This window comes from Numida meleagris, chromosome 2 (assembly GCF_002078875.1).
Source record: "Numida meleagris isolate 19003 breed g44 Domestic line chromosome 2, NumMel1.0, whole genome shotgun sequence".
Taxonomy (NCBI): domain Eukaryota; kingdom Metazoa; phylum Chordata; class Aves; order Galliformes; family Numididae; genus Numida; species Numida meleagris.
The window spans coordinates 36,806,108-37,035,745 of NC_034410.1; the positions used below are offsets into that span (position 1 = coordinate 36,806,108).

Here is a 229,638-nt window from a genome sequence, read left to right on the forward strand (position 1 = left end):
CCGTGGGCCCGCTGCTGGCCCCGGGGCTCCGGGTGATGAAGGCGAGGATGAAGCTCTCCCCCCGCCTTTGCTCGCAGGAAATCAGGACCGCAGAGGGAGGCATCCCCGCGGACTAACCCTCCCCCCCCCCCACCTCCCCAAGGGACCCGCCTGGATCCCTTGCCCCGGCCGCAGGGTTTTGGGGGGGGCACTGCTCGTCTATGTGTTTGTTTTCCCTTCTGAGAAGGCGGGGAGGGAGGGAAGTGCCCGGGGCTGACTGTGACCGAGGCAGTTTCTCCGGAGCTCCTCCGTTTACAATCCCCACTCCTAATCCCAGCCCTGCTGAATCATCCCGGGGAAAGCAGGCGAGATCCCGGTCCCTGCCCTCCCGTTCCTTTTCGGGGCGCGGGGCGGGAGGTCGGGGCCCCCGAGCAGGACATCCCCACGCCCTGCTCGCCCCGCGGGCACGCTGCTGCTCTCGGCTCCGATCAGCGCCCACTGCTTTCCTCCCCGCTCGTGGCACCGAGATGCTTTCCCAGCGCTGTCATCTGCCGCTCGGTGTTTTTTTTCCATTCTCTTATTTGTTCATCTGTTTGTCTGCCTCCTGAGTTTAAGTTGCGAGTGTGTGACTTGGGGCCTTTTGGAGCACGACACGGAGCATCCCTTCAGCTGTGCCACATTTCTAAAATTGCGGCTATCGGGAGGAGAGAGCGTGGGGAGAGCGCTCGGGGGTGTCATGGAGAGAAGGGGGGAAAATCAGAAGGCAGCCAGACATCAAATGACAGATTCAAGCATTTTCCTGCTGTAAATGCTGGCATTACATGTTACAGTAATTATATGCTCAGGGCTACTGTTACAGTGTTTGTCTGCTGGATAGTAACCTGAACTTAACCCAGCAATGCAGTTGGTTTGGGATAATAGTAATATTTATAGCCAAGATTATTTGCAGCAGATGTCCCATGCATGCAGGCTTCGTTAAATATGTTTTTAACTTTCTGGCCTGCGGTGTTAAAGCATGTGTATGTACATCAGGAAGGGAATTTCCTCTTGAAAATGAGATGTGTTAAGCAAAGTTCAGATCTAAAATCTAAAGTAAATGAAGGCCATCAAAAGTGCTATTGAAAGAGATCAGATGGTATTTTCACTGTATGTAGAAGCAAAGAAAACAGGTACCTACAACCAAAATTGCATTATCGTTATTAAATGCGTATTTTGACTTGTCAGAGTATGGTGCTTCTGTGCTCTATTACCTCTAAATCTTCAGTTTCTTTATCTTTACATCTGACAAGCAGGAGGTAAATATCAAGGCATTAACCCATGTAAATATGTGAACTGTGCTCAGTATCGCATTGTAGCTGTACCACAGGGAAAATTGTTCTGCTAAGAATGAACAATTTCTTACTTTAATTTTAGGAGTCAAACCTGCTGTTATTTCAGTTGTTTTATGCAGCAAACCGTAAATTTGTTTTATACAAATTTATGCAAGAAAAAATGTTTCAAAAATACCATTTTCAAAAATTGAATCCAAATGTAGCGTAAGCTGAACAAGGGAGAGCTCATCCCATACCCGCTGCTTGCTATTTCTTATAGCATCTACATATCTTTGACATTTCAGGCTTGCAGGTTGTCCTTTCTGTTTCGCTTCATGAATTAGACAATAAAAAAAAAAAAAACTTCATCTTCTCCCTGGAGATTAAAAATGTATAATCGCTGAGGTGAATAGTTTGGCTCTTAATTATGATCGTGTCTATACCTAAGTAAAAGGGAAAGCAAGTTGAAGTGCTCAGCAATTTAAAACTCTTTATGTATGAGAGAGCAGACTCTGGATTTGGTCAGATTCAATCAGAAAAGCCATCCTGATATGTGGGGTAGTGTGGGTGCGAGCAAGTGACATTGAGGCCTGTGTACTGTGAAGGTGGCTTCTTTACTCTAGAGGAGGACAGATAACGTGCCCCTATCAGCTCCAGATTTGGCCTTAGAGGAGTGATACTGGGGGATTTTGTTTGTTGGGTTGGGGTCTGGGGGTCTTTTTTTTTTTTTTTTTTTTTTTTTTTTAAATTTTCTAGCAGTCATTGCTACCACATATGCTAATTTACAGAAAGTTTCTCATGGATGTCTGCCCTTCATTAGAACGATTTGAGAAGTCCCAACAGCTTTAATTCCTCATTTTCTGGCATAGTGTTGTACTGTTTAAAATGAAGGAAGTAGTGAGAAGAGCTAACTGGTGTCTGAAGTGTGCGCGTAAATTGTGAACTCGACTTCTGGAAGCACATTGAGATATCTTGTAGCTTGTGTTCCCTGACAGCTTTGTTGCCTTGTGGCAGACAGTACTTTGTGTATCCCCTACCAGGGTGCTTACCGCTCTAGAAGCATAGCGTTTAGTAAACACAAACAGTTCTGTGTTAGTGCCTTTCAGTTCTGTGAATGTTTCCATCCAGCGTGCCAAGATGTGGATTTTGTAATGTGGAAACCCACGTTATAGACTTGGAATGAACCCACAGATTTATTTCATGTGGGATAGCAGAGTCTTCAGATAGCAATAGCTCTGGGTTTTTAACAAATGATGTGAGATGGGAGCTGGTGGCATAGTGATGAGAAAGTTAACTTAAGTATGACCAAGGGGTGGGAAAATCTCATTTACGGCAATGGTATTATACTCGCACAGTCATGTTTCATGCTTAACTACAGTAACTTATGATTTTCATATATATGAAGAGAGGACAGATTTATTGTTTATTTGTTACAGATTTTAAAGTGACCAGCTCCCAAATTATTGTTAAGATGTTTATGGCAAAACTCTTCAGTACTAAGATGACTGAAGTGCTGTAAGATGAGTATTTCAGTATGGAGATGCAGGTCTTGTGTGTTATTTCAAGATGTGCAAGAAATACTGCTGGACAGCTTCTTCTGAAAAAGCTGACTTTCGTGGTTTTTGTTTTGTTCAGTGCAGCACCTGCCATGTCTACGGAGGGGCAGAGAGTTGATGACAGTCCAAGCACTAGTGGAGGCAGCTCTGATGGAGATCAGCGCGAAGGTGTTCAGCAGGAACAAGAAAGGGAGCAAGTTCAACCCAAGAAAAAAGAGGGCAAAATATCAAGCAAAACAGCTGCTAAACTGTCAACTAGTGCTAAAAGGTACAGTGTTCCTGCTGTCTTTTTTTTTCTTCCTTTCTCATTTTTCACCTGGCCATCAGATGTTATGTATTGGTTTGATGTATTCATTTTCTTATTGTTTTATTGTAGCACTACTGTGTCAGTGTAATAGTCTTCTGAGGCTGGCCACGATAACGAGACCTGTATATTTTTTTTTCCTTTCTTTGACAGATTGGCTCTTTCACATGGTTTTAATAGTAGCCTGCATGATAAAAGCTGACATTTTTTTATTGCTAGTAAAACTCAGACAGTTTTGTAGCCTTATAAAATACATCTCTGTATGTGTATGTATGACTGATGTTGAAACTTGTCAGTGTAACTTACAGTTAATTAACCATAAACATTTCAGACAGTTCAGTAACTCAGCATGTTAGGACTACCGTAATACCTATTGCTGTAAAGTGCTGCATTCCCTTTTCCCAGATGGTCAGGTCAGAGGCATTGAAGTGAACAACAAATGCATGTTGGTTTCATTAGTTTAAACTGCGGTCTGTTTTAATACCTATTTCTTTAGCATCTCTTTTCTTCTTGAGAGGAAAAGTGGATTTGTGGAACAGCTATTGAAATTATTCTCTTGGAATCATTTGAGTTGGAAGGGACCCCTAAAGGTCATCTAGTCCAACTCCCCTGCCATGATCAGGGACACCCACAGCTAGATCAGGGTGCTCAGAGCCCTGTTCACTGTGACCTTGAATGTTTCCAAGACATCTATATGATCACGTTCATTTCCAGATAGTGATTGTCATGTTTGGACCGGACACGGAGAACTTAGTGGTTGGTGTTGCTCCATCAGTACTTACTGGTGTTAGTCCAGATAGCAGAGTTCAAATAGGATTACAGTGGTCATAGTTAAACATTTTTAGCAGAATCTGATGAGATCAATTTTGCAGACTGTTCCAGATCCCGTTTTTCACTAATTCAAGGCAGTGTGAACTGCAAGAAAAAGTGTTGGGGATGTGCCGCTGTGGGAAAAAAGAACTGCACACAGAGTCTCACAAGAAAGGAGAAGAATCAAGGCCCTTTTGCTGTGATTTATAACATCCTCCTATGTATCTACATTTCATCAAGTTTCCAGCCTGTGTCTTGGTTTCATCTGTCCATTGCCGTTTGTGTATTTCTCTGTCTTGGACTCTCTTGTCTTTCCAGTGTGTTATTAGCATGCTTCCGTCCTGCCCCAGGCACCTCCCTTCAGTCAGCCTCTGTGAGGCCTTTGCTTTTTTTCCTTCCCCAGTGAGATGCTTTCTCAAGACCCATTCCTAACATGATGCCGTTTGGAGATGAGCTAGTGGTATTGGTTATAGGATAGCCGGCAGAGCTTGCCAAGGTTTCTTTTGATGACTAAAAGAAAAAGAAGTTTAAAAAAAAAAAAAAAACCCAAACCAAAAACTTTCACTTCAAATCATGGTGCTACTCATGTAGTTAATCCCCACAGTTGTTATGGTTTTTGGGCTTCTTCTCTTCTGCCTGCTTGATGCATTTGTTACTTATTGGTATTAGGAATGTTGGAGTAGACAGCATTGTTAAGGTCTCAAACCCAATTTTTAACATTTTTAGAGAAGAGTCTCTCAATTCTGAACTTTGTACAATGTCTGATATGATGACTCTGTGATTCTGACAAGGGCCTGTGGACACTATCCTATTAGAAAATTAATAATGATATGTCAGAAATTGGTCTATTAATCTTAGCTTTGCATCTTCAAAGCTTAGAGCTTTTATCAACATGCATTTCACAGTGATAAAATTACTTAAACCTTTTAAAGTTTAATCATATCTGCTTATGATTCTGCTGAAACTAATTATGCCAGTTGCTGACATCAGTACATTTGCTGGTGAGACTCTAACGAGAGTTTCACATTTACTAATATTGAAGAGAAGGCTTTGATTGTGCATTTTAAAAGCTGAGATGATTTATAAAAGTATAAGACTTCTGTAGATAAGCGCACAATAAATAACACTTCTGATAAATGTATTTTCAGGAGTGCTGGTTGTCATAAAACTGGGGAAGAATCACAGAGATATAGTCTTTGCAGCAGAATAGTTTAGTTTGTATAGTTGTGTAGTCTAGTCAGAAGTTTGTCAGCGTGTCAGAATGAGGATAACGTTTCTGTAAACGTTCTTAATCTGGTCTGGTTTTCGTCTCACAGGTTTCGATTCTTTGCTTTTTGTTTAAAAGCAGTAAAACCTCGAGGAAGGAAAATCAGAAATTAGAAGATGAGGAAAATATGAAATTAAAGTAGAGGAATAAAAGGAGAGGAGTAACATCAAAGAAGGGAAAATATATTATCACATCTTATGCCAATGATGTTTTTTTTATATAATCAGTTTCTGTAATACGTTGTTTTCATTAGAAATGAATAGTATTTTGAGAATAAGGCTACGCTCCTTCAATTGAATATTGTTTTTGACCAAGTCTGAAAAAAAATTTAAAAACTGAAACAAATCGAAGTAATTCAACTGTTCTACTGGAGGGGAAAAAAAAAAGACTGGATATGTGCTCAGCAACTTCTTCCTTTGTTAGCTTTAGAATTCTGTGGTTTTCATGGCATTGTACCAAGATGACAGTGATCCTCTCTTAGTTAAAAGAGTTAACTCTGCCAACATCAGTAAAAAATCCCAACAACAGAGAGTACAATAATTAAGGAATTTTGACTAAAGCCTCAACTTATGTTTAGAACAGTGAATGCTAGCAAGTTAAGATAGCACTGGAGATAAATCATTCCCTGGTGTTTAATTCACAGGCTATAGGCTTCATTCGAACCTGAATTTGGAAGCCACATTTTTCCACCTGACGATACCTTTCTTGCATATGGAACTGTAGTCACAATATTTTTGGATTACTTTATACTACCTGGATTAGAATTAAGAATTTGTTCATTTGTAGTTGGCATAATTCTGTTCTACTTTTTAATTGTGTGGTTCTGTAGTCTATTAGATTTTCTTCTAAAGAATTTTCAGTAGTATTGACTTCATATAAATCAAGATTTAGCAGTGCTCTTTTTCACTTGTGTAAACACCCTGCTGTCATGCCTTATGCAGGAGTGTACTACTTTAGCAACTTAATGCTTTTCAAAATGGTTTTGTTATGAAGGATATGTGAGACTGCTTGAATGTGTATTTAAGTGGCAGTGATTTTGTTTTTCTTCTGTTAGCTTCGCTATAGGTGGCATCAAGAAGGCAGAATGCCTCCACGTGCAATACTTCTCTGTTAATACTTTTAAGGCTAGCTGCTATACAGGTGTAATAGCTTGCAGCATATGTTGTACAGTTTCCGGTCCTTCAATTTTCCTCACCCAGAGGGCATCACCCTAAATAGCAACCTTTCTTACCTAACATGTCAAGATTGAGAAACTCACTGCATATCACAATTACAGTTCAGACATGGAATTGAATTGCTGTCCTTGAAAACAGCAGGCATCTTGTTACCTCTTAAGCAGCAAATCTTAGCCTGACCTTTGAATGGAGAGAAGTGTAACCATTCTTGCCTGACGCAGTAGCTCGACAAATAAATGTATTGTTTTGCTCCTGAAGTTGATAGTTGAAAATCTGTCAACCTAAGTGTCCAGTCCAGGATTTCTTTTAATAAATATCTGTGCTTGCAGTGAATTGTGAACTTTAAAACCTCAGCTGTAGGTTTTCCATTTTTTTTTTATTGAAAGAAGGAATTTCTACTAGTTAATGGGTTAAATTTGTTAGAAATCAAACTAAAATGAGCTTCTTCTTTTCTTTTCTTTTTCTTTCTTTTTTACTTTTTTTTTCTCAGGGCTGTTTATCATAGTGCTGTTTCCAAGGAACCTGCTGAATATGGTCGATAAATGGATTGTTCTTTCTTATAAGAATTATCCTTGCCGTTTACGTGTGTATCTAATATGATTTTTGAATATTTTTCTTCTTTGAGCATGAATCTAACCATCTTTGTTTGAATTTCCTGCTCAGTCACAGTTTCTGTGAGATTGAAATTTATACCAGTGATTGCATTTCTTAGCATTTTCTAAATAACCTGTACTTCAGTATGCAGTATTGTTTCATGTCACTTCCATGAGTAAAGAGGCATGTATTTTAGAAAAGTAGATGTGGTAAAGTAGGTTATTGTCAGATAGTCCTTTTTTGCTTCTTTTTCTTTTAATCCTACTGGGAAATCTTCTAACATGTTGAGTTGTCCCTTAGCTTTAGCGAACTTTAACTGTTTCAGGAAGGAAACGACAGTCCCCCTAGGCTTGGAACCCCAGTAAATATATGTCTGTGAGAATTAATAATATTTGAAATCCTCAATGTACTCTCGTGCTTCTGAAGTTAGGGGAAGATTAACCTTTGCACTATTACTTGAAGGCAAGTATGTTTGTTCTTTCCCATTAGTAAAACGGAGGGAAAACAGAGTAATAACAATTTTATATATTTGTATAGTTACATGGAGAGAGGGAGACAGACAAACAGAGGTCAGACGATGTCTTTTAAGATCAAATAAAGAGCAACAGATCTGATGTTGCAGGTTAAATGTCCTGTGTGTACAGCCCAGAGCTTTGATTACTAGAGAGACTTCTACCCCCCACTCCTAATATGTCATAAACTGGTTAGTTTAAATATGCAATGTGTATGTACATATAATTATTTTAATATAGATTCCTTTTTCGTTTACAATAACATAACTGTACTGAGCCAGAAAATCTAAAGAAAGAAGAGACAGAGAGGACCCTGCAAAAATATGTGTGGGTTTTTTTTTTTGTTTGTTTGTTTGTTTGTTTGTTTTTGGCCAGAGGCCTCATAGGCTCATGGTGAATCCTCTGTGGTCAGTGAAGGAAATGAGGCACGTCTTCTCCTGTGCCAGATTCCGAAGGCAACTCAATGGAGATTTGAAGCAAGTGCCAGAGCAGTGGAATAACTCATGCAGACAAAGGCTAGCTTGCATGTTGGAGGTCTCTATCAGTGCAAGGCTCTCTGGGATGTTATCTGATGATTTAATTGTAACTTTGAATGCCATGACATGTGAACAAGCTATTGCATGTCAGCTGCTCTACAGAAACTGTTTATGAATGTGCTCTCAGCATGAATGCAAGGTAAATTAAAGTTAAAACAAAAGAGGTATAAGGTGTATTAATTTTATCTGGGGAATGTCACAGAGCAGGAGAATAAGCGTGAACAACTTGCTGAGTAGGATGTTAATGTTGCAGGGTTTTTTTGTGTAAAAATAAGCACAAATGAAACATCTCTTTATCTTAGATACTTTCTAAAGCAATTAGGACTTTTGAACATAAATAGAAAGCATCATCTGATCAATTTTCATTGCTTGAAACAGCAAGGTGTTTTGTTCCTGTTTCCTGAATCACAGGAAAAGCTCAATCTAGGACCATTCTAGTGCTGTTGGCATTTGAAATTGGAATCCGTTTATTTATTTTTTATTAACCTAGAACAGAAGGAGAAGAAGAGAGAACTCTCTACCCATTTGTTTTCAGAGTGGAAATGAAATGGACTTGAATTTTGGAGGATGAATGGAAAGTTTTTGGTCTGGGACTTAGGCTATACTTGCCAACCCATTCTTGGTGTCTCAAGGACACATCATAATACAATGAAACATTAACTGCTCCTATTTTCATATGTACAGCAAAGGAATAATCCCTGACCCCAGAAGTTTAGTGCCATGCATGATTCTCTAATCTCTCAGAAGTTAGAAGTAGTTGTAGAAGAAGCAAATCAACCTATAAAATGTGAAATTGGTGGAGGTTTCATGCTACTTGGATTTTCTTTTTTTTGGATCTGTGATAGAGTACATTCCAAAAACATGACAAAACTTTGCCATAGACGGAAGAAATATTTTAAGCATTTCCCACAGGTGTAAGATGGGGAAATATTGGTGGTAGGTGGAATGTTGGGCTGGATGATCTTGGAGGCCTTTTTCAACCTTGGTGATTCTATGATTCTAAGATCTCCTCACTTTTGAAAGGTGCAAATAATCAGGATAGTTTAAATACAGTAACTTTTTAAAACAATGTTTGGTGTACTTGGACTTCACTAATCAGATTTTTCCTTTTAACAAATGTATTGGACTTGCAGTGTTACCATGAGTTTCTGCAAATATTGATTAAGCAGTCTGTGTTTGTATCTTTGGAAAAAAGGAATGATGCTTACTGGGGAAATTCTACTTCCTGGAGATGTAAATATTTCAGTGAATAGAATAAGCAAATAAAAATTCAATTTTTTCCTGTCTATGGGAATAACTGGTATCTGTGTACAGGGTTGGGGTAGGCAGGGATTGGAAGAAAAGCTAGAGTGTCTGAAATGTTTTTTTCATTTCAACTGTATTAGCTAATGGAGAATATTACTTCTATACAAATCTTACCAATGTATGCCCTAGTTATTTCTGAATGTAATTGCTAAAGAGTTGTAATTTCTGGTTCACACCAGTTCCTCTACAGCCTTTGGTTCATTGATTCTTTACAACCATAAAACCGACTCATACTGGCATAAGGGGAATTTTAATAGTGTCTGTGAGACTCCTTAGCACGTGAGATTGTATTTAGATCTTGAAATTATAGAGGATTAGTGTAAACTGGTCATTTTTTTTTGTTGCATGTGAATGTTTATTTTGATATACCATTTTTTTTTTGTCCTGTACTTATGTGCAAAAAGGGTGGCAGTCATTTTGAACTGGGTGTGAATGTAAAAAACTTCATGTCAGACCTGAGATCTTAGATTGTGGCTTGAGTACTTATGCAAGGAATTTGAGTGGTTCTATTGTGCAGTTTTTCTTTCTTAGTGTGGGGCATAAAAGGAAGAGTAATCTGCTCCTGTACTATATGAAATCTTGTGCAGGAGGAAGAGAGAAAAAACTATTGAGGGTACACTTTATTTTCCTTCCTCTTTCTAAACATTCATATTTTAGCCCTGAAATAGCCTCTAAAAAGGCCATGGGATGTAGTTTATAGATGACAATAGCAGTCCTGTGTATGGCATCATATTTTGGCAAATTTTTGGTAACTGCAAGCTCCTACAAATTACCAGGAGAGTTCTTTGAGTTCCTATCTTTCATGTTTGATCTTCTCTGTAGGTGGAGATGCTAACTGCCATGCAGATACTAGCACAAAGGGAAGGATCCGTACTGCCAGATATGATGCAGATCAAGAATCCAAGTGCTTGGCTTTGTAGCATAGGCCTGAAGAGCATCCAAATCCTGAACAACTGTGTTGTAGTGCCTAGAGGAGGAGCTCCAGCAGGGTGCTGGTAACAAAGAGGCATCCGCTGGGTACATGCTGTGATCAGGCCTTTATCGGTGGCCTGGAGCAAGTAGCAGAGCACTGTGCAGGTCTTCAGATGACAACAAACTGAAGGGAGCAGGGCTGCTGCCTAGGGGGACCGAGGCTGAGAGGCAGATAGATGGGGGTAAACAGAAGAGTAGGGCATATGAGGCATTTAATTGTTGTGTAAGTGAGCAAAGGAGCTGAGCACGCTGACCTATAGGAAGAGCAGGATTTTCTAGGTGCCTGTACATGGAACAGTTAGTCCAAGACTTAGATGCTCCTGTTTTTCAAAAAAAGGTTTTGACTTTTAGCATTTTGATCTTGAGCAGTTTCATGAAATCTTATAGCATCAGCTTTCTATTAGCAATGTTAAGAATTATATTTTAACATAATTCACTACTGTAGAAATGTTCATAAGGTTGAAAGAAATATTTTGCAAAAGAAAGTCCTGATAATGTCTTTTTTTTTCCTCTTAAGGATTCAGAAAGAACTTGCAGAAATTACATTAGACCCTCCTCCAAACTGTAGGTAAGATCACATGGATTTTGTTAATTTAGAATATGTAAATGGAAAATATGGAATCATGGAAATTGTATAGAGGACTGTGGTAAACTTAGGCATTCCTTTGTACTAATTGGCAGTTTTTGACTAGAAGATAATAGATGACATGTTTGCCTGCATATGGAGAATTGAGATGATGCGCTCCTGGTAACAGAAGTAATGGTAAAAGCTGGTGAAATATACAACATGTTAATAGATACAGGGTAAAAATTGAATTGTCTTTCGTTTGAGGTATTAAATCAACAGCGTTTTGTTTGATTCTGTAAAATGTAATCTTGGTGGCAGTTACTGGTATGTTTGATTCCTTTCCCTTGCAAATTGTTAACACACTGTGAATATAATGGAGAAGAAAAAATGTTACAAGCACAAACTATTATTAATCTTCTGACAGAGTTTCTGGTGATCCATTATGATATGCAGTGGAAGTGTCCTGAAATAGAGGCCATCATCATATATCCTTACCCTATGCTTGCTTTTTTTTTTTTTTTTTGTCAGGTACGTTGACTTAGGGTGTGCTTAAAACCTTCTTTGAAACGATTGATGAGGCAGGCCAAGAAAACCTTGCTGCCTTGCAGCCAGGCAGCATGCTGTTGCTTACAGATGGCCGTCTTGGGTCTCTTCTCTGTTGGCTTGATGTATGGTCAGCCCTGTGGTGATGCTTCTAGCAGTGGGTGTAAGGTGGGAGGGGGCAGCTCCATCCAGTCCTGCCTACTGATTCCAGCAGGTGTGGTTGTCTTCTTGGTGTGGTAAGAGGAAAGATGGGGAGATGACACGCAGCTTTCATAATGAATTCCGGTACATTTTTGGTACTGAATTAACTAAGCAACTGGTGGTAAAAATGGCAGTCAGCTTTATTGTTTTGGTCTCTAGACAAAAGCATGCGTGATAAAGCATTTGAACAAGAGTAGATGTGGTTGTGCTGTGTCTGAAGATGTAAGTAAAGTGGCTATGTATTAAAGTACTGCATAGAGAAGTAGCCTTGCAATAAAAGCATTCAAAGAGTATTTCAGTCAATTAGGATGAACAGTTCCTTGCTAGATAAAACATTTTAATAGCTAAGCTGTTCTGTCATACTTATAACCATGTGTGAGTTTTCAATCACATCAAAGCTGTTTCAAATGGCAGATCTTTACTTAGGTGTTGATGACTGATGCCTGTTAGCGGATTGATTTACTGAGATGAATGTAAAACTTCAGTCTGTTGCAGAAGAATGCGTAAGACTTTGAACTGAGTCTACAAGACATACAGTATTTACAGCAGCATCATTTCTTCTCGTTTCTGAATCCTTCCCTTTGTAACAAAGCAGTTGTTTCAATGCACAGGATACTGTTGTTTGCTTTTCTTTTGCTAGCAAATGTAAAATGAGCATTGGCTGTGTTAGTGGAAAGCCCTTTTGTGACTTGCAATTAAAAAGAGTGAGCTGGAGATTTCCTGTTTGTTTTTTTGTTTGGTTGGTTGGCTTGGTTTTGAATTATTTACACTAATGGTAAAATAGGAAAAAACCTTGCTGCACAATATTTTGAAAAATCAAAAAAATTGTATCTTTCTTTGTGTGTCTGCTGCTTTACACAGTTCTTAAGATAAAGAATTATTTCATGTTGTGATCCTGATAGATAACCATTAGTAACTTCACTATTAGCAAATATGTTTTATAGTCAATGCAAAATCACTTCATTTAGCTTTATGCTCTGTTGACATAGTCTAAACAGTGTTTTCATTTGAACTTCATCTATTTTCTATTATAGTTAAACATTACAAAATAAATACATCAGCCAGACATGGTTCTTCAGTATAATGTAGAAAGCCAAGCTGTGACAGAGTATATCTTAAATATAAGATATCTTTAAGGTATCTTAAAGATGTCTTAAATATCTAAAGTAGCCTAGGGAGTGTATAAACAGGAGGGGGATTGATTGTTTGTGAGGGTAGATAGCGATTGGACAAGGGGGAATGGTTTTAAGTTGAGACAGGGGAAATTTAGGTTAGATATTAGGAGGAAGTTTTTCACACAGAGGGTGGTGACGCACTGGAACAGGTTGCCCAGGGAGGTTGTGGATGCCCCATCCCTGGAGGCGTTCAAGGCCAGACTGGACGTGTCTCTGGGCAGCCTGGTCTAGTGGTTGGCGGCCCTGCACTTGGCAGGGGGGTTGAGACTTGATGATCTTTGAGGTCCTTTTCAACCCAGGCCATTCTATGATTCTATGATAAAATATTGATACATACTTTCTTGGCTCTAGTAAAAATTAGGTCATCATTATGAGAGGAGTTATTTTCTATTAAATCATATTTCATAAAGATAAGCTCCTTACAAATGAAAGCTGCTTGAAATGGTTGTGGTCCAGCCTACCTTTGCTATGCATCCACTTTTATTTAATAGGGAGTTCTGTGTATAAAATAATGATTGGACAACAACAACAACGTGATAAAAATAAACAGTGTGAATTAAATGTCACCTGATGTGAAGGAAAATTCTATAATTCAGGAATACTTTGTTTTTTAGGAACTTCAATAGGCAAGATATTGATCTGAATTGAAACTTGGGTGAAATATTGCAAGTTATGCTCTAAGACTTTCAGTTGACTATGGCAAGTCAAAACTTCAAGTTTTCTCTTTCTGGAAATAAAAAGGAAATGGAGCAGTTTCTGTAGTACAGTAGCATCTCTTAATGGTGTGTTTGGCTACGGAGTCAATACAAGCTCCCAGGGAGTTACAGCTTCCACTTCTGCAGCAGCTGCAATGTTAACACTTCCCCCGCCTCATCCCCCACAAAGAGAATAGGCTATATAATCTTGTTTGCCTGAAAGACCAAAAAAAAAAAAAAATCTTGCTCACACATGTGCTTGGTAGTTGGCAGATTATCTTTGCTTTGACTTGCAGCATCTTTCCAAAATGTGGAAAGCTGTGGATTCTGGAGTTCCTAAAAGGGGTAAAAAAGAAGTATATATCTGTTATGTTGGTCTTTAAAAGAGGAATTAATGTTATAAAATGTCAGGGCTGCCTGCTTTCCTAGGTTTTGCATTTTGTATTCTGCAGTTTGTATTCTGGGCAATGAAAGGAGTCCTACCCTCAAACTTTGGATCATCCCCTAGAACTGAGAATATATAATGTACTATGTGTCAAAAAGTTGGTTTGGGGGCTGTGTGGGAGTTGAGTGGTGTAATCATTGCTATTTTTGGAGGAAGGCATGTCATAAAAGAGTCAGTTATTCTTCACATCTTACAGAAAGAACTGGATGTTTTCTACTATGTGTTCCCCCCCCCCCGCCACCCCGCTTTACTTTTGTGTAGAGATTAATTTACAGTAAAGGAGAGTCAAGAATGCTAAGCAGGTACATTTGTATTTTAAATCTGCAGCATTGTCACATTTTAGTTTGTCAGGAGACAATATAGCTAAATTGTAGAGATTTTGCACTCATCTCTTTTTCTCCTCTTCACTGAGATACCAGAGCTTGATTGCTAAAATGTTGTACGTCTCATACCTCAGAGTAGTACAGAGTATACCTTTTCTCAAAGGTGATAAAAACCTCATCCTTAAGTATCATTTTCATATATTACATTGCTGGAATATGGGAATCATCAAAAATTCTACCTAAATAATGCTTTTTAAAACTTTTCCATATTTTGGACTGTGTCTTGACAAAGATGGCAGATTTCATGAAATAGGTCTTCTACTGCCAATGCTGTGTACTATTTCCCTTCTTGCTGGCAAGAGAACATCTCCGTGGCACCTTATGCCAGTTGTTCACATGAAAGAATAATATCTGGAAAGCATTTAATGTATTTTTAGCTTCTTTCAATCTGAACAATCTGAACAGCTAGAAACAAGGAGAGCCAGCAAAAAGCTAATGGCAGATCTCTGTGGACACCACTTAGAGCAACTGCTCAGAGTTGCCTGCTATTAAGTCACTGTTTCTCCCTATCTTCCTTCTCATGTTTTCTTTAGACGTCCTCTAGGATAGGTGTCTGTGGCCATACTTCTCTCTTCTGTGTATTTCTTACAAATCCTTTTATGTGCATTCATTTTATTTCTTTTTCCTTGTATCAATATAGGTAATGCACGAGGCCCAGAAATATACTTTAAATGGCTGTGCAGCTGTCAATTTAAATTGACAGATACACATTCCAAAATAATCAATTGTAAACCCTGTTTGTAGCCTTATCTCTTCTATTCATTTGGAATCATTACATTAATTCGTTGCTTGCTGTACTATCTGCAAAACTGATGAACAACCAACATGTCCAATCCTCATATTTTGGCTGTCAAAGCCAATCACACAGAAAGGATTGCTAAAGCGCAATTCATCTTGCGGTGATGTACGTAAGAGTGAATGGGAATGGGAAAACTCTTTGGCTTGGCTTGGCTTGGAGGGAGAGGCCAGCGTGCCTTATGGATGCCTCTTGCGCTATTAACAACTACCTTAACATTGATATTCCTGCTCAGGATTGCTCTGGCTCTGTTTTTGTTCAAATGGTGAAGTCAGTCTTCACAACTGTAAGGAATTACATGAATCCCATCCATCCAAGATCTTCTCTTGGGCCCATTTGTTTAAACTCTTGCTTAGTAGTACTTTAAAGCTAAGGAGATGGCGCAAGTGTTGGTAGCAGATAACAAAAGTTAGCACAATTTCATAGGAAGGCCAGAGGGAAAAGATTGTCAGCATCACTCCATAGTATGGAGCGATAGAAGGAACTTTGAAGGAGGTCACCCCCTCTTCCCTATGTTCATGGTCAAATGCAAAGACAAGGATGCTCGCATAGTTTTACAGTGTGAGCAAAAAGATACCGTACTGTTGTTTTTTTTCTTTTCTTGCTTCTTTCTTTTTTTTTTTTTTTTTAGATCCTGTGCTCACAAGATCAGTTTGTTTTGAAAGGTAGTAGGGAATTTCTGGATAATCATGATTTCATGTGTTTCTTTAAAATATTTGAATAAATGTGAAATAATTTGGATAAGGCAGGGAGAATGCAAAGTCAGTGTCTCTGGTGCTGGAAGGATTCTGTTTTTTAAAGCAGTTTGCTCAGTCTTTGTGTGCTTCTATTTTGGTTAGTCTGCTGTAAGCTGCACTGAGAGTTCACATACCTAACGATTTTGGTAGCATGAAGCATTTGCTCAATAACACTGCATCTGTTTGGGTAGTGACCATCTCCTGTTCCATTACCTTAGGTGCCTGCAGAACATGCACTATTTTCAGTGAGATGCTGCCTTGCTCTGTAACCAGAGAGGAAAGGCATGGACCAGTACATCTGTATTTGCTTGTTCACAGCTGAAACTCTGGAAGCACTGAATGTGATCAGCATCGTATTAATGGTTGTTGTGTCACTTAGGGGTATGGGAGTAGCTAAAGGAAGGCTTTATCCTGTTTCATCTGTTAGTGGTTTCACTGAAACCACTGAGAGCCTGGGTGCCAAATTCAAGTGGGAAAAAAAAGTCCCCCAAAATGTAATATCTTATATCTTCATTATAAAATAAACGGCTGACAGTGATTTTTGATTGTTTAAGTTAGGAATGCATCAGTCTGTTGCCATAGGCACATGACTGTGATGTTAATGTGTGAGCGAGATGAAAACTGGAATAAGGAATGTTTTCTTTGAACGTTTTTCCTCTCAAACATTTCCAGCTTCCTTGGCAAGAATCTGGGCTGTCTTCCCATTCCACTGCATTACCCATGGAGTTTACCTTTTGCCCATATAGGCTTACTTTGATCCACTCCTAGTTTGCTATAACCTTATAGAGAAAAATAAGATATAATTCTATATAACTTCTCCTGGCTGGATCTCTTTAGAACTTACAGCAAATAGCAAAAATTGATCTGAAAGATAAGCATAAGAGCAGTGATATTAATGTGCAGAATCCTGTTGTTTTAAAGCTATGAGGTATCAATGTTCATTTGAGAATAAAAGAAGGAATTAAAAACCTGGTCAGGTGCACACTGCAATTACTTTACCTTTTAGCATTGCTTCAAAAACATCAAGGAACACGTCCCAAAAAAACATAAGTTAATGATCACACTGGGATTATATTTTATCATGGCAAGTATAATATTTTTTTATCACTTGAATTAGCTTGCCTTGTTTTTATAACTAGTGGCTATTTCAGATTTATTACCTTGATATCTTGAAGTACCTTGGATGAAAAGTGTCAGTTACTTTTTAATGCGTAATCTTTTAATTTCCTTAGCTCTTTTCTTTTAGGACAGTGCAGGACAGTGTCGCTTGTGCTTTGAGATCTGAAGTATAGAGCTCTGTTTAAAAAAAAATAAAAATCTAAAAACGTCTGCTTTTGACTGTAAACGTGACTCTAAATGTTAAGGTGTATTATTCACAAAGCAGCTGTTCTTAAAAATAGTGCATGGTTACAAAGTAAGGAACAGGATGACAGCACCCACTGGTACCTCCCAGCATAACAATACCTGTGTGTTATTCTACCAGTTCTCCCTGCTTTCAAATGATGACCACTTCCCTCTCAGAAGGAAAAGAGAAAAATGTATTAGCGAAGAATAAGAATACTTCAACAAGCACTGCATTAGGGTAGATTTGTCAAAACAGTGTACCCCACAGCTTATCTCATGGAAACAGCTGAGACAGGCACGGGGTGGAGATTTGGGCATCATAACAAGAAGTCATGATGATTGTCCATTCCTTGAAGCAGAAAATGGAACAAAAATGCCCAGAAAGGAGTTTGTGATGGACTTGAATGGTCTACGGATCTTTGATATTTGTGGTTAGCATACAGGATTAATAACGCTGAAGTTAAAATCCCAAACTATGGGGAAGGTGGAACTGATGATTATAACAAGGATAAAACAAACCAACCAACAAAAAAAAAGCCACTTGAGTACTTCTAGTGTAGATAATTCAGAAGGGGGAAGTTTTACTTCCAAAGGGTTTATATCTAGTTCCAGCTGTTCTTTGTATGTCTGTTAGGAAATATAATAAAGGCAGTTTATCCGGAATTTTTCAGACTAACCTCCCATAAATATTTCTTCTGGCCTTTTCTGCATATCTTTAAAAAAAAAAAAAAAATCCCCTGCGAATGGGAACATGGTTTATAACACACAAAATGTTACATTTTTTGTAATCTCTTCAACACAGCCTTCAAAAAAACAAACAAACAAAAAAAAACACACACACACCAAAATCCAACCTTCCCCCACAATACATTAAAATAAATGTGTCAAATAGTCATTGCTTGCCAGCAAGGGAAACAAAACCCTACTTGCTGAGACTTTGCATCATTTTTAGGAGATTTTACTAAGAAGTATTTAAATTTGTAGCTTTGAAATTAGTTATCTATTTTTTTCTGGTGGGTTTCTTTTTCCTATTTTTTTTCTAAATATAGCTCAGTGTTCTGTATGAAAACCACGTCAGAGTCCATTTATTTGCAGAAATTTGATGGAGTTATTTGAAAGTGACTGCAGTAAGTACTGTTGCATCAAACAAGCAGTCACTGCCATTTCATAATAATCACGTAAGAAACATGCTTTTATTAGCAACTCATTACCCTTTAGTAAATTACTCATTATTGAGCAAATGGGGGAAATGGAAGGTACTTTGTCTGTCGGTTAGGACTGGCAGCATTACCGATAATGAAGTATTTGTTTCCTTAAATAAATGGCACAATCTCAGAAGTGCCTAATGCTGTTGAGTTCAGTGCACCCATATTTGTTCAGAATTTGAATTCTGATCTGTAATGTAACACTAAAAAATAATCCCTTTCTTAGAAAACTTTAAAGGCACGTGAAAAAGTCAAGTTATTTCCTGAATGCCACTGTGTTATCTTTTATGCCTGTCAAAGAAAAAGGAAAAGATTTTTCTGCGTGTTTGTGTTGCTTCCCTCCTTTCTCATTGGGAATCATTGAATAAAATAAATACATTTCTCTCTTTGATTCAACACCTCAGTCCCCAAAGTCCTACAGCATTTTAACAGCTGTTAACGTATGCACTTTATTCCTTTGGTTATTTTGTTTGTTTTATTCTTACATGGGCATGACAGTCTAAGGCAATGCTATAATTTGTCTTTTATTCTTGTTATACTCTGAATGTGTACAAATTTTCAGTTAATAGTCTAAATTTAATGAAATTGTATTCCAAAAATCTCCTGGCAGGGAAACTGCAGTTTGAGAATAAAAAGCCACAATATAATAATGGAGCATGCTTTACAGTACTTCAGAAACAAACTCTGAAACTGGTCTGTGTGCTGTTTTCTTGGTGTGCAATAAAACTTATTTACACTGTAGTTACACATTTGCAGCTTTGTTACAAGCTTTTTGGGGTATCTAATTGGCTGCAGCTTTGAATCATATCATAACACATGCCAAATGTTGCTAATTACAATTAAGATATCTACTTGAAATAATCTTTGTTTTCATTTTCTCTGACAATTTATTTTTTCACTTATTTACATGCTTTTAATTTTTTCATTTTAGCAGTTCTCGCAGCACTTTGATTTATTTTTGTTTCAAAGCTGTGGAATTGGATTAAACGGGGTTTTTTAAACACTTCCATGTTGCTTGGAAAGAAGCCAGTTACTGTGTATCAGCTTAATAGGAACCATGCTTAGCAGCGCCTCACATATGGCAGCTCGTGTTTGTGTGGTAAGGCATTATGTATTTTAAATATTACCTTTTATATGATAGTCAAATTTATGCCAGAATCTGAAGTTTTCTCTGATTAACGTTAACAAAAATAGCAGAGAGCCAACTGTTTTTTGGTTTTTTTTTTTTTTTTTTTTACGGAGAAATATGTAATTAAATACATGATTTACTGTCTGCTATGCACAAAAGCCATAATTATGTGGCCTTTATTAACTTGAGATGTGTGCTGTGCCTAAAGAAGGCTATAGGTGAGTGATAATATGCTTTCTTGACGCTTATAGCCTTTTAATGCTGTAAATATTGTGGAGGCCGAGATGGTGGTTCTGTAGCTAAGATTAAAATAGAAGGGTCTGTGCTTAGCTTAGGAGTTGTATTTGAAGAATAGGCTGCACACTGTTACAGCAGTTACTGTTTGAGTAACATCTGACACAGCTGACAGACTTAGAGCTTAGCTTTTCCAAGTTGTTTTAAATTTTAGGCTCAGCGTAGCATTTATGAAACCTGGAGCTTAGTGTAGCCATCGGGAAATTTAGATCTTTAAGAATGTTTGCTTTGAATTGCTTGAATGTAGTCATCCTGTATAAAACTCAGTAGTGACTCTTCATACTGAAATTTATTTATCTGCAAAGGTGGAGAAGTGGTCAAAAATTTCATTCTTTTAAAATGATTGCCTGTATGGGTCCTGTTCCATGGGGGGATCGATTTCTATGTCTTCAGATTAGCTGATATTCAATTTAGCTTTCATTTAGGAGACATCAATAATCATGACTGCTGAAAATCCACATTCTAGGTCTAAGAAAGGTGGTTATCCTTCTTGCTATGACTTTAAAACTTTAAAATCTCCAAAATAAATTCTTATGTTCCTATGACATATACGTTGTATTTTGTGCATCGGTTGTAATTGCATGGATAATGCATAAAAACATGGAGTTCATTTTCAGGTGTTCTAATTCTAAACTGATGAAATAAATGTTTTTTTAACTTATTATTTGTCTGCTAACATGTAAGAAAGCTGTGCTTAGGAGTTTACATTACTGAGCTAAAGAGATTTTTACTTGTTTATATATTTTTGAGTTGTGTGTTAACATAGGACCTAAAAATGCTGTATACCCTCATTATTTAGTATCTTTGGTAGACCAAATAAGATAAATATATGTATTACTTGTAAAATCAAGCATACTATGTCCCTTCAAAATTGGATGGATGGAACGTGAGTAATGCATTTAATTTTCATAGAAGTTTATGAATGAAATATTAGATGTCTGCCTAGTGCAGAATTTCGGATTTCTTGATATAAATAATTGATTGCTAAGCTCATAGCTGTGGCATTTAGGCTAGGATTGCAAACCTGGAAAAAAAATCAGTTTCAAATATGGGGCTTGCAGCCAGTGTGGCTTCGCAAGAAAATAGCTTTCAAAGCCATTACAGTTAATACAATGCTTGTTTTTGCAGTAACAGAAATGGGATTTGTTGAAGTTTCTAGGTTAAACCATTGACTCGAGGTCAGTGGACTTGAATGGCGCATGGAAATTTTGCCTAAGTCTATACTGTGAAAATGCTCTGTTCCCATTATCTCAGAATTTGCTGGGCAGCTTGAGATGAGTGGTGTTCCCTATTGACTCTTTTTAATGGAAGAGTGCCTGGCTTCTGGCAATCAGACAGGTGCTTGCCTCGATCTGTGTTATATTGGGATAAGTCTATCTTCCTGCAGCAAGCACTGTAGGAACATGGCTTTCTCACTCACAGTTCACTGTGGGAGCGTGGGTTCTGCTCTTTCCCCTCCGTGCAGGTGTGATTTGCTGGCTGGGCCAGCAGCACACCATCTGGCATCTCTTGCTTCCAGTCTGCCTCAGTACCTGCCAGAAATGATCTTCAGGAGTTGCTCTGTGCCTAAGTACAACAAGTAGGTTCTTCATCTTGCCTCTCCCTTTTCTCAGATGCTTGGATAAGCCCTGCCATAATTTGGCTCAGAGATCATACTTCCCAGCTCCCCTGGGGCTGGCACCTAAAAAAAAAAAAAAAAAACAACCACCAACACTCCCAGCCCCCAATTAGCTGTTTGTCTTATTTATTTGTGTTATAGACCTGTCAGTCTGTAAAAATATTTCTGAAAGAGGGCTTGCTTCACTGCCATGTCTTATTCCCAGAAATGTCCTGTTGGTAGCAGCAAGAGCAGTAAAACACTTTGACATGCAGTGTGCACGTTACAAAAAGGAAGTGTCATATCAGAAATGGCTGTAAACATTTTCACAGTCCCTTGTCAGTGCAGGTTTGAAGGTGGGAAATTCTTAGAGAGGATGACTCAATTTTCTTCTTTCCCTCCTGCCTGGGGGGGGAAGGAGCATCTCCATAATGTGGTGTTGCAATGGGCTGTTGTGGGCACCACTGCTGTAACCTATCTGTCTGAGTACATCCTCTACGGACTTAACACGGTGGTTAGGCATTAATGCAAGAGGAATATTTTTAATTTTGATCCAGCATTAACTGAATTAAAGACTTTTTTGATCTGTGAACTGTAGTTTTGAACAAAAAGATCAGGTGATCGCAAGTGTAATGGGGATGGGAAGCTGTCTAACTGATAGACATCGCATTATCAACTCAAAAATCTCATTTGAGTCTGGAATTGCAGTAGTGTAAATCAGATTTAAATTCATGATTCAAGTATAATGACCTACTGCATCATGAACCTCCCTGAGAGATACTTAATTAATAATGTCTATTAACTCTGAGTGTTTTGGCATACTTCTATGGCATACATTTTCAGGTAGCCACAAACACAGCCTCAAAAGCTCACAGCATGACAGCTCCAGGATGACGTGTTTTAAGCTGTTCTGCAACAACCTGCTTTGCTCCTTGCCGAACACAAATAACTGAGGGATGACAGCTCTCTCAGTTTCAGTAGAATCTTTATGATTTATATGATGATGATAATTCTATTCAGCTGCCAGTACAGAGCACTTTGCAGACTGATATCAAGGTTAATTGTCACTTTGAGAAGTGAAGCACAGTCTGCCAACCTGATGCTCTGCTCAGCTGAGAAAGATAATTGTTATTCAAGTAGTATTTAAATGAGCTCAAATGCCGATAAATACACAACCAAAATATTTTATTTTTTTCTTCTCATGTTCATTCACTGTGCTAGAGAATGAGGTCATCACTGTGTATAAACATCACTAATGGACGCCTTACTGAAAACATGCTGAGTATTTACAAAACTGTAAGGAGTGGGTTTCCCCCAGTGTCGGCTGTGGGGAAATACTTTCAACTCAAGTTCTTGTCATCACATCCGAATTCTTTTTTATGCCTGTGGCTGCTTTTCACAGCTGTGCTGTTACCTTATATTTGGCTCCGTATGCACCAGGACTCAACCTTACGGAGGCATCTGAGAGGTTTGCAGTTTGTGCTGTGCCTTGTAAGTTGATAGCGTTCCTCCGTGCATCTCACACTGATTCTAAAGATGGCTTTTTTTTTTCCTTCTAGATTTTGGGAATTGCTAGCAGTCCAGTAGCCAGAGAAGTAGTGCAGAAACAGGCAAATCTTACTAGATTTACTTTTCTTTTTCAGTCCTTGCTAGCTGCGCCACTTCCTACGGGAGATGCTCATCCAAATGAAAAAGCATATTCCTACATCCCAGAGATCCACAAAGCTCTTCCAAAACCTGGGACTGGCTATGTCCAATTTACATAACCCCATCCACCTAAGGTTCTTCAAAATTAAGATTTTACCATATAGATTTTCCTTTTTTTGTGATATTTTAATTTAATAGAATGTTCATGCTTTATTCCACCTGCTGTCCCTCTTTAAAAATTATTAGCCGCAGGGGTCTTTTAGCCTTGAGAATTGCCAATTCATTTTCGTGCAGCAGTAGCTGTATCAAGATGCATGTACCACTGTTCTTTCCCACACTGGCATGCTGACTTTACCCTTATTCACGTGAGAACCCTTGGGTTTCTGTTCAGTGATTTGTTTGGTTTTGCTAATAGTTCACTGAAGTGAGTTCTGTTCCTGTTTTTTTTTTTTAATGCATTAATTGGATGTTATTTTTGTACTAAATTTGTAACTGATATAACATTACTTGACAGGCTGCATTGTAAATATGTCTGAAACTTGCACAAAGTGCGTTAAAAGCTATTGCTGCTTTACAGACTTCAAGAAGATAAAATAAAGATATGCCTAAGATTTTTCTTCTTTTTTTTGCCATGACTGTCCACAGATTCATGGCTCAGGTGTTTGCATGTTATTTTCTTAGGAGGACAAAAGAGAGGCTGCTTTCTTGTAAATTTGATTCTGTTGTGTAGTATGCATTATAGTTCTATAGTTAAGAAACAAATTCTGGAATGGTTTATATTCCCTCTCTGACACTTTCATATGTTTTTACAACACTTTTAGATTCTGTATGGCTTTGTAGCTTTCCACATGACTAATGAAGATTTTAACAAACAAAATGGAAAAAGGCCAACTTGTAATTGTCAGTGCAGTGGCATAATCAGCCATACACGGTCTGTTTGGTATAGCTCAGCAATAGAACAATGTTTCAAAGAGAAAACATGCAGAGATGATTAGTAAGTACCACAGTGATGTGAGACTGTCCAACTGCAGAAGTGCTCTTTTTGGGTTATTCAAAAGAATGCTTAAGTATATGCTTACATATTTCCTTCCATAATGGGCACTGGTAATGTCTAATTTCTGTAGCCATTTTACTGGATTACAAAGAAGAAATAAATTCATTTTTGCTTGGATAAATGAATGTGTTGCAGAAGTGTAGCCAATGCCATCTGGTAGTTTATACAAAATATCAAGCTGATAAGAGGTTACTTTATGCTAATATGAAAATGTGAAAAATATCTGACAGGAGGGCTGTTATTTTTAAACAATTGTTTACTGGACATTTATCAAAGATACAGATAAGTAGCTTCAGTTTTTATGTCATAGCCATCATCAAGGCTACAAAACAGACATTCATTCTGACTGTGTATTGACTGAAATAAAGGAATGGGATTGGAAATAGCAGTAGTGTGAGAAGTAATGGAGAAAAGACTCAATTGCATAACAGTTATTGTTGCGTTTCAATCTATTTTGCAGAATTTGTTGCAAGTAGGCTTCAACACAAAAACCAAAACCAAACAAAAACCCACGCACATGAAAATCAAAGGATGGGAAAGAACACCAAACCACTGCTGAGAGTTTAAACAAGAATCCAAACACACTGACTCTTAAAACTGCACTATTGCTTCATCAGTTGAATATGTGTAAAACTTCTTGTATTCCGCTTTATAATTTTCATTGTCTCCAAGTATTTCTGGTAATGTTCTGTGTCCCTGTGTGGCATACTTGAAGGTAGTGTTCCACCAGCAATTCCTCCTGGCGTTGTCTTGGTTGTAGAAGGTGGTCAGTCACTTGAGAATTCAGCATCAAATGCAGAATGCTTAGACAGTGAACAGAAAACTAAATTTACTACTTATCTGTGGAGATGCAATGTTATCAGTGTCTGTTTTTTCAAGAGTAAATGCCATTCAGTCCTAGAACTTCCAGTTTGCAGTTTGATTTTGCTCACCAGTTTCACTCATCCAGTTGGCTTGCAAGTCTCATGCTATTTTCTTCCAGCTTCTGCTACACATTCTTTTATCCTCTTCATACAGTGATTTCATTCAGCAGCTTTATCTAAATATGCAAGCTGCACAAGTTGATGAATTGGTTGAATTAGTTTTAAACTGTTTTTAATTAAAAAGTGTCCAGATAGATTTTTGAAATCTTTCGTTTCTGTCTTATTTAGCATTATATTATCTATTGATTTTTAAACTGAATCAATGTAAACCTTGTTTCTAAATGTTCCTGCAGCTTTTTGACTGGTTTAGCTAAAAAAAATCTTAAATTATGTGTTTTTCTTGAGCTGTGCAAATTTATGCATAGGCAAGCCCTCCTCTAGGTGCCCATTTTGCTACTTTCTCCTTTCATTCTTCCTGAAGAAGGATTAGAAAGTCAGAAATTAAGTAATGTGCTGGAGAAATGTCAACTAACCGTAATTAACTTTTGTCTTTACAAATTTATTGGTTTCAGTGATTTGATGGGAGCCTTATTCTACCACAAGATACTTTTGGAAGCAACCTTAACATCTGCTATGCAACATCATTTTTTTGATGGAATCTGCTGTACAGTTTTCATCATAATTTAATTAATTCTACTCACCTATGTTGCTCTATTTTGTTTTTAGACTTTTAATAAGTAAGTGTTGCCCAACTGTTGTGTTTAATGGTGAAGTTTAATGCCACTAAGTGCTTTCCTGAACATCTATTTTCCACACTTGAAAGTTGCTGGACTCCTTTGTGATCATCGCGTTCCCTTGTGGATCAGAAACAGAGAGCCTGCCTGTTCCTTAAGGCTTAAGCCTGTCTTAAAAGTGTAACCCCTTTCGTAGAGTCAGAGACATCTCACCCCAGACAGGGGAAGAGATTGACCACTGATTAACCTCAGAGCTTCTGTGAGGTAGCCACCCTTATCAGCAGTGCCGCGGCTCCTGCCATGCGTGCCTGAGCCTCCCTGCTGCTCCAGCTTTCTCTCACTGGCATGCCTGAGTGCTTGTTTGAAAAAATCCCATATCACTCAAAATTTTCTTTCATATCAAAGCAGTAAATATTTTACTTTTTTTTTTTTCCTGTTCCTCAAGGCAGTAACTAAATTCTTCCAGAAAATAAGAGCAGGTGATACACTTAAACCTGAGTTGCCTTACAGGGGTACTCAGCCAGCAGAAAGGCCATGCTGGTGAGACATTGAGCACATTCTGGGTTAGATGAAGAACTGGCATTGAATAAGAAAATAAAAAGTCTAGACCCCTTTTGTTTCTGTACAAAGTAATCTTATGAGCCTCTCTACTGTTTCTGAGGTGGTTCTGAGGAGGCCCAAGTGGCATTCCTGAGATGAAAAGCAGAAGCATTTATTGCCAAAGTTAGGAAAGTAGAAATGCTCTTAGGGGTATGAGGAATGCTGCTGATTTTCCAGGGAGAGACTCTCCTCATCCTTGCCTAGAGACAGAAGACACCAATTTGCTTGAGAGACATGGATAGAGGATTCAGATTACATTAAAAAAGACATGATTATGCACTGGTTTTATTTTTCACCCACAAACAGTATACATACATTCAGTTGAAAGTCTGTTTTAGATGAATATAAAATACATATAGTTTGGGTGTGAAATTTATTTAAAAGTTTACAAATTTATAAATAAAATGTTTTTAAATGATATTTTAATAACAAAATTATATCTATATTTTTAAATGTTTCTTCTGTGTCAGTAGTTTTTGTTTAAAAACATATCAAAATAATTTCAGAATGCCTTTGAAGGGCTGCACGCTAAGGCAATATATATTCAGCAGCCAGGAATGTAGTTTTTCAGTTTTTGCATCATTTTGGTGTTTTTTCTTCTTTGAATTTAAATTAACCAAATAAAAACAAACAAAAAAAATGGTTCCTTTGCATAACTTTCTAAACAACTTGATTTCTATTTGCGGACAATTTGCTTCTTTATTCTTGCTGTAAAGATTTGATTCTCTGATTTTCAAAGTTTAACACTTGTGACATTCATTTAATTGTCATGCACCCGGTAATTTTATTATTAAAATGGAAATTTTGTTCCTTAATTACAGTTTAATAGAGAGCAGACAGAGTACTATCAAGACTATTTTAGATGAGTATAATGTTGGGAGGGGTATGTTCTGTTGCTGATGGTTCAAGTACTCCTTAAAAAAAAAAGTGTTTTCATGCCTTAGTGACATCTAAGGAGCCACACAGTTCCTTTTGTAAGAGCTAAAGATTCTTGAAACAGCTTTTGAAAATATTTTTTTTGAAATTGCCATCCAGTTTGAAGTCAGTGATCCAGAGGATAAATTTCTCAGGAATACCTTAATACCTTCACTGCCAATTGATTCTTGTATACATATTGTAAACAGTTTTATGTTTAAGCAAGAATTCTATTTAGACTACGTACTTACTGAACTTCGTCATTAAAAATGCCAGTGGTAAAGCATGTGACATAGAAGTGGCCTTCTCATACCACAGAAACTAAAAGACGTATTCACAAAGTAGTCCAGCTACATGCTGTAAGTATGGGGAAAGCTTTGAGTATATTAATTGGGATTTCACTGGACTCTATAAACATGGAAAGGGTTTATTTCTAGATCCACCAGTGAATTGCAATTGCATTTGGACTGTAGAATACCTGCTGCAGATATTTGGGAAAAATACTCTTTGCAATGTTAATTGCCCAGAGATACGAATGGCTGTAAGATAAATAAAATATCCTGGGTACCTGCAGCTAAGAGCATCTTTCTTATTCTGATGGCTTCCAGTCTTTCTTCTGAAGTACCTTGAGGGGAAAGATGCTATTTAACATTTTTGGAACAAGATGTCCATCTCCTGTGTTTATTCAGTGGTTGTCCTAGCCCATGGGGGGTTTCCTCCCTTTATTTATTTCTGTATTACCACTCTGTGTTACACAGTGGAGGAGAGCCCTCTGGACTTGTCACTTAGGCTGGAATTGGTAAATGAACACACTAACAAAGTGCATTCCTGGACTGTGAAACTTGATTGTTTATGTTCCTAAATTGTTAGAACAGTCTGCCAAGGTTTTGGACAGCATCAGCCAGTGTTCTCCCAAAAGAATCCTGGGCATGGGTAGGGAGAGTGAAAGCTGAAAGACATTCTCATTGGCAGCTGCATATGTTGAAAAGTAAGGGAGTATGGACACAGGCTGTTCCGTGCCATCTGGCCTCGGTGCCAGGAGACAGTCCTGGCATGTTTAATTTACTGTTATAGGCACAGTCTTTGTCTCGTACACCACCACAAACAGAAACTGTGCGAATCTGGGCACCTTTCCATGCTGAGAGTGTATGTATGAGGGGTTGTATATCACTTGTCTATTAGATTGCTTCCAGGTTTCCCCTTGCTGCTGGGTGCTGTTGAAAGAGGAACTCTTATAGCTGTGACTGGGGCACCAGGTGACTCTGGGAAATGCTTCCATGGGCTCTGCTTTTGCATAATTGTCTAGACAGGATGTTTTTGGATTGTAGCTCGCCCTCCTAAATGCAAGGCTCTACTAGTATTTTGGTAGTGCTATGCAGCAATAATATAGTTATGAAGTTTGTGGTTTTGTGTTTTAAGAACACAATTAACAATGATGTCAAAAGTTGATAGAAACATCATGAAAACTGTGAATGAACTAAAAACCCTGTGGAAAGGGAACAGGGCTGCTGCTTGCCTCGTCCATACTAAGAGATCCGAATTTGGCAATCTTTGCTGGCTGCCAAGGAATATCACCCAAATCCAGTTCTATTTTGCAGGGTTGTTGGCATCAGTGATGGTCACTGTAGCTGGCTTTGCAGTGTGGAAAGAACATTCCAAAGCTGTCACTCTAGGTATGAGTCTGTGGACTTGTCAGATTAGATTAAAAGGTGATATGGAGAATGTGGAGAGGAGAAAAAATAATCATCAAAAGAGTATTTGTGTCACATGTTTAGCTTGTGTTGGCCAGCTATGTGAGACTTAGATTTCCAGTGGCAGAAAATGATTATTTTATAAGCTAAACTCTTCAGATGCAGAATGTCTGAGAACTGCCATCACCTCCCAAAGCACACCACTGTTAACCTGGTCAGAAGTTACCAAAATGTGCATTATAATTCGTTAAATGGCTGCTTGGTGACTTTTTACAAGGGAGCGTAATTGATGGTGTCAGTTTTAATAAATAATTCAGTAGTTCTTTCTCTTTGATTGTATAGCAGGATTTGTGGATAATAGAGGGCTGAGGACTAAGTGTGACTGATGAGAATAGATGGCATATTGCTATCAATCTTGTCGCTTTTTACCACATGTAAAAATTGAATTTGAATTATTGACTATCCTACTGCATATTTGTCCTCTCGCTGTGTGTGGACCAAAAAAAAAAAAAAAACGCTGAGAAGGAAATTATAACACTTCATATGCCTGAATTAACCAGTAGTAGTTATGTAGTTTCAGTGTTGGGTTTACTGATTATTTTTGTTATTGTTTTTATTCATATGCTAAATGAACAAGGAAACAGTAGAAGGAGAACATGAAATTCTCTTGTTTAATTCTTTATTTCATTTAGAATAATTTTCCTGTAGTTATGCTTGAAAAAAATACATGTGTATTAACTGTTCTAAAGTCAAACTACATCTCATGCAGTGAAAAAGAACTCATTTGATTCATAATTATGATGAAAACTTTCCAGTAAATGACATGGACAATAAATTAAGATGTTATGGTATTTGCTTTTCTTGTGTGTGCTTGACATAAGGATAACAGTCTAAACAGATTAAATTTGTCTAATTCTCCATAACTACATTTTTTTTTCCTTTTCCCTCTTTTTTTTTTTTTTGCCTCCACTCTGTAGTTCAGTATTCATCTGCTTGATGTCTCTTCCACTCTCTATTCATTTTGAGTTGCTCTTGATTCTTAGACATATGCTTGTGTATAGTGATTCCAGAAATCGAATCATCCCATATTGTTAGATGTTTCTTTACTAGGGTGTGTAGGGAGAGTACGAGATAATTTCTGCTAACTGTATTTCTTGTGTTTTGGGGTTTTGTTTTTGGTTTTGCTGGATTTTGTTTTTTTTTTTCACTTGACAATTGTGGTTTGATTATATTTTATTTTAGATTTTTTGTTTGCTTGTTTTTTAACCTGTCACTTTTCCAAGGTTCACTGAGCCCTGAGTGTGCTTGAAGCATGGTAGATATTATTTCTGGACTATCAGACTTTCTCCTAACCTGAAAAAGATCATTCAATGATAGTATCATGTAATCACAACTAGAACAAACAAATTAGTTTTTTTCTTTGAGAAAAAATGTATTATTACAACTTTTGGAAGCTAATTTGATCATAGAATACCATAGAAGCTTACCATCCTTTTCAGGTAGTTTTCTTAAGTCAAAAGGGAAGCTCTTCCTGAAGATGTGGAGTGGAAAGTTTTGTTTCTTCCACATTCCAGAGGAGTACACATGAAGCAGTTTTCACTCTCTCTCTCTCTCTCTCTCTCTCTCTCTCTCTCTCTCTCTCTCTCACGCACACACACACACACACACACACACACACAAACACACATCATGACTCCTCATCCTGTGTAAACTCCTTGCACCGCAATGTTCTCCCTCTCAAAATAAATCTCTTCCCTACACCACTTAATCAGCTGTGCTTTCTCTGTGTAGCCCAGTGGATTGTGCTAGGAACTATGCTTAAATTGTGAGGAAATGGTGTCAGTTTTCAAAGATAACAATTTGAAAACACATCATGCAGAAACATGCTGCGAATTTGATGCCTATCAGGGACAAAATAACAGAATTGAAAAACATCTGTCACCTCAACAAAATTTTCTCTGAAAAGTTGCAACTCACATAGGCTCTATTATAAAAGCTAGTTGTGTGATCACAAATATGATTGCAAAAAAACCCCAAACATTTATTGGCAATGAGTTTATTAAGCAATGTATGGAAAGCATGACAGATATGTGTCCTGATATATTAAAAAAAAAAAAAAGTTTTTTCTAAAATCACATTGTCTCACCAGACTGGGGCCAGGCAAATTGAAGAAAAAGGAAAATCTATCAAAAGAATTTTGGAGAGTAAAGCTGCTAATTTCAAATTTTATGCATTGGTAATAGATGAAAGTACTGATGCTATAGATATGGTTCAACTTGCTATTTTTATTAAAGATATTGATAATAATATCACTGAAAGTCACTGAGAAATGGCTTCTTTGGTACCACTAAAAGACACAACTAAATCTCTTTATTTGTATGAAGTAGTAAAAATTACATTGAAGCAATTTTCTTTAATCTTTGTCAACATATCTGGAAGAGCTACTCATGGTGTCCCGGCAATAATTGGTTTAAAAAAAAAAAAGAAAAAAAGAGGGACTTACAAAATTAGTAGGAGACGATGCAATTGCTGCCAGCAACTCACGTTTGATGAAATACCACTGCATCATACATCAAGAAAATGTATGCGTGAAAGCTTTAAAAATGGATAATATTGTGCAAATCATCATCAAAGCTGTCAATTTCATAAAGTCCAAGGGATTGAATCATTGCCAATTCCAGGAGTTCCCTAAAAGAATGGATATTGATCATGGGAACATCATTTAATTTTCTAAAATAAGGTGGCTAAGCCAGAGTAAAATGGTAAAAAGATTTTATGATTTGTGAAATGGAAAATTCTATTTATGGTATCAAAAGGAAAATTTGTGCCAGAATGTGAAGATTAAAAATAGCTCTCAGATTTAGCATTGTTGGTTGATTTGACTGCAGTTAAATGAGTTAAGCCTGTATCATCAAGGTGAAAATCAACTTAACTGTGCTATGTTTCAAACCATAACAGCATTTGAAATGAAACTTAACATATGACAAGCTCAATTTATGGCAAGTAATTTTATGTGTTTTGATACATTGACTAAACACAGTCCTACAAACAGTGAAAAATACGCAGTCTTGCTTTCCATTTTCATAAAGGCATTTCAGAATAGGTTTCAAGAGTGCTAAAAAAATAGTCAGTATTTTTATACATTTGTGACTCCATTTCCAGTTGAAATAAATAATACAAATGGAATGTATAGAGTTGCAATCAGACATTCAACTCAAAAATTTAATCATGTCTCTTTACCAGACTTTTATAAGCCCTATCTTACCAGAGAAAAGTATCTCTTGCTTCACAATCGCACTGTACTCATGTCACTGCATGTGTATTTTTTAACTGTTTTCAAGGAATAAGTATGTGTAGAGTAAAATTTTATCAAAAATCTCTGACAGACACCTTTGGGAACTCGCTAAGAATTGCTACCACTTCCACCAAACTAGACTGATGCATTACTTTCACAAAAACAAGGTCGAATATCCCACTACTTTTGTTTTGGTAGCTTTTTTTGGTTTGTTCTGTTTTAATAAAAAAATAAGTTTTGTTACTTATTTACATTAACTATATCATATATTTTATATGTTGTCCAAGACAATTCTTCATTCGGTGTTGCTCAGGCAAGATGACCAAAAGGTTGAACAGCCATGGCCAACACAGACACCAAGTCAAGTCTGTTACTTTGGTGCTTAGAAGACTGATCATTAGATAGTATCCACTGCCATCATTAAGCTGGATGTGTACTTGATAATGAACCCCCTTCTTTTTTTATCCTAAGCACCAGTTGTAGGGAATAGTATTCTTGATGTCAGTTGCCCTGTGCTGTTCCTCTAATTCTTTTGTTGGTGTACCTCTCTGTCATTGTAAGTTCTGTTTGTTTGTTTTCATTTTGGCCAAACTGTCTTCAGTGGAGTGTGTTTTCATCTTGGGCATCTATAAGATGTCTGCAACAGCTATGTGTGTTAACTGCATTCACTGAGAAAACTTCAATTACCAAGCTGATCTTGGATGACAGGGTAACGATGCCACAGCATGCTCCAGGAATAATTCCTGTCCATTTCTTCAAATTTGATGTGTCTATGTGTGTTCCAGAAGAGACCAGGAAGTTAGTGCACAGCACTATGAGGGCTGCTCCGAAAGTAATGCCTCCTATTTTATTATGTTGGCCCAAGACATCAAAAGTGGATATTGGTGGTATGGCAGTAGAGGTTGAACTTTCCCACCAATATTCCATTACATTTTGTTGCCATGTGACAGATGGCAGCAGAGGGGCAGTCTGACAAAATGGTGTCTCACATGGAAGTGTATATGAAGCAAAGGTGCAGAACTGAACTCATCCACATGGAAGAAATCACGCTCACTGATATTCATAGACACTTGCTGAACATTTCTGGAGACCAAACAGTGGATGTGAGCACAGTGAGGTTTGGGTGGTGCGTTTCAGTGGTGGTGGCAGTGGGTCACCTATGCTGGTGCAGAGTTAAGAGCATTACTTGCAGCCTATTGTTAGGGACTGGTGAAAAGGCATAGCTAACAGTGGTGACTATGCTGAAAAACAGCATTTTGTAGCTGAGAATTGTCACTGTCAAGTAGTGTTATTGTAGTCTTTGCATCTGCTGTAGTTTCCATAGAAATAAGTAGGAGATATTACTTTCTGAGCAACCCACATACATAGATTTGTAGTCTAAGCAAGATGATGGGTTGGTTGCAAGCTTGAAATTAGGATTAGGTTTTGGATTATATCAATGAGAAATCTGTTGTGTTAAATGTTGTGTTTTGATGAGGTACAGAATGGGATGGCATTTTAGTAGACAACTGCACATCCATCAAAATAATTCGGAATATTGGCACAGATTAATAGAGAGTATTGCTGAGTTGCTTGCTCCATGTTGAAACTTTTTCTACTGAAATAAAATGCAAAGCATGTGCTGTTGCATCAGTGGATAGGAAACTGTGTTCTGTTTAAGACAAGCTTGTCTACAGTCATGATTTATGGTTTATGTCCATGTCCTCTCCAGATTGAGAATCTGTAAAAACACAAATACTCCAAATAAGTGCAGTCATTGTGCATTTAAAATAAATTCATTTCTAACATGACTATCTGGAGGCTATTCTTCAGGTGCAGACCTCAGTACTGTGTTATTTTGCCTGATGTATTGTTTCATTCACAAAACAGCATTTCTATTATTTGCAGACATCTTAGCATAAAATTGGACTTCTAGAAGTAGATAAATAGCAAATAAGATTATGTTTTTGTGTGCCAGTCATACAAACTCTGTACTATTTTCTGTAAGGATAATGGAATACTCTGTAAGTACTCTGCGGCTTAAACTGGCTTAGCTTCTGAACTCCATTTTCATAGCAGTAAGCTTGTACTCTGTAATATATGCTCATTTCTGTAATGCTAAGCTTACATTTATTAAAGCTCCAGCTTCCAGTAAATATTCCTGTTTGTGAAGCCATCTCCTCTAATTTTCCCTTCTTGCTTTTCTGAAGAATAGAAATATTTATTGATTTATGTTGGTTTTGTTTACCTTTTAATCTGATTTTCAGTGGTAAAGGATTATGCAATCACAGTATTGTTTCCAAAGTTTTTAGAGAGGAAGCTGAGTGGCTAATTTCAACCAATTTGACAGGAAAGTAGGAGTCTCAAAGATGCTAAATTCCTACAATAAGCCTACACACCATATGGCCCAGAGCCCACATGTAATCCGTGCAGCTACTGCTTTCATGTGCCAGTGGCCAGGGGGCAACATGTTCTCTCTCATCAAGTATTCAACAAATTGTCCTGAAAACTACAGAGCTGATTCTTCCAACAGCTTCTCTAGTGAAATAAGCTGAGGGGCAACACAAATGATCTCTACATGCTTCCTGAGCTTCTTCGTAGAGGCAGAAGTTCCTGTTTAGGGAGGTGCTTAATATTGAAAGAGAGCTGGTGTTTGGAAGTATTTCCATCTGCATTTACCACAGTGAGAGATCTGCAGTTTTGGTGAGAGCTAGAACAGAAACTTTCCCAAGCACATTCTGTCTTGCTCGGTCTGCCTCAGATAGCCAGATACCAGGTATTGTGAGGAATTAGCTGACTGGTATTCTTTAAGTGTTAAGAAGTTTCTTCTTTGCACTTCATCCTTCAAAGATATGATAGTGCAGTTTTTATTCACACAATAATTTTAAGATAATATGTGCATCTGTGGACAGCTGTAGACTCCAGGTTGGCTTTTGGTGTGGCAGTTGACTGTCCTTGATGTGCATCTGCCTGTGGTGTGATTCATGATTTTTTTGGCCAACCAGGATGGGAAGATATTCATTCCTACAGAATTATGAGCACTCTAAAAGAACAGTTCTCTAACTGTTGTGATTTTGGTAGTATCTTTTTTGAATCTGCAGCTAAATGTTGTGGTTTTAGGCATGCTCTCATCAATGAGATAAAAGTGCCCTCCGTGGCAATTTTTATGCTTCTCAGGAAGTTTGATTAAAGCAATAGAGTACTCTCGTAATACTTAAGCATATGTGCAAAACTGCATTTGTTGCTGATTCAGCTCTCAGGTATGTGGGATGATTATTCAACTTCCAAATCATATGGCTGTTTCACTTTAACACAGACCACATTTAATGGTAGAACAGAGAATCCCCAAAGTGGCATTATGCTGTAGCTGTTGATGCATTCTAGAGAAAGAAGAGACTGCAAGATGCTTACTTATTGTTATTATTATTATTATTAAGGACATTGAATTTTTGGAGTATGCTTCCTTGTTAGTCTGCTGTGAGGGGAACATTATACAACAATGAGCTACTGGTGTCAAACTAAAGATGACTTTGATTCTTTTCTTACTTTTGGACTATGTAGAGGTGTCAGTTTTTAATGTCTTGCTCAGATGATGTGATTTTGGGGAAAGCACTGTTGTGAAGTGAGGCATACAGACTCAGTTTGCCAACATAACCTTTTAGCTTCTCCTTTCTTCCCAGTACTTCCCCCAACAATTTGCATGTACACAGTGTGCGTTAGGAAGTAACACTGTGTGTCCTTCTGTCCTTTGCAATGTTTCACACGTTCTGCAGAGGAGCTGTGCTGGGTCAGGTGTTACAAAGCCTGCATCTATTGAGAAGCTGATTAGCTTTAGAACTAATGGCAAATCGTTTTGCTGATAGTGCCGAAATCCAAAGGCTAAATGCAGCTTCCTGTAAACAGATAGGAGTCTGCTTCTTAATGTAATGTAAGCAGAAGAGAAGCAGCTCCCTTCAAAAACAAATGATTTCAGCATTAGATGTGTTAGTGAAACGATAGCATAGAAGCCACGTCTACTGACATCAGAGTAGGTCAAGTAATTTGCAGGATTTTGAAGATTCTTCTGTTGTGTATTCTTGCGCTTCAGTATGTCTCAAAATTGGACGTAGCCTCTGTAAAATGAAGAGTTTCTTATATAGCAACAAGCTTGCATTGATCAGAATGATGCAATGTATTGTTAACCTACACTGTTTCTTTAAAGTGTGGTGTTTTTTTTTCCTGAAAGAACTAAAATAAATGAAGGTATCTTGTATTAAATAGCTGTATTTTAGAAGGAATTACCATACCAGTGTTCAAGACCGAAAGTTTATAATGCTTTTTATCCCTTTTACGCTTATCTATTTTAAGTAGCTTCAGTGCTCTGTGAAGACAAAGGCACTGGTGTACATGCCACTGATAATAGACAGTGTGACCGTATCATGTGTGCTTCCTTAATAATGTCTGACATTATCAGATTGATTAACTCGGCAGGGGGCCTTAATCAGATTTAACTACTGTTGGCAGCTGTACACCAGCAGAATAGTAATACATCAGGGAATAATATTGAACTTCTTTTATAAGCTGTATTCCACATGAAACTAAAAAATGTGCCATAAAGATGATCATTATTTCTAGTACTAATGCAATGAAAAGTGAAACGTGCACATTGTTCACCCAATAATAATCTCAGATCTCTTTTGGATCACATTTTCCCAAATTTTGTGTGGTTAGCGGTTCCAAGTACCTATCTTCTAGGTGAAGAGAGCGTATTTTAAACAGTTATTTCTTTTAAGATTCAAAGACCATTAAATCATTTGGGACTGAATGACTTAGACGAACAAAAAAGAGAAATAATGAAATCATTTTGTAGCAGCAGGTTTAAGCATGTATTTATGTGACAAAGTAACAATATTTGGGTTTTGTTCTTTGTCCTTTTCAAGTCAAATGCCATATTATGACACATTGTTTTAGTTTCCTTTGATACAGAATATTTGTACTAATAAATAAAATGCGTGCCTCAAAGATGTTAATGTAACGTTCATTCATAGATTAATAGGTCAGGAGGGACAATTGTGATCATCAGGTGTGACCTTCTGCCTTTTGCGTGACATTAGGACTCCTCTGAGCTCATTCCTTTTTGGATTAAAGCATGTCTTTGTGAAAAGATTGAGTTTGGGTTTGAAAATAATAATAATGAAGGACACAACTGCAGTCCTTGGCTATTTGGCTCAGCAATCAGTTTCCTTTCAGGAAAATTGCAGTCTGGATTTGTTTAACCTCAAGCTACTACTTCTCTTGATATCTTTCTACAATAGCTAAAATACAGTAGAACTATACAATGGTTCTTATATAGTTTTGTTAGTTTATAGTCAATTTATAGTTATTTTAACTGGAGTGAACAGATAATTCTGCTGTTGATACTGATATCTTGTGATTCTGCTTTAACTTTCTCTTTTAAATCAAAATAATTCAAGTTCCTGGAATCTTCTTGTTTTAAAGTAGGCTTTTTAGATTTTAATTATTATCACATGAGGTGCTTGCCTTCAGCTTGTTTTTGTGACACGTTTATGAGTTTCCTTCTCAAATTGAGTTTTCTCATTGTTCTGAAAACACAGCCTTCATTTCTGCATCTGTCACATAAGGATTTGTATTTCTCAGTACTCCAAATCATGCTATTTGCTTGCACTTATCGAGAAGTTCAGGTTGCTTGGCATAGGCAATTCTGTCTTTTTCCATTTCCTTCATCTCTGTCAAAGCTGTAATTGTTATCAGCGATGATTTAGTTGACTTCAGGTCATGAATATAAATGTTGAATGGCAAAGGACCAAGACCTAATCTTGCAGGTTACTACAAGATGGTTCAATCCCTCCTTTTCTGACCGAGCAAAAAACCCTGCCATATTATTTTTTGTCTTCATTGTATTACAGGAGGATTGGAAGAGTGCAGCCACCTCTCTTCCTTCCTCTCCAGATCCTGAGTCCTAGACAGTCAAACCCTGTAAATGATGCCCTAGGCAGAGCTGCATGTAGAGAATCATTTCCTCATGAGAATCTTTTTTTCAAATTGTTTGAAAAACTTATTTGTAAATAGTCTTTGCATTACCAATGGAAGAATAAATTAGTCTCTAACTTGTGGAGCTTTTAGTGTTTGGTTTTTTGTGGGGTTTTTTTTGTTTTGGTTTGGTTTTTTTTGCTGTCTCTCTCAGCTTCCAGCTAATAGCTGCTGCATGATAAAATATTTCAGAGAGTGAATGGGGCAATAAGGCTTAGACCAATTTAGAGAGGTTCAAGTACACCTATACTGTTATTACTGACACAACAAAATAATTGATTGTAAGTTTGGTCAGGAAAATTTAGAAGTACTCATAAATGAATAATACAATTGTAATGAAATATGCTAATTAGTTTTATAGAAATCTAATTTAGTTTTTTTTTTCCAGAATATGAAATTTCTCACTCTAAATGTTAGGATGATTACTGAAGTGCTATTGTAAGTACTGTGGTGATATTCCTGCTTTGCCAAGTTTGATAATGGGAGCATCCTGGGCAATGACAGCTTTGTGTGCTTCACCATATGTAACGGGGCATTTCATTTATACAGTACAAGCAAGCAAAGAGAAATTGTTATGAAAATCTTTCTAATTACCCAGGAAAACATAGTCAGAGACCTATAACATGAATCGACACTGGTCACTATTGCAGACCTGAAAGAGAATTGATGTTAACATACACACAGGCAAATCAAACCAGTGTTTGAGCAATTAAAAAAGTATTATAATTTCAGTAAGATGCAATGAGAACTATCGAAAGTGCTAATACTTCACTATGTCTGCTTGGTGGAGAGGGAGGTGGGAAGGAAAGCAATTTGATGGCTGTGTCAGGTATAAAGAGAAAATGCTTCTGAGAACAAGTGAATGTTTAAGCAGAACATTTCTAACACTGCAAGAGATGCTGGCATCTGGCAGTCACGTAATTTATGGCAATGTGTATTTAACTAGCAGGAGATTATAAAAGCGTACATAAAATGTTTTCTCTTTCTTGTTTTTTTGTTGTTGTTTTCCTTTCACACTCATCCTTGTTTACCAGTTGTGGGGCTGCCTTGCCGATAGTGAAGGTATTTTGAAACTGCTGTTGGATGACATCCTTTTACAAATCACTTTTCTTGCATGTGACAGAAAAGTATAGTTCCACAGCACTGTTATGATAGGTAAAATTGTTACTGGTTTGATATTCTGGGAGCTCTGCAGGGAGCGCTTATTTGTATTTACTGTGAACCGGGGAAGTTCTGTTACTTATAGGGCTCATTCATTGTTTCACATCTTAATTCTGTTCTACTTAAGGCCAAATGAAATTGGTTTGTGGGTCTGACAGAGTCCCCGGATAATAAAAGAATACAAATGGTAGCAGCAATTGAAACAACCCTTTTGAAGACGTATTTCTGGTAGTGTTATGTGATTGCTACTCCTAAATCAGTATTTCCAGCTTTTATAGCTACTATTCTGATTTGTTCAAGGTAGTCTTGAATAGCCCAGAGTGTTCAGTGTCTCCTCATTAGTATCTGTATGTTAATTTAAGCAGGTCAAACTTATTTAATTTAGCTCAGGAAGCTATTCTGAAGGGGTTCAGGTAATCCTGCATGGCATAACATGGAGTCGGTTCTCATTGGTAAGGCAGCAAAAAGAAAGCAGATCTGGGAGGATGTGGAAGGTTTGCTTGATGCTGCGTAACACAATGCATGGGATGCAAAGATCAATTCATCACGTTTTCTGCTTGCTGGTAGATGTTTTGCACCATATGCCTATGAATATCTGTACTAGTAAGAGATTTTAGGGAAATGCTCAGTTAGAGGCTTTCCTTCCTTCCTGCTTAGATTTTGCAAAGAATTTTTGCCTGTCTTATCAGTCTCTGACTACAAAGTATCCTACGAATTTGCAGCTCCACTTGCCTCTAGCAGCTGGGTGTAACAGGCTGTCCAAAGTATTTTGTAGGCTGTGAGGCTGAATGCTAGGATTAGATCGCTTGCTTCTTTTTCAGCCTGCCTGCTGTTGCTTTATAAGGGGATTTTAAAGTCTTTCACACAGTTCCCCAGGGTTATCTGGGTTATCCTGAGTTATCTTTCTTTCCAATGAGTCATTGCTACTACTCATGATAAGCTTTTTTTTTTTTTTTTCTTGCTCCCTCCCCCCACCGCTAGAGTGAGATTCACGTGCTTATTGCTAGTTTGTTTTTGGCACATGGTTGAAGAAAAGAATTGCTACAGAGAAAAAAAAAAAAAAAAAGATAATTTTCATTCTACTCTTGTGTGCAGACAGATAGAATTTTCTTTAGACTTGGGAATACAGCCTTGCTGGTTTACAGTTGGTTATTAAATTCATAATTGGAAAATTACATTTTTACCCTAGAAAGAGAGGAAGCTATTTTTGCTGCAAAATGTAATTATTTTTCATAAAAACAATTCTTGAATTAGATGACAAAGTGGTTATAAACCATTTCCCACTTGTCACTACTAGTCAGAAGAGTGGATTTTTACAGCCCTATTGCAAAGGACCATCAAATTTTGTTCTAGGCAGTTGAGTTGGATTCAAAGATAGGGCAAATAAATCCTCGAAATATAATCCCAAATAAAAGATCATACACTTTCTAGTAGAATGGAGGGCTCAATTTACTCAGTGTCTTAAAAATAGCAGAACTTTATATCTGATGACAAAACCTGTCATTGTTTGAGAATGCAACAGTAGTGTCTTGTGTAAGATCCAGGGAAAAAATAACTGAATATGAAAGGACAAAGAATGAGGGCAAACAGCTCTCATCAATAGATGTGTTATAGTGAACTCAGCATGCTGGAACATGATCATCGTTCCTCTAAAGAAAGTGGCATTTTCAGTCCAGTGTTGGAGTGAATACAATAAGAAATAAATTGAAAGTCTACTTTTTCTGAGTCATCTTGCATCAAAAGAAAAATGTTTCCTTTTGATACGAATTATGCCTCTAATAAAGTAACTAGAAATGATTTATAATAATCTAGATCAGATTATTAGTGCAGAAGTATTAATTTTAATATTATTGCAGAAATACTTCCAGAATACACATTAAATCTATGAAATGGTAGAGCGTTACTGCGTAAAACATTGTTCCTGAGGTTTGGGCACTAAAGGAAAGAGAAAAAAGATCTAATGTTTGAGAGAGGGAGGGAATTACTTTTACTTTAGTTGACTTGAAGCTAAAATGCTTATTTTTATCAGGAATAAAGAAGCTGTTAATTGTGCTGTGTTGGTAGAATACTGTTGAAAATCTATTAATGTAGCAGAAAGCACAGAATCAATTATGCATCTTTTCACATGTTTACTGATCCTTGTGAAAAATGTCGCTGCAGATTAGAAAGGTTCTGTCTTGGGATCTAAAGATTCTGCATTCAAACTTTATATAGAAGAAAAAAAAAGAGAGAGAGGGACAGAATGGCTTGCAATGTCACTCAATGCACACTATATCCATTAACTTTGCAAGAAGGACATTGGAATTATGTTGTACTATCATAAAGAGTGCTAAATTGTTCCTCTTGGGAAAACATATTGTGAATTCATTGGCATTTTACCTCAACGAAATAATTGATTTCTCCCTTCAGTGGAGAAAGCTGACTTTAAGTGAAAGTAAGTTGATCTGATCTCATCATTGTACTGAACTGTATGTTTGATCAACAGCCAACAGGAGAACAGTGTGGCTGACAGGGCAGCCGGGAATGCCCAGGGAGATGGCTAGGCGTTGAGGACTTCTGCTTAGGCAGTAACAACCTTTGGCTATCTAAGAGTTCTCACAGAAGTAAAAATGGTGTCCCTTCAGGAAGAAATTACCATTTCCCGCTTAAAATGATGGGGCTGGACAAGGATACAGAGAGGTGTAGAGGCCGATTAACAAATTGGTATTGCTTGCTCCAAATTTATGCCAGTGGAACTGCTTTAAGAGGATGAAAGGTGTAATAGGAAATGGAATCTGGCATCACTCTTGTTTTATTTGTATATCTTTTTCTAAGTCAAAGCTCAACTGGCTTCCCGGCAGTTCATGAACTTGCAGATCAGACTTAGAGAATTCTAGATCAGGATCTTGTTTTAATCAATGTTTATCCTAAATGAACATATTAGGTTGTGGACAATTATTAATAGCTTGCTATATGCAACACAGATATAATGTAATGTTATATTGCAGTTACTTAACTTTCAAAAACATTACAGTGCTAGTTTTTGTACACTGCTATTTTAAATAGTGAATAAAATATGGATTTAAACATTCACCTGATTTTTTTGTGCACTGAAAAATTAATAAAAACAGAAAGCAACATTTCCAGATGTAGCTCAAATTAGCTTTCACAGTGTATCAAATAGTTGGAACTTCAAAAAATATATTTAGCCAAATTCAAATATTTTTTCCAAGTAATCATTATAAGCATCAGTATTGTATTGATTGTATTGTTTGAGGCTTCAAACGTTAAGAATCTCTTATTAATCACATTATCAACTTTTTTTTTTTTAACCTGAACAGCTGTTCTTTATATACAAATCATGTAAATAAGCATCTCAACAATGAGGAAAGCATTTTCAATAGTTACAGGTTTAATACTTTTCCACAAAACTGTTCTCATTTGGCTTTTTATATAATAGACTATTGTGGAAATCCTGAGTTGTTGATCTGCTGAACACTGAGGTCTGTCTGGCTCTTTCTGTGTCAGCACCTAAATTTTCCTAACCGTTTATTAAGAGAGCAGGTTGAAGCTCCTGCTGTATTTTGCCTCAGTGTTCAAATAAAAACTGCAAGGCAGTGTCAAGATAAATCTTTGTGATGGATGCTGTTACTGAGCTTTGGGGAGGAGGGAAGTTGCTTTCACTTAGTTTTTAAACTTTGATCCTGTTTTGGATGAAATTTCAAGTTTCGTCCTTAGGGAGGATCAGCAAAAGCAAGTATTGATTGCTTAGCTAGCTTAGGGGATTCAGCTAGAAAAAGAGGTTTTGGAAGAAACGGGAGACTGAAAAACTATGGACAAAAGAGAGGAACAGATAGGGATATTTTATTTGCAGATGAGTGCTTGTAATTGCATAACAAATGACAGCAAGAACTGGCAGGAGAGGAGAGATGGAGAGAGAAACACTGTGTGCGTAAGCTGGCATCCTGTTTTCTGAATCTTAAAATTATTCAATTAAAAGATAGAAATACACTTGCAGGGACACAGCAAAATGAGTATTGCAGTGCTTTGTTTATGTCTGTGCCTATCTTGTACTAATTAAAATGCAGAAATAATGGTTTTTAGAGGGCTTTGCATATTGCCCAGTGCGCCCATTTGCTTAGCTTTTCTGTGTATGAGGTGTGAGAAAGGAGCTATAAATTCAGTGCCCACAAGGACACTGGGGAAGTGTGATTAGGCTGCTGAAGTGTCTGAGCCATCACCCAAGGTCTTCTTGTATGGAAGGATTTTCAGGCAGAGCCCACAGCTCTAGGAAGCATCTCAGAGAGGACAAATCAATGTGTAAACCAGAGCACACAGTCCTTGTCTGTAAGAACCAGCTGCAAGCAAAGAAACTTCATCGGGACAAGGGGAGCCATGCTATCTTTGCTTTCCTCAGCATATCACTAGCACATTTCTCTCTGCCAATAGCAGAGGAATGTCAAACCACAGCTAGATCTCTAAGGTAGCAGTCAGCCTCCAGCAAGAGCACATGCAACTCCGCTTCTGAGCAGCGTTTCTTGGACTGTGGTTGAGCCAGGGGTTCACGCTGTTCCACTGAGTTGTTCACTTCAAGAAGCTTAATTACGTCTCATCTTTATTCCAGATAAAGAGCATCTGCCTTATCCACCAGCTTGCACAAGATTTTACGTAATTTTCATCGTGTCAGTATGTCTTTAGAATATCAAAATTACCATAGGCATTACAGTTGGCAATGTGAAGTAATCTATTTGTTTAGTGATGCAGCAGTGCCTTCAGATGGAAGAAGTTTCTTTTTACTTCATTAACCTCTTTTCTTACATATGCTAAGTACCCTAAAATCTATTATTTCAAAAATGAAATGTGAAGTTTGATCTTTGTGCAATTTATAATACCAGTGATTGAACAGGATTTCAAGACAACAAAACAATAATGGCATTCTAGTTAATGCAATAAACATGCTGCATTAAAAAGCTATGTTCTTGCAATCAGTAATTGGGGTTATTCTATTGAGTGTGTCATTATTTTTCTCACTTCTCATTAAGCTTAGAATCAGGTTGGGTTTAAACGTCCTTGGAAGACAGTGTTCTGATTTTATGAGTTCATCTTGAATTAAGTGTATTGCAAAACTGGAACAAAGGATAGTGAAGAAATGTAGATGTTAAAATCACAGTGCTGCACTTGTAAAGGACTGTTCAAACTCTAGGTATAGTTGCATGATATCAGTTACGTGATACGCCCAGTTTTAGAATGTAAAGCATCCTTGGCATATTTTGTTACAGTCCTTCCACCTTACCTCAACCTGTACGCATGCTTTAATGGATTGAGAACAGACTGCCTGAACAAATAAAGATTACAGAATTAGTATATGGGAGAGATGGGCTCAAACCAAAGGACTAAAGCCCTTGCTCCCATTCTTAAGTAACTGAATTTAGTCATACTTTGGGACAATATTGAAAGCATAACTGTCTATATTTACTATCACAACTGCTGACTTTGCTTCAGGCTGGGTTTAAAAAGCATAATCCCTTTTTCTATTTCTCTATCTCACACTCTCTCTCTCTTTTTTTTTTTTTTACTGTGATTGAAACACATAGATGATATTTTTTATGTACCAACATTGTGGATTTAGCCTGCTTAGTATCTCTAGGAAAATAACAAAAAAAGAAGCATCCTGCTTTTGAAAATGGCTCCTGCAAATTCTCTCTAAGAATGTTGTTTGTTTAAAAAAAAAATAAATTAACACATTCGGGGAATTTTAAAAGGCTTTGGTAGTGTGTAAATGTAGTAGATGCCTAGAGTAAACAAACAAGTGTAGTTAACTGGGCCAGTAAAACACTTCTTGTAAACTCTAAGCTGGTGTTTACATGGCCTTCTGTAAATAAAGGAATTACCTTCCTTTGTGTATAAAAACTGAAAAATGAAAACAAGTAGTGTAAAGTAATAACAAATTTTTAAACACTGGTTAGTTTCAGTCCATGTGGATATTCGCTCCCAGAGTACTTTGTCCTGTGAGAGGAAATAGGAATCGTGTCTTTCATAGAGGGAGTTATGAGTCATGGGCAAGCACTTGGCTCTAAACTATAACCTGTTCCCTGGAGTGTACTTTCCTTTTGTCCGGGTAACCATGACTGCGGATTTGGCTAATGCCTGGAAGAAGCCCATTAGCAGCTTTTGGGCATGGAAAAAGGGAAGCATCTCCTGCAGGTGGTGGTTCTCCCTTTTGATGGAGCAGTTACAGCAGTGGTTGGCATGAAGTCAGTAGGGCATTTCTTCTTCTGTACCTGGTTTGTGCCATTCTTTCTCCCTGAACCTTTTGCTGTTACAAGACCGGGTTGAAATGTAGAAGCAGTCAGTGTAGGTGAAGGCTGACACACAGAGCAGCACAGAGCAGAGATGCTCCAGAGGTGGTACCCAGCCTATGGGCAGCGCTGGGTCATGCTGTAGTTGTCAGCTCTCCCCCTCCTTCCCCGTGAAACTATCTGGCTCTTTGAAGTGGCTATTTAGATAAGTATCTCTCTTTTGAAATTGTTGTAATCTTTTGGTTTATTGCACTTGCTTTGCACCTCTCGAGATGATTAAGCAGGCCTTTCTAACTTAAACTTTACTTCACGAGCAAAATTGGAGTCGGATTGGATTGTAAATGTAAAAGAGATGTCTAACCTGATAAAACACGTATTGCTTCAGTTTCTATATGATACTGTTTCCTGCTTCATCTTGCTGGCTTTTTGCTTAACTAATCCACTAAGATTTTTTTTAAAGTGCCAATCACAAATGTCAGACAATACAGTGAATTTTAACTCTGATTTGAATCATTCCAAAAGTGACAAACAAAATGACTGCACTTACAGTGCCGTATGTTTGCACTGTTTCCCAATGTAGGCAACTTCAGTATAACCATTTCTTATAAAGCGATATATATATGCACTAAGAGTGTCTTATGTACATATGGGGTTGTTATCTATTCTTCAACCCCAACAAGCTTATTTTAAAAACAAACAAAAAAAACCCTAGGCTTTCTACTTTAAGCCTTCAAACATGCTTTACAAGTTCTTCGTGGAAAGTTTCTTGATTTTTATCATTTTGAAGTCCAGATATTTATTTTTCCTACTATTAATTTTATTATTATTAATTTAATGCAAACAGAGAGATGTAGTAAAAAAGAAGTAGTGTTTCAGCTTGTGTGCTGCTACACTGACCAAGAGCATTGGAGAGTCTGTACACTGGTGGCTGTCATGAGTTTCTATGGTATTAAAAGTGTTCACTGGAGTAGGGAGCTGAGAACTGTAAATTCCTTTTCTGTGATCCATCGTGTTGATAGTTGCATGCATGGGTATACGTGCACATATATATATGTATCTTAGAAACTGGTGTATTTATCACACATGGGTAATAAATTCATTAAAGTTAATATATTGCTTACCTCTAGCTGTTAATTATGGCCTGTTACAAAACTTGCCTTCCTAATTCCTCTCTGTGTCTAATTCATCTAATCTGCTCTCTGTTGCAAGTTTCAAGCTAATTTTGTTTGACTTTGTATTATAAAATGATATTTGCATCTTTATTAAGCAACATATTTTCTTACCAGATTCCAAATGTTTGTTCATTACATTCTTTGGACAAATATTTTTGAAGATGCTTCTTGTACAGATAGTGCCTTTTGGCAAACAGAAATACAAGTGTTGTAATTTAAAGGTGATGTATTTTTGCTGGACCTGTGACCAGTCATTCAATCCTGTTTGTCATGAAGGTGTTAGGGTAACAAAGCAAGGGAACCTCTTAGATATACCTGGTCATGCTGGTGAAAGAAACTTTTAAAGATCTAGCACTTCCTAAATATCTGGTGCAGAGGTTCAACTGATTTAAGGGTATAGATTTACAGAGTAAGTAGCTTCAAAATAAGACAGCTAGGAAGTAATTGATTTTCTGTTCTTTTCTTTTTATCTATGCTTATGTGGATATTACTTCAGAATAGAGGTTGCAAATGCTTATAAATTAAAGTACTTCCTACAAAATTTGCATTTAAAGTGCTCTAATAATAATCTACTATTCCATTTGTGATAAGAAAGCAAATATATCATACTTGCCTGATAGAGTGATATGTATCAACGTAAAGTGGGCATCCTCTCATTTCTGACAATAAACCTCCAGTAATTTCCCTGCTTTTCTCAGAGAATTCTTAACTGTTGATGACTTTAGAAAAAATGCCTGGAATCCATCAGAAGAAAAGCCCATTTGTGGACATTTCAACTTTCACTCAACTGAAATATTAACACTTCTGCACTATGTTCTCATAAATCCATGCATCAGGACCTCAAGGTACTGGTACATGTTTTCTGCTGGGCTGACTTCTCTCCATGCTCCTCAGGCACCCGCAATGGGGCTTTCACTATACTGTAGCCTGAAAAAGGCTCAGGCTTCTGCAGTTTCACACATTTTGCCTGACTCACATCTGGAGCGTCAACAGCAGCTTCCTGCTGCTTCCTGGCACTGACCAATGGGTTCTGGCAGGCCTTAGAGCAACAGCTTAAGATGTTATTATCCCCATATGCTTCTGGTCTCTCTACTGGCACTTACTACCTGGAAGAGGACAGGATAAAAATTATTTTTCCATTGTAATGCCATGATATAAAATGTGAAAGTCAGTGTGTGTACATGCTCTGTTTTCTTCTGGCATTGGTCTCTTCTCACTGGTGACAGGTGACAGGACAAGGGGAAATGGCCTCAAGTTGCACCAGGGGAGGTTTAGGTTGGATATCAGGAAAAACTTCTTTACAGAAAGGGTTGTTAAGCACTGGAACAGGCTCCCCAAGGAGGTGGTTGAGTCACCATCCCTGAATGCGTTTAAGAACCATTTGGATGTGGTGCTCAGTGACATGATTCAGCAGTGTGTTGTTAGAGTTAGGGTAGTATGGTTAGGTTGAGGTTGGACTTGATGATCTTGAAGGTCTTTTCCAACTGGAGCAATTCTATGGTTCTATGATTGATAGCCAAGGAGAGTGGTAGACAGACAGCTATGGAGGACTTTGTCTCAAGCTATTTCTACTAAATGTATGTAATCTCATTTGTTAACATTTGTGCAGCTAGATCTTCACCAGGAATTTACCACTGATCTTTTATTAGATGCGAACACTTACCTGAGGACACTCATTGATAAAGTGACCTATCACATTTTCTGGCATTTAGCCATTGTATACCATTAGTCATTTCACAGTCTGTAAAATCCCAACCAAAATAAATATAAGTTAAGAAATGCATGTGCTTTTGACTGTTTTTCTGATAACAGGAAGATATATTTAAGTAAAGAGAATGTCCATATCCATCAGAGATGACAGAATTGTTCTGTTTTGCATTAAACGTGGCAGAAGGTTCAGTAACTGAAATAGGGAAAAAGGGGTGGATAAATTACATAGTTCTGATCATTTTATTTGTTCTGAATATTTTGCTGTCACATCGTGGCACTCATTTATGTTCAGCTGTACATTTTCCCAACTTCACTATTCCTGGTTGGCTACATCTTAGTGCTGTTCATCTATAATGATGGGCAAGGAAACAAATTTGGAAAAGTGCTAACACAAAGCTAGTGTGATTCAGACGTTCCTCTACTGCTTTATGGACAACTGACTTTCTTGTTTTGTTCCTGTTAGAGAAGTGCATCATTTCTACACTATGTCCAATTCTTTTTTCCATACAACACTCGATAGGGTGCCTGCAGTGAACACCAGCAGGTCATCTGCTGGCATTAAAAGTTCTTAGATTGTTTTTTAAACCCATTTCCCAATTAATTGTTTTGAGGCGTATGATACTATTGGTAATATTTTTCTTTTTTCTCTAAGATATGTACAGTTGTGTATATGTAACCATGTGTAAGGTTATGGAATAGAGAAAAGGCTGTCATGCAGAATGTACAGCAAGAAATAAATTAGTATTTCTTACCCTGGTTTCAGAATATTGGAATTGGGAAAAATGCATATTATGTCAAATTAAAAGTGGTATTTTATAAATAAGCTCAGAAAGTTACATTGAACTTCCTAAGTGTTTTCTCCCACTACTGGTAGGAGAAGAGGATACACAGAAGTGATTAAAACTTCACCTGCAGTCTGTTCTGCTTTACTTTGATATAATTGCCAAGCATGTTCGTGTTGATCATCTTTGCAGCAATGGCACATTAAGGTGTACTGAATTAGCCAATTGAGCAATTTATATTTATGTAAAGAATGAAATTGCATATATAAAATATAATCAAGTGATGTTGTGTGCTGCTTCTCTCCTTGCTTTCCCAATAATTAGGCAGCAGCCATGCTTTCAGCGCAAAGTGAATAGATGATTGAATAAGGTCTATAGTGAAGCCATTATGCAATTACTCAGTTTTGGGGTATATTGTCAGTGTTGGGTTTTTTTTTTTGCAAAACTACTCAACTACTATCAGCTGTGTACACTAATGTTAGCTGTATGTTTTCTTCTTTTTATGTCAGTCTCCAGATTTAAAACTTTGCTTCATATTTTCCTTATTCATCAGATGGAGAAATAAACGCCTGCTTTACTGCGTATTTTGAAAAGTTTTCAAGCTTTCAATTTGTCTTGAGTAATAGCTTGCATGAAAAAAACTTTCATGGAGGTACTACTCATTCTAACACTTCAAGATCAGAGATCATGACCCAAGAGAAGCAAAATGATTTGTTTCTATTGATACCTGTTTTTTTTTATGCTATTTGAAGTGGGTTTCATAATCAGAAGTGTGGTCAGAACTGAAAAAGCTTATTATCCTCTGTCCTCCCAAATTAAGTTAATTTCAAGAGACCAAGCTATCATGCTAATTTGTGAAATAACAACAACAACAATTTGATTTAATTTTTATAGTGGTGTAAGAATAATAAAACTAAAAAAATGATGAAAGAGTCATTTAGTTTCTGTTTTGTGCACCAAAAAAATTAACATATCTCTAAAACTCCTTGTGATGTTATGTGCAATGATTTGCATTACCATCAGTAACTCTTACCCATTCTGAATTTCTGTTTAATTTGTTTAACATTGATTTAAAAAAGAAAGACTATTTGGATGATTTAACAGGATGCAAAACTTTGGGCATACTAACTGTTAAAAATGTAATTTTTAACCATTATTTAAAAATTTCCTGGCTCTGTAATGCTCAAGTGAATATGTGCTGTGTAGTGTGTGAATTAAAGTCACATTTCTGAGTTCCCCTAATGTATTCTGGAGAGGTATGGAGCGGTTTTCCCCATTTAAGGAACTACTGAGTAAGCTTCTTCAGTGGAGAACAAGAACAACCAAAGATCCTGTACAATAGGGTTGTGTAGAATCACCAGCTTCATAAGGAGGTGGCAGTTCTCTGCAGTTTCAGATATACAAATCTAGGACCATCAAATGAAACTGGCAGCTGACTCATTTTAAAAGGGTGTCACAAAATGCCCACTGAAGCTACGAAATTCCTTTCCAACAGTTGCTGTGGATGCTAACACTTCAGATGGAATCAAGGAGATATTGGAAAAACACACAGAAGAGAAGTTCTTGGTACATCTACAGTACGTGCAGAACCTACTTCTGTCTCAGCTACAGAAGGTCTCTCAGCTGTGCTGGAAGATGCATTGCATGTAGTGACCCTGCTGTGATCTCCTGTGCACATTCCTTTTGGCTGCTCTCAGAAACAAGATCCTGCCCTGATTTATGACTTATACTCCTGTGTTGAGAGTATATTCAAACTTTCTGCTATGCTCACATTAATACTAGTGGAAGTTCTCTGGGTTAATAGGGGAAAAAGGGCACTGCTAGCTGTAGCAGTCTCTACAAGAGCCACATTCCATTTTCAAATGTATTTAATTTATTACTTTTTGCTAGAAAAGACTAACTTTCATGGATGAAATCAGACTACTCACAGTTCTATTTTTCCAGGCATATTAGCTCTGGTTTGATTTGTGTTTTGTGGGTGCATCCTCTTACGAACTTGGCCTGTGAGGTTTCTGATATGGCAAACCTTCTGCATGGAAATTGCTGGGTCAGGGCCTGAACCAAGGGTTGAGCACCAGGTGAGAAGGTGTAGCTGACCCAGGGAGCCCAGGTGCAAACAATGCACCTGAGTGATTGGAAGGGGTGGAGCCTGCGTCCACCCTTCCTCATCCTCAGTTAAGAGTTTGCAGCTGAGGGAGCAGTATCTCTGGATAGAGATTGTATTTCTTGTGAGTCATTACTGGTCATTGGATGGGGTGAGTTGTTTTTTGTTTTTTTTTTTGTTTGTTTTGTTTTGTTTTTGTTTTTTTTAACTTTGTTATCTTTCATTCTTCATAGCACTTGTATCCCAGTAGAAGGTACTGCCTTTGTCTTCCTTTGCTGCACACCCTCTGCTCTGTTATCTAGCACAGTAGCATGTAAGCCACCATTTAACATGGAAGAAATTGCTAACTTAGGAGATGTGGTTAAAATTGAACTTGCAGAAAGCATATGCTGGAGACCTAGTCCTTGTATTTTGTTGGTGTGAGTGGGAGCATAGCAAAATCTTGACAGTCCTTGGGAAGCATCCTATTTAAATGCAAACAACGTACATGCTAAAACTGACCAGCAGGCATTACATGTATGTGAATACAGGCATGTGTTTAGACTGTCTTGTACAGCACTTAATGTTGGAAATCTCTTGCCATATTTTTGGAGGCTTATAAGCTCCTTTCTTAGCTGCCTGCAAGCAGTTGCTGCAGCTGAAGTAGTATTGCATCATCAGAGTGGAAAGATTCAGTGTTATTCAGAGCTCTTCAAGGCTGTGTGTAAATAGTTCTGTGGTTCTTGACAGTGCCAACTTCTAGGCATGCGTATGAAAGAGGGAAATCTTTCTTGCTTTTCATTATTTTTGAGGAATAAACTGGTTAACTGCCAAGGGGAAGAATAATCTATGAGGAACGTAACAGAAAAATTGGTAAAGGAAAGGGTAAGGAAAACACAGAAAGTAGCTGATACCTTAAGATTATTTTGACCATTTGAATTTCTTTTCCAATTATTGTGATTCATTACCTTTAGAATGTAAAATGTAGCATCTTGGATTATTAGAGCAAAGCATAGCGCTCAAAACCTCAAAAAGCCTAGTAGAAATATCAATGTCAGGTTGATAGCAGTAATAAAATTTAATATTAAGGCCACTCACCAGGATTAGCTTAAAGTCTGCTGTCATGAAATAGCAGTCTACAGTGAAGTATTTGATAGTCTCTATGAGCTACTGATAGGGTGCAAACACACTTTCCCCCAGACACACACACACAAAAAAACCATGGTGAAAGTACTACTCCGACTCTTCAGTTCCAACAAATGATGTTATTTAATGCGTTCTAGGAAGACCAACTTCTTTTTAGTGATAAATCGTCCCGAGTTCATTCACAGTGTTATCTATTGTTCATGAAGCATAACCATGATTTTATATGAATTAATTGTTTGGCTTTACCTTTGTGGTATATTGCCTGGCTTCTAGTATCTATTATTGCTTGTTCTGTTTTTAACTAAGTACAGGATCTGGCTAGGTTTACAGAATATGCTGCAAAAAAAAATGCAAAAGTAGCTGATCTTGCAACGTTTGAAAGTTAAATTCTTCTTTTCCTGTGTTCTGTTCCTTTTTTTTTTTTTTTTTTGCTTTCCTTTTCTCCCCTACCCCCACCTTTTCAAAATAAGAGCTTTACTGAAATTAGAGTAGGCACCAGGAATCAGAAAAGAGGAACGTTTTCTCAGACTGTGGAATTTGCATTTTTCCACCTCCTTTCGCCCCCGTAGTTAAATTACATTAGCAGCAGAACATCACCTTCTACATTCACAGTAGGCTTTTATTTCCTCCTTTGCTCTTTAAGGCAACGTTTCTTTTGCTGCCTCATAAGATAGCTTTCCACTGACTGCTTTGTATTTAGTCTAGGTGGTATTTTGTATTTAAGAGCACCAACACTCTACAACCAGATACGGTTTTGACAACATATCTTCCCAATTAATTTGATCTTTTTCTTATGTGGTGTTTTAACAGTCAGAGGGAAAATATCTAGATGTATGGAGATGTTATGGTTTTGGCAGAGAAAAGACCACCAACCATGAGTAGTTTGAAGAGAAAGACTTGCTGTCAGAAGTGAGATTTACTGTACTAGCTTTTGGTTCTCAGAACAAGCAAATAAAGCTGTTCAGTAATACCATGGGAACAATTCTAGACTAGCCTTGGTAACAACATTGTAAGCCCTTTTTCTGCTATCAGATTTTTACAAATAACAACAAAGAAAAGTCAGAGCTGAGCACCAATGAGTGACTGTAACCTGAGTGTCTCCAACTCCACCTTGTGAAATGAGTTGCTGCAGCCTGGCCCTTTCTTTTGAGTCTCCTGTTCTTCCAGCCAAGCTGCCTGGGCTCAGGCCTCTCATGCAATGCAGAGGCCCTTCTTTGTTTATTCCTTTCATTCCCTTCTTTGTTCATCATCATCTTGCTTTATCAGCCCTACTTCTGAGCTGTCTTCATGTGACACATGCATGTCTGCTTAATGCACTGAAAGCTGGTGCTGGAACAAGTTCTTCCAAAACTGCAAATCTACATAATGTCGTACCAGACCAGAAAAAGTGGAGGGTTTTTTTTTCCCATATTTGGTCTATATTCTCCTTGTGGGTACCTGAAGTACTCTGTTTTTAATTTACTGGCATTTACAACTAGCATATGTTTATTGCAAGGTGTATGCCACCTTTGTAGTAAAGCAGAACTTACTTTTCCAAGGAAATTCCGAACCTTTCCTACTTTGTTTTGCCTCTTTCTTTCAGTTTGCTATCTGTGTCATCATCTTTTTTTTTTTTTTTTTTTAATATGATAGCATATTTTTAATTTCTGTTGCCAGAATCTCTCTCTGGAGTGGATATTGCGTGAAAACTGTGCTTTCATGAGGACTTGTATAGGCTTTACTGAACTAGCAACATTACTGTAAGTGAAAAATGGGTGCTTGTCTTTGAGGATTGTTGGTACTCTGCTAAGCTCGGTTGGCAGATGGCTTGTCAAGTGGATGAAAAGAATAGAAGAATGAGAAAGGAAGAAAAAACACAAGGCTATGGTGGTATTTTTTATTATTGTGATGGCTGTTCTGCAGAGTGTAGAGCGAACGTGTGTCACTTGTCCTCAGTGAATAAATGGTTTTAAATGATTTTATTAAGGAAGGTTATGTTTATGGGGAAGAGAGAATTAAACTGATCGAATCTATTCTAATAAACCCCATATTATTTGGAGAAACTTGAAATTAACTGACACATGGAAACTGTAGTGAAGAAAGTATAGAAAATATTTATATAATCTCTAATCCAGAGCTACTTTTATACCATAATTAATATTTGTTCATTATGACAGAAAGATTACTGCATTAAATATGGCTGAGTTTTTTCAGCACATTGGTACAAGAAAAGCTTTATAGGTCCTGCTATTATTTCACATTTTTCACAGAAGAGAGTAGAGATTAAGTACTATATTAAAAGGTACACATAGCTGAAAAGGACTATAATTATGTGTAATTTCATAAGAAAACATTTTTACAAATCCTGTATCTCATATTTTATGTTCATTTTAATTAGTTGAATAGAGGAATATTAAATACTAATTTTTGCCATGCCTGCCAAGATACCTGAAGGTTTATTTTAAAAGATATTATTAATGGGACTGGATACAGTGTGTGTGGCTCCTTAATGATAATTAACTCAGGAGACAGTCCTAATAAGCAGATGTGAAACTGGAATTTGAGACAGAAGCATTCTGTTTGGTTGCAAAATTTGTCCATTTTCCAAGATGCTTGGTAGAGAAGTAATTCCAATCAAACTGTTTTGTATACCTAACAAAAAGTGTTTTATTAATATGCATTGAACTGTAGGTGAGATTTTATCATGAAAAATTGCACATATACTTCGTAAATATTCCCAAGATTAAAGCTAATTTTCCTAGGCCTGCTGGTATGATCACAGTTCATTTACTTTGATTGCACTTTTTTTTTTTTTTTTGCTTTGCACCCAACTATTTCTCTGTTACAGTAGCTAGGTAATATTGACTTCTCGCTGCAGCAGTAAAAAGCTTTTGTGAAAATTAAATGAGTTTTTAAACATAGCTGTCAATTTCATTTAGAATATTTTTAGGTGTCTACTGGAATAATAGGAGATAATAAAAATATTATGAAAAATATTAATTTGCTTTTATTGAAGTTTAGCAGTTTGACATACACACAAGCCTGGAGAATATTGTATTAAATATTACTATTTTTTTTCTATCAGGGTATTGTGTGCTTGTTTTTAACTTGTTTGTTTTTAAAGGAATATAACATCACCATAAATGAGTAAGATGTTCTTACGGACACTGATCTTTTTGTCCTCAGTTGAAATATAAATTCACAGTGTCTGTTTTTATTAAATTACAACAGCATTAGTTATATATTTACTGGAAAAATTTTTGTAGTAATTTTTAGAGACATTATGAAAGAGGAAAGGAAGCTCCTATGTACTTGCTGTTCATGTTATGACCCAAATCGCAGTACAGAAAACTCTCTTGATCCGTTCCTTAGGTAGCTGCAAGCTTCTCCTAAGACAAAGCAGGAAATTACCCATCTTGTTTGTTATGGCACTGGTCGAATCAACTAAATGCATCCAAGTCTTAGTCTGAAAATGGTAATATTCAAGTTGTCTTTTAGAGAACCTTAACTGGCATGTGCTCACTGTTTATGCCCAACTATGCTATTAGCTCTCCTGGTTCTGACATTTGAACAGAGATGAATAATCCAAGTAATATGCTTTGGCTATGAGATAAATAAATTTCTTGTTTTGATTTTTTTTAACATTTAATTGGAAACAAACTCAGACTTTAAGACAGGCAAAATCTGCTCTGATGAGATTAAAATCTTGTAGTGGTAATTTCTGAGCTGCCAGTGCTGGAGCCCGTACCAGCTTCTATTTTTCCACAGTAGCTGTTTGCCAGGGGGCAGTATCAAATTAAGTATTTTTTTTGTCTGCCAGGATATCCGGGTCTCCATTGGCAATGCTGTTTTCCAGCCGGTGGCTGGAGTTATTCCTCCCCAAATGCAGGGCTTCGCATTTCCCTTTGCAGAGCTTTGTAAGATTCCTGTCAGCCCATTATTGCAGCCTAGCCAGGTCCCTTTCAATGGAAGCACATCCATCTGGTTTATCAGTCACTCCTCCCAGTTTTGTTTGATGCGAAAGCTTGCTGAGAGTGCTCTGTTATCATCGATCTCATTTGTGAAGATGCTAAATTGTATTGGCCCAGTATCATCCCTGGGGGCATTCTGTTAGTACCTGATCTCCTGCTGGACTTTCTGGCACTAGTTACAAACTCTCAAAGCCCAGCAATTCAGAGTTTTGAGTCTATCTCACTGTCATAGTTACCTATTCCATTTTTTGTCAGTTTGTCTATGAGGATATTAGGAGAGAGAGTACTGAAAGCCTTAATAAAGTCAAGACTGCTGATGCTCATTGCTCTCCACTTATCCACTATGTTAGTTGTCTCATTGCCAAAGGCCACCAGGTTGGTCAGGCATCATTTCTCCATATTGAGTCTGCGCTGACAATACACCCTCTTGCCCTTCATGTGTCTGGACTTTTTTTTCAGGATTAGTTGTTCCATCATCTTTCCAGAAGTCAAGGAGAGACTAACTTGCTTGTATCCTCCTTCCTTGGATCCTCCTTCCTGCCCTTGTTAATGATAGGAGTGGTTTGCTTTCTTCCAGTCATGAAGAACCTCTTATAGTCACCATAACTTCTTGAATACTGTTTTGAGAGTGTCCTTTGAACATCAGCCAGCTCCCTCAGAATCCTGTCTGGTTTCATGGATATGTATGTGCCCAGTTTAAGTGTTTCTTGACCTGGTTATCTTCCACTAAGAGTAATCTTCGTTATTCCAGACTTTTCCCCTAGTTGCAGAGGCCTTGGATTCTTAAAGGCAGGCTCTACCTTTTTTACCAAGGCAATGTATTCTTTGTGACCAGGGACCATGCCCACCTTTTCCCATGTCTTCCTTTTATTGCTCACCTAGAAACCTCTGTTGCCCTTCACATCCCTTTGCCATACTCAGCTCGGGGTTGCTTTGGCTCTTCTTACCCTCTCCCTGCAAGCTCAGACAGCGCACATGTCTTTCTCCTGGGTCACCCGGTCCTGCTTCCATGTCTTGTATGCTTCCTTGTTGTGCTTGACTTTTTGTCAGGAGTTCCTTGTTCATTCCTGCTGCCTTTACTTGTGTAAATTCCATTTGTTACTTCCAGCCAGAACTAATGCAAGGATAACTGCAATCATTTCCGTAAGCAAAGATGTAAGTTTGAGTGTGAATTGTAATAGAATAAGGAAGTTAATTTTGCAAGAAGGAGGGATTTGGAAATATTCCTGCACACACTGTAGTGGAATATGTTATGAAAATCTTCTTATGAAAAAGATTTCAAAATAATTCAGTACATGTACAGTAATAGTTTATTGTAAACAGATAACCCTCTAGAAGGTTATAGTGATTTTAAGTATTTTAAAGTATTTCCTGTAATTTACAATGTGCATGTCAAATTCTTAAGTGATAATAGCTTATCTGTGTTTAAGTTGAAAAGACTTTCTAATAAAACCAACTAGTGCTCAGGTAGTTGAATGAGTAAGATTTAATGAGCTCGTACTTAGATAAGCACAGACTGTCGCCTAACCAAATATAGCATACCTGCCCATGATGGCAAAGAAAATGGGAATATTTGAATGATTAATGATGACTGTGAACACTGACTGAAACATAAGATTTTCTATTTATTTATTTTAGAAAAACAGTATTTGCCAGAAAAAGGGAATGGAACTTGGAGTTTTTGTAGCCAGTCTGACTCTTTTATTATTAGGTTGAGATCTGTTCTGTTATGTCTGTAATGCAATCTTCTGCATGCTGTAGAACTATTATTATTTATTTTATTAGAGCACTAGGTAAATGTAGTCATGGAGAAGCATCCCAGACTTAATACTTAGGAATTTTTTAAGTGAATGTTGAAGGGAAGTGATGTTGACCATCTAGAGGAAAAAAAAAACTGATAAAATGACAAATGGCTAAGGAAATAAGGCATGAAGTAAAGACAAATGGTTTGTATTTCATAAAATGGAGAAGCAGGTGTCAGTGGGAGGAACTTATAAAGAGGGTTACATGGTGATTCAAAGAGCTTAGGAAACAGATCCTTGCAGGTGCACTCTGAGCAGATGTGAATGTGGTGAAACTGTATTTGTTAAAGAAATGAGAAAGAGGCCAGAGAAATAGGAGATGCAATAAAGAATTCTGATGTGATCAGATCCCAGATGGGAATATGTTTGGTGTGAAGGGTGGTAAAAATGTAAATTTTGGGGCGGTGACAAAGAAAGCATTTAGGAATTATTCAAATATAGAGGGCTAGAAAGAGAGTCAAATAAAAACAACAACAACAAAAAAATTTCCTTTACTGTCAGCTTGCCTAATGGGTTGAGTATAGTGCTTCGAGAGATGAAGGAAGGGGGATAGGTGTGGAGGCTAGATATTAGCTACCAGCTATTTAGAGAGATGTAGGGGTGTTTCGATTTAGTCATGAAATTGCAGAGTATCTCAAAGAATGGTAGACATCCCAGTGGTCTTTGAGGACTGATAGCTGAATTTGTTTGATGGTGGCTTTATCTAGAGATAACGTGCAAATAATGAATGGAAATAATTTGAAAAAGACTTACAGAATTCAGCTTCCCTACCTGTTTTCCTTTTGTCCCTCCTCCTTTAAGGGAGGCTTCAGTTCTTAAGTCCAGATGAAGAAGCTTCTCCTAAGGGGATGCTTGACAATTGATTAGAGAAGTAGGAAATCAGGAGATGTGACAGTTTATGTCATGTGTCACCTACAGCATTGGGCTGTGAACTCATTTTACATCAGTTCAGAAGACCAACCTGAAGAAAGAGATGTAAGTATTAATATTTCAACAGCCAATCAATCTGTTTTGACACTGGTCGGGGCTAGAAGTGATGAAAAGAAGAATGCAAATTTATACTGTAAAAGGAGCAGGAAGATTCCTTATTCATAGGACTCTCATTTATTAGACTGGTATTGTGGAGGAGAGTATTCTGAGGGTCAAGAGGATGTGGAAAGGTGAGCTTCTTTCTATACTTCCTAATGAAAAATAAATAACATTTTGTAAGAGAAACAAAGATTAGAAGATAGAGATGAGGAGGGGGGGGGGGGATGTGGAGGAAAGGAGGAGAATATGAAAGTGTAGATGTTCAATTCTTACTCATTGTGTGTACATCTTTCTCATCCCTGTTATCTCAACAACCTTCCTTTCCCCATAAACTGGCATGATTCCAGAGCACGGTGAGCTACTAGGATGTATATAATTGTCCATGTGTATAAAACAGATGAGAATGCTGAAGAAGAGATTGTATTTGGAATTATACTTCGCATAAAGAGAACAGGACCATGAAGTATTTGATTAGTAATTGTCAGTAAAATCAGCTGCTAAAAGAAATATGTTTCTTTTTAATGGATTTCTTTAGCTTCCTTCTCTTTCCTTCCCCAGCTACAATAAAAATGATGCACAGGGAGAATGTTATCGCGTGTATCAGTGAAGCATATTTTACAGTAATGTGCGTGCTTTGCAGCCTGAGGGTTGGACACACTCTCACAGAAAGGTGAAGAGACTACAAAGTTTATTTTGACAAATTTTCTCTACCGTGTTTTGTCTTCCTGTTTTACACGAAACATAAAAGTAATGGAAGTGACACCAAAGACCTCAGCAAGGATAGTTAGCCTGGTAGTGCAGAGTCCACGTTGCTGAAACTTAGAATCAGGCTGAATACTGGCTGCTGTGGGAAGAAAGCATCTTGGTTTTTACCCATGGAGCTCTGATGATCTAAGATAAAATAATTCATTGTATAGCCCGACTGGAAGTCAAGGTGCTGTGTTTTATCATTCCTAGATTCTCTCCTGGCCTTCAGCTAGGCTGGCTATGTGGGTGCAGTAAGAGCAAGCTCATTTTCAGGAAGCACATGCTGTGACTGTGCTGTGATTTCAGACAGCCACTGCCACGCAGGAGTGGAGCAGCTGGGCTCATGTCCTTACGGTGCTGCAGCTGTGAGAGCCTGTGGAGCAGCTGCCTGTGGGACAAAGCAGCAGTTGCTCAGAGGGGTCAGCTCAGCCCCACTGAATTGTGCGTGACATCAAAAGTCTTTCATGCAAGTAATTCTGCTTTGGTTAGTGAGCTTATGTTGCCTTCAGCTGCAAGATTGGTCTTAAAGTATGAGAAATACGCTAGTGTGTTTGAAACTTGATGTTTCTCCCTAAATATTTAGTGATAGCAATTGACTTTGAATAATAAAGTTAGCATTCTTTGGGCTCATTGAAGATAAACTACGCAGAAGCTGTGACATAGAGTACTAAGCTTAACAACATCGAACAAAATTGACTGTTCTGAGTCATCATATGCTCAGCTGATGGTATCATGGGCTCATGCACAGCAAAAACGTAGCATTGTTTGGAAGTCTGTCGTTTTAACCATCCAAGACATAGTTGCTATTTTTGTACTGATTCAAAACTTTGTGATTTGTTGTAATCAACAAAAGCTTAACTGAAATGTTTCCCTGCATTTTTCTTTTTCCCGCATAGCCTGTATAAGGATTTGATCTATCTAGACAGTGAGTGAGATCTTAGATGCTGGTGTATCAGTATACAGAGTATACTAGCATGTGTTCTTACAGAGAAAACAGTTGAAGTATTTTACACTGAAAAATGGGAATACCTATCAGCATGGTCTTTTTTCAGTTGGATCTACTCAAAGGAAAGAAAATGATGCTTCATTTATCAAGTTTTGACTCAATAATCTAATTGTTAATTAGTTCTTATTTTCCCTCAGTGTTAGAATAGAAAAACTGCCAGCATGAACAGGCCTGAAGACTAAAGGACAGCTTTAATCTACTAATGAATTGTTAAGGATCTGGAACACTTTATAAGGAATTAAAATTATCTTAACCATCCACGGTTTCTTTTGAGCTTGTTTTGTGTTTGCTGTGTGACGGAGCTCTGTACATGACAGAATCTGCGTCAGCAGGTAATTTAGTGAAGGAATTGCACAGGTTATTGGCTGCTACCCAGCTTTCTTTTCTAAAACTACTCTCCATAATATAACAACGTATTGGGCTTCTAGGATTTTCTTGAAAATACTCTTGATTTTTTTGCAAAACCAAGACCATGCTTTGCAATTCTTGTTGTGTGTGGATTAAGCTCTCGATATGGTCAAATCCGAACTGAGTGTTTGAAGTTTTATGTAAATTTTACTTCTCAGAATTTAAATGTGTTTTGCTCTGTTCAGAATCCAATGCTGTGTAACATCAGGTGTAGGGTTTTGAGATGCTTCTTTTTTCTTAGTTCTCCCTGGGAATAACCCAAACAGCTTATACTGGTGGAATAGCCACAGAAAACATAGTGGGAAGGGAGAGCAAGAGAAGACTGAATGGACTGAATGAAGGCATGCTCCTTAAACTGAATCATCTCCCAGCTGTTATGATCAGGCCCTATCCTACTTATTGGGCATCATTATATGGATCTCTTAGGCGTATTTCACTATGGAATGAAAATACTTAAATTCAAGGTATACAGTAAGCTACTCTACCACTGCTGCTTCACAGCCCTTTGGTTAAGATCATCTCACCACATTTCGTATAACAAATACTCAGCAAAGATTTTTTTAATCTCATTCAGAATTTTAGTGCTTTTAACTGGGCAAGACAATCAAGAAAAAATATTTTGAGGATGGCTAGATGTGAAATTATCTTTTTGTTTGGGGAATATTAGACATTTTTGGAAACATTTCGAAGCATGACACCACCCAGAGGTTATCTTCCTCTTTACCACCAGCAGCTGCACAGGAAACATGGATTTTGACCAGCATATCTTGCAGGTACAGTTTCCCCACTCAAAGTACTAATTAAAAACCACCATAGAACCATATAATACAGAACTCAAAATATTTTTTCAACCAAACTAAACAGCAGCATACAAAGTTAAGTGACTATATCCATAGTGATGCTCTGTGTTCGGGCTCAACCTCTTAGATGATTTCAAGCAAACCATCTTACTGGGTATGCTGCACCTCCCTCTCTTCTGAGGCTTGCAGAAGGGGCTGGTTATTTCTGTGTCCATCTGTTCAGCCCTGAACCCATCACCTATGAGTGCACTTTCCAGTGACACTTTTCTGCTTATTACCCTTATTTCCTTCTGAAGAAACATCATCATTTTCCTGACACAGCAGCAACTTGTAGGAACCCACATTATGCTGCTGTTTTTGCCTTTTCTGTGGCCTGTGCATTTGCAACCCTCATGACTGGAACATCCGTTTCTAATTTAGATTTGATTAATTGTTGTTTTCAGATTTTGAGAATAAAATGGCAGCAGGTGACAGTCTGTACTTCATTACTGCCACCCTGTTATTTAACAGCATTGGATTTGCACCAGAGTTGGCCTTTTTTTTTTTTTTTTTCCAGTGAGCACTTTGTTCTTTTGCCACTTCTTTCCATTAACTATTTTAGGAAGAGTAAGAAATAGCAGTCACAGCTTTGAATCCGTATTTAATGGAGAGCTGGTTAAGACTTGTTCCTGCTGGAACAATGAGTTTATTTCCTCAGTCCTCATTTGTGAGTTTCGACAACTTAACCAATTGCGAACACAAGTAATCTGTTCAGATATGTGCTGTTAACTGGTGGCAAGAGCAAGGTTTTTCAAGACAATGAAATATGAGTAAATTAATTTGCATTACCTTACTTTTTATAAAATTTCCTGACTGAAGAGGAAAAAGAATTTCAAATTTCAGTTGAGATAGAAGTTTGTTTTCAAAACCAATTGTTTTATTTGAAGACTGTAATGATAAATATATTTTTTAACAAGGAGAACATATGGTTTCTTCTTAAATCATATGAACTTATATTAGTTTCAGCTGCTCAACTAAGTTAATATAATATCTTTGGCTTAGACATATGATCTCAGTAGATTAAAATAGACATGCTGTCTTCTAAATAGACAGTGGAAGTGCCATGTGAATTATGAGTTCTTTACCTGGGAGTATCTGGATTCCTGCCAGCGATGAGAGACAGTTATCCAGAGCTTTCTTCCAATTATTTAGAATAAAAATTAATCTGGGATTATGTTGTCTCTTTCAGCAGCACCTAACTGTGCTATTGGGAGAATGGCTTTGGCCATTCACACTGTTAGATTCTATACCTTTGCCTGCTTGACAGTAAGCCTCTTTGTATGTTTCCTGTTCTTTAGCAGCTGTTAAACTACATATATTCAGAGTTTCAAAGGTCATCATTCTAATTTGTATTTTCTTGAGAGCTCAGTTACTGATAACTTATCACAAATAAGTTATGGTTAAGTTATAAGACAGGTTTATTTTTTTCTGACAGCGTTTCAGGAGAGTTCTCAGATTCTGTTTCCTCAGTTTGTCACAAATATATATATGTGTGTGTATTTTTTTTCTCCTTGCTATATTTATCTTTCACTGAATGAGAAGAAGAAGAAACACTGTATCAGGAACAGCAATGGTAGCCTGATTTCCTTATGGCATGTTCTTCTTTTTTAAACTCCATTCCCATAACTGACATATGTCATCACATGCTATTGTCCATCTGTATTTCCACACTGGATATTACAAACATTGAAATACCTTATCAGAGCACAGTGTCTCTGAAGGTGACCCTTCAGCCCACCCACTGAAATACTTGTGCTAAGAGAATGAAACCAGAAAGCAAAGAAGTGAATTAGCAACTATTGGATCAGCCACAAAAGTAGGGCACAACGTACTCCTTGGCAGTGTCTTATTTACTTTTCAAAGTAGTTGTTTTCATAAACAGTTTGTGACACTTGTGTATACAGAATAAAAGAGATCTTTTCAAAGAGTGAATGTATTAAAAATTCATTTATTCAGAATTCATATTTACCTACTTTAATGTATTTGTACAGCAGGAAACCCTTTGTACCTTTTTAATTGTTATTTTCTCTAGATGTTTAAGTCAATTACTGCTGAGCAGTTTCACTCTGGTAGCTTTTGTTAAGTTTGGAAACGAAGAATTACGGGACTCAAAGTAAAGCGAGCAGCTGGATCCCTTAGAATTAAACTCTTTTTCTTTTTTACTATGACAATGTTCTGATGTCGACTGATCATTTTAAAAATAACTGCTTAAAAATAAACCCTTAAATGCTTTTTAAAGCTTTTTATTGCTCCTAAATAGATGAGAATTTATTTTTGGATGCTGATGCTTGACATCTAGAGTTTGTTTACAACGCTCTCACTACTTAATAAAAGCGAGGAGCTGTGAAAGTGTTCTCAGCTGGTGCAGTGCAGATTTCTGTTTGACATTTTCTCACCTTCTGAGTTCAGAATGGGGTGGAGTGCCAAAGATTATTACTTAGCTACAACATTTCAAGCCAGGTTAAAAAAGAACAAATGTGTTTTTAAAAAAAAAAAAAATTGTTTATCTTATTCTGTTTCTGGAATCGTGATCTCCTGTTTGGCTACTGTTGCTATTAAATTCCTTTTGAAGCAATAATTATGGTTAGAATGTTCCACGGAGATTTTATAATCATTTTAATATTTACTTTGGTAATTGTGGAGTTAACAATATCTATCCTTTTAAAAAGAGAACTGATGGAGCCAGATGTGGATATTTTTCTCTGATTTCAGATTGGAGGTTAAATCCAAGTTATGGACTTCTAGAAACTGAATAAATAATACTGTCATCCTTAAAAGGGAAACACAGATTATCTAAAAAGATGTTTAGACATATAAATTCTTCTGGCCATTAGAGTTATATCATCAGCAGCCAGGCCTCTTAGTCATTTTGGATTGGATTTATTCCACTTTGAATTGGCTTCTGACTGATATTGTTACAGAAATTATAGCTCTTCTACATCATGATGATGACGGTCTTTAAATGCTGGATGCTTTCCAAACCTACAGGGGCCACCAAATAGTTACACACACAACTATTGAGTTACTAGTTCTGTAGTCCACACATGAATCATACTCCCAAGAGCCCGTGTGCATTGTGTCCCCAAAAGTAAGGTATATTATTTGTTAGTTATAAAGCAATAATATGTTGTTACACCAGGTAAAGTGACTAATTGGAGAAAAAAACAACTTGTATAGCATATGGAATGCAAAGTCTAAAAAGACAACTTCAATAAATAACAACCTACAACCATCTACAATATTTGCATATAGTGAATCTGTTTCTCTAAAGAAATCTTCATCTACACTATTACAACTTGTTCTTGTTTTTTTGTCATCAGTTTTCCAGTGGGTATCGTTGAAGATAAATACATCCTGAACTGACAGTATTTTCACTTTTTTAAAATGCTTCAGAATTCTCTGCTTCTAAAACGTATGATTTATACAACTACAACAATTTTTTTTTAAAGCAGGTTTTTTTTTTCCTCTTTACAATAGGTATACTTAGGTGCAGGTTTTTGAAATACTGCTATATTACAATAAATACATTGATGATATACTTGGTTCTGCCTATTTTGAGGTTCCTTTTGCGTGTTTGTGGCCAGCTAAGCCAGAGCCATTTGTTCTGGGCTAAGCTATCATGTGCAAAGTGCTTCTTGATCCAGCAAATGTTGGCATGGTCTCAGCTAGTGCTGGATTTTACAGGTGTGAGCTGCCTGCTCCTCTTTCCCTAAGCTTATCATATAATGATCGCAGCCAGTGAATTTTAAAGCAGACGAGGTTGAAGCTAGAATTATTAATTAAGCTCTGAGAGTCTAACTACAAATTACCTAGTCATTTTCACCAATGCTTTTTAAGTATACCTCTCTAATTATAATTCATTACCTGTGCTGATCGAGCGGTACGTTCTGCAAATTCTCACTTTTAATTATTGGTATTGAAGCACGGAATCGCTAATATAGTCTGGGATTTCGTAGGCACTTGTGAACGTCTTTCGTACCTGGGCTCTACTTGAGATTCCATGTGAGAAAGTTACGGTATCAATAATCAGTAGCTTTTTGCAACCTTAATCCAAGGAGTGTATGTATGGCCAGACCAAAGGTGTCTTTGTGCCCAAGAAACTAGACGTGTACTGGAATTCAGTGCTGCCTTTTGGTTTTTTCTCATGTGCAAGACTAAGTGTATGTTCAGCAAGATACAGCAGATAATGTGATTGCAGGTTCTCTTATGAATTGTTAAAATATTCATTGTAATTTCCTAGATATTCCATATTATTTAGGCAGTGAGTTTCCTCTGTATTTTTACTCGAATGCACTGCTTATTTAGACAATGTGCTGAGAGGAAATTGCTTTAAAGCCTTCTCAGTGAAATTTAAGTATATGGCAAAAATATTTAGCGCAGAATATTTTTAGAAGGCTAACAGACTTTCCTCTGGCACCTTTCTTTATGAAATACGTTTAAGCATGCACTAACAGTAAAAGGCTTTTGTGAATTTGTGGGAAGAAACTGCTGGTTACGTCTATTTAATGAGACACAATAGCTGCACTCCTAAAATATTATTTGTAGATTTCATCAATTAATTTCTTTAAAATAGAGCAGTTGTTCACTGGAACATCATAAGTCTTAACGCATTTCTGTTATTTAGAGATTTGGTATTACATTCTGGAATTACTCCATTTTTATGCTTAATATACACATCTGGGGTTAATCCTAAATTCAGTAGTTGTAGGTAGATTTAACGTGTTGCCTATAGAAAACATCAACATGTTTTACTGTAATAATTACAATGAATTGGCAAATGGAACTCCTTAGAACTGTGTTATTTTGCATGGCACAGTTAAGGTATGCCCAGCTTTAGCAAAAGAGAAATTGTATCTCTTGTAAATGAAAATTGAGACAACAAATGCTAGTGATTGTATTCATTTCAAGACCGTTGAAGTACGAGGTGTCTAATATTAAACCTGTTTTACTTCATAATGAATCCTGATGTTTTAAACTTGCCCATTTGCAAGTCACAGCCATGCTGTGCCAGTTTCCCACCAAGTATGTGTGCTGCATATAACACTGGAGTATTTAGGTCTGGGAGTTCTTATTGCTCTTTTGTTGATTTTAATCCAATAATCTTTAGTGTTTCATCTTAATCACAGATTGTCAACCAGCATTTTATGTCTGGGCAATAAAAAACACTGTTGAAATTCAAATTTCACACCGATTATTAATTGTAACACATCCTCGGGGCCTTAACAAACATGGTATCAGAGGGTTAATAAGAACGATTTTCTAAGAACGCTGTGCAGAAGCTTGCCTTCTATAAATAACCTTCGTGAGTTACAGTACATACATTAGCAGCTCTGGAAAGTGTTAAGAAACAGAAAACTTAATTCTCTTGTTTGTTTCTTTTTCGTTAAAGTATTTATAAAAGAGGTTATAGGTGCATTGATCTTACACTTTTGTTTGAGACTGTGAATGTGTAGAATAATTGATTTTCTGTCCTATTTATAAAACGTTCAGTCATTATCCCAGTGCATAAAGTAATACCAGTGTTTAAAGGGCTTTCACAGGAGGGAAAAGTAGCATGGCTCAGTTTACTGCATTGCCTGTCAGCATTTTATTTGTCTACAGAAGCATATGCCACAGCATTTCAGCTTTACTGAAGAAGCACTGGGTGCTCTTCAGCAATGAGGAAAGCTATAATAGGAAGTAGGTCAGTGTTTGAATGCAAGCTCTCTCCTTTTTCCTGGATCTTTACTGAGATTTCAAATCTGTGAACGTTTTTTCCTCATGAAGATGTTGGTTTATTTAAAAGAAAAGAGAAACTAAGTATGTTCTTCACTGTGTCTGTGAAGCTTTTGGGGAATAAAAGTGAAAACTTCAGGTCTGGTCAGCTAAAGAATGTATATGACACTGAATCTTAATTGTCATCTTTACTAAAATGCAGCCTACTTATTCCAGCAGAATAAAAACTGCATTAAGTTGACTCTAGGATATATATGAAAAGAGCTGTCCTATAGTATGTATCTGCATTGGCCTTGCTGACCCAGACAAGGGTTGTCGCGCTTCCCTCAAACGCTGCCTTTGGAGCCACTTTGTAGTTCTGGGAAACGCCGTCTTCAGCACTTGGCAAGTGTGCTATTAGCATGGTATTAGCATTAAGTGGTGGAGTCACCATCCCTGGAGGTGTTTAAGAAGAGGGTAGATGTAGTACTTAGCGACATGGTTTAGTGGACAGTATTGGTGGTAGGTGAATGGTTGGACTAGATGATCTTAGAGGTCTTTTCCAACCTAAATGATTCTGTGATTATATTGCCACATCTTCTAAAAATTCTGAGTGAAAGGCTAACAGTAAAAATGCTGGAGAGTAATGGGATAATGTTTGTTGCTACTTTCAGTCAGTGTGGTCTGAAACTCAGTTTCACATACATCATTACTAGTTTTTTCTAGTCTACCTGAGAAAGCAAAGTGCTAGGATTTTAATGGCTCTTGCCCTTATTCTTTTCTAAGGGATCACCTCTCAAACAAACAAGTTATGAGGTCCAAGTATTCTTTGGCCCAGAGCTAGTATAGTAACAGCTTTTATGTAAATTTACAAGTTATACATAAGCAGTCTTACAGATAAGAGCAACTGCTCTACATGCACAACAAAAATAAATGGTCTCAGGAAGAAATGTGGTGATTGTGTTTGACTTGTGCACTTCTTTCCAGAAATTCTTCCTTCTGTTGCACTTCCATCATTCAAAATAAACCTTCAGTTTGGTAACGCTTATAATCCTGCTAGTGTAGAGCTTCTCAAAATGTTGTCTTTATTCATTTTTTCTTCAGTAAAATGCCAGCTTTGTTTTTCTGGCTTTTTCCTTTAGTGAAGCAAATTCATAAACCACAAATGTAGTTTCCCTCTTTTGCTATAAATCCATCTAGGGATTTGCAGAAGTTATCAATAGAAGTTGTTCCATAGTATTTGAAATGCAAGGCGTGGTACTTGTTCTTGAGACTAATTAATGGGAGCAGATATTTCTTTTATTTGACACATATCCACAGGAGAAGAGCAGAGTAGTCATGTTGTAAGAGAAAGGCCATAATGCTATTCTGCTGTCTTGTAGTTTGGGCTATCCAGTTTGCCGCTTCTCTTTTCCTGGTCCTATGCATTGGATCTGGTGGATCAACTAATTACATATCGGCATGTGTAATTAGTTCTGTTCTCAGTAAGTGAAGAAACTGCAATACTATTTTGCCAGTGAAGAAGGAACTCCAGGTCTGTGAGTGCAGCAGGAACTGGAATTTCTTCTTTTGGTCCCTGTAACTGAGTCTCGCCTGCCAGCAAATGCATGGCAGAGAGTATGAAGAAGGGACAAAAGAAGCTCTGCACTGGCTTGCAGTGCTCCTAGGTCCTACATGAATCTTCTGTTCTCTTTGTCCTTTATTCTGTAAAATTCAGAGGAACAGTGGGGCAAAAGGTGATGGAGGATATCAATTGGCATTTCTCAAGAACTGAGTATGTAGATTGCTTCTGTAGTACTGCAAATCTGGTACCTGTCTTTTTTTGTGATACCCTGTTCTAAACACCTAGCCAATTTCTGCATGGATGGCAGGGAGGAATTCTAGTCAACATTCATGAAGGATATTGTGCTGAAAGGTTTTCTCCATAACAACTCTTTTCCATCATTCTACATGTGTCTTTTTCCAGGAAAACTGCAGAATTGGATTCTTGCTCTGCAGTTTCCCAGTGAAGGTTTTATTTCAAATAAGATATCAAACACCAGCAAAGAAGATACATAAATTTTTTCCTGCAAAGCATCTGTGTCACATCAGTGAAGCTTTTTATCCAGCTTTGCTTTAAATTTCAAGCTCCTTTGGCCAGAAAATCAGATGATAACCTAGTAATTTCATTCTCAAAGGTTGGTTCTGAGAAGACTTTCATAATAGCTCAGGGACTATTAGGATGAAGTATGAAATGTTATTTATTTTTGTTCCCTAACTTGCTGTACTGATGCTTGACTTCTCTAATTGCAAAACCATGTGGAAGCTAGATTTCAGACAGGTCCTGTTGCCCAACTGTTAAGAAAAAACAGGCAAAATACAGTTTCCATGGTTTCAGACGCTGCTGTTCATTCTCTCAAGGCTGTTCAACTCATTGTAGGAGGAATTCTAGTACTGGGAATGTGTGAAGGCCTAAAAGTGAGATTGTTTGGGGGTTATTTTTCATTTTCATCTTGTATCTGTTGTAAAAGCTACAGTTTTTCCAAATTGTCAGAGCTGAAGAGAGACTTCTCCCAGCTCAAGAAAATTTCCCAATGATGTTAGGAATTTTTCTTCTCAAACAAAGCTGTCTTTATAAAGTTATTTTATGGGGAAAAAAATTTTACTTCAGAATTCTTATTAGGGATATTTCTCTTGGGTTTAGGTATGGGACATTGGTAGGCGGTTGTTTTTTATAGATCTTTAAATAGGGTTATTTCAAACAAAATTACTTAGGCTAATTACCAAAGGTATCTGTTTCTGAAGGAGCAATCTCCTTGGGTAGATTATCCGAGTTCTTTGAAGCAAATTGCATTACCTGGGAAAGAACAGAGAATGGGAGAGGTAGAGGAGGGAGAGCTCGTCTCTCTTTTTTGTCTGCTGTTCTTTGCTTCTTTTCCAATGCAAAACCACTTAAATGGTGTTCAGAACATCCAGTCACCTCTGAAATGTCTGAATGTAGTTCTTGAGGAATGACCATCTTACAAAGTAACCTTTCACTTGTTTTTATTTATATTTTAATTATTTTTATGGCTCTTTGGTAATAATCTGGGTGGGAAAGGATTTCTGATATTCCAAACTTACGATGTAGCAAGAAACCCACTTTGCCTTTGATTCAGTTCCAGTGTGTGAGACAATATCATAGGATTTTGAACAGTTCCAGCTGGCACATGGGTCCTCCTCAGGGTTCTAGAAGTAGAGAGCTTAAGTCAGCAGAAGCCCTGGTCCACCACAGAAGCTGTTTTGCGTGTAGGTGGATTCCAGGGGTCTGTATGTGGGCAGAGGTAATAGATGGGCTAGAGAGGCCCCAGTCCTATCTGCATCACCCAGAGTTAACTTTCCTGGTCCCGTTGCCTGAATCAAATTGGTTCCATTAATATAATGGAAAAACTTCACAATCCTTTAGGTTACATCTTTAAAATCTTTGAGCAGATAAGTGAAAGCAATGCATATAGAATAAAACTAATCCTTTTTTTCCCCCCCCACACCCCAGTTTCCCTGGGGCAAGAGGGGGATGAGAGGTGAGAGGAAACTGCTAAGAGACATCTATAACCACTAACTAACCTGTAAGGCCAGCTGTGAAAGCAGCTACCAAAAAAAAAAATCTACTACAGAAAATGTGTTCTCAAACCCCTGGTTCTGACTAATTAGTAGTGGAGCTAATGTAACACATTGTGTATCCCTCCGCTCAGTGTCCTGGTGTGTTATTTGTCCTCCATAAGAGTAGAAGCTCTTTGGCTTTTCAAGGCAGGAAATGACAAAAGTGCTCATCAGAAAAAGGACTACTCCCTGTGTGCTTTTAAGTATTACCATGCCAGATAGAAAAGGAATAAAGCTGAAGAGTGCATACTGATTTTTTTTCCCCATTTAGTTTGCATGTAATTTTATTACCTAAAACTAATAACTATGTGAAAGTGTTTTTCAAAAAATCACTTTTTTAATTTAATATTAGACTTCTTTATGAGAAAATGGCATTAATGGCACATAAATTATGCAAAAATGAGCTCTGGATTACTAGAAAAAAAATGTTCCATGGTCCACAAGTTTTGAAATAAAAAAAATCATTTGTTGTAGCAGAACCTTTGTGCTGCTGGAATATTTGATCCTGTTGCCTATTATTCATGTGAAGACAAATTAATTCCTTGAAGTATCTCATTGTATTAGTTCCTTCTCAGTGTGTCACCAAATGTCTTCTCTCCCAAATCTGCTTAACTGCTGCTTCCCAGCACCATCTCGTGAGCTGCTAGAAGTGGTGAACAGCTGCTTTCCCCACTGCCGAGTGCCACTACTTGGTTAGTTAGCAAAAGGTGCTGATTTATGGAGTGATCTGTTTCCTCTATCCCAAGGGCTGGATGAGTCACTCTGGAAGGAGCCTTGTGCTCATTGTCCCTGAATCTGAGCTCATATTTCCCCTGCCTTCATGTTTCCCACTTCCAGTACAGTGAAGTGTTCCCCAGGGAACTCCTTAGCAGGGGGCAACCATAACCCTTTCCAGCACAGCTTAAAAGCTGAAAATAAGTGTTTTCTTCTTTGCTGACAAATTGCCTGTTCCAGTTGCTTCTCTGCTTTCAGTACTGCTCGCCTCTTCACAGCTTCCACACCATCCTTTGTTTCCCATCAGCTGCTAACCCTTTGAAGGATCATTATCATTTACAGATGATAGGAGGTAGAAAAGAAAAATAAATCCACTTCAGAGATTTGGGGATGCTTGGACTAGAAGTGACTGGAAATAGAAAGCAAACTGAAGAAGGAGGTTGTGGTCCAGAGGAGGGAGACCCCAAGCAAACAAGAGTGACAAGTCTCACAATTTTAATTAGAATCAGGAGGCAGTTTTCACTTTGAGTTGATAACTGAGCAGTTTTCTGGGGTTAATGTTTGACTTCTTTATTGTTGTCAATGGGAGCCCGTGTAGGAAGCAGTGGAGGAGGGAGCGTGCATACACTGGAAAGTGTGTCAGTGCACTGAGTCAACCTTGTAAAGTGTTTCCATTTGTTTTGCTTAAAAGTAATTGTCATTGGTTTTTGTTCCTCTTTCACCAGCCTCTGTCTGTCATGATTCAGGAATCTTCTGGGGTTAGGGACTTTCCCCAGTGAGTGCCCTGAGAAGCATCTCCTGTGGCAGGTGCTACCCTCAAAAGGGACACAAAGCTGAGTAGTATACAAAGTGAAATTTGGTACGAGATGAAAAGTTTTCTCATGCTGCTTCTCTACCACAACCACTTTCAGTAGACTTTTTAACACCAGTGTTCCTCCTCTGAGCATCCTCACCCTCAGTTAAATGATGTTTTGTCTATGTAAGATGTGTTGCTTAATTAGCCTGTAGTGCCAGAATAATTAGTATCAAAATTCATAGATGTGTTTTCTTAGCACCACAATCAGAATCAACAGTTATTCATCTCCCCCAGTTTTCTTGGAAGGTATTGCTTCATGCTTCCACCCATAGCAGTGCTGCTCTTAAGGAGCTGCATGTCACAAAAGGAAACAGACCTCTTGCTCCCCTTTTTTAACTCTTAAGGGATGACTGCCTTGTTTTCTGTACCATCATGTAAATAGCAGTAAATGAGTGTGGAAGTCTTGATGTTATGACCTGATGATCTCTCAGCAGGTCCATCGTGCTGACCTGCAGCCATGCAGTGAAAAAAGTATTTACAGGGGACAGCTAGTGAAAATGAAACCCCAGGATTATTTTCAGATGTGGGCCTGAAAAGAATCATAGAATGGTTTAAGTTGATGGGACCTCAAAACCCGCTCAGTTCCAACTACCCTGCTGTGGGCTGTGCTGCCAGCCACCAGATCAGGCTGCCCAGGGCCCCATCCCGCCTGGCCTTGAACGCCTCCAGGGATGGGGCAGCCAGAGCTTCTCTGGGCAGCCTGTTCCAGATCAGATGATACCCAGCTCTGGGGATGTGCAGAATGTGTGGCATTCAGTGGGAGCAGCAGAGCTCCCAGCCTTACCCAGGTGGGAGCTTCCAGCAAAGGGCTATGCTATCTGGGGAGCTGTGCTTCAAATTAAAGCACAACTTTACGAGCCCGAGTTCTTGGGAGATATATCTGTTCTGCCTTAGTGTCACCGTTTGAGCATACAGTGGGCCTCCTGAGCTCCCTTTCTTCTAGGGAAAAAAGGTCTACAGAATGCCATTAGCTCTCTGTTGGCATCTGGTACTCTCTGCTGTGTTTCAGAGAGTGCTGTGGGACACAGTGGCTGTACACTGTGACAGGCCTTTCCCTCTTCTGAAGGATGGGAGGAGGTCCCAGGTCCTTCTCATAGTGCTGTTCCTGTTGGCAGAACTTAAGAATGACTTATGTGTTAATGCAGAGGGGAAGAGTAAGTTGCATTACTCCGCCACCTCAGAATAATTCCTTTTGCTTTGAGTAAAACCTTTCCCACAATATAATTAGACCAAATGCTGTGCCCCAATCTTTCCTTTTGTTATTAGGTATCAGTGCATGTTTGAGATAGGTAAATGCTGCTATTACCATGGATTTTCTCAGAACACATTGCTTCCTCTGAAAAAAAAAAAAAAATCTGTACAGCTTTCCAAGAATGAACACTTAAAAAGAATAATATTTGGTATTTCAACAGTTCTTTATTAGTGAGAAGTAATGATTGCAAATTTAAGTGTTTAGAATATGTTGAAAGCAGATTTAGTGGACAATAAAAAATACAAGTAATTTATTACTGCTTTTCTGGTGCTAATTAGCCAAGATACATTGTGATCTGATTTGTGATGAGATTATAATTTTCCAGTATTTTAACTGTCTCATTAGCTTAATGTTTAAGTAACAACTTGCTTCGGATAATGTATTTGGTGTTTCAATGTTCTGTCATTTCAAATATATGAGGGAAATATTGTTTCTTTGTGTGTGTTGGAGGCTGTAATGATATATTGAAAATTGTCAGCAGCAGTTGCATGTATGTAGAAAAACCAAGACCTTTCTCATGAAAGTGTGTGTATAGGCTCCCCTCTAAATTCTCACAGATATATAGTTATAAAAATAGGTGGATTTTAGTCTTCTGCTGCCCAACAAGCTGCTTGGTACTCTGTTGTCCATGAAGAATCTAGCTGCATCAGTTTAGAGATTGCTTCTGCAAATCTTTTTTCATGTGAACAGTTAATACTTCCTTTTTTGCAGGATCAGAGACCAAAGTGGGGGGAGGTGGGAAAGAGATTGAAAGACTTACAGTATCAAATTAAAGCTTTCTAAATTGGAAGTGGGGGGGAGGAATGGTTTGCTGTAAGTTTGGCGTAGTCACACTTGAGTTTTGTGTGGGAAATCCAGGACTGCTTGGGCATCTTGGATTCTGACCTAGCAAACTGGCAGTGTATGAAAACACATCTATAACAGCCTTTGTTTTAGTATCTGCCTGTGAAATAGATATTTTAGATTTGTACTAATTTTAGTATGGCTCATCTTATATTTTAATTCTATGAATAGATGCATCAGTTTGTGCAAAAATGCATAATTTTATTTATAGTGAAATAAGAATGAATTTGTTGCAGCTGTGTAAATTCGAAACCACTTAGCTCAGTCTTCTATTTTTCAGACGTACAGAACTTGAGATTGAAAAGGGCTGGATGCACCTATGATACAAATAGGGAAATTGCCTGGAGCAAGTGGTCTGTACTGTAGTTCCCTCAGTCTCTGCATCAAACCTGCCCTTGTTTGGAGGACAGCTCATGATACTTAATTCTGAAGCTGAGCATTATTTGTGAACAGATAGCCTTTATCATCCTGCATGCAACTGTGTTTTCTTAATAGAATTCTTTACTTCAAAATATTAAATGATTGCTGTTGATTACTTATAAATTGAACAAATGAGACTGATGCTATTATCAAAGAGAAATTACACTATTATTACAGCAGTACTGAGTTATTGTCAGTTTTTCTTTCCACAAAGCAATCCACTTCTACTGTTAATGATAAATAGCCTGGGAATTTCCGTTTTGATTAGCTGCTGCTGAAATAGTACTATTTCTCTCTCCCTCTCTTCTGTCTTACACATGCAACAGTCACATGACAGTGAATTTGATCTACAGAAAGCCAAACTTGAGGTTGGAGTTACTCTCTAGACCTTAAAATAAGCAAACCAAACAAGGTGGTAACAAGGTTGTAATCCTTCGGAAACATATACGCTGTTTTAACTATACTCACTCTACTTATCCTACTTCTTTCAGCAAATAGTTTTCAAAAGCAAGATCTGATACAGACTTGTAGTGCAAAGAGTAATTCACGCCTCTCTCAATCCTCACACCATTTGCATGAAAATGCGCATAAAGCCCTTCTGTGGAATTATTCTAGCTTTTTATAACCACGTTAGTACTGCTTTTAGTAAAGTATGAAAGCCAGAAGGACTTAGTGAAATCAAATTCTAAACCTGTTTTGCTAGATATATTGTATTTTGGATAGCAGAAAATATTAAAGGGAAGATCGTGTAAAAGAGAAGATAATATTGTGCTGAATTTCAGCTTTTAATGTTTCCTATTTTGTTCTCTAATCCTTCAAAATAAAAATCAACTATTTTTAATATATGTTAAATTTAAAGCTGTTATTATTTTTGTTAGTACATAATTTTAAATATTGTTTCCAGAATTGTGTATTCTTTGTTAAATAATTTTATTAGGATTTGGTATATGAAAGAAACAGATTCTCATAAAGGAAATAAATGCCAACCAGAGCAGGAGGGGAAGGGAGAGAAGCACTGAGAATTTGTTTTTAACTGAAATCTTTCTTTCCCATTAATCTGAAAACACCACTTCAGACATGTTTGGCAAAAACTTTTTAGTCTAGTGTTAGTAATGATCTTTTTGAATTTTTGAGTCTTAAAAAATGTTTAGTCATGATGCTTTTTGTTCAGCAAGACATACAATTTAGTTTAGTTCTAATGCACTGAAGACATTTTGGAGCATAAGTGTAATAAGCAGCAGATGCTTTCAGTATTGATAGGTGACTGAAAGCAGTACTTCGACCCGCTTTTTAAATTAAATAAACTGAAATGGTGGCTTAGAGACATTTAGCCTGTCAAAGTCTAGCAAAATACAGCTTTACATCCAGTACATCCTCTTTTCCATGATAAGAATCTGAATGAAGACAGTCTGCTCAGTCACATTCCTTATATTCATATCCTTGTATGTATTTTCTTTACCTTCTGTTGAATAGAGCTAGGCCTAATTATTTTTCCTATGTTCTAAATAATAGATTTTTTATACATGGTTGTCTTGGAGGCAGCCTTAAGTTCCTTCAAGGAGTTATTATTCTACAAAGTCCTTCAGGAAGCAGTATGTGTATCTAGTCTTCTGTGTCCTAGATGCAACTAAGGCATAACTTGAGTTTGCACATGTCAGAATATGGGTAATTCAAATACAAAACAGATACAGCACTTGCTTTGAGTTGCTTCCTATGTGAATCTTGATTCAGAAATCATATTCATAAAGGCAAGGAAATAACATTCAGGAATTAGTGTTAACAAGGTTGCTGAAGAAAACACGTTATGTTCACTCAGTATGAGTAACTGTATGTACCTCTGAGTTTTGGACATTTGAACCCAAAAACTTAAGTTGATCAACTTTAGCAAACTTCTAAGGGTAATATTATTTTGTTGCAGTTTCAGAATAGGCGCACTGCTTCACCTTCACAGTATATCCCCAACTTTCCAGGGATTTTAGAACAGTTTGGACATGAGCTTGGACAGAGGCTGAATGTTATGTTTCATCTGAATGGATATCAGAATAAGACAATGCCTTTTGGCAAAGGGGAGATCAGAACACAGAGAGGAAGATATCTTCATGGTATATGTGTTCTGCACCACAAGAATTTACAAAAGCAGAGGATGGAGTTGGTATGTGGTGGCTAGAGGTTAGGAAAAATGTAGGTTGAGGGTAGTCTTTGAAGTGAAACCAGGGCACACATCAAAGCAGCACTGCCTTCTCTTCTGCAGCTGCCGGGGGTGTGTTCTGCATGTTCATGGGCTGAGAGGCCAATCAGCCTGTAACCAAAACTCTTGAAGCATGACCTTTGAGGTGTTTCTGCTTCAATATGAAGACTGGTTTTTAAATAAGTTGTTGTTCTCCCTATTTCCTCTTTCTTCTTTCCTTTCTTTCCTCCCTCTTCAGATTATTTCCTGCACTGTTTTGGTCAGTACAGCATTAGAAATTATTTTGATAATGATGACCAAATGATCAAGAAAAGGAGAAAAATAGCTGGCTGAAATCCTAGAAAATTCCAATCTTTCTTCAATTTTGGAATAATCAAACTAGTTCAGAATTAGAATCCAACATTACAAAATCTTTAGTCAAGTGAGCTCTTATTTGCATCTTTTTCTCCTTTTAATTTGGCTGAAATTTGGTATCTTTCTGTTATCTGTAAGTACTCTATTCAACGTAACTGAAAATTGTTTGACAAGCCTGTCTGTGACATCAGTCCTAGTTTAAGTGGAATTGTTGCTGCGGGTCTGTTGATACAGAAGTAAAGGAGAGAGGTGTAACATATACCAATCAACATTAGTTTAACTGTATTTCTGTCTTTACTGGATTGCAGCTTTGGTGGATGAAAGATGTTGTTGATATAAGATACACAGCTTTCTATAAGGCTTGACACAGTGTTGCCTATCATTCTGATTTCAGAACAATGATACAAGATCAATCTGGCATTCTATGTGGATTAGAAATTGGCAAACAAATGGATGTTTTAACCCATGCTATCAAACCATTTCTATTGGTATCTTGTTGGAATAGCTTCTTCACTGCACATTCCATAACATTTTAATCAGTGAGCTGGTAGAAATAAAATTGTTACTTGCACTGCTTGATGCATACAAGTAATTGGAGGATTGATAAACAGTGAACAACGTGGGTTATTCTTACAGGGGAAAAAAACAGTTATCAGCTAATTGATAAACTGGATGTGACCAAGCAAGGCATTAACATGCAGTGCATCGTTCTTCAGTGAACAGGCATACTTCACGGAACTTCTGAATGTCCTATTTTGAAGTTCAACTCCCAGCAGAATCATTCAGAAAGATTAACATTCCCATTCTGAGCTATTATGGTCTGTTTGTATCTTCGGTGCATAGGTGGCCTTATTTGTAGGTCTGAGTAGTTGTTGGGGGTGGGTTAAGTTGATGGGATAGAGGAGTCAGTTGAAGAATTGTTAAATCTCAAAAGTAGGTCAGGAATGCATTCTATGTGAAAGATGATTTCTGCAGTTGAACACTCTAATATACTCCTTTGGTTGTCTGCTGTTTATCTTCAGTAAAAGAAGAAATCAGGCTTGTGTGATGTAAGTGCTAATATGTGATTTAGAACACAGAGGTTCATGTCCTCATTCTTTCATTGCTTGGCTTGTTGCTTAGTCTCTCTTTGTTAATTGTCTATGTATAAAATGGGAATAATTAGTTTTCCTATCTTGCAGGGTGGCTTTAAGGATAAATCTACTGACATTTTTAAATTGAACGATGCTAGAGTAGTGGAAGCTATATAAATACATCATCTACCAATGATATTTTCTATGAAAAGCATTTGCAAGTAATTTTCTTTTCTAGGCTTTTAAAGCCTAGGTAATAGTTAGATACGCATAGACTTTTATTTTTTATTTTTTTATTATTTGACATCTTAAAGAGGAGATAGCAAGCAAAGAAATGCACTCAATATAGTTAGATTTCTATTAAAATTATTGAATATAGTGTAAGGCAAAATATAGAGAATAAATTTTAGAATCTTGAAGGTATGGGGGCCAGAAAATCAAATGCAGCAAGAAGAAATTAAAATGACCAGGGAAGCTTTTTGTCCAGTATTTCCTCAGTTTTCTCTTCTTGTGCATCTGTTTTTGTTGTGATCTTATAAAGAGGACACATCTGAAGAGGAGTGCTGTGTTATGTAACTGAATCATACAAGTGGCTTGAACAAGTAAGAGCCCAATTAGTACAAGCAAATCCTCACTGTAAAAGGCTATGTTCTGTATTTAAACCACATGTATGTAATTACCATATCTGAGCCAGCACAAACTTTGTCAAGAGAGCAGTGATGCAGTTGCTTGCTACATGCATTAACAAAGCTAAACACACTAAACAGTAAGATTAGAACATACTTGTTACCTGGCCCAAATGTATCTTGTGTTGCTAGGGCACAAAATCTATAAATATCCTGTTTTATTGTGAAACTTAAGTTATTGTAGCATTTTCATTAAAGGCTTTTCAGCTCAACAATTTAACCCTTCTGTAGCACAGTGAGTGCTTTGCTAAATATTTTATCAGGGCTCCTGTCAGATAAACCGCCAACCGTCTAATATTTGCTGAACTAATGTGTTTTAAATATATGCCTCAAGAAGGAATGTATGCTGGTTGATGTAAAATATTCTCATTACTAGTAGGGTGGTAAATGCTGTAGACTTGTGCTTCTGAGCACATGAGGCTCGACTCACTGAGGCCTGAAGCTACTCCAGGAAAGACATAAGCAAACCCAGTGCTCTTTTCCCTCAAGATTCATCAAAGGATGAGTCATCTGTTAAAAACAGAGTAATCATCAGGCTGCTCTGCTTTTCTGCTGACTATTACTATTAGAACAAAGCCTGCAAGAAAAAAAAAAAACCTTTAAAAATGTGCCTTTGATCTCAGTCATGGGACTCAAGGTTACTTTAAAGTTCTGCCATTGTGACTGTTTCAATCATAAGGTGGAAAATGTCGTGCCATTACCAGGCATAGCTCCAATGCCAAAACCTCTTGGTTTAGATGCAGTTAATGCTCTTAAAAACGTCCCTTTCTGATGAAGTAATGTGTTCCATTCAAGGCACTGGTGTGAGTTCCAGGGCAAGGCAGGCCTTTTCTTTTTCTTCTGAAAGCTATTGTCTGTCAAATGTGCATACTTAATTTCAGATGGCAACTCAAATGAAGTGATCAGTGATGAAATTACTACGTTTTACCTACAAGTGGATGGAGCAGAAGACAGCACCCAAGAGAAAGCATGTGAGAAATGGGGATGAAGGCTCTTAGGCATCAGAGCTTAGGTGCGGAATAAACACCCTGGAGTAATTACATGAAATCATAGCCTAAGCAGTCTTAGGAAAATTCTGTAATGCCATTCTCTTTGGAAAAAGCCTCCTCTCACAGAAAAGGCAGTGTTCAGGGATTCCTTGGGCCCTTGTCCTCAAGAAATCCATTTGCACAGCAGACAGATGATGGATGTCAGAAGAGCAACCTTGGCACAGCATTTCTGTTCCTAAAAGAGAGAAAGGCTAGATGGTGTTTGGTGAAGTCCTCTGAGGATTTTTAACGTGAGGTACTTCTTGAAGCAAGGTACTAAAACTAAGTTATCTCAGCAAGTCTTTTCTTTTAAAAAAGCCATTATTGTGAATGAAGGTATTTCACACAGCTCTCACAGTTTAGGGCTTAGAATGTCTTTTATGATTACAGGTAATTTTTCAAATTCTATAAACAGGCTGAAAACCAGGATTAGTATTTCTTCTGTGTATACATTTAGGAGGGCTTCAGCATTGTGTTTAGTCCATTTTCATTTAAATTTGAAGCACAGTTTTCCAAAAATTGCCATAGGTGAACTTAACGAAGTGAATGTGCTTCTGAAAATTGTGTTTATTTAAGGTGCCATATACCAACTGTTGTCTGATGCTTTGTCACTGGTATCTCTATCTGGTATTGTAGATGTTGAGATAATCCTCAGGTACACAAAGATAGATCTTGCATAAAATTATAATATCTCAGAACATTTTCCAGTCTGATTCCTGAATGACAGCCATGAGCTATCTCTTTGTTTTTGTAATTTCTCCCTTCCTCAACAAGCCTAACTCTTTTTTGCTCACATCTTCTAATCTCAGGTACAAGGAGCAAGATCTAAAATGATCGTATCGATTCTTTGCTCCCCTTTTCTAGATAGGGTGGTAGAACCATCGCCATAGAAGAGTATGTTCATGTACTGTTTCCCTAAGTCTGTATACTCCCTTTAATGAAGCAAACTAATTCTTTCTTCCTTCCTTCTTAAAATTTATTTTTGTTATGTCTTACACAGTTGATTGTGCTGCACTCTTAATAGTTTCTTTGCTATGGGAATGTAGAAGTTGAAATGTCATTCACAGTCAAAATTGCCTGCTTTGGGGGAAGATAAAAGATCTTTCTAAGCAGCCAATCTAAGATAACTTTCGTTTAATGATATCACATTCAAATTTCTAACTGAAATTACTGGTTACATTAGCAATTAACAAAGACCCAATTGTGATTTTTCTCCTTTTACCAATGGTGAAGTTTAACTTTAAAACTGGTACTAATAATGTAACCTAACTATATAGTGTCATGAAAATTCTCATACCAGTAAGCCAGTATTGTATTGGTCAGGAACGTGGATATCTCCCCAGACAGTAACTTTCACTGAAGCTTAATTATGAACTGAAAATTAAATTAATGTCAGAAATACTTTCTTATTATTTGAACTTCCCCGTTGTCATCTTGGCAGCAGGTTTTATTTCAACCCTTTAAACACTCTGCATGGATGGATGCCAACTGTGCAAGCTCCAAAGCAGCTCTCATTATAACCTAACCTAGTGATAAGATGAAATAGCCGATCAAGTTGTATGATTTTCCAGATTAGTCAGTGGATGATTTTCAAGGCAGGAAGGAGGGTAAAAAGTCCATGAAAGCTCTGTAAAGTTTCTCTATTTTGATACTTAGAGCACTCCAGATTCACCAGTGCTCTTTAACTTGGGCTGCATTACTCTGTGAGATGCCTGGAGGTAAGGCCAGGGCTCTAATTTAAAGCCCTCTCCTGAGAAAACATTCTTGTTTCTGCTGGCTGTATTTCCAGCTTGCATTTTGCTGCACAAACAAGATGTTTTCAAAATATAAGTATTAGTTTGACTTAAGAAGCATTTCACTAAAAATGGTGCAAATCTCAAATCAGCTTTTACCAAATGATTTTTTTTCTTTTATTCTCTTCCTGGTAATAATAAGAAAAAGACAAAACATTATTCCTTTGGTATCACTTGGGATGAGACAAAATTTCCCAATATGTATGTACTTGCGGGAGGGAGGGGGGGGAGCAAAAGGTGGGTTACAATAAAAATACAGTTATATCTCTATTAAAATGGAATATAGGACAAATTGCGTTTAGTGGAACATTAGTTATGTCTGCCTGTCTCAAGGCAGTTTGGTTGTCATTTTCTAGCTGGGTTCTAGATTTCTACTTTATTGTTTAGCTGAAATTTGGAAAATGCAGTGTATTCCCTGGGATGGAAAAAAAAAACACACACAAAACCAACTTTTTTTCATTTTGTGTCTACATTATTAAGGGTTGCAAACCTTCTGATGCCGAACTCTAGTCTAATCATTTTCCCGAGGTTAAGAGCTTAATGTTATTCAATACTTACTTTATGTTTTCAGAAATAAACGCAGGCATATAGTTTGCTTATGCTTATTATAGTTTTTATAGCTGAACAGATTTGTCTCATTATAGCAAACCAAAATCAATATTCAAGCTATTCGTAATGTCAGGAAAGAGTAAAGACTTGTGAAATTGTTCAGGCAAAACTATAATGTTTAACAGCATAGCTGTTAGAGTTGTACCGGGAAATATGGAGAGGTGGATAGCATTCTGCGCATGAAAATTATGTTGCCCCTAATAAATAGATAAATGAAAATTGTATGATTTTTATTTTTTTATTTTTAAATGTTCTTCCTAGATTAAAAATAAGTCAGCAATTTTAAATTTTACTCGTGATATAATGTATTTGTCTTTACTAGAACTTCAGTCACTGGTATTTTGAAGACATTTATTTCTTGTTGTAAAGTGTCGAATAGATACTACTTACTGTGGAGCAGAATACTTCTGCACTGTGATCACACATTTCCTAAAGTAAACTGGTATTTTCTTAATAATCAAGATAAAGAGGAACAGTGTTTTTCACTGAAACATTCCGTTTTGTATTAGAGTGCCAGAGATTTGTATTTTTATCTGTAACTGTTCTATCAATACAGATTCAATTTTTGATTTAAAAACAGGACATCATGAGCCAATTTATATGGGCAATATCTTCTCAGCTGTTATGCCTTGCCACTCAAATATCTGAATGAGAGATACAACATATCAAGATACTCCTTTATCCATTAGCTAACGAAGTGATTTATCTGCTGTTTCATTGTAATTTATAGGCTTATATTTGTCAGCTGTTTCACAGTAATTCATATCTTCAAAACATCTGAATCTTAAGGAATGTCTCCTACATGCTGCATTTCCATTGAAAGAAATCAAGATGAATTTATAATAGGCTGGGCTCAGTGAGCGTAAGGAAAGGAGGCATTAAACCATATGTAACATCTGCATTATGTTCTTTGGTTTTGTTTTTAATCATGGTTTGCAGCGTATTTAAACCTGCACATAAAGAGTTGTAATTGCTTCTTGAAATTGTTTCTTACTTTTAGCCTTCAATATCAAACAAGACAGATACATTATTTGTTACAGCAAAAATGCAGTGTTTTATATTACATCACTGCTGGAAAATACATCTACTTCCATGCAAGGAGGCCTTTTTATAAAAGAGACTTAGCGGAGTTCACACCAGATGAATGTAAAAGATTTTTCCCAAACGGGGAGTGTGGTGGGGATTGAAATTTATCCCCTTCTAAGTGCTTATGCAGCTACTACGTTACATGATAGTTTCTCTTTGAATTCAGTAAAGGAACAACATCAGAGACAGAAGCTACCTGAAATAAAGCCATTATAAAAACTAAAAATCTATGAAGTACTCTAAGACTTTTTTTGTAGCTACAAATGCTGTTACTTTAAAATTCTGAGACTTAAAACTCTTCAAAAGTTCTTGCTCAGTGCCCCACAGAAAAGATGAAAATTGCCCATTTGTGACAATTCCAAATGCACCAGAGATGCATGTTTATTAGGCTCCTAAGCTGCATTTGGAACTCAGTATACTTCAGGAGGTTATTAAGTATGTATTTAGCAATCCAATTCTGGAGTTATGGACTGCAATAGCAAGGACCTTATACCAAACAGATTGCTTTGAGCTTTCTGCATGAGAGCTCCAGCCAAAGCCCACATTGTGGCTCCTAATGCATCTGAGGCTGGGGTAAGCACAGATCCCTTCCAGCAGCACAGCCTTGTGCAGTAAGGACAAGTTTTTAGAGAGAAATCTTGAAAGCTTGGAAAGTGCTCTCCGTTGGTGGTGGTGGTTTGTTTTTTTTTTTGTGGGTTTTTTTTTTTTTTTGAACATCTGTATTTGTGCAAAAAGAAAAAAACAACCAAACAACAAAATGAAACATTCACACTCCAGGCTGGCTGTTTTAAGTGCACATCTCGCTAATTTACAGAGCGGTACATGTGGGGTGAACACATCTTGTGTTTGAGCCTGAGATAGATAGTTCCATTATTCTGTCTTCACCTTGTCTCCTCTCCCTTACAATTTCCTCAGTTTCACGGGGACTTTACCAAATTGTTTGTCTTTCTAAGATACAGTCAAATACTAAATCACGTTATTGTAGAATCAAAGAATTTCAGAATATCCTGAGTGGCAGGGGACCCCCAACGATCAGAGCGTTCAACTCCTGGCTCTGCATAGACCATCCAAAAATCAGACCACATGTCTGAGAGCATTGTCCAAATGCTGCTTGAACTCCAGCAAGCTCAGTGCTGTGACCACTGCCCAACCAGCCTCTGGTGAAGAACCTTTTCCTGACATCCAGCCTGACCCTCCCCTGTCACAGCTCCATGCCATTCCCTCAGGTTCTATCACTGGTCACGTGGAATCATGAAGCTATAGCATTGTGAGATCTAATGTAAGTTAGGACAACCAAAGACGTGGGTCAGCTGCTGTGAATTAACACTAAATATTGTGACTTTTTTATTTACATCATTCATGCACAAAAGGTGGAACCCTTCTCTGCAGATTGCCTCTTTGTGTTTACAGGTGGCTCTTGGCAGCACGATAGCTTAATTTCATTCAATTTCTCCTGAGTTAGAGATACTCAAGTATTCTGATGATACCAAGCAGCTAAATGACACAGTATAGGGGAAGGCCATGGGATAGTCTTTTAAATCCTCATGCATTAAAGTTTTGAAAGTACATCTCAAATATTTGTACTTGTCAGTCCTGTCCTAACCACAGTGAGCTCTGTCTAAAGCAAAGGAAAGATATGGAAAGAATTTTGATGAAGATGGTTAAAAAAGCAGTTTTTCTTTGCAACTCTAGTCAGAAGGGGTCATAATGTAATCATGTCTGGAACAGCAATACAGGTGTCAGGTACATCCCTCTGCGAGGACTATCACCCAGGCGTGCCTGTACTGCGCAGCAGAGGTCTGCACCAGCTGCTGGTGACTTGTCCCAAAGCTAGAGATAGCATGGTTCCTCTGATACGTGAAGCGAGAAGCCCTAAGGGCATGGGGTGGCACCAGGCTCATGCTAGCTCTGCCACCTCTCCATCAAAGCTGGGGGCTGTTGTACTTCATGGCTGTCCTGTATGCCCCATGCAAACATTTCTGGTTGGCTTAGTACTATCTTGTGGATCTCTTCACCGCACCTCTTTCATTTGAAGGCTTATCTTGCTGCTGAACCCATGAGCATAAATCAGTGTTGGCATTTCATTTCCCCTACCCCCGCTTACGTGGCTCCTTATGTGGGAGGCATTAATTTAGCCCAGGGTAATCAGTGGTGTTCCTGATATTTCCCACTCAACCATTTGAAAGCCTGTAAAAGCAACCACCACCAAGATGATGAAGAAGGGGAGTAGCACTGAGTTGAGAAAATAGAGTTGACAAGTTACAGAAATAACGCTGCCTGAGGTTGAGCCATTAATGAGCAAAAGAAAACAAACCTCATCTACAAGAAGACCGCCTGTCACTTTGAATGTAATGTTATGAATATTTAAAAGAAAACATAAAAAAAAATCCAGACATACCGTTTTTCTCGTCTGAAAATCAGAAACTAATAAATTGTTCTGTAGATAAATTATGTAAAAAGATGCCAGTTTTAAGGAAGGCAATATGTTGCTAATTTGAAAGAGAAGAGAACCAAGCACAGTTAGTACGGGATTTGGGGCAAGAATGCAAAGGTCCAGTGAAAATGAGAATAACTTCTCACAAACTTAATTTTGTTATTTTTCATCAAGTGATAGAAAAACAAAGAAGTGCTGCTGCTGGCTGTGCTAGGGAAGCTTTTCTTGCACTGATTTCTTTTTTTTTTTCCCCAGTATGTGTCTGGCTAGAAATTAATTAACTAACATTATGTGACCATCTCTATCTCACGAAATAAAAAACCATAAGCATATAACAAAGACATCTCTGACACTGCAGTGAACAATTTTGGCAGCTGAAGCTGTGTTCAATCTATAAACAGGTTAGTAATATTTAATACTTCAATTTGTATGCAGGGAGATTATCCTTTTTTTCGTAACAATTCTATATTTAAGATTACCAGGGCTTCAGGCAGAACTGTTTGGGTAGTAAAGTAATAAACTAACACTAGAATACTGAGCAAAGAAAAAAAAATCCCATTACACTAACAGCAGCCAACAGCAGTTAATGGTTTTCAGCTGTTGCAGATCTAATTGATCTTGTTGCTATAACAGAAAGCAGTTCTCTGTGATTCATATGCTTTTTTTACTGGAACATATTCTACTCCCTTGCTGTTTTTAAGCCTCACTAACTCTGATTTTTCCCTTTTCTTAAATGCTGTTGCTAACAACGCATTCAATTTAGAGCTAATATTAGTCAAATAAAAATTCTGTTAGTTTGCTGAGACTTGAATTTTCTCTTGATTAAATGGAAAGGCCAAACTACTTAAATTCAGTTGTGCATTTCTTATACTTATTAATTCACTGCTTTGAAGTGTCACACCCACACTCATTAGCCCAGATTTATATGTACCTTGAAATCCGTATCTGCCATGAATATATCAGACAAGACTAAAATGTTGTAAGCGTTTGCCCATCAGTTGCAGTCCAGTGTCAAAATCTCTTCTCTGTTTTGCTTGTGGAGCTTCCATGGGTGCCAGCAGAATCCAGCATTTTCTGCAGGACATGGTTTGACAGGTACAGCCAGTAGAGCTGCTGGTACCACTTAGAATACACATGCAAGCACTTTTCACTTTTCTTTCGTAGAGCACTCATAAACTTCTGATGTATTAGTTTAATTTTTCACAAAGGCATTACTCTGAATTATTTCACTAGAACTTTAATGTTGTTATATTGGGAGAGTTGTTTACTTGATGTGACTATTTTTTGATGAAAGGAAACACAAAAAAGCAGGACTAGTGTGAAAATCAATAGAAACTTGCATTGGTAGTTTAAATTGTAATTCATCGAAGAAGAGTTTGTTCACTTCTTATGAATGCGAGGACGTATCAAAGAGGAAGTTCTACTAAGAATGTTAAGAATTGCAATGGAAAAGTAGACTCTATATTTTGACATTATTCAGATTCCATCTTCACTTTGAGAGCTGTGTATATCTGTAAGCGGGCACGCTGCTCTACGGAATGATCGTGCTTGCCAGTTTTGTGTGAAAAGAGTCTTGGCTCCCGGCAGATGCTGTGGCAGCATTTGTCCCTATGTTATTGAAGTAAAATACTATGTATTAAGAAACTTGAAGCACCTTTCTCTAGAAAAAAATGGTTTTGAAACTGTCAAAGTGGTGCAGTGGCTCACTGTACCTCCTGCTCGTTTCTTCTTGTTCTTATAAAGGCGTCTATTGCTGTACTGTAAGACAAAGTAATATTTTCTAGCAGAAAACAAATGGGGAATTTTTCCTTTCTTCCTTTCCTGTTACTGTTGCTGAGTTGTTCTGATTTGTTGGGTTTTTTTTTTTCCTCCAAGGGTTGACACAGAGCCCCCTGAGAATTTTTAACATATGAGAGTAGATAACCTTGTTCTTTTGTTCACTCATCCCTGCCCTATTCCGATTGCCTGGGGCTGTTTTCTGAATATTCCATTTCATATCCGTTTAACACCTTCTCCATTCTTCTTTCTGCCTTCATTCATCAGTTCAGAATAATGTTACATCCAGTGTATCAGCAGAAAGCATAACAAAGACCTTTCAGACATAATCTCATCAGTGTTGCATTGAAGGAAGAGTCCCTAAGAGCAAACCAGGGTTGTATAAATACAAACGAGAATGCTGTTTCAGCCAAATGCTCAAGTTCAAATTTAGCATCTCCTTGAGTCTCTTGCTTATCAGAGACTTGACATTTCTTAAAAGATTATTCTACTTCACCCATGACAAGAAGATGTTACCTCTGCATGCTGTCTCTCTGATGCCCAATATGTTTCTCACAGAACCAGACACCATCCTGCCAGGGGAATATGGCAGCATATAGCTCAGAGTAAATCTTGGGCTACAAAAAGACTAAGAAATGCCAATGTGCATAGTTCAACATCAGAACTATGCTGCTGAAATAACATTTCCAGTTATTTGAATAGCTGTAATTTAAATAAACAAAAGAACAGCATCTTGTCATCCTGGTTGAAGAAAATGACTTTTAATGAGAAGCTTATAAAGGAGCATTTTTGTTCATGTGAAAAAAATGAACAAAGCCTCAGAAAATGAATTTTCATGGAACATAAATGATTTTTAAGTCACTCCTAGATGTGGAACAACGTGCAGGCTTAAGAAACACTTTTATCCTGAACGTAGTATTTCCATTTTCCTATTCAAATGCTTTCGCAGAGGGGTTTGTATTCAACAATTACCATCAGGCAGGGCAGAGAAGAGTACCTAACAACAGCTGTGAAACCTTGTGAATGCAAATGTTCCATTTCCATGAACAATGCACATGTACCATTTGGAATGGCATGTGTGTTTCTAGGAACCAGACTACTTTTAGAGACACATTTTATATGTGATCTTAGGAATGTGCTGTGTCACGTTTTATATTTCAGTATTAAAACTTTATTGGTAAATAGCGGTCTTCTGTTTCCAAGAGGGAAACTGAAGTCCCTATTAGAATTTAATGGTAAAATAATAATTACACATTCATCGTCTTTGAGTTTTAGAAAGAACCCAGTAGACAAAGTAAGGTTTTCAGATGTACAACATTTTTTAACAACAAAAAAAAAAAAAGTAAAATTTACCTTGCAAATGACACAACAGCAAATAAAGTTTACACTAGAAACCAAAGCCATCTGGCAAATTAAGTGAAAATTAATGATTAAAGAAAATCTCACTGCTTTTGTAGTGTGTTTTCATCCATCTGTGCCCAATTATAAAAGAGTTGTCAAAGAAAGGAAGCCACTGGTGGTTAATTCCAAACTAATCCAGAAAGCCTGAAAATGTCCATCAATGCGTTTCTTACAGTTTCTAATCTCTGCAGGTTTCTGATAAGAGGAGCATTAAACTATGGTGTCATGAATCTTGGCTCTCACGTTTGAAACTAACAGAGATGTACTACCTGTGATCATTTTAGATTAAGGAAATACCATCTTTCAAAAGCACACTACTGATAGAATTTATAAAAGGAAGAAAACTATGTTCAGATCCATTTCTGTCATATACTGCCAACACAGCAATTGCAGTTAACAATATCTAGACTCTAAAGCCATCAGCTGTGACCTGAGCAGATAGGGCTGAAGTGCTGTGTTATATTGCAGAGCAGGCAGTGCTGGGGAGGCAGTACACCCCGCAGCAGCTCCGTGTCATGTTAGGCTCAGAGGGCTTTCCTGCCCAGGGCACCTTGATGAATGGTAGCTTAGGCTGGGAATTTGCAAATTTCCTGACACTTTACCTTGTACCACCCTGCAGTTTCACACCCTTAGTTGACTTCACAAGCACCTGTATAGACTTGCTCAGCATCCTACGAGTTGCAGACCAGCTGTACATTGTTCTCTCTGCAAAGAGGAGACTGCTCTCTATTTCAAAAGGAAGGAGCTGGCAATAATCTTACTGTTAGTTTGAGCTCTAACATTGTGTCAGTGGTTTACGGGTGTTCGGCCCGGTTCCGTGACGAAGGGGACGGGGGATCCACGGGTCCCGGGTCCCGGGAAAGGGGAAAAGGGTAAGGAGATGGCCCTGAGAGCAAAGAACAGTGGCAACAATCTGAGGAGAAACAAACTAATTTACTAAATAAGATATCGGAATGCAAAACAACACACTATAATACAATATAATTACAATTTAAGCTGATAAATCCAATACAGAGAGAGAATGTCCCAAAATCAAGGTAGGCCTTACTCTACTACCGATGATAAGACGGCTGGAGAGCGAGGTGCTGCCAAGACGAGAGACGGGTGGAAAAAGAGGGATGAGGTCTCGTGATCTGCAAGTTTTTATACTGCGAGCTTTTATCTTTTCCCTCCAGCTGGAAATGGTAACAGAGGATAAAAGTACCATGGGGACTGTAGTAGTCCTTCTCTTCTGAGAACCAGGTATATCCACTACATGATGTTATGATGTGGAATACCAATAACCGAAAATCACAAAACCATGACAGATTGTTTTCAAGTCGGGTCTGACTGTGACTGCAAAGCTGTGGGGACTTCTGGCCACGCTTGCTCCATAATAGATAGCCTTCCTTGGGAAGGCTGTTCTGCGGTCTTTCTTTAGAAGTGGTGAAAAGACAGCTACACCCAAAAACGAGTTTCATAGAAGTGTCTACTTTATTAATTGCCCTTTTGAGATCCTTCCCGTTGAACTCGGAAACTGGTCTCTGTATGTGAAAGTTAGTCTTCGTGATACCCCTTCATAATGGAATTTAGACCTAACAGTAGGTCCACAATAGAAGAATTAGTGAGGAACAACCATAGGGAAGGGCAAGTCTTTCCATTTATATTCTCCTTTTGCAGATGAGGAGTTGATGTCAGGGAAGGAGTGACAGAAGAACATTAGGTAATGACATAAACTAAGTTTCAGTGTGGATTCTTTAGTAGCTGGTAGGAAGGCATGAGCTTGCTTTTGAGCCTCTTTTGAATTAGGGGCCGCTGTTCTACTCTGCCCGCTTTCTCTCAGATGATATAGGAGAGGGATCTGGGACTGTGATCAGGTTAAAAAAAAAGTTGGGAGTGGTGTCATTCTTCTCTAGCTCTACCTTTTTCACTGTCAGCCTCCTGGTGTTGTCTCTGAAGGTTCTGCTTTTTAGTCATTCTCAGGGTCTTAGTGCAACTCCTTCATCTGACGTGGTCTACATTAGAACGTATGAGACTTGAAAAGTTCATATGTATGAAACATTTGTAGTTGTAAACTGTCAAAACTCAGTGACATCTGCTTTCTTAAATGAGCCCATATGAGGCTGGTGCACTCGTTCCTTTTAAATAATGCACTTGAATTAACCCGTTACACTCTTCTGATAGCAGACAGCATAAATCAACACTATGTAATCATAACATTTACAGACATCTCAACGTCCTTCTCAGCTAGTACATTCAAATTGTCTACTCAAACAGAGACTGTAGTTTGACATGTAATTGTTTTTGGCTGCAGTTCAGGCTTATACAGCCCTTGTAACTCCTTGGTTGTGTTGGTAGAAGTATTTGTGCAGCCATGCAGTGAACCAGATCAGGGAGCTGAGCCAAGTTACAGGAAAAAAAAAAAAAAAAAAACATTTTTTTTTAATAAGGTTATTTTTGAGCTAGATCAGTTCCCTGCACTGGCAAACTGGAAGCAAGAGGAAAAAAAAAAAAAAAGCAGGGAAAAGTGAGAACTTATGCCAGTGTAACATTGAAATAAGGCATGTCCAGCCATGTTCTAATGTATGTTTCCAGTGGGGCATAGAAGATTGCTACATCTAAATACCAACATTAAATGGTAATTCAAGAAAGCTCTTTGTTATTGTCAAAGTAGAAATTGTTACATTATTTTTTTTTTTTCTGGAATGCAGAACTCATTTTTAAACTTGGCTGTCCGATTCTTTGATAAACATCATTATTGCTTGGGGCGGAGGAGGAGTTAAATTTATTGTTATGATTCAGGAATGGCTGATAATGCTATTTTAATTTTGCAAATTAGATTCTGCTTCAAATGGAAAACTCAAACATATATTCAAGGAGCTAGTTATACCTCAGTTATACCTGTATATTCCTATACTGTATATTCCTGTACATTCTTATTCTCAATTATATCTGTGTATTCCTAGTGTCGTGCACAACATCCTGGTCCCCAATTTGAGAAAAATGGATTTGATGTATGGACACTTACTAGATAAGGAATTGGCTGGATGATCTCACTGAGAGAGCTGTGGTCAGTGGCTCAATGTCCAAGTGGAAACTGGTGATGATTGGCTGTCATGGTTTTATGATTTTCGGTTATTGGTATTCCACATCATAACATCATGTAGTGAATGTACCTGGTTCTCAGAAGAGAAGGACTACTACAGCCCCCACGGTACTTTGCTCCTCTGTTACCATTTCCAGCCGGAGGGAAAAGATAAAAGCTCGCAGTATAAAAACTTGCAGATCACGAGACCTCGTCCCTTTTTTCCGCCGTCTCTCGTCTTGGCAGCACCTCGCTCTCCAGCCGTCTTATCGTCGGTAGTAGAGTAAGGCCTACCTTGATTTTGGGACATTCTCTCTCTCTGTATTGAATTTATCAGCTTAAATTGTAATTATATTGTATTATAGTGTGTTGTTTTGCATTCCGATATTTTATTTAGTAAATTAGTTTGTTTCTCCTCAGATTGTTGCCGCTGTTCTTTGCTCTCAGGGCCATCTCCCTACCCTTTTCCCCTTTCCCCTTTTCCCGGGACGTGGGCCCTTGGGTCCCCCGTCCCCTTTGTCACGGAATCGGGCCTAACGCCCGTAAACCGTCGACATTGGCATTCCTAAGGAATTGGTGCTGGGACAGGTACTATTTAAAATCTTTGTAGGCGACATGGACAGTGTAGTTGAGTACACCCTCAGAAAGTTTGCAGATGACACCAAGCTGCGTGGTGCAGTTGACATGCTAGAGGGAAGAGGGATCATTCAGAGGGATCCAGACAGATGTGAGAGGTGGGCCCATGCCAACCTCATGAAGTTCAACAAGGTCAAGTGCAAGGTCCTGCACCTGAGTCGGGGCAATCCCAAGCACAGATACAGGCAATGTGCGCTTGCAGCTCAGAAGGCCAACTGTATCCAGAGTTGCATCAAGACAAGCATGAGTAGCAGATTGACGGAGGTGTTTTTGTTTCTCTACTCGGCTCTAGTGAGACCCCGCTATGGAGTACTGGGTCCAGTTATGGGGCCCCCAATACAAGAAGGACATGCAGCTATTGGAGCAAGTCCAGAGGAGGGCCACGAAGATGATCAGAAGGCTGGAGCACCTCCCCTATGGAGACAGGCTGAGAGAATTGGGGCTCTTCAGCTGGGAGAAAAGAAGGCTCCTGAGGGACCTTGTAATGGCCTTCCAGTACTTGAAGGGGGCCTATGTGAAAGCTAGGGAGGGACTTTTTATAAGGGCATTTAATAACAAGATGAGGGGAATTAGCTTTAAACTGGAAGAGAGTAGATTTAGACTAGATATTAGAAACAAATTGTTTACTATGAGGATGGTGAGACACTGGAACAGGTTGCCCAGGGAGGATGTGGGTGCCCCCTCCCTGGATAGGGCTTTGAGCAACCTGGTCTAGACAGAGGCGTCCCTGCCTATAGCAGAGGGTTTGGAACTGGAGGATCTTAAATGTCTCTCCAACTCAAACCATTCTATGACTCTATTTACTTCAGTGATGCTGATCAAATGTAATTTAGGGCAAAATTTTGTCTGTCAAATTTCAGTTTCAACCTTACATGCAAAGTACTCATTCCTACATATCTTTTAATATAATCTACTCCAAAAATAGTTTCATATACTTATTTTATTTTCAAGCCCTCCAGGGATTTCTGTTGTGTATCGCATCCAGTATTTCTGTAGGTATATGCAATAGTAAACAAGAAAATCCTGTGGTGGTTTAGAACTCCTAAAAAACAATTTCAAAGAAAAATTATCTTTTCTGTATACCAGCACCATTTTGAATGTTGTGGCAATATGCATCCTATGAACATAAGAATTTACCTGACACATTATAAGTAAAATATCATTTACATTAATTGAATTTAAAGATCAGGCAAGTTTAGACTGGAGGTCCTGGGGTCAGGGAAGTATCTTTTACAAAGTCAAAAACTTCTTTTTCCTACTGAGATTCTTAACAGCATTAGAGCTCTTTTGAAAGTCCATTTCTTAAAAAAAAAAAAAAAAAAAAAAAAAGAGGAGAGGAAAGGAAGTAGGAAATACATTTGTTTCTTTCTTGAAAATATTCCTTGAACACAAGCTTTTCTAAAATAAAGTATGGGATCTAAACAGCATTAGCATGCTTGGTTTCCAGTTTAAAGTTACGAGTCTTAGAAACAAGAGATGTACTTTATGTAAGAATGAATATGTATTTATTCATTCCTATATAATACTATCTGTCTATCTACATACGTAACGAGTTTTGTCTTGCATTTCTTTTTGGAGTGGGGGGAAGCTAGAACAAATTACTGCTTCCTGAAAAATAAATAAGAAATTGCTAAAGCAGTCACGGTAATATCAAGCCAGAGGCAAACTTGTATCTTGTACAGCAACACGATATTCTGGTTGTATGCCTGTTTAATATCTTTTAAGCCACCCTTGGGCAGGACCCCACTGTAAACAAGTGGTTGAGTTTGACTTGAAACGTCCTTTTAAAAATAACACTAATAAATAAACATTCTGTCTTCACATGTTTTGCTGCCAGGGATTCTCCATTTCTAAACTTGTGAGTGGTATGATTTGCAAAGGTTTTTTTTAGTATTAACTACAGTCTCCATTTTTCATAAATTCTTCATTTTCCATTTGTTTAATTATTTAAAATTAAAACTTCAATTTTATTTTATAATTATATGCTGTCATTTTAATAAAGGCTTTTATTGAAATCAACTCTGTCTGTTCAATTCTCTGTCTGCAGAGCTATATAAATCAATAATAGTAATATTAGGTAATATTAGAAGAGGAATATGAGTCTCTGATTATTAAGAGCTGAAGTAAAAGGCATGTAGGAAATACTTTGCTGTGTACAGCTAGTTGCATTGACTCAACAAAAGACAGTGCAATGTGCAGCAGTGAATACTTCAGTGATACTGTATCTGTGAAATATGTATTCTTCAGCTTTTCTTTGCTGCTCTGATTTCTTTGTAGCAGCTGCTCACTCTTCCCTGCGAGGCTAGGTTTGCTCTGGCATCCGCTGCTCCAGGGCTGTTATCTCTGGATTCCTTGCGGTGTTGCATGGAAGGTCCTTGTGAAGAGAAACCTGCAATGAAGTTTAAAAAAAAAAGCTGAGTTGTGTCATTTCTTGTTATAACCCAGGCTCTGCTTTCACGAATGTCCAAACCTTGTCCCCGTTCACTGGTACTTCTGTGCAAACAACCAGGGGTCTCCTTGGACTCCGTCAGTTTCTGTGAGCTCTGTGAATAACTGAACGAGGAATTTTTAGAGTGGTGTTCCACCAGGGCTGAGTCTGAATTAAAAACATATTTGCTGAACAGCAAGTCCAAGCAATGTATTCAATTACAATTAAAGAACAACCTGAGATTCTGTTGCTGCAGTGTTTGATAGGAACCACAGTTTGCTAGACTTCAGAAATGAAAAGATTTCTCTCCATGTTATTTGACACTTAATTTGTGATTGATTTGGCCTTGTTTGCAACAATTTTATTTATTTATTTGTTTCTTTGTTTGTTTGTTTGTTTGTTTGTGAGCTGTACTTCTATTTATCTTCATTATATCTTTTCCTTCTGGAGAAAACACGTGCATGGATACACAATGCTAAAAAATCTTTCCATTTTACTGTAAGTATATTTTTCTCTGTGTCTGTGTATGCGCACGCACGGTGCTCAGGAGACATGCAGACCCTTTAAAAACTCAGCCTTTGCTTAAGAAGAATAAAATGTCTAATTCTTATGGTTGTGGACAAAACCAAAAGAACATGCGAGCCTGTACTGTGTCCCTCAGCAAGTTTGATGATGATACAAAGCTGGGAGGAGTGACTGACACACCAGAAGGCTCTGCTGCTGTTCTCTGAGACCTGGACATGCTGGAGAGTTAGGTGGAGAGGAACCTGATAAGGTTCCACAAGGTCAAGTGTAGAGTCCTTTACCTTGGGAGAAGTAACAACATGCATCAGTACGGGTTAGGGGTTGATCTGCTGGAAAGGAGCTCTGCATAGAAGGACCTGGGTGTCCTGGTGGACAACAGGTTGGCCATGAGTCAGCAGTGTGCCGATGTTGCCAAGAAGGGCTATGGTATCCTAGGGTGCATTAGAAAGAGCATGGCCAGCATGTTGAGGGGGGTGGTCCTCACCCTTTACTCTGCCCGGATGAGGCTACAGTTGGAGTAGTGTGTCCAGTTCTGGGCTTTCCAGTTCAAGAAAGGGAACTGCTGGAGGGAGTTCAGCAGAGGGCCACAAAGGTGATTTAGAGGCCTGGAGCATCTCCCTCATGAGGAACGTCTGAGAGACCTGGGACTGTTCAGCCTGGAGAGGAGAAGGCTGAGAGGGCATCTTATCAATGCTCATAAATATATAAAGGGTAGAAGTCAAGTGGCTGGGGGCAGGCTCTTTCCAGGTGCCCAGTGATAGAACAAGGGGCAATGGGCATAAACTGGAACATAGGAAGTTGCATACAAACATCAGGAAAAACTGTGAGAATGACAGAGCGCTGGAACAGGTTGTCCAGAGATGTTGTAGAATCTCCTCCTCTGGAGATATTTGAGACCCATCTGGCCATCTTCCCATGCGACCTGCTATAAGGAACCTACTTTAGCAGGGGATCTCCAGAGGTCCCTTCCAATCTCTACAATTCTGTGATTCTGTGTTCCTTAGAAGTTATTAATGAAGATAAATAAATGGAATCCTGAACAAATCTTACCATTTTCTCACTTCTATTTGAGTACTTGGAGTTAGTAATGCTGGGTTAGATATTATTTATGTGTTTAAGAAAAAGTGAGAATAAAAGTTCATTTCAAAAACCATGGAAGAAGTAGATACGTCTCTCTTGCAGTAGCATAGATGACACTGCTGTCAAAATCAATGAGAACTACCGTAGAATTCAGTGAATTCTGTGTTGCTGTCACTTCGCATAAGTATTACTGGCCCTGTGATGCTGTTATTTCTTATCGGGTCACAAAAGACCATGGTAGCATGCAAGATCCTCTGCGTATTAATGGTACAATGACTACAGAGTAGTTTCATTGACAAACCTTTTAATTCTGCTGCTGGAAGTTTGAAAGAATTTCTTTAACAGTAGCTGGAGGTTCCTTAATGAGCATTGTTTTTAAATATGTACTGTTTCTTTTTGAAAGATGTAGAAACACTTTTTCAGAATGAATTTTCTCTGCTGTGTTCTTTGCACACAGAATGCAAATGCTATCTCAGTGTGGGCAATTGCAGTGTTTTTAAAGAATCCTTAGCACACAGAATATGCAGTACTGTGTGCCCACATTGTTATGTTTGACTGTGAATTTTGTGACAGAGTGGAACCATGAGATAAATTTCAGTTATGATGCATGTTTAACTGCCTTTCACTCTCCTCACTAGTCATTTTGATTTGGCCTCAGTGTTATCTAGAAGTATCACAGTGCAAGATGAATAGCTGGCCTAGAATCATTTCTTTTCTCCTGTACCGTATGCATTTTCCAAAACAAATCTAAAATGCTTTTGTCTTACTTTATCTTACTGAGTGGTCTAAGAACCAATATTTTGTGAGCCATAAGAAGCTTGATCTATAGAGCTGAAAATTCTGTTTGCTAGTATGCCAAGACATTCTTTTCAATTCCTGGTTGGTTCTGAGTTATTGGATGTTAAAACTGTAGTACCATGACTTATAGGGAATATATTTTAATAACTTTCACAGGTTTTTGAAATATATTCATTATCATTTTATTCTCCCTTTAAGGCTTATAAAGTTGAACTCATGGTAATAAAATCAAGTGGCTTTACATGTAGATATTTTAGAAATAAAAATAAAAAAGTAAAACTAGCACAGATCTAAAATATAGTCTCCAAAATATGTTATAAATATGATAAATGGTGGTGCAAAATAGAGGTATTATGAGCACTCTCTTGAGATGATCTACATTAAAATAAGGCAATGTCACTAGGTTCATATATAACAAAACCTTAGCCATACAATTCATTAGAACAAATGTAACAATTTATAGCTTCAGGAGTGTGTTACACTCATACATGTGTATCTAACTTTTGTTATAGAACCAGCAAGCTTTATTTTCCTGCAAGATCTGTTCTGTCTTTAGCCTTCGTCACAGCTGCATCTAGCATATTAATTACTTGTTTTACTTTATTTTCAGTGAAAATCACAGATTTTTGAATAATTTAATGTTTTTATATTAAATTTGACTCACAGTTTGAAATGAGTTATTGTTTTTTGATGAATCGTTATTTCTTTAGCTCAGTTGTTTAATCTTTGCTCTATATTTGTGTGCTGAGGATTTCCACTTAATTGGAATTTCACTTTAATAAGAGTAGGGTAGAAATGATGTCATAAGAAATGTGTGGATCACATTTGACTTACACATAATTGCTTCAAGATTGTGATTTTCACATTCTGAAGTCCCATTTCCACCTCCTTATCTCCAGTTTCTGCATTTTACATAAAGTCTAACTTCAGTACTTAGGATATTAAGAATATGTATTAATAAACTATGCACCTTTGAAAAGAGTTTTGGAATGTATTCCCCGAGGGTCAGTGATAACCTGGTGGTTCTTGATCCACAGATTATTTCTAAACTTCAATCTTAATAGACATTTTAATTCAGAGAGTTAGGTACCCAGGCCTCTGGGTTCGTATCTACCTGCCTAAACAAGTGGATACACCTCCATATTTCTCCTCCACTCCTTAATTTATCTGTGTTCCTGGGTAGGAACAGGTAGCTTTTTGGTAAGTTTATGGCTGCTTCACTCTATATAGATTCATGGTCCATTTTTATGGTTGTTTTTTTTTTTAATAAGGAGGAAGGGAATTCATACTTGTCAATCCAGAAGAAAGATACTAGGGAAAGATAAAAGGCAGAAAAAGAAAGTAAGAGAGAATGAATGGCTAGCTTTTGAAGAAGGTTATTTCAGATGGAGGCTGAAACTAGGAGGTCCTAGTAGCACGGAAGATACAAGTGCTGATCAAAACAGCTCAAGAAGGGAGAGAAAAGCAAAAATGATAGACTTCACAAACTGAGAGAAGTCTCACAAAAAAAAAATTTTTTAAACCACCTAAGTTTCCTAAAGCACTCAATAGCTCACACTCCTTAAGTAAGAGTGGATATAGTGAAATCTGATTACTGAGCTCCAGCTAAAGCAGGATACACCAAAGTAGAAAAAAGAACCATTGCACTATGGTTTGAAGGGAAAAAAAGAGTTGACAGGATACTCTGCAGAAGTGACAAAAGAGCATAGATAGAGACAGAAAGGCAAGCAAAATGAAAGCTTTACTTTGGAGACAGCAGTCATGAGATACTCAGAAAAGGAGAGGATACAGAGTTTGAGAGATTGAAGAGATAGTACTGCATTAGATAAGGTAAATTGAATGAAGAAGAGTGTGGAGGAAAAGATATCTAGTGGAATGACCATATAGAGAGGAGAGAGGAAAATTCAAAGCTTATCTTATTCCTTGGGTTTAAAGGCATGGAGGAAAAAGGAAAAAAAAGAGTAAAGCACTTTATTTTGTCAAGTTCAGGTGATGCTGAGACATAACAATGTTTGGTTTTGTTGCTCTGAGAAAGTGCAGGTTAATCTGTATGTGGCATCATTTCTGACAGTGGTAAGAACAGTGTATCCAGGTAGTTCTGCTTCATCTCATGAAAATGGGAAGACTGGGTTATGGGCTTGCTGACTGAATGATAGATAGCTTTACTATTATTTAATTCAGTACATACTGTTCTCTACTATGTTCATTGTTCAATCTATGTTTGCTTTAATATTAAATGATAATAAATTAATTACTCAAGTAACAAAGTACTGAAGTCATCACAGTGAATTGGTTAGCTGTTTTATTTGTGGGTTCTGATCATTTACCCAATGATTTAAATGGGCATCTTCAGTTTAGTGCGCACACTAAATACAGAGGTACAGAGCAGAAGTGAAAAATGCTTTAGTTGAAAAACAAAATTTACTTTATGATTTAATACTAATCAACCATTGCTAATGTGCTATAAAATACTACTTAAGGTAGATACTGATTTTCATTATTAAAGTTAATGGTCTTAGTTGCCTCATCTGCCTTATTCCAATATATTAAGCATGCAGACCCCATAATTTAATTATCACCTGTTAATATTGGTTCTAAATTCATTTTTGTGCTTTTGGGCTGAAGCAGCAATGATGAGCCAATTAAAAAACATTATCTGGCTGCTCAAAGCATCACATTTGTAGTTATGCTTAATAGTACATGATTCTACAGGGACTTTCAAGATGGAACATGCTGCTCTAATGCCTTTAGGGATTAGCTAAACAAAAGGAAAAATGTAAAGAAAATTTTAAATATTTTCTCTTCTGCAGGATTTTAATTTTCAGATCTCTTCTCTTCCTGTACGTTACAGTCTTCTTTGAAGCTAATTTGCATAGCTGTAAAAGTGTAGCTGAATTACAAGGGAGACTCAAATGAGACCCTGGATTTTCTTTAAATCCCACAGGAAGAATTTGGTTCAAGAATGTACATAAGGTACTAATTGCAAGGATCGTGTTAGATAGCTACTGCTTGAATAAGAGTGGAGAACTAATAAAGTACATCGCATCATAACCTCAGAGAGTTGGTAATGAAAAAAAGAGCATTTAATTTATGTAGATGTTCTTAAAGCAACTTGAAAGGACACTAGCTACACGTTGTATCAGTCTCATTATATTGTTTATTAACACGAAAGACTCCTTTTTCTCTTATGTTATCAGCTTGCTACTGACACAGAATTTCCAGTGCAGGTGTTTCCAGTTAATCTAAATTTGTACTTTTATAATGGCTGAGTGAGAAATGGCTGATGTAGATGATGCATCATAAAATTTGATGATGGACTATATGCATTTGGTATAGAAACATATATTTGTGTTTTATTTGTCAGTCTGTAATGCTGCAATGTAAAATGCCTGTCTCTTTGTGCAGCTTAGTAACAGCTTGGCAAAATATAGACATTACGCTGTTTGATCTCCTATTGGTGTACCATCCTGCATAAACACAATAACTGGTCTTAAAGTTTCTTGAGGAATCACTGGAGAATCTTCCTCCATAGAAAAAAAAAGCTCTTGCCCGAAGTGCAGCTCTCCTAGTGTGTTTTTTAGGGGTCTTTTCTTTTGCCTGTGGTATAACTGAGGAATACCCCTCAGCCTCTAATTCATATGAGGCACTGCCATATTAGGGACTTGAAATTGACTTTTCCAGGACCAATTCCTCACATAAATCACAAGTCATGCCTTGGGACCCTGCTGCGATTCCAGGCATCAGCATGGAAATATCCTGTTATTAGCCACTTAAAACTAACCGTAAGTGGAATTACTGTTGAACATCCTCAGCCAGGTTTTAAATGAGCTTGGAGCTTTTCAGGGGAAGAGAAAGCTGCCAAATAAAAAGCTAGCAGCAGCTGAAGTCTGAGGAAATTCTCCAGCTGATACGTGTGCATGTTTGGGTGCTGGTTTGCTTTGGTTTTTTGCCTTTCTGCTTATAATTCTTTGCTATTGTATTATGGGCATGTGTTCTTTTGTCAGTGAAAGCTATTAAGAACAGAACAGAAACCCTGCTGTGTCTTCAAATTAAAACTGAGGAAAAAAGGATCAGGCACAAGGAATAAAAAACAAGCACAGATAAAAAATAAATGTAAATTAAGTTATCAGGGTTATTTTGGCCACAAATGGCGAAATAAATACAGTACACCATTCTTAGAGATGCTTCTGCTTCTTTGGGTTTGTCTGAACAATTGTAAACTGTATAGTCTGCTTTTCTCTTGAAATGAGAGATGCACCACTTTGCTGTCTGTCTGTATGTTCACCGGCCTGTTTTACAAGTTTCAGCAGCGGAGCTGAGCTGCTGATTAGCTCCTCTTCACTTCTCATCCGCCTGGGGAAAGTCCACAGCATTAACTGGAGAAATTCATATTTATTTGGCTAACATTTGGTATCTAGCCAGTCAGTGCCCATGCAGACACACGTGCCCAAAAATATTTAGAAAAAAATGAAAAAAAAGCTGAAAGGTAAATGCTGGGCAGGTTGAGGAAAAGCAGAGAGATGCTGACAGTGTTCCACTGAAGTAAAGAGAAATTGTTTCTGGAGTGTATGAGACATACCAGGAAGGAAAAAGTTTTCTTCATATCCACTGTTCACATAATAACTTCGCTTTTTGGTATTATTTAAGTCTAAAGATATCTTTCAGTGTAAACTGTAGAATTACATTGCGATAACCCACTTTCATAAAATTTGATTTGCTTGAAGAACCAGAGTAATTTTTTTATAAATAAGCAGATTATTATTAGTATTTTAATCAATCACTGTGACAAGTAAGTGTGTTTTATGTCTTTATTAGTAAGTTGCCAAGACAGATTGACAAATCTGTAATGATCATAGGCATAGCAGTCGACTCTTGCAACTGCACAGCAAGCTGAAGCTTAGAGTGAACCTCTTCTATTGTCACTTCAATACATAGACATGTATTTCACATTTTCCCATAATTTCCTTGGTTGAGCAAATCTAAGATGATTAAATGAATTTTTTCCGATGTAACAATTTGATCTCATTATGTAAAAGTAAACTCATTTCTTCAGAATCACAGATATCTGCACATCCCTGTGTCTGTTATGAAATTTCACCATATGTACAGATTTTTATATATATTATGTAGTGGACATGGGATTATATACAAGAATTAACTGATTGATCTCCTTTAGAAGAGATGCATGCTCTTGGTTCAGGTAATGTTTGAAGGCCTGGTCTGTCCACAAATTATATGTTATTTAGCTATATGTTTTGTATTTTTTTAACAATTGTTTAGTTATTTAGTATTTTAAAATGTTTGTAATGTGTTCTCGTGATTGAAAACATGTTAACATCCTGAATAAAGGTTACAGGCTCTGTGTGTGCTATTCGGGTTTAAATAAAACTCCAAATATACTTTCAAGGCTTGTCCTGAAGCTGCATTAAATGAATTTGCATTCTGGTGGTACCGACCAGCTTTGTCTGAATAGCTTTACTTTACACATCAAGCAAGAATCAAAGTATTCTGCTCTGTATGAAAAATGAAGTCTCTTCTAATGAAGAGAAATTACTCTTTGAGTAAAGAAACACTTTGCTGAAAAATTACATTTGGATTGAAGTTAAGAACTCTAACATTTGTGTCATTATTTACTTATTTACTTTATTCTGGATGGCCTTAATAATGGAGTGTCAAGCTGTTTACACTGAGTTAAAATCAGAGCATTTCCAACAGACTATTTTAAAAGGAATTATGTTGTTGTTAAACTTAATTATTGAGTGCTTACATTTCCCGTTGTGTTTATATAAATGTTGTACAGACAGTACAACAGTTTGAGTAACTCTTTAGTAGAGCCATGTATCTTGAGAAATTACTTGAGCTGCCATGAATCTTCTACATGAGGAGGCAGTTCTTTAATGGTCCTGAGTTAGAGCGTTGACTGGCTGATCCCTTTTCAGCATTGGTATATTAACCATCCACCTTTTTAAATACTTAAAATATTCAGTCAACATTATGGAAATGCTCCTTTACAAATCTAAATATTACAGGAGATTGTGAAGCTTCCTTCTCCTTCCCATGTTATGACACATAACTGAGCCAATAACGCCATTTAACAATTGTGAGAAATTATTTATATCTTGAGATATCCTATTTTTTAAGGTGACTTATCTTTTAGGATCTTATTTTTTCCTGAGATGAACTGACTACTTTTAACAAGGAGCCAGATTTAAAAGCCAGGCATGCCAAGTGGATGCAGAACACTTCCAGCTTGTACCCTTTAGACGTCAATAGCTTGTGACACAGAATCTGATCTTAAACTGCATGACTGTAATGCTGCAGTGGGTACTAGAGATCTGACTGTGCACTTGTGCCTAATTAAGGTTTTACAGATGGCTATTTTAGACATAAGTATAGTTTAATAAAAAGGGAAAAGTTAAAAGAAAGCTGTTTAAAATAAGTTAAATCACTGTGCAGACTGTGGTGCATCTATGTGCAAACAGCCTTTCAGGGACATGAGGGTTTTCACTTAAGCCAGTAGATATATTGGATTTGAACAAACTTCAGAGATCACCAAATCCGGTCCTCTGCCACAGCATGCAGTATTATGTAGATGTTTTCACAGGCTGATTATGTTCACCTGTTAGGCTTTTCTTCCCTAAACTCTCCTTTAGGAAGATTGTTGTAGGACCTCTCTCCTGTAATGAAAATTACTAACCTTCATTAAATTTCCATCCTTAATTTATTCAAGTCCAGTTTTTACCTGTTTGTTCTAGCACCAACATTATCTCTTAGATTTAACTAATCTTTTGCCCCCAGTGCATTTGCTGCAAGGAATCATCTTTCTTCTTGGCCTTCATTTTTCAGTGCAACAAAAAATGTCCCTTCAGTCTCCTCCCATAAGATAGCTTAATACTTGATCTCTGTAATAATCCTATTCAGCACCTGTTCAGATTTAAATTCATCTTTTTTTTGAACTTGTATAACCAGAATTATACAAAATACTTCAGATGAGGTCTCACTACAGGCTACACAATGGTATGAATATTCCCCCTTCTTTATCAAAATACCTTGCCTTGCCCTTTTCATGGTCAGATTCAATTAAATGGCTCATAGTCATCCTGTGACTGACTAAAATAGGCTGCTATTTCCAACTAATGAGCTCCCAGTATATATCAGAAATTCTTGTTATTAGTCCCATATGCCCTTTGGACTATTAGATTCGACCCAGTTCTGTTTCTCGGGTCTTTGAGATCATGCATTTCCCCCACAGGACATTCAAATCCTCCTCTAGGATCACTCAACTTCCTGTCTTGGATCCCCATCAAACTGCATTAAGGCATCTTTATTTTCATTCCAAGGTAATGAGCTAAAATATCAAATAAAATGGGTCCCAATCTATAAAGCAAATATTTTTTAGAAGAGTTTTGTCACCTTTGTGAGGTAATGATAGTAATGGCTCCTAAGTGACCTGGGAGGTAATTTCTTTTTAATGCAATATGCGTCTCTGTGAATCAATTCTTCATACTTTTGAGCTCAGAATTTCAAACTCAAATATTCTGTACTTGAAACTTAAACGTGGTGTTTCAGAAATTGCAAGGTCACGTCTGATACGAAGACATTCTCCTCTAAGAGCAGAGCAGTCTGTCCATATTTTCACCAAACACCACGCAGGTTAGATAAATGGGCCTCTGTGGATGCAGCATTTGGCAGATTAGATGCCTGTTATCTGTTCTCTCCACCCGCTAACATATTGCTAATTAGGTTTGAGAGTGAGGTGAAATGATTCATCTCAGCAGAACAGTGAGTGTCTTTAGTAAATTCTTAGTCTACTTCAGTTCCAATCCACTTGAGAGAGAAAAGGGGAAAAAAAATGAAAAATGTTTCTGAGATTGTACCTGTGTTTTTACATTTGTTTCTTTCCTGTCCTTATCTCTAAAAGTCCTTAGATTATCATTAAGTTGGTGAATAGGTGACATTAATGTCAATTAGTAGTATATGCAGAAAAAAATCCACTTAGCTAATAGCCATACACTGACAATGTGAACAAAGAAGTACTCAACAGAAATTTTCTGTATACTTGTGTAAATAAAATGGTGAGACAGCTAGATTATCTTTTACATAGTGCAGAAGATGACTTCTCAGTGTGTAGGAAATACAAGTGCACAGTCAACCACTCATAAATCTGACATTCCTGAACTTTCAAGCACTTGATTTTTCAACTTAATTGGGATTCTTTGAATACTGGTGGCTCTTTTTTTGTTCCCTTTTGCCTGTGTATGATACTGCATTGCTGAGTTCTTTCTATAGCATCTCCTGTGACAGTTCCTCTTCCTTCATTTAATCACAGCCAGAATTGTGATGAGTATGTCACATCTAATGATCTGTCAGTACGCCAGCTCCTTTCCCCCCGGGATAATCTGGCAGGTGATCTTTCCATACATGTCCTGCAGTTTATGCTAAGAATGTTTCCCAAACCATGCTATTCCAAAGCTGGTGTTTGTAAATGCCTATACAATTCCATGTATTGTATGTGATACCATTCTGCTGTATGATCTTGAAAAGCAAGATAGACAAAGTAATTACAATATTTGCTTGAGATGTGACTCATCGGTTTTTACAGATATTGCATTTATATTCAACTAGAAAAGTGAGATTGATGTAGTGCTCCTCACTTGCATAATACAATATGTACTATACCATTTTAAAACACTCTGTAATTGCTTTAGTCCTTTGTTGACATATAACTGACATATTTGCATGCATCTGTGTAAGCACCTCATAGAATTTAACAAGTTGAAGAAATGTGTGACTAAGTGAATGACATGAATCTTTTCATGAAAAAAAAATATATCTACCAGTTGTGGAGATGTATAACCTCAGATATTTATTGATACTAAGAATAATATATTAGGTAAGTGCCCCTTGGTCTGTGGCTTCACTGGTTGAGTATTGTCTGAATATCAATCTGCCAGATTGTGGTTGTGTGGTGTTGAGCAAAACAGCAGTGTTCTTACTGTCTGCAGTGAGTTGCAGCTGTATGGATCCATTCAGCTCCATTCAGCTATGTGCAAGGAGCAAAACATGGATCCTGCTCTCTTGTGCCTCGATAAAGAGAAGAGAAAGATGACTGTGAGGGTTTTTTGTATTTGAGCAACTTGCAAAGAGATTGAGGAGGGGGAAAACAATTCACCCATACTGTGTAACTTTGTGTCCTTGCGACAGAGAGAGGTGCTTCAGAGTCTGCGAGCAGTTCCTCCTAAAATCACTCTTTGTTATGGGAATTTCAGTCCTGCAGTAATGAGACCATTGATGTCACAAGACAGAGCGACAGATATCCCCGTGAAGCTACTTAGATTAATTTGAGGAGAGTGACACTACCAGCTGCCACCTTTTGAAGAAGTCTCTGAAGGTGCAGATGGGGATTGGAAGTGCTTTCTCAGATCTTGGAACACAAAGGTAAAGGAAGCAGTGAGGGGAATCAGGGTTAATTAAGGCAGTCTTAAGTCTTGCCGTTGCTTCATGGCTTTTTTAATCATGCAAGAGCTGCTGTGAGACTCGATGGAGAAGGCAGGGGCAGGGGCAAGTGATTCTTTGCATCCAATAGAGCAACAGCCTGCTCTCCTTGGAAAAAGCAGACTTCCTTAAGCAGATACATCTGCAAGGGAAGCCTTCTGAATGCTAACTTGGTATTTGAAATGTATTTGAAATCTCCAGTTATAGGTGGTAAGGGTTTCTTTTTTAACTTAATCTCTTGTCACGTGTATGGCCCTCTGCTTGTGCTCCTGGTGGGATTCCCCAGAGCTTTGGATTAACATCAAGAAAGCTGCTGTCTTGGACTTTTTGTGGATTTGTAAAAATGGAGCTGCATTAAGTTCAGTTTTCTTGTAAACGAAAGTGAAAAGCATATTTGCTCATGTCAATGAAAAATAAAGTCTTAATCTTGAACTCCAGGACCACGAGCCTTCTAATGAGGCTTGTAGTGACTGTGCTTTGCTCTGACATGCTAGGGAATGCAACCACTCAAATACGTATGATGCAAAGGTAGGACAGTGGGAAATCTTGTTGGGTTTCTGTAATTACACACCTTTGAAATGAAAGTTTTCAAGTCCTTTCAGTTATCCCTCCGTTTCTTTCCATCTTTCATTCCAAAAATACAAGTATTTTCAAAATTGTTCTAATAATGAAAGTGTTACAAACAGCAACATCAAAAAAAAATGCATATATGCACAAAAGGAGAAGGAGAACTGGTGTTATTTCCAGCCCTTAAGAGAGAGAAATGCACCCAGATGCAGGAAAACCTTGCTTAGTTTTCTTTAAGGTTTGAGTAGATTTGAATCAACACTTTCCATTTCCTGTGAGTATGTCTAGGGAAATGCTGGGCTGTAACATATTCCAGGGAGGTGTACTCTTGATGTTTCCCCATGGTGCTGTTTGGGTCCTTATAAGTAATCAGTCATTGACTGGAGGAGGAAATGGAACTTGGGTATTTCAGGGTGGCCTTTCTTTGATTTTATCTTTGTGTGTGTGTGAATTTACTTAACAAGGGAGAAGAATTCCAGTTCTTCTTCCCTCCCCTGTTTCAGACACCAGAAACTGTATAGCCTCAGAGGAATTTCTATTTATTCATTCCCAGGTCCATAAAGGGAGCTCAGGAAGAGGATTCCGTGGAGTCAAATTATAACCTGAATACAGATCTCACTTAATTTTTCATTACAAATTCATGGCAATTCATATAATCACTGTCAGAGCCCTTGTCACAGTACAGTGTTGATAATGAGAGAAAGTAGATCTTCCCAAATAAATACGAAACATACAAAATATTTTATTAGCTCTTTAATGTATTACATCACCCTTCTGATAACTAACATTATGAGTCCGGAGAGAGTAATAGCAAAGATCTTAGGAATTGAAATAATGTGTTTTTAACATCCAAAAGACAATTCAAAAAGTTAGTTTGTTGTTAGGAAAACTATGGCTCTTAGTGAACACATTAAATTGGTAGAGCACTAATCTAATGAGATGTAAGACCTTGTCCCTTAAGAATGTAATTTACACTTTTGAAAGCTCATTTAAATACATAAAATAAAGCCATGAAAATGGACACTATTGTTACAAATGAATTACTCTAGTGGGTTTGATAGTAAAATTTAATATCCATAGATACATCACCTTATATATGGAATCAGTTCAGTAAAATTTTAATTGTAAAATTCTGTGTATCACAATTTATTAGTTTTAAGGTAATTTATCAAGAATGATTCAGGATTATTTTTCAAATGTTTCTTTTAAATAGCGTGTTTAATCTCTTCTTAGTTTAAAAGTGGGAGACAGCAGAAAGTAATCTTTAAGAACAGTACTCCAATGCCTGAATCTTTTAAAGGTATAGAAGCATCTTTAAAACCTTTACAAGCTCCGGATTATGCATTAGTCTGACAAGGTCTTCCTTTCTGGGCTGTTATATGCAGCATTTTCTATTTTCTCTTTCCTGAACAAAACCTCGTTTTAACGTGCTGCCTTCTTCTGTCTGCTTCTAGGTGTCCACAAAGCATTGTTTAATGGGCTAGAAATCTTGAAAATCTCCTTGTTATTAAAAGAATGACAAAGTCAGCAGTGGGAGGGCAGAAAATAGAAGGGCGATTCTTCAGTGCTAATTGTCGCTTCGTTCCCCTTCTACAACTTCTCTCCAAGGTCAGGCTTAGTTTTGCCTGATAATTTTGTGGAGAGAGTAAGAGATTTTTCAAGACGCCTGTGTTTAAGTGAATAGAGAAGCACAAAATGTAGGAGGCTAGGTATAAATTTAATCCTGGTGTAACAATGCTGATTTCACTTGACTTAATCAGAGACTTAGCTGGCCTTTGTGGTTTTACAGCAGCCTATTTGTTAACCACAATGTGTACGACATGCGCTCCAGCTTGTAGGCAGTTTGCTTCATCTGTTCCTGTAGCAGGGGGTGCTTAAAGCAGTGCTTGAAGGACGATGTGCTTAAAAATTAATATTCAGCAGTTCTGCAACAAGACCCTGGGAGCGTACCAAGGTCAGGTGCAGCAGCAAAGCAGGATTTCCTGTTGCCATGTCATAAATTAAAACATCAAATTTGCCCTTGGTTGTTTTTGTTTTTGTAATGTTGTGTGACTAAAATCACCAACGTGTTCACATGCAAATTAATTCTAAATATTTTCAGTGACCTGCTTCACAGATGCCCCTCAGATTCAAAGGATAGCCTGGAACCATCTTTAATTCCCCAGGATTCACCTATGTTTAGGGGATTTTCTGATGATTACAAGCCTCAACCCCTAATTTCTTGGTTATTTGAACCAGGCCATTTTACAGCATTCTTCTGGTGCCCTGTGATTGTTATTTAAGCTTTACTGAAATACTTAGCCATAATTTATACTGTATGTGTTTTAAATAGCACATCAATTGTATAATGTATCTGTCACATAAAATACATATCAGTTCATGGAGATTTGGGTCCTAACTCAGCAAAAAATTGTCCATGTAATTTTTCAGAGGGCAGAGATCCTTCTAATTTTAATTTTAACCTCAAATCAATCAAATTCCACCTTTCTGTGAATTTAAATTTGAATGAAATTATCATTTTGGATCCTGCTTCATGGGCATTTTCTTGAGTCTCCAACTGTTCCCTTGGAAAATAAGCACAAGAATGCTGTGACAGGCAAAAATGGATAATAAATCAGTGTAATAGGAGCTAGTAATGAGGTTACAATCAGAATCACCAGGTTTACAAGCCAATACCTCTGTTACCTTTGTTTAGTGCTGTTGTACAAATAGTTGAGTACACCTGGTGCACAAATAACCATTGCAGATGTCATCCCACAAAGGCTCTGTTTACTTACGTCCTTTTTCCACAGCTGTCTCATCCTCTAAATAGTCAATCAGCCATTCATATTATTACTGCTGTTATTATTGCTTATTGTTTTGTGGCGGTGTCACTTCATCCTATAGCCTGCAAGTGGTTATCCCAGCACAGATCAGGACGCTACAGAAAAGGGGGGCAAGAAATTTTTCCTCTGGAACTGTAACTATGGCATATTTTTTTCCCAGATCTGGGAAGAAGACTTGTATTTTGAATAGGAACTTTGTCTTTCTAGTGTAGGTGGAGGAGGGAAAAGGGAGTGCAACCTATGTGTGGTTACTGTGAGGAGCTTGGAAGAATTGCAGGATTTGTTTTAGGTTTTGGAATATTTTACTGTGAATGGCTTTGCATTTAATACATAGTATGTTCTTCTATATTTTTATTACCTGTGATTGATAATGGGAATGCTTTCTTCAAGAGTACATGCCAGGCTGAAAGAAGTGGAAGATTTTGTCTAAGTGCAGAAAAAGAGGCAGATCCTGCCTAAGTGTCAGGAGGGTTTGGCTGTTAGAGTGCAGCAACTTTTCAGAAAGCACCAACTCTCCTCTCAGTTGCTGTTTGTAGTAGGCTGAGTACCATAAAGCACTGCTGATGACCTAGCCAGCCTTTGACCTTCAGGCTGTCAGTCTGAATCTCCCCCAGACCTTCTGTAGCCTATGTATGAGAGCAGCTCAAACCTTGTTTATTTCTGACTTCACAAAATCACTGTTACTTTGCTGCTAACTTATGTTTTACTCATGGCAAACCCAATCACCTTAAGTACATTTATGGCAGGTCTCCATGAGCATATTGGTATTCAAAGGGTTTTTCCTCTTACTTGGGTCCAGCTGAGGCCCTGCACATGCATTTTGACAGAAGTTCCGGAAAAGTACATTGAAAAGATAAAGATAAGAAACAAACACAATTTCTCTCTCTCTTTTTTTTTTTCAGAATCTTTGCAAATTATTCATGAGTTTTAAACTAAACTTTTGCAGTTGGCAACGAATTACTTCTCCCAGGAAATAATGCAGTAAGCATTAAAAACTACTAGTAATTCTGAAGAGCATCAGTATCAATATTTCTACTTTATGTAAGAGCTACTTTCTATGTTCTTCTGTCAACTTTTTGAAAGATAAAAAGCACTTAAGTTTTGGAAGATTATTTTATTTGCTTCATTTCAAACTGGTTTTTGAATCTTTGCTCTCTGTTGATCCACTTACTCAGTTTTGTTTTCCCACAAAAATAATGGTTTGTACTCACATTTCCATTCCTTGAACTTCAGGAAAACAGCTCTGAGAGCAAGTAGGCATGCAGTCTTTTACATTAGGAGAACCAAAAAATAGCTCACTCTGCCAGAGATTTTTACAAATCAATTTAAAAAGAAATATGTGCTTTGGTGCACATTTGCAGTGTGGTTGTTCTTTAAGAACTGAGAAAATATTTAAAACGTCATGAAAAAAGTTGCATAGTGAAAGAATAGACTGAAAATCCCAACAGGCACTTTAAAAAATTAAGTATTGTAGCTATCCTCTGCATTTCTAAGGCGCTACTGCTCTTCTTTTCCTGACTCTCCACAGCATATCCTGCACCACTTATTTTGTGAATTATCAGCTGACTGGAAGCAACCAGTAAGATGTATTTTTAGATGATTATGTAATTTAGAAACAAGTTCTTGCCACTTCTGCCAAAAATCAACAACTATGAAGTTGTCTGCATAGAAGTCAGAGAGGATGGCAAAAGGTGGGGAAAGATTACAAGCATATGTGCATCTTCCAGACAGCACTAAGCCAAGAAATAACCACAAAAGAAGAGCGTCCAATAAAGATGGACTGGTATTAATCACCATACTGAGGTCACCTTTCTCTGTTGAAGTCTGCATAGAACTTGGGTTTGATGATCAGTGTAGAGCACTGTGCACATATGGGAATACACTCAGCTCTCTGGCTGCAATTACAGTGGGCGTTTGTGGCACTCCAGGGAGTCCTGTTCAGTGTTAACTAAAAATAACAGAAGTGCAACAACTTATAGTGAAAGATGGGTCGCCAAGATACACACAGCCTGTGTAAAATGATGAGAATTTTTTTTTTACATAGGTATAGTCGTTTATTACAGAAGCTTTACCAAAGTTATGGAGTGATAGTGTTCACATACTCCAAAGGCATCGACTCACCTTTTCTTTCCTCTGTCTAGTAGAATTTATTCACGTGAAAAGAACAAAATGAAGCATGTACCAGTGGGTTTTCAGACTTCTCTGTACATGAGCTAAAGAAATTGTTTCGTTATGTGTAATGTTTTCTAAGGACTTGCACAGAATTGGTTTCAAAGCAGTTGTAATTATGTCTTTTGAGAGGATCTCTCTTCCTCAAAACCAAACATTTATTCTGGTGCTAAATGTAAGCATTACTGCTCGGGTATTAATGCATTAAGCAATTATTTTCTGCTACTGCTTTTCATATTTCATCTGTAAAGATTTTTTCCTATGATTTGTAGTTGCACAAATGAGTCTTCATGGATAAAGAGGGGCTGCTTTTTTTTTTTTTTTTTTTTTTGCCATTTACAATCCGAGGAATTCACGTTCCAAATTTCCTGTTTCATCTGACTACACTGTATTCTTATTTGGGAAGCTTTCCATTTCTTGTGTTCAAACTGTGCAGGAAAGACTGCAGGAGGCATTTGAAGTTTAGAATAAAAGAGAAGAATATATCAAAAACAGGGATCTTACTTACGTTGCAGTTAAGCCTAATAAAAAAAAATATTATGAAAACCTCTCCTTGAATGAGAGCTTCACTTTCAAAAAAAAAAAAAAAAAAAAACTTAAAAAAAAACCAGACCAACCCCAGAACCAACACACATAAACCAGAACAATTTCTTTCAGCAGGTGCACCGCTCTCTGCACTTTGTCACATCTCCAAAGAAATCAGTCCTTTGATAGCCAGTTTGAATCTCTCCTTTCTGCCAGCCTGAGTAAGCCTGAGAAATATAGAGCCAATCCCCATGCATTTGCTATTCCATTTGAATACTGCAGCATTAAAAAAGAAATTTTCTTCTCATCTCTTTGTTTCCCTGACTTTGGTAAGTGTGGCAATTTAATGTGGACTTTGATAGAGCTTCATTCCCTCTATAACAACCAGCAAGGAAGGAGTCCAAGGCTCAAAAATTCCAGTAGCCTAATCTAGGCCTAATCAAGCCCATTATATAGGATTTATTTTGTTGTTTTTACTTTTCAGTGTTACTTACATTGCCTGTGATTCCTCAAGTGTGTCCTTGGCTACGAAGCCCACATGCTGTAATGGTTCATTCCAGCTGCCCTGATACATGAGTTTAAGCCATCTGAAATGTATGCTGAAGGGTGGAATAGAGTGGCACACACTTGAGAAAATAGGAAAAGGCAAGAAGACGTACAGGATGAGTCTTTCTTGGCTTAAGCTGTTCAGTTGTGTGACCCTAGAGAAGTTGGAGGATATTGTATTTTGTTGGTTTCCCTCTGCGTAGTGGTAAGGCATTTGTCAAAAAACATGGGATTGTAGAATAAAAAAGCAAGGAAAGGATTATTTTAGTAAGAATGGCAGAGACCCAGATCTTTGTTATCCTTGCTGTTCCAGCTGTGTTTCTAGTGATTACTCTAGCACTCTAATTTTGTTTGCATGCCAACTTGATTCTATTCTGTCTTCTTAGGATATCTTTAAAGACTTTTAAATGCTTGCTGTTTTTTCCTGTCATGTTTTATCCATCATCTACAGCATAGGACAGTTTATTTCATGTAACTCTCGTTTGTTTTGTTCAAAGGAAAATGAGATATTATTTTGGTTTAGGCAGTGACTGTTTTGACACTACTGTCTTGCAGTCATTACTCAAATCACAGAGTAACACTTTCTGTATGTGCACACAAGCATATTATAGAGGAAAAGATGAAAGACTACAGTTGTTTCTTTACCATTGTTTTTTTCATTGTGGGTGTTACTTGCTCACCCGCTGTTAAATTGACCCACTGTAAAATTGATACAAAGATGGTGTGAAATTGCCCTAACACAGAGTCAGTTTGAGTTTTCTCTGTGCCATTTTTGAATACTAAACAAAGGTATCTTACTATGCAAAAATACAACTTATTATTCTTAAATGGTCCTAAAGCAAACAATACCTGTTAAATTTACCTCAGATGTTTAAATAAAAAACAATAAAGTCAATTTGATATCAGAATTTATTTTAATTTTCAAGTTGAACTTTGTTAGAAACGAGTTATTCGTCTACTTGGAGAGTTTCACACCTTTTTAAAATACTCTTTTTTTTTAAATTATTTTTTACAAAATCACAGAATCATTTAAGTTAGAATGGACTCTTAGAGGTCATCTAGTCTAAAGCCCCAGCAATGAACAGGGCCACCTATTGCTAGATCAGGGTGCTCAGAGCCTGGAGTTATCTGGAAATCTGGAACAGATTGTTTTGACCAAGAGATCAATTACTGTGTTGAAAATGTAGCAAATGGAAACTGTAAATATTTTCTCTCCCACCCTCAACCAGATGTTAAGATCTTCATTTTTTCATCCTCCAAGTCCTAAGGTCCTCACGGTTCAGGAGTTCTGAGCTTCCTCCCAAACAGCAGTGGTGTGTTCAGGATGGAGTTGTCAACTGCATGTATGCTTAGTAGGGCTGTATGGTAGCTGTCTTTGGACCCCTCTGTTCGCACTCTCGTCTTTACTTATAAGTTCTTAAACAGAAATTAATATCTTCAGAATGCTACCTTTTGTATCCTTTCTGAAGAAAGGATACTTCTCCAAAATCCATATTTACATACCATTATTACAAAACATGGTTTTGTAATAATGGTATGTACTTTACTGCAAAGCTAAAATTAGAAGCTCCCTCAGTTTCTTCTTTATTGTGTGACAGCTCTCCATCCCTGTGCACTCTTCAGTGCCCATCCTCACACTCACTTCAGGGGGCTCCTGCTCTACAGTCAGAGGCAGCAGAGCCGAGTTGCTCGTTGCTTTCCTCAGGGCTATCCTCTTTTTTTCTCCATTGCCAAAATGCAAGGGAGCCGTACGAGAAGAAATTCTGCAATAGTCCATGAAATTAACAACTATCATTTCTACACAGGGTGGGTGCTGAACCCAGTGCAGGGTTTAAGTCTGAAGGTTCTCAGCATGTGGCTGGGTACTTGCTGCATACTTCCGAGCACCTCGCTGAAGGGCTACTTGCTGTAGGTGAAACAATCCAGGATCCCAGTGCCGCTGTGCTCTGTGGCAAATCATCCTCAGGTGTGTTATACATAAGAACAGAATTACTTTTATAACATTAGATGTACCAGACATAACATTTACAAAGCTAGACTGGCAGAACATTCAATTGAACGGGATAACTTGAAACAGTTCTGCTTCATCTCCTCACTGTACAATGTAATGTGTGATTTATTTGGCTTTCTGCTTCCAGGGCTGCCAGTCTAGGTCTCGGGTGGAGCCTGGCTTATCCTAGCCTAGTACAACTGTAATAAGTATACATGTATTGGAACAACCTAAAGAGTCCTGGTAGAAAAGGCCATTCCCAGTTATGTGGGTAAGAAGCCATAGCTTTCAGATGGTTGCAGCACAGATGTGGCCAGACCACATCACCACCACACCAGTTAATGGCACTCCTGTGTGTCCTCAGCTCCTCTCTGATCTGTGTGCACTGACATCTATCAGCTCACTGAAACTGCACAGTTACAAAAACTTCTGGGGTTTAACGTGTGAAAGTTAGATGGTTTCAAGTCAAGGTTTTCTGCACTCCTGCCTGTTCCACACAGAGGTGTTATCTTCAATAGCTGGTCTTGTGTCTCTGTGTGCAATACCAACTCTAACAGCACGCGGCTCGGGAGTTGCATTAAGTGGAGAGCCTGGGAATAACTAAAAGGCAGGGGGGCTGCAAGTTATACTTATCTCTTGCTGTTTATCTTGCAGAAGAATTTGTACCTAGTGAAGTGGTGTGGCTTGCCATATGTTAGTGTTACTTCACTTTTTCTTGAAGTTTGATAACTGTCAAATTCTTTATTTTTACAGTTTTTGTCTGCATTTTCCTTAAGAGACCAGATCTCTTTGAAAGTGTGAGAAATACTGCTAAGTGTGTCATGAAGGGACTGAAGGGAAATCCTGAAGCAGTTATGTTTCATAGAAATGCTTTCACGTATTACTTCAGTAAAAGCCTCTGAATCAGTGCTGTTTCGAGTACTGAAATCGAATCCTAGAAATATAACTCTCATGGGTACAATATTTTTGTAAACATTAACATATAATAGAAGGAGTAATGGGACTAAATTTGTCTCTGTCAGTAGAAAAATATAATGCTAAAAAGGTTGTTGAAGCTGCTGAACCCAAATATGTTCTGTGTTATGTGATATAAAATTAAAACATTTCTGAAAGAAAATTTTGTCAACCATAAAAGGACATTATTTATAATTATATGGTTTTAATCTTGTTGCTGAAACATTTTGTGTTCTGAGTGGCTCGTTGTATTGATGTGATGCTATGGGCGCTGCTTAAATTCTTTTCTCACTTTTTCTTTTTAAATTTGAAACTGTAGTATAGTTTATATTTTTCAGAGTAAATATCTACATAGCATATTATAGCATTCACACATTCAGCATTCTTTTAGTTTACAAAACCTTCTTGGCGGGCTCTTGACTTGAGAATCATATTCTTTATTACTACACAGCAGAACAATTTTAATTGCTCCCTTGAATGTTACAATACTTCCAAGCATGAAAAAATAGCATAACATCTCAGAGAGTAAGTCTGAGCTATTTCAGTCCCTTTTCCCACTTGACAGTGAAAATCATATGTTTCAAAAAAGAGAAACTACAGTCATGGAAAAATAATTTTAGAAAGCTACTGCTTGTGTAATGGAAGTAAAGGAATTCCTGTGAGGATATGATCTACTTTGTTCTGCAAAAAGATAAAAATATTAGGTAAAACATCTGAATTAGGAAATCAGCCAGTAAACTTTTAAAAGCTATCACTTTTGGAGTGATATTTATGGAGTACATCAGTTGCACCAAGTACCAGAGTATGTACAATAGAATGGGCAACACGTTATCAACGAAATCATCTAAATGACAATTTAAAAAATGCTGTTTAAGAATGGTTTAGAACAAAAGTACTCAAAGATAAATGAGAAAGATAATAGAAAAAAATAAGCAAATTTTAAACTGTTGAGAATAATTTAGGATTAGGATAGTTTAAGATTTAGGTCCATAATTCCATAAGTCCACAGGACTTACATAGATGTTCTTGTGTTGTCTATTAATCTTACTGGGAATAAGAACATTAAACAAGGAGGGTCTATCTTATCCTAATAATGATTCTAACTAAAAAAAAAAAAAAAAAAAAAAAGCCTGCTTTCTTATTCCTTTCTATGGCAGAGTTATAATTCTTGATGAAGCGAAAGTTCTTTTTAATGCCTGGATGCAGGATCTAAATGGTGGGTGCACTTTAAGGTAGGGATATTGAGTTCTTAGTCTGAAACAGAGGCATTTTTCCAGTAACCATTGTGCCCCAGGGAAGTTACTCAGGGATGTGAGGAATAGTTTCTCAAATCATAATTAGTTGCTTATATGGGGCACTGCAGCTGTGGAAGGTTCAAGTTCAGATTTGTTGCTTGTGTTCATTATGTTGTGTGGATCTCCAACCACTCTTTGTGCATATATGGCCTTCAAGAAGGCATATGCCGTTAAAAAGCCGTCTTGGTATCTCTTATTTAAGGTCTTGTCCTCTTGTCAAATACAGACGCTTCAAACACTGAAGGACAAAATTAGTTCCTGATAATTTACCCATCTCTTTTCTTGTTATAGAGATAAGCACCTTATCAGCTCTTTTCCTGCTAATACCCTATTTACTCCCCAGATATTGAATCTCTTTTCATTTCAGGCACTCTGACTGATTAATGCATGTAGTTAGAACAGTTTTTCCTACTTTGTATGTAATTTTGAAGATGGCTGCTTCTAATCCAGAGCTGTATAGGGGCTGAACGTCTGGAAACATATTTTTTCTCCAGATACATAAGTTGATCTAATAAGTAGATCTGCCCTTATTGACCTTGCCTTTTATCTAGCTAAAACAAGGATATTTAGAGAACCAACTGATAAATACCATATATTTATGCCAGGGTGATAGCGGTGGTGTGTGCATACTTTAATCCAAGTATCCCAATGGGATCTAAACCTGATGACTGCTTCTGGAAGCTCATTCTCAGTTCTTCTATGGAGATGTTTCACTCAAGGGAGTGCCTGAATGTACAGCTTAAAGCAGCTTTACCCAAAAGCAATTCAAGGTTCTGCTCTTTCTTTGTCACTCAGAAAATACTTGTAGCTGAAGATGTGTGACTGTACGTGACTGTCAAAGACACACACCATATCCTGGTTGTGGAAGTCACAGGTGAATGCTGGAATCAGTAATTCCAGTATTCTTTCTATACTTTTAATAACCTGTGGAAAACTTTTGTACTTCCCTGAATTAAATTCTTGCCTAGTTTCATTTGCCACAGTTTCTATTATATCAGTTCTATCCAATTTACTAAGGAATTGGACTTGTACCTACTTTGTTTTCATATATACAACAATTAGATAGTAATATCAATGTATAATGCCGTATGCTTATGGGTAATTAAAGTTATACTTCGTTGAGTATACTTCGTGGTTACAAGCTGACACAGCATCATTTTAAGGATTTAATCCTCAACTGCTGAGAAATAGGTCTTCACTGATTAGGCAAAATGGATGTGAGTCCAATGAAGGAGCAGTAGTTCAGGCAGCAAGGAGGGCCTGGTCTAATGGTTGTGTTTCTCTTTCTAAGAACTCTTATGGACCACAGTTGACTCTTTTTATAGTTTGGGTATGAAATTTCAGTCTCTCCTCTCAGGTATGCATCTCACTGTGAGTGCTTCACAAGCTGGATTCAAAATTCATTGCACTCAACAGGAAAGAATCTGGTACATTTCAATGCGCTTTAGATCAAACTGTTAGGAAAACCACTAAAAATTATAGATGTAATATTTAGACAAAAGGTTTTGTGCAAAATCTGTTAAAGTCAGTCCAATTTTTTCCTTTACCAAAGTGCTTTAATGAAAGAATTTACTCAGTGATATACTAGTAAAAAGGCAGTGAATCCTCGGAAATATCATAAATGTTTTGATGGGTTTTTTGTCTTTTTGAAAATTGAAATTGACTTTTTAAGTCATGAAATGAGTATGCAAATCCATTCTTCTTCCAATAAAAATGTCATGTCTAAATGTTGGCATGTTAATCAGCTGCCTTTGGTTACAGGTGAAGTACTTTTAGCGGAACATCACAATCTCTAATATGCAAATCATAGTGCTATCTTAAATATACCTCTAGAGCATACGCACTATCCATTTCACTGTGGATATATCTGTGCAACTATAATGACTGCCCCAGCAGCTAAATACAGAACTTTATGCAATATCTTTGTGGGACGTAATGGAACCGTTTTGGTACACCTGCTTCTATGACTTTCCTGTGGTGTCACAGAGCAGTGGCAGCCTGAGTGCACTGCCTAATTTGATGAAGATAGTGGTGTGCATATGAAGACAGTGTGGTGATGTCTCCCTGATAGTCCATATGCAAGAACAGTGGTAAAATTAATTGTCAAAAAAGATGTGCATGAGATGCTGAATTTACGATATTCATTGATATGACCAAATTCCTAGTGATCGTATACTGAGTACAGTCATGTGAAGCAATAGTCATTAAATAAGAAACAAAAGCATATTTTTCCAAAAACAGCTTTTTACAGTATGATATCCTTAACAACTGTATCTGAGGCCTGCCACACAGTGTGGCTAAATGTGACCCTTAATCACATTTCATTTCCACTCTCACCTCCTTTGTGACATTACTTACAGATTTTCCGTGTAATTACTGACCTCTGGCTATCAATGAAAAAAAAAATCTTACTGCTGTATCTGCCCATTCTTCCTTTCTCTCATTTTGAGTATTTGTTTACCAGTTCTTAGACAATGTTCACAATGTTATGTGCCACTCTGAAATAATTCCCTGGCTTGATGGCCAGTTTGAAGTCATCTTCTTTTTCCTGACCTAACAAATAAATTATGTTTGTATTAGTTTTCTTGTACTGAAGATAGGTCCCAAAATCCCCTGGGTTTTCCTCACATTACCTAAAAATATCAGCCCTTCATTTTGTATCTCTTCCCATTTTATCAAACTTTGCAATCATTTGTAGAGTGTATTTCCAGTCAAAACAAAGATGCCAGCTTGTTACTTTTAGAAGATGTAGTTACTAGTTTTAGAGCCAAACTTCATTTTCTTTTTGTGAGCCTGTGCTATTGATCCATTTATCTCCTGGGAAAAATGGGATCAATACCTCCAAGTATAACTATTAAATGATACAGGAGAATCTTACGCTGTTACCTGCTTTTCACTGTTCTTGATTCATGGGGTATAAGTCAGAGGAGACTACAAGGCAGGCTAATCTGTTTATCACATTTCCACTATTACTGTTATAGCAAGACTATTGTCAGGTTTGGTTCTCCAGAAAGAGATCTTCTCTTGGCTGGAAGACATCAAAGGAATGCACCACTTCCCTGGGCAGTTTGTTTCAGTGAGTTCACTTTCCCTACTATAATTTCATGTTTTATTTCTAATTTGAATTAATCTGGCTTCAGCTTTCAGATGTGTATTACGATACTTTGTTTTGCTGAGTAGAACTTTCTTTAGAGAGTCCAGTATTTGACAGTTTATGTCTTTCACTATAAGGTATTTTTTCCAGACCTTGACCCATTTTTATGATTCTTTTCCTTACACTCTCCAGTTTTTCCAATATCTGGTATGAATATGAATATGGGAATACTATAGTATATTATAGTACATTATGCGGTACTATACTGTACTATATTATACATTATACCATTCCATCTATAAAAGTAATGTCATTTCTCTGTTGACTATATATCCCCCTTTTTTTTTTTTTTTTTTTTTTTTGCCATGGCAAAACACTGAATTTTGGTGCTACATTGCTTATCCAGTGTTATTGTTTAGAACTAAAATTTTACAGTCCCTAGTTTTGAAAACTTGGCCTGCACGCAATGTCCCTAAGTGTTTTGATAACATTCAAATACACTTTGTCTGACTAAGCTTCATTTATGCTATAATCCCAATTGCTCCACAGATGCTTTCTGCCCCCAGACCCAGGTACTCCCCAGCTGTACTTACATTAAGGAGCACTGAGCTGGAGCACTGAGAAGCAGCCACAACCTAAAACTAGTGATGCTGAGTCAGCATCTTTCTCCACACTGCAGAGTGCTGGGAATGTTTACCTATCCCTGTCAGGATTCTGGGAGCTCAGATTTCCATAGTGTTCTCTTGGCATTTTACTTTTCACTCATCTTTGTGGCATTTTTTATTTTCACCAGAAATGTCAGATTGTTGATGAAAATGATTGAATAGCATTGGTTCTAACACTGCTCCCTGGTAACAGTATTAGAAATACGTATTTAGTCATGAACGATTCCTTACTTGTGGTTGTTATATGAATTCAAAATCTGTAGGGGACATTCTTGGATGCAGATAAACCCAGAGCTAACTCATATGTGGAGCTTCCCCTTTACCTACTGTATTCAAATGTTTCAGTGCGCTTTCCCATTGTTTCCGTTCTAAGCTTGTCTACTGGAAACTGTCAGGTGCCTTTTCAGGGAGACTGTCTCCTTTTCTCATAAAGGTTTTTGAATTCTTTCTTTATTCTGGATGTGCAAACTGCTCTCCTGGAAGTTCTCCATGCAAGTTGTAACAATTCTTAACCCATTCAGCTGTATCCAGTTGTAATTTGAGTATAAACCTTTTGAAATGGTACTTACATACATTAACTACTTAGACTAAGAGGAGGGGAGAGTACTTCAATAGGGTATTCAAGTTTGGAAACATGTTTCTACTACGTGCAGAATAGTTTCATTATCAGTTCTGTGGTGCAGTGCTTAGTCATTTTCTGTAGTACATCACAGGGGGAGAAATAAACAGAAGGTGTTAAAACAGTGATGACATGGCTGCTGTCATTGCCAGTGGATGATATGAAAAATTGTGAAATAATCTTTATGGATAAGTAGAACAAAGTTTGTCAAGTATTATTTATGTGTTCTGTGTTGAACAGAAATTGTGTGGTATATACTGCAACTTCCCTGGTGGAAGAAGCGGTTTATGATGAAATATTAATGCTTCTGACATTTTGCCATGCTGAGGGGAAGAGGCTGTCATTTGAAAGCAGACTGCATTAACACAAATATCAGCGTCTTTCTTAAATATTGACTTTGACATTCTTGCAATAAATTAAGATTCAGTGCCAAGATTTTGAACTTCTTCCTTCAAATGGTTTCTGCTATGTTACACCCATTTATCAAACTTAAGTGGCCAAATCAATAGACTGTTTCCGCAGTAGGTAGTAATTGCTTTAGACTTACTACTTATACTAACAGACTTTGTGTTTTCACCATCATTCTTCACTGGATATCCCAAGTTGCCTTGGGACACCCCTCTTTTTTTCTCAATACTTTCTTAGGACGTAAGGTTGCTCTAGAAAAACTGACAAACTCGTGGGTTATTTAAGCCTACCATTCTGTAACACCTAATATATGTATCTATGCAGTAGCTGCAGTCTCCATTTATGTACAGTCAATACTGTGAGCACACTTGCAGTTAATTTTATGTTTTTGTTTTTAAGAGAAAAATTGCCCTAGATTATACTTCCATTGTGCTTACCCTTAACAAGCACTGTACACATTCAAATTAACTGAAAGGTTTATTGGTACCAGTATTAGTGAAATTTAGCTTTTATGGCCAGTAAAACGTGTCTTTTTCTCTCCTGAGATAATGACTTTTACACCTTACACTTTTATGGCATCCATTGTTTTTTTTTTTTAAGAGCTTTAATTATGTTTGTGATATCACACAACAGAAGCAAGCAATGTTTTTTCCTTATCTCACAAATCAAGATATTAAAATTGATTAATTAATAGATAGATATAGATTTCATATCTTATTAGTAGACTAAATATCTCATAGATGAGGATCTAGGTTATAAGATATTGTAAACTGCAGATATTAATGGAACTTTAAGTACACTGGGTTCAGTTGATGCGTTCATAGCTTTTTCGCTAACTTTTCCTTTATGGCTGTACACATAAATTGCACTTTTCTCATTCATATACAAGCAATAATATTTAGTTCCTCACGTACTTACTTCTGAGTGGTGCTGCTGCATTAAAACAGAGAGAATGACCCAGAGTAGGCAGGTTAGCCAAGACCATCTAAAAAGCCAGACTGTTGCTTTGGTAATATTTTCCTTATTTCTGTTCCTGCCACCTTTCAGAAGGAAGAATCCCAGGGTGACCTTGTTCAGATCACACTGAACAGCAATAGTAACAAAATATTCTGGTTTTTTTTGTTGTTGTCTTCTTAAGTCTTACTCTACTCAACAAAAGTGATGCTATGTGTTCCTAGCTTTCTATCCAAATTTAAGATTGTCTGCCACAAGAGACAGAAGGAAATGTAAGTGAAGGGAAGAAAATTACATGTGGATATGTAATATTTGTATGGACCAGCAGAATATAATGCTTGTAGTCAAACTGCTGTAAGAAAATATGTGCTTTTCTTAACCCAGAGGAGAAAAAAAATATAAAGCCTTCAAAGTCCAATCAAGTAATAAACAGACTATTTCAATAATATTGCAATGACAGTAAATATTATGGAGGAATATTTTCATAGCTGTTAAAATTTTAATGCCTATTTCATTTGGGCTAATACTTTCTCCAGAAGAAACAGCAAGACCATCCATTAATTTCAAGTTGCGACCATAAACTCCCTGGTGTAGGAAGCAACTCATAATGGCTGTGAGCACAGCACCTGTCACAGTGGCTTTCCCAGTCCACCTGTAGACATTATCATTTAGTAAAAAATTAGTAGTTCAAATTCATGAACTTTGTGAGCCCTTCACTATCCCAGTAGTATTTAAAATCGAATCCTGCTGCATATTTAGAAAATGCACCAGCAGCCACACTGGGATGCTAGTGCTTCACATTGAAAGATGCACGAAAATAGCCACAGAAAAGCCAACGACAGATAAATCAAGATTTTTCCCATCTCCTTGCGTCTTGTTTTCTCAGCTGGTGAAGCTCTGGACTTTCTTGATATTGAAAAATTGAGATCCCTAAGTTAATTCTTGTGTAAAAATAAATGTATCATTTAACTACAATTTTTAATGTTGCCATTTCTTATTAAAATGAATGTTCCTGTGTTATTTATAGAACTGCAGCTTTAAACGCTTACCCATGCAGCCTGAACATGTGCCTGAATTAGACTATTGGACTGTCTTAGTCATGGCCAAAAAAAGATAGAAAAGCATCTTAAAAAAGCCTAATAAAATAAAGTTTGAAAGGACAAGAAAGAAGGAGGGATTGTTTGTGTATTGTCATTCTGGTTGGCTTTTAAAAGCAGATTATTGACCTGTCAGGAAATTGGAATGGGAGTGTGACCTGGGAGAAAAACTGGCAGAAAAATACTACAATTTATGCAAATGAAATTTCAAATACCTTTAGAACACAAGTGAACATGATTTGAAAAAGTTTAGCTCTGTTCAGTCTTATTTGAGTTACTCATGGGCAATTTAATAAAAGTAGCATACTTTGAAAAGTACAACCAAAAAAGCTGAGCAATCTCTTTCCACAAAAAAATGTTAATAACATGAGAACACCACAAAAAAACTGTGACATTTTATGAACATGTCAATTTCGTAGTGCTGTCTGACAATGTAAAAAAAACCAAAAACCCACAGTATTCTAAAAATTTAGAATGACCAATTTTCACTTATTTAGGAAACAACATGCTCAGCTGATAAACAAAAAGAATCTTCTTACATTTAGTGCACCCTTCCTATTGAGGTTCTCATTTTATCATAAGTGTTTCTGTGGGATGCAGCAGAAAAGATAGTACCTAGAAGAACTCACCTCACCTTTATGTTTCCAAGTTCAAAGACATCTTTGGGGATGCTTGCCACCTACTTGTTAAAATTTGAGGTGATAATATGTCCTACTCTCTGCCTGTCATGCCTGTGCTGATTCTGCAGTATTGATGAGTAAAGCGCAGTCATAAGGTTGTGGTTTTTTCTGCAAAACTCAACAGACTGTGAACTCATCCAGAGAGCAAGGCTGTTTAGAAAAAAAAGTACTGTTGTTTTTACTTACTCATTATACCAACCACAGTTGTATGGTAACAATGTTTTGTTTTGGTTTGGGGTTTTTGAGTTGTTTCATTAAGCAGGTTGAAAAATACTTTCATACCTTTCTAGACTCATAAAAATGACTTGTGTAAGTGCTTGTATCCAGTCAAATACCACAGATGTAGTCAAGGTGGAGCACAGAAAGGCCCGTTCTTTAATATTTGGGATAGGAAAAGGTCCCTGGTTTTGATCCTTAATTTTAATTATATATTGGGAAAAGAAAATCATAGATCTATAAGATGGGATGGTCTCAACTAAAGTAGCAAATGAACAGTCCAATGTTTCAGCCACTTGCCACGATAAGTCTCCTCTTTATGAAAGGAAAGAAATTATTATAATGAGAGCTTTTGAGGCAGCAAAGTAGGTATGGTTTATGAGGAATAAAATATTCAGAAAAGACTGATTTTTGTACTGTGGATTTTGCTATAAATGCAATGATTGTATTTCTGAAATTGACCTTAATCTTTGTTTTGGTTAACACCAGAGTTGTCCTGTTGTTGCTATATGAAATGTAGTAAGTGGCTCTCATGGATTTGGTGAGATCTATGTTTAGCTCAGGTTACAGGACAGATGAGGTATTAACCTAGCTGACTACTCAGTGCTAAGTTGGTGTAAGCAAAGAGATACATCATATAAATATTTAGAATTAAAACCACAAATATGTCAGTCAGGTCTACATAGCAATGTGCTTGAGAAAAAAAAAAAAGTCAATCTCAGTAGCACAGATTTTGGAAGCTGAGACGAAGACATCTTAAACACAGTTACTGTCCTCAATTTGTGTGTGCACTTGAGTTTTCTTTTGTGCAGCTGTTTGTTGTGTTCCTTCTTGGGGATAGACAGTTCCTCAAGTGATAGGCCCAGAACTGTGTTGTTCAGATATTACGGTTCTGTCACTGAAGTAATCTATTATGGTTTACAAGTATTTAGTCCTGCTTTTTTTAGGCTTACAAATTCTTTATATGCAATCTCAGCTATGAAGGTTTTAACTTTCCATGAAGTTAGACTTGTGTTATTTTTTTATATCTTTTCCATTTCTGCAAGTGTCATTCCTGAAAATAGAACTTTGTTACCAAAATTATTGTGACCATCAATGCCTGAAAATGTTTAAAAATCCAGACCAAAGAGCACTATTGCTTCCAAAGCCTGAGCTCAGCAGGCTCTACTTCAGAGCCCACTTTAGGAAGCTATTGCCTTCATCAGTAGCATTTAGCTTATCTATATCTCACAAAACACAGTTTAACTTCCTGGCAAAATTGAACCAATTGCATTTAATAAAGCTCCTTTTTGCAGGAAAAATCTTTAGCATAACTTTAAGCTTACAGGTGTCACTGCGTCAAGTTGTTTCTGAGTGTCAGGAGAAGAAAGACAATGTGTTTACAGGAGCAAGCATGAAATACGTAGTGAATGTCTGAACCAAAATATTGTACAAGAGATTGAATTTCTGCAATTCTGATCTTCTTTATCAAATATACGTACCCATTGGTGCTAAATGCAATAGCAAATTTGTACTTCCAACACTGGATTTTGTTTTCTGGACAATCACTCCTTTGGTTTCCCACCCTTGAAGTCATATGATTTTTAGTAGTCAGATATTACACAAATACCTGTGAATTTCTTAAATGTATTGATATACTATGCTTGACCTTATTGTGCTCTACTTCTACCTGAAAGGAGGTTGTAGCGAGGTGGGTGGGGGCCACCCTCTTCTCCCAGGTAGCAGTGATAGAGGTAACAGCCTTAAGTTGCTCCAAGGGAGCTTCAGGTTGGATAGTAGGAAAAATTTCTTCTCAGAAAGACTTGTAAGGCATTGGAATGGGCTGCCCAGGGAGGTGATGGAGTCACTGTCTCTAGAGGTGTTCAGGAAAAGCGTAGATGTTGCATAGAGTGACATGGCTTAGTGGGCATGGTGATGATATATTTTCAAGAGCATGACTGCTATTTGGGGAAACATTCAGAATATGTTTAGGGTAATATCATGCGTGTTTAAATATTCAGCCCTATTATTTATGTTTTGATTTCTTTGACCCTCTGTTACAGAAATGTAGTCAATGACCTATCCACGGTTCATGCCCACTTAGGTACTGAATGATGTGAAAAGAAAGACCTTTTGAATGCTGGGTCAATTACGAAATGTTGCTATAATGATAAACAAGCTTATGCTCTTTTTGGCTTTCTGTAATTTTTTTTAAGCACACTTGAGGTTGTACAATATGGTAATGACTGTGTTAATGTCTCTAAGTGCCATGTTTGGTCACATTCAAATCAATACTTGGTATTATTTTGCAAATGATGCTTTAATACTTAAAATATGCTTAGCAATATTCAAGTGAAATTAAAGAGCACCTGTCTAATAATAGACCTCTGCATTACCTTTATTTTTCAGGCCTTGATAGTATGAGTTAATAAATCATAAACTTTCAAAAATAGGGGTTCTCACACCATTTCTTTCATTATGAAAATTTATTTTAAATGCCATGTTTCATCTTTCAGATTACAAAACATTTTTATAATTTATGATCACTGATGAAATTAAGGTACTTCACTGTATGAGTAGATATAAAATTGATTGGCATACCACATACAGAGATACTTTGTATTAACAAAAATGACATTTTAAAGAAAAAAACTTGAGATTCAGTTCCCTCAGTTGAAACAGATTCTTCATGTCTTGGGAAAAGCAGAAGAATAAAAATACACCGGTTTATTTCAAAATTGAGTTCTAGACATACATGAAAAATATTGAAACCATGATCAATTTAATAATGATTGTTATGATTGTTATCTTTTCAATTATTTTATCAAAAGTGTGAATAAGACAGAAAAATATAAACATGACATACCTAATTCTAGTACAGAATGATCAGAAGTAAGCCGTTTCTATAATTCAGACAAGCCACAACCAATCTGGTAATTTGACATTATAAGAAATGAAGAACAGCACAGTTACAATAATAAAGAAGTCAGGTGTTTTTTATAAGGGCTGCTCCATAAGTAATGCCTTCTATTTTATTATGTGGGCCCATGATATCAGAGGTGGATGTTGGCGGTATGGCAGTAGAGGTTGAACCTTCCCACCAATATTCCATTACATTTGGTTGCCATGTGACAGATGGCAGCAGAGGGGCGGTCTGACAAAATGGCGTCTGATGTGGAAGTGTGTATGAAGCGAAGGGGTGGAATTGAATACCTCCATGCAGAAAACATGGCACCCACTGACATCAGTTGACACTTGCTGAATGTTTAGGGAGACCAAACAGTGACGTGCCCACAGTGAGGTGGTGGGTGGTTCATTTCAGCAGTGGCAACTGCAACAGTGGGTCACCTCTGCTGGTGCAGATTTTTACAAGCACAGCATGCAAGCTCTATTCATTACTGGTGAAGATGCATAGCAAATGGTGGTGACTATGTTGAAAAATAGTGTTCTGTAGCTGAGAATTTGCTCCATCCAATGGTATTATTGTGCTCTTTGTTTTAATTTCTGTGGAAATAAATAGGAGGCATTTCTTTCAGAGCAAGGTATATGTTTTTATAATATCGCTGAAATAACCACAAAGGAAACTTAAATAGCTGCGCTTAAAAAAGCTGTAACTATGCACCATAAATAAGGAGCACAAGATGTTTAAATTACTGCTTTTTGCAAGTGACTTCAAAGTATTTAGAAAAAAAAATAAGCAAAGTATCACGGAATGTACAAACGTGCAAATAAACAATTTAATCCTTTAAGGATAAATAATTATTAGGCAGCTGAATATTTCATTTAATCTGATATCCAGGGTTACATGAAAAACATCATGCAAAAAAAGTGGTGTGTTTTTTTCAAGGTAAACGAATGGAAGAAAGAAACTAAAGCTAATTCATTCAATAAAGTGCCACTCCATAGCTTTTATCTTGAGTAAAATTTTGTTTTGTGAAAAAATAATTTAAATCCTGAAAAGCTTGTTTATTCATAGAAGAAATGATAAAAGGAAAAGATATACATCAAGTGCTCGATGGCAAGGAGCAGTGTTCTGCCAGAATTGAGCAAAGGGCTTCTTATTGCGTACTGTTTGCTGAGTGCTTGAAAATCCCCAGAACTTAGCTGAAAAGGAGTCAATAAGTTTAAAATTGTGTTTCTTTTTGGCCATTTAGCTTTCTTTGGTTTGATTATATATACTATTTTAAAATATTTTTGGGAGAAAAAAAGAATATAAGCCAGGAAAAAATGTTTAACAAATAGACCAAAAGAGGCACAGACAAACTCAATGAGATGTAAATATGGCACTTTCCAGGTACAATTCTTAATTACCATTATTTTTCTTTCGTAATGAGCTATTATTCTATATGAATATAATCCTGCAGAATAGTAGATCAATACATAAAGGCTTCTTTATGTAGTTATATAAAACATAGACTGTTGTAAATCAGCAGTTGGGACTTAGGACTGTTAATTCCATTTTATACACTGTTCAGTTGCAAGTGTAGAGCCTCACTGTTGAAATTTCTATTTTCACAGACAAATAATTTGCTATCTTTGTAGCAGTGTTTTAGCTTCATGGTTTTCTTTGTTCATTGTTGAATCCAGATGTTTCTGAGCCTCACATAATCCAAACAGAATGTAATTGTTCATTTTAATGAAAGCAATGTCCCATAGGTATAAAAATGTGACTCCTTCAGTCCCCCACTCCCAGTGCTGTCTCAGGGTATGTCACTTTTAGAGGTTGACTTTGAGATCTTCTTGTTTCCAGTTGTGTACATTCATATATGTAATTTTACTGGACTCCATTAAAATATCATCATACCAAACAAACTCCAAAAGAATTAACCAAATTGAAAACAGGCCCTCAGACTGTTACTGATGAAATGTGCTCAGTGTTCCAAATGGGCATGGCCACACATTTGCAACTGGCTTTGGTCCTTACTAATATGCAATGAAAGATGATGAAAAATACATGTATGTTCTCTTAAGACACTGTATCTTTTCCAAAAACAGCAGTGATGCCCATGTGCATGTTTTGCTTCTCAGTAGATGGGGTTATTAGCTGGTTCCAACTGATGCAAGGTGCAGGCTTTCCGCACTGCAGTGTTTGGTTAGAGAAGACCCATACTGCAGATAAGCTGGAGAAATTGCTAGCAAGATTCTTTCAGGGAAAGAGCTGTCCTCATTGGCTTCACCTTCAATTTCCTCCTTTTCCATACAGGTATGGACCTGTATCTGGGCCTAGTTCAACAACAGCAGATATCTGGTCGATAATCAAACACAAGCTAGAGCTTGGTATTCAGCCTTCATAACCAGTTCTGGTGTGCTTCAGACTCCTCAGGAATATTCTCTTTCCTTGCCTGGTGGTTATAACACAGCTGGTGACACACAAATTACAGAGTTTATGTTATACTCTAAATCACAGGGTTATTGGTGTTTTCAGAGCATTTGTGTAAATAACAAATTTGGGTGGATTATGCTGAGTATTGTCTGTTACCCAGAAAAAACGGAGATGATGAAAAAAGGATAGTAGTTTGTTTTCTTTGACAAAGATACATATTTATACATATGTGTGACACTGGAAATCTGATGTTTAGTTTCTGGATTAGCACATTTTTAATCTTTCTACTATCTGTACTAATTTTTATAACCTTACATTATCATTAAAAGAAGTTCTTAGCCTAAGGCAATGCTTAATTTAAACTGCAAGAGCAAAGTAAATGAACTAAAGCACTGTAGGTTTTTCTAAACTGCAAGGGAAAAAAAAACAAAAACAATAAGATATCATAGTCCTCTATAGAGGGAAAAAAGACACAGTAATGGCAGCTTCATGTAACTGGCTGGAAAGATTTGGGCAGATTTCTAAATATAGTCAGTTTAATTCTAAATATTATGACAAAATCCTTGTTGCTTTGGCAAATCCTAAGAAATGAGCTTTATGGAAGTGACCTACTTGGAGTTGGTTGGAATAGACTTGCATCTGATGAGTTTGTATAGCAGTTGAGCCCTTACTGGAGCCATGGTTCAGACAGAAAGAAATAACTCAGATTTAACCAAATTCAGGGTATTTGGGATGTTGCATAAATGTAATTGTTGTTATCAACTTGTATTATAATTGTATTGAATCTACCACAATTATATTCACAAATGAAACATACAGAAAGACAACCTTAGAGTGTGTGATATGCTACAGCCATATAATATCAGCATATAAGATAATTATATCAATTAAACATATTACAACTCATCAAAAACTAATAGAAAATTAAAGATTCCCAGCTGTAGTAGCTAATTAGCAATTTCCTGGTCATGTGCTTGTACAATCATTGTAAGTTTGCATGAGATACAGACTGGTTGTAAGTTTTTATAAGAACAATGCATAATAATACACTAAGAATTTTGTCATTATATAGGATAAAGACTTATGTGTGTGAAACTGATCTAGACTTACAAAAATTATTCTCACTTGACAGAAAAGTCTGGGGCTTTTTAAAAATACTGTAGGTACTGTTTTTAAAGCCAAGAGTATTCAGAAGTTCAGGTTTTCTTAAATTTTTTTCATGTCATGCATTTAATTAATGAAATTAATAGTTTTAGTGGCCTTAGAATCATCTGTCTGTAATTTGTCCAAGGCAAATCTTACTGAAATTGTCTCCTGCCTCATAATGTGGAGACAGGGAAAGAAAACTGAATCCAGGATGTTATATCTACTAGATCTCTGACTGAAAGATAATGAGATTTTTCCCATATGTTGTTATAACAAAACAGATTTGTCAGTATTTATTCTTTCAGTAAAGTAGAGTGGGATTTTGTTTTCAGTTTAATTTTAATATGAATTGTTTTATTGTACTGAATCACTGTAGTTAGCAGGAATTTGTCCCTATGTCAATTTCCAAGGGCTTGAATAAAACATCTGAGCAGCATTTTTTTTCAACTCTGCTGTATTACATCACTTTTAAATTTTACATTCAGCTTAAGCATTATTTTCAAAATATGGAGCTAAGTTCACTGGCACATCTTGTCAAACTCCTATTTCACTTGTCTAGAGCCAGGAATATTGTTACCAGATGTGTGCAAATAAAGCTGTTTTCTTCTTTTGAAGATGGTTAATGATAATCTATCACAAAATAAAGTGGTAGACAGCCAGCATGGAAAGGAGTCTAATTGCATTTGTTGGAAAGGGGAGGCTGAAGAAACCTTGGCAACATGAAACCACCTTTGGGAGTGTTGAAAATAGTTCATGAATAGCCTAAAAATTGGCAGAGTTAAATAGAAATGAGGAACTTTTTAAGGAGACTGTTTTATTAGTTTTGCCAGTTTGTGGTGGCTTGTGTGAACCAGAAAATTTTAATCCAGATTTTGAATACTTGTATCAAACACCACTTCCACATTTGTATTAGCCTTATGTATGGTATCAAAGTTTTCTTTGATTTCAAGTCCCTTCAAAATGCAAAATAAAATACTTGTTTTCCTAATTAGGATACTTTATCATTTTTTTTAAATGGTAACTTACTTCACATTTAAGTCCAGAGCTGGTTAAAATAAAAATCTGTTATTTTTTACTTGTAATCATTGAAGAAGAAGAATTAATAACATACTGGAATTGACCAAAAAAAAAAAAAAAAAAACCACAACCCACACACAAAAACACAAGATATGTCTGTAGTTAAAATTATCTTCATTTTTGGAGACATTTTGGTAATTCTGATTAACTGCTTCAATTGCATTTTTAAGTGATTTGGAATATTTTAGTAAAAGACTATTATGAATTAAATAGCCAACAGAAGCTTCACTGAGTTGACTGCTGAATATTATTAAAATACCTGTTATTTTGTTGTTTATATAGTCTACTGGCTTTAACTAACAGAAACTCTGACCTGTGTAATGAATATTCAGAGATCCCCATACAGATAATTTTTTGCATCTGGAAAGACTGATATTTTATTTCACTTTCCCTTTTTAGTTTATTTTCCATAGTTTCTAAGTGCATTTTACATTACTAGAAACTACAACATCAGAAGCATAGCATGGTTCTGGTTGCCTTTGTGAAGCTGTATTTTGTTTAGATAGCAATGTATCCAAGGGATAAGATAATACAGCAAATGGTAAAACGATCTTTCAGACTAGAGAAAACTCAGTAGGATGGAAGGACCCAATTTTCATCTATAAAAATTTTCACAGTAATAGTATAGGTGAAGGAAGGAATTACTCACAGTCTGGGAAAGCATCAAGACAAAGAATAATGGCCTGGGGCCATTAGTAGTTTCTAGCAGTGGGCTACAGTCGTCAGCTAATGCAAATGGTAAATCTCCGCTGAAGTCAAACAGGGGAACTCTCAGTTGGAGCAGTCACTGGGACCAGAAGTTCCCAGTTTGCCAATTTTATCAGTTTTGCAGAGAAATATAGCTGGCTGTTTTGAGAGTGAGTTTTTTCCTGGTTTAAATGGAGCTGGCTGGGCAGATAGCTAAGGACTTTCTCCCAAACTTTATATGGCCCACTGCCTTCCCACTGCATGTTCTGTCCTGTGTTTCTCATAACCTTTCCACATTCACTAGCTATCAAGCTACTCCAGTCTGGCCCAGTTGTCTTGAGGGCTGGCTGACACCAAAGGAGCCATCAGCAGCACGGTGAGAATGATCCCTAACCTCATTCAGGGAAATGATAAAATCAGATCAGAGTAAAGCAAACTAAGTATCACCCCAGAGCTACAGACCTCACGGTTTCACTTAGTATATTGCAATTTTTACAAATGGAAGATCTACCCAGGGAGAGCTTCCCTGGGGCCAGTGGCCCAGTGCACATGGCAGGACCAAACTCAAAAGCAGCAGTGACAGCAGTGTGTTGAATACTTTTGACCTAAAGCAGTAACACACATCCTCATCTCCCATCCTTCTTTGACAGCTGTTGTCTCACTAACATGAGTGGTGGATGGGCGATTTGAAGCACCACCATGACTGCATTGGCACCCCCGGAGCCTTGTGGGCTGGGGGATGAGGAGGGACAGTACCAGAGAACAGGGGAGGAAAGGGTGCAGGCTGGTGTTTGGAGAAGAGGGGAAGGATACAGAGTGGTGATTGGAGGACAGGGGAAGGGTACAGCCTGGTGTTTGGAGGAGAAAGGGAAAATGAATGAACAGCATTAGGTGTTGGGAGGAGAAAGAGAGAAGCTGTCTTGTAAGGATGTTTAAGTGTATGGAGAGCTGCTCTGATACCCATCTATCTGATCAAATCAGTCAAAATAGTAGAAAAAAAATTCATTCTTGAATGTAAGATGTGTTAGTATTCCTCAGCACCATATGGCGCTACTGATTCACATGCCACCTGTTGTATTACCAGGACCTTCTGAAGTGCCTCGATCCTTTCTGTAGGTCTTCCCTCCTCTCCCAGTATCAGCTGTGTTTACTCTACCAGATAGGAAGATCACAGCTTTAGTATTTTGGAGTATGTGTTGTTTTGTGCAGAGGTGCAGAAATATAAAGCAAGTTCATGCAAGGAGAGGAGAGGTGGACAAAAATACGTGAGATTTGCAGATGGACTACCAGAACATTAAAAAAAAAAAAATAGTGGGATGATATGCACTGAAGAGTTATAGTTCTGTGTGTTGTTTTGTGTTATTTTTGCTATATAAATGCAGTCTAATCATTCAAATGGCATATGGTGAATAAAGGTAAGAGACAGAGTTACTCTTGCCATCTGCTTCTCCAGAGATCTTTGCCAGTATGTTCTAACTCCCTCTCTGCTAGACTCTCATGCACTTTCAGATCTGTTTCTTAAAGACTTAAGTTCTGCTTTACAATTTCCATAAAAATCAAGTTCAAAGATTTCAGGATTGATTGGATGAGAAAGCTACATGTTGTGTTGTTGTTGTGGTTTTATCATTTTGTTAACTCTCATATAAACTTCACCTCTAAAACATTGTGCATAGTTGTCTGTTCCAAAATGAGTAAATACTGGGAGGAACAGAACAACTGTCTTCTGTTCAACTACTCAGAAATAAAATAAGTAAACTAAATTATTAAATTTGACCAATATATCAAGGAAATTGTTTTCATTTTAGAAGTCAGATACTCACTACACTGTGGGCTGCTGGAAGAATTAACTGATCAGATTGTTTGTAATTCCTTTTGACCACTACAACTGTTTTAAGGCTATTACATTAACAAATAGGTAAAACATCATGAGAAGAATTTTAAAAATAAGAATTAGCTTTTCAAAGCATGTTCATGTTTTTGCGTTCTGCTAGTCAAGACTGAGGATTTCAGACATTTGTGAATTTGAAATTTGTCTCAAAGAAAAGGCCTTAAACTCATCTCCCAGCTTTACCTGAATTTTCTGCACTCCTGCAGAAACTGCAGGACTAAACATCACTTTAGTCACAGTTTTTGTTTTGCTCTTCACCAACCTGTGTGTTGCTTGCAGGAAGAATATTTCATTTTGGTAAGTCACCTGGAAGACTATGTGATTTTTTGCCATTGGTAAACCATGTATCTTAGGGAAGCACATGTATTTCCATTTCAATGAGTAGACATCTGGGTGATGATCTGGGATTTGAAGATGAATTGTTTTGCTGACTCTAATTGGCATCTACATATCATAGAATGATAGAATGATTTGGGTTGTAAGGGACCTCAATGATCATGTACTTCTTCTACATGATTTTGTTGCACCAGGATGAGACTAAAATGGCGGCATTTTAGGCCGCATGACATACTTTGTGTTTTTGAAGTTGAAAGAACAGTGTTTGGAGGTTAGAACTACCTCCCTATCAGTGGCAGTAAAGCAAGGAAAAGGGTAACCATTAGTATTTTCTATATTTTGGTCCCTCAGAGTGATGAGAGGTTTTCTGAAAGAGGAATAAGAGCATCATAATGAAACAGGTGGAAAAGAATGCATTTATTGCTGTTGTCATTCCAACAGACATATATCCTGACTTTATCCACAAAAGAAAAAAGAAAAGAAAATCCTCAGTATCTTCCTTAGATGATGCATTTTCAAACACTTTTTTGCTGTTGAAAAGTTGCTGTCTGAGCCTGTGGCAGTGTCGCATCAGAAAGTCTGTGTGGCAGCAGTGCTGCTCAGCCCCTTCCCAAAAGCACAGCCATGTGGGAGCTGAGGTTGGTGCATACCAGATGTTGGTCATTATCTGAGAATGTGTAAAAGTAAGACACTGTTTGACAGGTTTTACCTTTTTAGTTGTGTTTTTACTTTTTTTCACTTAACAGTACCTCCAGACAAAACACAGTGATCTTTAATATTACTGCCAATAGAAAATGCACTGAAAGCACAGCATTTTCCTACATCAGGTAGTTAGAGCCTAGCAAAATAATACTTAGAAAATAATACCTAGCAGTACAATGCCCAGCAAAATAAGAGGGTTTCATTCTCTCTCTCTACCTCTCCCTCCCCACCTCCCCCTTTCCTTCCTCTCCCTCTCCCTCTCCCTCTTCTGCCTCTTAATTTTCTCTTGTTTTATTCCATAGCTTCAGGGGGTTTTGAATAGCCCCTAAAGGAGAAGAAACATGCTTTAAGGAGAGATGCACGTAGGTCTCCAGAGTACAATAGAAGCATAAAATCTGTCTCAAAGGCTTAATTAGGTTTGCAATTAATTAATATTTGCAAACCACTTTGAGAATCAGGGTGCAAATTATTATTATTTTCATGATGTCACTGCCGAGACACATGAACAAGAAGTAGAAACAAAAGGATAATCAGCAAATTCATGAAGAGCTTCCACTGCTACATTAAGATCATTAAAAATTGTGTTTTTTATGTATCATTTCTTTCAAATATTAGTTTTCCCACTACATTGAAGTGAAAAGTGCAAGAGTTTGATACTTATGAAGTCACACCAGCTAATGAGGGAAAATACAATGAAAAGTGAGAGGAAGTGGAAAAAAAAAGGATGTCTTTAAATGGTTTTGAATATCGGGTAGGGAAAATTGAAGAGTCATTTGTAGGACTAGTGTGTAATTTCATAATTTATTATTATTTGTTTACACCTTGCAAAATCTTAAGTGCTGTCCCCACACAATTTCCTAATTTTGTGAAACAATTTTGTTGTAGTACATACGAGCATAAAGGCTTCAGATAGTCCCCAACTGATTTTAACTGTCTGATAATGATATATTGGACAAAATAGCATTGCTATTTGTGTGGGAGTTAATGCTTTTGAAAACAGCTAATACACTTAACTACTGTGTATTAACAGTGGGCGTTCTGCTTATTTTTATTGCAAGCTTTAGCACTGTGCAATTTTCCTGGAACATGTTAACAATAATCCACTTCATGCTGGCACTTAAATATTTATTGAGCATCACAGTAAAAAAGTTATGGGAAAAAAATGGATATAAAAAATAATAAATAAATAATAAATAACATCTAGGAGTCACATGCTGTCCATAAAGGAAAACAGTGATGAGGAGGTTCAGTGCAGTTATTCTTAAGATTATTAAGCACTACTAAATAAAATTATTAATGACATATGGAATGGTTTTTGCATTAGCTTTACAAAAGAAATAATGCTCTGACAAAGAAGTGAAGTCTGCAAATTTACACCAAAAATTTCCTTGTAACCACCAAGCTGAGGAGAAAGTGATGAAGAAACAGGTGCGGATATAGGAAGCTGTAACCCATGGGCATGCACTAACTGGTGCTTCCATTGGTCCCAAGGAGCCTGTCCCACTGCAACGACCTGCTGGGCCATAATGAGGAGGCCATAATGACTGCATCGTGGCTATCCCTGCTATCAGTACGAGCTGGAGGATGTAAGGATGGAGCACAGCCCTGCTGAAAAGGACTTGGGAGTCAATTTACCATCCACCATGGTTGGACATGAGCCAGCAATGTGCCCTCGGAGCCCAGAAAGCCAACTGTATTCTGAGCTGCATCAAAAGAAGCGTGGCCAGCAGGTCAAGGGAGGTGACCCTGCCCCTCTACTCTGCGCTGGTGAGATCTCACTTGGAGTACTACATCCAGATGTGGAGTCCTCAGTACAGGAGAGACATGGACCTGTTGGAGTGCGTCCAGAGGAGGGCCACAAAAGTGATCCAAGGGATGGAACAGCTCTACTACAAGGGCAGGCTGAGAAAACTGAGGCTGTTCAGCCTGGAGAAGGCTACAAGGTGACCTGAAAAGAGCCTTTCAGTATCTGAAGTGGGGCTGTAAGAAAGAAGGAGACAGACTCTTTAGCAGGGTCCATTGTAATAGGACAGGGAGAAATGGTTCCAAATTAGAACAGAGGAGATTTAGATTGGACATAAGGAAGAAGTTTTTTATAATAAGCGTGGTGAGGCACTGGCACAAGTTGGCTGCCCAGAGAGGTGGTGGAAGCCCCATCCCTTGCGACACTCAAGGTCAGGCTGGATGGGGCAAAGTTTTTTACAATAAGGGTGGTGAGGCACTGGAACAGGCTGCCCAGAGAGGTGGTGGAAACTACATCCCTTGAGACATTCAAGGTCAGGCTGGGGGGTGGTGGCTGTGAGCACCTTGATCCAGCTGTAGGTGTCCCTATTCACAGCAGGGGAGTTGGACTAGATGACCTCTAAAGGTCCCTTCCTACAGAAAAGATTCTATGATTCTATAATATGCCTTTGCCATCACAGCTCCTTTGAGAAGCAAAAGAATGATGGTGACCACACCACAGTCTACATGGGCCTTTTAAAATAATTGGTTTGGAAAATGTGGTTTTAAGAGCTAATACTGTTACAAGTTCCTGGAGGGAACTGTGCCCCTTACTTTTCAGGGTTTCTTGAAAGGTTCAGAGCAGTTGCTTACAGTTAGACATCTGCATTGTCTTTCATTAAATTGAATTTAATGATTTAAATGCATCACTAGTCCCTTTGATACCTGACGAAAATGATAATCAGAGAACAGAAGAACGATAAGCTTGTCTCTTTAGCAATCCCGACTCTTCTAAGGAATATTTCACTAAAGATGATCCTTAGAGAGAGAACTGCACAAATATGGAGAGAAATCAGTCTTAACTTTGCTTTCTGCTGAATGCTGCCATACCTCCTATGCTAAATAACTTATAGAAAAAATATATTTTTTTTGCTTGAATTTGTCCCTGGTCCCCATATGCACAAGTGAGGAGTGATTTGTGCAGTCTGGAGTCCAGCTTCTCTGTATCCCATCTTGAAAGTCGGGCACCAGGCTTCAGTCCCATGAGCCCATTCCTGACAACGTCTCGGTGTACAATAGCTGTTTAAAATGTTCCTTGAACATGTTTGACATATTTAAACATATGTTTCATCTTATCTGCGTTCAAAGAGCACTTAAGTAACACAATACATATAATCAAACAATTTTTTTCTGGATGATTGATTATCATATACTTTAAGTGAAAGATTCTTTCAATCTCATCTTTTTCCCGATCCAAACTAAGGCCGACATTTGAAAGAAATGGGAATGTGTAGTGTTGATGTGGTAATCATCTTTAGCTGTCACCATTTCGAGTCACCTTCCAGACAAAAGAAATGCTGCTGAATGATCTGCTGGCTTGTAATTAACAGAGGATTGATTACCCTTCCCTCAGTCCCTGCATTAGTGGCCCACAGTGCCAGCCTGATTCAGTTTCACACAGATGTACCACTGCCACTCCTGTTCTCCCATGAGGCACAATGCAGTTTTCTGTGGAATCAGGTATGTTCCTGTCACACAGGGTGACAAAAAGCCTTCTTTTCTTTTAGCACATGCTGTAGTTCCTTGGAAAAGCAAACAAATCCTGCTTTTCCTGCACAGAAGCTGGCAGCCAGTTTGTATGTCAGCCCTAGTCCTCAGCTTCTGATCGTCTTGAAGGCATAAGGAGGACTTGAGAGACCACAGAAGAAAAACGTCATCCCAGCTTTGGCTTCTTTGGGAACTGAATTGAAGGCCCTCTGCGAGAGGGACAACGGCTTGGAAAGGTGATCCAAGTGTGTTATTAGTGATTACTGCTAGGGATAGAGAGACCATTTGTATCTTCTCTACAATAATTGTCACAGATCAAGCTCTGTGGTTTTTTAATGGCTTTTAGAAGAATTATAATTTTATCTCTTATGAAAATGTTATATTGGAGAAGTGAAACTAGAAATTTATGCAAAAATGGTTGGTAATGATTCAATCACAATTCACATTATTCATACTCATGCCATAATTGATGCTGATAAGAAAGTAGAAGCCTTTTGTTCAGTCCCTCAATGCTTAGAACAATGCAATCATGTATTTTATTTAAAACTTTGTAAATTATCTATTTTCTTAAATTGCAAACGATCTATTTCCTAACATAAGCATTCTGAGTCATAATCCCTTGATTTTATTTTAATGTGAACAATGCCATTCATTGGCTGCAAGCATATAGCTAAAGATCTTAACAATGAAAATATTCTGCGTTTGATGCTCACAAAGATATTCAATTATATGCTGTTATTTATTAAGTGGAGAATTAATTGAATGTCACTGTTAAGCAGTGTGTCCCTGAAATTTAAAAAGAAGTGTGAAGAACCCCAGGAGACCATCACATACTGAGGGAATAATAATGAGAGAGGAGTGGGTACTATACTATAAAAAGACTTTTGTCCAAAAAGCGGTAGACTGCTGCAAAGTACCGTTTATTTTAATTCAGTATTTTACAGTTTTACATGTCATTGAGTAAAATACAGACATAGTCCTGAGCATAGGGCTGGGAGCTGAGAAGAATCTCTCCTGTATGGGGAGAACTTATTACACATCGGAAGAGTCACCTTCCCCAGATAACCCATGCAGGATGTCTTCATTGTAGCACTGGCACTGTATGCAAGTAGGATGGTGATTTCCAGTTTTCTCCAGTGTAATGAGGTTGAAGCGATCTTCTGGGAATCCAAGCATGTGGGTTTGAACCACATCAGGCAAAGGAAGGGATTAAACCCATGTGCTCTATACTGTGACACTACACTACACTATTTAAAGAGGTGCTTTGAAACCCTGCCTGGCATGGGCTCTGCCTTGCAGGCCATAAAAAGATACCTACTCTTGCAAAAGGAGAAGAATTTAAGGCACACCCTTCTGTTAATGTTTCTCTTGGCCAGTTTCAACAGCTCCCAAGTCAGCCTCACTGTCTGCTCCAAATTCCTTTCTGAGGCATCTCATTCTCCCAGGGCACAGACCTCAGGCACCAAACCCTCTGTGGATGCCAGGCATTTAGTGAGAGAAGCAGTGACCCTTAGAGTCACTGAGCCCAAATCCCTTCACACATTTAATGCCAAGCATGTGCTAATCTCCTGCTGCTGCAGAAAACATCCCTGCTCACTCAGTGACAAAGTGGCCACAAGCTGTACACAACACTGAGGATTTCATCAGAAAAACGAGAGCCCAACAAGGTGAGCAGGACCTCAAGTGAGATCAGCCTTTGGCTGCTCCCCCGGGTGTGGGGCTAGGCTGGGACCAGCCTCAGCTCTTTCCTTAGCCTACGTGTTCCAGCACAGAATGCTCTCTTGTAGCACCGGGGCCTGGCCCTGCATCTGTCATGTTTGGGAAGTTCAATTCTTTTGGAGTTCAATGGTTTGACTCTTGCATAAACCTCTTCTTATATCTACGTTAGTGCTGAGAAAACCAAACATATTTTTCTCTTCCAACTTTACAGTGTACCTAAGAACCAAATAAACACACAGACTGAGTCTCCTTAGATTCCTATCTTCACATTATTATTGTGTTCAGTGAATTTGTGGTTTGATATACTGATAGTCAAATGAAAAGATTACTGTCATTACTGGTAATTTACAGCTTCTCTGTTTGATCTGTCATGTTCTTTCAAAGGTTAAACATGGTCTGTTAGTTGTACATTTACCTGAAACTTTTGGGTTCACAGAGAGGAGGAGCTGCTATTTTCTATTTTACTTTTCTATTGCTATTTTCTATTTTTTTTTTAATTTCTATTTTACATTCCTCTCTTGCCCTCCCAGCCCCTACTACTGTGAGATGGCACTTTCTGCCCTCCTAAGGGCGTTACCCCTAATTCAGATAGCTAGAGGCATTTTAGAAAGTAATCTTACAGCCATGCTTTTTTGAAGAGTAATAATTATATTTCTTAGATGTGTGTCTCAGTCATCTTCCAAGCTGCATAACATGGGCAGGAGTTCCACAGGCATAGAGATAAGGAAGATTTCATTAGTGGGCCACAATATTTAGGCATCTCCTTTTGCAGAGAGCTCAGCTGGCCATACGGTGTTTGGCTCACATGGACTAGGTCTTCCTTTGAAAATATACTGCATGCCTAATTCTTTGGTTTTTAATTTAAAGGTTTTTTTTCATTTTGCTATAAATTTATCGACAACTAATAAGCATAATAAGTAATACAAGGTGCACCAGAGTCTTATTTTGGCTTTTTTCTTTAAGTAATCTGTTCAAGTATTTACAGTAGTAATATTCAAAAAAGAAATATAAACAGTAGTTTTAGAAATGTTTTTAATTTTAGATAGGAAGAATGGATTCTGACACTCAGAAGTGTTTACAAATACTGCTCACCAAAACCAAACCATTTTAAAGGCTTGGATTATTGATAGATTAAATAGCAATACTGGGCTTTGAGGAACAGTTGTTTTTTTTGTACAGATAAGAATTCATGGTATAAAAATGGGGAAGGTGTAGACAGTATGTTAATTCAACAGTGTTCCCCTCAGCCCTATCCTGACACTCACTATGTAGAGAGGTTGAGGAGGTCTAGCCTAGTCTTCCAGTTGCTACTTATTTCAAAAAAGCTGCCTATTGCCTGCCCGGTTATTCACCCAATGTACCAAAATGATGGCGTAGCAAGAGGCTGTTGTGTGAGGTCTGAGAGGAGCGCATGGGGTGTGGAGGGAGTCAGCTCATTTCCTCCCAATGAACAAATGGCCCACACAATCAGCACAAAACGTTATCTGTTTTACTTTGTGGAAGTAGTCATTCATTGAAGTGTTAGAAACAATAAGCTGGCAAACATCTGTCAGGACTTCATACAAGCTCCAAACCATGTTTCCCTTGAGCTAATGTTTTTAAGAACTCTTAAAATAATAAAAATAAAATTAGTGTAGGGACAGTACTTAAAACAAGAGCCCCAACTCGCTCAAGAGCACTGATTTACGATGGAAGTGGGAGGAACAGGGATAGAAAACATTGTTCAGATTCATGTTTAATCAGACGGAGTGCTTTTAATTAGCCAGAGAGGAAGATCGTGAATATTTCTATTTAAGTAAGTGTTACTGCTCAGAGAAATGCTTTCATCATCAGAAAATGATGGGCTCACTTGGCATAAATGAAGAACTCATTACTGCTGTCTTTTAACATACAATGTCTTTTAACATTGCATATTCTAAGTAATAACAGAGAAGATGAGGCACCTGATAACTTTAAGCTTTTTCTGTTCTCTTTCTGCCTTTTTTTAAAGCCCAGATAATAATTGAAGTATAATTAGAGAACTTTCCTAAGATCTGGATCTATTTAATTGATTTAAGCGTGAAGAATCATTTCAGTTGTTGGTGTTTTAAATCACATGAACACATTTGTCTTACTCCATTATTTTTAAGCTGCTCATAAAAGAATATTAGAAATATAATCAACACAAGACTGAAGTACCAATGTGGCACTGACATCATTAAAAATTAAAGTTGTAGATATTGCTGTATTATGTTTTTACTTTAATGCTGTAGTACTGGGGATCCTGTGTAGGAATATTTAGACTCTTTTAGAATGTTTCCATATTTCCCTGGACAAAATATTTTGTATGGACCCAAAATATTTTCTTGTTTTCTATTTTGAGTCTGTTGGGTTCATTGTTTTTGTTGGAGGCTTTTTTTTTTTTCCTTTTACTGTATTAATTTGAGTCTAAATGTTTTCTGACATTTTTGGAGGACTTTAAATATTGGGTTATCATATATTTTTATTTTCTGCTAAGTAAAAATGCATATCACCAAAATGACCATAAGTGCAGCGGATGCAATGCAGTGGTGGCTGCTGACTGTGGCCAGAGTCTATCCAATGGTATATTCAGTGACACTTATCTGTTTCATCCCAGGTCAAATTGTCTTGAATAGCTTTGTGTTTCCAATATTTGCACATCCGTGGGAAGTAACTTGTTAGCCTTCTGTTTGTGTGAAGGTTGTCTCCCCCACTGAAGATATAAACAGATCCTATGGCCAGTGACTGAGGAGGTGGATTCATGACGGATTTAAGCCTATTTAAATCCCTGGGGTCACTAAGGGAGGTTGTCCCTCCATATGCCTTATCCTTCAGCCATTCATTGCTGCCTCTCTCTGTGTCACCACAGGGCTCATCAGTTCGGGGAGCTGCTTCGGCTGAAGAAAGTTTTTTTTTTTGTTTCTTTTTTTTCTGATCAGATTACATTTCAGACCAGTGGCCCAGCTGCCCAAGTGCTGATGCCAGCACAAACAAGGGAGCTGGAGCACACAGCCATGAGCAACCAGGAGGACAGGATTGCTGCTCTCAGTAGCCATAAATAAGGTTAAGTTACTCCTGAAACTGCAGCCCAAGTATGAGACAAAGCCAAGGTTTTAGATTTGTTTTTTAAATCCTTAAACTTGTAACTTATCCTAAGTGAACAGAGTTGGGTGAGATTTGGTGTTTGTTTCTCTTTTTTTTTTTAACTGAAATTTTTTTTTTCCAGAAATCAGGTAATTTCACAGGAAAATATATATATACTGATTTCTTTTCTTTCCCATAATGAGAAACGTTAATCTTCTGAAAATGGATTAACTTGGTGTTAGGGAAGGATTTCAGTTTTTCTTTGTAAAATATTTTCTCAGGTCATTGTTCTGCCTTCTCCCCTCCTATCCCCCCCAGTAAAAAAAAAGAAGCTTCATGTCATTTTACAGCTGGAGAAATGAGACATAGTGAGATGAATTGGCTCTGGTGTCCTGTTTGATGACCCAGGAGCCTGTGAGAGTCAGGAGGTGAATGCAGGTCCCTTGAATTTCAATGCAGACTGGTACAAATACAGCTAGGGACAGCAAAGCCAGACTATGTCCTTTGAGTAGGTTACCCCCAACTAAAGTGTTATGAGTGAAACTTCAGTAGAAGTCCATCTTTTTACCCGACCCATCACGTAAGCCTTTTACATCCACAGTTCTCCCCATTGCTATTGTTCCCACAGAGACGGACGCTGCTCTGTTTCATAGAATCATAAAATCATAGAATGAGCTAGGTTGGAAAAGACCTACAAGATCACCTAGTCCAACCATCCACCTACCACCACCAACCCCACTAAACTATGTCTCCCAACGCTATATCTAAACGTTTCTTGAACACCTCCAGGGACGGTGACTCCACCACCTCCCTGGGCAGCCCGTTCCAGCGTCTGACCACTCTTTCAGAAAAGTAGTATTTCCTAACATCCAGCCTAAATCTCCCCTGGCGCAACTTGAAGCCATTCCTCCTCGTCCTGTCACTAGTTACAAGAGAGAAGAGGCTGACCCCCAGCTCACTACAACCTCCCTTCAGGTAGTTATAGAGAGCGATGAGGTCTCCCCTGAGCCTCCTCTTCTCCAGACTGAACAATCCCAGCTCCGTCGGCCGCTCCTCATAAGGCCTGTGCTCCAGACCCCTCACCAACTTCATCGCCCTCCTCTGAACACACTCCAGGGCCTCAATGTCTTTTTTGCAGTGAGGGGCCCAAAACTGGACACAGTACTCGAGGTGGGGCCTCACTAGGGCTGAGCACAGAGGGAGAATGACTTCCCTACTCCTACTGGCAACACTATTTCTGATACAAGCCAGGATGCCATTGGCCTTCTTGGCCACCTGGGCACACTGCTGGCTCATGCTCAGCCGAGCGTCGACTAATACCCCCAGGTCCGTTTCCTCCATATAACTTTTGAGCCACTCTGCCCCAAGCCTGTAGCGTTGCCTGGGGCTCTTGCGGCCAAAGTGCAGGACCCAGCACTTGGTCTTGTTGAACCTCATCCTGTTGGCTTCAGCCCAGAGATCCAGCCTGTCCAGATCTCTCTGTAGGGCCTCTCTACCCCCAGGCAGATCGACACTTCCTGCCAGCTTGGTGTCGTCTGCAAACTTACTGAGGGTGCTCTCAATGCCCTCATCCAGGTCATCAATAAAGATATTGAAGAGGACAGGCCCCAGCACCGAGCCCTGGGGAACACCACTCATGACTGGTCGCCAGCTGGATTTAACTCCATTCACCACCACTCTCTGGGCCCGGCCCTCCAGCCAGCTCCTTACCCAGCAAAGGGTGTACCTGTCCAAGCCACGGGCTGCCAGCTTCTCCAAGAGAATAATGTGGGAAACAGTGTCAAAGGCTTTGCTGAAGTCTAGGTAGACCACATCAGCAGCCTTTCCCTCATCCACCAGACGGGTCACTCGATCATAGAAGGAGATCAGGTTGGTCAAGCAGGACCTGCCCTTCACAAACTCATGCTGGCTAGGCCTGATCCCCCGGTTGTCCTGCAAATGCCGCATGATCTCCCTCAGGACAATCTTCTCCATAACCTTCCCTGGCACCGAGGTCAGGCTGACAGGCCTGTAGTTCCCTGGATCCTCCTTACGACCCTTCTTGTAGATGGGAGTTTGGAGTTGACCACCAGAGTTTGTTATGCAGCAGTGTTCCTGGGCAACATACCCACTTCTGGTCACTTTCCCTGACTCAGGAGAATTATGGTCTGTGTTAGAAAAATCAATTAATTATTTGAGAGGAGATTTCAAATTTAGATGTTATCCGCAGTGAGGAGAATGAAATTAACTTATTTAATGTCAGGTCTTCCATTAATTACAGAATTAGCCTCCTGGCATCTGAGAATAATTTAGTATGGGTATACATTTAAGGTCCAGAAAACTCTTTGACCTTTTTCTGGCCTTAGTGGGGCCTTTGGCCTTTGGATTTGATCCTCTCCTTCTGGGTAGGATGCAAGCTGCAAGACAGAGCCCGCTAGAGGCAAGAAGGACTATCTAAGAGTATTGCAATTACAAGAGATTAAAGGGAAAATGCAGCAACTGGGGGGATTAAGCGAGTCACTCTGTCAGGGCTTGTGTCTGTTCAGCCTACTGGGAGAAAATATAGAATCCTGTTCTTTACTGGAGAGTTGCCTCCTGTTTCTTTCTTTCTCTCTTTCTGTCTCCCTCTGGTTTCTCTGAGAATAAGGTAGACTTGAGTTTTGTAAGTCTTCAGCTGTGTCGTGGATGTACAGCATACACCAGGCAAAGCCTCCATCCTAGAGACAAAATGATGCCTGAGTGTGTGGAGTCACTGTGGCTGACGTGTGGCCTGCCAGACAACCTGGCTCTTGAACTGATGTTGAGTGTCACTAATGGAGGTACAGGGATAGAGTTAATACAAGTTGGCATTGTACATGTAGTTGACAAGTACTCCTGGAATTGTTTCTTTAACTGATAGATGCTTATCTTACATGCACAACATTGATGTATATAAAACCCCCACATTCATGGGGGTAGCACAGACGTGCATAGTTACCCGCTAGAGCTGTTGTGCTTCATACCAATTGAGCGGCCACTTCTGAGCTCATGTTCTCCTGAATTACTTCTTCGTTCCATTTGAATCCATAGGCAGTAAGGCTCAGCAGTAGAATTTATTTCACAATATTGAAATAACTTGACATATAGTATCAAGGTATTGTGCATTTTAAGTACAAATTGCTTTGATCTATAAAAAAAGCATTTTAATTTTCCAAGATGTCACAGTAGGTTTTTTTTTTTTCTTAAATTGCACCACATTTGGAGAATAAGAAAATATGGGTATTTCTCTGAAGTGTTACAGAGTTTCTATAGAATTCAAATCTGATCAGGTGCCCCCCTGAGCAGGCCTTGTAATGCTTCATTTGCCAGACTGGAGTGAACTCCAGAAAAGTTTCCTGAGTTGGGTGCTGCTGTTTCTGGAGTCTGGCTTTGAAGATCAGAATAAAACATATGCATTTGGGTTAGTAATTAAGCTGTTATTAAAAAGCTTTCTTGAATCATGACCTAATAGTCTAATTTTGGAACTGCTGGGCAACCACACCTTAGCCTCAAAGGCATTTGCAAGGTCTTTAAAGATGTCTAACATATCATAGTTACTCAAAAGCCCAGGCCTCTTAAATGAGAGATCAGTTTGATTCTTTAAGCCTGAACCTGCATCTTAAGTACAGCTTTTATATTTATTAACATTCTTGAAGCATGTTTGGGAAATGTGAACATTTTCCTTTTGCTAGTTGCTGTTTTCTTTATAGCAGCCAGGTGTTCTGTAACCGAAAACTGAGTCTTCTGCCTGTCCTTACTGTAGGCTTCATTTTCTAGGAGGGAGTTTCCTCATCAGAATTTGTTTATACCAATGATGATTTAACAAAGTGTCCTACAACTGTTCCAGTTCAACTAGATTGGACTCACTTAATGGTATTAAGCTTTTGCCCATCATTTCTCAGGGAAAATACATCAACATCTTACTTTGCTCCAGTGTAGAGGCTCACTGCACTACATGATGCTTGGGTTTATTCCTGGAATTTTTAACATGTGAAATTTCTGTATTCAAAGTAAGTAGGACATGTACACTGTAGAGATAAAATACTTAGCAGAAGAGGTTTGAGTTTGAAATCAATTGAAGATACTTGTTTGGGTTGCTGGGTTTTTTTTGGCTTATATTAAACTGTCAGAAGCTTGAAAATAACATTTATTTTCTTTCTGCTGCTCTTTTAACTTTTACATTCCAGAAACCCTTCTCCCCTTTCAGCACTTCTCTCTAAAGGCATGTAAATTTGCCCAGCTTTCCTATTTCCTCTTGTTCTTTACGTTATTATCAGTTGTGACATCTTGTTCTAGGAAGAGAAATGATTGAGCTATGCCCCCTCTGCTGGCAAACATGTTTTTGTGACCAAATATACAAAATGTAAAATTGTATTTGTGAAGAGTTTAACTTTTATTGAAACAAGTACAAAACTCCTTCCAATTTTATTGAAAGCAAGATTGGGGCAAATAGTGCATGTTCTGAATCTCTGAGGGGAAAAAAAATCTTAATCCCAGAGTATGTTTCAAACATGAAACTGTTTACCAGGACCCTGTGCTGCCAGTTTGCGTATATTCAGCAGGAATAATCTTCTACCTATTGCTGGCATAATCAGGCCTTGCAAGAGAAATTTTGCAACTATTTTGTATCACTATAGCCCCTACATTTCATATTCCAGTCTGTAACACAAGAGGAAGAGCTGGAGAACTTCTGTATAACAGAATCCTTTCCCCTTTTGCATGCTGTTATTCTTCCTTCAGATCCTGGCAGAAAGTCCTAGAAATTGCCCACTGATACAGTAATCTATGAAGCATGTCTGAACAAGTCTTTATCCTTGTGGATAGAATCTGAGTCCACACTTTCATAGAATGAAGAAATGAGTTGAACTTAAGTGATCAAATGGTACATGATTACAGGTTTCTCATAGTGTTTCATTTCTTTGTGCTTCTATTGTTAGATACACAGTAGACAATCTATGAACTCACAAATCAGTTGGTATTAACATGAGAAAAAAAAATTTAAAACTCCTTCTAGAACTCATATTCCAGGGGATTAATGTCCAAATAGCATGAAGGAAGTTCAGAGTATGATGACTTTTGCATAGCAATTTTCAATAGCGTGAAACTGGAAGGATTTATAGTGTATTTCAATGTCAAGTTATTGGATGATAGCTTTGATGCACTTCATCATTTTGGAGATAAAATCAGAAATCTTATTTAAGCACAATATAATTGGAATATATACAACATAATTCCACAGGAGGATAGTGGTTTAAAAGCAGAACATATTTGAGAAGTCAAGTATTTGGCAGTGTTCCTTTCACAGAGTTAGAACTATGACACATACACAGAAAAATCATGAAGCTGCAAAGTCAGCATTAATCAAATCTAACTCCATTTCCTGATTTGATATGGCTTTGTAGATATGTGACAAATTTACTGTATTTCTAATGGAGGTTTTTTGTGCTCTGAAGATCGAATCTTTCAGATATATTGCATTCCTCATCAACATTGTATTTCATTTGCCAACTGGAAATTTACTTTGACTTTGTATGTTAGAAAAGAAAAATGACTGTGAGCTGTTTTTTGGCACATTACCATAGTGAACAAGTTCAGTAAGGAAGAAGCATGACCTGAGTCATTTCTTGCTCCACAGAGTTATTAAATAAGGACAAGAAGATTGTATTTGTCAAGTCCTCTGTGTATGTGACAAATGCTGAATGCATTAAGTCAGCAAATAACACACAACAAATAGGTAATTTGAGCTGCTGATGCATAGGTCATATGTTTGCTTGTCAGCAAACAGAAACCATTGAAGAGGTAATGAGAAATCTTGAATAAGAAACTGGTGCATCTTCTTTTACAGCCTTTTATTTTTGCTTAAAAGAGTGACTGTTAAAACATCGGCTTGGTAGCCAGTCCTGCTCACTCTAGAGGTTGCACTGATGCAGTGGAGCCAATTGGCCTTTGCTAATACTTGTTGAAAGAAAGTCGTCAGGACGCAGGAAACTAAGTGATCTCAAAATGAGTCTGAGGTTACATTTCTTCTGAAGAAGTCGTGCATACAGAAAGTACAAAATTGTACTGATTCTACAAACAACGCATGCAAGAAGCTATCTTTCCACAGCCACAGGCCTGACATATTTCCCTCACTACCAGTGTATGTGGATGCCATCTGATGTAGAACAGTACAGCTGTATTTCTCAAATGGCCAGTTTGGATGAGGGAGAGGTTCCAGTGTTTTGAACAGTACACTGACAATTTTTAAAGGATTTTCTTCAATGTGCCTATCTTTAAGAAAGTTAATATAACTTTTTAAAATGGTAAATTCTAGTCCAATCACACGATCCGTACATAGATCTTGTCAACATGCATACTTAGGTAAGAATGAATGAACAGGATACTGCAAAATTGTGTTTAGCCTAGTGAAGAAACACCTTATTTCCAATTTGCATGCCTTCTGTCAGAAGTTATTCTTGATGAATGTGAAAATATACTACTGCCAGGACAAATTCACCCTTTCCCATATGTTTAGACATAACATTCTCTTTAGATGCTTCTGTGCCAATACAGTGCTATACTACAAATTTTAGTGGTGTTTTCTGGGTAGAAAACCATTTGGGAAACTGAGTGAAACCTCCAGGTCATAAACACATTTTCAAGAGATCATCTCCTCATAATGTTTTAATATGACTTTGCCAACAATTTTAGAAACCCTGCCTCACTATACTTCAGTTTTGCTGTGTCCAGAGCTACAAGAGAGCAATGATAATAGCATTCAGCAGTCACCATGTTCAGCTACGTCAGGCAATTAGACCAGAATCAGTGTTGCACCCTTGTGGCACACCTATTGTTTAAATGAGGCTTTTTTCCTCTTAACTTTGAGAAACTCAAATAACCCTCAAGACAGATGCATTTGGTTCTGTGAGAAACAGGATAACTAGTGCCAAGTATCTCCTGAGCTGAACAAATCAGTGTACAATCAATTTCTTTCCTTTTTATGAAGTTAGAAGTATCTTTTATTTTGATTTCTGCAGATTTGCAAAGTGAAAACGCAAGGTGTTTGCTGAGACATAGATAAGTGAGTCACCTGACTTTGAGAAGCTGTGCCTTTTTCCTCATCTTGTAATGAAACACTCTTTCATTGCTAAATTTGAAGAATATTTGGAGATGCAGAGATTTTACCTACCACTTTTAATTCCCTTCCATTCTGATACCTTGTCTAAAGAGAGGATACCTTTCATAAAGTTTTCTCTAAGGGGAAAATGTCTTTTGCATTGAACCTGCGAGAAGTTATTTTATTCTTGTTTTTGCAGTAGTATATGTGTGCTCCATTATGTCAGATGACATACTGATAATGTTGGTCTTGGTGCCCATACAGACTTCAGTGTAATTATCTTTAGACTTGTATTTCCATTTTCACTCCACTATGATTTTACACAATCCACTTTCAGGATTTCAGAAGTGTATTTCCATTGTCTTTTGTTTTCCTAATAATCTTAGCATGCCAAAGTACTAGCTTAAGTAAGCTAGTGCCACTCTACTGGAGTCAGTGAATTGCATCATGACAATGCTGGGACCATTACTGTGATTTATGAGAAGTTTTTTACATACTTGTGTATTAGAAGCAGGGTTTTTTTCATTCTGCTGCAAGCAGCTCTACTAGGAATGCATAAACTCTTGAAAGAGTGTATATATTCTGATAAGAACACACTGGGGAACAAGAAGAGGAGTAGGTGTTTATACTAGTGAAAATGAAATTTTGGAAATGCATACATGCCCATACAGTCTCATGTACTATGATTGTCTGATTTATTTCTGAGTATAGTGACAGTGTATGTGATATGTACTGCTTTATTTAAATGAGAAGAGCAGAGTATATCAAAGCCTTTTTGAAAGATAAATTCAGAGATTATTTTTTGTTTGAGACTAGCAATGAAGCTCACCTTTATCAACACCCAGCGGTTTGCTGTGAGAGTGGGCTTTCAGTTCATATGGATTTTTCCTGGAGCACGTTAAATTCACACAGAGCTCCTTTCACTGTCCCCTGAAAAGACAGCCTCAGTGACATTTTGGCATTGTCATTCTGCCTAGCCTGCAAACCACTGTGTAGCCTACAAAATGATATGTAACCCCTTCTTTGTTGGCTGAACCTCTGGGCCATGCCTTCTTGCAGAAGAAACATGTAAGTGAAAACACCATTTCTAAACAGTCAGATATCATCTTCTATTCAAAATCAGTTTTTTCCTTAATTTTATGTGGAGTTATTTTTAATTCATATATCACCATCTGTTCTGAAGAAAAAAAATGTTTTTGACTATGTGTGAGTCTTTCATTTACTTTTTTGCTCTGGTTGCATTTATGTTGTTACAGCAGACAAGTGTGATCCCTGTGATAAAGGATACATCATTGCAAGCTCTGTTATTAAGAGAACATATTCTGTGCAACAGTTTTCATGTCTCTAACACAGGGACAAAAAATCACAGAGCTGCAGAATCCTCCTATGTGAGATGTTATATTATTCATTAAGGGAAAGTTGCCAATTAAAGCATATTACAAATGGTTCCACTCTAAGTAATGTTTATTCTACCCATTGACAGAGATCTTGCTTGCCCAGCTTAGAGTAAATAGATTCCTTATAATCAGTGAACATGGGCTGAAGTATTCTGCTCATTAGAGGTACCGCAGTCTGTTTTCTCATTTTCCTCTCCCTGCAGGATATGTTGCAATGAGGCCAAACCTGTTTCTGTAGCTAAAAGTCTATTACAGCGGCCAGCCACTTGCACACTGAAGCATTGTGGTGAAGCAGTTAGATCTCTTCAACCTATCTCTCAAATACGTTTCCCATGTGGTGTGGCAGATGTAGATGTTCGGCACAGAATGTCCTGTTTGTGAACTTCTGCTGAACAGACAAAACCTGTGTGGCTTTCTTGCTGCACTGATAACAAACCTTGTGCTCTCTGCCTGCCACAGGTACTTATCTTGTATTGCATATCCACAAAAACCAATGAGAAATCCCCCTGAAAATCCCACATGAATATCTTAGGACTTGTTCTGAAATACTCCATCCTTGGGTAGTTGAGTTTATTCATTGCCCTACAGAACAAATAGGCCTTTCTTATTAGTGCCTCCTGGTAGTGTACTGCTGAAAAATAATACTATAAAATAATATATTTCAGTTTCTGAAATTAGACTTGTCACTTTGCTGTCAAAACCAGCAAGCTGCAGCCTGGAAGCATAGGTTGTGAAAAGCTTGTGTCCTTAAGTAGCTTTATGGGCACAAAGCATTGTCGTTTGCATCAGTATGTATTTTTGGTGCTAGGTCCTAACATTCTGTAAGACCTGACGATAATTAATGACTCCTCTTTATAGTACTGCGAATATTTTCATTGGCGTCACACAGGAGAAAGTATTTGCAGCAACATGCTATTAAGGTTTCCCCACTGGAGAGCATTGCCTGCAGGCCATGTACATGCAGCTAAGAGAGACAGCTTCATAGCATCATTCCTTAACTCCTGCAGGCCAGGTCTTCTCCTTGGCGGTAGTGGGAAGCCCACAGGAAAGAGCTGGGTGTTGCTGTGAACCTCGCTCCTTTTTCTTCTGCATGTCTCTATCAGTAATGCTGTAGAATGAATGAAGAGGTCCCTGACCATGGGATGTCAAAGTGTTTGAACATCTGTTCAGCAAGGAGCACTGCTCACCATTGGGGAGCTTCTGGTTGTGGCTCAGTCTCTGATAAGGCAGTCTGGCAAGCAGTGTTTTAAACATGCAAAGTCTTTTGTTTGAAAAGATAAAAAAAGTAATTTGGGATTTATATTTGTTTTTGGGTTGTTGTGTTGGTTGGGTTTTTTTTGGATGTTTATTCTTAGATATCTGTGTAGCATAACAAAAACTCCCCTGAAAAACAATATTATCAGCCACGTAAATATATTTTCTAAAATTTGGAAGTCGTTTTAAATCCCAGAATGATGAACTAGTAGGGAATATTAGAGTGAGTTCCACTGCAGCCGCCTGAGCGCACAGTAAGAGTTACAAGGCCACTTCTCCTCCTGATGTGATTTCAGGGGTAATAAGTTAAAGTGTCAGCTGAAGCCCCAAACCACTTGAATTTTATTTGATTCATTAGTAGTATATTAAACTGAGAAATGTATTTTGGTATTGAAATGTACACTGGATAGCTATAACAAGTATGCCAATGCCATATGCAAATAATAACTGTAATGTTTTATAGCCCACAAATGAAAAATACTTGTGGCTATTATAGAGAAACAGATGAAAAGGAATGAAAAAAAGTCACAGCTTTCTTGGACAAGAGATATGCCAATACAAAAATTTTAATTAGTATTGTTGCCTAAATTGGTAACCGTACATTGAAATTTTATTTGTGGCAGCATCGTCTAACTTGCACTAAATCTGTCCCATCATTTTTTGGAAATACATTAAAGTTCAGGCATAAAACTATTTATGCAATAAGATGTAAAATTCAATAAATTCTCCAGCAGCAGTAGCTGTTGATGTTGCTAACACTAATTCATTCTCCAGAAAGATACTAATGTTTTTAAACCACTGTTACTTCCTGCTGTTTATTCTGGTTTGTTTACCACAAAAACCTCTGGACAATGGCAGACAGATTTTGAAAGACATGATGTGTGTAATCTCTGTCTGTAAAAATTATGATTCTGTATTTAAATGCAGTATTTGCGGTCATATCCAAGGAGGTAGCTGTTCATCCACATTTGTGAACACCCTTCATTCACACAACCATATTTTTGAGAAAGACAAATTTAGTTCACCTGCCAATTTACCTCAGTTTTCTGATTTTCATCAAAAAAGGTATTTCTTTGCTCAGGACTTTTTAGGAAGAAGTGGCTGATGAGCAAGATGGGTTTCTGAAAGGCTGTGGGACTTACAGGTGTAGTTTCTGTTTGGGCACTTTCTTCAGTGGTACTGCAGGAAGCCAGAGCACTGGTGTAGTTAAATTGCCAAGTTAAAAATAACACACACTAGAGTAAATAAAAGAAGCCAAACTTCTTTTTCTTTTAATTTATTCTTCTAATTTCCCATGCTACTCAGTGTAACTTTTACCTCTGCACAGAAAATTTTGAAGTATTGTGATTTTTTAAAACCTTGACAAGATTTGAGTCCCAAAGTCGCCAATAATCACTACTATTGATGAGTTGAATAGAAGCCTAAGAATCTAAATGAAAACAGAAGTATTCTTTAAATAGAGAAAACTCACTTTCAGTACTGACTGCCCTCACATGGGTGGACACAGTGCTTGGTGAATGCCTGCAGGCAGCCCCAGCCAGGGCTTCATGGGCATTGACATCGCTGGGGAGCACATGCCCCATACCTTCCTGTGCCTCTTCCTTCACTTCTGCTGCAATCACTGAAAGATCATATTTGTCCCTTAACTGTGGGCAAAGCTTTCTCAGAGAGTATATGAGAGAAGGTGTTAAAGGAGTACACTGCAGTTTTCACAGCATGGTTACCTCCTCACACCTTTATTGCATTGGGCCCAATCTGGCCTGAGATATTTGGAGACCTGGCTATCCAAAGTGGTGGCTGGGAGCACGTGTAAAAGAAACTGATCATCCAGCTGCTTCATGGATGTATTGCTCTACCTCAGCTTCACAATCAACAGACCTGTACATCTAATAGACTTGGAATCCTGTGCTGGCTTTAAGCCTTCTGTGGAAGGAGGACACGGAGTGTAACAGAAGGGAGATGCTGAAAAGGCTTTGCAGGTTTCATGGAATCATAGAATCACAGAATGGCTTAGATTGGAGGGGACCTTAAAGAGTTCTACCCCCCTGCCATGGGCAGGGCTGCCACCCACCAGCTCAGGCTGCCCAGAGCCCCATCCAACCTGGCCTTGAGTGCCTGCAGGGACAGGGCACCCACAGCTTCTCTGTGCAAACTGTTCCAGTGCCTCACCACCCAGTTTCCTCCTGCCTCTACTTAGCACATTGGATTTTCCACAGCTGCATTGCTTTGTTGTCTTCTTGGGAACTCTTTTTTTTGATTCTGAAGCTTTGGTGGTTTTCTTTTTATAATCTGAGAACGCAATTTTAGGATACATTTCCTAACGTGGTAAACTGAAAATAATTTAAAGTAGATGAACATGAATTTGCATATACAATTTCACACACAAGATTTCTTTTACAAGACTCACTATGGTGGGAGATTTTAAAATTGAAACCACCACAGCCTGGTGGCTGAGCACGCCTGGTGTGGCCTCCAGCGGAGTGCCTGAGAGGAACGCGTAAACCACATTGGTGCTTTTAGGAAAAAGGACGGAAGCACTAAGCCTGATGCATCCCATCAGGGAAGTGGTGCTCCGTGTGCTGAACTCTGCTGAGCTGGCTGTTTCCTTGTGTACGGCCTATCTTGAGGTAATTCATGGTCAGCTTTGTGTGGAGCCTGTGGTACCTCTGCTACACAAGAGTGTCACTTGACATCAGCCTTAGGAAATTCCTCTGTTCTGACATTCTCCTGTCATTTTTGCTACACTTTGTAGGGACGTCTATTAGCACGGGTGAGTGTGTTGTGGTAGGTGGATGGCTGTTTTCAGAGCACAGCTCCAGCCCTGCATATACTGTACATTTGGCTTTAAATATGGCATGGATGCATTTTGAGGGAACTGCACTAGCTTGATAGCACTGCCTGGGGAGAAAGAAATGTTTCCATGCAAAGATTGTCGTGAGCTGTGGTGCGATAGCTGGAAGTGGCTGGCCTTATTAAGTGAAGTTCCTAGAGGTGTTTGCATGTCTATGCAGCTGTAAAATAGCCTTTCTGCAGTCCTCTTTTTTCTCCCTCTTTCTCTCAGTTTGATGTTTCAAGCTGAATTATATATTGTTGTACGTGAGCTTCTGTCTAGAAGAAGATTAAGAGCAAGAACTAAATCCCATTTGTGTTACTCATGTGGTTAGCTCTGCTGCTTTTAGTGTGTCTACTTGAACAAATAAAATAAAAACTGATTTAATTCCAAATCCTTTTACTGACTGGCAGGGAAGTGTACTCATTGACCATAATAATATCTTAGCTGAGTACTACATGCTGTCTCTAAATGATACACATTTTTTAGTCATTAAGTCACATTAAGCAGTACTAAGTTTTGCCCTCAGTATAAGTAGTCTCTTGCAGCCGCATCTGTCTCTTCAGTATGCAGAGAACATGAAGGGAAAATTGTGTTTTACACCATTATCTAAGAAATTGCAAAGCTATGAGAAACAGATTACTATTAATAAACAAAATTTTCTTCAAAAAGCTATGCATACAGTTGTGAAGAAACATCTGCTCTCTCTACCAGAATATACAATTGACAAGTACATTAATTTTAAAAAAGGATTATTTTGAAAGCATCGAAACCAGCAGAAGTGCAGAAACGTGTGACAAGAATATGCGGGCACGCTGTTGTAATTCGATATGATCTGTCAGAGGAATACTTTTTCCTCTTAATACAGAAAGTGGTGTATTTAAGTCTTTCTGAGACAGCGAGATTTCTGCTAAATTGTCACTAACAGTGCAGGTAAACCATTGCTGATTTTGATCACATCCAAGTTATTTAAACAGGCTTTAAATATTCAAAGGCTTTAAATGTCTCCACCATGCCTTTCCTCTGTGTTAGAAAAAAGCAAGACCTCTTTCTATTTAAAGAATTACACTTAGTGCAATGTTTGTGGACTGACCATTACAGGGAATTATACAGTTGTGTTTCCACTTAACCCATAAATAACCAGCAAAGACAGGCAGATGTACAGCATGTTTTCTCATGGCATTCTGTGTGCCTCTGCCAGGAGATTGCACTTGTAGCCACAGAGCATTTCTTCCTCCATCCAAGTAGAGCTGCCAGCAACATTGCAGTCAGCAGTGATATTCTTATGACCTGGGACATTTATCCACTGAAAAATGGATTTATTAAAAAACTGCTCATGAGACACAGACCACCAAAGAGCCTCCAAGCACACACAATTTGGACAGAAGCCATCTAGTCTAGCACTGAACCAGAGACCACAAGATGGACATTGCTGTGGCTTATAGCCATTTACTCCAGTCATACTTGCCCTCCTGTGAATACCACAAAGAGGAGAAAACACCTTCTTCTGTATAAATCCCTACCCTTTGCTAGTGAATAATCCCTTTCCTTCATTACCCCATGTTACACTCCTATCCATCCTGCATTCTCAGTCTTCCACCATTTTGTACACATTTTTAAATTCATATTTTCAGTTACACTTTGCAAGTCTTTCTGAAAGCAGTAATTTAGATGGAGCCTGAGTGTAACAGAGTACCGTATATCCCGTAATGTGGTCGTGGTGTGTCGCAATTAATCATTTATAGAAATGTATCCATGTTATTCTGAGTGCAGGGTTTAGTAATTGCAGTCATCTGCTGTTTGCTTTGAAGATACAGTAATTAAACAAGCACGATTAGGACAATAAAGATAAGCAATATGATAAGGATAAATAATGTAACTCTAGGGTTCACAGGTTAAGCTTCATGTCTTTTTCCAGTTGAAAATTTCAGAATGACTGGTTTTCTGTTGTATGGTTCTTTTTGTGGTGCTAGTTCTGACTCAAAGACCAACGTACTGCAACAAATGCGTACCACCAGTAATATTATGAACAAATAAACAGTGATGAGAGACAGTATCACCAGCAGCTGAAGCTGGGAGATGAGCTGGAACTGAAAAAAGGAAAAAAAAATAACTCTAATGTAATTTTTATCATGCAAAAAACATCTGTGTGAATAAGGTCTCCAAATTGTTGTTCCTGAGGAAATTATGAGGAGGGATGCTCTGAAACTAATGCCTCCTATTTTATTATGTTGGCCTACAACATCAGAGGCACATGTTGGTGTTATGGCAGTAGAGGGTGAACCTTCCCACCAATATTCCATTACATTTTGTTGCCATGCAACAGATGACAGCAGAGGGGCAGTCTGACAAAATGGTGTCTGACATGGAAGTGTGTATGAAGCAAAGGTGTGTAACTGAATTCCTTCATGCAGAAAACATGGCACCCATTGACATTAATCAATGCTTGCTGAATGTTTATGGAGACCAAACAGCGGATGAGAGCACAGTGAGACAGTGAGTGGTGCATTTTAGCAGTGGTAATGGCAACAGTTGTCACATCCACTGGTGCAGATTTTTATGAGCACATAATGAAGGCTCTTGTTCGTGGCTGGTGAAAATGCATGGATAATGGCAGTGACTATGTTGAAAAATAGTGTTTTGTAGCTGAGAATTTGCTCTATCAAATAGTGTTATTGTGCTCTTTGTATCTGTTATAGTTCCTATGAAAATAAATGGGACGCATTGCTTTCAGAGCAACCTACATAAAATGGCAATTTCAACTATTGTTGGTATTATGTCTTGATATAGAAAATTTACATTGTGTTTATCACAAATGAAAATAAAAACAGCTCCCTTATAGGTGAAGTTTAATTCTTCAGTGAGATGAGTTGATTACAAATTTCAGGCTAGAATACTGTCTGTCCTGTACTAATAGGAAATGTTGATTCTTCATTAGAGAAGGTATCATTTCTAGAGCAGATCACCTGTGACTGTTCCCATGGACTCCAACTCTATGATGAAGGCTGCTTTTGCAAACAGGTCCCTGACTTCAGTTGAGTGTGTCCTGCAGCTGGGAACCAGCTCCTGCAAGCCATTCACTTTCCAGGACCGGCACTGCTTTCCATCCTAATGCTTTGGAATAAAGTCAGGGATGAAACCAAGGCATTAGTCTTTTCTAATCAGAAATCCTCATCCTGGGAGTGAAGTGGAGATCAGTGTAGTAAGAAGAATGTTGACTCAGACTCAGTTGTCCTAAATAAACGTACCTTTACTGAAAAACACATTCGGAAGCTGCTGTTCTTATGGTGCAGGCCGTCGCACAAGCAGATTTCCTGCAGCTACTGAGAATTTTAACAAGTTTACACTGTAACCCCAGCTCTGACTTTGAGAGGATTTCCAGTGACATAAAAGGGCAAAGATTGGTCCAACATAAGCCCCTCTGTAACCTCAGCCTTGGAGATGCTCCCAAAATATTCTAGGAGAAAATTATCCTGATGGATAGAAAAATGAGAAATTCCCATCTGTCTTATTTTCTGTTTACTTTGTCATGTATCCAGATAAGTCCCCCACCCCAGAGAAAGAGCACCTTAAAAAGCCTTGGGAATTCTGTAGAGAAGTAGAACAAGCCACTTTACTGGCACTCAGTCTTCCTCCAGCACTCCTAGATCCATATTCATTTGGGCTGGTTGGTCAAGCGGTGGAATTCCTCCATCCTCACAGAAACTGCAGAGCAAGCTGCCTATAAATGGCAGTGTTGATTTTTTCTGGTAAGTCAGAATGTGGACTGCAACAAGGTCAACCAGTCTCAATAAAAAGTTGAGATATTTTAAGGTTTTTTTCACCTTGGACCTGTGGCTGCTCTCCATTTTGAAATATGAGAATAATTTCAAATGAAGAACAAATGTTGCAAAAACGTGTCAGTTTGCCAACAATTTCCAAGCATATTTTCTTCTGTTTACCAGAGATCTGGAGAAGTAAGACAGCCTCTTAACTAAATTGACTAAATAAAAGGAATCTGCTTTTGAAGTATATGGATTTCAGAATCAAATTTCCTTTTTCTGTGCCTGTTGGCTTTATAGGCTTGTTTACTCAGGAGGAAATGACTTGTTTTATAATGTGTTTAACATCATGTTAGTTAATCTATGCCATAATACAGAGTTGTTTCCTCATGTAAGCAAGCAATTCACATGTAAGCATGTGTGAATCTCTTACTGAAATGAAGGGAGTCTGTATATGAGCCTTTTCCTCTGTTTACAGGACGGGCTGAAGAGTAGCACTGCTGGCCACACAGCCACTTCAGGTGCTTGAGGTCTCTCTGTAAAAAGTAATTTCTTTGATTTTTCTTCTCTTGTTTTCTCTCTTCAGTATTTTGGGAGAGTTTTATAACCAGCTTATCTCTAGAAACTGAAGACTCTAGAACTTAGAAAAAGGAAATCTCTGAGTCAGACCACTTCACATAAAAACTACACAATTACTCGTGTTGCATAAGGAATCAAAATTTCAAGGCTCCTATTCAGACAACTGCCTGTAGATGGAATTATTAAAGATGACAGCCTTGAGCAAATCAAACCTCTTTATAGGCTGATAAATTACTTCCAAGTGGAGGAAACAATTAGTGGTGGGTAAACTGAACAAGCTTTCTGAGGAACAGTGAAAAATATTGGTTTTGCTTGTAGTATTCATAGTCCTCAGAATATGCACGTGTATATATATTAGAAATCATCCTGGGTAAGTCATTCTCAGTTACTGAAATGGCTGACTACTGCAGAATATCTTTACACTAACATTACTTAAAATGTTACTTAAAATCATTACTTAAAATCTACATTACTGTAGATTTTACATTACTTAAAATCTACATTACTGTAGAGATCTTTTTTGGATAAGATTGAAAAAAAAACTCATGCATATCCACCTTGTATTTCTCTGGTATTTGGTGATGTTTAAAGAGATTTGACTTCTCTAGTTAAGCATATCGGATCATATTTATTTTGTTTATTTAATTTTATAATTTAATGGCCAATAATAACATGAAAAAATCAATATTAAAACAAACAGTAGTCAATGATTCTCAAGTTTAAATAGACTGGAGGTAGCCGAAATAGAAAACTTGACCAAAAGCATCGTTTTACCTTGGTTTTATATGTTAAACAAAGTGTGGAATCATCCAGCTCTCATGCTGGACACTAAAGTTAATGACCTCATTATGCTGAATTTGTTAATCACAGGTTTCTGTAAGTTATATCATTATATGGTACGGTTCTGGACAATACTAAATCCAGTCTCAATTTAAAAGTTCCCCCATTATCTTGTGTCCTTGATCCTTCAAAAAAAGAAAAAAGGATTAGTAGTCATAATAAATGGAGAGCTATTAAATATTTCCTTTTCATGTTTATGTTTTAGGAAAGCTGACAAACCCATTTTAATGGCTGAATTCCTTTGCCATTCAAAGTTAAAATGTAAGCTATTTGAGAAAACCAAGAATACTGGAAGTTGAACAGTTAAACAGTTGTTGAAGTTTAATAAAAGTAGTTCTGAAAATCAGTTCACGTTCTATAGTTTAAAAGCAGGAAATGGAAAAAAGAGTGACAGTCTCAGTCTTTATTCCACTGGCATTTGATACTGTTACAGAAGGTTAAGATATATGAGCTACAGGCAGGCATTAAAGTATCTCTGATATGCTGCTGCTTTGTCGTTCATTGTGTAAATGTTGTAAAATACAGTGATATTCATGATACAATTACTAGTTTTAATGTAATGCAAAACCGTAGATGAATGATAGAGATGCGTTGTTTTCCCTCACTTCTACTTGCTCTTGACCCCCACTATGTGCGGAGGAATCATGGACCCATGGTGTGAGGTAGTAGGCACTGCTGTCTGTCAATGCTCTCACCTTAGCCTGCCGTCTTCTACCCCAGAAGCTGAAAAGCCAACTCAACTCTTGACATGAGGTCTCACGATTAGCTCTGCAGGGAAATCCCACAGTTCCTTATCAGAACGTGAAGGACACTTTAGGTGAAGTTCAGCAGATCCGTCCATCACAAAAAAAAAAAAAAAACATTGCATGTGTGAGCTTTTTCCCTTTTTTCATAATTTCCAATGAAGAGGAGGAGTTTGGGATCATTTTTATATAAATGATCAAATTAACAAATCAAATGGAACTCAAACAAAACAAATGGATTTCATATCCAAAGCCTTGAATATACTGTACATATAAATTACAAGTCTTTCTGGTCTGCTGGAGCTGGGCTGCCTTAACCCTGTCTGCCTCTCCTCCTCTGTGCTGCCTCTAAGGTTTCCAAAGAATCTAAAAAGGCAATGCTGTTCAAAAGAATGCTTTCTTCCACACTGCACCTCTTAAATCTTCTGGCTGCTATAGGGTTTCCGTGCTATCTGTCCACACTCAGTCACTTCATGCCTTTAAATTAGATTTAGAATTTATAAATATAATGCCTGATGCTGCCACCCCACTGTTTTGTGTCATGTTTGCTGTTTAACTTGGAAAAGATAGAATGTAAAATTACAGCTGGTGTGAGTAAGGGCAAATGTTGTGAAATTAAAAACTGGTTACATTTTGGAAAATAAATTATCATACTGGGAAAGAAAAGAAAAAAAAAAAACCTCAGGGAAAAGCAAATTGGGAGCTACAAGGAAATAATATCACCTGGCAAGCTGCAAGGTTGGAGGTCATGTTGAAAGGTCCCAGGAATGTCTTTTCATTTATTTGTAGTGGTTTTCATTCCTGGTTACCTGTGTTTTCCTCTCTAGCTAAAATATGATTACAAGCCACTCTTGATATAATTTACTGTAGAGGCAAATCAGGCCAATAAATATTTTATTTAAACTATACTGTTCGTTTCTATTGGTATGAAGGGGCTGGAACTGCAGTTAATGATCTTACTTTGAAAGGGAAAAAAAGAAAACATGGCAAAAGGGAATTGAACCCACAGATGTGTCATGGGAGGCAAATCATCATTGCCGGTGCTGAAGTAGGAAAGCCTTCTGTGAAAGGTTTTATGAAAATTTTGTTCAGCTGAACAAAGTGGAGAATACTTAACAAAATTGCCATTTTTAAAATCTCATTGTGAATACTCAGCATGCTGTGATCATGCACTGTGTAATGGTGTTTGCAATGAATAAATTGCTGTAGATACTGTAATATAAATAACTGTTTTGTGCATTAAGAAGCAGTTCACTTCATGATGGTGTCTGTCTAAGGAATGCTCTGAAGACAGAACTTTAGAGGATAACAACACTGCAGTATTCTCGGAATAATACCAGTCTGCAAAAGTGCAGGGATGCCTTTAATACTTTTCAGTGTTATTACTTAGTAGTGAATAATAAAGTGACATTTGCTTTGTTCTTAATCTACTTGTTATTTTTACTGTGGCCAAAACTCATGAATTTTAAACACAACACAGCTCCAGCAGGAGGGAACCTGTGTTTCAGGTTCCCTTAATAATTTTTAATGGCTCCAGTGGCAGGCAAGCAGAGAAGTTTAATCACAAGAAAAAAAAATTGCCTCATACTGACTTCAGGCACACTCAGCCGGTGTGCTGCAGGTTTGTTGTGAGAAAGAAAGTGGCTGTAAGCCTGAAAGTTAAACCGAGTATTGCTTTTAGTTATAAATGTACCCCTAAGAAACATCCTGCTAAAACTAGAGAAGGCTAACAGGGAGACAGTGCCATATTGTACAGAATTCCACTGCTCTCAGTAAGTATATGAAATAATATCTTGCGTTACCCAGTAATACATTGCTGCACCTTTGACAGCTCATTGGGATCTGTTGTCTTAGGTGTCCTTCCAGACGCATTTACCACGAACACATTGGTTCCAAAGTGTAGATGGAAATGGTAACTGACTTCAATAAAAAGTGGTTGATGAAAGCAGGATATAACCATTATGAAGGGATTGTAGCATGAGTTAGAAAAATATCTTAATATCCTTCTTCTCTTAATGTTTGCCTCAAAGTAATATTTTTTCTTCTATGTTTCTTATGGAAAAATGGTCTTAATCACAAAACTGGAAGAGTGGGAAAAGGATCTGAGCCAGGTTTTCAGTGAATTACAGTGAATATTCTCACTGTAGTGGAAGCTGAGTGGTAAAAGTGATTTGTCTGAAATCTCTTTCTGCTGAAGCCTTTCTGAGTGACTAGTGGCCCACTTGCTTCACCTTCAGTTTCCATTATGAATAATTAAGTGTAATGAATGATGTATACCTCGAAATTGTGCTTACCTCATCTAATTGTTTTGATATACCAACATACTTAAATTCTCGGTGGTATGGCAGGATGACCAAATACTGGATATAGCATAGACCCAAGTTTCAGTGTTATACGAGTGCTGCTCCAAAAATAATACCTCCTCTTTTGTTATGTATGTCCACAACATTAAAGGTGGATACTGGTGGTATGGCAGTACAGGTTGAACCTTCCCATCAGCATTCTATTACGTTCTGTTGCTGTGTGACAGGTCGCAGCAGAGGGGCAGTCTGACATGGAAGGGTGTATGAAGTAAAGGTGTATAACTGAATTCCTCCATGCAGAAAACATGGCATCCATTGACATTCGCCAATGCTTGCTGAATGTTTATGGAGACCAGACAGTGGATGAGAGCACAGTGAGGCGGTGGGTGGTGCATTTCAGCAGTGGCATGAAAGATAAGTCACATTCTGGATGGCCATGCATAGCTGTCGCATCACAAAATGAGAGTGTCTCTACCAACTTATCCATGCGAATTGGCTAATGGTGGTGACTATGTATGAAAAATAGTGTTTTGTAGCTGACAATTTGCTCTATCACATAGTATTATTGTAATCTTTGTTGTAGTTTCCATGGAAATAAATGAGGCATTACTTTTGCAGTGACCTATGTAGATTATGGAAAGACAAGCTTTTGCACTACAGATGAGGTCTAGTAAAAGTAAAGTAAACAAGTCTTCAAAAATATTTCTTCTTAGAGTAATTCAGATCTTTCTGCCCTCAAATTTACTGCTGAAAATTCTCCAGCTTTAGTCTAGATTGAAACTAGTAAGAACCATGAGCACCTTCCAAAATGTTGATAATGATACTTTTTGCACCACCTGCATGAATAAATTGAGGTAAAAAGAAATTGCAAATAAATAAATAAATATGAGTTGTCAGAGTAAAGAGAAGTGACACATTCTGAAGGTACAAATTTGGGGAAGGTTTGTTTCTCGATGAGGGTTTAAGTCATGAACACTATAGCCAAAGTACAGTACTTCTCTCTAATACTGAACGGGCTTATTTCTTTAATTGTTCTTTGATTTTATTGCTAGGAGACTAGCCTACTAATTTTATTCATAGCAGAGATGTTATTAACCATACAACTGTGCCCATTGCCACAGGCAGTCTCAGTGCTTGCTGCTTATCTCTTTGTTTTTGTTTTGTAGAAATGTATTCCCTTGGCTGCTGTGGCAACTGTTTATTGCATACATTTATAAAAGTACCTACTGATATCACTGGAGCATCTAGGTAGGCGGCTGTGACTCCTTTCCCTTCCCTACCCCACTGTTACTGCAGCACCTGCTCTGCTCGCTCTTCATTTTGTACGTCTCAGAAGAAAAGCAATGGAGAAAGAAAAGAACAAAATGAGGAACTGCTGTACTGTAATAAAATTTCCCTGCACTGTTTCCTATTCCCTCCTCCTTTCTGGAGAAAGACAAAAAGTAGCAGGATGTGTTGATGGCTGTGGATGAGAAAAAGTGAGGGGAAGGGAAGGGGATCTGCATGAATCTGAAAGGAAGAAGCATCTTCCATGAAGAATGAACAATCATTTCTTATTATGCAGAGAGCAGGGAGAGACACCAGCCTCAAGGAGAAACTAGAAAATACAGGAAGAATTGTCAGTTACAAGGGGAGAGGAGGGGATGAAAACTCGAGAGGGAGTGGAAAATGGAGAGAAGAGGGAACTGGGAAGAGAGTGGATGACTGGTGCTGCTGACACTGCCAAGACAGAGACAGCAGTGGGAAAGGAGGGCTGAGGACCACAGCCACTCATGGGGGCATGAGTCGGGGCCAGTGCTTCTCAATGGTACTGGTTTTGCATCTTATTGCATAGGCCTGGGCTGGGTGTGCAGGTGGGCCAGGTATTGATAGCTTCAGCATGCCTCCTGCCAATTTACTTCTTCCCAGGTTATCCAGCAGCCACAGAGCCCTGCTGCTGGTCACTTTGTCCAGGAACAGAGCTAAGCTGCAGTACAGACCAAAGCAACGCTTTTGCTTAGCACAACATTCAAAGCAGAGAGCAGGGCTATGTACTGGGATTGTTTTAATGAGGCTTCATCTGAGTTTCTGAGGAGGTGCACCTCACTGAGAGCTGAATCTGCAGTCTTCTGTTTTGTCACATTCATCCTCTTCTCTCACCAGCTGCACTCTTAAATTATTTTGCCAGTCTCCCAATACTTTTGTATACACTTTGCCCTCAGGACAAGTAGCTTCTTCAGAAGGATTCACTGAGGCAGCTAGAGGCAGGATCTACTCCAGCATAACTTGAGATGTGCAAGAAACAAGGCCGCAAGAAATTATGCTATATGTCTTGTAAGTGGAGATGATTGTGTGGTGAGCTTCTCTCCTCAGAGGGAAATTGCTTAAATAGTAAAGCATTACATAGGGCCTTCTGCTGCTGCCATATGCTACCAAAAATACTTGAGAGGGTCTGTGTCCACCACAGACTGCACTTCATGCAGGGGAACCCCAGTTCTGAGGTTTGTGTCTGTGTGCTGATGCAGTTCACATTAGACAAAGATGAATTACCATAGAGAATATCATAGGAAGTGAGTTACCACGGACAAAATTTGTATAATAGCCTGGCTCCACCCTATTCTAAAGGATGAGGATAAAAATGAACTTAACCTCAGCCAGTCAAGAAGAACCTTTCCAGTTCTTTCTGAGTACTGAGGAATGGGAAGGATTCTCAGCCATCCTGCTTTCCTGTTTTATTTGGCCAGATTGCTTCCCTCCACACACCATTCACGTGTCAGAACTAGAAAGGCAACTCCAGTTATACTTCTTTGTTTTGTGCTACAAGCTTGCCTTTCCCTTGTGCTGAGGAGTACAGCTACACTGTAAAAGTGGATTCCCACAAGATTAAAGTCAGAGAGTGCAAAGGAAGACACTGGATTGGTCCTCATTTTCCACTTCACCAGAAACACAGCATGAGGTTATGCTACTTCATTATAAACACTGGGGAGGCATGCGATCCTTCATCAAGAAACTTAAGTTAGATTAGAAAATAATAACATTATTTTGACTAACTTACTCCATATGGCTACTTGATAAACATGTGGGATACCATTATTTCTTTGACCTTCTGTATTTTCACTGTTTTGAATTATACTCTGGCAACAGAAAATCAGCTCTGATAAAACTAAAAGTCTACGGTAGTTTCCTAACTTCTCCAGATAAGTTTTCATCTAGTATGTCTCATAGACGCTGTTGCTAACATACAGCCCTTCAACATCATTTTAAGTTGAATATTTTAGTATGTTGTAAATGCAGGGAAAGCCTGGGACTTTTGATTCATTGTACTGGACAAGCAGTTTTTAGCAGCACTATTTTCAAGTGACTGCCTGACTAAAACATCTTGAGGGAATGGAAAACACTCAGTACATTAAGTGTATTTAAAGCAAAATGAATTCAGTTATAGCAGCATTTAAAGTATTTTGCAACTAACTGCAATTGATGTGCATACATTTCATATGCAAGTACATACATTGGAAGCAGAGGCAGAACTGAAGGATACAGGGAGAGGCAAAGGAAAGTGAAGTACAAAGGAGACAATTTTATTGACTTCTTTCTCTGAATATCTCACACCCATGCTGCTATCATGCCAAAAGGGGCTCCGTGTCCAGCCACCCTCAGCTCCAGACACATGGAATGGGCATTGTTCTGTGAGGAATAATGGCAGGACAGAGCTGTCTTTTGATGAACCATTGGTAACTGGAGGCCTCCAGGGCCTTCCTGCCCAGCTGCAGCCCCTCAGCCCTCTGCTGCTAGGAGGTAACACTGGAAGCATTAGGAGTGCCATCTCCATCAATTCTGCACCAGGTTGGCAGCACCAGCACTTATATGCCCTGTCTGGGGTCAGCTCAGTTCAACGCAGTTAGTCTGCCCTTTGCTGAGCAGGTGTACAACCAAATCTGTCCTCCCGAACATGACAGGACTCCAGGCACTGAGATGTTTAGTTTACTTTCTTTGAGATCTGTGGTTCAGTTGCCAGTAACACTAATAGAGTTGGAATATAAATCACAGTGAATGTAAACCATTTGGGCTTCAGCGTGCTGGGCAAATATCCATGTAGAGAAAAGGGCAATTAAATCCTCTTGCATTATAAACCTTATAGAATAAGGCTCTGGCTGAGGTCTTGCACATATGGGAGTTTTCTCTGGTGAAGCCTGATGAGTCGTAGTGCTTGTTGCCAATAATGTGGATAAATAAAAGGCTTAACAATTAGGAGAGAAAGGAAACAAAGATAATACACCTGTCAAACTTGTCGTATTATTAATGTGCGAGGGGAAAAGTGTTATGCTTGTGCATGCTGTTGCCCTCAGTACCAGCTGTTGACTGCACACATGAATCCGTATTTTACATGAGCTGAATGGCCTTGCTGCCAGCAAGCACTCCAACAGGCAACATCGATAACAGCAATCTATTCACACTCCATGCAATTCCAGCTATTCTTCAAATTAATAATAATGCTTAATAAAGCTTCATCTCTCATTTTCAAAGAAAACCTTCAATTAATGCTAATCAGCATCCTCAGAATGTGATCAGGCTGGGTTTGTAGCTGGACGTGCCGAAACAGTTCAACTGGCAGATGGAGCATTTTCCAACTATTTTAATTAATGAATGCTCATTTCAAGTGTTAATGCAATTAAATAAATAGGCAAAACAAATAAAAATAATATACACTATGAAACCGCCACTACCAGAGGAAGTTTTGAACAAAAAAAGTGAGCCTTGCTAAAACCCAAGAAGATCTCAGCCATCCTCTGCTAGATATATAAGCTCTAATAAAGACAAGGCTTGATTTTGTTACTTACTTTTTTCAACTGTTTCTCAGGGATTGACATTTATATCACTTCCATTTTAACCTGCTGGCATCAACTGAGTCATTTCTTCTCCTAGTATTAGAACATTTTTTCTGCAGAAAATGAGAAAGGATTTCCTTCATGTATTATAGGCTTTTTTCATGGAGGATTTAGGCTGCCTCTGCTTCTTACCTCTTTCTATTTGAACTAATTGCCTGATTATTTTTTTTTTTAAGGCTTTGCTTTCTGTGAACCTTGTATACCATAGCACTGATGTAGTCCCACATTCGTTTGGGCTTATAAAGAGTTCAATTAGCCCCTTAATGCCTAGTTCAGTCACAATTAAACCTTCCCTGTTGACTCGGCATTGGTCTTTCTAAAGGCAGTGGAGGTGTTTTTAATTATTCATTCTCTGGTTTGTTTCTTAGAGCAGTCTCAGCTGTGCTTTATTATTCAAAGGTTAATGCAAACTGAGAACTGGGTAAATTAAATTTGTTTGGCAGCTAGCAACTTGATGTATTGCAGACACTGTGAAATATGGATGGATGGGTGGGTGGATGGATGGATGGATGGCAAACAATCAACACTTTGCTACTGTGACATTTTAAAAGCCAGATTTTATCTTTGAAACAATTGTTGGTTGTGTTACTATGGCTGATAGCTAATTAATGTTCCATAATGTTATATTCTCTGTAACCCGTTTTTGTTAAGAAAGCACATAGTTTAGAAAGCCAAGAAGCATTAACAGCTATTAGAGAAAATTGATGTAGGTACCATGACTAATGAACTATGCTGCACTAAGTCACTGAATTGTATGCAGGGAATCATGCAGTCAGAAGTTTTAATGAAGGGAGCCCAAGGAATTTCAGGTGAAAGAGAGTTTTATTAACTTTCAGTGAACAAAATGAATAGTTGAGTAGTGAACATGACATGATGTCGTATAATAATTGTATGCCTTGGGTACATTGTGAGGCATGGAGCATAGCCAAGAGCTTTCATCTGTTCTATGCACAGGGTTATTTCACTAACCCCTGCATACCGTGGAAATCTTTATTGAAAATATAACAAGAATCGTTTCACAAGAAATGCCTTAAGACAATGCCATGTAACTTATTTGAAAAATCTACCAACATGGCATTCCTTTGAAAAACATTAATCAGATACTTAGAAGTTCCCATCCCAACTGATCCTAATTAAAATTCATGTCCTGTTTCAATGACTTGTATCAGCAGGCTGCGAACCAAAAAGAAGTCTTCATATTCCTTAAGAGGCCACTCTGGGTAAAATACGTCTTTCTGTGGACAAGCATTATGTTGTATGAAAGGAGGCTATGTTGGCTTTTGGAATAGTAATGCCCAAAAGCTTCAGTAGTTTTTAATTTGCTTTTTCCAAGCATTGACTGTGTAGATAAGAGATTTTTCTTTTTTCGTGCATAGAATTATGTCTCATACATTTTAAATATTCTTTCAGTACTGTGTTTTTAAGTGAGAACTTTGAATTAACACAATCCAACAGTTGAACCTGCTTCTTGTTTATGATTTTTTAAGATAGCGTAACAATTGCCAACTAAAGCAGCTTTCTGTACTAGTGACAGGAGTCCTTAGGATAGTAAGAAAGTACAGCTGCAAGGTCATTTGTACCACGCTGTGTTTAGTACAATGTGTGCTATATAATAATGTGTGTAATTATACTGCTACTGATGAGGTAGGTGGATGAGAAGGTAGATGAAAATAGGATGGCTTGTGAGGCAAGACAGTGACAAGGCATCCCAGCAAAGTCTCTGTATCCTTGTACAGTAAATACTTCACATCTGCCCACTAAAATATTTGAGATAAGACCGTCAGGAATTTTTCTGTGCTTATTTGAATAATTTATAATGTGGTTTTAATACTTCTTCCTGGCTGAATATATCACTTCACTGACAGAGCTCAGGACACCAGTAAGATGTGTCATCCAGGACTAACTAAACAACTACAGTACTCAATTTTCAACCTACAGTGTTGTTGCAAAGCCAGCGCTACTTCTAGTAGAGTGTAACTGATGCAGTATTTTCTTAATTGTATGTGGTTATTATGTTATTTTTTTGTTTTCTATTTTAGTGCTGGACCCAAAGGAGACAACATTTATGAATGGAGGTCAACTATACTGGGGCCTCCAGGGTCAGTATATGAAGGTGGAGTTTTCTTCCTTGACATTACCTTTTCACCGGACTATCCTTTTAAACCACCTAAGGTTAGTAGGAGGATATTAAAAGTCTGATAGGAGTCCTCTCCTTCTGATATTTTTAACGTCTATGTTGGTATACTGTTGTAGGATGAAATATAAAACTTTCAAGGCAATAATGAATATTTAAACTGAGTATTTTGATGGAAAGAATTTAAATGTTTGCCTAGAACTTGCTTGGATGTCTCTGGTACAGTTGGATAGATATAGATTTTTTTTAGAAAATGGTTGTATAATTTCAGCAGCTATTTGTTTGATTTGGATTTGTTTTGAATATGAAGGTAATTATATTTGAGTTACATCTTTTGTAAGCAGCTGAAGAATCTTTCCTGTTGATCCATATCATTCACCAGGGGTCTGTGGCAGCCGGACAAAATATGCACCTTTTGTGCTAACCCATACAAATGACTTCTCCAGATGCAGACTACACTACTCCTTGTGAAGGTTTAATTGCTTTACATTGGCTTTCTGGAAGGCTGTGGAAATATGGCAGCAAAGACAAGAAATTGAGTGGAAAATCAAGAACTAACAGAATTCCTTACAGATTTGTTTTCTAATGCTGTCAATAATGATGCTAACCACAAAATGTAAAACTCTTCCAATAATATGAAGCTGGCAGATCATTACCATGACAGAGAAGGCTTAGAATTTCATACAGGAAATATCTAGTGGTTTTGAAGACCAGATAAATAGAAATGGAATGATGTGCAGTAGTGTAAAATGTATTTGATAACCAATAGTAATAACTGTTGAGAGAGGGTGTCAAAATGGGTTTTTTTTTTGGTTGATTGCAGGATTATTGCAAACCACCAGCCTAATGCATCTGAAAAAAAAAGCAAATACACTCTTAAGATGCATAATCTGGCATTTCCTGTAGAGATAAGGAATTGCCGGCATCATACACAAGATACATGTAAGACTTTGTGTGGAAGACTGACTACAATTTTTAACACCCAGGTTCACTAGCATAAAGAGAAACTTTAAAGTTTACCCAGCAGGGCTGTTAGTAGAATTAAATAAATTGATGGGCCTGTGTACTATGAAACAAAGTGAAAATAAGTTAATTTTCCACCTTCCAAGTGTGGACAGTGAGGTTTTGGAACAGGTCCCCATAAGAGTTGTGGGAGCAAAAATGCTTCCCTGTTTTTGACACGTTTGTGAAAGGTTTGAGACACCATGTTTGCCTATAGTAGATGGGATTGCACAGAAAGAGGAAGTCGTTGATTCCTATTTGGTTGCTGTAATATATTGAAACAGGAGCATTTATAAGCAGAATTTTAATGCAGCGATAGTAATGTTTAAAATGTTTTTAAAAAAAGAGTGAGAGATATGAGTTCAAAATACTTGTCATTCTGTAACCTGCACTTTCCCAGTCAGTGGCCTAAAGATGGGACAAAACCACATGCCGTAGCAGATAGAGATGACCTAAGTTTGTTTCCCATTTCTAGTGTTCCAGTTTAGGGAAACTTTGAGGTCACGGACAAATATTACAGGAGTTGTAATCTCTGCTGACCACAGTTTTTCTGATTTAGATAATTGTGATTATGCAATGAAGAAAAACGTTGAAACTTTATAACTACAAGCTTCAGTCAGTCAATTAAAGCATGGGCACACTAAGCTCAGGCAATGCTCTCTTCTTCTTGCTTTCCTTCTATTTATTTATTTGGTATATTTATTTAGTGGGTATTAGCATATCCATTGAATGGATTTCTTGAGTGTAAAATAGAGCATGAAGTTCTCACGATGATCCAAGCCTGACAGGTAAAGAACTAAATCTGAAAAACAAGTTGCAGGGTTATATTTTCTCCTTTTTGTTGAATCTGTTGAATTTTAGGCAATGTATACAACAGGCATCCTTTTAAAATAGAATGTAATAGTCCAGTTTGCTGTTTCCCCACGAGACAAAGACTTTTTCAGTCCACCCTCAGTTGCGTTTGGCAAGTGTATTATTTTCAGACACGAATAATGCAGCTATGCATTGCTTATTAATGAAATATCAAGCAAAGTGGTGGTTCTTACTCCACTTTTTAATACATTTTGTCTGCCTTTATCTTGAAGCCAACTGTCATTGTAAGAAACGTGTGCATATAAATCATATGAAAATGTACTGCTTGATAAAGGACAAGATAGCTGATGATGCCATATTGTATTACTAAAAGGGCAGTATTTATAGTGAGGGAAATTGTTATCTATAAGAAAGTAATGAGTACATGTGCACAGGGGACTACAGTGTCAGATAGAACTAATATTTCACTGGCATATTTTGTGCTCATAGATTCTTATTCTATTCACTTGAGCCACTGTCATAAATAACCCCTATTTTCAATCCCGCTGTAGGAAATCTTAAACTGTTGCTACTTCATTACACATTTTTTTCAGATCCTGTGAAATTGATTCACAGGTTAAATAGTTTGGGAAGTCCCTTGAATAAAGCAGTGAGGAAAGATGACTGCTGGTCATAAGGTATCTGCTGCCAGTCAATATATTTGGGAAACAGTATTTAAATATGTTCTCAAAACACTTATTTCTAGCTAAAGAAAAGTACTGGGTATGTGGAACATAACATATGGCATCACAGTACAGTGCTATCTGTGTCACTGTGCACTGGCAATTCTTCTACTTCACCACGAGATTTGTGATATTTGGGGCTGTTTTTAAAATCATTGTTCTGAAGGTTATGTGAGTAAATAATCTTAGAATTTTTTTTTTAAGTATATCCCACTCTTCATGGCTCTAAAAAGTTAAAAAAAAAAAAAAGAAAGAAAAGAAAACTAAAGAGAAAATACATAACTGTAGAACATACTAAGAAGGACATAAAATGTATCCCTAACTGTTGGCAAGGTTACCTCCATGTCAGTACATGGCAGAAAGAGTTTAATTCACATTTCTTGCTATGATTGAATTCATACATTCCTCCTGAGATTTCTATGGGCCACTTTCATCCCTCTTTTACCATGAACTAAGGAAACATTTAAATGAGTACTGTCAAAACTGATCTACTAAAAATGTGACCACAGAAGACCAGGGAAGAAACAGAAACTGTATTTCCCAGATGTGATTACTTGACCCAGCTTGAGGTTCCAAAGGCAAATGCCTATGTCACATAGTTATTGTTATTAAAGGGGCTAATCCAAAGTGTATTAAAACCTGAAGAAAGATTTCTACAAGCCCTTTTCCAAATCTGTTTTGAGATGTTGAATACTCTTATCATGCATGTGCATTTTGCAAATGCATGTTGGGAAGCAAAAAAATAATTTTTAAATTAAGAATAATAAGTTGAAAGTAAATTCTGGATAAATGTACTTTTTTTAAAAAACAAATGATGTGGCCTTTGTTTTGTTTTGTGTTATACGCAGATCTTCATATTTTCTAGAGGATCCAAATTCCTTCCATAAACATATTTGATTCTTATTCTGATCACTGGGCACCCTGCTTCATATTTGAAAACATGATTTAAAATTAAAATTCTGAGAGCACATTTGCACATGAAGAAATGATGCTTCAACCTGTTTTTTGAGAATGAGGGGAACGTACAAAGTCACTTTCATTTGTATTTCCAGATAGCTAACCTGCTTTCTTCAGTTTTTACGCCTTTATCTCTATTCCTTGCACTGTGTGCCTCATTTTATGTTTATGGTTTTCTACACCCAAACGTCATCACCATCAGGCTTCCCCTCAGTCTATCCCCTACAGGTCGATTTTCCTTCTATCTGCCTTTGTAGTGACACCTGTTATGTCAGTGTCTCTCAAGCTGAGCCATAACCATAATATCAAAGTAAGATTTTTTTTCAACAAAGTAGAAGATACCACATGGTAGGTCGGAGCGTAATTTGCTCTCATGATTTTCATTTTTCCCCTTTGAAGTCAATCTATTTCAGTCTTTCAACTTGGTCTCACGCCTTGAAACTGGACTCCCAGCTTTCTGAGCCAAAGTTAGTGACCCTTCATCTCTGTTTGCCTTGAAGACCCATGGCATTTTGCTTGATTTTGCCATCCCAGACTAACTTCAATTTCTCTGTGTAACCAAGAGAACAAGATTTTTAGAACAGCTCATCTGAGAATGGACAAATTAGCTTTGGCTTTCTGGGATGCCCTAATCAATTAAAAAGCCTGTCTGGCCTCTACTGCAAGGAAGCTTCAGTTACTCCGTGGAAATAAGTTGAGCACCCCTTGGCTGAGCAAGCCAAGAAGTGAGCAACCTGCAGAACCACCCTTGTCCTTACAGCAGCACCCTAAGTCTCGCACTGGGTTTGCAAAATGCTGGACAAGAGGAAGTTGTAGATATGTACATGATCTCTGCCAAAGGCCAAATGCTAGTGGGATTTCGGTCTTGGTTATAAGGCAAGAAGGCTTCACTTCAGCCCCAAAATGAGATGTCTGCCTCATAGTGCAACAAGTTCTAGAATCAAGAAAGCTGCGACCTGTTCAGAGCAGCCACTTAAAGAAATGAAGAAAAGTATTTAGATGGCCTGCCAAGGAAATAACCTTGCATTTCTCCAATGCCTTAATGATCCCTCAGCCCTTTGTAAAAATATCTTTGTGATTTCTTTTTCCTGCTATCTTCCTCTCCTCCTTAATGGATTCAGACAGTTCTCTCCTTGACTTTTACAGAGGAAAGCTCTCTCTCTTGTTCTGTCTCTCTCTCTGGGGTTTTGGATGGGATGTAGAGCATGCATATATAGGTGGATGTGTATCTGTGGGTGTATGTAGGTCTCTCCAAAAGTAATGCCTCCCATTTATTTTCATGGAAATTACAACAGATACCAAGAGCACAATAACACTATGTGATAGAGAAAATTCTCAGGTACAAAACACTATTTTTCAACATAGTCACCACCATTAGCCATGCATTTTCACCAGCCACAAACAAGAGTCTTCATTATGTGCTCATAAAAATCTGCACCAGCAGAGGTGACCCACTGTCACTGTTGCCACTGCCGAAACACACCACCCACCACCTCACTGTGCTCACATTCACTGTTTGGTCTCCAGAAATGTTCAGCAAGTGTTGATTAATGTCAGTAGGTGCCATTTTTCCTGTATGGAGGAATTCAGTTACACATCTTTGCTTCATCCGCACTTCCATTTCAGACACCATTTTGTCAGACTGCCCCTCTGCTGCCGTCTGTCACATGGCAACAGAATGTTATGGAATATTGTTGGAAAGGTTCCACCTCTAGTGTCATACCACCAACATGTGCCTCTGACACTGTGGGCCAATATAATAAAAAAGGAGGCATACTTTTGAAGCAGGCCTCATAAAACAGTAAAATAGAATCATAGAATAAGTAAGGTTGGTAAAGGCCTCTAATATCATCTAGTCCAATGCATCAACCCATTACTTACATGCCCACTGAACCATGTCCCGAAGTGCCACATCTACACTTCTCTTGAACACCTCCAGGGGACAGTGTCCCTATCACTTCCCTGGGCAGCCTATTCCAATGCCTCTCTGCTTTTTCTAAGAAATTTTTCCTAATATTCACCCTGAACCTCCCCTGGTGGAACTTGAGGTCACTGGACGTGGCTCTGGCAGCCTGGTCTAGTGGTTGGCGGCCCTGCACTTAGCAGGGTGGTTGAGACTTGATGATCTTTGAGATCCTTTTCAACCCAGGCCATTCTATGATTCTATGATTACTTCTCATCCTATCACTGTTACCTGGGAGAAGAGGCCGACCCACACATCACTACACCCTCCTTTCAGGCAGCTGTAGAGTGTGATCAGGTCTCCCCTGAACCTCCTCTTCTCCAGACTCCAGTTCTCTCAGCCACTCCCATAAGACTTGTGCTCCAGTCCCCTCATCAGCTTTGTTGGCCTCCTCTGAACACGCTGCAGGGCCTCAATGTCTTTCTTGTAAGTGAGAGGCCCAAAACTGAATGCCATAGTGGAGGTGCGGCCTCACCAGTGCTGAGTTCAAAGGGACAGTCACCTCCCTGCTTCTGCTGACTACACTATTTCTGATACATGCCAGGATGCTTTGGCTTTCTTGGCCACTTGGGCACACTGCTGGCCCACATTAAGCCAGCTGTCAACTAACACCCCCAGAACATTTTCCTCCATGCAGTTTTCCAGCCACTCTGCCTCAGGCCTGTAGCAGTACGTGGGGTTTTTGTGACCAAAGTGCACGACTTGGCACTTGTTAAAGCTCATACAATTGGACTTAGCCAATTATATATGAGTATACAAACTTTTTTGACCTGAAATCTTCTACAGTTTAGTCATCATGGCAAATTAACAATGCAACATTATGTGGGCTAGAATTGTTGAAGGAAGGGTGATAATTCTGTCATCCTGCATACTGTCCTGCCAGACCAGGAAGTCTTTGCTCAGTCTTTCATACCGGTGTTTGCAGAACAACGAGCACTCCACAAGAGCACACTCCCTGCAGGAGTTGTCACTGCCTTGGTGTCTGCATTTATATCAAGAATAATCTTCATTAATAACTTCTACACAGATATTTGACTGTGTTCAGTCTATTACAGTGTCAATTCAATTTAGCTGTAGCTGATACAATATGGATATATCTATCATTATCCTAGTACTCTGCTAGCTTTATTTTTTAATTTGAGTGATTTATAAAATCTCTTAATCCCAACTCTACAATTAATCTTGCTAGGGACTTTAATCTCAGTTGACTGAAAATGGTTCACAGGACTTGAAAGCTGCAATATGCTAAATCACCTCTAAATCAAAATTAAAATAACAGAAAACTCCATTTCCTCCCTGTAAATCTCATATGTCTATCAAATGACTGAAAAATTGTTCTCAGCATTTGAAAGCTTAGCTGCTTTAAATTAACTGTGAGACTGCACGGGGAGTCTTTTCCCTTTGTAAATATAATATACAGTGTGTGTAGAGTCTGGTCTTAATGGCAATATTAAACATCTCTTGAGTTTGTTACATGTAATTTCCATATAACACTAATCTCTGTGCACAAAATATCATTATTTGGAATCCTTCTGCCATGGTACAATCTTTGTACCTATTTCATAAATTCAGTGTCATGTACGATGGGCACTTCCTTTTATTCTTGGCTTTACTCTATCACACTTAACATATAAGTGATAGGCTGTTAAGGACACTTTTGCCTGTTTGCAAGGGTAGATGAGAAAAAATAAGCGTTCCTTGATATTGCTAACCTAAATTGCTCGAACAAAGCTTACATGGCAGACCCATACTTTCACTTACGTTTGTCTCCATTAACCCAGTTTACATGTGAGCCTCCCAAACTCACAGTCACCTTAAATCCAGGCTATTTGATCACCAACATGTACCATATCTGCAGCTCTGCTGTAGGCAGGGCTTCAGTCCACCTTCTCTTGCCCTCCCCATGACATGACCCTCCTTCCAATGCAACAGCTTCCTGTCACTTATCCCTGACACCACGTGCCTCATCACCACTTGCTGGGATGTTCCACGCATGCCATACGCTGTGTGTCTGCGGGCAGTGCTGCACCTATAGGGCAGTACACAGCATTCAGCTCAGTGTGGGTCAAACCAGGTGGCTCCTTCAGAAACTTCAGTGCGTCCCCAAATGACAGAATCACAGAGACATGGAGGATAGAAACACTTAAGGCAGAAGATGGGATCCATGACTATATTTTATTACCAATGAATGCAAAAGACATTTGATGGAACAACACCATGTAAATCTCTGAGATTTCTTTTGAATTCAGATATCTGAGAATCCTTATACTACCTGCCAAGTGGAATTGCCATTTCTTCTAATGAACAGACTTCTTTTTTGCTCTTTAAGATATTAATTTATATCACTGGTTTGTATTTACTTGTTTAGTCTTGATGAAAATGGCTCTAACCAACAAAGATCTTCTTTCTCTCTGGAGGTTGGTGGCTCTGCCTCTGGCAGGGGTGTTGGAACTTGATGATCCTTGGGGTCCCTTCCAACCCAAGCCATTCTATGATTCCCTCCCCAAAGCTTAGAAGGTTCATAATTTCTTCCTATTTTCTACAAATGCTCAGTATACCAAGTACCTGCAGAGGCATTTTGTGGGGGTTGTCTTCTACCTCACAGCTATGGTTTGCATGTTGCGTGTCAAATTCACTTTCAAAAGGGGACCTGTGATGGCTGTTGGATGCTTTGGGAGCTACGTAATTCTGCCACATCACGCATGTTCTCACTACTGCATAAAATCTGTTTGTGAGCTAAAAATACACCTTACATCAGTGTTCTTTCTTGTCTTTTTTTATGTGTAGAGATGTATGTATATAGATGTGAAAGGGAGTTTTCTCTATATTATTACTATAGAAGAAGAACAAACTGTAAAGGTGCAAAATCAAGTCAGTTCTGAGGGGAAGGAGCACTTGGGGAACTCAGGGAGGAAGTGCATGTGGGACAATGCAGCCTACACGTTTTATTCTTGAAAGGAGGATTTGCTTTGTAGAAGCTAAATGGGCAGTAAGTCTTTAAAAATGTTGCTGTCTATAAACAGACTTTATTACTGACTTTCCATATGTAGTTACTAAATATAGTAAAGATTATGCTGATTAAACTAAAAATTATTTTAATAAAACTCATGCTGACTTTGTCAGACAATACCTTTGACATTTTGCATCTTACAATGTTATTTCAATTCTGAACCACTCTAACCTGGACAGTTTTCCATTTCCTTTTTTTTCTCTCCTGCTATTCTTTTACTTTCAGAAAACTGTACAGTTTAGGAAAATGTTTTACTTGCCCTCTCAGCTACGTCAGAGATTATTTAAAACCCCCTTCATGTTTTCTGCTATTAAATCTGTATGTAAGCTGAGTATATTTCTGTAAAGCACACATTTAGCATTGCTGTGCTTATTCATATTGATATTTTTTTCTGAGACAGTGTGCGTAGTTACTCAGCTTCATAACTACCATGAATGTAATGAACAATTACTCACATTGCATACTGTTTCATTTTCAACAATGCTAAAGATTCCCTCACATGAATACTATTACATGCCTTTTAACTCATGATCACTTCTCACTAGCTATGTCTCACACAATGCATTTTGTTGCAGCAACTGCAGAATAGTTTGCATATCAGACTTTTCTGTAGGTCAAACAAAAGTAATTATGAGTTAATATTTCTTGCTAAAGCTGATCACATATATTTCCCTTTGATGTATTAAACTGTGGTTATTCTTTGCCAACTAAAGTTTTATAAGAACTGTCTGAAGTTCATCTCTTGGCATATATTTAAACCTTGCTCTTTAACAGTGAGCATCATGTGGTCAGTCATTTATTATGCACTTGATGTGATAATCCATTAAGTATCTCAACAATTGCTTGTGTGCATGCTACTAATCTGTAGCTGCGAAACAGAGATGGATCATCCTGTCATAGAAAGGCAGCCTCAGTGCCGGGCACAGAAAAAATGAAGCACACTCTATGAGAAATTTAAGGATGCTAATTAACACAAAGGTTATTATATGGATATTGTGTCCCTCATAGCTGTAAATAACATTCACTTAGGTTGCTTTACAGTATTTTTCTAAAATGACTATAGACTGTAGGCCTGTTCTTGTTTTTTATTATTCTTTCTGTTTGAGCAGACAAATCTATTGCTCATAAATTCTGACAAACCGACATGAGAATTCTTACTCCCTCCTGAGCTCCATGAACATCATCATAAAGGGCATCGTATTTTTTAATATATATATAACCTTTTCCGTATGCAGTACAACTTCTTCCACTTCAGGTAGTGCCACTGCAGTTTTATTAAAACAGAACTCCTGGGGAATATTAGAGAAAGACAGAAGGTTCATCTCAAGAAGGACTGCAGGATTGCACCCTTGTAAGAAATGAAAGAGCTTGAAAGGAAATTTTGCAAAACTGCAGGAATGAGAGCCCTGGGATCTCAGTCCTGCTTCCAGTGTTGGCCAAGCAAAAGAGTTTCATTTCCATTTATTCTCCTGTGGACTCTGAATCTTCCCCTGCTCAGTCACCCAGCTTCAGTGGAAGGAATGAAGAACTGGGGATGGGATTTGAAATCAAACAGGCTGAATAATGCAGTTCCTGAGTGCATGTTGTAACTGCTTGCTTGCTAATATGCAAAAATTGAGTCATTTCTTCATCTAGATACAATTTGGAAGAGAACTACAAATTCAGTGGGGTCTGAAAGTACACGAGATGTGTTTGTGGAATCATCCCTTTCAGAGCTGCAGTGCTTTTACATGCCTGCCTCTGAGTTTCATCAAAGGTTAAGCTGGCCACCCTCATGGCTGCAAATGGCATGGTGGCTTCTTGGGTTTAGACCTAACATATGAACATTAGGTTCAAAACTGAGATAATGAGGGATTTTAAGACTAGATCATGTTGGAAAACCAGTGAGATCCAGGAGTAATTTGTCGTGACTGCAATCAGTTGCCTCCAGTCACTCAGCTGTATTCCATTTAAGTTTGCCCTTCCTCAGTTTTGTGAACAGTCTTTCTGTCCTAAAACTTATACTCAGTGAAAAGCCAGTCATAGCTTTACATGTCCTTCTTTTCTCTGTAATCATTTTCTCTCCCTCTTTTAAATAAATGACCTCATATTCTTCTTAGAGACTATACAAAGGGTTTTTTTTTTATTTATATAATTCTGTTTTGCAATATTCAGAAGGTTTTGGCATTCACCAGTAGGTAAACAGATGAGTTTGTTGTTATTTGCTTCCATAACTGAATATAAATTCCTTATCATTACCCTTCAAAAGCTTCTTTATAGTACTTTTACAATTTTCAGAAGATAGCTCTATTTTTCAGTATTTCCCATAATTCACATTTCTCTGACCTGAACTTTTATTCAAAAAAAAATGAGATATCCTCTAAAAACTGCAGAACCAAAGAGAGTAAATCCATAGAGAACACTTATCTTTCAAAAACAAGATAAATTACTCCTCTACCATTCAGTTGTCTGAGAATAACTCCTACTATACACCCACACACTCCCTTGAGTCTCTGAATGGGATTGTTTAGGTGTTTTCATTAGGGGATAAATGGAATTAGAATGCATCCTTTATGGGAACCATTTAAGTGGCATCAAAGGTTAAAATATGACCGTATTAAAGAAAATGGAGCTAACCTGGAATGATGTTATCACTTGACTTCTCTCTACATACATAACAGAGATGACCTTGTATAACTTTAAAATGTGTGTATGGCAAACACAGCATCCAGAAAGCTACATGTCAGCGTTTCCCACGTTAGATGCAATTTGTAGCAATGTCTGGATGAGGAAAACAGTATGTCATCCCAGCTATCCTGCATCTTACTTTTGCTTCTTTGGCATATGAAAATGGGATGGGGCTGCTCAGCTTGTCCTTTTCAACAGATTTAGGACTGTGTAACTACCACCAGGCCAGAGCTTGCAAGGTGAAAGAAGATTATGGTTTTCCTGCAGGCTTCCTCAGCAGCTGAGAAGTTACACATGGGAATCACCCCTTCTTCTTGCACCAGTTCCAGCATCCCTCCACAAAACAGCCTGGGTGGGGAGGTGGGCAGAGGGCAGGCATATCCCCATTTGCCACAGGACATGGACATTTGTGGGCCAGTTCTGGATCTGCCACTTGGGTTTGCCTTTTTGTGGGTTGTCTCTCCTCCATGGCCAAGGAGGCCTGGGCAACACACGTCACGGCCAGCCATGGCAAGCTCTATGGCACCTGTGGATAGCATCACCTCCCACACCCCATCCACAGTTCCCGATGTGTTATGGCCATCATTCATACAGTGTCTTCTGAGATTCTGAAAACTTCAATATTTTTTCTGATGTTAGAATGCCACTGCATATTTGTATAGTCATTTTCAAGTGCAGTGACATATTTGGTGAGAGGATGACCTGTTTGTCAGTGATAAGCAGCAATCCTTATCATGGAAGTGGGTGCCTTCCTCAGTGTCACAGGTTTAAGATGTAGTAAAAATATATATATATCAAAGTATTTGTGAAGAACAGCCTTCCAACTACAAACATATGTAATCCTGACTACATTTATCCGCTGATAGCCTGGAGTTAAACAGCTTACATAAGATAAGGACTGCCTCCGATCAGCCGAATGGCTCTCTGAGTCCTGCCAAATTCACAGTGTTCTTTCTTGCTGCTTCAAAAAGAATGTGTGGCAATGTGTCTATCCACTAAAATGACAACAAAACAGTTGCACTTTAAAATATGGGCTCAAATTGATGGCATTCTCCTAAGCAGAGTATGAGCTCCAACTGAACCTTATCTTGAAATAATTTGAAAGTATAATTTAATCTGTGCAATGGACTCAGTGGGTTTCCCTCACATTTGATGAGACCACGTATATATAATTACTCAGTGTATTCAAATACCACCAAATAAAGTCCTCAAATTTTTATTCATGGAAGCATGGAAAAGCACCTTTTTTCAGGAAAAGTAATTAAGCAAAAACTTCATTCCAGTTATGTACTGAGAGGTGGAAACAAGGACAGTACCATAGGAAGAGTATAAGAAAGCTGCTAGGCTGTGTAGGGGGATCAGGAAAGCCAAGGCCCAACTTGAATGAAACTTGGTGAGAGGTGCCAAGAAGAACAAGAAAGGTTTCTACAGGTACCTCAACCATAAAAGGAAAGTTCAGTAGGATGTACTCCCCCCAGTGAGTGACACAGGCATTCTCGTAACAACAGCCAAGGAGAGGGTTGGGGTACTCAACAACTTTTTTGCCTTGGTTTTCTCTGATAACTGTTCATTATACAGCCCTCAAACAGTTGTTTTGGAAGGAGGAGACTGGGGAAGCAACATCCATCCCACTGTAAGCAAATATCAGGTTCATGACCACCTGAGGAACCTTAACATCCACAAGTCTATGAGTCCTGATGAGATGTATCCCAGAGTCCTGAGGGAATTGGCTGATGTAGTCACCAAGGCACTCTTGATGATATTTGAAAAGTCGTGGCAATCAGGTGAATCCCTGGTGACTGAAAAAAGGCAACATCACACCCATTTTTAAGAAGGGTAAAAAGAAAGAATCTTGGAAACTACCAAACTGTCAGTCTCACTTCTGTGCCAGGAAAGATCATGGAGCAGATCCTTCTGGAAGCTATACTAAGGCACATGGAAGAGAGGGAGGCAATACAGGAGAACCAGCATGGCTTCATTAAGGGCCAATCCTGCTTGACCAACCTAGTGGCCTTTTATGATGGTGTCACTGCATCAGGGGACAAGGGAAGATCCACTGATGTCACCTATCTGGACTTCAGTAAGGCCTTTGACATGGTACCCCACAACATCCTTCTCTCCAAATTGGAAAGATATGGATTTGATAGGTGGACTGTTGGATGGATGAAGAACTGGCTGCAGGATCAAGCCCAGAGAGTGGTGGTCAATGGCTCAGTGTCTGGATGGAGATCACTGACGAGTGCTGTCCCCCATGGGTCAGTGCTGGGACCAATACTCTTTAATATCTTCATCAATGACAACAACAGTGGGGTCAAGTGCAACCTCTCCACATTTGCGGATGACACCAAGCTGTGTGGTGCGGTCGGCATGCCCAAGACATGGGATGCCATCCAGAGGGACCTAGACAAGCTTAAGCAGTGGGCCCAGGAGAACATCATGAAGTTCAATAAACCCAAATTCAAGATCTTGCACCTGGGTCAAGGCAACCCCCACTACCAATACAAACTGAGGGATTAAAAGGTTGAACACAGCCCTGCTGAAAAGTAGCTGAGGGTGCTAGTGGATGGGAAGCTGGGCGTGAGCCAGCAATGTGCCCTCGCAGCCCAGAAAGCCAATCGTATCCTGGGCTGCATCAAAAGAAGCGTGGCCAGCAGGGCGAGGAGGTGATCCTGCCCCTCTGCTCTGCGCTGGTGAGGCGTCACCTGGAGTACTGAGTCCAGATGTGAAGTCCTCAGTGAAGGAGAGAAATATACCTGTTGGAGCACATCCAGAGGAGGGCCACAAAAATGATCCAAGGGATGGAACAGCTCTACTGTGAGGACAGGCTGAGAGAGCTGTTGCTGTTCAGCCTGGAGAAGAGAAGGCTGCGAGGTGACCTGATAGCAGCCTTTCAGTATCTAAAGGGGAGCTACAGGAAAGAAGGGGACAGGCTCTTTAGCAGGGTCTGTGGTGATAGGACAAGGAGAAATAGTTTCAGACTTAAAGAGGGTAGATTTAGGTTAGATATAATGAAAAAGTCTTTTACAGTGAGGGTGGTGAGGCACTTGTACAGGTTGCCCAGATGTCCCATTCCTGGAAACTTTCAAGGCTAGGCTGGACCAGGCTCCGAGCACCCTGATCTAGCTGTGGGTGACCCTGTTCATTGCAGGAAAGTCAGACTAGGTGACCTTTTGGGGGTCCCTTCCAGCTCTAGGGATTCTATGATTCTAAGAATATAATATTTAAAATTAAGCTGGTGATAGAGTGTTGTCTGAGTCATGGGATGGCCTGCTGTGAAATATTCCCTGATGCAGTTATATCTCCTTAGAGTTAATCTGTTTGGGGACGTAATGAGCAATCATCTACTATTTACAGAAAGTTCCTCCAAACCATCTTCCTTTGTGGACACTTCTAACATGTTCTTTGTGTAAGACAGTTTGATGCTTCTGTACATTTGTAGCACTCCTTATTCACAGTAACTTCTCTTTATAGACGAACATTTAATCTTATCACTGAATACTACTTTCTTGATCTGACAGAAGTCTTTCTTTATTACAAATGCTGGATGTGCTTGGAGTTCTTGTGGGACAAAAAACAGATTGGCTACAGTGTTTGGTTGAATTAATCTAATTGTGCCAGAAATACTTTACATTCTCATAAGGGTATTGGAAGTGGAGCACTTACTTGGGCTGGAAAAGAATAAGAGCAACCACAAATGTAGAGGGGGAAAAAAAAGGAAAGAACTTACAAATTTGTAGTGTCACAAACTACTCAATTATCCTATCAACTGGAAATACCTTTAAAAATACCTGCATGTATAAACTGGTGAACTTGCTTTTCTGGGATCTTTGTTACATGAATCACTGGCCCATGACACTGAGCTCCAGGAATGTTTTCCCAGATTTATGTGGAAAAGTACTTACAAGAAAAAGCATTTCTTCTTGAATGTAATGCTGTGACACCAGAAATCTTCTACCTTTTTTTCCATTATTTTGTCAAAGCTGCTTGATTTAATCAGAAACAAAACTGCTCCATGTTAGAGAATGATATTTTTCTTATGAGAGGTAGAACAGCTACCATGTCTCCTTGATGGAGACCCCAAAGTGCAATGGGTTTGTGTTCTCCCTTCCTGTCAGTAGCCCCAGTACTCAGTTTGAACTACAGAGCAGACTTTCATCACTGAAATTCTTTCAAAATAAAAGGCCTATATCTTCCACTTGAAGGAGAAGCACATCATTATAGGCTGAAAGAAGTGATTACCTCCTCAGTTTGATATATATAGGATCGCCTGGGATGGAATATAAAATGGACACTGTGATGGTTTCACCCTGATAGGCAGCTGAACTTCACAACTGCTCTCTCGCTCCCTCTACTTAAAGGAAGAGGAGAGAATGAGATGAGGAAGGGCTCAAAGGTTGAGATAAGGGCAGAGAGATTGCTCAACAATTACTGTCATAACCAAAACGGACTCAAGGAGATTAATATAATTTATTGTCTACTACTAACAGATGAGAGCAGTGAGAACTAAAACCAGACTAAAAGCACTTGCCCCCCATCCACCCTCTTCTACCTCCCTCCCCTGAGCACCACAGAGGAACAGGGAATGGGGGCTGCTGTCAGCCCATAATGCTTCATCTCTGCTGCTCCTTCATGGTCACTCTGCCTCTGCTCCACCTGGGTCCCTCCCACAGGATGCCGTCCTCCCTAAAGTGATCCCATGTGGGCTTGCCACAGGCTGCAGCTCTCCAAGCACTGCTCCAACATGACTCTAAAATGGGACCCACCCTTCAGGACCGCACTGTTCCACACAGGTCTTCCCCGCAGGCAGTAGCTTCCCTAGCCCTCCTGCCAACTTATGGCTTAGCTCTGGCAGTGGCGGGTCCCCGCTGGAGCAGCCGGAGCTGGCCCTACTCTGACATGGGGCAATGCTGGTCTCTGCTCACAGAGGCCACCCTGCAGACACCCACTACCAAAACCTTGCCATACAAGCCAGATACAGATACAGAAAATCTAAAAATCAAACATGCCCACCTTCCCCCCCCAAAAAAGGTATTTTTAAGCAATTGTACTGATTCAGCTGTGACTTAAATTTTGGAAATGAAGCCACTCTACTTGAGCAGACTTTCTCAAAGATATTTCATTTTAGTTTTTTCCAAGCAGTCAGTCATGTGATTTCTCCAAATGTTTTTTCTCAGCTCAATCTATTGAGTCAAATGATGAACAGATGAAGGCAGTGGAAGAGTCTGTCTTCCTCTGCCTCCCATCAAAGTGTGAGGCGGTGCAGGGCCCAAGTTGTAATGCTGTCCAGCTCAGTAGCTAGAATAGCCTTTTTATTCCCATGCAGAATAATAAGATCAGTGGGACCAAGGTAAGAGGAAACTTGTCCCATTCTTACTTTAAAGTAACCAGTTCAACCAGTGGAAGAGACAGACTATATTTTCTAATGAATATCCGTATTTTGTCCACTCTTTAATTAATTGACAGTAGCAGAATACTGACATTTCAACCACGGAAGCATAATGGTCTCTTATGCAATTTTTTTATTGCTTAATAATCATGTGATTATTGGCCTGTACACCACTGCACTTAGACACACTGTCTTTTCTAGGTAACGTTCCGGACAAGGATCTATCACTGTAACATTAACAGCCAAGGCGTCATCTGCCTGGACATTTTAAAAGACAACTGGAGTCCAGCATTAACCATTTCTAAAGTTCTCCTCTCCATCTGCTCCCTCCTCACAGACTGCAACCCGGGTAAGACAAATTCACTTTCGTACATTTGTATTCATTCGCAGTTCATATTCTGTTAGCAATTAGGATGTGGCTGGTGCACTCTTTTACTGCTCTGTACTAAAAAAAGACCAAAATTTAAGTTTTTAATTCATTAAAATTGAGGCATAGTAAAGGAAGAAAGCACAATTTTAAGACCTCTTGAAATTTTAGTAGTTGGGAATAAAAATCTATTAATTCAGAAAGTTTAATCGGGGGAAAATAGTTTGTAGTAGGCACTAATTTGTAAATTACAACCAGGACATTAGTACCGAGAAATATGAATGAGTTAATAAATATTGAAAAGGAAAGCTTTTACTTAAATATGCTGATAGTAGGGTCTCTGAAAAGAACATTAATAGTACTGACAATGATAGATGTCTAACACAGATTCTACAAATAATGAAAATTAATTTAAATGAAGTTTATTCAATATCCTGAACAGCCTGTATGTGCATTCAAAGCACGCTGTCATTCATATTAACTTGCATAGCACTTAACATATTCCCTTGGCTTTTTTAGATTTGTTTTCTGCAATTGACCACTAGATATGTAATTTCCACTTTCTCTTAGCCAATTTACCAATGAATGGTTCTGATCGCAGCTTCCAAAATTCATAGTATATAGACATTAATACAGAATCATTTAAAGAAAAATGAAGAGATCTGCACCTGAAGAGGGTGCAATGTGAGATTCTTGTGTAATCAGAGGCTGAGTCACACGCTGTAACAGAAGTCTGAATTATTTCAGAGCTCCAGATAAGGTGAAAGTGGACTTTCAATTGCAGTTGGCTGCACTTTTTTCATGTGGGTTTGTTACTATGTGTAGCATTAATAACTGCAGTGCTCCTTCCAGCTGAGAGCTGGAGCTGTTGAGGAGCTGCAGAGGAGCGCTGCGGTACCATTCCAGGCACATTTATTTCTGGAGTACTCGATGCTTTCTGCATACCTCTACAGAAGCCAGACTCCTTGTATTGCCCACCCTAACCTGTGCAGAGCTGTCTGTATGAAATCAGGTGGAGTGGTGACATAAAGATAAGAAATGGATATTTGCTCAGGTATCTTAGAGACCAGGTAAAGAGCTACCGAGACACTGCTGCAAAATCAGTAGCTGTCTATTAACAAATACGACCATTTCAGAAGTTAATAGCAAAGCTGTGTTGTGAATGAGAAACTGAAAATAGATGTGCATTCAGTTGTACTCACCTGTTTTAAGAAGCAAATCAGTGGCTTGGAAGCCTGCCAGTTCCAAGCAGTGATTTGAAATTTGGAAATTTACCATCTCTGATCTCTCAGTCATTTTCTTTCCCTTAGACCAGTTTGCAGATGTTATCAAACAACAGTGCTAACTGAGCAAGTAGCTGAGATGAACACTGAAAACTGTTATCTGTAAGATATTATCTTATGTAACGCGTTAACATTCTAAAAATTGGAAGTTACTTTTCAGTTTTTTTCAGTTAGTAGCCGTAAACATTGTCATGACTGTAGTAAATAAAACAGTTTTATGTCATTTTCAATTTAAATGCTCTCTTTAAATACAAAGTGGTTGTGGATTTTGTTACTGTGTCTTGTTAAAATTTGCGCTATTTTTTTGCGTGTGTGTGTGAGGAATGAATGTAATTTCTTTACTTGCGAGTTCCCCTCCTATGAGGAGCTGATGGCAGTATCTGTGAATAACTGAGTCATTTTTGCCTTCCTTTGAGACTACTTGCCTTGAGTTCGTTACTTTTTTATATTAAAAAGTGAACTTCGAATTTTAGTGATGTGCAACAGAAGGCTTTTTACTCTTCAGTGTATTGCCTAATATGCTAGAGCTGTTCTGGTTTGTCCCATTCATTTTTTATGAAATTTATCATTTATGAAATTTAATCATACCATCCAGACGGAACGTAGGCAAGTAGGTAGGTGGATAGGTACGAAGATAGGTAGGTAGGTAGATGAGTAGATAGGCAGGTAGGTAGGTGGACAGGGAGGAAGGGAGGAAGGAAGGAAGGGGTATGTATCACTGATATGTATATACCACTGAAATACATATCACATATACGTATCACATACATGTGTATCTATATACACATGGAAATATATATGCATATATTTTGCTCTGTCAGCTGGGAGTAATTTTCTAATTGCCAAGTCCTCTCTTCATCACACGGGTCTACCCCTTTTTAAAGGCAGCAGCCCAACAGGGATCTCAATTTGATAAACAACTTTGAACTCTTTGTTCACCATTCATCAGTCAGAAGCAGATCAGGTCAAATGGAAAGGAAACACTGAGTCTTCCACAAACATAAACACTTGGGACGGGTGAGTTTTCCACCCCCAGCCCCTCTGAAGAGAAGAATAAAGTATCAGTTACCCCCTAGCCTTACATTTATGCAAATCTTCATTAGAACAACAAATAGCAGTAAGAATGGCAGCTAATTAACCCTCAGTCATACACAGTGATTAAACTGAGCTGGAGCACAGCTGCAGCTTCGTTGGCAAGCGCTGCTATTCTTCTCCAGCCGGCTGAGCAAATGAAAAGAGGTATTTGCTCCTGCCGCTTCAGTCATTCACACAGTCATCTACAAAAGACATTGAGAGAGTCTCTTTCCTCTGTGGTTATACATCACCGTCCTTTGTTTCCTATCACTCAAGGCAGGAGCTAGTTTGTCCTTTTTAAACAACTCATACAATTTTTTACTCATAAGCTGTCTCAGACCCTTCAGTCCTGATTGTTATTAATTGTCTCTATTTTACTTGGCACCATCAGGCAGTAAAATGTGTTAATGAAATGTATGAATTTTGTAACAGCTGGCTGACTTTTTTGTGGGGGGAAGGGGTGCTGTAGTGTTTGTGTATGAGCAAACATGTGTGAATTATCTGTGAGTGCAGGAGAGCCAACTGGAATGATATCAGAGAGATGGGAGATGATGGGATGCACTAGCATTCGGTCTGGGGATTAGTATTTCTCTTTAAGGTGGTACTCTGGGGCACAGCACACGTCTCTTCCTTCAAAGCAGGGCCCCAGTCCTGTAAACGTTTTGGCATGTGCATGAGCAACCCTACGAAACCTGATATATGCCTTCATCTGCATAAAGCTGTGTGTGAGTAAGAGCTTGTAGGCTGTGTGCTTGAGTGATGAGCGTATTTACTTCAGTGTTAGCTGCTAGGGCTTGCCTGCATGGGCAGTTAGTTATTCCAGAGTAACTCCATGTGTGTACCTTCCCTCTTTGAAAATGTATTAAGTCAGGAAAATCTGTCTTACTTGGAGCAAAAGTCAACTGTGCATTAAGTATGGAAGAGTAGCCTGGGGAGTATAAATTCCCACAGTACCTTAATCCTGAATAGCTTTAAAGTGCAGATGGCCCCTGTGGATTTGCATTTTTACAGAGCTTGAAGTACAAAAACAAATTAATTATTTTTATATTTAGACAGCTGATGATGATGAGCTAGGTTAACATGTTTACTGTTCTCAGTTGGTCATTCCCATCACAGCCCTGCCAGAGGTTCTCAAGTCATATGGAAAATTCTCATTTGCAAACGCTTCAGAGAAAATAAATTGAAACACTGAGGAGACTGCACTGGAACTTTTTCCTTTGCATGGCCTCCTTTTTCACACATGCAAAATTTGAACTTTGCTGGCTTGATTATCCCTGATGTCTGAACAATCTAACGTCAAACCACATCTGCTTAATAACACATGGCTAAGCCTTGATTAGGACATTAGAACAAAACCTGCTAAATCTCCCTTCCTTTTTGGTCATTGTTTTCTTCTTGTTACATACCATTTTTTCCACATAAAAGTTCCAGTGCCAGTGAGAACTTTATCCTTTGACTGCCCCGTTGTCATTCTGTACCAGGAAAACTGAACGTGACACCTCAGTGTTGCTGCTGCCACTGGTCCCTGTGGTACAGCCTGCACCCCACGGTCTCATTTGGGCACTTACAGGCACCTCCTTGCAGCTCAAGGTTTGTGCTGTGGTACAGAACAGAGCAGGAGAAGAGACAGCCCAAGGCTGTAAGCAACCATGGCTTTTTTTTTTTCCCAAAATTGTGTCCAGTTCCCCTGAACACTCAGCTGGCCACTGTAATGGAAGTAACTAATGAAAGGCTGCATGAGAGCCTCTCTTTCTTTGCTCTTTAGAAACATCTCACAAATTTCTAACTTTAACTGATGCATGAGAATTTTAGAAAGAGAAAGAGAAAGGAAAGGAAGAAAGGAAGAAACAATTAGGGAAGGAAGGAAGGGAGGGAGAGAGGGAGGGAGGAAGGAAGGAAAAGGAAGGGAGGAAGGAAGAAAGAAAGGGAGGGAAGGAGGGAGGATTAACTTCTGGCAAAGGCAATGAGCAACCTGACAGCAGTGACCACTAGCCAGGTTAGTTGTTGTGACTCTGCTCTTAGATGCTGCAACAGCACGTCATGTTAGCAGTGTAAAGCTGCTTGTCTCTTGTTATCCTTTAAACACTCCAGAAAGTGTGAGGCGGTTCGTTCAGTCATATATTTAAAATTTGCTGTGAATGTAGTTTCAGATGGAAGCATGCGTGTCCTCAGTAGTAAGCATACATATAGAAGTAAATGAGCTGGAAGGATACCACTGCTTTACTTTCATGTGAGTCCCATCAATTTTTATAGGAGCTGCAGTTACCCAGCATGTCTGAAAAGCAGACTGCTGATGTTAAAAGAGTTTTCAATTCATGTTGTGGTACTCAAATATAATACCTCCATTAGACGTATGCCTGCTGATTTTTACAAGTATTGCCATGAGTCAAGGCTTTAGTAGATGGTTTCATACTTTGTTAACCCACACTGAGTAACATGACCATGCAATGACTTACATTTATCTAAGCATAGATGAGCAGAGTCAAGCAACATCCTAAGGTTAGGGGATCCTTACTCATCTCACTAAGGGACATGAGACATGCTTTCAAGCTTTCATTATGAGTCATCCTTATGTTTTACCTTTGTATTTCTCAGAAACTTCATTGTTTTCATCACAGGGTTTGTACAGTTGGCACTTGCAAATAACATTATTTTTGCTTTTCCATTGCAATCATAAACTCTCCGTGTTTTTTGGCATGATTTAGGTTTGCCTAAATATCTTCTGCCAAAAAAATATTAACACCTTTACCATCATGAATGTGCTGGAATTAGAGATGGGAGGCAGTTCTCTCAATATTCTTTTTCTTTTTTTCTTTGTTGTTTTCCTAAAGGTTTGCAAGGCTCTGTACTCTTACTGCTGAGAGTATTAAATCCCAGTTCTGTCATCCTTTGCAGAAAAGGATTCAATAGTGTAATTTAATGCATATCTTTCATCCTCAGTAGGATGTGAAACAGCACTTTGGAGAGTGACTTTTCAACATAAGCGATAAAAGCCCTAAAAGCCTGAATGGTATTTGCCCTGCTACAAAGCCACTGGAATTGCTGCTGTTTCCAGGACCTTTGTAAAACAGGAGTAGGTGGGGAGAATTCAGTCAGACAGGGTGCAAGGACAAGGCTCAATTAGCACACTGTCCTTCTTTCCCAGCCGTTCCTCCCACTCAAGCCATCAGCATGCACTTTGAGGGAGATCCTGGCATCATCGTGTAGTGCTGCTGCACCATCCCTGGCAGGTTTGCCTTCAGCAGTCCCCCCAGAGCTCTCCGCCGCAGGGTCTCCAGCCAGGATGCATAGCTGATGCCTGGCAGGGGTCCTGGAGTGTGGGTCCACATGTAGTGCACGCAGACTCACTTTTTGGAAAGGTTTAAGTGCCTACATCATGAATTTGTGATATTGTTTGGGAAAACTTAGTCTCATTTCTCCATCGCTACCAATTGGCACTGGTATGTGGCAGGTAGGCACTGGCAGATCACAGCCAGCCAGCTGAAAAGTCCCCTGCACTGGCCAAGTGGTTTCATTTGAACCCCTGGGAAAGCCCATCCATTGTGACCTTGGGCTTGACTACCAGCCATTCTCCTGATGCCACTTCGGAGTGGTCACCCCTGGTGCAGGGGCAGTAACATCCTGAGCTGCTGTGTATAAAGGGATTGTCTGATTCCATAGGAATTGGTCCATTTTCAGCCTATAAGCTTCAGCCATACCAGCACACATTTTAATAGTCTAATAGATGTCCACTGTTCCAACAAAAAGAAGATCTATTTTGAGAGTTACTGAGATCTGAAAGCAGTTGCCTGCCCCAAAAAAAAGAAAAAACTTTAAAAATAAATCTAAGTCAGCTTAATAAAGGAAAATGTAACATAGCTGTAAAAATAAAATCTGTTCCATGCTGAAGCGTTTGGCTCCGAGCAAGGATTTGGCTGACTTGTGGTCACAGCTCTGCAGTTTGGCTTCCATGTTCCAACTTTAAAATAGCTACCCAGCCCTGGGTAATGAGGAACAGGTCCATGGCCCTCACTGCTCGGCAGCCTGGAGATGGTGTTTTTTACTCTGCTTCTCTATATCTGGACCTTAAAGGAAGCATGTATGGTGTTTGTCCTCATCTGGTGCTTCCTCATTGCAGAGGCTGCTTTCTGTCAGTGTCGGTTCACGTCAGATGTTCCTTCCCAATTATCGTTCCTTCCACTCCCTCACCCCAAGTTGTGAAGTGAATTTAGAAACTCTGGATGACAGCAAGTTCAAGGGATGAGCCGCTTCTCATTTTCCTCATTCAAGTAATTTTTTCCCTTAAAGCCATAATCTCCACATTTTGACACTATCAAAAAACTGTACGTAAGAATCAAATCTGTGCTTTTTTTCTCCTTCTCAATTAGCAGCTTAACAGCTCTGTTCAGTTTATCAAAAGCACTTCTAGTTTTTCCTGTGGCCAAATATATTTTGTACTGCTTTGTGATGGAGAGACATTTCCATTTAGAGCACTTTTGTCGAGACGTATAGAAAATGGGAAAATCCTGCAGTAATCCAGAACATGTTAGAGTACATTTGTCAAATGTGGTGAGTATTCCAGGAAATGAGTGAAATGCTTAGAAATTGGCAGAATAATATTTGATGTGTTCAATTTTATTAGGCTGGCTAAACACCGATGTTTTGATTCTCCTCTGGTACTCGCAGGCTACCAGCTGCACTATCCTAGAATAGTGCCATCAGATTTACAACAAAACAATCTTGTTTTGCTATATACCCCTTTTGTAAGCAGCAGAGGGTCATGTAAACAATAAAATTGTTCTGTTGTCTGAGATTATTTATATTCCTCAGCTTGGAGCTATTTTTCCCTTTTCTTCAGAGTTTATATACTATCAGGAAATGGGAAGGTTCCTAGACTGTTTCAGCACAATGGAAAAATACTCTCTTTGTATCTTGAGCAGGAAAAAATCTATGCCTTGTCAGTCAAACATGGCAACAAATGAGAGATGATAAAAGAGCAGTTAGGAATCAATTCACAGAGTAATGTTTTTATTAGGTTTTGAGTTTCAATGTAAGCTTTCTCTCTCTCTTAAAAGTCTCTATCTTGGAACATCTCTGAATGATATTAGCTCACTTCCGAGGCTTTTTCTTAATGAACACAAAGGTAGCGTGCGGTCTGTTGTATTGGTGCCACTGGGCTATAAGCAGAGTGGATAGGTGCATGACATACATAAAGGCCATAATAAATTATCCTAACGTATCGTGGAAAGAAAATGTAGCACAAAACTGATCATTTTAGTTCTGCTCTCTGTGACTGCAGAATGACAGCACCTGAAACAGGATTGCCTTAGGTAAAACTCATCAGCATCCATTCCATTCACATGAGCAAAGCTATCCTGCCTGTTGCATCAAAGTTCTTTTTGCCAGAAAGTACTTATTTATCTTTAAATACTTCGTGTTCCCATGCTATTTCTACAGAACCTACTATATAGTTATTGAAATAATATGTACATATGTGGACTGATTATATCATATATTCTACAGCTGATATTTACAAATCCAAGATAGTCAATCATTGGTTTCTCTTTCCATTCCCTTTAAAAGTTCCTGTAGTACGCCATCTGTACCGTACTATGCATACTATATCAGTTGCTACACTGTGGTTTGAATCATGTGCAGCTTCTCCTATTGTGATCTGGGCACACAGCACCAATATGTTGTAGGCGTTTAGATGCAGGCAGACAAGCAGCAGGTTTTTCAGTACTTCCTGGGGGATTTAGGCATGTCAGAGTCCCACCAGGACTCTGCACCATCAGGAAACAAGAGACTTTTTCCACAGCTGATCTTTATATATTTGCAGACATGTACACCCATATCTGTTAAACATATACACCATATGTGCATAAACACAAAATGAAACTTAAGCAAATGCAAGAAATGCAGCAGCACATTATGAGATTATGAGCCATAAAAGCTGATAAAAATGTTATGAGATATTCACAGAATTATAGAATCACGGAATGACTTAGGTTGGAAGGAACCTCCAGGATCATCAAGTTCCAACCCCCCTGCCACAGGCAGGGTTGCCAAGTACTAGACAGGATTGCCCAGGGCCCCATCCAACCCAGCCCTGAACACCCTCAGGGGTATTGTTCTCATTGGTGGACTGAATCCTCTCAACATCAATCCATGACCATGGAGATTATTATAACAGCAGGAAAAAAAATAAATTGTGAACTCTCATCCCCTGAGTAGTTCTCAGGAAAATATGCGGGTTGCTTCAAAAGTAACATCTCCTATTTATTTCCATGAAAACTACAACAGATGCAAAGAGCTCAGTAACACTGTTTGATAGAGCAAATTCTCAGCTATGAAACACTAATTTTCAACATAGCCACCACTATTAGCTATGCATTTTTGCCAGCAACAAACAAGAGCCTGCATGCTGCACTGGTAAAAATCTTCACCAGTGGAGGTGACCCCCTGTTTTACAGCTGTTTTGATGACATTGTTGCTACGAAAAATGTTGCCCACCCAGTCCATCTTTCCTTGTCCCAAACAGGTGGAAGTCAGAAGGCACCAAATCCAGACTATACAGTGGGTATGGTAGGACGGTCCAGCCAAGATTGGCAGTGTGCTCCACAGTCTTCTAACTGGGGCCTGACATTATCATGTTGCAAGAGAAAGGTTGCTGTCTTGTCTGGTCTGAGCCTTCAGCTCAGTCAGCACTGAGACGTAGTGGTCGGAATTCATAGTTTATCTGGGTTCCAGGAAATTCAGAGGGATAACTCCATCCTATCCCAAAAGACAATGCGCATCACTTTACCCTCTGAGGGCTGCATCTCAAACTTTTTCATTGACAGGGAATGCACATGTTGTCATTCCATGAACTGTCATTTTGTCTCTGGCTCATGATGGTGGCACTGCGTCTCATTACTGGTAAAGATGCTATCCAGGAAACTGTCACGTTCAGCTTTGTATTGGTTCAGTAGGTCCTGACATACTTGCTTACAGTGTTCTTTCTATTCCCGTGTGAGGATTCATGGGACCCACCTGGCAGAAACTTTGTGATATTCCAATGTTGCCACCATCACTTCCAATGCACTGAAGCCAATATTCAGCTCCATACATGGTTCCATGCTTGTAATCCTCTGATTGATGTGGATGAACTGATTGAGATGCTGTTCGTTTTGCAGTATGACAGCTGTTCATGACTGTCTGGAAAATAGCTTGTCTTTCACATCGCTGTCACCACTGTTGAAACGCACCACCCACTGCCTCACTGTGCTCACATCCGCTCTTTGGTCTCCATAAACATTCAGCAAGCATCAATGAATGTCACTGGGTGCCACTTTTTTCCACATGGAGGAATTTGGTTACACACTTCATATGCTTCTTCCGCACTTCCATGTCAGACGCCATTCTGTCAGACTGCCCCTCTGCTGCCATCTGTCGCACAGTAGCAACATGTAACAGAATATTGGTGGGAAGGTTCAGCCTCTACTGCCATACCACCAATATTTGCCTCTGATGTTGTGGGATTACATAATAAAATGGGAGGCATTACTTTCGGAGCAGCCCCTGTAGTATCTTGGAGTATCTTCTAATGATGTGAGCAGGAAGAGCTTGCTTGGATCAAGATTACTATTTATTTTGGCCTGAATCTTTGCTCTTTTCAGTTACACTTGACAACTCCTCATGGGTAGAAGAGTGTTGTTCAGCAGCAGAGGGGCACTTCACGTGTTGACATCTACAATGTTCAAAACTCGTAACACATCACCATTAAATAGATTAATACCACTATAGAATTAAGATTTCTTAGAAATATTTACATACACATCGTTAAGGTTGCAAAAGTCTATGATCTGCTTAAATATTTTTTTTTCTCTGCAAAGTTTCTGGAGTTATCTGCATAAGAATATTAGCGGATTTATGTATTTTAGAAAGTAAACGGCAAAACAAACTTTTTAAAAATAAAATGTACAATCTGGATTTTGTGGTATCTGAAGTATAATACAGTCATTAACGATAGCTCCAGGTATCTGTCACACGTGCTCTTACCCTGTCCTTTTTTTATCTGATGTATCTGTAACTCTGCAAAGAATGATGGTGCAGTCATTCTCCAGCAGATAAACAACCATGCTCCATTCAGTCCGATGTGCTGCCTGCGACTGCTCATTGCTCAGCAGTTCAGTGAAAAGTGAAAAACTCCCTCAAAGCGCTTTATTCACACAGTAATATTTGAGAGGAAATTCTCTCCTAACCACAACTAATGATCAGGCTGTGTGTTGAAGCATGAGCCGTAATAGCTTCTGCAGTGGTAACTTAGATGGTGCCATGACCAGCATGCTTTCTAATTCTTTTTTAATTTTGTTAAATTATCTTCTAATATTCCTACACTGTACTCTTGTATATGTTTAACTGTTTGGTGTATGAAGCATCTAGTTCCTTTTAACTGTCTCTAAATCTGTTGATTTTTGTGTTCTTTTCTTACTATGGAAAAGATCAGCAAAACCACTTCTTTTTTAAAATCTCCTTTCTAAAATGACCTGTCACATCTTTTTTTTTTTTTTTTTTTTGTCTTTTTTTTTTCCCCAGAATAGATTAACCTTAGATTTTAATCATTCCTTAAATGGGAAAGGTCTGACAGTGCTGCTAGTGATTTCTTGTCCCTTTCAATAAATTTTCTACTGCTGTTGTTGGTATTCGGTTTTGTTGCTTTTTTTTTTCACTTAAGGCAATGAGAGAAAAATTGAACTTCAGACATAATGATGACCAAACTTTGATGGCATTTGATTAAATCAGAGATGGACTAAAACCCCAAAACAAGTAAATAGGCTTTGTAGATCTCTATCAAGAAATACATGTAAAGGGACCTTAGCTATCATAAAATTTAAAGCACTTGTGAAAATACATAAGTGATAAATGGTACAAATACAAAAGGTTACGATTCATTTTCCCTCCAATAAACATTTGTAGCTTAAGATAATGCCAGTGGAGATTTCCTAAGGCCTTGGCCTTAGGGAGAAGACAGCTGATTTAATGCACATGCATACTAAATCTTTGTGTGAACCAAGACCAAAAGAAGTCATCAATGTTAAATACTTTACGACTTCTAATGTTTAAATAAAGCAGTTAATTACTTCATATATGTAAAACACAAAATCTTCGTTATGCATATTTTCTTTGTTTCATGCAGGTTTTGTCTAGCCAATACAGACATGTCCTTAATTACCTCGCAGTCTTTTGAATGAAGTAGATACAGCACTTCTGGGCTTAGACGGTTCTGTTTCTGACAAGAATTGTGCTTGTTTCCTTAATGGATATATTTTCTCACTAATAGAGCTGTATACACTTAAGGGAAAAACAATTAACACTAAAAAGTAAATAACTTTAGACATCACATTTTATCTGTATTTCTACACTTTATTCTCTAATCTCACAATAATTTTATCTAGCGTTCACTATTCCATACAGTACAAACAGCTGAAATCTCAGCTGGAATAAACCAGCATCACTTCTGCTGAATATTTTACCCCAGACTTTTTAATTAGACTGTTCAATTTTACTAAGTGTTGAAGATTTTTTGTTTTTGGTTGGTTGGTTTGGTTTGGTTTTTCTCCTCTGTACCTTTCTTACATGAAAGCAAAACTAGAAGGAAATGTATTACTGCATATTTCTAACTGCCTGTGAAGCACCTTCAGGACACTGATTCACACAACTATTTTTAAGGCTGCTTCATTCTGTGCTTAAAATACAGTTATTCCTGCTTCACCATAGAAATCACACTGTTCCACCTTCTTTAAGTTCCTGAAAAGAAGCCTGCTACATTTGGCCCTCTAGCAGATTCACAACAATGTAGAATCAGCCCTGAAAATAAAACCTATTAATCCTGGTTATAAATATGTTAGCTATTAAATCATTTAGCCTCTCACTTTCTGGAGTAAGATTTCAGAAATTAGTATTCGTGAGTTGTTCAGATTCTGCCTGCAGAGATGATTTACACTATTGCAAGATACGTCTTTTTTATTTTGCATGGTTAATTTTCTACATTATTCAGCAGGGGAGGAGGAAACAGTTGTTCGGTTTTAACTGTCTTGCAGATCCATCAAAGGCAACAAATAGGACAAATTATGTGCAGCATGTGTTTCAGAATCCCTTTTTTTCTATAGCAAATTAAGTTCAGGTGCATTAATTGGAGTAGGATATGGTTATTTAAGTAGCAAAGTGTATGATTTAACTGTCCTGAATTTGAGGGTGGATTACAGCATAAGATTTCGTGTTCATATTGGAAATTCAGAAATAGAGCTCTGATCTGTATATCGTTTGTAGAATGTTCCATCTGAACAAGGCTTAGAAAAACAGCCCTTCTATAGATTGAAAAATTTTGCAACTTTATGATGAATTAGATTTTAGAAAATCCTCGAGGTCTGGAATCTTCATCACACAGTCTTTATAATACTCATTAGATAAAGTGGCAAAGAAGTAGAAGTAACTGTAAGACACAATATTGTACTAGGAATGCCCTCATTATCGTCCATAGGTTTTTTTTTGTCTCTAACTTGTACGTTTTTTCCTAAAGAACAGTGTTGGCACTTCATAGTCCAGTGCCTGACATCCCTTGGCAAATGGACTATCATTGAGCCAAGCACGACAATGGAGTCAGTGTCATCTCTCACACAGGAAAGATAGAGTATCCAAAGAAATTTATTTAATCTGTTACTAAATATAGAATTATCACTGTAAGTATCATAAATTCCATCTTCATCCAATGTTGCCATGTAACTTCATTGCAACTAACCCAGGAGCTAAAAAGCTGCCTACATGATGGATGCTAATTATTTTGTTTAACCTGTTTTTCCTTCTAATCCTATTAGAACTTGTTTGTAATTAAGCTAATTATATTCATGTTCAGAAGTTAATTTAGAAATGGATAGTCCATTTGGTTACTAAAATGGGGTTATTTTCTCACTCACCTGCTGATTCCTCGGTCATTGCCAGAGCTAGCACCCTGCTCCCATTCTGTGACACCCTGTGTCAAGTCACTGATCAACATCTGGAAACACTGCTCTGTGCAAGTATGCAGGTATGCCTGTGCAAGTAGGCCTATGCAAGTATGCAGAATGGCACCCCGCTTTACATGCTTTAATGAGCCATTGTGCATAGGTACAGGCATCGTCCTTAGATGATGAACATCCCAGCTCGCCATCACACAGTCTGGTTCAAATGACCCATGTCTGCAGTCCAGAAAAGCCCCAGAAAGTCTGCCCCATCAAAAGCCTCATCTAGGCCATACAGACAGAGCTCCTAAGCACACTGGTTTCCAGGCATTTTCATTGCAGTGCCTCTTGGTGCAGATATAAACTTAGATGCTATCAGTCAGATACAGCCTGCAACCTCCTTCCGCATGTTCCTTTGGAGAATGGGAAGCATTGACAACATAGAAAGAGAGAGAAAAGAGAGGCCAGACTGTTCTGAGTTATTGGATAACAGTAAGAGGTGTGCAAATGCAAGGCACGTTGAAGTTCCTATTCCTGTTCCAAGAGATGTTCAACTTGCCAAGGAATTTCTGGCCTTGGACTATGACAAGGAAGTCCTATTAGCCTTGATAAGCATACAATTCTTCACTAAGCCCCCTTTTTCTAAATAAAAGCCGCCTGTATTCCTTTGACATTCTGTGTGGGATTCCTAATAACAGTTTTAGATTTAAATAAGTCAAATAAATACCAAGATCTAAAAAGATGAGAAGAATAAAATCAGATTTAACCAAAATAGGCAGCATTCATAACATATGTAGGCTTTTCTAGTTACTCCACAGATTAATTGCAGTAAAGGAACAAAGGGATAGATTCAAGAGTAGGATTCAGATGCACCTGACCTAAAATGACACTGGCACGACCCTTGAAGATTTTGGTACTGCTCGTGTTCAAACCCTTCTCCTGAAAATGAAGATGCCTTTGGGACGTGTTTTCCTCTCAGCATTAAAATGCCACCAGAAGACCAGACAGTGTAGTGCCTGTGCAGTAACACTTTCTCCCTTCCCTGTCACCTGGGAATCCACACAGTTGGTGGATCCTGCTGGACCAAGTGGTTCTCTTGTAGAGTAATCTACCTTTCGTACCTGTGATTATAGGACGTCTACCACTATACAAAGCATGATCATGGGAAACACATTCACGCACAATTGCTTTGGGATTAAAATGTTTGTTTGGGGTGTTTAAGGGCCATAGGTCACCCCTTTCCTAAGGGCTGGTAATCAGTGAGAAGTGAGAAGACAGAAATCCAGAAGAAAGCAGGTTCTTTTTTCTTTAAAATATATAAATTCTGAACGTACCAGAAGTCATGTTGAATATCTATTCCTCCCTCAGTAAATCTTGTAACAAAAAAACCATCCTCGGTATTTTTCTGAAAATATAGTTATCAGCCTATGGATGCATACCAGTTACATTATGAATCTTAGCATTTTGGTGCTTGACAGCATTTTGAGATCAGAGTGTTGTAATTTCCTTCCACACGGTGATCTTCCATGAGGTGAATGCATATTGTTACGTTTTCTGAAATTTTTATCAAGCCCTGTACCACACAGTGTCTTCCACATCAACTCCTTAGTTACTAAAACTTTTTTATTAATTTTTTTACTAATAACAACGACTGTTTCTCTATTGAATCCATTGTTATGAACAGATACTTTGCTAATGTATCCATGCTTTTAATTTTGAGATGCATTCAAGCATCAAAGCAAAGTGTGTTATTTCAGAACTTTAATTGTTCCAACACACTGGCATTTCTAATAGGTGCATGTTCTTCTCTAATTAAAGGCAGCTCTTCAAGATCAGTACACTGTGCCTCGTTGATCCATGATTGCCTCAGCTAACTCCCAGTCAGCCACTGAAGTTTATAGAAACCCTGCTAAAAACAGCAGACGGAAAAAAAACCCTTTACTCTTTAGACAAGAATGATTTCCCTTGGCAAGATCCAGAGATGAATCACTGCCAATGCTTCCCTTTAAGAGTCATGTTAGTAAAACTGGGCCAGATAATACTCCTTATTTCTGAAACATCTTTTTCTGAAGCAGCCTCATATTTCACACAGATCTGTGGTAGGTAGCCTGACAGCAATCAATTGCAAGTCTAGAGAGGGAAGAATTTCTCCTTCCATGTATCCAAAATGTTTTAGTGAGAGAATTTTGCTGAACTGGATTTGCAGAGCTCTTTTATTTTGGAAGATAGGTAACATTTTGCTGAACTGGATTCGCAGAGCTCTTTTATTTTTGAAGAAAGGAACATTTTCCTCCAGACATAAGTTTGGACATTGGAATTGAGTCATATATGCCTTAATATTTGTGTAACAACTTCTCCAGACAGTATTTGAGCTAACAGAAGTCAGATATGTTTCTGACAGCTCCACAGAGCTCAAAATTTAGAGTCAAGTCATGCCTTACAGTTTCTTTATGACACGTCTATACAGTCACATTTACCACATCACCCAATAGCTTGCAATTTTTAGCATATTTATTCTCCAAATATCCAGTGTGACAGGGAAGCTTCATGGATGAGAAATTAAGGCACAACTGTAAGACCACTTAACTTTCTTAGAGACATCATAGCAGCTTGCAAACTGTGAAGACCATGGAGCACTCCAGCATTGCACATCTTGTAAGCAGTGTAACATGTCAGCTTCCTTGTTTCCCTGATGTAGCAGAAATGCTAAATCACAGCTTGAACCAGTGATTGAGCACCTGGTAGGAAGGCAGGGCCAACCAGGGGAGCTCACGTGCAAGCAATGCACCTGAGTGACCAGAAGGGGTGGAGCCAGGATCCACCCCTTCCCAGACCTCATTTAAGGGTTGGCAGTGGATGCAAGGCTGTCTTGGTGGAGATCTCTGCCTACCTGAGGTCTTTCAAAGGTAAGCAGCTTGGGTTTTTTTTCCCTTTCATTTCTGTGTCTACAGCTGCTGCATTTGGACTTGTCATCATTTGCTGCAGCTGAAGTCTTTATCACCCTGCTATTATTACTGTACTTTGAATCACATTATAGCATTGCAGCTGCCTAGCCATGTACCCTGGCTATGCAACAGAACAAGACCTCTGGATCTTCCATGCTTTATCTTTCTCCCTTTCTCTTCCTACGCTTACTCTGATTTCTCACAGGATAAATCTTTGGGTGTATAACTAGAGAGGTATCCAAGGACTGGATGATTGAGTGACCATAATTATGGGATGTACAGGTGAACACAACTTAATAGGAAGATTGGTACAGAAGTGTAAGTTTCCTTTATCCCTGCATTAGCGCAGTGACCATTAGACTAGCTTAGCTATGTAGGGAAAAACAACTTTGGGCATATCTAGGCTTCAAAGTTGTGCAGTCTCCAAGATACTGTATACAGCACAGTTTTCAATTAATTTTCTAAATGTGGACATTGTTAATGTAAGTGTTGATATCTGGTGAGACTGTAACTCAAGTTCTTACTCATCTGCCCCGTATTCCCTTATTTCCCGTGTTATACCTGGAAAGACAGTGCTGGGTTTTCTCTGAAAATGAGAAGTGACACACAAAGTCAGTCTGTTTCTTCTGACTCCAACACATTAGATCACCTTATATCTGAGAAGATTATGTCAAAGGTATCTTACTGCATCTCTTGTTATTTTCCTTTGGTGGGAGGAACCCTTGAAGGTCATATGTTTGTCCACTTTACTGAAGCTACATCAACTGTAGTAACCAGCCTAATGAGGTGCATGAGCTGTAAAGCAATTCCAGAAAGTATATTTTGATGGTTGAGCACACTGGTGTAGCCTATATATTTCTGTTGCAGATTAGGCTGGTCACATCTCACAACTACTTCCTGAAACAAGAAGCAGAATTTGCCATACTCTATATTATATGATTTCTGGTGTAAATCATAATTGCTAAAATGGATATCAAATTCACTCACTTCTTTCCTAGTAAACATAAGATTTTTCTTGAATTTGTTCCTTTCTCCTCCAAGGATTACGTTTTTCTTTACTGATACAATTCATTTTATTTGTTTTCCTTTTCTATAGTGTTTACTGATTGCTTTGTCATTCTTCTGTATGGTTTTCAAAGAGCCTTGTAGATGGATAAGTACATTATCTATAGATAGTTGGAATGGTGATTTCATGAAAGTCAGAAATAAATTGTAGTTCTGCTTGTAGGATGTGTAAAGCAATCCAGAGCCCGGCTACTGCTCTTTGTTCTGCCTTGAATCATTCTGTTGTTCCAGTCTATAAGCGTGTGTTGATCAGACTTCCAACTGCGAGGCCAGTTTTATTGCCACACAAACAGGGATTAGTGCCATGCTGTACTCGTTTTCACTTGTCCCCTGGTTTTTGAACACTCTTTTTGAAGGTGAAAGGTTAGTGGAGTAATTCAGTGTTCCACTTCACCTGCCTCTGCCTCCAAAGAATTACTTAGTCTGTGCATTATTTTTGATGATAGCAAGAAAGAGCAGCACTGCTGCTGTAAGACCACTGAAGGATCCTATGATGCATTTCACATGCCTCATTTTCCCCATCAAGACACACAGCATCCTTGCCATGTTCTTCTAGGAGTTGATTAAGTTTGCAATAGGTGACATGTGGCAAACTGTGGAAACCTCCTAAGGTGAAGTGACACAATGAATAAAGTTACAAACAATTCACCTTTTCTTAATCCACTCCTCTTAGAGTTTTATATTGTTCTATGACATACTTGGTATAGCACATCTCACGCTTCTTGTCTTCAGTTTCACTGGCTAGTCTTAGTATGACTGGATGCCACTGAAAACAATATGAGAATACAATTAGAGGTAAAATATATTTTTTAAATTAAGTTTATTTTTGGTGTGTATCAAACTGTCAGCATTTGCTGTTTAGAAAATGTGTGTTTTGGAGAATTATTAGTTTCTGGGTTCTTTCCCCAATATTAATTTTGTTTTTATTTTTTAGTTTGGTTTTTGGGGCCTATTTTTTCAAGGTTGGTGCAATATTAAACAACAAAAATTGGATTCAGAAACCTTGGCTTGCATTGCTAACCAGTGTGGGAATATATACTGTCCTGCACTGAAATCACCAAACAAACTGTAGTTATTGAAAATATGAACTTTTCTTAATTTCCATGTAGCAAGCCTACATATGCTGTTGTATGAAGATGATTCCAAGGCAACTACTACTGATGGCATACAGAGCACCTGATTTTTTCCTTAAAAGGCTTTGAAAAAGCAAGCACTCCCAAATTTTTTTTGTTTGATTCAAAAAGCAATACAGCAGAATACTTGTAAAGAGAGGCAGCTCGGAAAAAAAAACAATTAGGGTTCCATAAATCAAAAACTTTTCTAAACATGTAACAAGTCCAAATAACTTAAAAATTACTCTTTTGTGTTCTTCTGCATTTCACACAGCTGGCTCAAAGAAAGGAAAGCAGATTTTGTTTTTGGTGACTGATGTTTCAGTGCAAGTAGTTTCATAGAGCGTCTCAATGGGATACCTCTCATAGGTATGAGAAAGGAGTACTTTATAGCTCAGGAGACAGTGTAAGACCTTTCAAGTTACACCTAACCTTTAGAAATTATTCCAGTTTAATTCTGCTTCATCAACTGGAGGCCAATTGTTCGAAATTCCCCCTGATACAGAGCTGAATCTGTACCTGGACCGAAATATATATGTATATATAGTAAATATTTGGTTGAAGAAACTGAGATTTTCATAGGGTTGTAGTTTTCAGTTTTTAAGGTGCCTCAAATCTTTCTGAGAACTCATTTATTATGGTGTAATAACTGGCTCCATCAGCTGTTCTCTATTAAAACTGTAAAATTCTGCAAGTGAAATATTATTCTAAGTGCTCGTAAATATATTTATAATGCATACAAACACCCATAATGTACACTTTAAGTCTAAATGTCTCTTTAACCATGTTAGCACTAACGATTGGAATTTCTTTGCATATTGTGTGGCTGATGGAGAAGAGACATTGAAATCAAGCTGTTAAATACACTATCTCCATTTTTTTATTTCACTAGAGTATGTTTGCTGTATTTTTAAAAGAGCATTGAAAAGCCCAGGAGATGAATTCTGCTCTGAAATAGCTATTTGCTGACATAGACATAGCTGTAAAAATACAAGCAGGGAAAAATACAGTATAGCAATATATTTTCATTTATTTTGGAGAAAAGTAGTTTTAAAGAAGAATTATAGTCTGTCTTCTGAATGATAAAGCAGTATAACTAGCATTAAACACAGCTGAAATTTTGTAATGACCAAACCTCAGCTCATCCAAATCCCCAACAGCATTAACTCCCCAGAATTGGGCTGTAAATTTGATTAGCTTCTCAACAGATATGAGACACAAATGTTCTTCCTTATACAGTCATATTAAGTGGCTGCAAAAGAAGATGACAAGTCATTACAGAGCAGCATATCCGACCATTTAAGTGAGGCAGGAACTCCAGCTCACCCAGCTCTCCACACTGAGTGCAGCACAGGGTCGTTCTTTGTTATTCCAGCTTCCCAAATCTCTGGCACCCTGAGGGCTGGCATGTCCCTGCTTGGCCACAGGACAGGGTGTCACACCATGGACACAGCAGCTCTCAAGCCAGGCATGGTGCATCTGGTGACCCGGGGGATCCCAGTGTATGAGCATCCTGCCATGCTAGCTGTTGCCAATGGTTTGAGTTAATTTCTGTAAGGGCCCAAGTTTGAGAGTGGCATTGCCTGAGACTGTATTTTCTGGTGTTCTGGAACAAAACTGTTACTGAGTTTTGTCTTAATTTCTGTGTATTTAAAAGTTAGTTTAATTGTGCTGTTATTGTTACTAATTTATTGTGGCTTTATTTTCATTTGTTTCACTAGGTCATTCTGATAATGTATTTTTGGCATAGCTTTATATTCTGAACCCCTGGTTTTCATTGACATTTGGACAAAGCCCCATTTGGAGTGGATTTCTAAAATGACCACTGATTCACTGATGAATCACACTACTTACAAAAAAAATAAGCTAGAGCAGTTTACTAATTATGGGAACGAATTTCTAACATCAAGAATAAAACAGATATATACAAATGGAAAGTAAGAAACAGTTTTATAGTAATGAGAAACATGGAAAAAGTTGTTCTAGGAATCTTGAGGATTCCTTTTTGCCTGTCAGTTATTTATGCAGCAGTTCTTTTTATAAAATGTATTTATACTGTACTGATGGAGATTTCACAATATTCCTCATACTCTGCAGCCCACCTAAGATCCAGCCTCTGCCCAACCATTTCCTACTTTGTTGAGGGGACAGTTTTTGCTTTTTTTTCCCTAAGCGTTCTGAACACTATGGCCACAGCATGTGGCTGTGTATGTTGAGGATGAAGTATTTGAAATTATTTTAATTTGGTTTCTTCAGTTTGTCTGATAATCTCAATTTTATGGCCTGTCCCCATGAGCTCTGTAAAGATGCCAACTTGTGACTTGTTGACTGTTATGAGAAGTGCCTGTTTCCCTGGGCCTGCCACCCAGCTACCACCTCTAGCAAGGACAATGCAGCTTGGGCCTGAAAGTGCCCAGCTTCATGCAAGAGCAGGAAGGGACCTTTTGCATGTCTGAAGGTCACATGTCATCCATGTGTCCACCAACGCAAATGCAATGTGCTGCGTTGACTTGGCCAGTGTGACACTAACAAGGTGACTGATCTGAAGTGAAAAGTTTCTTCCTCACTAGCTGTCCCAACTTCACAAACAAAGCAGTTATGCCAGTTTTGTGGCTTCACAGGAACTGCTAAAATAAACTAGCTCTTCTAACACCTGTTGAAGAGTCCGTATTAAAGTCCTTATAAATAACTTCATGTAATGACAACACAACTCAGTGCTCTCTGATAGATGTGACATAAGAGCCTCTCTGGTAAGAACTATCCTAATCTTTCAGTTTGGTATTTCAAACTAGCAATTACTAGGCTACTGTTGTGAAAAGAGACTCATCTTTTCTCAGCTGTTTCACTCCCTTCCTTTCTCCACTCACACATGTCTTCACTTCAGCAATATGGAGGTTGTCATCAGCAACACATGGATCTGGGAATTCTTTCCACAGGATGAGGCCCTATCTTACTGGGCTTCAGCTGATTTCACCACTTTCATATCTCTCATTGATTCACCTACCTCAAAAGAAATTAGCCACCCTCCTGATGGCTGGGAGGAGGTGAGAGAAGGAGCCTGTATCTTATAAATCCTTCCAAAGGTATATGTTATTGAAATATATACTTATTCCCAAAAGGGAATATAGAGGGAAACCCACACAAGTAATCCAAGGTTGGGGATGATCATATAATACTCCCTACCCTCAGTTATCAAGGAAATTGATTTTTCAGCTCTCAGTATGAAAGACACTTTCATGTAAACACTCCTCCTGCACACAAAAAGATTTTCAGATTTGAACTGAGTAAATCTGTATCACACCATGTTGCTTTTCATTGCACCAACATCAGGTTTTGTGAAGACCATAGCTGCAGTCATTTAAATATGCACTAAACCTCATGAAGCACTTACCATAATCCAGATGACAACATCATGATACTCTCCCAAGCAGTTTCCACCAGCTGCCGAAGAGGTCAAAGCCCACCTTTCCAAACAGCATCAAAACCAACATTCATCAAATTTTGCTCAATGATTTCCTTTGAGTTCCACCCTTACTCTTTCCTTCTCTGTAGTTGTGTGGAAGTTTTTCTTGAAGCAATGCTGTTAGACTCAGCCCTGAGCTACAACCACTGTAACCAGCTCTCTCAGACTACTCCCTAAATTTTTGCCAAGAGACATGAGGCCATTACCCAAGTTGCTCATTTACCCTACAGTTTGTCTCAAAACTCATTCCAGCTATGAATGACTTTGCCCTCCTTGAACACCAGGAGACTGTCAGCCTCCTGTTTGTACAGAACAAAATCCTTCCAGTAATCCCCTGTGTGATTCTTCTCCTTGGCTGAGGAGCCAAAGGTGATATACTTTCTATTCTGAAAATTTTTAAACAGATCTTAGCTCAGCTATACCTCTTTGACACTCATGCATGTAAAAATAGCAAAGTCTGGGCCTTGGTGACCTCCTCTGGATATATTAAGATATTGAAGTTAAGCATATGCATTAAGTGCTTGCAGGACTGAGACTGTGGGGTCTTAGTATGCCACAGCTGCAGTGGTAACTTGCGTTACTAATTCAGAAGGTGCAAACTTAGTATTCAAATCACAGGCTCTTCCTGAAAGTGCACATTTAAAGCAAAGTATTTTTTTCATTAGGTATTATCTGCTAATATTTAGTGATGTTGGCAGCAAGTCATTCAATCGATTTGGCTAACGCAATGCACTTATCCTATCATAAACGCTTATCATCAACAAACAAAAACCTGGGATTTACTTTACTCTGCAGACAGCATGACGTCTCTCCCTGGGAATCTTGCTGGTTAATAATGCTGTGCAAACACAACACTCGGGTTATGACTGTACTGGGGAAGCTGACATTCATGTTGTTCAATGGCACCATCTTCAGTCAACTGTAGAGCTGATTATTAACTGGCTCTAATAAGAAGTCGTGTGCATCTAGCCTAAGACAGGAAAAAAATGGATGTAAGTGCTGCAGAACTAATGTAGTGTAGGGATACAATCAGAGGAAATTTACTGTTTCAGGAGGACTACCAAGAGTATGGCTCCTCCAAACAGGAAAATCTTGGTACTGAGAGGAGAAAAATGTTGATTACTCTGGGAAAGTCTTTTCTTGGTTTGTTTTTCTTAGAGGGCTAGCTGATTTTATTTAATTAACTGGGAAGTCATTTGTAGATCCAGATTCATGTAAACAGACCTTTTCTGGTTATTTCTTCTTTTTGGAAATACAAAAGTAGCTTCAGAAGACCGAATCATGAAGCATTCTGGTCATATGAATGCTCAACAAGATCTCACAAATTGCATGCCAGTTCCCAAAGTTTGGAATTAACTTTTACTGCTCTGAAAATAGTATTCGTTGCCCTCATTTCTGACCTTTCTTTATGCTTTAAAATTCTTTAAAATTAAATTTTAAAAAAAAGACCTGTTAATAGAATTAGAACCCATCCTCCTTTTAGGTGATACTGTAGGTATTTGTGGAAGTTTAATAACATAAATAAATGGCTTTTAGTGTTTTTATTCTTGTCATCTGAAATTCTTCTTGCTATTTTTCACTCTTCGCTCAAACTAAAATGACTGGAACATTTGTTCATGAGGCATAATTTTAGAAAATGATTCAAGTCATATGTTTACCAGAAACTTGCAACTAATTGCCCCGATAGCTCCTCCCCATGCTCTTGCTCTTTTCCTCCTGTATGCATGCATGCTTTCAAAATGAGAATAATATATGTAGACATCTTGTTCTTACAGTTAAAGCTAAGGGGACAGAATAAATCTGTATCTGAGGACAGTCTTTTCATCCTTCTGATGCTGACAAGCATTTCACGGTTTGTGTTTCCTTTTCAGCTGACCCCCTGGTTGGAAGCATTGCCACTCAGTATATGACTAACAGAGCAGAGCATGACAGAATGGCCAGACAGTGGACCAAGCGATACGCCACATAGGAACCTCCTCTAGGATTTGCTGGACCTGTGCAAGCACATTCACTAAGTGCTTCAATAGCCCTTCCCTTCATTCTTATTTTTTATTAAATTTTGAACCATTTCTTTTTTGTTTTATTTTTATTTGTTTGGGGTTTTTTTTGTTGTTGTTCTGTTAACTTGAAAGCTGTTTCCCTCAAATGTAGACAGGGAATTTTGGTTATCAGTGCAAAGAATGTTGGATCTGTAATAGTATAGAGCTTTGTCACGAAGCTTTGTATTAATGTGTGGTTTTTTTTCTTTCATGTGTTTTTTGGGAAAACAAACAAATTCAGAATTATATCTCGTTTCTACTTAAATGTAGTGTTTAGGGTTATTTTTTTGTACTGAAGTCTTTAACGGTGGGTGCATGCTACTGGGAACAAGTTTTGTATAAAAGCTTAAAATCAAGAATCACTGTGCATTACTAAGACTGTGTTTATCACTAGCCTTCTGTTTCCCACACAAAAGGCTATTGCATTGAACAAATTAATATGTATTTTGATTTACTTAAAAGAAAAGTGCTTGTAAATTTCTTAGGGACCTGCCACTTTTGACTGTGGATCAGTTGATGTACACTTGTATTATTAAAGCACTCAATAAAACACTGTGGCTGATAAATGCACTTTTTGCAATACGGTGCTTTTGCGTTTGTACAGTGTAGACTGCATAGTCCTCACATAATATAACTGCAGGTTAAGCAATTATTTTTAGACCTAAGCTATTCACTTGTTCTTAACAATATCTTTCTTAACTTAGAATTCTTCGTTGCGTGTATCTTTCATATATAAATATCTTCTAAATTTTAAGGCCATTCTTTCACATGCCGGTGCTCAGCTCAGCTATTCTGAAGCCTCTTGCTGTATCTTTTGTACTACAGCTTCACTGTATCCATCTTGTTATTTTTTTAACGGTTGGCTATAAAAATAGCCTTGCAATGAAAGCAGAATATTGATGATGATTTTATACAGCCAGCTTCGTTTTGCCTTTCTCCAAGCTCTTTAATTGTAAAAGCAACTGTTATTTGAAAAATAAATGAAGGTTTTCAATGGGAAAATTGAGCCCATTGCACCAATCATTCCCAGCACGTTCAAGGCAAGGGTATTTCTATTCAGATTTGACCTTCAAGCTAATTTTAGATATGCAGCCATAGAAGGAAAACTTCTCCTTGGCTAAGGAAATGTGTGGGTGTTGTGATTTAGAAAATATATACTGTGATGCTGATATCTAAATGTTCTTTGTGTTGCAATGGCATCCTGGAAAATCCCTGTCTCATATAATTAAATGTTACAGATGCCATATACAATCCTTGGCTGCCCTCTCTTTCTCTCTTTTCCTCTTATGTTTAAAGAAGATTTTATCTTAAGGAAGATACATTATAATAGGAACAACATAAAGATACAGGGAGACCCAATCCCATTACATACCAACCCAAATCCAACTTTCCTGGAAATGAAAGAAATCAAGGTGACACTGCAGGTCCCCTGTGGCAACCACTCTGAGGCACAGCATGTCCAGGCTGTTTTGGTTTTCCCTCAGCCATTTGCTCATAGCTGAGCAGCCGTACAGATTGAATCTACAGGTGAGTTGTCCCCTGTACAAAGACAAGCTGAATGATGATTTTGACATAGGCAGTATATAATAACTACTGCCCCAAGAACCATGAGGATCTTGACAAAATAATTAATCTATTTTGGTCAAAACAAATGGAGAGTCTTCTGGCGTCCGCAGGAGCCAACTGCCTACAAGCCCAGTCATGCAAGTTTTTGAGGCCAAGAGATCCCAGATACAGATTTGAAAGAATAAAAGTTAAAGAAAAAAAAAAATCAGAAGACAGACTTCTCTAATCTAGAACACTTTCCTGGGACAACTGCTGTATGTGCTTCCCTTGGAAGATGCTTCCACCATCCAATTTACCATGAAGTACCTGCACATTCCTGCTGGAAAAATACAGTGAAGGAGCAAAAGGATTAGAAGAACAACTGTGTCTTGCCCAGCAGAGTAACAGCATTACTTCTGCTGTTATCCTATCTGCTAAAGAGATTCACGCCATGAAAAACCTGTATCCCCTGAGACAGCAATTAATGGCCAATTTCAGATTTCTTATGAATTACTGTAAGCGTCTGCTGCTCTGCAGTCTGCATGTACACTCAGCTGAACAGAACGCAGTAATTTCCTAGGTACATTTGAAAAAGAAATGTTCCTACTAACATCTAATGTTTTGCCAAAATATAAAGAAGACATAAACAGAAGAGCCAGTTGCACCTCTAATGATGCTGTAACTGAAACATAGCTGAGGTACCTCAGAAGAGGAACCACAGAACACTTCTTAGATGTCTGTCCTCAGTCCATCAGCTCCATCTCACCTTCCTTGCTTATCAAAAGCTGTGCAGTTCAGGCTTTCAGGTAGGTTGCCCTTTGTGTGAAGCTGAATGCTGGCTTTGTCATAGATAATATAAAACTACTTCCTTGAGAACAGTGGGGATCTCAAAGAAATAATCAGATAGGATCAACCCATGTTGATTAAAGCAGATGCAGACTCTTCTGGCGTCTACAGGAGCCAAATGTTTGCAAGTCAGGTCATAAAACATTCTCCTCTATTTGCAAATCTGCTGTTTGCCTCCCAAGTAGTTCTTTTTCTTCATCTGCTGAACCTGGGAAATGCAAAGCATTATTTGAAACTTGCTGTTATCGCTGAGGAGAAATGAGCAGATTTCAGCCTGCCACCAGAGCCTCGCTGAAAAATAATATATAGGCATAGTCTTTTTCTTCTTTTTTCTTTTTACCTCTAGAAAATACTGCACGTTATTCCATCCAGCTTTTGTTTTTATCTCATTCCTGCTTCATCTTTTATGCCATATCATGTTCTTTCTAACTTTTTTAGATGAAGCTCACACACTGCCCTCCTGCAACTGGGTATGAAGATCATTCAGGTGACATACAGCAAAACATGTTCAGCAGCAGAGTTGGCTAAAACTGGCTTTTAAAGACATCTTACAGCTTCTGTAACTTCAGCTGCAATAACCAGCAAACACACATTGACTTTCCAGTTAGCCCTGATAAATGTCACTGTACCACATCCTTGATTTCAACTCCAGTGAAGCAGAAGTCAGGGACCTCTCTAAACTGTATTCTCCCCTTCACTAATCACTAAGGTGGTTTTCACATCCCCCGTCCAACTGACCTGCTGATTTCCCTCTCCAGAAAATAACACAACAATATAGCTCAAATTAAGGTACCCAAAAACATCCTGTATTTCCAGAGACAGCATTTGCACACTGCTCCAGGAGTGAGTTTTAGCAGCTCATAACATTTTTAATTACATGCATTGTGGGTGATTGCAGCCAAATGGTTACAAGCCATTAAAAACAGCTGCTGTGCTATGCATAAAGCAGGAATAATTCCTGCTCCAAAATCTCGCTGCAGGTTTCCAGCTGTGAGCTGCAGGTAGGCTCCTACCTATGCTCCTCTGAAAGCAGAGGGTGTTGCTGGCCCAGCACACCCTGGGTGCTTTGTGGGCTCTCAGCTGCTATCTCAGCTCACTGTTACAGCATGCACCAGGCTCATGGCTGCTTTATCTCTGTCATTAATCCCTCTGACTCGCTCCTCTTTCTCAACCACCCTCTCCTTCTCTCCGGCTGCTTTCTTCTGCTTGACCGATTCATTACTCTCGGCTGAAAAACCACCTTAAACACTTCTCCCAATTCAAATAGCTTTTCCTGAAGCTACCCAGGAATTCAGATTTGCTTCTTCCCTAATGACTATGCCCAGAACATGCACCAGTCTCCTCTGCTCTCCTTTGCCTGAGGCAGCGCCTCCTGCAGCAATAAAAGCAGACATAGCTCTGCTGGAGGATGAGGATGCCATGGGGGGCTCAGACCATGCAGCAGCTCCCACCTACTCAACATGTCCTGGGGACCTTTTCCTCCTTCTTGGTTCTCAGAAATTTCTCTTCTCTCCTTCCATCTGAACACCTTGCCCCAAGCACAGTGAGCTTCCCTGTGTTTTGTGTTGGGTACATTAAAACAAGGACTTGAAATAAAATTTCTGGCAACTCCCAAGTCCAACTGTCCAGCCTTGGCCACTGTGGTTCCCACAGAGCTGCCTCTACCTGCTGGCTTTCTGTCCTCAGTTGCTCTCTGTCCTGGTCTGCTCCTCTTTTCCTTTCATTTCTGCTCCTGTCCTTGCCTCCACAACATCAGCACCAAATCTTGAAGCACTCTTCTCTCCCCTCAGTGACAGCTCTGTTCGTGCTCCAGTGCTAACGAGACCGTGTCACGTAACACTGGGCCTCCCAGAGCTGCAGATTTTGGGGTCTTAGAGGCAAGATAAAGCTCTGCATGAACTAAGTGCTTCCTCATTGTGCCACGCCTGGCACTGGTTGTAAACTAAATCATTTCTCCCACATGTCATTAGCAGTAATGAAATCCATGCTGCCCTGCTTCCTTAGCATGACGTCCATATGCAAATGCATTTCCTCAGCTCTAAAGCTCTGCAGTCCCAGTAGCCTCCAGAAACCTCTCCTGGGTCACAACCAGAATATATCTGGGGACTACCAGTTGCCAGGAAGAGTTTTATGACACCCTTAAAACCATCGTTCTGCACTTCCATTCTGTCATGAACTTTAATGGGGAGCTGCAGCACTCCAAGATAATGAAAAGGGCAAAGCAAAGCATCCTTTTCATGTGGACTTTGATTGTGAAAGAAAGTGGTTATGCAAGAGATAAAGACAAGGCTCCTAAACCACTCTAATCCCTTGCTAGTCCTAAATTGAGAAAATTCCTCTTCACCTAAGAATTAAGTAAAAGCTGTATGTTTTTCCTTAGGTTTTGCAGCACCCAATCCAAACTCCCATTGTCACAGTTATCTCAGTAGAGAATATGGTCAGTGGGTGCACCATTTCTGGAGAGGATCTCTATGGACCTTCCAGTTGACAGAGCTTCCCCACAGCCCTATCCTCTCGCCGTCTGTCCCTTGGGAAACAAGGACTGGAAGCATGCACCTCGAGTCATTCCTTGTTGTCACTGCTCGGCAAATGCACTCACTCACAACAGGCATTTGTTGCTGCAGAATCAGTGCTAGGGTCCCCTTTTGTGTCGCTGGTGGCCTTGGGGTCAGGAAAAACAAAGGGTCACACTTCAGCTTCTGTGAAATGCCTCTTTTCTTTGCAGTTGACTCATGCCCTTTGTAAGCCCCTGAATGCAGTCTCTTAGCATGAATGGAGCTTCTACCACACAGATTTCAATACAGCCCCTCTCCTTTCTCCACTTGGCATAAACGGGGCAAAGAAAGCACCTTGGCCCGATGCACTTTGGAAGCAGCCTGCCTGTAGGGAGGGAAGTGTCACTGCACTCCTGCCCACATTCACTGTTACATTTACGTTTCTTCCAGATCTCCCGGTTGCAAGAGTCTTTCTCTTGCAATCACTGCTCAGCACCAAGAACCTGCAAAAATATCCCTTTCTTCCTCCTTTGGACCACATGCTTGCTTTCTACTTCAGCCCTGCTCCTTCTCTGCTGTTCTCCAACTCATAAATCTGCTCTTCCCTTGAGCTTCAGTGACCAGCCCCTTGCTGAGCCCACCAAATGCCAACACCAAAGCCACTCTGCCTCAGTTACAGGAGTTCTGTCAGTAGGAGCAGAGTGGTTTGTATTAAATGCCTTACATGTTGCTTATCTAATAAATACAATGAAACTTTTTTTAAAAGATTGTGTTCAGTGAGAACTTCATCATCTTTTATACAGGAATGTAATTGTGTGAATTAAAAAGTCTCTACAGTTTCCTGTTCTACGTTATTATTTATTGTCCATCTGCTACCTCTTGCTGCAGTGTTAGAAGGAAATCTTCCTGAAATCTACTTAGAATTTCAATCCTTATTGCAAAGCAGCAAAAATAATCAAAACACACTCCGTCATATCAAAGTAATCTAATCAGAGAGGCTCCCAGAATTATTTATATACATACATTCTTATGATAATTTAATAATTGATGTGCTTAAAGAAATAATCTCATTTTCTTCTATTTCATGATATACATCATGAAATGCTATATTTCATTACTCTGTAAACTTGCCACTCTATCTATTTCAAATACAGATTTGAATAACTTCAATTGAAATTTTCTAGTGAAAGGACACGCTGCTGCTTGTGCAGTGTAGTACTGTCTGCACTTGTCTTCAAAAATATAATGTTATTTGCAACGTTTTCCTCTCAATTTGTACACAATATTGAGAGAAGTCTGCAAATGAGAAATGACATCTGGCCCTTGAGCTGTGTTAATGCTGTGGCTGTTGCTGCGAGGTGTAATAACTAAGTCTGATTTTTCACAGAGTGGCACTCTGCCTCAGGAGGCAGAGAACAAGGGATGCAGTCAAAGCCCAAGAGGAAATGAGAAGTAAAATAATTACAGAAATACACATTGCACTCATGCGCTGTGCATTTCCTCCTGTCATCAATACATCCTGAAGCATCCCCCTCAGGTCAAGACAAACCCTTCTAGCTGCAGGCTACCAAACCCTTTTAGCAAAATATACTGGGATTTGCCTTCTCCAGGTCTGACAGCTTTGCTTGGCTCTTTCTGGGCACCAAGCCCACAGCTGTGACCAGGAATATATCATCCCAGTCCCACCAGCACCTGGGGTACCCCTGGCAGGGCAACCCCATCCCCCTGCTGAAACCCTTGGCTCTGGGGATGCAGGGATCAACCCTCCTTGCATTCTCCTCATGTCCACTGCGGAAGCTGGGGTCCCTGGAGCCAAACAGTGGAGTAACCAGCTACATGCTGATGGCAACTGAGGTTTTTCCTGCCCTGGCAAAAGCAAAATGCCTGGCCGGGAATAAATAATCCCAGTCTTGAATTTTTTATATGCAGCCACTTTGGCTGAGCTTCTGGAAAATTACTGATGTCTCTGGCATGCTCAAATTCAGTGTAATGCAGAACCAAAAGGATTTTTCCATAATTTAGAGACCACGCATAGGGACAAATTGCCAGTGCATAATGCTCTCCCATAGCATATTTCTTCACATAAGGACAAGTCTGTCCCCATAGCACCACACAATGTTCACACAGCAGCACTGGCAATCACCAGCCTGGAGAATCAACGTTAGGAAACTCTTGGTGGTATTTTTTGGTGTAAAGGGCTTTCTTGTCTTTTTCAAAAAAACATGGTGCATGCTACTTCTGTGCACACATCCTTTCCCTTCCTCTTCCCACCTGCTCCACATCACCTCGAGCACTGTGTGCAGTTTGGGGCACCAAAGTACAAAAAGGACATAAAACTATTAGAAAGTGTCCAAAGGAAGTCTACAGAGATGGGTCTGGAGGGCAAGATGTATGAGGAGCATCTGAACTCCCTTGGTTTGTTCAGCCCAGAACAGAGGAGGCTGAGGGGAGGCCTCATGGTGGACTACAGCCCAAGGAAACAACATGGAGCTGTGACAGGGAAATCAGGGCATTAGGAAAATGTTCTTCACCAAAGGGTGATTGGGAACTGGGACAAGCTCTCCAGGGCAGTGATCAAGGCCTCAAGCTGCCAGAGTTCAAGGAACATTTGGACAATGCTCTCAGCCATATGGTCTGATTTTTGGGTGATCTTCTGTGGAGCAAGGGGTTGGACTTGATGATCCTTGTAGGGCCTTTCCAAATCAGGATGTTGTATGATTTTCTATGATTTTTTGATTAAACTAGGAAAATGACGTTAACAGGAACTGATGAGGAGGTATTTGGTAATAAAAGGGGGAAATATCAGTGGAAAAATTCTGGAGATATAGCATAAATAAACTTGTCCAAATGGGTTAAATAAGGATAACTATGTCACCTGGCAGTTGTAAATGAATGTCCCGAAGTACAGAGAGCCTGTTTAACACTGCACAACACCTAGGCAAAACAGGAATGAGCCACTTCCACAAAACTCATGGTAGACAGCCCTGAAGTTTGTGGACTCACCTTGCTCCATGAAGAGAGATGCTATTACACGGCCTGCTTAGAACTATAAAAAATTATTGCAAATAATAAAAACCTGCTAAAGTAAAAAAATTCCACGTACTGAACTGCTTACTGCTATTACTGTTTTTTTACAGGTCTATTTCTTCCAATGAATATTCCTGCTCACATAAAGCAGCAAGGCCCACACTGTGGCTATTGGCCAAAGCAGAATTCTGCACAGAGGATTGCTATCCTTCTCTTGGCTCATGTTACCTTTGTAATAATTTGACCATTGTGTGAGCACAGCATTGTCATCTGTGTGTTGAGAAGGGGGGGGGAAACAATAATCTTCAGATTTTTGTTAAATACTTCGGGAAAAGTAAAACATATTAAAGTTGGTAATTCTTTAGGGAAGCAGTGAGGTGATGGCTCTGACTGGGATGTCTTCCCCATGCCCTGTAGAGGGACAGGATACCAGAGCCAGGCAGTGGCCCCAGCCCTCCTGCCATGCACTCACTTCCATGCTCTGTCAGTCATGCACATTTCCTAGATCAGTGCAGCCAAAATGATCCACCAAGCAGAGCACAAAGAACCATAAAGTCATTGAATCACTAAGCTTGGAAAAGACTACTAGGATCATCTACTCCAACCATCAACACATTATCACCATGTTGAGTAACTATGTCTCTCAGTGCCACATCTGCAAGGTTCTTGAACACCTCCAGGGACAGTGACTGATCCACCTCCATGAGCAGCCTGTTCCAATGCGTTACCATTCTTTCAGAGAATGAACTTTTCCTAATATCCAACCTGAGCCTCCCCAGACAGGACCATTCCTGTCTTCCTATCACTAGTTAATGGAAGCTTCTTTTCAGAATCTGTACCTTCTATATGGGAGTTATTTTTGGCTGAGGGGAAGAAATCAGCAGTATTTTCTATCAAATCTAATGTGAAATTCAGCAGGAAAAAAAATGGTTAAGTGGCTTCATATCTGTGTCACCAGTCCTTCAAAAATTATGCATGGAAATATATTTATTTTGTGTATATCAGATCTCACTAATGTATGTGCTACAGTTGGCCAAATAACTTTCCTTTAGGATATTGTTTTTCCTTCATAGTTATTTGTTTTTAAATTATTTTACTTGTTAAAGTGCCTGCCCTCAGTAGGGGACTGCTTTAATTTCACAGAAGTACTTACAAATAGTCCTCCATGGATTTGCCACTCAAAGGCTGCAGCATTGAAAATATGAACATAAAACACAGTACAAACCTAAATGAGATTGCCTTACAGGAGTTGATGTTTATTGTCTCAGGTGAGAGAAAAAAATATATGAAAAGCACACTGAAAATTAAATTCAATTATGCGTTGGTAAGCTGAGATGCCATTAGCAGCATTAGCAAAACTGCATGCGGCTGGGCCCAGCCCTGGGCAGAGAGAACACATTCCCCAGGATGATGGAAGAGCCACAGTGGGGGTGGAGGGGACAGGATAGGAGATGATGGCAGCCTGTGTTTGTAGGCAGCCACCAATGGAGCTCGGTGCTTGTGCAGCAGGTAGAGCCAGGATGAGCAGGGCTCTTGTGATGATGGAAGGCTGCAAACAGCTCTTTTCTGTCTCTTTTTTTTTTTTTTTTTTTTAGACTTACTCTCTGGGCTTAAATGCACGCCTCTTCTTCCTGGTTGGGCTCCAATTAAAGCAGTGTACTCTAAGCACTTAGGTGACAGTGAGGCCATGTCAGAGAGCATAATGTAGACAGAGGGATGCTTCTGCCTGGCCAGAGCCCACCAGCCCCCACAGCCATGCACTCCTCTTAGCTTTGCTACTCCCCATCCAGCTCTGCCAGCAGCTTGGCCGTGTACGGCGATTGTCTGAGAGTGCCTTACTGAGGGTACCGACGCTCCAGCTGCTTGTGTGGTGGAGGTGAAAAACAGTAAAAGAGAAAGGTTTATAAGTCTGTCGGTGTATGAAACTTTTTGCAAAGTAAAAAGCTGTTAAGTTCCAGCCGCGGAAGCCCTGGGAGGTGCCTCAGTGATGACAGTTGAAAAACCCGTGGGATGTCTTTTCTGTTTCAGGTGAAAGCTGATGGGAAATGGGAGGGATTTATGCGCAGCTGAAAGGACAGAAAGTGTGAGAGACCTCTGAAGCACCATAGCTCTTAAATGTGAATTAGAAGGGAGATTACCATCTTGAGATAATGATGGCCTTGAATCAGCTTCTGTTCTTGTGTAAATGGCCCTCTGTCTGGAGCTTCTCGTTAAGTTAGAGTGACCACCTTAACAGACCCATTACTGGGGCACTCACATAACCACTGTGTTTTTCTGCTCTCTTAAATATAGGTCATACTCTCTTCTGGACTCCAAAAATAAAGCAAGTGGCTTAAACTGCCATGGCTTCCATCCAGCTGTGGAGATAGAGGCATTTTTGGTGTTTAATATATATGTATTTTTTCCAGACGGCAGTTAAAATAGTGAAACTGTTTGGGAAAACCAGAAGAAGGCATCTTCTCAATGGACTTGTGGCATCAAGTAAAAGCTTTCTGGCCAAGCAAGGAACAATGTAGTATTAAAATGAAATGTGTTAGACAGCTTGAATAAGTAATGCTGCCTACCTGGCCTGTTTGTAATGCTGAAATGCCTACATGTGGTATTTCTGTCTTCGCGAAACTGATTCATTACTACTCTTTCCGTACACTGTTTCCACAATGAATCAGTCATTGCTCAAAACTATACTACTTTCAAAGCTGAAGAGAACTAGCTGAAGTTGATTAAAATAACAAGCCTGGAGAGTTTAACTTTACTTCTGATAAAGTCTAAGTAGGTTTTGCTATTTATTTGAGAAATAAGCAGGGGAGAGAGGGAACTGATCATTATAAATCTTGTGGTTTTCAACACAACCCCAACTAGCTCAGATCTAACTTTGCCTTTTCGTGACTGGGAAGGTGGCGGGGAGAACTAGAAGAGAGCCCTGATGCTAAGCAGTAAGCCTGAGCATCCCTTGAGTTGTACACTGATAGGCTCTTAGTGAAAATCAAGATGAAGTTCCTGGGAGGCTGAGACTACCCACTGTGCATGTCTTCCAAAAGGCAAGTCAAAAGACACCCTTGGCCCAAAGCAGCTGGCTCAGTGGGAGATCTGCTAGAGCCAAGAATGAAACCTCAGATTCCAGTCCCTTACACATGACATTGATTTTCCTACCAAAAGGCTTACTTCTATTTATTCAGTATGGGCTTCTGCCTTACTCGATGATAAGCAGCAGTTTTCTTTCAGTTTAATTAAAGCACTTTTGTCTGTTAGGATGCCACCGAATCTATCTTGTATTGCCAGTCACAGCTCATGAGCCCTCTAGGCACGGTGGTCAGGCTGAATTTCTAAACAAGAAAATAAGTGTTAAGAACAAGTCTTGAAGATATTTCAACAGTTCATAAAATGTGTGAGAACTGAGAGAAAAAAAAACAATAATGCAAAGGTGACACATTTTGAAAGAGGAAAGAGAGAGCAGTTCTTGCCCCAGCCTCCAGCCCCTTGCAGAACGGAGCTCGGCTCTGGCTTGGGATCAGCCTTGCAGGAGTCCTCTCTCTCTGCACTCTCTCATCTTGTTCCAGAGCTGCTGAACAGCCCCACTCCAGCCTGTTCGCTCTGGTTCTCCGTCCTTTTTCGTGACTTTGTGCAGCACTCTGGTTTGGGGCATGCAAGGACTCTTTTTGGTCTTTTAGCTGTTCAGCAAGATTACTTTGTCTTTTGTTCTGTGTCACGCAACAAACCCATCGGTTTAGCATCTCCTGAATAAGCACTTTGCTTTTCCACACATTTCTGGGATATTTCACAGAACTGGTTTGCCCAGAGTTTACTTACCAGGGCCCTGCTAAGTTTGCTTGTTCTGGCAGAGCACACCGCTTCCTTTGCTCATTTCCTCTCCTTTACCACATTGTCACAGGTTGTAATATATGGGAATGCACATGAGGCATCATTGCTATTTACAGGTACAGACAGCTACATATGAGGTGTGGAAGAGACAGTGCTACATAATATATGCAGGAAAATTCATCACAGATGAACACATCCTCACATTTACTGTACATTGACCCTGAGTGAAGGGTATCCTGTCAGAAACATCAGTTATCCATGCTGCGTGGTTTTTCTTTTTTTTTTTTTCCTTTATTTGTATTAGATTCTGGCTACTTTGAAATTCCTTTAAACTGACCTTCTTGAAAGGTCTGACTTAATCCATGGTCTCGTTCTCCCATCCAAGAACCATGCAGTCATGCATTGCTGTGTTGGTATGGGATCCTGCTGTGCTGCTTTGGCTTAATGACCTTGAAAGAACCAAGCCTGTGTATGTGTGGAAGGAGGAGAGTCAGGCTTCAGATCATTCAGCAAGGGCTGGGATTAAGTGGTTTATCTGGGGGTGGAGAGAGCAGGAGCATAGCAAGCTCTCAGCTTTCTGAACTCAGCTCTGAAGCGCATGTCCTTGCTGTCCCACCCTGTGAACCACCCCTGCCTTCACACTGGCTCCAGCAAGGGTCTGACCTCATGAAAAGTCACTTCAGCATGCTAAATTGGTAGGGGATGGATGACTTGTTGAGTGTTGAGGGCGTGCATCTCGCTTGAGATCCCAACTGGCTCAGAGCAGTGCAAGAGGAGCACAAAGAGGAGTCAGGGAATGTGCATCCAGGGCTGGGAAGGCGGGTGGGATTGCAGCAATTAAATTAGTTTAAGCTGTTGTTTGGTGGTAGCCTGAGCCAGTTTTAGGGGTGGCTTAAGAACAAGTGGGATAAGGACAAGGATACAGTTAAGTGCTCTCCCAGAAGAAAGTATTTTCCTCAGCAAGTCTGAATAGGGCACTGTGTAGTTGTTTTTCTTCATTTTACAAATACGAGAAGAATTTATAAATGTTGAGTGCAATTATAGTCAAGGAGGCAGCTCTTTAAGAACTGCATTCCTTTATCTGCTTGTGTCTCCAGTGGCTGCAGGAGCAGTGTGTATTTTCAATAGAGGTTTCTGCTAAAGACCTCCCTTTGCTTCCTCATTTGGAGCAGGACAATGCCAGAGAGAAGACTGTATCTTCTGGAGCAAAGAAGCAGAATTTTCTTTGGCAAATATGTATCAGCAATATTTTTTTGTCACTGGCCTTGCTCCGTTTGCTAGTTACGTTTCCCCTTTCTGTAGGAGGTCTTGTTCCCTAATCATACCAGAGAGCTGGTGTCCACCAGCCCTCTGCAGAGCCGGGGGCAGGTCACACGCGATAGTGTTTCTGGACAGCAGGCACTGGGTGATACTTGAAATGCAGCACCCTCCTGCAGCTCTGCACTGGCCCTGAAAGCCTGCCTGGCTGTGGTAATCTCTGAAGCCCAGCGTTATGGTCCCCTCTTATCTCTCATGCCAGCACAAGTTGATCTCTGGATGGATCTGCACATGAATGGCCACAGATGGGAAAAGCGAACAGGGATAAGGGCTTCCTTTGTGCCTGTCACTACCAGAAGTGCCATTAAGGAGCATGCCAAGGCCTTAATGAAACAGTGCTGGGTATTTTCTCCCTGTTGCTGGGGCAAGCCAAAGAGGATGGGAGCATGATGCCTCGTGTTATTTCAGCCAGGGTCTCCATCCAAATAACAGCCATTGTCTCCTTGCACAGCACTTCAAAACCAGTGGAAATGGCCTGAGCAGCCAGCCGGGTCATTTTGACTAGGAATCTGCAGGCCCACAAAAGCTGTTAAACATAATTACAGAGACCCTAAATCGAACATTAATAAAGGAAGCAGCAGTATCTGAGGCACTTCATTTAGGGGCTGATTGAAAAACTAAATCCAGAAATGTCAGTGGGAATGCACTGCTGCTTTCGGCATGCTTTGCATCAGGCCATGGGCCCAGCTGTTGCCACGTGTTGTGCAGTCCATGTATGACTTCAGAGCTGCATGCCACCACAACACACAGAGAAACATGGGGTATTTGGGCCTCTTATTACAGATGGAGGAAAGCAGTGTTGCAGGAATGAAAGCAACCCTTTCCCTGACTACGCACAAATGTATGCTATACACGTCTCCTTTTAGTGCCCTAAAGCTGATCCCATCAAGCTGTAAAGAGGGGCTTCAAGGAAAAATAGGTTACAGTGCTGTTGCATGGGATTCCACCCTGCAGCTCATTACATCAGGGTTGTGCAGTGTGATGTGGTGGAACCATGGGGATACTTGAGTCTGGATTAACTCTTCACCCTGTCTTCCCCATAGCAGCTGCAGGTAGGTCGTTGATCTTTCTCCTCATTAATCAAAATAATTTTGAAGAAAAAATAAGAGGCTCATTTCCTATCCATTCTTCCCCTTAGTTCTTTAATTTAGAGTTTTATTTCAAGCTTTTCTTGTTTTCCTGTCACAAAGTGACTCAAGGAGTCACTCCTCCTCATGGGAGGAAAAGGGGAGACAGGTGAGTCTTGCTTGGAATGGGACTTGCTGTGCTGTATCTTGACCAAAATGCAGGTAAATGGATTCTGTTGCTTGGGGTGAGGAAGGAAACATGCAAAGTTTCGGTCATCTTTGGGGTTTCCATTTATAGGTACAAATAAGTGCAACTATCCAGGGAACATATAGAATCACAGAATTACAGAATCATAGGGGTTGGAAGGGACCTCTGGAGATGATCTAGTTTAACCCTTCTAAAGCAGGTTCCCTACAGTAGGTTACACAGGAAAGCATCCAGGCGTGTTTTATGGATCTCCAGAGAAGGAGACTCCACAACCTCTCTGGGCATCCTGTTCCAGTGCTCTGTCACACTCAAAGTAAGGAAGATTTTCCTCATGTTCTGTTATGGTTTTGTGATTTTTTTTGTTGTTGGTATTCCACATCATTACATCATGTAAGGTACGGGCAGTTAAAGGGTTAATTCCCCGGTTACTGTAAACTGCCTTTTTTGGTGT

The 229,638-nt window shown here is 38.5% G+C and overlaps 1 protein-coding gene across 2 annotated transcripts; it reads left to right on the top strand.

Moving 5' to 3' along the window:
- LOC110394028 (ubiquitin-conjugating enzyme E2 E2) lies at nt 2,925-215,443 on the top strand (the record flags this gene model as incomplete). 2 transcript variants are annotated; one of them, XM_021387627.1, is given in 5 exon segments in its annotated part: nt 2,925-3,113; nt 10,838-10,888; nt 173,943-174,075; nt 190,759-190,906; nt 214,696-215,443. In XM_021387627.1, coding segments are annotated over 5 exon segments (606 nt in total). In that variant the 3' UTR covers nt 214,794-215,443.